This window comes from Corvus cornix, chromosome 1 (genome assembly GCF_000738735.6).
Source record: "Corvus cornix cornix isolate S_Up_H32 chromosome 1, ASM73873v5, whole genome shotgun sequence".
In the NCBI taxonomy this organism is placed as follows: domain Eukaryota; kingdom Metazoa; phylum Chordata; class Aves; order Passeriformes; family Corvidae; genus Corvus; species Corvus cornix.
In genome coordinates, this window is record NC_046332.1 from 57,162,557 (window position 1) to 57,378,833 (window position 216,277).

At 38.8% G+C, this 216,277-nt stretch overlaps 1 protein-coding gene and 2 long non-coding RNA genes across 9 annotated transcripts; 2 read left to right on the plus strand and 1 right to left on the minus strand.

Moving 5' to 3' along the window:
• Window positions 1–14,510: 14,510 nt before the first annotated feature.
• Window positions 14,511–183,400, minus strand: DGKH (diacylglycerol kinase eta). Of its 6 annotated transcripts, XM_039568122.1 has the most exons (31): window positions 183,214–183,400; window positions 176,667–176,852; window positions 93,342–93,452; window positions 91,058–91,138; window positions 74,825–74,929; window positions 74,365–74,497; window positions 67,631–67,737; window positions 66,411–66,536; window positions 65,153–65,255; window positions 63,275–63,437; window positions 60,762–60,870; window positions 60,318–60,457; window positions 58,701–58,785; window positions 56,256–56,341; window positions 54,743–54,842; window positions 53,230–53,503; window positions 52,652–52,780; window positions 49,088–49,222; window positions 47,185–47,302; window positions 46,630–46,740; window positions 46,377–46,473; window positions 43,792–43,899; window positions 40,779–40,892; window positions 40,355–40,489; window positions 39,070–39,236; window positions 37,840–37,945; window positions 37,068–37,160; window positions 32,755–32,874; window positions 32,244–32,352; window positions 30,728–30,858; window positions 14,511–24,936 (listed from the first exon to the last, which is right to left on the minus strand). In XM_039568122.1, the coding sequence occupies exons 1-31, from the start codon at window positions 183,268–183,270 to the stop codon at window positions 24,847–24,849; spliced, it is 3,729 nt and encodes a 1,242-aa protein (XP_039424056.1). In that variant the 5' UTR covers window positions 183,271–183,400; the 3' UTR covers window positions 14,511–24,846. The 6 variants fall into 6 exon arrangements, with proteins under 6 accessions (XP_039424056.1, XP_039424065.1, XP_010403918.1 ...); XM_039568131.1 differs by lacking the exon at window positions 30,728–30,858; XM_010405616.4 differs by lacking the exons at window positions 91,058–91,138; window positions 93,342–93,452; window positions 176,667–176,852; window positions 183,214–183,400 and adding an exon at window positions 76,062–76,148.
• Window positions 177,204–204,812, plus strand: LOC109145485. 2 transcript variants are annotated; one of them, XR_002046872.2, is made up of 4 exons: window positions 177,204–177,635; window positions 184,433–184,585; window positions 189,453–189,536; window positions 204,321–204,812. It is a non-coding gene; the product is annotated as an uncharacterized LOC109145485 (long non-coding RNA). The 2 variants fall into 2 exon arrangements; XR_005604054.1 differs by lacking the exon at window positions 177,204–177,635 and adding an exon at window positions 182,963–183,177.
• Window positions 204,813–205,165: 353 nt separating this feature from the next.
• Window positions 205,166–208,374, plus strand: LOC120410447. The gene is made up of 2 exons (XR_005602586.1): window positions 205,166–206,102; window positions 207,628–208,374. It is a non-coding gene; the product is annotated as an uncharacterized LOC120410447 (long non-coding RNA).
• Window positions 208,375–216,277: the final 7,903 nt, after the last annotated feature.

A 216,277-nucleotide genomic window follows, 5' to 3' on the forward strand; every position in this document is an offset into this window, starting at 1 on the left:
AAAGGAAAGATTCCGGGAATCGGCACAGGTGTTCCTGAGACCCGGCATGTGAGGGGGAAGCTCGGGGAGGAACGACAGAACCGGAGTTCCACAGGCGGAGATGGGGCAGCATGTGCCTGCAGCAGCTCCTGCAACACAGAAAAGAAAGAGCCCCCAAAGCTACATTCAGACAAAATCCCCAACTTCGTATACTAGGGAAGGGGTTAGGGAAGAAAAAAAATAAGAAAAATTCTACCCTTGCAGCTTTTTCAGTCCTGGGTGGTTTCAAACGCTAGCCTGCCCCATTTTACTGAGAGAAAGAGGGAAACTACCCTGACCCCCTCATAAATTGCACTTTTCTTCCCGGTACCACCTACAACCTATAAAAAGTACATGAGATTTTTTTTGCTGCTGGATCTCCTTTACTTTTCTAGATAATTCCTGCTTCTTCCTGCCTTCTCTTTTTACTTAAACTATGGCTTTTATTTCTGTTTAGTCTTTAATGAAGGGCTGTTTCTGGGTTCTACAATCATTTTAGACACTTCAGAAGTCAGGGGGTGCATGTTCATTTTTGTGAATAGGTGGGTGAACTACATTTTCGTTCACCGTAAAAACTACTAAGCTGTGCAAGAAAGCCATGCAAAGACTACACAGATAAAAGAAACAGAAGATTGGTTCTAAACTGTGTCACAGTGTGTGGCATAAGTGGGACAAATAGAATGTTTCTCTGCTTCCCATAGGGACTGCAGGTCTCTGTGGGAGGGAGAGAAAGTAAATGAATAATAGCATCAAATTTAACTCAAGCTAGTTGTCATTTCAGTGCCCATTGAGACCAGCCTGATTTGGAAATACACTGTCGATTGAGTAAAGACATTTTAACAGTTTGCTCATCTCCAGTCTAAGAACAAAATACCTCCTTTTGACCAACTGCATCATTAAATACACTTCTCAGTTTTCATGAAAGCTAAAAATTCTGTAAGAGGGTTTTGTTGTTTTTAATGTATCATTGGTTTTTATGTATCAACAGTAAGTAAAAAATTTCCAAAACAAAATAGCTATGGAAGCAATGTAACCATGAGAAAACATGCTTTAAAAATAAATTCAAGCCTTTTATTCCCTTTGTTTTTGAATTCCCCTTAGACTGTTCAGAATAATGAGTTCCTATGGCTCCCTGCCAAAACCTTGAGAAAAATCAAGGTTTACCCTCATCAGGAAACTATGAAACACAACCCATGGCATGCCATTGTTTGTCACAAAAAAATGTTCTTTTTTATATAATAATAAAAATGGGGATAGCTTTGAAATAGTGATTTTTAATTTTTTTTTTTTTTTTAACAATTGATTTAAATACTGCCTATGTAAAAGCACAGGAAACTTGTCTGGTCAGCCAACACTTCTTAACATTTATATTAATTATGAAGAAATACAGTGTTAGTTTTTGAGCTCTGGTATTTTCTGTCCCATTAATTTTTACCTTTTTCAGTGCACAGTCTGGCCAGTCAGAGCCCATCCTACTGACCCCAGCCAGGGAGGACAAACTCAGGACAGCCCCAGCCCTGGGGCATCAGCACCAGTGGGGACAGGGAGGGGTCTAGGCCAGGCTGGAACATCAGTCCATGTGTGGGGGCCAGGATCAGGCCCCATGAAGGGAACCAGCATCAGGCAGAGTGCACCATGCACCTCTGATGTCTTCTGCCTGCTCATTTGGTATGAAAAATAGGTATCTTTAGAATCTTTTTGTCTAAACTACTGTCATATCCCTGGTGCTATCCTGACTCACTGTCTGCACCTGTCTATTAAGCTTGGTATTTCAGGATCACGGGCTTGGAACAACTTGTTCAAAGACTTCTCAGACTGAGTTATATGTCATCTCTCTCAGGTACTGAATGCCAGTTCTATGAAAGGTGTTGAAGATCTATGAAGGGTGTTGAATAAATGGTCTGTGGCTTTATGTGACTTTTATTTTACCCATTTTCTTACTAGTCACTTACTTGCGTTTTCCCCCTCTGTACATGAAGCCTACACAGTTGCATGACTGCGTCAGTGTTGTTCTGTTGGGGTTTTTTTGAGGATACTACCTCTGGAAAATGTCTCTCTATAACTAAAGCTTTATTAAGTTCAGGCAAGACCTGGAATTACATCCTGTGAGCTACACTTATAATAATGAGGATAGCCTTCTCAAGGGCAGATGGGTAATTTACAGTCCATGTATTCCTACCTTTAACAGGAGGCATAGCATATTCTTCCTGTCTTAAAACCTGTGTAAGCCTTTTCCGTTGATCCCTTGTAGCAAGCTGAGAAGGATCTGCCATGCTGGAAATATATTCCACCCTCCTTCTCCCCTCTCCCTCCCCTCTCCCCCCACCCCCCAAAAAAAAATCTAAAGCTTATAGCTCATAATTTCATGAATGACTTCTAGTGGCTTATCTGTTTATAACACACCCTTCAGCTCTCCAGCCCAGCTCCCTGCTCCTGCGACTGCGCTGCTTCTGGCCTGTGCCAGCGTGAACATTTGTGAAATCAAGCGGTAAATGAGATTGAACTGAGAGGACCAGAGTACAACCTGCTTTCCTTCCATTTTGCTGATCCAGTTCACCAACATAATAAATGTGTCAGCGTGGCGCTGCGGACAGCACAGACACAACTGAGAGCAGACACAGCTTAAATAGTCTTGTTCCGCTGCAAGTGCACACCCAGGTGTTGACTTGCTTTGCTATTTAGTGCCTATTCAGTGTCTCCTTAAAAACACTCCTGACACCCCTACCACCTCCAAAACTGGAACTTTCCATCTCAGTGGGTAATTCTATGAGTCATCTTGTCATGAACCTGGGCTGGACCATGGTGTTTGTCTCCAACAAGGGTTGTGTTTATGGCATTATGGTATAATGTGATGACATTTTTTGGTTTCTATTCACCAAATGCTTCACAAATCCATTGTTTCCAGTGACATGTTTGAGGAGTCATTTTTATTTGCATATTTATGGGTATTTTAACTTCTTTTTTTAGCAATGGAAGCCTAATAATCTTCATATATGTAACTATGCTGCAGTTATTACGGTTCTTCTTTCCCTAGAGTTGGATCTGTTACCTATGTAAGTTTCCAAAACAATATGCATAAAGGATTCTATACTGAACAGATTCTATACTGAACCGGCCAGTTATGTCCTGCTGACAAACAAGTTCTCAGAGCCAGCCTAGGAGGCCTTTTAATGCAGAATGGAAAGCATCGCACGCTAACATTATCGAAAGATGCATTGTACTCCATAGAGACAGTTGCAGATGCTATGAGATTATTATCCAAAGCCTTGGAAAGCTCTCTGAATTCACATCCTTTCTGTGCATTGTGTTTATTAGAGGATGCGATAAATGCCGTCACTGTGTTACACAAGACCATACAATAATAATTGGAGCTGGCTGGGAAGTGAAATTCTTACTCTACAGGAAATTCCAGCTTGTCAATATTTTGTTTCTTTGAGTGCTGGAACAAAACATGTTGGCTCTGCAGCCCTTTTGGCAAAAATGGAACAATCTATTTCTTTGCCAGCTGACAAGCTTGGGAAGCCAAGAAACCAACTGAGCAGTCAGCCTGATGCCAGAGAGCTGGATAGCCAGTCAACTGAGCTGTGGTAAGAAGCCAGCCTGGCCAGCAGCCACAGCCAGATCATGGCTAGAGCTTCTGTAGAAAGTTTTGATGGAACCAGGACAATCCAGAATTTCCAGTGCCAATCTGTTCAATTAGAGGATGGCCAAACATGCTCTCAATAATTGACTCCTGTCAGAAAAGGATGTAACTATACTGCACTTTCTGTTCCTTATGTGTTTCCTCCTTCAGCTTTTGCCTTGTGACTTAGGCACTTATCTATTGCTTGTATGAGCACATTCAATCAAAGAATTTTCCTTAAGAATTAATGATGACACCCAAGCCCCTGAGGGAGTTTTCAGAGTGTCCCTCATTGCTAGTTTTGTGATTGTCATTCAAATAACCTTGTGTGCCAGCAATACCTCATGGTATCTGCCTGTGTATGCCGTGCTAACCAGAGTTACACAGTTACTGCAGGCAGTACACTATGAGATTGGAACAAACTCTTGTCTGCTATCAGATAACACACAGTCTCCTTGTCTTCAGCCCATATTTGCAGATGAATTTAAGATGAACTTGCCAAAATGCAATAATGAGGCAAAAACATCTTCTGAACTCGGGAAGTGATACTGATCTGTACTGGGAAGTTGGTAACGTGAAGGTCAACACTGATATGGGGAGCACCCTTCTCTGTCAGAACTGTGCTCAAGTACTCAGCTGTTTGCTCTCTGTAACGCTAAACCTAAACATTACTGCAGAGTTCTTGTAATGCTCCAGTTATTTTTCCCTTTTGGTGTATGTCTGGAAAGGTATCAGACCAGTTTGTAAAAAAAATTACATCTTCATCATCCTGCAGTTTATGGCTATCATCATGAAGGGTATCATCTGCTTTTTTCAAATGTTTAGATAATTTCTATTATAGGAAAAATCTTATAATTCCTTAAATCTGCAGACAATGTGCATGCTATACACATCTCTTGTTTGTTTACAACCAGTTGCTGCCTATACTTCCTCTTTAAAGCCCAGAGATGTCATATAGCATCCTTACTACAACTGTGGGAACTCCAGGGAACAATGAATTTCCTTGTAAGTGTTCAGTGGTAATTAAATTTTCTTCAACTTCATCTATTTAAGTAGTCTCTAATATTCCTGCTGTGAAATTAGAGGAAAACCAGATGCTTTACTGAGACGCATTTCAAATCTTGTGCCTTCCACGTGTAAACAAATGTGACTTATTTTCTCTCTCTAATTCCACTACTGTGGAGATGCTACAGCATCTAGATTCCAGATGAATTCAATATCAGTTTTCATTGACCTGTATATTTTCTAAGCATGGCCCAGTTTATTGCTGGTTTTACAGAGTTTATTCTTGAACTGGAAATCATTTTCATAGTGAGTATTTTCCCACAATGAAAATGTTCATGGTGCACTTTCTCCTTCATTCCTGCTGGAGTTGTTACACAGTTTGCTGTGTGCTGCTGCAACTTCTCTTGAAATGTGCTCTTCATCTCAGATGAAATAACTTGAGCATATGTTTAAGGTTTAAGTCAGTCTCAATATGACCATTCGGCTTGCTTTGTTTATATTCCACACATGAATAACTGCTGCTGTGTGTCATTCAAGTCCTTCTGATTCTCAATTTCCCCAGTGTTGCCACATACTCAGAGATTATTTAATTTCCCCTCTGATTTAGTCTATAGTAGAAATGCTCTTTAAACATGAACACACTTTAATTATAATGTTATTGTCTTTTTCCATCAAAATATTGACTGGAAAGTACCAAGTCCTTACGTGTCTTGGTGATACCTTTTCAGCAAAACAGGAGTATTAATAGCTTCTCCCAAACTTTGTTTTCAGTTCGCTCTCTCAAAAAAAAAAAAAAAAAAAAAAAAAAAAAGGAAACTAGGAGTGACAAGGAAACCATCACTTAAGACAAAGTAGAAGTCCCTCATTCCTCCATCCACGTGGTTGTATAAAAAATTTCTGTAATACAAAGGATCCCAAAAAACATCATGTCAGAGAGAGGGAATTTTTACCATGTGGGGTTGCCATTGCGAAAAAGTCACTGTACACTCCTTTTCAAGGATTTCTTTGCAAATCACTGTTTGCAGACACAAAATCTTGGCCAAAATGAAACACAGAACACAAATACCTGAAAAAAATGCTGAGTTCTTCCCTGCTACTGTAAGATTTCTGAGTAGCTGTTTCTTAGCTACCTTCACTCAAGGCAATTTCATTTTCCCAGTCAAATTTTTCTAGATACACTTCTCAGCTCAGAAATGTCACGTTTACATGGCCTATTGAGAACCAAGTAAGTTTAATAATTAAAACATTTTTAAACTGAAGCTCACTCAATTGTGACAGTAAATTGAGTTTGTCAAGACTCAAAATGTAGCCTAAAATTATACATCTTGGTAACATTGTATTTTACTGGGTACTTTAGACCATGTATCATTGAAGTATTAGTTATTATTGTAATTAAGAAATTTGATTTTTAACTTCATTGAAAGGAAAGTATCTTCTTTGTGGTCACTTATGCTTTGAAGCTGTGGAGATAAATATAAATATATATACATATAAATATATATTTTAATATATAAAGTCAAAATCTTTTTCATCAGTCAAAAGGGGACTAATCCATTGCCTGTTTGCTCAGGTGCAAGAAACTTCAATAGGAATATTTGAAAATATAATAAAAGTGTTTTAAAATCAAATTGTTTGAGCTTCAACAATGTGTCATCATTTACAACTGATAAGCCACTGTTCTGCCTGTAAGTGAATGGAAAACGAGAATTAGTATTTGCTTTTAGATAACTGCCCAGGTCATATGTTGCATAATAAAACAGATGTGCTATAGATAAGTCAGAATCTGATCCTGAAAGCTGTGTTGTAAAAGTATTAGTTTGTTTTTTCCCTTATCTGCCAAAAAGTTTCCAGAATTACCAGTAGCTTTTAATTTCATCAGCTTTGAATACGTGGAAATGTTAAGGCTTGCCCCTGCAAATTGATTATCTTGAGAGATTGCAGTGAAAAGCTTTATTGAATATTTTCCTGCTGCTAAGGTAAGGATTGACCAACTGTGATTTTCTGTTCTCTAGGGGCAATGAAGATGGGGAACAGGAAAGAAATTATTGGCTGAAGCATCAGTAATACTTATATCTCATACCTTTATGCTAAAAGGTGTATGATAGTTGTAATTCTTAATTAGTATTCATTAAGAATTCTTAATGAGTATAATAAAGCCACTAAAGGATAAGTTACAATAACATACTGATAATGGATTCTTTAGTAATATACCCTTTATAACACATCATACCAAAGGAGAAAAATGGAAATGGATTTCCATTCCCCTACAAGCCCAACTTTACCATTTTTATACCAGAAAACAAAGTTACATTGATCTGATTTAGTTTATTCATTGGCAAAATGTGTTGATTTTTCAGGGCATCAAAAGGATTTTTTTGTGGTTGAGAGCTGATGGATATGAATGATTTGTGTGGGGAAGAACTGCAGGGTTTCAGAAGAATCACAGAGGACTTTGAATGTGGCTCCTGTTAGGAAACAATCCAATGTTTTGTTTTCCCATCTTGGTTCCCTCAGGCTCTGGCAAGACAGGTTTGCTTGAAGGCACCCTTTCTCCTGCTGTCTCCTTCATTATCCAGGGAGGAGGAGCATGCTGCAGCTTTGCAGCTTTGGGGCTCATTTTTCCCCATCACAAAAATAGAAGTTTGGCGTCTTTTATGAGGGACAGTTTTAGAACACACAAGGCCACTCCTGGTAGCTGGTATGTGAAATGAGAAATGTGTCAGGATCCAGAGTACAAATTATAGCTTTCTCTCTTTTCACTTGCTTTTAATTCAAGGCTGTTTTTCTTTTTTGTCCCCTTCTGTCTCAGGTGTGCCAGGGGAGGATAATTTTCTATGTAAATTCACTTGATGAGATTGCAGAAACCTGGTATATATTGATGATCGATTATAGGGCTGGATTTCCAAGTAAAGTTAATTACAGTTTTACAGGTGGTGAGTTTTAAGATATTATTTGAAAATTTGAAATTAATATTTATAATTAATATAAATAATAAGTTGAAACTTAGCATAGCTATATGGTATATTTGAGGGTAGTATATATGTGTATGTGAGTGAAAAATACACACTGTGCTAGAGAAAATACATTATATTCATTAAAGTGTTCTGCTGAGGCCTTTTAGTGTGGGTGTTCTCCAGTTCTTCTCAGGAAAGATAGTGATGCACACTGCAGGTGAAGGAGACTTGTCAGGATGATACAGAGCTAATGTGAAATGATCCTAAGTCAAAAGTAAAGTTCTGCCAACAAGACAAAGCACTGAGGAGCAAGATTACAGCTTTTTTCTGTTTTGAAAGAAGTTTGTTCAGAAGTCTTTATCTATTAAATTTCCTACCACTATAGAAATGTCAGCATTTCCATCCCAGATCCAACAGTCCAGCCTGTATTCTTGACAGTAGTTAACAAAAGATATAAGAAGGGGCCCATTATCCAATGCAGAACAAATATAGAAAACACTTATTTATCACTTCTGTCATTTAGTAATTTTCTCAAAATTTACAGTCTAAGACATAGCTTTTCCAGGAATTTTCTTATTAGTGATACAGATTGATCCTCTAGTGTTAATTTAGCTAGTTTAGCTAGTGTTAAATTTCCTTTTATTTTTCATTTTAACTAAAAGGCTAAACCCATACAATAAAAGGAGAATATTGCCAAATACATTGGCAGCCATGCAGGACTGAATTTAGCTGTGCTGTACAATATAAAGGGCTGCATAACTCAATATTTACACTTCTTACATGTGCAAAAAACACCCCAAGCTCGCCTCTCACCGGGAGATTTAACCAATTTATCCAAAACAGAATTCAGACAGGATTTACCTTCACCAGAATTTAGACATTCTATGAGAAGTGCCACAGGACCAATAGTAACAGCAGGTGTCTGGGTCTTCTTGTCTCACTAGGAGGAGGAAAGGAAGCTCCAGCAAAATGCTGGGATCAAGTATCTTCCTGGGACACTGGTTACATGTCTAGGCATACAGCTACAGAATTAGTAACATCATTCCAGGCTGTTCTTTTCTGCTGTCTTTAGAGATGTCACATTCCAGTATGGATACTACTGGCTCATCATTTTTTAATAGCCTGTGTAAAGGACTGGGGCATATTTTTTTCCTCTTATAGTGCCCTGGTATCAGTCTGGAGGATGAGAACCTGTCAGTGTTTCTACCTTAATTCTCTTTTTCTCTGGTGAACCTGAGATGTGATTTCTGCCAGCTTGCTGGTGGTGGTGAAAGGGGAATATTGTCCTCTCTTTCCTTTTTGTCTTTCCTCTTTTCTCTCAGTACTGCCTCTTCATTGGGCCAGTCCTGGTGCTAGATCCTTCTACCCTTGGCTTAGTTCATTAATCCAGCTGATCCCAACCACACTGCCACGTTCCTTGATGCCTCTTGGCCATATTAGGTCGTTAATGTTGGTTGACAGAGGGGTCTGACAAAACCCAGTGCTGAAGCAAAGCAAGTAGCACAGAGCCAGACAGGGAACAGGCCTGTGAAATCAACAAGCTAAAGTTTCTGTTCATTTAAGTTGCATGGTGGCACAGTGTGTTTTGAAAAGTGGGTGAGCAGCTCCATGGTTTGAAGGGAGTTCAAATGAGGGAGGGAGCAAACCAAGTGTTGGCAGTGGTCTTCTCTCTGTGCTGAAGCTCTGCAAGCACTAGGTGGCCTGCTTTTAAAGGAAATGGGCAATCCCATCTGTTTCTGTGTGAAAGAGAAGATGAAAAGTACAATTTGCACAAGCTGTACATGTTTTTTATACATCATACTAGTCATGCTAAAACTTCATTGGCTCTGTAAAACGCTAATCCTCTGTCAAAAGGAAGAGACACCACCAGTGCTGGCGTTGGGTGCCCTCAAAGAAGCAGAGGCCAAAGGAGAATGGAAGGTAAGAGATGCAGCTGCCCTGCAAAGTGTGGGATTCAGACAGAGAAACTGCATTTCAGCTGTGGTATTGAATATCTTCTGGGAAAGTCTTCCTAACAGTCGTAATTTGTGTATCTCTAAAAGAGAATAACTTCTATTCTGGGCCAGTAAAAAGAGTCAATGCAAAAGAAAAACTTTGATTTACTATACAGGCTTTGAACCACTAAATAAACAAAAGAAAAAATTAGATCATATTGGAAGCAAACAAAGCTTTGGTGAAATAGTAAGTGATTTAAGAAGAAATTTCAACAGCATCATTACACACATCTTAGGATCGCTGATGCCTTACACACCAGAGTCACTCAGTGTCCAAAACTAAGGTGCAACAGAATTTTAACATGGCATGCACCCTAAAATTCTCATTTTTCTCTGTTTAGTTTGGGAGGTGGGAAACTGATGGCACCAACAAGTGAACCTGGAAGCCAGAATCGGAATATTAACGGGTTGGTAAAATGTCATGTAACATCTTTTCAGCACTGTGATTCCTTGAGGCAAAACCCCTCTATGAACCCAAAGGCAACCTGATGGTCAGATTCCCAAAATCACAAAGCAAGTAGGTCTACAGAGGATAGGAGTCCTCTCTAAATTAAGGAAAAGTATTATTTCTTTCCACTCCTCCCGGGATTAGTCTGGATATCAGAAGCATTTAAACTGGGTAGTAGCTAAACAGATGTAAAAGAACCACAAGGGTTTAGGTTCCAAATTTTTCTCCAATTAATCCAGCAAGGGAAAAACTCTTTAATAAAAACCCAGATTGCCCAGCCATCTAAGAAAACACAGGACATTGAATCTTGTTTTCAAAATAAATATGTTTTGAGAGGGGATTTATATTGAAAAGATAAGCCATGATGTATTGTTGATCCTGCTAGCAAATGATACAATAATTTAACTTCTATTTAAAAACTAATGCTTCCATCAAACCTTAATTGAGCTTAATCAGCCATTAACAATGGTTCTTGTTGACTGAGAAATAAATGATGATTGATTGTCCTGACATAACTGTTATTGTACTTTTCAACAGTTTAAGATCATTTGCCCTGACTACTCTTTCCACAATGTTTGAAAGATTTAATTAATACTCCTATCAATAATTTAAATAGGCTTAAGATTCTGGGAATGAGAGTGTAATTGTTTTTATGGCCCAGTGGTCACAGGGAGATAAAATTATATTGAAAATTTTAATTCTGAGGACATTTGATTTGAAAAGCAATATATACCTCCCTAAGATAACTCTGTGAAGGTTTCACACTGCAACTGTAAAATTTATGCTGGTTATTTCTTGATGTTGTGATAGAGCAGAGCTTGCACAGGTGTTGTCTCCTCCATCTCTCCCTGTGTAGCCTTTCTTTGTAAATTCTCTAAGGAACATATTTGATTTTTATTCATATATAAACTCATTCAATTATTTTCTTCTGATAAGTAAGATAACAAAAGAAAGATGTGACTTCAACTGGCATCTGGAAAAATAATTTTGTACTTCAACTGGATTCTACAAGGCAGTCAATGCTGTTTGGTGCTTTCCCTCCTCTTATCTGGAGTGTCGCCCCTGTACCTACATTTCCTTGGGTTTACAGCCTGTGGAGTACCTGAAAGAAGATGCTCAAAAACATGTTGGTGTGGAAAGTGAAGGCCCAGAAGAGAGGAAGTGAGAGACGGAATGCCAGAGCAGAATCACATAAGGGTCGTCTTCACAGAAAGTCAGTGCTTAAAAAAAAAAAACTCACTTTGTAACTTTCTGTTTTATTCAAGTGTGTGGGTTTTAATTTCAGGAAGGGTTTGCCCACACACTCCAGGTATGGCACTCTCCTCTGAACTGTTGCTCTGCCTTGGATGAGGAATTGGCCCCAGAATCCACCTGCTCCTCCCAGAGTTTATAGAAGCTGGTGTAGGAGAAAGGATAGCCTGAAACCATTAACACTGAGCTTTCAGTGCAGGTACTCTGAAGTGACCTCTGAACCTACAATCCCTATGAAAACAACTTCCCCTTACTCCAAAAAACCCATGTTTGGGAACAGCTCCATGGCATCTTCAACTTCCTGAGCTTTTTTCCTTTTTATTCACCTGAAAATAGCCCCCTAAAATTTCTGATTGACTGGATTAATGTTTTTTTGCAAGTTAGTTGGAAAATAAGTCATCAAGCATAAATCACAAGTACATACTCTTACACCACTTGCAGGCTCCTGTGTGACTTGACCTTCAGAGTACTGATGGCTTCAACAGCAGGTTGGAAACGCTGTGCCCAGGAAGTCTGAGCAAAGCACTGTTCCCTCGGAGGGAGGGAAAACACCCTGTCAGTTGAATCATTACACCATTAGCAGATTATTATTATTATTATTATTACCAGGGACATGCATTAGGGATTCAGAGGTATTACATATCTGATTCTAATTAATGAACTGCTCTACTCAGAGGATAGCCTGACTGCCAGGAGAACTCATATCTGCAGTTACATTAATGTCGCTAGGCAGCAGATGGATTTTTTTTTTAATGAAATTGAAGAAAGGAAATTGCACTTGGCAGAGTGTAATTGGGAAATTATGGTAGGTACCTGAGAAGGGCTGAAGCCTTTGAGCCATGGGAGATGCAAATAACAGCAAAAGGGCAGAGGGGAGGAATGAGTTCAGAGGGGCAAGTGGAGGCACAGCTGTGCACTGCTGTCAGGGAAAGGAAATGCAAACTAAAGCTAGAGTAAAAAATCCTGGTGCCTCAGTGAGGCATCTGCCACATCCCAGGATGTCCCATTTCATCACCGTGACATGTCTCATCTCTCCCTCTATAAAAAGAAAGATGCACTTCCGTGTAGATCCCCTCAGTTCCCATCTGAAGCAGGAGGGCATGGGCCAGCTGCTGCTTTCACTCATCTGTGTGCATTTGGCCAGGACAGAAGCTATTGCACCTGCCTTGTGTTTTGTCATGCTTTCAAGACAGATTCAATCCATGACATCTTCCTACCATTAGGTGGCTGCGGACGATCAAGGCCATGGCTCCACTGACATATTTTATTTTCAAAAAGTATAGTTATAAATATAATCAGAACTGCATTTATGTAATTAGGAAGCAGTCTGCAATAACTCCAAAGGAAACGGGGCAAACAACTAGTTAAATACACAGCCAATTCAGTTTAATGCCATACTTCTATATCTGCCTCCAGAATGGGCAGATTTTAATCTAAACACAAACTTTTAGTGGCCTGAATGACATAATTTAAAAATAATTTTTGTTTATCACTTTTTACTATGCTCCCTGTTCCAATAGTTTAGTATTAACATGGGATGTTAATACTGCACCTGTTTTACTTTTGCCCTTGTAGTTGATCACGCCATCCCCACTAAACCTTTTGAAATAATTTGCTACTAGATTTTGTTTTAGACAAGACATTTAGATTTTGTATTAGACAAGGGCTGGTTTAGACAGCCCTTTTTGATAAAATAACTCTGGGCAATAGCTCTGTTAGATTTGCTTCAGCATATCCAATTTCAATGCTTGCCTGTCTACCACCTTCTTTTCTTCAGATTTTTATTAGTTTAGTTATAGGAGTTAAAAGCACAATTTCAGACCTCTTAATCAGCTATTTGGTGCCACTGACATGAACGGATTGATCATAGGCCACAAGTATTAACATGTGGTGTGAACAGTTCACTCATTTACCAAACTTTTCTTAAAATTATTAAAAAGTTCCCTCAGTGCATCTCCCAGGTTAAGGTTTATAATCCAACTACTTTTTTTCACATTCTTTAACTTCTTATTCCCAGAAATCTAATTTATGGTCAAGATGAACTGTGGGAAGCCTACCTTATTGTGCAGTCTAACTACTAGAAGAAATTCTGGACAGTTCCTGGTGTCCAAGCACCATCACACCCAGTCTCCTCATGTACTGCAGAGTGCCATTCCTAGTGGTGTCCCCTACTTTACCCCATGAGTTATTTCTCCTACTGCAGTCTCTCATTTATACCACTGCTTTGATTATTGAAACCAACCATTTTGGTTTAAAGACTCCCCAAACACACCTTAAGTTAAAGTACAGGCTTCAATCCTAAGAGAACTGTAAGCACCTGGAATTCATGGTGCGTTAAACCCCCCAGCACTGACCTTTAAGCTTTCTGGTTATCCATAAATTTGCCTCTCCAGCATATGATCATTCAGGACAATGGAATCCCAACCACGAGACAACTTCATCGATCACAAGATTACAGCCTTCATGAACTAGCTTAGGTTCCTGTACACTATAATTTTCCTTCTGTATATGCCACTGATTGTGGTTACTTTCACATCACATCTTGTGCTAAGAACAGCTTAGTAGCTCACTGACCTACAACACGGCAGCTGATGCTTGCCTGCAGAACGGCCCTCTGGATCAACCCCCGTGAGTGTTTATCAGGGTTTGTGCTAGCAAGGCACAGTCCATACTGCTGAGGAAAAATGTGCTTGCTTTGCTGCCACTTACCTGTAGAAAAACAGGTGCTACTGAATGTTCTGGTTTAATGACTGCTGTTACCATGGATGCAAATGCAAATCTGTTTTCGCACTTAATACGCTGTGTGGCAGCAAGATCCAGCGGAAGATCCCTACAAATGTAAACATCTACATGCACAGTGACCTACTTACATCTGGGTTTGCACATAGCCATTTAGAGGATGTGAAAAAGCTGTGTTCAAAGCCTCTAATTTAAAACAATTTTCAGGCAGTCCCTGGCAGACTGAGTAGAAATAACGCTCCATAGTCATTCATCCAAATTTTATGTAGTTTTAACACACAGAGTTTTCTTTTAAATTCCAAAGTCTTGCACTGTGCCAAAGACTTGAGATTGTATTGATTTTGATGGGGAATTCTGGTTTAGATTTGATGACATTGGTAGCAGCCCACATTTTGAATGCGTAACATCTAAAATTCAGTGTCATGATGTTCAAGCATTTCCACTGATTTCTAGACACAAAATAAATTCAAGGACTTATATACATTGAATGCATTCTGTTTATTTGAGAAGGAAGATCTCATACGAGTGCCTGTTATGGAAGGCATCTCTTATCATGTACAATAAAATCAACCATTGCTTCCAGCAGAATACAAAAATACACATCTCAGTGACTTCCATACAATAATAAATATGTAATCATGCATCCAACAATAAAAAGGCACGGAAAACTGGTCACTTAGTAGTCATAAAAATTACTAACTATATTAACAAAGCCACCCAAATTATCTGTACAAGGAAATGTAACAATATATTCCAAAGGTGAAAACACATAAAACATCTTTAAAATAGTATATGCAATAAATACCTCAATTGTTTTTATATATTAAAAATAAAACTGTGCCATTGTAAACAGTATGTAAACAAACAAAATTCACTGTTCCTTACCATTATTACAAGTAAATAAAGCCAAAAGTTACACCCCTGCTCTGTTAGATATACTTCATTGGCAAGTTTTGTCAGGCAGTTTAAAGTTTTACTCTTTTCTGCAGCAACAGAGCCTGCTGTGTGTGTAATTCTAAGTATTAGAGCAATTGCTAAGCTTCAAAACTGACTACCCAGGATGTAGTCAGGATGTAGGTCATCAAAGGGAACTGGAACTAGGAAAAGCAATTCTTGCAGTGTTATGGACAGAAGTCATTTATTTCTATTACATATAATAGTGTGGGTAAAACTCAGCTGTTTATATAACACTGCTCTCCTACAGGACTCAAGGGAGCTGTACAGAGGGGGTGAGCATCCCTATTCTCATGGGTGGAGAAAGTGAGGCACTCAAAGGTTAACTAAACTGCCCCCAGTCTTACACCAGCTCCATTGGCAGGAAACCAAAGGCAGAATCCAGACCTTCAGCCACTTCCTCCTCATTTCCTCAGCTATCACAAGCTTTGCAGACAAATAAAGGTGTGTCCTGAACTCCAGTCCTGATCAGAATTGCGGAAAGACAATCAACATGCAAAGGAAAGGTGTCTGCTTGCTTGGGCACCCATCTGCTCCCACTAGCAACCATGGAGCCTTGCCACCAAGTGCAGCAGGAGCACCACAGGAGCTTTTCCCCCAGTAATCTGTGATCAGATCCACATTAGCAGTCTAACGAGCCCTGACAGAGCCCTGTGTATCCTTCACAAGCCTACTGACTGCCTCGAATTTTTATTCTTTTGAGGTCTGTTTCTACAGCCAGCAAACTCCTAGAAAGTTCAACCAAGGTGCATACTTCCGGTCTTATTAGGAAGGGGAAGAGTAGGAATCTCAATATGATCCTTTCTTAAACAAAATTCTAGGAAAAGATTCCAGGAAGTGGTGGGCATTTGCACAGACATCTTCAGAAAGAGCCTAATGAAGGACTGTGTCTGCTTTGCTATTTCTTCAGCTTTTGATAACCCTAACATAACTACCTCATTTTACAAGTCCGACTATCCCTGGGACAGCTATCTATGACGAATATAAACTTACCTGTTCCCAACACATGTATTTCAAAGTGCACGACAGCTCTTGTTTGAAAATGATATTTTAGCCTTAGATGAAGAAATTAGGATGCATCTGTTTAGCTGTTTCACAGCCATATGGGTTTTTTTACAGGAAGAATACACTTCAAGCATACACAATTAAAAGATACCCTGGAAAGGGATTTAGGAAGCGCTGCGTTATGGTAATTTTCTTCCATTGTGCTATTAAAGAACTGATCCTTCTGCCTCTAGACAAGCGATTTCTCTAATGTCAAGCAGTTGTCCAGCTTGCCTTACCACTTAACATTTTCATCATTTTAATTCATCCATGGAATATTAAAAATTATTCAACACACTGGCTCTGAAGATACCTCCACGTCTTGATAAGAAGCTTAAAGCCACATACTTACTATGTAACTTTTTTTTTCCCAATAAGGTACTTTTGGATAAGGTACTTCAAGTGTCTCATACCAGATCTGCAGAGACAGGTGAGCTGCATGAGATCAGTAGGTATAGAAAACAGACAGGACTACTTTTTATTTATCAGTGAATACTTCTTCACATTCACCTGCCACATTGCATTCCCTCTTTGTGGAGAGGCATGAAAGGTGATCTCTTTTTAGATGATTCTGTATTAAATCTTACAAAAGTTATTTTAGAAGGTATTTTCTTAGACATATTCAAGGACCAGATCAATGAAAAATTCTATACATTCTCTGAGGCTTATATTCCCACCTGTGTTGTAGTTTGCAGGTTCCGTAGAAAAATCCAAATAGAAACTGCAGATTTCACATTGGGAAAAAATAAATACATTTCAATCATTTAAAAAAAAATATCACAGTAGGAAAATAGCCAGTAAACAATAGATTCAGAGGGGTTTAATCTTGGCCCCAGTGCGATCAATGGGAGTTTTGCCAAGGATTTCAAAAAAGCCAAAATTTCACCCAGAATCATATACAATTCTTTAGCTGACAACAATCATAAACATCCTGCCTCCCCATTGTATAAGTTAAATATTAATAAGCATCTGTAAACATCCTGCAATTCATCTGATATAAAAAATACTATAATAAAAACAATGCAGCATCTCAAGCACTGTATAGTTTTAAGTTTTTTTGGCTCTACACACAAGTTGGCATTGTTATATTGGGCAAAACCAGGGTATGTATATACATCTCTATGTACAGGTGTGCTTTCACATACACACTACTAACTAGATATTACATATCTACACACATCCACACAAATACTGGCAAGAGAACAACATTCATAAGTATGGCATTTAAAAGTCTACCCATGATCAATCTGAGGATCACTTTTATGTGAGGAGCAATTTCTCTTCACCCAAATCATCTGTAGGCTTACATGTAAATGCTAAAACTGAAATACAAGAACAATCTCCAAGGGGCCTAAAGTTCTGTTTAAAGCACAGCATATGTCTGAGTCCCAACAGATCTATATGATTGCAAAGATGATGAACTTCCTTGTGGAATGAGCAGGAAGAAGGAGAGAAACTACTGAATACACACCAGTTTTTACCTATACCCGGACAAACCATGTTAGATGTTTTCATTTTCAATTGAATATAGGCTTGGATTGAGTGGAAATCATGTGTTTCAGCTCTTTGCTACAAACTGCTATTTAGACACAAATATGAATTATGCAGAGAACTAGACAGTGTCACATCTCTGCAAGGCTTCCATGTGTACTTCATGCATCCACGCATGCAGGTAAGGGGATGTTACTACAGAATTACCTAACAGCTGTACTTGACTGGAATACCAGCGTAAGTTACAAGCCTGGCTAATGACAGAAGCCACCCATGCTGGGCTGGCATCCTCTCTGAACCTTTGAAATACCTTTAGATGAAACTTGCCTTTCTTAAATGCCAGAACATCACTAAAAATACATTAATGCAATTCCACAGTGCTCAACACTTGAAGATACCTGCTCTAGACAGACAGATGTGACAGTGAGAAGTTTCATTAGTAGTGACTGATAGGTTTGCTGTCACCATGAATTAAGACAAGAAGCTGCTAATATCAGATGACATTAAATTATTTGTGGGCAATGACAGCAACGAGGAAAGGCCAGAGGGGAGGTGCAGAGATCAGGCCCTCTTCACCTTTCAGGAGCACCTCAACAGCTTGTACACTTTATGCACAAATCCCATCTATTGCATGTCTCATCTGCCACTGTGCATACCACCTTGCCCTTTGATGATCCTGTCAACATACAAGCATATTAATTCCTAAGTTAAGTGGCAGCTCTACGAAGGTGCCATAGTTTCAGATCTTTTAGGATTCAAAGGCTGTGATGTAAAAAGCTGGCTAATGAAACAGATTATTTCAGGACAGGTTCACAAGCTGTGCTCCTTGAGTTGGAAAATTGGTAATTTTCGTCGTATATGAACAACTGCATTTTTCAAGGTGAAGGATTTAAGGAGACATAAAACCAAGGCAGAAAGTACAGACACCACAAGTGACAGATGCCTGTAGAAAATCTTCTGGAATCTGGCTAAGCACACAGTCCAAATGCCTAATTCAATGTATAGCCATGGCATCTTGTGAGAGGACAGTGCTACCAGGAACCTTCAAAGTGAGTATCTGCATGCCTGTGTGCTCATTGTAAATCTTCCTAAACTGTCCAACTAGAAAATCTTGTATCCTTAAAATTCTCATTAAGAGCTTCCAGGCCCTACTTTTCAGCACACGTGCTCTACCCCTCCCTGAAAAGCAAGACCAAGCAGCTTCGAATGGCTTTCCTCAACCTCCCCATTCACAAAATAATTGACTGTGACTGCAAAGAGTATTAGTCCCAAACAGAGGTTACTTCAACTAACACCAGGAGAGAAACATAATTATGTCTCTAACTCTTTCCCAGTTAATAGCACTTTCAGGTTATTAATGAAACTAAAATATCTTCTATCCAATTAATGCTTTAGTTTAATAAAATTAGGACTTAAAATACTAATTCACTTTAAAAAGTCATAGAAGGGATTTGGGGCACTGGGGAGATTTTCTTTTTGGCTTTTCACACAGTTTCCATAACGAAAACAAACTATCCAATTTTACTTTTAATTCATTTCTTCCTGTTTCCACCTTCCAGTTCACATGCTCTTGTATAGCTATACCTGGATCAAACACAGCTCCCTAAAATAGTTGTTTCCAATGAATTTGGAAAAAGATAGTAGCAAATGACTTTAAACTTTGCACCACATTGCTTTTGTATTCAGGAGCTTTTCAATCCTCACACTAGTCTTTGAATAATCCTACAAACTGTATTTTTCCAAAGTATTTGTTCCATAGAATAAAATATTCATTGGTCACTTGGATATTTGTCCTACTAATAGCTACCATGATGTTCAGTATTTTCAATGTCTTACACAGCTGGTAGAGTTTGCCAAAATACTTCTCTTTCCAAGGGCATTCCAGTAGCTAGTGTTAATTGTTAGATAGAGCTTCCAGCAGGGATTGCAAAACTATAACTTTAAAGGATTTTAGTCCACCATGGCTATACTAGGCTTTGGAGCCTGAAGCCTTGGTCTATCTTGCTCTCCTGAAGTATCCTACAACTTTTTCCCGGCCTGCCTGTCCAGCTCTTCTGAGCGGAAACCATGGACAGACATGCAAGGGTCTCATCTTGCCAGAAGCAGGGAAGTGATGTAAAAACATTAGTAAAGTCATGACTGGTGTTAAACATAAATGAGGCACCAGCTTCTTCTGCCCCACTAATACAAGCAACTGGCTACAGGAAGAGTCTTCTCAAGGTCTCCAGATGGCTTCTAAATGGATTATAATTTCTGAGAAACAGACTGGACTTCTGTATGGCAGAAACAAACATTTCAAGTACATAACCTAACACTTAAAAGAGCTATGAAACCTAATGCTACAGTAGTAGAAAACAACTAGAAAACTTTTTTCTTTTTGTAAAAAATATCCATTCCACACTATACTCTAGATATAAATACAGGAATTTATACAACCAGTAAAGATTTTATACTGATAATTACCAAATGATGCTTTATCAATCCCGCTGATGCTACCATTCATCTCTGAAGAGGAAGCAGAGATATTTTAAGTCCTGTCCAAACTCCTCAGCTTCCTCAAGTCATCAAAAACTTGTTCCTTTACTTAAGACAGTCAGGTACAGTTCTTGCAAACATTAAATCTTTGTAGTTAGAATAAGCAGCATCAACCCTTGATGATATGAAAATCATACCACAAAATGTACAATCCATGAAAATAGAATCAAAAATATGGGACAGCCTGTGTTATAAATGTATACAGGATGCTGCAGTTGAGAGGTACTTAAGTTATTGGGGTGAAAAAATAAATTTAGAATGACTTATTTAATCTTATTTTCTGTGTGTCTCTCTCACTCATACGAGTGACAAGATGATTTCCTGGTTGTAAATAAATTGCTCCAGCTCAGTTATCCTCAACCATATAAATTCCTTGTGACTTTACCTTTCACAAAAACTTTTTACACTGCTAATTATTAATTACCAGAACAGTTGAACTCATAGGCAAGAACTTAATATTTAGGGGCACAGAGAGAGCACTGCAGAAAAAGCTGTAAACACTACTAATGCAATCATAAACAGGAAGCATCAAGCAAAATGGAATCACCGTGGGGGGCTTTGTCTTACATGTCCATTATTATAACTGTTTTTAAAGTAGGACTATGGAACATCCTCTCATATTTGTTTTATATATTAATTTTCCATGACATGTGAAAAAGGTCTCCTGCCAGTCTTCCCAAAATGAAGACCAGATGCATTGAAAAACACTGATAATTTTACTCTTGAAGTAAGCCATGCTCATTATCAAGGCTTTATGACATTTTCATTAAATTAGCATGAGTGAGTTCAGTTAAAAAGTAAAATTGGCAGGTTATCTATTTCTCTACAAAAAGCATAGGAAGATATAAAATGGATGTTTATTAAGAAAAAAATCAATACCTCTCCTTTGAATTACAGTTATGCAATATTGCAGTATTAATTTCTTTGGGCAGGGATAGAGAGAGAAAGATGATTTCTATTTATTATTTACAGGAACAAGCATGTTAATTCCAGTCCCAAAACAAGAAATACTGGAATGAAATAGTGTGGGAGGGTTTTTGATCATATGCTTTACACTTTACTGCTCTTCCAAGTTCAAAGTATTTTTCTTTGAAAGAAAGAGACATTCAGGAGGAAAGAATAGTGGTTAAGGGGAGATAAATAAAAATGTATCAAAGAAAACTTGCACTTGCCATCATGTAAAAAAAAAATTGATTTTTGAACCTTCTTTTCTTTGAAGTATTGCAAAACATCTCCAACACCTACCTACAACCTTGAGTTTGCTTGATTTCATTCCGTTTCTAAGAAGAAGGCATGAGGCTTTATAAAGGCAAAACTTGTATGACCTAAATCAGAGATTGCTACAGCAATCAAATACAGGGAACTGAGAAAATCCTATTTGAAAATGACAAAACAGAAACATACATTTAGCAACCTGCTGCCATTTTAAAACATGCACTTCTCATGTTCCTTTCTCTGAGGTGTAGAGCTTTTCATCTGTATGAATAGGAGCCACTACAAAAAAATGCAGATTACTCTTCATTCCTTTCAGACTTTAATGTATACTGAACACAGAAATCATGTGTATTCGACTCGGGCAAAAAAAATTCATCCAGTAAACTTGTATAGAGATTGTCTTGATAAATCTAGCATGCTGATCAAAGGATCTTGTTTTCTAAAAAACTAACTGCTGTTAGGGATGTGTTTACACTGGTTTTGTTGAAATATTGGGATGTGTGCTTTGAAGCACTTTTTAACAGCAGGATTAAATTAGGGAGAATACAGTTCATTAAAAAATGTAGCTATTTATGTACTTAGTTCTAGGAGCTGGGACTTTTACATCAGTAAGGAAAAAAACTCAATACTTAGAATAATCATGAGAGAGTAACACTGTGTTCAAAAGCCTTCAGAAAAGCCAAATCTCTTAAACACAGTTACTACCCATGACCTCCACAGAGAACCTCTGTAAAATATTTTGAGCCTCCCTGGCAGACACATTTGCACTTCATAGCCACCACTCGTCTAAGGCATAGAGTTGCATAAAATTTGCTTTCCTGGGCTTCTAATAAATACAGCATAAATGATGCTTACAGTTTTGCTTTTTTCTACTCATGCATTTAAAAAAAATGCTTAGGACAATCAAAGTTGAATTCTTTGGTGGTCATTTAGAAAAATGATCATTGATCAGTTGTCCTATACTGAGGTAATTTGAGGAGTGCCATGAGAAAGTCGTGCTACAAACATTTGCCCATTTTCCCTGCCTAAAAGCAGCTCCCATTTTTTAATATACCCAGCATAGACATCTACAGTGACTTGAAGAGATCCTGTTCCATAGCCCATCTTAATGCATTGCATACAGCAAGGCTGAAAGTTGTAAAGAGATTGTATCCCACAATCAGGAAAGCAAAGAAAGTTGTATGTATTATATCCTTGAATAGACCAGAAGATTAAATGTGTTTTCTACTGTAATATCAATATGCTAGAATGCTGCCACATGTTAAAATACAGTGTAGCTTATGGAGAACCAAAGAGAAAAGGAAATAAAACTTACAAAGACTTGGCAGATGTCACCTGAAAGTCATTAAAGGGGTGAATATCAAGTACATTAAAATAAAACCAAAACCAACAAACTTTCCATTGTTTGCCTAACCTTCCAATTTTTGCATATGCTTTTTATACAACAGCATGAAAATCATATCATTTGGCAAAGGCATTTTTGTTTGTTTTTTATGGAAAACGTAAGAGCAAATAGCCATTTACTTGTTTTTTTAACCAGAAAACCACAGAACTCCCAGAGTGGTGCCTGTTGAACCTACAGCAGCAAGAACACAAAGAACTACAATAAGATATAAATTAAACCTGTTTTGCTTCTTTTGATTTTTTTTTTCTCCAATAAAACAATGAAGAGAATAGATTTTACTTTCCAAGGTATGAGTCCCATCTACTTGCCATGGAACAGCTCCTGTCACACGCATGAGAAATGGAGGGCAAAACCAGGATGCTGTACTTGACATTGGCCCCTTTGTATGAGGAAATAAGTTTTGGTAAAAATCAAATGAAACCTTACTCTGCTGCCCATGAGGAAAACAGAAATAGATGTTAAGATCTCTTTAACGTGCAAGAAACATCAAAGCTACTTGATTAAGTAAAAGTCAAGTGTTCCTTGTGCTGCAATGATACATTGCTAGGAGCAGCAAGGAGACAGCAATTCTGTGCAAGTTTTCTGGCAGGGGGTGCAACATCATCTCATCTCAAACACTTAAGTAGGATTTTTTTTGTCGATATCTAAAAATTATTTTCCAACTAGATTAATACTTTTGTGGAAAGCTAACCAGGAAATTAAATTATGAACCTGTTTCATTTAAGTAAATTGTAAATAACCTTACAAACTCTGGTCTAGAGCAATTTCTAAACAAAGAGAGTTTTAATTGTTTTAAACTGTTTACACTCATGGATTACTATCTTGCATGTGATTCATCTTAGCATGTCTAGTGTAAAACCATAGAGTCTGGGGTTTTTTAATTTCTACAGTCTACTGATGTAGGAGTGCTGTCAAGAAACAAATTGATACCTTTTTAAAGAAATGCACACAGATGCATTTTTAAATTAATAGTTAATTAGCAACAAATAAAAGTTTACCCCACAAAAATCAAATCAGCTGCTACATTTTAAATATCTTCTTATGTATGATAAATAAAATTAAATCTTCCTTTAAGAAAATTTCATTAATCTTTAAACCTGCTTTTGAACAATAGAATAAATAAAACCATTAGTGTCTAAAAGTTCAAATATGCTACAGATGTTTAAGATAACTGAATAACTACATTAAAATGCACCATGAGAAGATTCTTTATCATTTTCCATGCAAGAAGCCAATTGATATTTTTGTGAGGTACCAGTCTTTCAAAAATTCTTATAAGTTAGTTACCTGATAAACTTTCTGTACATGATATATTTAAAAATCTTACTGTACAGTGTTTCAATCATATATAATCTGCTGAATATGGCACAAATGCTAAGTTTCCACACCCACACACCCTTTGTCGTAGAACACATTTTAGGCATAACACAACACTGAAGAATAGAAAAGTGCCTGAAACTGAAAAGAAAAAAAAAAAAAAAAAAAGACACTCAAGTAGCAATAAATTAAATCTCATTCAAACCAATAAAAAAGTTGTTCAAGTGTTTAGAGTATCAGATGTGTCATGCAACAGAACAACAGACAATTCAGGCAGGCACACCATGCATTATAGTTTGCATTCAGGGTATCACAAGGTATCTCTCCCCTCTTTTAGCATGGCCAGTGAGTGCTGGATACCTGCGGCACTGCCAGGCTCACGTGTTGAACTTTCCAAACATCCTGGTCTCCTGCACAGGAGGTTTGACAGAGCTACGCCTCGGAAGGATAACCAGATGACCTCATGCTGTACAGTGGCATCTTGCTGCAGCATAGAGAGAGGCATACTGAGCTGCATGTAAGCAAAGCAATCATTTCTTGATTATATTTTCCAGTCAGTGCAGTTCACCATCAACCAATCAATTTACCAAACTGGGCTTATCCAAACTGGCCAATTCACACACCAAGAAAATGTCTTTGCAGAATGTATCACCTTTTCCTTTTTTTTTTTGGCACAAATCCTTTCGTACTCTTTCTGCAAGTTCTTCACCACACAAGAATTCAGAGATGCTAGCCTGTACAAACACCAGTGCTTATTCTTCCATAGAGTAAACTACAACGACAGCCAAGTGCCTGCAACAGCTTTGCTTCTCCAGCAAACTTCTCTTCTCTCTTTAAGGAAAGCACCAGCATAATTACACTTCAGACAAAGGGGTGTTCTTGCTGAGCTCTTTAATTCCCTGGAGAATTCGCTTCATATGACCCACTTTCGTTATCCCCAGGTCCTGCAGAAAATTTAAAAATAGAAAAAGAAAAAAAGAGAAAAAGAAGGAAGTTTACTTTAAAAAAGGGGAAAAGAAAACCCACTGATTATGATCTATCCATGCAACAGATGTCTAGAAATGTGCTCACTGCAATCAACACTAACCAGGAAGTGTTAGCAAGAGTTGCTTTACAAAAAGACTGCTCAGAGCATACATTGAATCCCTCTCTGCCTGGCAGACAAAAAATTACTTACCTGCAACAGTGACAACCCAGGGCAATTCAATATATATCAAAAACATCTCTGGCTTAACTTCTACATACAAACACCTTTCACAATTTCTGGCAAAATAAAGAGAACAATCTCCGCCTCCTCTCTAACACAGCAATCAAATGCTTGGTAGGATGTGATGGATTATAACTTCTGTCCAGCAATGTCACTTGATCTGAGGCCCTATGATGTCTGCTTTAATCAACAAACACACATATCCCCAGTTTCTCAAGGGAAAGTGGATGTAATGGCTACAGGCATGTAGGACAACTTCCCTTTAGAGAGCAATAGAAAGAGTAAGCATTTGTTTTTCATTCCAAAAGGGTTACATCTCCTAGCATGGATGTTCCTGATTAGAGAGCTGGAAGAAAAATTCTCAGAAACATGATCGTCATATCCCAAAGGAAAATATAAAAAGCACAAGAGTAAATCTCCTTGTAGCCACCACTAAATCATTCACATCAGCTGAAATGTTTCCATTATTGGTTTCCAGACCCATGTCTATATGCAACAACAGACAAGAATTTTTCGTAGCAAACTTCTTCCAGTATTAGTAATAGCTTTAGCAGCATCCTTTTTCAATTTTGACTGGTCCAATGATCAGAGAAGCACAATGGGATGCCCAGCTGTGCTAATGATCCCCCACCACACTAACGAATTTTCACTTCAGTTTGGTGGAAATCTGCTTCCCTTATCTGTAAAACCCAGCTATGAAAAAGTCTTTAAAATGCATGTGTTGAGCAATCAGCAGAGTCAAACACTACTCAGTTGTACAAAAATCCTTATATAAATAGATTGTGGCTAAATAACTAAAAAAAAAACTTAGAAAAGTTTCACTATTTTCCTGAAATAGAAATCATTTCATTTTAATAGGAAGATTTTTCCATTACAAAGACATCAAAAAGAAAGGAGTATAATTAGGCAGCTTGAAAAAAATTTTCTCATACAGAGTGGAAAATGAAACCATATATATTACTCTGTATGTACTCTACGCAGACTGTATCTACATTTCTACAGAGACCTCAGAAAATCTGTATTCCATATTATTATAAAATGTTAGCATGTATTTAATTTTGAAAGAAAGGGGTGGTAAAATGGGCATGAATTAATTATTTTGTTATAAAGGTAGCACAGCCAAGATTAAACAGATGGTTTAATTTTCAGAGAGTCAAGACTGAATTCTGGTTATGTTAGAGAGAAAAAATACTTGGTTGTTTCTTCAGTTAAAAACTATCAGCACTATAAATAGATCGTCATCCTTCACAGAACTTTGGCACAAAGGTGTCAGCATTAAGAAGTTCAAGATTTGTCCATAAGAGCTCCCAAATCAAGTGTTGTTCATAAACCTACCTGAAAAAAACTCCTGATTTTCCACATCACATCCAATTTATATTTTATTTTCTCTAATAGTCATCTCTCTTATAAACAAATGTAGTACTAAGTTTTAAGTTAAGAGAGTTAATGTAGGTAGTAGTCAAATTCATCCTAAAATGACAGTAATATTTATAATTTTACATTTCTGTAATACCGTTCTTTTTATGTTAAACTTAATTTTCAAGTAAATCAAAACCACACATGACTACTGAAACTAATGAAATAGCCTAGTTGCTATGTGGAAGAAATTCTACATAAGGGAAAACCCAGAAGGACACTTTCCAAACCACAATAAACCAGACAATTTAAAGAACTTACAAATACTTCAGAAAAAATATTTTTTCATGAGTAGAACTTCTGTTGGATAAGCAACATAGTGAGATGCTGCCAGACTTCAAAATCAGAGGAAAGAAACATTTAATGAAATTCCCATAAAACTCAGCCACTTTTCCCACCAACCTTTGTAAAGCATTTCACAACACCTTTGATTCAGAGGCAAGAGATTTTGGGTTTATTTCTGTTCCAGGTGAAGTTGCTGTAACTCATATCAGAACAGCAAGTCTCAGAGCCTCATCAAAAAATTTGGGGGACCACTTTCTGCTACACTTCCAGGGGGAAAAATCCCCAACCAGAAACGCTGAAATTTTATGCTTTTATAATAGTTTTTGTTTGGTGGAAACCAGAATTTATACTATTCTGATAGTAGATGCTATCTAGTATTCTCAGTTTACTGCTCATGCACAGAAGTTTGCTGAAATTCTCTCATCTCAGACTAAAAGGATCTGCTACATCAGCAAATCATCCATCATTCAAAGAACAAGATCCTCAAATGTCTCTGCATTTTTGTGTATGCATGGGTTTCATCATCCTCTACATAATCTGTTCATATCTATTTGATATCTAATTTAAAAAAACTCAATTTGACTAAAATACAGTTTTGAAGAAGAGACTCTGTCCAGAGTCTGAGGAAAAAAAACAGCCTTTCTTTTTTCCCAGCTATGGCCTGAGAACTACAGCATCACCTCTCCTGCTCTTCCTAACCACTGTGCCATTTCCTGGCCATTTTTTGGCCAAATGTACCACCACTAGTAAACAAGTTACATAAACACTCCTTAACAATAACATCTTCTAAATGAGAAATCTACCTTACTTACATCCCCAGTGTAAAAAGCCGTCTAGTATGTCTGAAGTCTAACAAGTCTTACAAACCTTTTCCATGAAAGAAACTTTTCAAAACATGCTACTTCAAAACACAGGATGAAGTGTCACAGTCCTCAGCACAGATTTTAGCTTGACTGGCACTGCTTATCAAGTTGATCTGTGGCATGGAAACCCTTTCTCCAAGGAAACCAACATTGCTATGGAGTTTTAAGGCGACATCATCCCCTCGTTCTACAAAATGTGTTGCAGTTCTGACTAAGTTGCATTCATAGGAACATGGTTATCAATGCTAAGAATGCCAGTATTTATTTCAGAAAAATCAGTCTAGTTTTCAACAAGTTTGCTTGTTGAATAAAGTTTAAAAAAAAGTCACACCAAGCCTTCTTTCTACAGTTTCTACAGAATAATTCACAATTCACTGCCCAGCCATTCTTCAAGCAAAGGAAAATCATATGGGTGTAAATTTCTAAGATCCCCTTAAATGAAATCAGGCATAGGAGGCTGGAGAAAGGGCATTACTGCAAGGACTGAGTGGAAAGAGGCATTCTGGTTCTTCATTAGCCAGTTGCCACACAGAGCTCCCTGAGAATGGGATTCACAAGCTATGCAGAAATTTAATTAGAGGCGCCCGATTCTTCTGTCAGCATATCAATCTGTTCCAGCAATGTGTGCAAAAGGAAAAGTGTTTCATCAAATCCTTTTCCATACTGCTTTTTATCTCTACTTTTGACCACAGAAAGAAAGGTGGGCCCAGAGGATTCAATTAAAATAGGCAGCAATGTTTCCTTCTGCAGACATGAAAGGTAATAAAGGTAAATCTATTGCACATGAGTTAGGAGCTCATGAATCAATGGTGACCCCATTTAGCTTGTCAGGAAGCATGGGCCTGGCAGTGGAGGAGAGGCTGTAGACAGATTATAGCTTGCAAGAGCACTGAAGGCTCATCTGCACATCTCAATAGCCAAAGGGAGGAAAGATTCACAGGGCAGCTTGTGACGTGTTGCTCGTTTCCTGAGTACAACATCTTGGCACCAATTCAGGTTGCTGGCAGCAAACTGCAGGCTGCCTGAGCCATCTTTGATGGGCTCCCTGCAGAGACCTGCACACAATCAGCAGGATGAGTGCTAAACTCTGCTATTTAACTTCAGTGCTCTTACACAGAGTGCAAGCCATGCCCCGCCAAAAGCCTGGCCTAGCTTACAAACAGCACTGATTTGGAAGCTCTCAGCATCTGCTAACAAGCACATGGGGTGATTCTGGAGCAAGATTTTGGTTAGCTCAGGACATGCCCTTGGCAACCTGTGTAGAGCAACTCCTCGTCCTACGTGTCTCCAGGCAGCACTAGGTAGAGGAGACAGCAGGCTCTCTGTAGGCCCTCTAAGACAAGCCTTCAGATATTTCATGGTATAGACCTTTGTGATGGGGTTTTATTTACACTGAACCAGCATGAGCCTTAGCAACAGGGATAACGAGTTGATAATTATCCTGCTGCAGATATTTACCTGGTTTAAGTGCCAGTCCTCTGGGCATGCAGTCAAATTGGTACCTATAAGAAATAAGGCATGGCCAGAAGCCATGTCTAGTTCAACACTGATCTTACCCATCCATCATTTATTCCAACGAGTTGGACTTTTAAAATTTTCTTAACATCTTAGCAAACCTATGCATTGTGTGATGCTGAGTTTCTCAGTTGAATTTTAAGATTGTGCAGCACCCATTCAGAACAGGGACTTGCAACATCCATCACTGGAACACTGTGGTGGATTGCTTGGACATTTTTCTATTTCTAAATTTTTTCAGGGAGGGACTGTCCTGAAGCTGTCCCTCTCTGTCCAGAACTACTCTGAAAGAAAGGAATTTAACTTCCATGGAAAGAAGCTTAGGCAATCTAATACCGAAGAGTAAAATAATACACACCAGCCAAACAGATTATCTCAAACACAGCTGTTTTCAGAAACAGCTTTTTACTGCAACAGTCACACAATGCAAGCACTACCTTATAACACCAGGATTTCACACTGTATAAAAAAACTTTACATAAAATAACACATTTGTATGAAAATATTGTCTCTACCTGGAGACTACTGCACTGTGGCTAGAGCAATGACTTGCACTCTAAATGTAAATGTTTGCAATTTATACAATATCCTATTTCCTCTCTTATGTGCTGAAAGCAGTTGCAAAACACATTACCAAGAACTCATTACTACCTAGTTCCTGGAAAAAGTAATGTAATGAATCCCCAAGGATATAGCTGCTATTACATATAATGGATGCACTTAAGTCATTCCTGAAAACGACCAGCAAGCTTAAATAACAGCCTGAAACTGCTGGATAACATTTCTCCCTGCAAAACTTATCTATCTGACCTCAGCGGAGAAAAGTTTTACAATTTTGGAGTCAAAATAAAATACTCTTTTTTAAGAATTTATGCAGCCAAAATCAGAGGTCGGCCAGGGATGAGAAAACCTATTTTGACACACAAACACCAACACCATGTAAGCCCAATGCTGCAATTTATTAAGCTTCTTCTCTCTCTCATATCCACCATATCCAATATATACACAACAAATCATGTGGAGTAGATCAGCCCTTGCAAGAGATAGATTCAAAATTATTATGACCACCATCAACTGATCCATACTGATCATGTTTAAAGGAAACAGTGAACTCTTGAAGAAAACATTATATTACACAGATGCCAGTAAGATATCAAATGTGCTTCTCCTATGCCTTCTGACATAAACTGCAACACTATCATTCTACATAAAGTGGGAAAAAAAAAAAAAAAAAGAAGGAAATTTTGGATAACACAGATATTCTTGGTTGTGAGTTCAAGTCAGCACTTCAGAAAGTCAGGCCCAAGGACAGCGCATATTAGTTTATTGCATATTTGCACAGTGTAAGCCAAGCTACAAGCAATGACAAGTGCAAGGAAAGAAGAAAAGTTTGTTGTTGTTGTTTCAAAGAAAATGGTCAATAGCAGAAAAGTAGCACAAAGGAAATACCTTAAGATCTCGCCTTTCCAGATGTAAAAGCTCAGAGCCTCGGATGTCATGGCTGATGAAGATTTCTTTGTACTCTCCCAAACTGAGCAGATCCAGCCAAGCAGCAACTTCATCTGTGCCCCATTTTTGAACTACCAAAGTTAAGAGCAAAACCCCCTTAATTTCTACATGCTCAAATGCATCACAAGCAAAGGTTAGGCCAAAGAGAGTGGAAAACAGAGTAGAATTGCCGTGCTAGCAAAGGGAAAGGTTAGAGGTGTCTTTTCCACAAAAACTGACAATTTCCTTTTTACATGCAGGTTACAGGTTAGCAGTTAACATGAGAAAGTATCTAAACAAAGTTGGGGTTCTTTGCTTTGCAGCCATGCTTTCAGCTTTACTCCTGTTTCTTCAGTAAAGCCTTTAAAACCTCATGTCCCAATAAATTCACATTAAACCAGCTTAGGATCAGTGACGCAAAGTCTAATGTTGTTCAGCTTTATGCCATTAATTTATTAGTAGTCATCCAAGGAGAGGAGAAGCCTTCAAAAACTAATTACCCTTGTAAAATTAAAATAGCAACCATACCTCAAATATAGCAATGGCAGCAAGCAAGTCCAGTTTCAATTAACAGATTCTAGTATTCTTAAGACAAAAAGTACTCTTTAAGCTACTGTGTTACACAGGCCATTAAGAAGCTCTCTGTAAAACATTGTTCTCTAAGGTTAGTTGCCCACATTAGTCCTATTAAGACCACACATATTAAAAAAATAGTTATGCTACTTATTGCTATAATTTTGCAACTTCATTCAATGCTGATCGCTTCACTTTAAAATGAAGAGAAATCTGACATCTTATCTGAAACTTACATCTGATCAACAACTGCAAGATTTTGCAGATTGTGATCAACCATTCATTTGAAAAATAAAGATGTAGAAACAGTTTTAAGACCATCTAATCACTGATTACCTCCTGGACATAATCTTAAGGAAGAAAGTTCACAAATAAAAATGGGAAGAGAGGAGAGTGGAGTTTGTTCAACTTCTAATTAAAAAATCAGTATTGACTATCATGATTTTTTGTTTGAGCTGTCTCATTTATTGAGCATATAACCCATCCAAAATTTAAGAATAACTGGTTAATTAAACCAGTGTGATAAAAACTATTTCACACCTAAAACTAACCTGAAAAACCTGAATTGGAGCTTCACAGGGAAACAATGTGTTTACCCATGGCTTGTATGCCTATGAGTAAATCGAATGTAACCACCAGCAAAGACACAGATCCTGTTGCATGATAAAACTTCTAAGTATTTTCACAGTAGTTCTTTGGTTCACTTGGAAGTATTGGGGTCCTATTGAATGCTTTCTAAATGCACTGAAAGAAATATTTATCCTAATGAAGATGCCAGTTAGCTCAGCTGCTTTTCACTTTGACTTTAGTCTTAGGTAAGTCATGTCACGCCTTACCAAAAAATCGCATAAAATCACATTTTCTGCAAATACTACTACTTTTCTTGCAAATTCAAAACACATACCAGGCTGAGGGCTGGTCTTATGTTTCTGAACTTTTTCTTTTTTAAACTTTGGCACTATACGAAACACTGTACTTCTGTTGTTTCTTTTAGCGTAATCCAGAGGGGGATCCTGCATGACAAAAGAGGCATAGTTACCTTTAATTAAGAGAAAACAACAGTTAAATAATATGCTTGTGATGTTAATTCATAGTTAATCTCAAAAAGCAAGACCCAAATTTACTTCTGTAAAGAATAATGTCAGGATTTAACTCTATACATGTTTGAATTATTAAATATAAATTAAATATACATGTTTCATTTATTCATTTAGCAGTCAAAACCTTTACATTCACAAAAGGGAACAAAACACCAAAAAAAAGCCCTAAGCTTAGAAGTTTGTTCACAGCAGACAGAAATGATCCAGCATCACTACTGAAAGTTCCTCACCAGATCATGAAAGGCTGTAACTTACCTTTCCCTATCAAAAGAAAACTAAGTTCAATAAAAATCAGGATGTATTAATCAAACTTACCTCATCATCATTTGGTTGAAAAACATAATAAAGCCAAGGAATCTCAGCAAGTTTTCTCAACTCTATTTCCACACTGTGCAAAGCATCAGACAACAGTTCTTCATGGGGAGCTTCTAACTGCTGTTCATAAACAGGCCAGAAAAATACGACTTTTAGTTTCATTGAGATTTAACATTTAAATCTAGATATCTTGTTACCACACACACAGATAACTACTTCATGGTGAGTGTCAACAAATGGTGAAGAACAAATAATCTTCCAAAATTAGACTTTCCTTCAGAGATGTGTAAGACCACCCTGCCACTACATTTAGTATGGTCCCAGTCACAAAGGGATGACTAAGACAGCTGAGACTTTTGGTGCAGACCAGTTGGACATAGCTGTCAATCTCTGTCATCCTTCACTACTCTCCTGAGTCTTTACGGAGCAAGAGTTACTTGAAAACACCACCACGAGGACACACTAGAAATGGAAACTACCAACACAAGGGAGAGGAAACCTGCTGAGAAGAGCAAGCATCTGGAAAATCTTTGTATGAAAAGTGGTGTAAAAAAATTGAGTAGATGGTAGTAAGCCTTAGTTATTTTTTGCAAATGTGTTCATATGGTAGATCACTCTCTCATGTTCAAGTAAGAGGAAATGGATCTTGTTGAAGATGCTCCTTTCCCAAAGGTCTTCCACTGGTGGTCTGATACCTGCACTTCTCATTCTAAATAGGTGAGACAGGGACCAATAGGCACTGCTGCTGGCTGAGGGTGGGAAGGACTCCCTGGCAGGAGACAAGAAGACAAGGACATCAGTAAAGACCAAAGAGGAAAAGAAAGGGGTGGCTGTTTAAAAGCATTGGGACTTCATGACCTACATTAATTTGGCTCTATTAAGACTTTGAGAACCCTACAGAGATACCTATTTCCTTTAAAACTCCAGTCTGAAAACTGTTCTGCAGCTGTTGTGTGAGTGAACCTGTGTGGAAGAGGTAAGGCAGGCAGCCAAGCCTCTGAAAATATGTTTTGAGCATATATGGGATTGCTGAAATACCATTTTGAGGAAAAGAGTTGAATCCTAGACCAAGTTGCTTGGAATCATTAATAAAGCAATCTGAACATCTATTTCTCTCTTTAAAGTAAAGTAGTCCCAAAGCAGTGAAGAATATCCTTCTGAAAGGATCTAGTTCTGTTACATCCTAGTGAATGCATTTTTTAAATGGAGTTTTAAGAAAATCTTGGATCTCTAGTGCCAGAAGAAGATTTTGACATTCTTGGAGTTTGATGATAAATTACAGACCCCATTAATTTATCCTACCTAACAAAAACTTCTTTCCTTTGCTTCAGTAGTTTGCATCTGTTCCCATCTTTCAAAGAAGAGACCATCTTTGGTAAGATTTTACTGTCTAGTATAGGGATACTGGAAATATAAGCTCCCTTTGCTATCATGTTATTTTCTCTGCTAAAGCTCAGAGAATCAGGTGTCCATAAGCAGACTTCAATCTTTATTTTGTCTTATCTTTTTTTTTTTTCCATGTGAACAGTTCAGTTAATTTGGAGCACAGGGAAAGAGCCACTTTTCTTGTGTTTTCAATTCTGAGAAATTACTCAAGTCATCTATTTTCTATAAATTAACAAAGAAAAGAATTCAGTCTCTCTCAACAAGCATGTATCTAATTGCTTGATTCTCAGAAGAGAATGTTTTGCCTGGGGGAAAAAAAAATTATCATCTGATGGTGCTCCTGAAATAAAGCCAAAATAATAATTTTGGTACAGAAAGAATCAGCAATTCAGGGCAAATTCTCCTCCTACAACATCTTGGAAAATCTTATTTCCAAGATAAAAATTCACACTATGAAAGATGAAATAAAAATAAAAGATTTTTAAAATCCTTCCCTATTTAAATTTTTGATATGAAAATATTTTATTTCAGTGAGTTCAGATAACTTTATTCAGTTGAAGTGAAACACTCCATCATACGTTTCCCTTAATACATTTGAAAACTGTGCCATGTTTCAGACTGGAATGCTTTTTAAAATTAAAAAATGAAAACAGTGCATTTGGAAATTATCTAGACAAAAGACAGTATTTTTAATTTTTTCCAAACTGTATTCTAGCCATAAGCATCTGTGAGATTCCACAAGTCAGCTTCATTGTCCCATCTTGACAGCTGTAGAAGTTGTCCCTGTCCATGAAAGGGGAGTTGGAACTAGAAGATCCTTACGGTCCCATCCACCTCAAATCATTCTGCGATCTTATGATATTATCATTTCACTAAAAATTGTATTTTACCATTCGTTGTGATCTAATGCTCATACTGTTGTATGGACTTTGTTGATCACAGTTCTTACAGGAAGTGGCAGGAATCACAGACTTGTTTTATATGTATTTAAAGTTTTTTTCTCTTCCTCAGGAGCTGTAACAGCAAAACTCAATAGCCAGTAAATGGCAACCGAAGCAGCAGCTTTCCAAGTGTACTAGCTTAGTTGCTGGTTGAGGTTAAACCAAGTAGTATAAGCAACAAAGACATGATTTTACTGCTCTCAAGAGCTTTGATCATAGGAAAGAGGGATGAGGGAGAAGTGAAGAGATATGAGAGAAAGAATGTCTGTCGTTGTCAGAGAAGAATGATCCTTAGGAGAACAGTTTATGATGGGAGCGGCCGATGCATCAAGCAACATCTTACACTTCATCTGTCTCTATTTTAGCAGAACGAGGGACCAACATACAGGCAGCCTCAGCACTTATAAAATACGTGGCAATAAGGTTAACCAGGGTGCCTTGTACTGTGACTGTGAAATACTGTTCTAAGAGAGCTTGATGTCAAATGAGCATAATGGACACTGCTGGAATATTATCTTGGTATGTTCCAAACAGCCCTTTTATTTAAAAAAGGGCTTGACGTAGCCTCATGAAGATATTTGCACAACCATAATGAGAAGCAGAAGTACAACATGTAAAAATTCAGAAATGGAAAAATGACTGAAATCAAGCTTGGGAGCCTGAGCAAGGGCCCAGTTCAACAACACAATGAGATCACAACCTGCTGCAGAAAAGGTAATGTTTCCATGGGAAGGGTTCCATAATAACATTATTTCCAGACTGTCTCAATAAATTTCACCAGTCCTAGTATGGCATCACCAACTTAAATGTTTTCTTCTAATTCCTTTTCCAAAATTATTTCAATTTTTGTAATTTAAAAATTTATTTTAATTCTATTTTAATTCCCCACTAAACCTGAAATAGATGGAATTAGCAATAGCAATTTGAAAAAAAACCCAGCAGATTTTTTTCCCTTTACTTGGACAAAAACATCTAACGAACTAATTTTCCCTTTGAAAAACTGGAAAATAAAACGTGAACCTAATCTTTGACTATTTCTATAACTTAAATGATTATTAGCCTTTAGACTATATTTACTTTTGGTTACTCTAAAATAGACTCATACCATTTACCACTTGTTTAAAAAGGTATGTGAACCTGCAGTAAGTTTCATACCCTAACTCAGCTAAAGGAAAATATCCTATTAATATACATTTTTAATTACAACACTTAAATAAACAAGTTAGTAATAAATATGCTTTTGAATCTAAAGAAAATGTAACTGCTCCTACTGAGTATCTTCTTAATGTAAAACTGGACCTGCATAGAAAACCTGACATCTTTCTCTTCTTCACAATGTCATTACCGAAGTTTTCTAATTATACATCCAGATACAATTGTTGAGAAATCTTCATCATTTTAGGGACAGAAACACTTGCCAAAGAAGATGCAAAGTCTTCAAGTACTAATAGGGGTTTACTAAACACTTACCAGTTAAAGATTATAAAATACCTCCTGACAGGTATTAAAGAGTGATATTTACTTGCCCAGATTATATCTGTAGAAGCTGAGTGTATGAGTCTAAATAGCTCTCACCCCAGGCTCTCCTCAAACTCTGAAGATAATCACATAATAGTACAACAGAAGTTCTCTTAAATGCTATGTCTCTAGAAGATAAATCATCTTTTTCTAACATAGGCCTCCAAGACAGCTGAGTGTGGATCAGCCTCACAAGGATACTTATTTCTCTCCACTGACTATTAACAAGAAGAGTCCAAGCAATGACTTAGCTGTCTGAAGCAAGGCAAGATGGATGCCAGCCTAGGAGAAGATTTCAAAACTCATTCTCATCCAACCACAAAATCCTCCAGTGTAATCTTCTCCTATCAACCTTATAGATCTTTTTGCAGCGTGTCCTCACTTTGGCACCAATTTACAAAAATCAGCAATGAACAAATCACAGATAATCTGAATGAAGGAATAAAACCATGTGTTTTGTGACCTTACCAAAGAAACTCTTCCTACTAGCAGAGATTCTGTTTCATTGTGTAAGGCCTTCACATTGACAGCGATCTCCATGGCAGTGTTTCTGGTAAGGCTCTGGGGAGTAAGAAGCATAAACATTCTTTGAAGTGATGCAAGTCAGACTTAGAGTAAGTACTCTTGGTCTACAGCACAGATCTTAAGTGCCTTCTCCTAGGAGAAATACATCAGTTTAGCTTTAAACTGACAACCTGTTCAGCGCTGAGAATAGAAACCAAAAATGTGGTATCTATCTTCTGTCTTTTCCTCAACTTCATTTAGAATGACAGTAATACAATCCTGAAGATCATCAAGTGACCAACCACCATATCAATCCACATATGACAAAGGCCATCAGAAAAGTTGTGAATCTCATTTAACAATGACTGTTGATTCCAAATTTTCACCCTATCCTTAGCAGAAGTAAGCTACTAACCATACTTAAAGAAGCAAATGTCAACTAATATATTTACCATGTGTCAATTTAGGTTAGAAATGGACAGCCTCTACCTAATTAATCTTTTCTGGGTCCAATCCCTAAAAACACCCAGATTATCTAGTGTGAAGAGAGGAACCAGGAAACTCATTTCCCCTCAGCCCCTTTGCCTTCCCTGTATAACTCTTGGATAGCAATTAAGCATGAAAATGTCTGTGAATGCATCCACAGACATGGATTATAATACAGCCCCCAAGGTACAAGCTTGTGCACCCTTGTTATATCTGATTTACTTGCACATAAATCTCTGTTCTTCCCTACCTCAGGAAACCTTGGGTTGGCTTTATTTAATGCATGTGAACATGCATTAACAGCATGAGCAAGCTCCTGCTCCAAGAGGCCATGTACTTTTGCAGCTTCACAGATCCTACAAAAACATCAAAAAAGGAGAATAATATTTCTTAATTTCTTTAAAGAATAATACTTGAGTACACAACTTCATCAGATGAGAAAGTACACAAAGATGTGTTTCACAAAACACTCTTAGAAAAATATAGTCCTTTTTAACAAAAATTGAAAGTCAAGCATCTCTTCAAGCAATATAGCACCTCATATAAATTATATCCATCACACAGATTATTTATGATGGTACAAATATTGAGATACATTTATTTGTCTTAGAACACTAATGCTATACAAAAAAAAAAAAAAGACCAAAACATGTTGCTCTATTAATTCAAATAAATTACAGAGGAAAACTCTAGCACATTACAGTAACTTACCTGAAATTATCCTAAAAACATTTACACCTCTTTCACAAGGCATATCCTTCAGATTTGGCATGAAAATTGTCTGCAACCATTTAATATTGTGGGAGGTCCAGTTGTAACTACAACCTCCAGATCATCTCAAGAACAGTAAAGGTTTTAAGCTGTCTTGGCTAAACTTCACTTTGGGTAATTGGTAAACTAAATTATTCTTCTATGTCTGCAGTATAGAGTATGTAGCTTTTCCTTTCTTATATTTTCGGTGATTTTGATTCTAAAGATAATTTGTTGCTATGATAAAATGAATAGCAGCTTTATAAAATGTTCTGATTTAAAAAAAAAAAGCTTTTCTTTATCTCAGCCCATATGAATGACTGAAGTGTCCATCCTGTTGACTTCTAGAGTTGACTTCCAGAGGGTTTTTTCCAATAATTGTATTTTTGTTTTTCCATAGAAAAAGAAGCTTCAATTTTTGCAAAGAAACTTTCCAGTTTTCATTTCTGTTGCTACTTCAGAAAGTTGGTTTTCAGACACAAAAAAGAAAAAACCAACAGAAAAACACATAAATAAAATTTTAAAAAATACTTAGGAAAAGCACACAAAAAGAAGCTGAGCCTTAAAAATAAAATCAAATTTTTAAATTGGAAAAAAACAGCTGATATAGTGGCAACAAAACAATCAAAAACCAGGGAAAATGTACACTTCTCAGTGTATGTATGAATTTGCATTAATAATTCAGTCTTGTTGTCTAGGTTACCAATCCAATTTATTAATTTTACTGTACCTGGTAATAAGTTCTTCTGCAGCTTGTGAGCATAGCTGGATCTGTGCAACTTCTTCTTCTGTAGCCAACTCAACAGCTTGCTGAGGGTACAAGGGAGATCGAATGACAGGTTTGCAGGAATCATACTTCTGTTTGTCCTCCCAAGACTTCAGGGTGTTTTCAAAGGCCTAATCAAAATGAATTACACATTCAATTCACAGTACTTGGAGTATTCTTACTCATTAAAAATTTTAGTTTTACATTTTACATAAATTTAAATTATAATTATTTTAGTTTAATTTAACAAATAAACAACTGCATGATTTAATTTTATATAAATAGTACAACCTGATTAAATAATAACTTTACATTCAAAATTTTTTAAATTTAGTATAGAGAATAAATCACTTCTGAAAGCTTTTTGCTCTATCTCTGCCCTCTTATCCTAAAAATGTGTCTTCCAAACCAATAAGAACACAAAGACAGTGATAATGGTTGGACTCAATGATCTCAGAGGTCTTTTCCAACCCAAATAATTCCAGAATTTTGTGATTCCCTAATGCAAGCACATTTTGTGTGGATAGCAAGATTGAAATCCAAAACTGATACAGCATTCAAATATTAAAAATGGTGGGGAAAAAAACCAAATTTACTAAAATAGAGTTCGAATGCCATTAACTCCACCCTAAATCCAAGATCCAGTTAGTGGATGGAGAACTGAGGGGCAGTTGTACCTTTCACACAATAATCCTAGACAAGTGTGAACTCTCCAGTGGCTTTGCAACTAGGTTCTGCTTGTGTCTCTTCTGTCTGAGACTGGCTCATGGGGGAGAGGGGGATTAGTAGGACAGAGAGATACAGGAGAGAAATCTGCAGAAAGCTATTCTGAAAAATGGACAGTGTAGAACTTTGCTATTTATCCAACTGTGCTAAAACTTCCAGTATGTGACTGGTATAACACACCTAGAGAAAAAGAAAGAAGCAGTAGAAGGGGAGGAAGGGAGGGAGGGAGGGAGGAGGGCAGGAAGGAAGGAATAGATAAAATGTTGACCATTCTTACTATATATTAATAAGAATATAGGAACAGCACTAATAAACCCAATAAAAATTAACAAAGCTTTGCCACTTACACAAAAGAATAATTCTCTATCCGGCTCATTATAGAAATTATACAACTGTAAGTAACTGTATGAATTATATAAATAGTTATAAAACATTTTTGTAAGCACTGTTTTGTTCACACTGTAACTGAAACAAATTATTACAGAAACCAATGTTATCAGTGGTAGCTCTTTCTGCAACATACTCTGTCTCGTGTTAGCATCTGAGCTCTGTTTTTGTGTATGATCTTAATAACTCCCGGGGGCTGGATCCATGCCTCTCCATCGACTTGCACTGGAACCCCTTCATCACCAAGTATGGTGATCTTTACTGACCGACACTGGAAAAGAACAAACACGTTATTTTACAGGGCAATAAATACTGGTGAGACTGACAGGCCACCTGTAATCTGTTGATTACGAGGAGCTGTGGCTTCTCTCCAGAACTGTCTCAGGAATTAAGCCCTCCTATACTTCATTCATCATTGAAGACAATTTGTTACCCACTAAAAACCAAACATTGTCAGCACTTTATTAACGTATAGAGAGGCGGTCATCAAGAGTCCTGCTACTTGCCAGAATCCCAAACTGCTGCCAACTATCCTGCGTGCTTGCAAGTAAGCAACAAACCTGAGCTATCCTGTGGTGCTGCAGTTTGATGACTCTGGACACTGCCATCTGCATGCTGCCAAATACAGCAACAACTTCTAAGATTTTATCATCAAACGATGGAGCTCCAAATATCTGTGAGGAAAAGAAAGTATTCCATTTTTGATGGCAAATCCATTGCTTAGATTGCAATGAAACACAGATTCATTTACAGATTTGTTTCCAACATTTAAATGCTCTATTATACAATAACTACACTGTCTCTCCAAAGTCACATGAGTGACCACAGACAACAGGCAAATATTATTTGAAACAGCAATGCGATAGCATATAAAGTATCTGAATGACAAGGCATATCCTTATATAGGAAGGATGGCATGTTTCAGCATTCAGATTAAAAAATGTTTTTCAAGGCAAGATGAAAGGCCAATTCAAATCTCTGCTTGGTTAATGTACTTAATATCTAAGAGGTTCTTGAAGGTAAGAGAAGTAATGCTGTCTTTTTCTTCTCAGAAGTGCTTCTATGTTTGTATAGTGAATTCTCTGGAACCCAACATCCAAGTCCACGCTCTGCTTTGTTTAACACAGCTTTGATACTGAAGACAATCTTGTTTGTGCTGTGTATAATTATCCACTGTAAATAGGAAAACCACTTCTGTATGGAACACATGTCCTCCTATGCAGCCAAGGTACTGAATTTCCACACGCTCACATAAAGTGCAGGAAGTCTTGCCACCTGGTGTCCTGCCGGGGAATTCAGCCACAGGACAGATCTCAGGCTGGACTTCAGCTGGGTCTGGTGGGTGATACCACACTAAGGTCACTTGAAGCTTGGCCATTTCATCTTGATGTGCAATAGGGAGCAATGAGGGTGAAAAATCAGCAGGAGAAATCACTCCAGGAAGAGTTTAAAGGGTAGGGAGATAGTGCCTCTGAGCAGTACTTGGACTCCCTCACTTGGCACCTTAGGCAGAGCAAGCTGCATCAGAAACACCTGAGACCAGATGAGAAAATCCCAGTTTCTCCAGCCGACTTTTTTTTTGCAGCTTCCATGGAATTTTTTCCATTTTCTGCATGAGTATATGAACATCTTGAAAAGAACCAAGATGGTGATTATGCTATTCCATGAGAAAAAGTGTGGAGAGTTCTTGATCCAGTAACTGACATTCACAGGGCTAGTTCTGGCATGTGTTAAGAAAAAGTACTTGTAAAATTTCATTTACTCTGTGTTGCCATTTCAGCAAAAGGGCAGGAAAAACACAACCCAGTCTTCTTCTGTGTCTCTCCACCAGTAATATCTGTACTGAAAACCAATCTTTTTTTTCCTCCTTTTTTTCTTTTAAAGGCAAACCAGTCTCTATGGATCAACATCCAAATTTACTTCTTTCCTGTTGCAGGTCATGTTTCCAGACTGTCTTCTGGACACCAAAATAACATGCCTTAACAAGTCTTGCTCAAGCCAGTCAGGGTACAGATGCTCTGCCTGGCTCACTGCTAATGTTTCAGCAATAATCACAGCTGTCAAGGCAACATCTTTCATTTGTCCAGACAAGAAAAACCAGCAGCATTTCAGACCATCACCACCACCTTTCAATGAAGAGTCATTCAAGACTGCACTAAAGCAGTGAATTATGCTCCCAGCTCTGTCCAGAACAAAAATGTCATTCTGCTGCCACATCTGCTCACTAGAAGACTAATAGTAAAACTGTTCCATGACTTACACATTTGCTGTATAGCAGTATGAAAGCTAGGACAGATCTTCTCTCTCACTGAAGCAGTTCAGGGAGAAAAATAAACTCCTGAACAGGGGCTGAACAGATGTTAGAGCAGTTTTCATGGTATGACTATGAACATGGAGTATATATAAAAATTTTAGATATCCATTGCCAGATATAAACAAAATTTCCATCCTCTGACATATACCAAAAATAAGAAAAGGACACTAAAACATGTCTAAAATTCTTTTTTCACTTTTATATGTGTGTCTATATATATACACATGTATAAAACATACATATATGTATGCAATTATATATGTATTATAATATAAACAGGCAATTATATATAATAGATATTGTAATATATTATATTAAATTATGTATATTATCTATATGTATGTTCGTATGTGTGTATTAAAAAATGAAAGGATAACAACTCACGAGAGACCCAAAACTTTTTGGCAAAAAAATCATGGATTGTCTACACTAAAATCACAGGCCAGTTTGCAACTACAGTTTTAGGTGATTCAGACATCACACACTAAATCAGGACATGCAGATTAGGATAATCTGCTCGTAATTACAGTTGGTGCACTGTGAGTGAAGTGGATAGAGGCAGTAACACTGTTCCAGGTTGTAAGGCATTTAGGTATCCATGTGGTGAAATGTTTCTTAGGAGTTAGGAAGAAACTAAACTTTTCTTAGGAAAGAAAAAAGGGGAAAAAGGTATCTTAAAGTATTTTAAAGGTTCATTGAAAAAAATATTCAAAAACCACTTTACTACTCCCACTAAATTATCAGTCACTAAATGCATCAGTCTTCATTTTCTGAATCACCATCCCTCACAGCAAAGCTGTTTGAAGAACAAGAAGAAAATTAAGGTATAAACTTTGAGTGATTATCCTGTCTACCTTGCCTGTTGTTAGACTATGGCAAACAGAGGAATCTATGCTTTCAAAAACCTTTTTTACAGACGTCTGTAAAACAATATAGAGAGAAATTATTTGTGTCTCTGTTTATAAAATTAGTTTCTAAAAATATTCATAGAACCATTTAAAAAACAAAATAATTATGCTTTATTATGAACATGTCTGCTAGAATGGACATGACAGAAGACAATGGACAGCAAAACATCATGGAATATATTTTCAGTAAAAAAAAAAAACAGCAATACATTTTGAACTGAAACAGCCTCCTCAAATAAAACTTGTTATCCAATCTATATGCTAGTACTATTAAAATCAAGTGAGAAAAGCAGTTCACTATATTTATTGCTGGTTTTGCCCAGAAGGTTAAGTCTCTTAAATGCTACTTACATCATCTTCTTTGGTTCCACCCCAGAAATTAGTCCCACCAGCGTAGCTGGGAATGTTTAGCACAGCTATGCCCTGCAGGCTTGGAAGGGGGATGTACTGTCCATCACACTGTAATGGATAAAAGCTCCTTCAGTACATAAATAATATGACAAAAGTAATCAGCCATTTGTAGCACACAAAGCTTCAACAGAGCTGGCAGGGGAGAGCAAAGTCATTAAGAGGTCTGACACAAGACTACTCCCTCCATGCAAAGAAGCACCTGTAAAAAAAACCTCTTCTTTCCAATCTTAGCACTGATTTTTGCAGAGCTAAAAAATGTGTAGATCTACATGCTGTAGTATCTACAGCACTGGTGTTCAATGAGTCTTGAAAGAAACATTTTCACATCCCTTGTTAGGAAATTTCTTATGCACTTAGAGCATAGTCAGTCCATCAAGGATTAAAAATCTTTTTGCAGTGAAAAAAATCAATCTCCCTGAGTGCACACAGTAAGATTGCCAAGGACATAAAAAAAGATTCATTTATACATTCAGTAACTAGTCTTCCATCCTATGTCAGCGTTCCCAAAATTGCAACAGACTTGTTATTTAGTCAAGTCCATTTAACGCCAGGGGCGGTGGGGGTTGTGTCAGGAATATCCAAGAATATTTCTGGAATAGTCACAAACATGTGGTTAGCTGTCAGTGTTTGCATGTATTGCTGACTTCCTGTAAAAATAATTTCAGTCTCCTCCCAAAAGTGCAAAGACAAATCTAGGACTGACCCCACAGGTGTCACCCTGGCTGTGGATGGGAGTTGTTGATTTTGTAGATAAGAGGTCGGTCTTATGTCCAACCATTCAGTCCTTCTTTCTTACTTCTTTATCTCCCAAAACCCATAAACAACTCCATGTCCTATTCAACACAATCTTGGGATGACATAAGTCAATCTCACTTTTGGTCAAGAGTAAATTTACAGACATCAGCGAAATCACTCTTGACTTACAGCAGTACAACTGCCTGCAGAGGGGAGCTCAATGATCTCAAAGCATTCCACTGGGAGTCAAAAGTCAAATCCTCCAGCAGTGCCACAGGCATGGAATTGAAGCAAATTAGAAACACAAGGTGGTAAATTCCGGACCCAGGTGTCACTTTATGGACCATGAAGTTGCAGGTCAAGCTGCCTTTAATGAAGATTGCTGGATTACTGCACATTACCAGTCCCACAGAAGGATATTAAAATTATACAAATGAAATAGAAAATCTAAAGAAATAAGGACAAAATCTGTAGCACCTTTATCAGGAGGAGAAAGAGATGCAAATTATTTCCCAAACGTGCTTAGTGTTCTCTTTTTGTGATTTAATCTTAGGAACAAGACAGACTGTAACATTTTAATCAAGATGTGACAGTATCCAAAGTATGGTGTGATATTAATAGATGCTGCACAGCCATTTGTGTTATAGTAAAGGTCTGCCTCTAATGCCTGAATATGTGGGCATAATATACGTAATATTGTGCAAGGCAACAGTAAATATGAAATTTTTACTTCCAGAAATACTGAAAAATAATTTTGGAAAGGTCAGCAGTATTATTGAATCTTATTTGAATCCAATTCAAAAGATCCTTAAATTAGAATTCAATCTGCAGTATACATAACGTTCTTTCCCATCATTATATTTGCTAACTACTGCATAATTCCTTGATAATTACTCAATCCTTAGCTAACAGCAATCTGCTGCTACCAGACAAAATCCTCCTAAATCTCAAAGTGAGAAAGAGCTCCAGTAACCTAAAATTATTCTTTCAACTTAAAAAGTTACCCTCATACAAATATCATAAACTTCTAAATGAAATACTTAGCATGAAATAAAAAGAGAAATTATATATGTTCTCTGTCAAAATCCACCTTAGATATTCTTTGGGTGAAAATCACAGTAACCATCTTGCAGTCTTTTTCTGCATTTGGGAATCATTTATATCTCCTTTAAGTTCCTAGTACCAAGTAGAAGACTTAGATTTTATGTTAGAACTTAAAAGCCAAAGAATAATTATGTTTAGACATGTAATTTGTTGTTGCTGTAATAACACTGTGCTTCTTTTGTGTGACTACTAGAGAAAGTCCCTACTGGTGCAGCTGGGCTTCTTGTGATGCATATTCAGAATCTCCTCTCTTTTGCCAGGAATTTTTTACTGTTTATGTGCTCTCCCTATATGTGTAGCTTTCAGATACTTTAAATTCAACCTGAAGGATTAAGACTCCTTATCTCTTTTCTTCTCTTATTTTATGGTCATTTCTGTTGTTGCCCTTAAAACCTGGTCTCTCTTTTGATGCAGTGAACATTAAGAAATATATCCTACCTATACAATTTTTTTTTTTTTCAACCCAGTAATGACAAGAAACATAATTCTGGGTATTTTGTGATCTTAAAGTACTGACATTTTACTCAAAAACATGACTTGGAGAACCAACTTTCACATAGCACATCTTTACACAGTGCCTTTGAGGTCAGCTTGGGTTGACACAAGAACGCTAACAGGTTTCAAAAGCAAGCACTAATTCTTCACTACACATTGTGCAAGCAACTCTCTTCATAAATAAAATTTACCTCAAGCTGAACTTTTTGTTCTAAGTTCTTGTAAGTTCTCTGCAGTAGCTCTTTTGTGCCAAGAACTCCATACCACATCATATTTTTCGTCCGACTTCTGAAAGGAGGCAAAACAAGATTCACATATTGACATATACACATTATTGTGTCTTGTATTTGTAGAAAAAGAAAAGAATTTAAGAAATTCATACAAAGAAGTAAGGAAAAAGAAAGAGTGGAAACATCTTGGCTCTGTTACTGACATTTAGATTACCTGCACTTTTCAGGGTGCTCTTCTCGCTTGTTATTAAATTCTAGTGAAATTTTTGCATCTAATCCAATACCAAAGTAGTTGTTCATGACACATTTTTCTGAATATCCCTCCCTGTTAGAGGAAAAGACAAAATTAGGTGTACATTTGTACAGAACCTGGACACACAAACATCTTTGACCAAGATTGTCATTGGTCACAGAACGGAATACGAACTAAGACACTTCAAGAGATCTTTCCTCTGAATCTTCCTGAGTAAACTGGTTTGGGCTGAAAAACCCAGCTCTGAAAGACTACTGTCTTCCTCCTCCAGGTGAGCAAGCAATAAGAGAAAAAATCTCTCCCCTTATTTTCAGCGGCTGCAAAAAATTTGCACTATTCATAACCTAACCAGCACAATCCAGCTTCTTTTCAGACACTGAGGTCTACTGCCAAATGACAGCAAACAAGAACTTCATCATGCAAAATAACAAGAGACTACAAAAACATAAGAAGGATGCCCTTAAGGAAAGCAAAGTAAAGCAAAACAGTACATTTGGAAGAAAAAACATTTCTTACAAGGAATCTGGATCTGGGTCAATAAATGGCGTAGCACCAAATGGATCGATGTTTGCTAGCAACATTTTGCTAATAATTGAACTTCCTGCAATGGAAGCAGCTAGACCAGCCCTTAAACCTGATTAAAAAAGAAAATAAACAGAACAAAACAGAACATATTAAAAAAACAAATTGCATTTGATAAATAGACAAACATGTAATATAAGCCACATACTGGGAAACAAAATTCATTAAATCTGTACAGGGAATGATTGTGATTCTATCTCAATTTTTACCTATATTGTTTATCTTTTCAGGTCTCTGGCTTCCTTAAGCAGAAAGGCAGCTATGCCACATTGTGGTAGCTCTCTTCAGATACCACCATTGAAAAAGAAAAGAAATGAAGAAAATTTAGGGTTTCAGACCAACACTCACTGGCTGGTACAGTAACCAAATTGGTGACCTAACATCCAAAAAGACTGTTAGAGGTTTTCATTCAGTTTAATCTTCATCTCCTAACTGTTCATGATTTTTCTTTTGTCCTATCCTTTGGAAGTATTCATAAGGAATATTCTTTATTCTGCCAGTTTTACAACTGGCAGAGCCGTAGCTTAACTTAATTTGTGGAAAGGTCACGGCCTCAGCATGCCTGCTTTGACTAATATCAATTTCACTCAACAAAATACTCTGTAATGCATGTAAACAAAGCAAAATACTAAAAGCTTTCACTTAAATTTGCCTAAAGAAAAAATGTAAGCTCGGTTCCACTGTGTTTTAGCTATACTAATAAAGTTAATTAAAACAGAGTTTTACTAGTGCTCTCTAGTATTTATTGCATTTGGAGCAGAACAGATTTTTTTTCCAACTGTTTTACAGAGCAGCTTTCTGTGGTTTCAGTTATCCAGTTCCAGAGAGATGTCCACAGACAGCTCTTATTCAGAGGGTTGAACTTTACACAGATTTGTCCCTCAGCCCCTTCATCCTAATCCATTGATTAGGATAAATGATAGAAGGATTTGGGTGTACCTCTGGATGAAAAATTGGATATGACCTGGCAATGTGAGCTTGTGGCCCACAAACCCAAATGCATCCTAGGCTGCATCAAAAGCAGCATGGCCAGGAGGGAAAGGGAGGGGATTCTGCCCCTCTGCCCTGCTCTGGTGAGATCCCACCTGGAGTGCTGTGTCCATCTCTGGGGGCCCCAACATGAGAAGGACATAACGAGTCCACAGAGGACCATAAAGATGATCAGAGGGCTGGAGCACCTCTCCTGTGAAGACAGGCTGAGAGAGCTGGGGTTGTTCAGCCTGGAGTGGAGAAGGCTCCAGGGAGAATTTATTGTGCCTTTTCAAAATATAGAGCAGGTTTATAAGAAAGACTGAGAGACTTTTCACCAGGGCTTGCAGTGACAGGAGAAAGGGCAGTGGTTTTAAACAAAAAGACGGTACATTTAGATGGGACAAAAGAGGAAAATGTCTGTGATGAGGGTAGTGAGACACAGGAAGAAGTTGGCCAGGGAAGCTGTACAAGCCCCACCACTGGAAGTGTCCAAGGTCAGGCTGAATGCTTTTTTGAGCAACCTGATCTAGTGAAAGATGCCAATGCTCATGACAGAGGGCTGTACTAGATGATCTTTGGAGGTCCCTTCTGACCCAAACCACTGCGCAATTCTGTGATTCTGAATTTTACTTTTCACCCTCCGGAATCAAATGCAACACTTATGCTACTTCTGGTGTTCTGCCAAATGATCAGAAATCTTCTACACTATTATGCATTTCTTCCTATATAATACAACACAAAGACGTGTATGTTGGTTCAAACAAATTCAGGGCATGAAGTAAAAGTCGTTATTTGACAGCAAGCAGGAGACTGGAAGATCATATTAAAGTAAGGTAGGAACAGCAGATTTCAAAATCATAATTACCTGGGCAGATAATCCTCGTGTTAAGTACTGGGAGGTTTTCCTTGCTTGCTGCCAAAGCTGGAGCAGAGAAAGAACCTGTCTGAGAATGGATACCTCGGCTTGTGCGCCTATCAGGAGACCTTGGTGCAGTTTTAGCTGTGCAGAAAAAACAGAAGTAACAACACTAATCAGACCTATTATAACATTACCACATAGGTTTTACAGCCCAGAAAATGCATCAAAAGCATTAATTTAATCTGTTACCACTCCATGACAATAGTCCTTCCCCCTCCCACCACAGATTTTCTTCCAAATATGGGAAGAAAACTCAGAAACAGATCAAGTGACAAACTCAAATTAAAGTGAGCAAGTGTGCATGGCACTCAACATGAGGAGTTCCCAACTCACACTTCAAGCTACCAGCAAAAGTATTACATGTATTAAATGTAAATATATTCATAAAACCTATTATATCCACCTTTAAATGCAATAGTATTTAATGGTGCAGTAAGCTTCTGATAAACATATTACTGAAATAATAAAACAACTTAAATTTAATCTATGTTTACTTATAAATATAGATATATTACATAGTATATTACTATTTATAACAATTTTAATACAGATAATTCCATGGCCTGTAGGTTAGAATACCCGTCTCATCAACACCCACAAAATTTTCTTCAAGCAGCTAAAATGACCCCCATGCCTGCATCAGATTTCTGAAAACATTAGAGAAAACTCTGACATCTTTATTTACAGCCAAACTGAAAACTGCAAGGGAAGGAAAAAAGACATGTTCACCTTTGTCTTCTACATTTAGAGAGATAGTGGGGGGTCACCAGTTTTCCATCATCTTTTTTCACAGAAAAAACCCCAGAAAACAAACAAACCAGCAATTTCCCAAATAATTAACTTATTTATTAAAATTTTCTGGAAGATGGATCAGTGAAACCTTGACAGACAGCAATGTTTGCTAGCTGATGTAACTGTTATTGACAAAGGCTCAGGAAAAGGAAAGGGAAGAAAATCAAGAAGAAAGAGAAGATATTCACAAAGAGTAACCAGTAGCTCAGTGAGGCCAGTTATTCTTTGGCTGCCTCCAGAGGCAATGAAGAAGGATGGGCTTTGCATAGGGCTGACCACAGGAGCTGTAATTTACTTTCTTGGCAGAACTTGTTTCATGCAGCCTGAGAGAGTATGCCAGTGCCTGCTTTAGCCTGGGGAAGTCAATCTCTGTGCAATTCAGCCCCCTCAGACAAAGCCAGAAACTGGTGCCCCAAAGAAAAAAGGTTGGGTATTACCAAATGCTTTGTTATAGCATTTCCATGTTCATGCAGAAAGCTCTCACACAACAGATGGTCACAGACAGACACTTCTTGGCTACCTCTGCTCCAAATTATGTCACATGTTAAAACTACTTCAGCTTAGGACAACTTCAACCTTGACCATCTGAAGAAGCTCAGAACAAAAAAATGAAATTATTTCAAGATGATCTGATTTTTCCTCTCAAAACATGAAAACTAATCCAGCAAAAATAGAATTAGTAGGACTAGCACCAAGACAACGGTGGGGAAACAGCACCAGGAATGTGGTGGGAAGGATAGAATACATCATTTTCAGTGGCAGGATTGGGACAAATCAGGTCATGTCTATCATAGCTTAGCCTGAGAGGAACGTGGGTGTACTGTATGAGGACACTAATGGAAAGAAAATGTTGAATGGGAAAATCTAGAGACAAAAGGAATAACTAGAACAAGGGTTTAGACATTGTGTTCAAATCACTTCGGGCCAGGATTTGCACATTCACAGGGGTTTTTTTAAATTATGATATCTGGCAGAGAACAGTAAATGCAATATCAAATTCTTCACTTTCTTATATCCCAGGAGTAAGATTACACACCTTTCTGGCTGACTTGCTGAAGTCAAGCAGAAATTATTATACACAGGACAAAGAAAAGTGGGTGAATTTTTCTGGATTGTTTTATACGAAAGGGCTGATCAAGTGGACTAACAGCTCCTTGGGACTTTAACACCTGCATGACAGCCATAGCAGTTATCACAAAATGCTATAATATTGCATGATTGCAATACAACTCAATTATTTGTATCTGTGCATGACAAAACACTGTAATAATGTCAAAAAATAAAAAGGAATAAAAACGGCAAGCGATTTAATGACAAGAGTCATTAAATATTTAGATGAAGATATTAACATATGGAAAAACATTATCTTCATCAAATGACCAGGAAGATCCTCTGAGGGTAAAATATAATACTCAGAACAAAATTAACATTCATTTTTCATAATACTACTGAAAAATTCACAACACTGTTCACACAGTCTGTTCTCTCTGTACTTGCAAACAAGGCAGTTGTATTAAATAGGAAAATCAGCAGAGCAGCTGCTCTTTATTTGACAGATGAGACTCATGGGAATAACTGCAATAAAGATAAACTTTTGCTGTGAATGCTCTGATAAAAACAACACAGCCCTAATGAGTAAAACTGATGTTTTAGTGCAGATAATTGAATTAATGTTTCATGGTCTGTCCCTAAACATCTATCGTCCAGTGACAGCATTAATATGCACTCTATTCCACACATATAAGACTAATACAGCTCCCCATTAGATGCAGAAATTATACCATCAAGAAACAAGGAGCTTAATACATTTCTAGACATGTATATCTTTATTATACAGTTATGGCAGTAGGATTGGGTCATCTGTAGGGCCAGCATCCTCTATGAGCTACTATGGAAAAAGGACAACCAACATAAATTAATTCCTATAACCAAGAGAAAATAAAAGGAACCAGCAAAGAGACAATCACTGGAGAAAGCCTGACGTGTTTCTGGAGAAAACATGAGATCCTGGGTCAACAGAAGCCCCAAAAGCCTAATGTCTTATTTCCAAGGTAGGAGCTACCAACATAGGCACCAGCTTCAGAGAAGAGCCTTGTGAGGACAGTGATGCACTGTAGGTGAGGTCACAAGATGATCTGTGAGTCACAGGGAAACAGTGGTAGCTGGTGGGCAGCAAAGCCTATCCTCTAGATAGTTGATGAGAAACTTCTTGGAGCAAAATGAGAAAAGCATTTTGGGATTTGCATCTCCTTTTGTTACCCTAACCCACACTAAAATCCTCAAAAGCTGTCCTTCAATAACATGGGAAAGACTGAAATATCCACCTACACTAAGAAGCAGCTTTCCTAAAAGTACTATGTAGCTTGAGAATCTCAGTCTACAACTGAGACATTCTATTGCCACCATTACCCAGACTCCAGCTTTTGTTCCGGATCACGTAGAAAGGTGAGTGTAAACACTGCATTAAATTCAGGCACTTCTCTCCCCAACAAGTGCCTTCTCAGCTTTGTAAATACATTCCAAAAGTCTGTTTATCTGTTATTTCCCTCATTTTCCCCTTAACTTTTATTTATCCAAATCTATTACAATTTGTAAGTAGTTTCCACAAATTATTTTTATATTATAGTAATGCAAGTAATCTTAAGAATGGAGCCAATTATGGTCCAAATACAACTATAAGGAGATAGTATATTTCTATTTTATTCCTAATTGACTCACTTGATGGGGACTCAAGTTCCTTTGTATCTTCCTCTTTTTCCTCTTCTTTGGATTCATCCAATTCTTTGCTGTATTCTACTGGAGACTGGTTCACTTGTTCTTCACTATGAGCATTCTGCTCGTCCACAACTGTTCATTAAGAGAAAAGACAAAGTTTCAAGGTTTCTAAAGAAAAACTGCATATATCAAAATTAGCACTTTTTTGTAGCTTTTAGTTTAAAAATATTAACAAAAGAGTTCTATTGTCAATTCAGTGAAAGAGTCAGTCAATCCTTTGCCAGTTGATAAAGATTTGCTGTCAGAAATTTTCATTTTGTGGAGGCTAACAGTTAAAAGAAATGCACTTTTATATGTGCAAACGTACATCCATAAGTACTCACACCTGCAGTCATCAATATTCAAACAAGCTGCACTTCTTTTCTTTGCAGCTTGTAATAAGCACAATAATTTTATCTATGCAAGAATGTAGAAATCAAATTTTATAATGAAAACTTATTCCAGTTTAACAAGCAAACAAACAAACAAACATCATTATCCTATCCTATTCTACCAGTCTGGATCAAAACGCCGATATGCACCTTTTTCTGCTTGTTCAATGATCTGCCTCACAGCCTTCTTCAAGCTGTTTGCTCGGAGCATTAACTGTTCCCTTGGTTTGAAGAGTTTCTGGGAAGATTTTGAGACACACTCCGCTAATTGCTCTTTACTTTCAGACAAGGATTCTTCACTTGAAAACTCCTCTGGTTCTTCTTCCACGATGGGGGGAGCAATGCCTGGGAGAATGGGAGCAGCCTGGGCTTCTGTGTGAAGAGCCTGGAGCAATAGGTCCAGCTTCTCATTTAACTCTGAGCACTAAGATAAAGTGGAAAAGAATACACACGCACACACACACACACAAAAAAAAAATAAAATAAAATAAAAAAATAAAAAATTCGATAGTGAACATGTGAATCTTTTCAGGAAATACGGTACCAGATTATATTTGAAACTCTAGGTGTCTTTAGTGTCTATGTAATTCCTTATGTAAAACCCAAACCAAGGTTCAACATTTCAGAATATCAGATTATGAGTAGGCCTGCATGGGCTTTCTGCAGACCCTGTGACACCCAACCAGATTAGAGCAAACCCCCTACACTCAGATTCAAGTAACACTCCATGATAAACTCAGCCTGCCCCATAACTAGGTTATGGATTACATCCTACCCCTCTCTCAATGACTTGCAGCACAGAAAACCACCAGAGATTTGCCCACACATGGGTGTTCAGTACGCCAATTTTGAGAGGTATCTATGGAGACATGCCCAGCTGTTAGACTGAGACACATGGGGTTGTTTTTGCAATACAGCTGTACATTTAAGCAAGTGAGCTGTCACAGAGCAAGCAGCTCAAGCCAGAATCAGACGCTGCCAAATGCCTCTACCCAACACTAAGTAGTTGTTCTCCCTAGGTACAGTGGAAAAGAAGGGATTTTCTGTGCCTAAGAGAAAGAAAACACTCTCTGGCCGTGGACAGTTAAAAAGAAAAACTAATTTTCTAAAATGTGCACCGGATAGAAACATGAACCACAAATTGCCACTTAGAAAGTACTTTTTCCGACTCTGGGATTGTCAGGGATTGTTTCTTCTTTTCTTTTCAGCTCATGTAAATTTTGTGTCTCATACAAAATCCTTCTGTTTTTTTTCTTTCCCAATGTTTTTGCAACATGATCTCTATATTTTGCTGCTTAAACTACTATTTTTAAAATTGTGGTCTGTATCCCCTTCTTTCTCGCAGCATACTCTTCATTATCCCATTGTTTCCCCATAGCTAACTTAATCCCTAGAAGCAGAACTAATGCAAAAAAATTCCATTTATCTATATGTATGCTACCATGAACTTTATCCTTTATGAAGAAAGAAAGTATAAACAGATCTGAGTTTAAAGATGGTTTGGAAATAATTACTCTATGCAATAAGAAGAGAGAATTTTAAAGTCACTGGTTGAAATTAAAGCCAAACTGGGCATCCTAGGGCAATATGAAAATGAAACATCCATGAGCTATAAACTTTAAGAACCCAACAACTTTAAACCTGAACATAGTCATAGTCTTACTTTAATGGCCATGGCATCAGCTTCCTCTGCATTTTCCACTGGTTTTTCATAAGTCTTCCCTATTTTGGCAACAAAGTCCTTTACAGTTTCACATAATACTCTTCACATAAAAAAAAGGAGAGGGAAGAAATCAAATGAAATAAAATAGATATGTTTTGAATATTAAATTCTTATGGCATTTTATTTATATGTACACTGCTATAAATTATTCTTATTGTAAACTGAAGTCTGTGATCATACTTGTAAATCAGATGACACTCTTTTCCATAGCTTCCAAAATTGAGGTCATAAGCTTTGAAACAAAAACTCTTTCACTTAAGCCTTGGCATACACTGTATCTCAGCCTCTTATCTGAAATAAACATGACTGATTTTATCCAATCCCTTGCTTGTACACCTTCCCTGTGAGAGGACTTAGCAAACTTGCATTCATTTTGGTAACTTCAAACACAGTCACACAAATTCCCATGCAAAGCTGGAGCTTAGAAACCATAGAGAAAATCTACTGACTTTAATGGAGCCCTTCTTAGATGAAAGCATATGGCCACACACATCCCATTGCACAGCTCATGCTTTTGAACTGACCCTGAAGCATATCTGTGCAAACTACAGTGGCTGCAATGAATTTTCACTGTGCAAATCAGAAAAAGACTTGCAGGTTCTTATTACCTGCACTGCAGATAGACAGCAAACTTACTAATGAGGTGAGTATAATTGCTTAGTACTGTTCATTTGGTTGACATGTTTCTGACAGAAATTAAACAGATTTAACAAGGTACAGAACCAATTTAGAATCAGCAGTTAATAATATCCTGCAGTGTCATTTTCTACATGTGCTATGTACAGTTTAAAAATGAAATTTTGTTAACTTGCTTTTAGGAGAAAAAGAAAGATGTAATGATATTCAGATGTATTTTTAAAGATTCTATGACAGGTCTTTTGCATATCGCAAAACATAGGGTTTTTTTATAGAGAAGGTATACACAGAACAGTTCTGATTTCAGATGATGGCCATGATTTGCCAAATTTCTCTCATTTCAAAATGTTTCAGTTTGGGGAGAAAATCCCACTACTGTCTTAGATCACTATTGATTGAACTGATACAGACAAGGCTACAACAAAACTACCTAAGCTGAAGTTCTGCTTCACACTGGTGGAGTTGTTTGTCGTCTAAATATATGCATTACAAAAAAAGCCTGAATAAATGCAGTGTGAAGTAGATCACATCTTTGCATTAGTAACTATAAGTTTTGTATTTGGAATGATTTAAAATCAATTTATATTAATACTGTGTGATTATTTTTTAAATTTAGTATTAAGCCATCCATTACAACTGTATCATCTAAAAATTTTGTAGAAAAGAACATCCACTCTGGAAGATATAAATCAAGATATATTAAGCCAAGCCAGTTGGCCATCCATAAGAAAACCAGGCTTAGACAGAAGGCTATTATGGTGATGATGTTACACAGGGAATTTCTCCCCCACATTGTACATAAAACTGATTGACTCACTTGGCAGATGATATGACAACTGAATGCTGATCAGAATTGAGAATTTTTGCAAGATGAGCAGCAACTGAATCCTCATAAGCAGATATCTGAAAAAAAAAGAGACTTCAGTTTCCACACATTCCAGCAGTTTAACACCAAGTAGTGAGTTTAAACACCTCAAAAACAGCAGGATTTCCATTTCAGATCTAATACAAGGCCAAGTGGCTGACAATGCAGACTCTACCTGCATACTGTATTTTATGTACCAGATTTTTAATATTCAAAGTAAGATTGCATCTGAGAACTTGATCCACAGCTCTTTTCCTCCTCCAGAGAAGAGTAAGTTATCTCTAGGCTAAAATCAGTCTGTGAGGCAGAAAAAATTTTTCTCATATTTATAACAACCGACAGTATTATAATCTAATATCTTTTACTTCTAAAATAAGTGAAGTTTTCTTCAAACAAATTGCTCAATAAGAATAAACCTAAAGTTTGCAGTTATAATCCGGAATTTTCACTTTACTGTCAGGTGGGCTCTTACTCCCCAAGAACCACAACTGACAAAGGCTGCCAAACTGGTATAATGTTATCAAAACCAACCCTCAAGGAGCAAACCATTTAGGGCTTAGTCTTTACAAGAACATTAAAAACTACAAATTATGAAATATTCAGGAAAATATTTGGAATGGATCAAAAATTCATCCTCACATACCATATCCTATCTCAAAGTAGCTGTGGATCCAGATCTCAATTTTAAAAGCAAATTCTAATCAAATTCCAAATCTAAAGCTAAAAATAAATGCAGTTCTGACAGCTTCCCTTAAGAATCACTTAAAATCTCTTAGCATGCTTTTGTCTTTGATTTTGAGCAGGCAGATATACCACTTCAGTTTTTTCTCCTAAAAACCCAGCCTTCACTTTAGGACTCTGACATTGAATCAGTTTTCATTTCAAAGGAGAAAACAAAACATAAACATCTGATTTGTAGGAATGAACTACTGTTTTTCAAACACCAGTACAAGATTTCTGGAAACCAAGTGGCATTAGTCTCTTGAAACTACTGGAGGAGAGAAGGGAAAAAAAATAATCAGATGTGTACTTCCATTTGCTTTTCAAACTGTGATATAATCCAATATCTACTGTAAGGTTAATTATTATTTTTTCTGAAATATCCTAACTTAGTAAGCAATGTAAAAAACACATTGAAATAAAGATTGAACATGGTACTCAAAAGCAAATGGTTTTGTCCAACCCAAGTAATGACAGGTAATATAGCCTACAGAATACATTTTCCAAAAATGAAGTTTTCTATGAGCAAGCAGTTCCTTCCATTTTCAGAAGGGGCTAAAAAAAATTTCCAAGCCAGAAATAACTAGAACAAAATTATGATGAAGGCACACTTGAAAATTTTAACTGCCTTGAAAAATTAGAGATGATAAAGCCTTGATCTGCATTGCTGACACCAGAAGTAGAGCAGTGTGCAAGGCAACCCCCTTAAAATCCCAGCCTTTTTCCATCTCTATATCCAGCAATCCATCAAATGTTATAACCTCCTTGCCAATTAAAAGACCCTGAATTATTAAATTGTTCAAGAGACTGCTGATTAATTACGGCTTCTCAAGTACTTTTGAGCTACAGTTGATATGCCTTAACTTTCTTGGGAATATATTATTTTCTCATTTTCAGTCAGACTTTTCATGCCAATTAATTTGATTAAAGTATCTCCCGCTCTCAAAATTGAAACCTCATCAGCTACTACAAGCACAAATCTAGTCTGGAAGACAGACGAAGCTTTACTTTGATGATACTTAGGATTTTGAGCTCTCTAAAAGAACAAAGAGAAAATTTGGTCATATGACCTGATCAAACTCAAGCTGCAAAATGCTTCTCTCTTTCTTTAGGAATACAACCCGTGTCTGCAGAATGCTGGGGACTTTGTTTCAATGCTTAATCCAAACTCAACATAGCAGACATTCGCTTTTATATATTAAAAAATGTATTTAAATATTTATGTATATTACCATATTATATATAATATTATACAGTAACATAGCACTAAATTATACTATTATATACAAAATTATATATAATATATACTCATATATAGGAATTATCTAAAATATATAGCATTACTATATCACATAATAACATGACACTAGATTACATTCTTGTCTAACATTATATAAATACCCTTTCTAATACATATTAAAATATACATATATATTCAGGAAGAAATTTTTCCGACAGCTTTGCTGGAGACTCCTTACCTTCATTACTTCTAGGTAAATAATACAGAATGGGAAACCTTACTTACTTGAGATGCACAGTATGAACAGGCCCTAATTCACTTCAGTTAGCAGATCACAAAACATCTATTTTTCACACAAATGCTTCAGTTATAGCTATTTTCATCCCAGAAGCTCCAAGTTAAGTACATGAAACAACAAAACAAAACTTAAAGTGCACCTGGCACTCCTCTGATTCTTCTGCAGTCACTGGAAGAATAGAAGGCTTTGCTGGTAATTTCAGTTCATATGACATTATACTCCACCTGAAAGAAACATAAGTTTCCAGACTGTTAGTTTTACTTTCTCTCCAATATATTAACAAAAAGAAAATTCATTGTCACACCACAGAATATTTATATATATTAAAAAAGTAGCTTAATTTGTAATTGTAAATTATATGGGTGAAATAATTAAAATTAAAGGTTTTATTGCTGAGATTATTTTTTAGTGATTTAATTATCAGTCTCATTTGTGAAAAAATCATGGGACATTCAATATAGGCAATAAGGATTTTCTGGAAAAAACATGCACACTAGAAAAGAATTTGTGCAAACATACTGCAGAAGTCAAAGGAAACTAGACATCTTCCTAGAGAAAAAGCTTTAAGGCAGCATTAGCTTTCCATCTCAACTAGTGGAGTCAGGCATGAAAACAAAGCAAATGATGAAGTGTCTTCCCTGACATATATATATTTTTTTTCTCTGGTACAGGACAGCATTTGACAGCATAGATAGTATGAAACCACTAATAGAAACAACATCCTTCAAAGCCCACTGAAAAGAACAAATAATCACTGCAGATGGGCCTTGGTAGCGAGTCTGCTGAAATTAGACCAAAAAACGAAACAGAGCATGTTTTCACAACAGAAAAAGGGAAACATGAGCTAATCTACAAGTTTTTCAGAATCTGAGGATGAATAACAAGCATTTCTCCACATACTTTGCTGTAAAGCAATCAAGTAGTCGGCAGAAAAGCATAAAATAAAAAAGGACTTTTTTTCTCTATTTCACAAAAATAACTTAAAGTAAAATCTCTTATGGTGACATTCAAGTGTTTGTAACTAGGGCAAGAAAAGTAACACTCCTGAGAGAAAGGAACAGTGTAAGAAATACTCCTCTCAAAAGCAGCGCTAGACTTCCATTGGAACAACACGACCATCATCATCTCTGACTTCTTTTTTTAAATGGGGATTTCTGCTTTCCTTTGTGGATGAAAACTACACAAAACAAGGAGTGGGAAGATTTCATTTTTTTGACTAAGTAAATGCCTCAAACAGAAATATTAATTATGGATCCAATTAGCCCAGCATCTTGTCAACAGCAGATGTGATGCCTTAGGAAAGAGTGAAAGCACACAAAGTGAGTTCTCCCCACATCCAAGGACAGAGAGCTCAGGTGTTTTCTAAATAAAGATGCTACCATTAATGGTGTTTAATAATTATGCACGGAGTCCGTAAAATTGCTCAAACCAGTTTTGAATCTACACAATTTCTTAACGCTCACAACTTCTTGTAACAGCTCCTTCAGTCATGCAATAAACTGTCAACTTTTGAACAAGTTTGGACAGCACACTTCCCAGTTCCATCAACCACTTATCCCTCTGACTCTTTGGTTTAAAAAGCAGGCTAAAGAGCTGTCCCCATTACGATTGCAGCTTCCTTTATGATTATGACCTGCACTCAAAAAACAAACCTACTGAACACCAAGTCTCCAAGATGGATTTTAGGCCATCAGAAACCCAAATAAATACACTATAAATCTCATGGTAAGTCATATATATGCACATTTAGGTTTACCTGTCTAACATTTTTGTGCTGGCTCGTTCTAGTTTTTCCAAAATCTGGGGAAGTTGTGTGTCATCATCACAGGATCCTCCCCAACCAAGGACACGAGCAAGGTCATTTCCAGTACCAAGGGGTAACACTCCTAGCTGACACTGAAACACAACACAGGAACAAATCTACTATTGAAAACTAGAAAGAAAATACTAATGGTTACAAATGCTTGTTATTTCAATCAACAAATGTTAATTTTATAGCTGATGTCTAAAGCCTGTAAGTCAAATTGTGCTGTTCCAATACAACTCATCCTGTTTATAACAGTGAAAACTTTCATTAAAGAGTAACTATCAAGTTTGGCCCATAGAAAGAGATACAACAAAGAACCAAGTCAAGGAAAAGGTAAGCACACAAAATTAGGCATAGTCAGTCTAGGCAAGGAAAATAAATATGCACACTTGCCTGCTTGTGCAAGCTGAGCTTATCAATTTCTGACAAGACCCAACCCACGCTTCCATCGCCACCACACACAAGAATCCTGAAGTTGTCAAATTTCTGAAATAACCGCAAACTGCAGAGAAAATGCAGAGCTAGTTATGTCCATTAGCAAGAGAGCAGTGACCTTCATTAGCAATTGTTACAAGAAAATATTGTGCACAGCATCTTTATGATCCTTTTATTTTTCCAGGGTATGCAGATACAAACATCTACTTAATTAACCTATCTGCAGCCCATCTGTTGCTGTATATTCCACTTACACTGACATTTCTGATAAATAACATGCCAAGTTTTTCTTTAAAAAATTCCCTTGATATTGTTTTCAGGATTTTATAAGTCTGATTTTATAGATTTTATTAATATTTAAAAAGAAAATAAAAATTTAAGTGATAAAATTGCAACTGCTCTATGCTTCTCACTTCAGCCAGAAGCATAACGCACCATTGGGAATTTTAAACGAGAAGAGGTTAAGACACAATGACAGGATGTGCTCCACAATACGGGTGGGCTTTTGTCAACGCGGGGCTAACTAAATATAAAGACCATTGAGAGCAATTCTTAAACATAAGGTGATCACAACAATATAAGACAAATAATACAAGTATTTCATACTATATCCTTAAAGCCGTATGCTGCTCTTACTTCCTATGGCTCTTCTTCTCGTTCTCTCAGACTTTTAACACCTCTAGGACACAATACTTGGACAGTACAGAAAAGGAGGACAAGAGAGACAGGAAAAGCAGAAAGGTGAGACACAGAGGAAATGGGAGTGAGATGTGCAGAAACAGCCAAGATGTAAAAACAACAGGGACTTAAACTAAAAAAAAAAAAAAGAAAAAGAAAAGAAAATAATTGGAAAGTATAAATTCTTAAAGTATTAACAACAAAGATATTTATTTTTAACGCATGTTATTTTCCAGAATATGTATAATTTCTGAACCATTTCTAAAAAGCAACATATCAAGATCACAAATTTTTGAAGCATTTATACTTTTTCTAAAGAAAATAATATCACTTCAATATGATGGGCACATACCTATTCAGAAAAATGAAGCAGATATTTAAGGGAAAAAAATGTTGATACCAGAACAATTTATCCTATCCTAAACCCCTAGAAATACACTTATAGAATGCACCTCTGCTTTTTAGATCAACTAGAAAAAAAGAAGACATCAGTGTGACCTGATGAAATAACTGCTAAGGACCTCTCCTTGGAAACTCTTTGGGAAGAGTACTTAAAAGCAACCAACATGAACTGCAATTACTGTACGAAATCAAAGTGAGCCTCTTCAGCCATGGTACAGCTATCTCAAGGAAGAGAACTTGCAAACATATTTTTCAGACTGTCTCCTTTCAAAGACTTTCTCATCCATAAGACAAATATGCCATTATAATTACACGTACAAAATGCTAGCTAAAAGTGACTTAGATTGAGCTCATCAGGGTTATAATGAAAGGAATATTACAGCTCAAAGAGTTAATATGACATGTCCGTAACACAGTACTAATTATTATAATCCACAGCTGTATTCAATTATATTTGTATTATTTGCACACTGTTTGAACTGAATATTTGTGAATTCGTTTAATCTACATTTTTATCATTAAGTATAATTCTGCATCTTAAAGAGTACAAAAAATTAGTGTTTCTAGTTGCTATAACTGGTACTATTAGGCCATTTAACCACATCACTATATCTGAGTGGAATTAATGGAGAACAGAAAAATGGGCATGAATTTAATCTTCATGAATGTGCAAAGATGCTTGGGTTGTGGCCACCACTATGCAAATTTCTTCCCTATCTCTCCAACAATCAACCCTTAGATTTTGGGGAGAAATGCCCGGTGGTTTTAACTGTGTTCTTGCTCCAAATTCTGTGGGATGGTAATTTTCTTGACCATCTACATATGTTGCCTAAACCATATTTTGGATGTACTTTGAAGATGAAAATTTTTTCACGTACTTGTCCATTACCCACTGCACACCCCCCTGCTGACAGTTGCGTTCAGAATTTAAAAAGATACAGAGCACATTTAGACAACAGTTTTATTCCATAGCTATACACAAAAAGGTCAGAGGAATATCTGAATTATGCATTTGAAATGGAAGAAAAGCACATGGGCAACAGTGCATAAAGGCAAAATCAAAGTTCCTGTGATTCAGGAAAACATCTATACATTTATAACAGTTTTGAGCCTTACCAGTTAACGGAAGTCAAAGCTAGCCAAGAGCTTTTGGTTTTGAATTTTCAAGCTTTTCTAGAAGGAAAATGTTATCCTACAATCCCTTCACCCACCGGAATTTATCTTGAGATTCTGTTGTCTCTTAGATTTTAATTAGGAAGTCAGAGTAGATATTGGTGATAGAATTATAGCAACAAGGGGATATAACACTATAAAACAAGGGGAACACAACACTACACTTTGCACTAAATTCCCTTGTAGAAGGGCTTGCTCAAGATTTCCAAGATCATTACCCTAAGTGAGGTCCTCCATTCATTAAATCGAAGACCTGAGCTGGATTTAACGACTGTTTGAATCGACGAAGAAACTTTACTCCCTGATTGTCTCCACTCTTTGAGTTAACAAAAACTAAAAGAGGACTGGCACAGGATGGCGGGCATGTGGCTTTCCAGAAACCTGTAAACATAGTTAGAAAGAATGAAATAAATAAGGTTTTCTAATATGAACAACACAAAAAGAAATCATGGGAAAGAGGAAGAAAGGGATGAAGGACAAAAGGAGTACATTTTATCATGCATAATGTAAGTGCTAAACTGAGTATTAGTCCTGCAAGGAAAACATAATTGCACAAGAATTACCAGTTCTTTTTTTGTTTGTTTCTGGTATTTTCAGTGCCTAGATTTAGTAAAATCCTGAAGACAATAGCTTTATTGTTTTTTAACAGTGAAAATTTATTAACCTTTTAGAATACTTCTTAAATCTCATCTTTATAGTTTATTATCACATAACTTAATATATATTTCAGTTACAAGTGTTTGGTTTTCAATCTTATTTTGCTTTAACTGTACTGGGTTGAGCTGGATCATCCACATCTATATGAGCTTTCTAAGAGTACTCAGATTTTAAAAGTTACTTGTACTCAGTTCCTCCCAGGTGAGACTTTGCATAAGAGCCTTCTTTTCAGACTGAGGTTATACTATTAAGTAAAACAGAATCACTGAACAACAGAAGACCTTCAGCTGTGATTCACAACTTATCAAAGTCAATGCAGGTCTTAACTAATTACAGTAGGATTTCTACAAGGTCCTTAGTCAGAAGCACTAAAGGGCACTGTTGTCACTAACACAACCAGTCCATGGAGGTAATGGTATCCCAACAACACTTCAAAATCAGACCTCACATGTATAGGTTTTGACATTTGTCTCTGGCAGTATTAAAATGATTCCGTTGTTTTCAATTACTAAAAAAATATTAAAGCTACAAATAAAAAATTGGCATTAAAGGATGCTAATTTAATTCCACATTATCATAATGTCTAATTTCAAATAAGGTTTGATTAATTAATTTAAATGCCAAGAAAAATAATTTCATATATTGAAAAATCTTCCTAGCATGAATAATAAATGACAGCATGATGTCTAAGATACCACAAAGCAAGTAAACAGAGTGAATATATACAGCATACACAATCACTTTTACAAACTTCATGTAACAAAATTCATTGAATTACATTAAAGTTGTTGGTCTATGTTTGCCATCAACACAAACTATAAAATTAAAGCACTTAATATTTCATGATTACTTCTTTTTAAAATCCACTCTCTGCCTTGAAGTACGGTCTCCCACTGCTGATGTGTCTTCATCCTGAACCACCAGAAAGCACCTCTGAGTTTTGAGCATTTGCTGGGTTTTTAGCTGTGTGTTGCAGGATTCTTACACTGCTTATATTTTAAAAAATATAATTTAGAGAAGCTATGGAAGCAATTCCTCTCTTAAGCCTGGTAAAGTAGTTGTAGACTCTGAGATGTTCAGCTACCTTATCTCTGCATAATGCAAAATTATCCAAAATCTGAGAACTCACAGGAGTGGTGTATGCCAGGCAGACATCAGCCCCCTTCATCTGAGGACTCTGATCATTCACTTGAAATGTTTCTAAGGGTCATAAGTAAAATGGAAGAAAATTTCTACTGGGGCAACTTTAAAAAACATTTTTAAAAACATGACAGTTAAATAATTCTAGAAAAACCTACACAGAAAATTATACTTCTCTCTAAATTTGCAGACTGCATTCCCCTGCTCAGCAGAAGTATTTTAGCTTTGTTTATTTGTAGGGATCTCAATAGGCACTGGAAGCCCAGAGGTACTACTGAACCCACTAGAGTACTACGTACCATCGGAGTCTATACTGTTTAGTGCTGTTGGAGGGATGATCGATACCTTACATTGGCCAAGTGGACATTTACGAGGGTACAGATCTTTACAGGCCGTGTGAACCTACAAAAAAACCAAAAAAATATTTTCCTTCAGTGGAATTTTGAGGTGAAAACACAACTGATACTATGTTATCTATGTAACAATAATGGACTGATATATAACATTTAGGTGTAGAGGGAAAAGGAGTGAGACTAGGAAAAAACCCCAAATGTTCAACCACAGAGGCTTGTTACTAATTCAACAAAACATTATTTTGGAGAACTTCATCTTCAGCTACCCCAAGAGCAGATATGACTCACTCTTTCAAGGGAATCACTTGCCCCCATCCACAAGGAACGAAGAACCAAGTTCCCAGCAGCCAGCATCTGTGCTTGCTGCAGCAAGCAAAACACCAACTCTGTACCTGCCTGGTCCACTGGGCTGTTCTGGAAGACGTTTCTGCATTAAAGCTAGCACACCTACCAAGCCAGACCCATCTGCCAAAGCTGGGTCCCATAAATTCCATGTTATAGAGGTCTCTTCCACAGATATTGGAAAGTGAGGCACATGCACAGGTGGCTTCAATTCACCTAAATTTCAAGTCACCTCTGGAGATGCCAATCATTTCCTACTGCTTACACACAGAGCCCTGGACACCTATATGCCAGAACCTTTGACAGTAAATAAACTGCTGACGTGTATAAAAAACCCATCTTATTAGACAAGTTGATAAAATTAAGAGAAAACTATATATTGGGGAAATGGCAGTAGTATGTTAAAGAATTTCAATCAGTAACCTACAGATTGCCCTGAAGAAGAGAAAGTCAAGCTTTTGCAGTAATAAACATGTTAATACATTAATAAATATTAATGTAACATATGACTAAAATATTAATAGACCAATAGCTACAATAAAAAATGCAAGAAAGTAACATATGATTATTAGGTATAAGGAACAGGCATCTGAAAATTCAGTTATCAGCTAGGAGAAAGCAGAGAAAACACATTGGATGACAACACCTATTAAAGAAAAACTGCATCTGTGGGTGTATTAAAAATTAACTGTGCAGGTAGGACAGTCATCAGAAATTCTGAATGCTAGAGAGACCTGAGTTTGCAGAAGCTGCCTGCTCCTACTTAATCCAAAAGCAGGTTGTGAAATGACAAAACAAAAATAATGGTAAGCAATAAAACTGTCAAAATGCGAGCTGCTTGGATGTGGTTCAGTGCACCTACCATAGCTTTACACCAAAGGCACTTCCAATCTTGCAGGCGTAGAACACTGCCACAAGTCTTGTCGCAGACTGCGCACTTGGCACTGACCGGCAGGTTTCCCTCTAACCACTGGTGAGGCATAGCTATCTGTGGAGAAGGAGTCATTAAAGTTAAATACCCAGAAAGATAAATTAAAGGCTTTTGTCTCTCAAATATAGGTGGATTTAAACTATTTCTCAGAGCTGTACCCTTTCATCAAAGAAGCAGGTATGCTAGTCAGCCAGGATAAGGGGCACTGATGCTCACAAGGCAACAGCAATGAATGGACTACTTTGGTGTTCCACATGCTAGGCAGAAAACATGACCCCTGAAGAAGGGAGACATGTCTCACTCATGGTAGAAATTAACTATAACACAACGGGGCAGTTAAGTCCAGAGACTCCATCATACAAACAAGTTCCCACTCAGTTATGTTGACTACATGACACAAACCAATTAAAAATACCTAAAATTCATAAGAATAGGCAGGACAGTGGAACACTTCTGTTGCTTCACTTACCCACTCACCATGGCTGGTAAGTCACAGCTCTATAAAGCAGTCCCAAATGCAGTGCAAAGCTTTTCTCAGTGCACTCTTTGTCCCACTAATACCATGGGCAACTCAGGACACGCAGGTGTACAACTTAGAACAAGCCTTCTAGCAAGTAGCTTCACACCAGTGGTTCATACATAGTTGTGTTTGTAAAAATAGTCCATTTATCACAATCAACCTCACAAAAGCTTTTGTTGTTTCTCCTGCTAATTTTAAAATTCCGGCTTTCATCGCCAAAAACCCCTCCCATTTCAATGAATTCCAAATGGGCTTCCTGGGAAACAGCTCTATGTAATGAGGGCAAAAAAAAGATTACAAATACAGCATGGTAACAGTGTAAAATACTATCTTTGCTTCAGAGCACTAGGAACTTCTGGGATCAATTCTCCAGCTGCAGAGTTTCTCCACATGTGTCCTTTAAAATCTTGTAACACATCTTCAATCTAGTGCCTGCAGTTGCTAGACTTGTCTTGTGGGATAGGAATACAACTTTAACCACGTTAATCTTTGAAAAGTGTTCAGGAAAATAGCCACCTACCATTGACTTAAATGGGTCACATGGCAATATTTCTATGGTTGGTCTTTTTTTTCTTGTTTCCATAAAAAAGAAACAGCTTTGGAAAAGACTGTAAACATGAATAGTACTTACACCATCTTCATCTTCAATGATGTCTTTTCCAATTGAGGCTAATGTAGTCCATTTGCAGTTATTTGTTGCTCGGACAGCACACCTTTTATGTGCTTTAAACTTACACACTGCAAGACACAGATAAACATATATCCTGTGTTATTTGTTGTACTTCAGTGATACACACCTATTAAAAAATTAAGCACAGATACCCCATAAAAGAGCCAAGTACATGTCACTTAGTGTTGTACATGACACAAAACAACAAAGAAAATTCAGCTCATAATCACTCGCACTTTTAGTCTCTAAACCCGGTTTAACTGCTAAGCTGTAGCCCACACTAAGTGTGCCCTGAAATCCACATTGGTCTCCATTTATTCATGTGCAAGGTACAATGTATCTTTAACTACAGGTTTGCCTTTTCTATTCCTCCAGTAACTTAACTCAGATACCTGGTTTAAATTTGCAAGAAGTGAGGGGAGAGTGTTTTACAGAAGTATTTTGAATCAGGAACTCTGTTTCTTTGCTCAAAAGATGCCTTTGTGGCACCATGCTGGGCCTATTTTTCTCAGAAGGTGAGAAAGTGATATTTTTATGTGGTGATATTTTTATTCAGGATACCAGGGATTACAGAATTTTCCAAGAACTTAAATCAGGAAGAACCTTACTTTTTGTTGTTTTTTAGAAGTCCACTAACTGGAATACCCAGCACAAGCGTGTAGTACAGGCAGACATTTTGACAACCTAATAACTGTTTGAATTTTGTTCAACTCAATTAATATGCCTAGCTAATGATAACATATTAGACCAAACAGACTGATGCGCCCAAATGTGGGTATTTCTTCTACTGGAAGTGCATGATGTAATTCTATTTAGAGTGCATTATATAAATTATTTTGGCAAAGACCATTAAAGGTTTATGAGAAGTAGCCAGCAGATCAGAAGTAGTAGCCTCTTTTCAAACAAATATTTGACAGGAAATTATCAAGGCTTTGGCCCATCGCTTATCTACCATTAAAAAACATTAAGCCATAGTACAGAATGTCTTGTGAATAATAGATTTCCCATTTTAATTCCACTGACCCATTGCCAGATAATTTAAAAAGTGAATTGAGACTATGTAAGCAACATCTGAGTTTGAGAGCAATCCTCAGTGTTCTGGGAGATGCATGAAACTAAGTGCTCAGCTCTCACTTTCTTACTTTCTAGAAAGAAAGAGAAGGAAACAACAGAAAGTTTCATTGCTTTTACAGCAACTCTACCAGTCATTTCAAAAAGCAGCATTCATAAAATCATAGAATTATTTGGGTTGAAATGGACATTTAAAGATCATTTAGCTCCAAGCCCCTCTGCTGTGGACTGGGACGTCTTTTACTAGACCAGGTTTCTCAGATTTCCATCCAGTCTGGCCTTGAACAATTCCAGGGATGGAGTCTTCATGACTTCTCTGGGCAACCAGTGTCTCACCATTGTCACAGCAAAGAATTTTTTCCTACTATCTAATCTCAGCTACTCTCAGTTTGAAGCCATATTTCCCCTTGTCCTGTCCCTCCATGTCATTGTAAAAAGTCTCTCTCCATCTTTCTTGTAGGCTCCCTCCAGATACTGGAAGGCCGCAATTACATCACCCCAAAGCCTTCTTTTTTCCAGGCTGACCAATCCCCACTCTCTCAGCCTTTTCTCACTGGAGAGGTGGTTAAGCCCTCTGATCATCTCCATGGCACTCATATGGACTCGCTCCAATACGTCAATGGCCCCCAACCTAAGAAGGGCATGGACCTGTTGGAGCAAGACCAACATAGATCCAAAGTGTGCAAATATCCCATAACTTTCAGCTAACAGGGTAGAATCACTTTTTCTAAACACATCAACATCACATTGTGTGTTTGCCAGCCTAAGCTGGTTCTGAGCATCTACAGAACCCAGCTCTCACAGAAGCACAGAAATAAAGGCTGCGTTTTCAAGTGATGGACCATGAGCAGTTTTCACCATTTGAATGTTTCAGAGAAGATATGCCACTGAATTCAGCTTCCTACTCATAAATCATATGCACTTGCTTTGCCACACAGATCAAAATACAACAAATCAGAGATGAGGGGGAATAAGAAATTGCAAATTACAAAGCGATAACAAAGTAATAGAACGTTCAAGTCCTACTGAGCTATGATTCAACTTGATCTTAGGAACCCTGCACTCAACTTCTCTTGCAACAAGGCAAGGACAAATTCAATCCCAGGCTCTGAAGAGCTGCAGCAAGCTACACTATAGATGGCAAGTGACAGATAATGTCTGATTTGTAAGTACTGTAAATAACCTACCTACCAAATCTCAGATCAGACTCTTTGGGTCACCCCCCTGCAACCTCAGTACCACAAAAACAAGATTTATGTTGGTCTGAACATTAAACATTACCAACAACAATAACCTTAAGACACAGATGTAACTTGCAAGAAAAGAAAGGAAAAATTTAAATCAAATCTCAATATTAGTTACCACTATCCCCTGTTTTTTTGTCTCAGATTACACTGAATCCGATTCATGAATCAGTCTGGTATCTGAAATCTTTTGGAAAACATGCAGACACACAGCTAGACATCAACTGTCATTGCTCCACCAACAAAAGCTAAAATACAAGAGAATTTAAGTGACTCAGGAAGCTTAACACTGCAATATAGTTTCTGAATGCAGGTGTGAAGTGTTTGGTTGTATGACCATATGCTTTTAGAGAACAGGACCATCAGTCACTGCATGTAATGGATGGTTCCTGACTAGTATGGGGCTGTGCCATACTCTGCTTCGTAATAATTTTCAACAGGTATTTTCCTTATTGACCAGTAGCTAATGAAACAGTGCTTTTTAGACACCAATATGAATTTCTTCATGGCCTTTGAAAATTATTATTATTGTTGTCATTATTATTGTTGTTGCTGTTGCTGTTGTTGTTGATGTTATTACACCCAGTAATAATACTACTACCATGAAGACTTTTTTTCAATACTGTATATCTTCAAAATATCAAGGACTTCAGAACAGCTTCAAGTGATTTTTGCAGTTATAGAAAACAGCATTTCTGTGATACAGATTTCAGGTTATAAACAATGCACAACTACTGATTTGATAAAAAAATCTTATATAAATGTTTTCCCCAGCATCACAGAAGGGTACATGTGATATAAAGCCACAGAACAGTTTTCTATTACTTCTTCATTCTTTAACAACAAACATTCCTTGTCCTTCTGACTGCTTCATTCACTCTTCACTCTCCAGACCAAGCCGAAAATGTGGCAAAAGTATCAGAGAGAATGACTGTGCAAGTAGTACCCGTACAATCCAACAATTCCCTGGGCAATGGGTAAGAACAACTGGGTTTTGTGGGCAAAACCCCACAATCAAAATGGAAGAAGACCAGGTGCACAAAGTGCATTTGCAGAGGTAATTTAAACCCAGTATTTTTGTACTGATTGATTTCATGATCCTAGAGTGCTCTTACAACATTGTTTGTTAGTGCGATTCATCACAGGAGAATGCAGTTTAAGAGTGAGGCTTTCTCCCACTTATTAGCTATACTTGATATTCAACAATCAAGATAAACAAATGCTACATGAAGAAATAAATTTTTGAGAATAATCATAAAGGCAGTGTTCCACTGGAAATGACTTAGATAGAAATGCAGTATTAATACAGAGTAACTGATGTTAGAGAGCTCTGGAAGAGTTTCTGTAGATAATGATATACCATTCTTTAGGCTTCTTCCATGTTGAAGCTAAACTCTGAGGAGCATAAAAACCAAAACCCTTCCTTGATTCAGCTAGTTTGGAATAATTTCTAAAGCAAGGCAAAAAGATCATAATTACTCCGTCCTAGTAAAGACTGTGGATGAACATTGGCAGAGGTCAGTCCTTTAGTGCTAGCTAGAGCAACACAACACACAAACAACATTGGAAAAGTAGATTATCTTTTGAGAACACACAAAAGAAAGAACCCATGGGAAGAATAGCATTGCATCTCAAAGGAGAGTATGATCAATTTTTATTACAAGTCAGTTGTTTTTTGAGCAGTAACAGGAATGAAGCATGGTTTGTTATAACTTAAATCTTCAGATTGACATACATATCAATTCTTTGACTTCTAAAAAGATGGAAGTTCACAGTAGTTTTTTACCTAGAAAAGGCATTAACTCTTTTTCTACACTGGTTTCCCAGACTTAGAATATCTTCATGGTGGCCTGCAATTAATTTGGCCAACTTTTAACAAAGGCTGCTGGGAACGAAGGTGCCCTGAAGAAAAATGTCACCCATCATCTCCAAAAGAAATGTGGCTTGATTTGTGGTCAGACTTAAAAAAAACAGTTGTGCAGGGCTCCTGACAAACAGCAGTTCTCAGAGAATAAAATGTTACAGGACAACTGAACTATCAAAAGCTGCACGATACCAGCAATGGGGTTTCTTTTTACCTATAGTTAACAGTCAAGAATCAGACCACAAAGACTCTAAGCTAGTTTCAAGACAACTTGGTGTGTCAGTAACCCAAACCACTAACAGGAGGAAGAGCTCAATTATCTTTTGAGAAGGAGCCTCTCATGCTTCTCAGTACAAGGCATAATAGAGTAGCCTGGGATCAATGACCACACAAATAATTGAATTTAGTATAGATATAAATGGATTCCCAGTGTAAAGCAGTGCTGAAGGTTTGAGATGCCAGGCATGAATATTTAAACAGGTTTTTTAAATTATGTAATGGGAAAAAGCAACACAGAACAAGTCTGGGGAATTTTAAAACTCCAAACTTCCTAGATTGTCCTCTCAAACCATATATACTGCTAACACAGATAAGCTAAAGAAAAAATATAAATTATTAAATGCATTAGAAGTGCACATGGCAGAAGCAAGTATCAAACCAAAATGCAGTTTTTAGATGAAGAAATTAAGGATGGTTAATATGGGTTTTAACATGTATACATAATTGTGGACAAAGTATGAAGTATTCCAGTAAAAGAGTGAAATGTCGAGCGGTTTAAATTAGATATATAACTAAAGATCTTCTTTAACTAAAAAAAAAAAAGAAAATAGATCTAAAATAGTACCTAAGAAGTAAGAGGAGGTAAACTTATTAATAGACAGAAGAATGTCATAGTATCTACATATAAAACATTCCAGGTCATACACGATTATGAAACTGTGGAAAAGCGAAAGCAAATCTGAACAGCTTTCAGAAGCTATTTGTAAAAACTGCTGAAAGATTAACTGACATAGAAATGTGGATAAATGTTGTGTTAGTTTGTCATAAGTTATGCAGAAAGGTGACAAACTCCAAATCTGGAAATGATGGAAACTTCCCCAATGTAGAGTTAATGCCAACACTCTGTATATTAAAAACATACTTAGATGTAAAATTAGACACTGAAAAAACATAAAATGGTGAACTACAGACATTAACACTGATAATCATACACTAATAATTCTTACTAAACAGCCTTTTAAAATAGCTATAATATTAACTCATGAATGGATAAATTCTTTATGAAACTAGTTCCTTTCTTTTGCCTGAACGAAAGTAACTGTATTTGTACACAGAGGCAATACAACTGCATTTTAGTTAAGTACATGATAATTTCATCTGCCAATATCAGACATTGAGAATACCATAATTGCCTTAAAACTGTCCAAAGGACTTATACACAGTAGAAAACATACACCAGAGAAGCTGGAATTAACCATGCTACTTCTAATTTCTACAAAACGGGTTTGTCCTGTTCCTTGGAAACTGCACCATTAGCTACATTAAAAGCATGGACAATTCAGGACAGTGGGTTAATGTTTCCTTTGTAAGATTTCCTTAACACACATTATTATGCTCAGACCTCAAGTATTCTAACAGCATCAATAACAGAAATGCATTTGCAGTTGGGTTACATACATCCAAAGAAATCAAATTATGAATGGTGTAACTGTAACTCTTTTCTGGGCAGTCAGCTATTTTAGTAATTAAGTATCTCTATGTTTCATATCTCTCCTAAGATATGCTTTATTTTCTGCTGGATTCTAACACAAGCAGACTTGTTACCACTTTTCCACAGAACTTTCAGGAAAAAAAGAAACAAGCTGTTTCAGACATACCATAATTATTTGTTCATGAAGTATCATTTCTCCAGATAATCTAAATGCTAAAGTCTTAGCCACACTTCCTTTTCCTTTGTGCTGGATTTCCCCTGTTCAACTATCAAAATGCAGGCATCTACATATCTACCCCCTCACAGCATGAGAGAATTTTTAAAGCAATAAATCATTGTGTACTGCGGGATCAGGCAGCAGCAATAGAGCAAAGAACTGGAGGGGAAGGGTCACAACACTTTTGTCAATGTTAAGAATGTTTTTAGATTTGGGGCAGAAAATACCATCATGATTTTTTTCTGAGAAATGCTGGTTCTGCAAACCAGTAAGACTATTTTTCCACATTTTTGATGTGCAAATCAAATAAATCCTATCTTTTCTTGCAAACTCTCCACCCTGTACACTCCAAACTGGTTGCTGCAACAGAAAAAAGTGTTCTATTGAAAAAGGCACCTGGAGAAACAGGAAGGTGAGGCAGACCATTAGCAGTCCCTCTGCTCAGAGGAGGGTTGCTCTCATGAAGAGATTTCTCCCTTCAGGCTCTTTTGTTACTCATTGTTTTCAGGATCATTACTCGTACTGAACTTGCAGCCATCTGTCTACACACACAGCATGATAACCAAGGGGAAGAAAGCATTATTTTACCTTCACAGGACAGGCCGTGAGAAGTGACTCCAGAGAGGCTCTCTCTGCACACATTGCAGAAGGTGGGTCGGGCGTGGGAGCAGGCGTACCAGTTATGCATCCCTGAGAAATGTTCCACATTAAACTGTGCGGTCTAGTAAAGGAGAAGTTAAGACAAATTTGCAAGTACAGAACACAGCTACAGTGACTGACATTACGTACGCTTCCATAGTACAGGGGACGACAGTGCAATGCTCACCAAAAGGATTTTCCAAAGGGTATTTTGCTTGCTCTCCCTCCAAAATTCTAAACCAAAGTGTGATAATAAGATCTCGTTTTGCTAGTGAAGTTCTTAATGTGAAGCTTCACTCTGACATTAGATGCACTTTTCACACTAAGGAGGGTGAATAGTCCAGTTCTGTGTCCTGTAGCTTGATCTGTTGGGCTAGAACAGGTTGCACCAAGAGGGATGAAAGCTTACCTCATAGTGTTCTCTGGACTGAACGGACTTCAGGGAGCTTATCCAGTCCTCCATTTCTTTTCTGTTCTCAGCACACAATATTAGCCTCCTAAATGGAGTGATTATCTGAAAAAGATAACTCGTCCTGATTAATCCAGATAGTAAAAATCATGATAGACTATGATATTTATGTACTCTTTCCTGTGAGATGATGCAAAAGGATGGCACGCCTTACAAGACAAGAGATTAAACACTTAAAACTATTTTCTTTAATGGACTACCAACAACAAAAGTGTTTGCTTTTCCTTTTACAGTTCCCAAGATTCAAATCAGGCTTTGGTATAGGTCTCTGGAATCTACATTGATCATTACCCCTTCTCAGCTCTTTGTCTATGCACTGAGATTTAAATGCCGAAATGGCAGGCACTGAAACTGCTAAAACAACCATTCTGGAAATTACTAATTGACTAAAACTGCAATTCTATTTCATAACACCATCATAGCAACTGCAAGGTCCATTCCAATTGCTAGAGACTAAAACATATCAAAATCAAAAGCCTGGAAGTCTTAAACAACCACAAAAGATGTCATCATATTTCTCAATCTTGTATATTGATATTATATTTACACAAATTTATACATACAAAAATTTAATAGAGCACTTTTTATATCCAACTATATCAACTCAGTATAAGAACGCACACAAATCTTTATAAAAAGGCACAGAGAACGAAAGCAAACAGTTTGAATCATATCCTACTAGGACAATTGAATGAATTCCTGGAACAAGTTGATGCTGGGAATTTTTCAGTGGTCTGGAGCTGGAGTCTAGAAATCTGAAAATATTGTACCAAGGAGGTTCGAGAATACAAGCTGCTCTCCCCTCTCCCTAAACAGTAGAAAAATAATCAAAATAACAGGAAGGCAGCAGAAACTATCAGCTAACTCCCACTGAAATTATTTTGAGCACTGCATTAAAATAGACAAAGCAGTCACTTACATAGCAAAGAATTTAAAACAAGTACAAGAAAATAAGGAAAGTTATTTGTTTTGTTGTAGAAAGTCTGAAAAATAAAATTAAATCCTGTATCAGTATTATGCACTAATCTATTGCATAGTATGTACCACCAACACTTGCAAATTACTTAAATAAAATAAAGGACCTAGAGAAAATGATAATTCTGAGTATTCTTTTAAATGCTACAAGCTAGACATTACAACATTTGCACAATATTAGTAAACAGCTGCAGTTACTTACCCAATCCCTGCCGTAAATTGTCTCTAGCCTTGATTTGTCCTATCCTCTCCTTCATTAAACTGAGCTGCACTTTAACATATCTCAGAGGCGACGTAACTGAAGTGCAGCAGGCTGCAAGTCACGTGGAGGGGAGGCAAAAACCCTTTGGGCTTGCCTTTGCCTTTTTTTTTTTTTTTTTTTTTTTGATGTACTCACTTCACATGGAAGGGAACGGTATCTTTGTAATCTCACTTAAGCTATTTAATAAGGTTTATTAGTAGCTCTCCATGGCTTTTCCTAAAGAACAGTTTATGCAAAGAGCAATGCTTCTCTCATTAGTTTGGAGCCAAACAGACGCTTTATTACTTCAAAACGTTTTTCTAGGTCAGGTCATCCAATGAAGCCAAGAAAAGTCATTAAATCATAATATAACGCTGGCTCCAACAACAATCAGCATTCTACTGAAATTTCCAGGTTTAAGTGGATGCAGAAATCTTATTTGGGCAAATACAAACCACAGATTATTTCCTGTTATATAGCATGAGATTATAATACAAATTAAATAGTGATAAATCCACCCAAGACTTGGCACGTTGTGTCCATCCTTCTGCCAGTTATTACTGATTCTAACCTGTAACCAGATATTGTGAAATGCCATTAAGCAACAACAGCTGCATTTATTGCTGAAAACTCGTGACTAATCTTGATCTTTTCAAGTAATATTTATATATATTACTCATGTCTTCAATACTGCTGGTCACAGAAATCCACTGTGCATCCCTTCACCCTCCCCCTCCAAAATTAAGGCCCTGGTTCAGTTGTTCACACCTAGTTACCTAGTGCCAATGAAGACACCTTTCCAAAAGAGTATCCAAAGTTTTGGTGGGGGGGTAAGTATGACAGAGGACCAGAGCAGCAGCTGTAAATAACCAAGGTGGGACACCAAACTTCATCTCAAAAGGCACTGCACACCAATTTACTGGCAATCGAATCACATCACCAAACACTGCTAACCAATGCACATAAACATACCAGAAATTCATACATTCCAGCTTCTTACTAAAATCAGAGTGCAACAAACTTAATGAAGTTCACTGCATTGTAACAGTCTAACAGCTAAATTGGATTCTGTCAATCACATGAATGTAGGATCAATTATTATTAGTGCTACAAAAATAAAGTGAGAAGTTGGAAGACATACATATTTGTAAATATAGCATCTGTGATATGATTAAGCTACATATTCTCTTTGATTTACATATTTGCAACAACAAACTTCAAGAAGGTACCTGATAAAAAACACCATGAAAAAAGACAAAATGCATTATATGCAAGAAGTATCAACAAGGCTTGGAATTTTTCAAATAACATAACATAACATAACATAGAAACTAAGAAACCCATTTAGCTTCTCATCTATTTCAGTCTATATTACTGTATCCCACAGCTGTAGGGAGGAGAGAGATCCAGCAGGCAGGAATTGTGCAGCAATATTGATTTATTTAATTATTTTGCAAACTCCTCTACAGACCTCCCTCTTCACAGTCTAATTGGACAAAGGATCAGCCACCCCCTGGGGTGATTGGCCAGAATCCCAAAACATCCATTGTAAAATACTTCTCCACTGTACCAAAAACATAGCTCTACAAGGTCACAGGTGTTCATAGCCCTCAGAACTCTGCAAACATCCTCATGAGAGAGAAAAGTATCCCACGGGCTTAGAAAGAAGCAGGAAAACTTCCCGCCAACAGCATTTCTGTATCCACAAGTCTACAAAATCATGGAGAAAATGTACTCTCATTATTTTTTAGATATTTCATGTAACATAAGAACTTGGGGAACCAAGGAAACTGTTAGCAAACAAGAAGAAGTGTTTTTCCCTAAATGCAAAGCATTATTTAGGCTTGAAACATATTCCCAAAGGATGCTGAGGAGATGAAAAGTAAAAATGTCCAAAAAAGCATTTGAAAAATTCATCACAAATAATGCATCATATACTATAAAAGACAATGTCTGAAATCTTCAGTTTATCGGGTCCTCAAAAATCCAACAATGAGTCAATGCTGGGAAGTGACTCAAGGGTAAGAATCACTGTATATGCTCTGATGTTTTGACTTCTTTCTTTAGTATCTGCTACTATTATTCTCATTCTTTGATTCAACATGGTTTTATGAGCTTTACGCTAACTCAGTATAACTTCTCTTGCTTTTCTTAAACTGAGAATGACTTCCTAAAGCTTCTTATTTGCATTTATACAGACAGCATGCTTTCTTCTGAATGCTTACACAATGCTATTATTAACTAACTGGGATGTTTAAAGCTCATTCATTAAAGACTGCTGAACCTGTATACAAACATAATAAAAATTAAATGGATGTAATTGACCTTAAACAATTTTTCTGCCATGTAAATTCGGATTTGACAAGTAATCTTATCTCATTGCATGTATTCATATTCAGACTCCTGTATATTCTCTTCTACTGGCCCAAGTCAGCATCTTTTCTTCAATTACATATTGCTTTTTTAATCTTCGCTGCTCCAAATATTACTATTTGTATATCACTCTGAATATGCTCAACTCTCAACAGACAAGAAGAAAGAAAGAAGCTGTATAATACAATGCAAAGGAAGTTTTACAGGAACCGCTGGAAGACCACTGAGGTAACATAAGAATAAGAAAACTCCTAAGTTTTGAAGGAACTCAGGTGCCAATGGTTCACATGCTGACAAAGCAGGAGACAAATCAAGAAAGATGAAGACAGTCAAAAGGTCTTAAAAAATAAATAAGATTAAGTTCCTTTGAGAATTTTCATCATTGTCAAGTAGCCAAGAAGTCACTGCTGATTTTGGAAAAGAGAGTTACCAAAAGCAGATACTGCAGTATATCAGAAAGTAATGAAATAGAGGTAGTTGGAATTAAAAACTCTTTTGATGCAGTAGGCATTGGGAAAGAATGAGCATATACAGTCTTAAAAGTTGAAGACAACCAACACAAACCCTAAAACATCCCAGGGAATAAAGAATTTCTGAATGGGAACTGCAATTACCCATTACTGCAATAATGTTCCTGTTCTGTTCAGAAAAGTAGGGGGCTTTTTTTGAGTGGGGAATGAGGGAGAGAACAAGAGACCGCTGCTCACTCTGCCACCACATAGGTCTTGCCACCTTAAATTGGGATTTTCACACAAACACTACAATAATTTGGCTTCTAAAAATATACATATACCCACATATCTATCTATATATGTACACATCTTGAAACTACTTGGATGACATTTCTACAGTCAATTTTGGGGCCACTACTGCAACTTTTCTTTCAGACAACACTAATTAGGAACAAGCTTCACACCTTGAAACGCAATAGAATTGTCATCAAATTCAGAGTAAATTTGAAAGCCCTTTCTTCTTTCAGTGACAATAACTTAACCACTAACATTCTATATGCCTTCAGCCCAGTGGGTTTAGACTTATGATCTGTAAAATAAAATCACAGAGAGTTCAATTAAAGCCTATTGTCTAATTTTTATCTACTTTTTTACTATCAGCAATATATAAGAAAATACAGTTCCCAAAGCTTGATGGCTCCAATTCTGGTTTCTTTTACCAATTCAAAATGCAGACACAGTGTTTGCTAATCAAGAGAACAGTGGTCTATACCTAAGTATCAACAAAGCAGCTACTGTAAAGCACTCTGCTTCCTGCAACATGATATTTGCATTAAAGCACCTTCTGCTGCTCTGAACTATTATCAGGCATTATACTAATAGCACTTTGTATGGCTGATCTTGAATTAAATTAGTAATGTAGGAGTATCACTTTGACTCTCAAAGGGGTGGGGAAATGGTTTTCCTGCTCTTTGGACATGTAGTTTTAAAATATCTTTCTGGAAATAATGAAGAGAGGATGATACAGAGAGAGCACCCCAACTCTCTTCTTGGGGACCATATTCAATGCCTGGGGCAGGAGCATAACATAAATGCTTTCTAACTTCTCTGGGCTTATAGATGTTGCCAAGTCAGCCCTGGAAAATACTAGGATAACACACTATGCCTCCCTTGCTCTCTGTCTGCCCCTCCATTCCCCTGTCCTTGTGCAGGTGGGTCTGTATGAGAGTGGCAGGTGAATGCACCACTATCAGAGTGGACTGCTGGGGTCATTGATGGTCCCACAACTACCAGAACTTGTCTGTAAAAATCACAGTGCTAACAGTTGGACAGCTTTCTACAGTATTCATAATTTCTTGGTTTCTGGATACTAACGTATCCAGTAAATTACAAATTAAAACAGTACTGTCACTCTAAAAGGTGTAGTTAGTTGGTGTTTTATAGTGAGTTGTCACTATTATTTTTCATGATGAGTCAAGTCAGGCAAAAGTATAAATTACAAAGAGAGTGGAGGATTTTAAAAGCAAGGTGGGTAATAAATGGTTATTATATTTGCCTGAGTACAACAGAGAATTTATAATCAGAACAATTAGCTCTGTCTTCTCCACTAAAATGTTGCTTCCCTCTTTTCCCTGGCCTTCTCCTATTTCACTGTTCCCAAGCTCACAAATATTGATGTAATGTGTGGTTTTGGCTCCCACAGTAAAAACTCCTAGGAGTAAAAAGAAAAAGGTTAGTCCCACACAGCATCTCTTGTACCAGTACAACACCAGAACCAGTGAGCTTAGCTAAAAGACAGAACAAAAACCATTACATCATTGAAAAAGGTAAAAGGACTTCAGTCTGCAGTAGAATCCAGCCTAGGTAATTTAGGTGGCTTATCTTACACCACACTGAGCAAAAATGAAGGAGCATCTCCCAGAATACAATCAGGCACATGGACAAGAAAGCAGTTGGGAATAGTCAGCATGGATTCATTCACCAAGGGGAAGTCATGTTCGACCAACTTCTGATGAAATGACTGGCCTGATAGATGAAGCAACAAAGGTGGATATTGTTCACCTTGCCTATAGTAAGGCTTTCAGCACTATCCCTTAAGATCCTCCTAGAGAAGCTGATGAAGTATAGGCTGGATGAGCAGACTGTGAGGTGCACTGAAAACTGGTTGCATGGCTGGGCCCAGAGGGTGGTGATTAGTGGCACAGAGCATGGCTGAAGGCCAGTAACTAGCAGTGTACTCCATGAGACAATACTGTATCCAGGTCTGTTTAATGATCTGGATGATGTGGCAGAGTGTATCCTCTGTAGGTTTACTGATGATAGAAAACTGGGAAGGAGTGGCTGATACATCCTAGGGTCACACAGCCATCCAAAGGGACTTCAACAGGCTAGAGAAATAAGCTGACTGTAACTCATTAAGTTCAACAAGGAGAAATCCCAAGTCCTGCACCTGGGAAGGAAAAACCCAGGCATCAGTGCACCCTGGGGGCCACCCAGCTGGAAAGGAACTTGGCAGAAAAAGACCTGGGGCGCTGCTACACAATAGATGGAGCATAAGCCAGCTCCATGCCCTTGCAGCAAAGTAGGCCAGTGGCATCCTGGGCTGCAGGTCCAGGGAGTGAACCTGCCCCACTACTCAGCCCTGGTGAGGCCTCTGGAGTGATGTGTCCGGTTCTGGGTTCCTCAGTACAAGAGAGACATGGACATACTGTAGACATTCCAGTGAAGGGACTGGAGTATGTGATATGTGAGGAGAGCCTGAGGGACCTACAACTCTTTAGCCAGGAGAAGGTTCAGAGGGATCTTATATATGTAAATCCCTGAAGGGAAGGTGCAGAGATGACAGAGACAGGTTCTCTCCAGTGGTGCCCAGTGAAAAGTTAGGAGGTAATGGGCACAAACTGAAACACAAGAGGCTCTCTGTGAGTATCAGGAAACAGTGTTTTATAGTGAGGGTCACTGAGCACTGGCACAGGTTGCTCACAGCAGTTGTGAAGTCTCTGTCCTTGGAGATACTGAAAAGCCACCTACACATGGTCCTGGGCAGCCTGGACTAGGTGGCCCTGCTTCAACAAAGGTGGTGGACCAGATGACTTTCAGAGTTCCCTTCCAAACTCCAAATAACTCCATGATTCTGTGAAAACAGAATCTAGGTAAATTAAGTCATCCAGCTACGTGTCCAGCTTTGAACTGCAAAAGTATCCAGCAAAGGTTGCTTTGTCAGAAATCCAGTTTCCCAAATTGACCCATGTATTCAATATCAACCAACTGCTAACAGAACATTATTCCTGCAGAAGTATAACTTTATATAAAGAGACAGTTACAAGAAGCAGGGTAGGAAAGTTCCATGAATTTGGACCGAAGAATTAGAAATTTATTTTAAATCAGCATTTAAATATAACAAAACCAATAAACCGTTCTTGTAAATGTAAACTGGAAACTGCTATATATAGTTCAAGGCCTGCATGTTTCTTTAAAGTCCTTATATAAAGATTTGTTAAGCACGTTACTTCACACTGCTGTGCCCTTAGCTCTGGTCTCACCAGCTCATTACATCTATCAGATGGGATGGCTTCTGTGCTTTAAGGAAAACATGTAGTTATATATTTAATGGCATCAGGTGCAAAGTTACACAAAATAAACCAGTAAAGGACTATTTATTTTTTTGTCTGTAATAACAGATTCTTGTTTAAACATCGTTCAGCCGCCTGAAGCCAGGGATCCTTGTTCACTAGAAACAGGAAATTTTTTGCAAAGTTTACACCAGTTACTTTATTTATGAAATTATTTGGTAAATGGGAACTGCAGTGAGGGGTACTTTCTGAGGTTTATCTAGGTATTTTAACCACTTTTAAAGCACAAAGAGAAAGAAATGTCAGAGAATAGGTTAAGTGTAAAAGTGCAGGAAGAATGAAATCTGGCAATCCTCAGTGCTTATTCTCCACACATCCTAAATGGTTCACCAGTGAAAAAGAGAAATTTTCTGCAATCTGTTTTTGAAAAATTTCTGCTAAGCATGAAATGTGTGGAAAACAAGCTCCAGGAAAATGTAACTAGAATCAAAATGTGCAATATAGTCCAGAATGGTCACATTTTTAAGTATCCCCTTTTTTTCCCTCTTCTGAAAAGTGTTCAACTTCCTTGTAACAGATCAATCTCAAGCAACTTATCTATGGATTTTTAGCATCACAGCTGAAATGCTTTATTGCTTTTTCATAATGAAACTTAAAACTTCAACATCTCCAGACACTCCAGGGAAAAGCAGTCAGTGCATCAAGTCAGATACAGGGAGCTTAAAACTTGGAAGTCGCACCCAAAGAGCTCTCAGCTTCATTACATTTTCTTGTCACTGTCAGAGGATGGGGGTGGGGGGAAATGAGCAAGTGCTAAATGGAGGAAAAAACCCTAAATGCATCACAAGTGCACACTAATTGCTTTTGTCTAATTTTTCTTTTCCTCAGCATATTAATTTGCTATTTCAGTTTTTGTCTTACTTCTAAGCTGCCTGAATATAGGAAAAAGAAAAAAAAATCAACCAAAAAAACCACCAACCTTGAGTGGAAAATTGAACAAAATGGAATTCAAAGCACTTCCCCTCTCTTTCTGTGGTTTGGGTATTGCTCAGGCTGGGAGCATCAAAAAGCCTCCATCACTTAGAGGCTAATCACCATCTGTATGAAACAGCAGATAGTTCACGACCAAGGAAAAACTAAATCCATTCCAAGAGTTAGCTACTTGTGCAAAGCTGAGTCATGCCGGTGAAGCCAGCACAGGAACCTGAGCCATTTCCAGCCATGGTCTACCTCCCGGAGACAAGAGGCCCCAGGACCTTTGCAGATCACTGCAGGACGTGTCAGCCCTGCTCTGCACTGCCAGCAGGGCAAGGGGAATGTCTGGATATGCCATTCCCCCCTGAAACAGCGCCGTGCACTGACCCTTCTGATAACACCAAGGGCAAAATTTAAAATACAATGCCTCTGAGACTGGGATTCAGCTCACAGAGGAAAGTACTTAAAATAGACTTCTGCAAATGTGTTTGAACTCCTAGTATCTTCAGTATATACTGTTAACAACATCAGCACGCAACTGGAATGCACAGGAAATTTCAAAACATACCCAAACCCAGGAGATTCTTGCAGATCTAAAGGATAAAAACCAGAAATGTTCCAAACACAAGCCCATTCCTTTCATGTCCCTGTGGTTTATTAAAGGGAGAAGTCAAGCTAGAGTGTCTCCCTTCAAGGGAACAACAACACAGATTATATATAGACATTTACTCAAAATATATTTTTACAAAGGAAAAAAATTGCAGATAGCTGTGCTCCAGAGTATTCCTACAGAGCAAACCAGAAAGATTAATCTATCCAGGCTACAAACAAGGCAATGTTTGGCTTAGCAATAGCTGAAACCAGGGGAAGTCACCTGAAGTTTGGATCTTTGAAGGTAGTTGCTGACCCCATGATCCTAGGAGACTATCAACACAGGAGTAGCAAGATGATTTTGCCAAACTGAAGTAAGAAAGACAGTGAAAGAAAAGCAGCAGAAAGAACAGAAAATGTTTGTGTAACTTTTAGGTGAGCAGCCCTTTGGCAAAAAACTAAGCCAGACTGAGGCAGAAGAGCATCTGAAAGAGGCTTGAGGCTATCAGCTAAGAAACCATCTCCTGATGTCCGCTCAGATGGAACTGCAGTAAATTGGATTTTGTAAACATGCAAGACAGCAACAGAGAAATACCTCCACTAGCATTCATAAGCTTTCTGCATTTAAATAAAGCTCAAGTCCCTGAACTTTGGACAGATCAAGAGTCAGTAACAAAATTGATGTTAGATTATTTAAATTAAAAAAAAAAAACAAACAAAAAAACCCCACCAAGTTTTAGGATAATTATTCCCAGCTTTAGGAATATCACTCTTTGTCTGTAATATTTGAAAAGACAGAATACTGGAGTGCCCAAACCTGAAGATGAAGGGTTTTAAACTCTTTTGGGAAAAGGCTCTTCTCATTTCTTCCTGATGTGGCTTGAGGGAGGTTAAGCAGTTCTCACATTCCCTGAAATTTTTGTAGTCCCTGAAGAAAAGACTCAACAACAACTCTGAAAAAATCAGAGTGGCAAGAAAGGAAGCAAAATATGTCCAAGTCCAGAGAAATTAAACTGTCTCTGAAACACACTGCAAAACTCTGGCAATGCATTCTGTCTCCCAAGCCCAAAGTGAATATTAAAAGTTAGTTCCCTCAAATCAATTAGAAGCAGATAATCTCCATGATGAGCACAGAGCTGACTGATGTCAGAAGCAGCAGGACTGAAATAAACTGCTAGAAGCAATATGCCTTTCAGGACTGGTTGCAATATTCAACTTGAAATCCTGACACATTGTAAGAATTAGGCTTCCAGTACAACTGGGCCACCTCCCATTAAAAACAGCAGCTGTACAAGAGGATTCAAAGGTGAAAATAATTAGTTTATCCTTTGAGCTGGTTCCACATAAATTATATGCCAATATACTTTACATCCCCAACCAAGACACAGGATATGCAACATTCAGAACTATGGATAGGAAATAAGGTAATCAGAGGTCTGTAAGAAAACAATATAAACTAGAAGAAAACAATATACTTTAACCACGTTTGAAGCACAGTTGCTCCAATAGAATATTTGGCTTCACTAACCTATAAAAAACCTAACCATCTCAAAATAATATGTCCAAGGAAAATCAGCATGTATAAATATTTAGTTTTTTCAAAATCTATCCAAATTTACAGAATATCAATAAAACCACAGACATCTGCATAAAGATTTTTTGTTGTTGTTTAAAAATATATTAAGCTAATCCCCTGTTTTTCAGTCCAAGTGAACTTGTAAGTCTGACCAAAGAAGTGGAAATCAGAGAAAAAACAATTTAATTTTTTGTAACAAAAATATATTCAGGGACTAACTTTAACAAAATGCCATTCATGTTTTCGTTGGGTTTTTTTTAACATAATACTTTAAAAAAATTAACCCATAAAGGGATTAATTAATTAAAGGGATTCATTTGAACAAAATTAAGTACTTCTGTTCAGAAAAGCTAAAACATCAGGCTGATCCATAAAAATGTTTAATGCTGTCATTGAACTGAAAGACCAATTATTTTATTCACCATCATGCAATGAGATGAAAAACTAAGGGATGTATAAAAGTAAGAAGGAATAAGAAGAATTTGTAATATGAAAAAAAGTTTAATAGATAATAAGCAGCTTATTATTCTCCAACAAAATTTTGTGGTGTGATTCCTAAACTGGAAGAGAAGTGTAAAGCAGCAATACAGAAATTTTTGCAGACAGCACAAAATTTTGATTACTTAGTTCCCCCCCTTGATCTCCAAGGCACTTCAAAGTGAGCCAAGCAATGTATTAAGTAGAAAGTACAGTAACTTGAAAAATTTCAGTACTAGTAAAAACAAAGAAATACATACCACAGAAGAATAGGTGAAATACTTATGAATTACAGACAGCTCCAAATTAATAGAAGAAGGATCTTATCAATGTAGGGGACACAAAAATGCACAATATGCCACTGCAGAAAACAGACAAAACATGGGATCCATAAGGAAAGTAAATGAGTGTTAATTTATAAAATAATTCCAAGTGTCTGTGACTTGGGCTTCCCTGAGTGTCAAGCATGTCACTTCACTTACAAGATGATGCTGCAGAATAACAATCAGGACAACAGCAAGAATAGGTAAGAGTACAGAAGAATGTTGACAAAGATTATTTACCTTGGAAAAGAGTCAAATCAAATGGAGGTAATAAAAAATATAAAATAATAAAGCCAGATAGTTTATAAGTTTCTACTGCCTTTGCATCATAACACTAGGTGAGAAAACTTTATTAAAGCCCAGCACTTTAAAAGTTCTCCAAGGAAGTATTTTTTTCGCACAATAAATAATCAAGACTCTGTGGTCTATATGGTCTAAAGCATTGCTAAAACCAATAAATCAGCAAAAATCTATTATGTTAGAAATTTCTGCAAGCATATCCAGAATCCTAGTAATCAGTGTTATTAGCTGGAACATAAAGTCTCCTTTCCAGCCAGTTTCTAATTACTGAAAATCGCAGTAGGCTTTCCAGGATAGCAGATCTGCCTACTGCAGCTTCCTCCCTCTCAAGATGACAACTTTCAGAAGATGCATATTCAACAAAAAGCACTTGATTCAGCACCTGATTCAGAAAGCTGAAAGCAAGTGCCTACATTTTAGGTGCCCGGTATGACAAAGCTCCTATTGTAGCTAAGGGAGAATTAGTTAATAATCAGTGGAGTCTAAACTGAACAGAGCAATTACAGAAATCTGCTTTAAAGACCTATTAATTTTCTTTTAGATACCTACGTTTAGGGGCCTATAAACCCAACACTGAGTCCCACACAGAAGTTAGGAGAAGCTGAATCCGCACCCTGAATATCACATAGTATGTTAACTCCCATATTCCTGGGGGACACCTTCCAGAATGACAGTGAAATTATTTCCTCTGTTACTCTTAAATGCAATTAGATAAAGCCAGCTATATAAAGTACTGCCTGAAAGCCAGTATTTTCCCATAAAATTACTATTTTCCACCATATTTACCATCAAAAAAACCATAATTGATTTAAAAGTTTCAAACAAAAGTTTGGATGGATTAAAATACAGGTGCTATCACATGATGCCTGTGCATTTAACATGAGACTCCAGCATAGGTTTATAGTAACACAGGGAATTTTGTACAACCATGTGGATCAACTACTTTGTACAACCATGTGGATCAACTACAGCATGCTTAACATCTACAGATTTTTTTTGCTCAGCAATTTGCATCAGTTCTTCATCATCAAAAGCAATGCAGAGGTAGAAACTTAGGCCCAAAGTTCACCTAAGATAATTTCCTTTGAAATCACAATCCATAATCACCTTTGTTGCCTTGAGGAACTTCGTTATCTGAAAATGCCTGTTCAAGAATCCTTTTAGTATTTAAAAATCCCATTCCTTATACCTGTTAGAACAAAAGCACACCATCACTGCTCTAAAAGCCCATGCTTGCAAGCCAGAGAACGCTCTTCAGCCTCATTTAGTCTCAAGCCTTGTTTTGAGAACAATAAAGAGGTTTTGCTAAATGCACTCTAGGTGCATCTTCCATCCCTGCAAACCAAAATGCACAAGGAATTACAGCTCTCAGCAGAATTGGTCACTGCCCCATCTGCTTCTGTGCAATAAGGGTGGGAGACTGATTCATCCTGGGAGCCTCCCCAAAGAGGTAACATGCTGAGCAACTACACTCCTCTGGCTGTGCTGAGACAACATAAAACACCCTCTGAGGCAGAAGCAAAATGCTGGGGCAAAACTTGTTCAGCAGAGTACCCAATATCATTATGAGGAGCCAGGCCTCACCCACACCACTGAACTCAGCCCATGGGCTGAGCAAAACCCCCCATGAGTTCCTGATGTGGCTGATGGAGAGGGTGGTACAAATGTCTCACAGGCTGAATTGGCTGCTTGAACCTCTTCTCTCTCTTCCCACAGACTTGGGAGACTGGTACCTAACAAGGCAATAGGAAGAACCTGGCCTTGAGTGTCTTATGTCAAGGCTCTGAAGTCGAGGGACACCTTTCCTTCTAGGTTACCTATTAACCTCTAGGTAAGGATGCTCAGAACTACAAAACACCTATAATGTCTTAAAAGGCAAGCTTGTGCACTAGAAACCAATTGCTAGAAGTGAGTTGATTGTTCATTGAAAGGTAATATCATCAGCAATAAGAAAAAAATGAAACAAATGAGCTGATTTAAGTTTATCAGCTTTGCATTTTAATTAGTAGATATTATGTACCTCAACTTTCCCTTTAACCTTAACTTGTTTGCAGAAAGATAGGAAGAGTAATTCCAGTGAACAAACAGTGGTATTTAGTTACATAAAATATTCTGCAAGCTTGTGCATTACAAATAAACTCAACTTTAAATCTGTGTGTTATGACTAATTTTAGGACTTGAGTTTTATCCAAAAAAAGAGCATGGAAAAACTTGACACACACACCTCTGCCTTCAAACAGACAAACTAGAAAGGGCAAAAGACAGCAAAACAGTAACTTCTACAAGTTGGGGGTGGGAAATTGAGGGGAGAGGGTGGGATTTAAGTGAAATGACAAAACAATTTTTAAACAAAAAATTAAAATAATTTTTTTAATATAAATTTTTAAAGGTGTGTTTTCTGGAAAAATTGTCATTTGTTGTATATTTCATCTGCATCAGTTTGTGTTAAAAACATTATCTACTGGGACAAAGAAACGAGGAGTACAATAACTTGAGAAGGCTAAAGTTAAAGATTATTTTTTGCTTTTTTTAACAAAGAGAATGCTTACAGATCACTTAAAACAAATAAAAATGCTCACCATTTTAAGAGAGGCAGAATTATCTTTTTAAGATGGAAGAAAATAAAAAAGCAAAAAGAAATGTTTCCTTTTATTTATAAGGAGTATTGCTGGAGATCTAACCACCCACTCCACCCCCAGTCCCCGAGTCCAACCCAGTGCAGGCAAGGTCAGAGATGTCTCACTTCACGAAGCTGCGTTGCTGGGAGACTGGGTTAGGCAAACACAAAGAAAGAAGCCAAAAGATTAAGCAAGATGACGACTATTAACATATTTCACAGTCAAATCAGATGACTCTTCAGTCCAGGAGAGCTTTACATCCAAATAATTTTTCAAAATTAATTTGAAGGCTCCTTAGAGAAAACACTGTTTGCCCTAAAGTACTCAGGACATGAAAATAAACAGTGTCTCTGAAGCTGTTAAAGCTGTAGCCAGAGATTTCTTTTTTCACTACTGTCTTCCCCAGAAGTCTTGATACTAGAAGCAAAACATGCTTTTGATGAAGAATGAGATGCTGAATGGGCCTAAAGGATTATAAAGGATACCAAAACACCAAATACTGAATGAGTCCAAAAAAACCCAAATAAAACAAAATACCAGGGAAAAGCCCAAGTATCTTACTTTTCTGAATAAGCAGAACTTCTAGGCAACAGAAAGAACCTTTCCAAAAGACAGGCTGGTACCTTACACAGCCACCACTTCATCTGAGACCTTCCATCAAAGCAGTGTTTTTAATTGTGTTCTTAGTTCATAGAGCAGCTTAGATTGACACAACACGCTGGACTGTCATGGCCAACACAAGCACATCTTTGAACTGCTCTGACTGCTCGTGCAGCTGCCTGGGAAGTACCACAGCAAGCAAGAACTATGAGACTCTCATGAGGCCTGCATTTGACTGCTTTGGAGAGGAAAAAACAAGACTGGTAAAATGGACTAATAATGTTCACCCGTGGAATTAAAAACATCAGGAAAATGAAAAAGCAACATTTTAACAGAGAAAAAAGGGACATGCAGGTTAAGAAAAATGATGCCATTACAGTCAGTGGGACATCTCCAGACCTTCAAAAGGATAACTTCACCCATGGTCTTCTTCATAACTAGTTCATGTTCAAAATTTTTTTCCAGATGTTAAGCATCAGCAGAGGAATTGTGTCAGACATTATCACTTGGTTATAACAGGCAGCTGAACAATAAATGGAAGACCATTTGTGTATGTAAAACACACCTGTGAACTTGCAGGAATGGGGATTTATGAACACGTTTTTTACAGCATTATCAGAGCCAAGGTGCAACTGTAGGGACAGCTTTTCCATGTGACTTGGAAACATATATAGGTATGATTGGCAGTGGAAAAAATAAAATGCATTTCAATATGAGAGGAAATAAAAAATGTTTTGATTAAGAAAATTAAAACAAAAACACAATTACATTTGATTTAATTCAGCATGTCACCTCAGAGAGAAACTACAGCACAAACCCAAGCTGTACTAATAAGTATTAAGAAAGTACTAATACTGAATTTTCTTGTATTTTTAAGGCCTTGTATCATCATCTTTTGAAGCAATTGTCATCTGACATTTCTTCTCACTGAAATAAAATGTTCTATAGCTGATGTGGCATTGTTCTCATATGTTAAACCATTTCCAAAAAAAGACATTTTATTTCCAAACAGAGGAAAATAAGCAATTGAGAGGATTCTTGATTTTCTTAGTAACAGTCTATCCGCAGCTTTCAAAAACAGTATTTAAATTTTTCCATACCGTGAAGCTGTTGTTGACATTTTTTGTGCTTGATTCAGCTACACTGGCATCTGACAGGTCAACTTCATCAAATATTAGAGACTGTGAAGGGAAAAGAACATAGAAGCATTAAATTAAGTATGAGTCCAGTTTCAGGTAGGCTTACAAAATGTGCTTTAATGTCATTGTGTCTATGAAAACAAAAATAAAAATAGAAAATAAAAGTAGTGGAAAAAGTAGAACACACTGATGATGTGATAAAATTTCATAGCTGGCCCCTAAACACAGTTCTACTTGCTATCTAAGTGGTACATGATTATATCTAAATGCCCCATAATTACATTGCTTTAAAATGTCTTTTAAAATAAGGGGTTTTTTTTACACAGATGAAGCTTTAGAGTGTCTACTGTGTAGTATAAATGTGGTGTCAGAGGAGAGAGATTCACACACAGCAAAATGTAAACTAATTATTTAGTTTTAGGATGGAACTCTAAAGTCATGTAGCTATGATATAGTATCCGTATGAGAAGATGTATCTCAGAGACCTGAAGAGATCCCTTCCACTCCTTTGTTTGATGTTCCAACAAGAGAAATACACGTCTACTCTAAATGCTCCAGCCTCTGGCAAAGGATCAGTTAAGTTCTGTTATGCTCATGATGGTTTTGTAGCACAGAAGAACAGCCTAACAAAAATACCTATTTTTTTAGTCCTACCGTGTTTTTCCTCTTCCATGCCACAGGAAGGAGAATCAATGTTGGGGGAGTTTCAGCATGTCTGGATTCAGCATTAGAGTATTGGCACAATTTGCCTACTCATAACACCTTCTTCTCCCATCTTTACCATAGAATCACAGAATGGTTTTAGTTGGAAGGGACCCTAAAGATCATCTAGCTCCAAACCCCCTGCCATGGTCCAAGTTGCTCAGAGCTCCATCCAACCTGGCCTTGAATGTTTCCAGGGGTGGGGTATTCACAGCTTCTCTGAGCAGCCTGTGTCAGTGTCTCACCACCCTCACAGTAAAGAGTATCTTCCTACCTAATATCCAAATCTCTCCTCTTTCAGCTAAAAGTCATTCCCCCTATGTCCTACCACTACATGCCCTTGTAAAAAGCCCCTCTCCAGCTCCCTTGGCCTGTTTTTAGGTACTAGAAGGCTGCCATAAGGTCCCAGATCTCTCAGCCTGTCTTCATAAGAGAGGTGCTCCAGCCGGCTGATCATCTTTGTGCTCCTCCTCTGGACATTCTACAACAGTTCTGTGGCTCCCAAGATGGCAAGGGCACAGACCTTGTTGGGGTGAGACCAACATAGATCCAAAGGTGTGCAAATACCCCATATTCCTCATCTAACATGGTAGGCTCACATTTTCAAAACATCTCAGCATCATATTTGTGATTTGAGGTTGCCCTTCTCAGATCTCTTATTTGCCATGTTTATCCTTTATGTAAACTGCTCACGGTAGCACCAAGTGCAGAGAGGTTTAACAACAGAGGTACTGTAGTGCTGGGCTCCCTGGAGCTATGGTGCTTTCCTTGATTCATTATAGCCACACAACTGTGCACTGTGCAGCTACAGTCTTACAGTCCCAGAGAGATCTCTGTGCCTTTACTAAGAGTTTTGTTGAGAAAACCAAGCTATGGAAGATGATGAAGACCTGAAGCACCTCACCTACGCCTCCCATGAGATGCTACAACCCCACAGGGTAAAGGAAAGTAACACCCACAGCTATGAAACAGCACAGTCTGAGTCAGCCCAACAAGACAAAATGCTCTTGGCCCTGGCCTTGGGGGAGAGGAAGGAAAAACCTTTCAAAGAGAAGACAAGTATTCCTCACTGCCCATCCCCAATTCTCCCACCAAAAAATTCAGTTGAAGGGAAACAGCTTTTTCCCTTATATATCAGTTTTGGCAGAAAATCAGCCTATCTTGATTTCACATAACTATTTCTATGGGCATCAGAGCAGAAGAGTTTTAAGAGAATTTGGTCTTAGGGATAACTTCTAAGCATTATCCAGTTTTTACTGGTTTTGACTGTCTGAGAGCCACAAAAACCTCCACAACTCGTTAAAATGACTTTATTATTTGTCTGAATAGCCAAAAAGGTTAAAATAACTGTGACAAACTTCATCAAAAAAGAGAAATTACTAATCTTCCTTGAAGTTAATTTAACACACTACATCCTATATACAGCAGTTTTTACATAAAACAACCATGAACAAATCATTACATTATTATTACTGAACTTATAAACCTAAACAAAATTGAAGTCACAAGAAAATGGCTTTAGACACTAATAGCATAGAATTACCTTTGAATCCTTAGCATAGTAAAGGGTACGACCTCGAAGTTTGAAATAGCGCTTTTTCCACCTCTGAAAAGAGCTGGTTTGCTTCAGTAGTAATCCTTCTTTTATACTTGTCTGAAAAATATTAAAATACAGAAACCAAGGTAAATACATGTAGAAATAGCTACACACATAGATTAAAGTTTTGCTTTTTAAAATTTATGTTACACCTCATATAACTGTGAATTTAAACTTTTATTTGTTTACATTAAAAAGAGACTAATTCTTTGGACTACCGGATTTTGCATTGCTATTTTTTAAACAATGACAATGTTGGCAAAATGCTAATTTTACATGTAAACTGAAAAGGCAGTCGAGAGACATATAATTATTCTGAAGATACACACAAAATAATTCAATTGTCTGGATAGCTGCAGAGTCACAAACATTAAAGTGAGCAACAACTGATGGTGGCACAACTTAGAAAAAAACAGTAAAACCATCAATAGAAGGTAATTTCCAGTTCCAAAACTGATTATTTTGAGGAGAAAAACAATTTCCATACAGACAGTAATTCAACAAGGTACTTAAATGTCTCTGATTCAGGCACATGAATTTCTTTAAAATAGAGGGAATAATCCAGTATGATGCAAGTCATGCAAGACTTTGAGTCTGTTGATGAGCTGAAGCCTTCAGCATGAAATCAGCTAACCATTAGAGATAATTATTATCTGGAAAGTGTGAGAACAATAATAGATAGGGATATTTTTACCATGCAAATATTTTTAGGCAAAAAATGACTCGCTGATCCAAACCTTTCCCTGCAGACTGAACCCTGTCTATATATAGCCCATTTTTGCAATGAGTAAGAGACAAATTAGTATATTTTAAAGGTGTATGCTGTTTTCACCGCTGTGTGTGGGATTCATTCGATTACAGAAATTCTTCACTTAATCAGACAAAACTACATGAACACAGCATACTAATTTCATGCGTCTCAAAAAAATTTTTCTTCATTTTTGAAGCACACAAGAGAGATGAGAAAAAGCAAGTACTTTTGGATATTATATTCCAAAATTACTCTTTCCAGAATATTTCCAATCTGTAATATAATAACATGATGAGAATCTTATAATACAATTTCTAGACAATGTGATACAAACATCATTTGTAGTTATTCTAGAACTTCTGGAAACATAACCAAGACCTGACCTAAAGTTCATAAACAACTTCTATTATCAGATATGAAATTCTCCTTAACTTTAATGCAAGTAATAAAAACACAGAAAAAGCAGAGAGCACTTTACTGTTCCTACCATTTCCTTGAAATGAGAAACATTGCTGTTATGCCCAGAGATTGCACCCTTCATTTAGATAGTCCTAATGTCACAAATCAAAAATGTGGTCCAACGATCACAAAGCACTTGAATTAATGCTCTCAAAAAAGCGACTCTTTCAGATTGAACCTCGTAGCTGAAAGTTTAGATTTGTCACAGTTTGCTTCACATGCCAGCAACCTGGACCAGTGGATTCAGCCAACCCTCCTGCTCTAGCTGAGGGGTAGCAACTCCCAGTGGAAAGGGTCTGCTCATCATACACCATTTTAAGACAATTTGCAATTTTCTGATCAGACACCTAGATAAGCAAGTTTTCCATGATATAAATAGATTTAATCAGTTAGTAAATACAAGCACTTGTTCAAAGCTGTCTGTTGTAGCCATGCAGCACCTGTGCTTCATATCACTCTCTGAGATTTTGGAAGCTCATCACAAGGATGGGAGTAGATGACGTGTGTTTATCAAGGGTCAGAAGATGTCAAGACCAGAGAAATTCAGTTCCAAGGAAATGGTACTCCACATTCATGACAGACGCTGACTTACTGGGAAAATGTCCAAAATGGAAGGAAATCCATACTCCCTAAAACACACTAGGTGTACAAGGAGACACAGAACACATATTATGCTGAATACTTCTGGGAATTTACAACTCTGTTAAAAAACCATAAAGCTCCCTAAACCTGAGCTATTACTCACTAAGGAATTAGTGAACTCTTTCTTGTCATTTTTATGCCTACTAAACCATTGTCTCCTATTTCTACTCACTCCTTAAACAATATCCCTAATGTCAAACCAATACCTTAAAAATTAAATCTATTTTGCAAGTCAGCCATTTGAAATTAACTTTGAACTTGAAATTAAAGTAAGCTGGTAGTAGATAACCTTTCGGGCTCTACAGAATTTATTTTTGCAACAAGATTTTCAAAAAATCTGGTAAACATTTACCCAAGAAGTAGAAGCACTTAACGAAGTACACAAATTAAATTTATATTTCACGACAGATAAGTATATTGGGCTGAGGTTTGAGCATTTTAAATAGAAAAATCCACGGCTGCAGGCATCAAAACTGAGCACAAAGATTTAGCCCAATACCCTTAATTAACTCAATTTAGACTCTAAAATGTTTAAAATTCCACCTGCCAATTGAGTCATTAAGTAATCTGCTAATAACGCTTTCCCAAGTCTATACCCAAGTTAGAGCATTTCCAGTCATTTAAGATTGGAAGGGACCTCCTAGGTTGTTGAGTTTGGGTCCTCAATGTTGCCTACACACAAGTCATGTTAAGTTTTTCAAAAGCATTGATCAGGCTATAACTACACCTTAAGAAAGTATTCGGTTCCTTTTCTTCTCCCCATGTCAACTGAGACAGTGCTCCAAGATCTCATTGTTCTGAGAAGCCTTTTTATAATTCATCTCAGCTGGACATTAAATCTGAAGTATAAGCAATAACCACTCCAATTATATTAACTACTTTCCTACTATAATTTAAGAGAAACAAGAAGTACAGATCCCACAATCCCACGCTACTTCTCACTTTTACAGAATCACATCTCATCGGCTTGCCAAAACCTCTGAACTTCCCCATACTGCATCTCGTATCATCTAGCAATACAGTGTCCCTCCAGAAGTATGGGACTAGTATCAGAACAGAATAGAATCAAATCCCTAATAATCTTTACCATTTTAACCATTAGTAAAGGAAAATCACTGACAACATTACAGTCACAACATCACAGTGTTCCACTGTGGTATATTTTCCAGAAGAAATCTAATTATAAAAATTACAGCCATTTTTCATAAAATTAAGGAGTACGTATGTGTTCAATTATCCAAGAATGTCAAATGCAACTCTGCATCTCCAAAATCTCAATGACAAAAAAAAAAAAAAAATTGATTTGTGGGTATTTGGATCACTAAAAATGAGAAACATCCATTTTTATATCAGCAGATTTCAAAATGTCCAGTATATAACACCTGAAAAGTCAAATGTTTTTTATTTCAAAGGAAGCCAGCCACATTGCCTTACTTCTAATTCATTCACTTTGTAAACCCTCACATTTCTGCAGAGGTAAATTTTTTACTTCTCCTGCTAGAAAGACAGAAAGAAAGGAGAAAATATTCTGAATTTCAAAAATAATAAACTGATTATGCACCCATTATTGGCAACTACAAACTAAAACACTAAATAATGAAAGATAAAAGTCTACCCTCTACTTCTTTTCATGTAAATAAGTGGACATGCTGCTCAAAATGTGTCAGGAGAGTGAAAAAAAGAACATGAGGAAATTTCTGAAAGTGAGGAGGATGAAAATGAAAACAGGAAAGGCCATATAACAGGGCAGTCAAATGCAAACAGGAAATTAAAAGCATGAAGAAGAATTTTAAGATAACCTTGCAACAGATGCTCATGCTGAGACTAAAATGTTCATGAAACTTTTGAGATGAAACACAGCTAGCTGGTTGGCAGATCATTTTCCAACAGAAGTATGAAAAGGGTATTCAAGGATAAGAAAGGTCATAGGAAAGAAGCTCATCAAATCCTCAGCATCTGTCTTTACCAGTGAGGATAATGAGATAGTATCTCACACAGCATGTTGTCCACAACATCAGAACAGCTTCGTCAACGTGGAGGGCACATACGGGAAGTACTAGACCAGTCAAATCACTAAGTGCACCAGGTGGCATTGACCTGGGAGCCTTGAAGGTCCCAAAAGGACCACTGATGCTACTCATGGTAAAACAGTAGAGTCCATACAAAAGAATATTGCTGTGCGCATACATATCCAGCCGGAAAAAGTCAACAGAGTATTCTTTTTTAAAGGAAAATGATGCTCTGCTACCTACCATGAGTTCAGGATGTGTAGAGGAAAGCAAGTATATAAATTAAGATCCTGCAGACCTGGATTTTCAGAAAGCCTTTGATGAGGCTTCCCACCAAAGGATACTGAAGAAATGTTATTAGAACTTAATTGGGAAAAGGGGCATGTGAACTGAAAGATGCTTCAAGGAAAAATCTAAACCTCATTAACATTCTCATATCAGCTTCGTGCAAAGAAGAGATCTGGGAGCCAGATCACAGCTCTCTGAGCTCAATCACAGCCAGAAATGCCATAAAATTTTGGCTATCACTAAGAAAAGCAACAAATCAAGACAGAATTTAATTTTGCTGCTCTATAACACCATTGTACCAGACAGATCTGCTCTCTCTAACTCAAGAAACAGGGTTAGGAGCAACACAAATGATTCACAGAACAGTAGCTGCCTCACAACAAGAGAGATTGAAGAGCAGAAGACCAAGGGGGCAATATGAAAAATGTTTAAAAAAGCATTAAGGAAAAGTAAGGTGACTGCAGAACTATAGCTCACCAAAGCCCATAATATTATGACAAGGAGGAATGTGACAAAACTGTATCAAGATCAGCTTAACAAAGATAAAAAGTAGCACATCCTTACATAGCAGGCAGTGATTTTATGAAGCTTGCTGTCACAAGAGATTGTACAGGCAGACAGCATCAGCAAGTGCAAAAAAAAGGAACAGACAAATTTAAGAACAGTGTATCTTTACATGGTCCCTTTAATTTGCCATGAGGAAGTACTAGGAGAGTGAACGGCCACCAGACTCACATGCTGCTCCTGAACAGCCTTTTCTATTCCACTGCTGAAAGTGGATCATTGTACGACCAAGCAAAAATATTCACAGGTTGAATTTGTCCCGCTATGTAGACAGCATCTCTTCTGCTCTCAGTCCTGACATTTGTATTTGCAAGTGGGCCTAGGCCCTCATTTACCAAAACAATTAGTATTCCGATTGTTGACAGACAGGGCAATTAAAGAAAAGAAAAAAAAAAGAGAGAGAGATGACATGATGATGATTCTCTTTGATATTAACTCTCTCCTGTAATACTTCCTATTCCTATGACTTTGCCAAGTTGAGTACCAAAATAAAACCAACCCTCTCTGCAGTATTATGGACAGTTTGGAACATTTTCACCATCTGCATAGGTATGGCTTTAGGCAGACACTGGCTTCATTACTTTACAAGGTAAAATCTCACAGCTCATATTAACTCAGAGCCCCTTAAAATATTCCATGTGTTCAGTGGATTGAAAAGTATTTTTATTATTAAAAATGTGACAATCAAACACTTGATTGATATTATAATTATGACTAGGGAACTCCAAGCCTGTGATTTTCTTGACAATCTCTGTATAGCAGCTTCCATTACTGTCACTTAGGCTGACAGATTTTTCATTAGTTATGTCAAAATAAAAATAGATTTTATCTACCAAGAATAAAAACTTCATCAGCATCTTACTGCAAGGTTACATTTTTATTGAAGATTCCTGTTCACAGTGAAGGGAGACTAACATTTGAAAATTAAAACCAAACAAAGAATCAGTGAATTTAAACAGCTAAAAAGCATCAAAATAAATTTGAAAATCAGTATGTTGACAAGGTAACATTGCTTTAATATCAAGACAATAAAACAAGTACCACCAAGAACTGATAGCTCAGTGGAACAAGTGGAGCTGTATCCTGGGGTGTCTAAAGCACCAGACTTGCCTCAATTGAGATGCCCCAGGCTGCTGCTGCTAATACATCCCCAGGTTACACCGGTGACAGAGATCACAAAATGCAGCAAGTTGCACATGCTCAGTCTGTCACTGTCGATGACAGTTATCCCTGTCCTATTGAAGAAAAAAACCACACTAGCTAGTTTGAGAAAATAGCTTTCCAAAATCTCAGAAGGAAAGCCAGCCACACACCCCACCAAAACACTAACTTGTGATTAAGCATCACCATTTCTGTGTAATAATAAGCAATATGTTTCTTCAAAGTTATTCTTATATTCCATATTTTTGGAGTCATTTATGTGGATGAATTCTAGCCCAAGTGAAACTGCAATACAAATAAATGCAATTATACAGCTTATGCAGTGCCCTTCTTCCTCAACCTCATTCTCCCTTCATGATCCCTTCCAGTCTATGCTAAGGAAACAGATTTTTGCGCTACTATTGTTAAAATAAATAATAAACCGAAAAGCTTTCAGCTTCATCTAATTGGAATATATGGTAATGTAGTAAAGCATGAAGTAAATATGAAATTACAGAGAAACTGCCATAATACTAATATCTTAGTAGCAATGTGAAATGCAATTAAGCAGACTGAATTAAAAATAGAGCTTGTAGCACATATCAAAAATGAGTAAGATATTGCCATATTAGGATAAAACATTACACTGGGAATTAAAAAAAAAAAAACAAACAAAACCTATTTTAGATATAAAGTTGATACTAGATTGAGAATAGAGAAGAAACTTAATGTACAGTTCAAGTATTTAAACTCCTAATTTCCACTCGTACAACATGTTGCTCTCACTCTGTTCTCATTAATCAGGGCATGAAACAGCTGCAATACACTGAAAAAGGATAAAACACTTCATAGGATTGCAACTAGCTGCCAAAGATTTAAGTCTTGGTGCTGTAGCACAGCTCAGCTAACTTTGAGCAGTATTTCACTGCTACCATTTGGAACTTCAGTAGCTGTTCCTTTTAAATTACACATGCTCTGAGCAGAGAGATTTAAACCAACTAAGCCTAACTGGTTTCGAGACAGAAGAATATAGATGGTAGATATTTCAGGAATAAAAAATATTAAAAATAAAACCCATAATAAAGAGTCAAAGTACTCAGCTGGAAAGACTTTTTCCTTTACAAGAGTAATTTAGACTCTCTCTCAACTGGAGGGGAGGAGCACCCAACACACTTGTCAATCAGTAAAGTATATGCAGTGTAGGTCCAAAAGAAACCATTTTGCCACCTCGTACAGCAAAATACAGAAAAAAAATCCCAATACACTTCCACAGAAAAGAGCAAACTTCCTCTAATTCTGTCCACTGTTAATATGCAAATAATAGTTGATCAATTACTTGAGGAAATTACAAAGGCATCATATAATTAAAAAACCTAAACACCACTACAAACTTTTAAGCAATCCCTTCTTGAAAACAAGCTCGAAGTTAAGCTTGCCGTAACAAACCTTCTGTGTTTTAGTTCTTGCAGTTTTCATTCTTGTCATTTTGGTAATCTTTAAACTAATTCCAGTTATGCTGTCAGACTTCCTAGGAGCTACACTCGATAGAGAGGAGCCTCCACAGAGTCATTTAGAGCTTGCAGCTCTTCAGGGAAAGCTGTGGAACAACTCATTTCCTTTTTGCAGGCTTTTTCCACACTTCTATCTGACTTCCACTGATCAAGTTAGGAAAGAGAAAAAGCTTTTAGCAACAGAAGTCACACAAGGCCAAGAAGAGCTGTAGAATAGAATAGAGCAGTCCAGTTGGAAGGGACCTACAGGCTTCATTTAGTCCAAAACATACACATTGTAAAGATACAGTTTCAGGAATTTTCAGTATCACACAAATGTGGTTTAAAAAAGTAAGTTCTTAGCATCTTCATCACTTCTTTGATGAGATGAAAAATGAAAAAATACCATCCCATCCACTCACTCCTTAACATTTTCTAAATTGCCAGTCATTGTTACACAGTGATTGGTCATTGCAGTAGATATCTTGCTCAGTACTCAAGTCCACAGAGATAATTGACACCAGTTTCACAGACACGGTAGCCCTGTGATCTGCAAAATCCTGTTATGTTTGGAATTAGAAACAGAGAAGTTTGTTAATTGAATACCCTGAATTTTTATAGTGTATCTGATGCCCACAGATACAGAGACTATCTACTTTAATCTAATTCAGTGGCTGCACTCCACTGGAAGTCTATATTGGCCCTAATTTTGGTTTACTCTATGGTACCTAAAGTCCTGCATACATATTAATCATGTTTTGAGTTACATTTTCTACTATTCTCCCAGTAACAGTCTTAGCTTAACACTCTACTTCTAGAATAGCTAAGTCAACAAAACCTTTAATTGCCTAATAACTCAAATGTAAGGCTCTCTCACTTACCTCTATATATGGAGACAAATACTAATATACTTCCCACTATGAAAAAAATAATTCTTAAGTGAGAAAGCTGGAAATCTAATTTAAGAGATGACAGTAAAATTATACTAGTGAAATACAACATGGAAAAGATTGATAATGTCCAGCAGCCAGCTAATTTATTACAGATAGTGAAAAATCTTTTTGCTTATCATCAAAAATATTTAGAGAAAGCAGAAATACCGAGTAGCAACTCCAGAGACTGGAAATCTAATCCCGGTTTGACTATAGATTTTATGCGTGACCTGAGGCAAATCAGTTACTATGTGTTCTATGATCTCCACACTGAAAAAAAAATCTTTATTCTTCTCTACATGAGTCTTGTTGTGATTTCTTACATTTTACTGAGCATCTCACTAGAGGTGGCATTTCATTTTAATCAAAAATGTTCATAAATAGCTTTTTGAAAGATAGGAACTTCAGAAGTAATAAGAGTGAAACTAAAAAGACATTAACGCAGAGTCATCTGTAGCAGTTCACCCGAGGATATCTATGTTCAGTAGAATTTTGAGTATCTCCAAGGACAGAGATTCCACAACTTTCCTGGGCAAATGTTCAACCTGTTTGAGTGTTCAACCACCCTCAAAAGAGGGAGGGAGGAAAAAAAGTCAAAAATAGGGTTTTTTCTTGCGTTTAAATGTTGTGGTTCTGTATTTAAATTTGTGCCCATTGCCTCTTGTCCTGTCACTGGGTACCACTGAGTTTGACTGTTTCCCTTACCCTCCTCAGATATTTGTATATGTTCATATGATGAACAGCCTTCTCTTCTTCAGTATAAGCAGTCACAGATCTCTCAGCCTCTTGTCATATCAAAGATGCTCTGGCCTCTTAATCCTCTTTGTGGCCTGTCACTGGACTCTCTCCAGCATGTCCATGTCTCTCTTGTACTGAGCAGCCCAGAACTGGGCACAGCACTGGGTGTGTCCTCACCAGGGATGAGTAGAAGGTCACCTCCCTTGACCTGCTGGCAATACTCCCAATGCAGCCCAGCATACTGTTGGTCTTCATTGCCCCATTACCCTCCTCTGCCACACTTCTTTCCAACCAGTCAGCCCCCAGCCTGTCCACTGCTACAGTGGGATGGGATTCTTCCTCATCAGATTCAGGACATTGCCTTTGCTGAACTCCATGAGGTTTCTGTTGGTCCACTCCTACAGCCTGACCCTCCCTGAATGGGAGCACTGCCATCTGGGACATCAGACCTTTTTCCTCATTTTGTATTGTCCATACACTCTGCAGATACACTCTGCATTATCACCCTGGCCTTAATGGAGATGTTACACAGCACTGACCCCAGTAACAACCCCAGGGGTAAACCAGTGACTGACCTCTAATTGGATTTTGTGCCACTAATCACCACACATTTTGCTCCATCACCTTCCAAGTAATAGAGATGAGGCAGACTGGTCTGTACTTCCCCAGATCCTCCTTCTTCCTTTTCTTGAATATGAGTGACATTTGCATTCTCCCAGTCCTCAGGAACCTCCCCTAGTGACTATGACCTTGGAAAGGTAATGGAGAATGGCCTTGCAATGCCATCAAGCAGCTCCCTCAGCACTTAGGTGTGTAGCCCAGAAGGACCAGTGTTTATGTAGTTTAAGTGTTCCCAAACTTGATGTTCCTTCACCTTCCACCACTTTCCAGCTGGTCTTGAGCACCTGGGATTGCAGAGGGCTAGTGTGAACAGTAAAGACGAGGGTGAAGAAGGCATTGAGTATCTTCCATGTCCTCTATCATCAGGTTCCCTGCCTCATTCAGCAACAGCTACGAGTTTGCCCCAGTCTTCCTCCTTCTGCCGATGTACCTATGGAAGACCTTCTTCTGGTCTTCACATCCCTTGCTAGATTCCACTGCAGGTGGGCTTTGGCTTTCCTAATCTCACCCCACATGACTGCTTCTCTAAATTCCTTCTGGATCACTTATCATTGCTTCTGCTTTTTGTATGCTTCCTTTTTATGTATTCCTTTTTAACATAAGTGTCCTGTTCACCCATCCAATACACTGCTCTTAAGACTGTAGTACTATCACAAACAGCCAGATTCTGACTCTCTGTCTTTAATTTCTGTTAGTTCTAAATGTGAAAGCCCTTGCAGCAAAACCACACTTTTTTCTAAGACTGCTTTTCCCAGAATTCCTTACAAATGTTACTGAGGAACCTACACCTTGCACAATTTTTTCCCAATGCAGATTTTCTTCTGTGAAAATCTAGACAATGTCTGGAGGCCAAATTGGCACCAGAAATTCCAGTCCCAGTTACTGTACTTTTTGGAGTTATTACATTTGGAGTAATTACTTTTGGAATTATTAAATTTAGTAGGTAAGTATTTTATAGTTTGGTATATTCTGGAGAAAATTAAAGTTTGTGATGTAGTACTAAGTGCCAAACAGATCTGAAATTTACTTCCAGGCCACTAACAGTCTTCTGTAACCAGAGACATTATGCTGATACTTTCACTTGTTTATGCAGCTGCATATAAACATTACACATATACCTACTGAACCATTCTAAATTTAGGAAACAGCTTATTACCTGACCTACTGAGTTTCAGTATTTAAAGAGTATGAAAGAGGTACTTTTTACAAGGCCATGAAGTGTCAGGACGTGGCTGACAAGGGGGAATGACTTGAAACTGAAACAGGGTAGATTTAGAGTAGATATAAGGAAGAAATTCTTTACTGGGAGGGTGGTGAGACACTGGAACAGGTTGCCCAAAGAGGCTGTAGATTCCCCATCCCCGGCAGTGTCCAAGGCCAGGTTGGATGGGGCTTTGAGCAGCCTGGTCTAAGGGAAGGTGTCTCTGCCCATGGCAGGGGGGTTGGAACTAGATGATCTTGAAGGTCCCTTCCAACCCAAACCATTCTGTAATCCTGTGAATTCCCCAAAACAGCAAGGTGTGATAAAACCCTATTGTCCTTCCCAAATCATTAGCAGCAACCTTGGTGAAAACAGAATTCTCACATTACAATGAGTGGAAGAAATTTGCTCTTTTGAGACAACCAGACTGGAAAGCAGAAGAATAACATACATCAGACCCTCCCTTCCCTTCTGTTTACTGATGGGACATAAGAGCCTGAAATTACTGTTGAATTCACATTCCCTTTGTGACCAGGCCCATTCATGTACATGCTATTTTCTCTCATTCAGAAAACACAGTAAAGCTACTTCTTCAAAAACAAACATCTCTGACCAGAATGGGGCAGATCAGTACTTCTCAGAGTTTTATACACTGCAGCTCATGCTTGCCTATCCATCAAGGAACCCTCTTCTCTGGCTCTATGTAGGCTCCAGCTCTTACTCCGTGTCCAAACCTTGAGCTGTGAATACAACACAATGCTTCACTTCAATCCACGGGAAAATCAGAAAGTGGATCCCCTTGAAACATATTTCTGAGCACAGGAAGGAGAAGGAGGTAACCAGACACAGCATGGACATACCAAAGGTAAATCATGCCTGAACACTGGAGAGTCTTTTCTAAGACTCCTGCATCATACAATAGAATAGCACATCCCATTCCACTTGCTGTTCAACAGCTCTTATTGCTAAAATACAAAAAATATAGTAGTAACTCACTTTTCTCCTTTCATGAGTTGAGCTGTTAAATATGAATTTTACCTTTAAACAGGTTAATGGCAATTTTTTCCATTTAAAAATTTTAAATTGCTATTAACAAAACAGCCCTAATGTAAAACCAAGTAAAACTAGAAGCATGCGATAAATGTGCTAGAATAGAACTTGACTATAGGTGTTGGGGTTTTCTTCTATTGAGGAAAGTACTTTCTATATAAAGAAGTTTTTGGTTTTGTAAAACCCGTCACTTTGTACATCCATCATGTAAGAGGATTTGGCACCTTGAAGGTAAGAGCATTTATGTGTTTCACAGTGTGCTTGCTTTCAGATTGTGATGCAACAGCTACTTTCTAGGGGAGCTAAAAAAGGCAAATTCTACTTCAGCTTCAATAAAACCTCAAAAGTATTCTGAAATCTTTGTTTAATAGTGCATTCTCCATTCCCACTAACAAAATCAGAGGCTCATAAAGGACCAAAAGAGGCATAGAGAGGCATCTTTTAGTACACATTCTCCTCCGAGGTAATGCTAACTTTATACAAATTTGCCAGAACAGGCTATATATCATCTTATTCAGGTGTCCCATTTTATTATTTGAAACTTTTTCTGGCCCAGTATCATCCAACATCTGCATCAGAAGCCAGAAACACACAAACAGTAAAGAGGCTGCATCTCATAAGCCTGCCTTCATTGCTTCTGTAGAGATAATCTTCACATGTTCAGTTTCCAGTCACGGAATCCCTAGACAGAATAATGGCGGCTCTAAAATCTGAGTTTTCACATGACCTGTCATTACAAAAATACATTGTCCTTCTTTTCTTTCTATTTGAATGAAGTCTTCATCTGCCTTTTTCAGCTATCCTTGAATGATTCCCAGAAGACATTTTCCTAAGATGTTTGTAAAGCCCTCAGTTACAGAGATTCTCTACCACTAAAATGGATTGCCTCGTGTAAACTTTTCTTGCTGCGCTTTAAAGTGCTTTGGTAGGACAATGATACAGAGATAAAACATCGATAAATTAACTCAAAGGCTGTTACTAACAGTACTTTGTAATGACAAAGCACTCAATAGGACAATTGTTACTGTTCTTAACTTGGTACACTCTTTTGTTAAAATCACACTAACTTTTCAGCAGGAGAAAATAATATGAACACACAGCTATTAAATGAGTAATAAGGTTGTTCTGCTTTTTGACCATAGTAATTTACAATCAACCAATCAAGGCCCAAACCAAACTTACATCTAGAAGTATTTTTAAACAGAACAAATATGGAAAATTGCAAATGGTTTTCCACAATGGATGTATGTTAAGGAAGTCTTCTATCCTGTTATGTACTAAGATTAAGCTTAACATACAGCCCTAGAGGTAAACATGATTATGCTCTGTGAAACCTCTCAGTGAAGTACCATCTTTAACAGCATTTATGAGTGAGAAGCTTTACTTTCCTCTGGAATGCGGATCAAGTGTCCTATTTATTTTACTGGCCCTTCACATAAATGTGAAAAGCATGGAAAATATTTTTTAAAAATAGATATGGTTAATCACATTTCCTCTTATATTCCCTGATCATGTTTCTTTGGTATCTACTCTCTTCTGCTTAAAATACTTTTATCCTCATAATTGCTTACTTATGTTTAATACAGGTACAATAAGCTTCTGAGATTCATCCCATTTCAAAGCATTAAGTACTTAAGGAACATCTGGAGTTGCTGCCTTTTCCCCTTGACAAGAGCTGGAGGACTTTGCAAGATACACCCTAGAAAATCTCGCTCATGCTGTCTCCTACACTGTGACAGTCATGGAAGGGAGGGTGCAGCCACTGTGGAGTGTTTCAGGTCAAGCAGCCCACAGTAGTTAAGTCTGAGCTGAGACAACACCCTCAGATGCTGCAATGACTGACGCACAACAGGTATGTCTTGGGACCAGTAATTTGGAGCATAAAGGCAGGGCAGGTCTCCCAAGCACTAAACCCACCAAAACTTCTGAGCCAGAGCACCCCATTATCTTTGCACTGGAGGCTCAGATACATTAGAACTTTCTCCACGTGCAGAGAAAGCCATAGGAAACCAGCTAAAAACAATTAAAAATACATTAATCAGATCTAAGCTGTATGATGAAAATTTTAAAACTGCAGGATGATCTTCAGTCTCCTTTAAATTAGCCAGGCTCCAAAGACTAGACTAGGTAATTGCGGTCTTATGCTATCTTAAGTCCAAGAAAAATAATTCTAGCTACTTTTTTTAATGCTTTTCTTGTTAGAAAACCCCTTTCAGTGGAATATTTTAAGAAAAAAAGACTAGTTGAAAATGTCCTTTGCACAAAGGTACTGTGAGTTTATTAATTGGTTGCAGACAGTAGATAGAGGTGCTGACCACAAGGACCTAGATGAAAGAGAGGTGACAACAAAGTCAAAGCACCCATATCGAGAGTCAATTTCTGAGTCACCTGAGTAATCACCTGAACTTACCACTCAACTCTTCCAATCAGATTCCTGATATGGTCTTATTACCAGCAAGAAGTCTGGGAATAAATGTGATTAATACTCCTTTTCTTCTCCCCGCCCCCCCTTTTTTTTTTTTTTTACACGAAAGAGATGCTTCTCAAACAATTAAGCCACCTGTACACTTTGTAACTTGCTAGTCAGGCTGGTTATTGTTGCAATTTTTACAGTTCCAATACAGACCTTTTTGGTTTTTGCTATTACTTATAATCCTCTCTCTATTTAAGACTCAACTTTAATGGGGTGATAGGTTAATGAAAAATATAACTAAAAATTAATATTCTGATACATAAAGCACAGTGACTGAAGGCAGGGAAATGTTTTCTTTGCTGGTAAGTGGGTTTTAGTAGTTTTACTGTCTGCTGCCTTAAACACCAAAGATGAAGGCAAGATGCTCCTACTGTGACTGAAGTATCCTTTTGATGCAATTCATATTTGGACCAAATATGGGCTGAATCTGGTCCAGGGCACAAAACAAGGTGTTAGCACTCCAAAGAGCAACTTTAAACAACCCAGGTATGAAAAGGACTTACTAAAACACCCTGAGGAAGGATTTTAGTTTTAAACTAAGGAGCAACAAAAGTTGTATTACTGTTTGAATGACAAAAGGAGACATAGACAGTTAAATGGAAAAAGAAAGGTAGTGTGATATGAGTGAAATGAGAAAGAGGATTCTTAAGGCAGAACTGGCACAACAGAAGGGCAAGTAAGAAAAAGATTATTAAGTCGAGCATCATTGATAATGATGGAAAAAGCCACACACAGATCAACAAGGGTCTCTTGCAGTGTGAGCCTACATCCTCCAATTTACAGCAACCATTCAGATATGCAAGGAATAATCAAGAGCTATTCATATGAACAATAATATTCATTATGAATAATAAATGATTGAGAAAAACTATACTTTGGAGTCCCTGCATAAATTTTTTATTGAATACATGGTGTCCCTGAAATCATACAATTCAGTTGAGCTGTTTAACTCACCTACCTAGAAACATTTTCAATAAGCAAACAAGACCAATATTGAACCACAGAGAGAACATGCACTATCGAGAGGAGCAACATCTTTCTGGATAATCAAGCCCCCCAGTATTAAACAGGATACTACTTACCAGTAGTGAGATGTACTTTATATCAAGGTAGAACATTCCTGTTCTAAGGATAACTGGCTCTAACCAGTTCTCTGAAGAAGTTCCACAAAAAAGTAAAAATACAACCAATATTAAAATTCCACTAACATTCCTCTAGTATGAAAAGTAATAATCTATGAGCTGAGTCCAATTAGAGTATAAATGGACATACGAACAGTAAAAACAGGGGAAAAAATGAAAAAGTGGAAAGCACTGTTTATTTCAGAACAATTGTTGGATAATATAAACACAGAATTTTTTTCCTGTCTCTTAATGATGATTCATGTATTCTTATCTACAAATCAGAATATGAATATTAAATGGTGACCACTGACCACCTTTTTGTATTTAATGAAGATCAAGACAGGTTTTTGAAACTGACAGAAGAAAAATCCCTCTCCACAAAGTGCCCTGGCAGAGTACACGATGCTAATTTTTACACGCAAAATGCAGCAGAGTTAGTCCAGGTCTCAATGGCTGAGAAAGACTATAATTAATCCTAGAAATTACCTTCTATAATTGCACTAATAATGAGGATGGAGATAGCATGGAAGGAATTTAGAGAAAGGAACAAAATATCACCTTTCCATGGGACCCACATATAGGTGAGACTATACAATCCCAATAACCAAATGAGTTCACTTACAATGCAAAGCACAAAGACAGCTCCACTACCAAACTTAGTACTACTTGTCAGGAATTTTGACAAGATTTAAATTTAAATATGACAGTGATGATTTGGACTTAAAAGGAACACCATTAACATGCACAAAAATTATTTAATCCTTTATAAGTTCTAAAGTATATCATTATGAAGCAACTAATCACCACAAAGCAGAAGTTTTCTGCACTGTTTCAAAAAATACATTGTAATTATTTCAAAATTTATTACACATTGTGAGAGCAAGAAATTACTAGGAAACAATGAACATTTTTGAAGTCTCTTTCTGAGTACTCTTGTTCTTTACTCCAATCTTTCACATAGCAGAATGTCACAGACCCTTCCAATGCATACACTCTTTCTGCACATAAAAACTACATTGAGAGCAAATACTGTGCCTAGTACTTTAATACAAAATAGCTGATACCAATGAAATCTCATGTCAATGTTGTTTGTACACATTCTGGTTTATGTTTTACAGCTTATTAAAATTACTTTAGAATCTATACCTGAAATTTCCAGATATTGTTTCTCTAACGAAGCAATAAAAACTGTTGGAAAAGGTATTTTTTATAGCAACTTCCTAAGCAACATTTTGTCACACTATTAAGCTAAAAGGAGAACACATGCTGAGTTTTGCAGTTTCCCAACACTCTCCATCTAATGTCTTAAACAAATATTAAGAGAAAACAAAAACACAGTGTCCCTCTAAAAATTATCCCTGCCTTTTAAATTAAAGTAATCGACAAGAACTTTCATATCTTTTCATGGAAATTGTTCTATAGCAAATGACCACGCGGGGGTAGCAGTGTGATGCAATGCTCAGGTGCAGCCCAGCGGCCCTCAGCAGTGCAAGCACCGTGGTTTGGGTGAAATAAGTGCATTTCTGCAGTGGGTTTTTGAGTCTTCACAGCATAAATACTTTAACTACAGAACATACATACACGTGGCCAACTGCAGCATCAAAATCTGAAATTTATGAGACTCAAGGAAGAAATGTAAATTATCCTTTCATTCTACACAGGTTTTGTTGTAGAAAACCAGAACAGTCTCAAATTAACGTTTAGCGAGAACATATATAGAAAAGCTTTGGCAGTCATTTACTGAAAGTTGACATTTTCAATTGCTAAATTACAGAAGTGTAAACATTTTTTCTCAGGCAAGTTGCTAAGTTATCTGTGGTACGTATATTTTTGAATTTTCTATACATGAAAGAAGATGCTCAGGTTTTACTGTTATTAAAAGACAAGTTAATTTCTTTTTTTGTGTGTGTGTGTGTAAAATATGGTCAATATTTTTTTCTCTTAGTTATATCAACCAGTATCATAAATAACTCAAAAGAGTTGGTCTTGTGAAAGTCACTTGCCTTTTTTAAGATAAGGATATAAATATTTATTAGATTTGTACTGCACACAACGTAATAGAGAAAAAAAGGTGAAAGTGGTTCCTTGCTGTATAAATAGCTCTAAGTACATAGAGGCTACAGCTCAGCTAAGCATTGTAACAAATTGGTTGTGCCATGTCTTTTGTTGCTATTCAGCTACATTGATTCAGACTTCTATTGCTTTACTCTCATAATTTTTAATATATAATAGAATATATTGCAAATACGTATTATTTTTACACATATAGGGGCCCCAAATGCATTTGATTGCATTGTTTTACAGTCAGAGCTTGCCAAGAGAATACAGCCAGGAAAAGAAAGGAGTCTTTAAGTTGCCAAGCCAAGCTGAGCTATAGCCCATGGACTTGTTCCTCTCCAACCATTTTTCTCCAATGCTTTCGCAAGTAATATGTTGCAAAGTCAAACTCCTGCCTTCCTACAATCTGTGAACAGGCAGCATTTGTACTAAAATTGAAAGAAGTATTGTTAAGGGCTTGCCCAGACTTGAAAGTTGGTGCACATTATGGGAGTGTTTGACACAAAAGCGTAACCGCCCAGAAGTAGCCAATGTGCAGTCACTCTTACCCCCAAGCAAAAGCATCACATTCCTGTTTGCCTTAATCCCCAGCTAAAGAACTTCTTCTTTGCCATCAAGATGATTCATTAAATCAACACGGGAAGAAATAAAAAAAGCTCAGAATGGGGCAAGGTATCTCATGACAAAAACTGATAGGGTGGACAAATGAAGGTAGCAGCAGTTACCAACAAAATTCAAAAGCACAAAACTTATTTGTCACATTAACTCTCTCTGAAAAAGGAGAGGTTTTTAATTTGGAATTTCAACTGCCTGGTTAAATATAATGTAATCTCACTTTATCTGAATGATTTTACATTTTAAAATAATATTATATTAATTAATATTAAATAATATTATCACTTAGGAACTAATTTATTAAGTTAATAACCTCCCCATAAGCCAGATGAGGCTGAGCAGTTTGTTCTGGCCCAAATAACATGCTAACTGAAATGTCTGTGTTAAACATTATCAAAGGGGATTAAATAGCCATTCTTGTTTTTAGTTTGTGTGTTTGCTAATTATTTTATGAAACAGTTACTTTAATTGTAAAATAAGGCAAAGAGACAATTCTTTCCCTTGATAAAACTCCCACAGTGCAGCAGAAGAAGACATTGCAAAATGGTAATAAGACAGGAAAATGCAATTTAGAGAAACTACAGAGTGTTTTAAGAACATGACAAGATTTGAAAATTTCTTGTAATTTTTTAAAGTGCTTCTGCCCTCTCACTTGCAACAGTCAAAGATTGCAGGCAAAGAAAGTGAGAAGAATAGCGTATTTTTAGGCTGAGCTGCTGATACATAGAAAACTTCACTGACTTGCGTAAGGTCACAGTGAGTCAGCACCAACAGAACAGTGGATCGAAATCCTAATCTCATTCTCAAACTACTGAATTGACTCACTTCCCACATCCAGTTACTCTGCTTGTATTTTATGCAATAACCCACTCAAATCATGAAGCTGCTTCTGTAAGTAGAATTTTTCGTGTTACAGCCCACTCTTGTAAATCAACCAAGAAGACATTCCATTACTTTTTAATGAACTTCTGTGATCTCACTTCCCATGTCATATTGGATATCCTTGCTTAATGCTAGATAAATGAGTCAAGCTGGGCCTTCCATATGACTGATATGAAATAGTTTTAATGCATCTTCTTAGGAGTATAATCCTACAAAAAAAGACCCTGATCACAAAATACACTAGCTAAAACATAGATATCATTACATCTGTAAATCAATACATGATATTGCTCAGGAATCTACTGTTCTGGCTCAGAGAAAAAAAATAAAGCAACATACCTTATTTTTTTCATACAAAATGACCATTTCAAAATCCCAAAAGATCCTAATAAATTATGCCAAAGATCCTAAGGTTGCTCTCCCAACTTCATGAGGTTTCTTGCAGAAAAAAAAAGCATTTAAGAAGTTAAAAAAAAAACTTAGCCTGGATCTGACCACTGAAAGCTTCAGTGTTGCCTGCTGAAAGTAAGGGTAGTGTCTTACTCTGCCTCAGGCTGTTATAAACAACTCAGATCAAGAGTCTACGCAAATGCCAAGGGCTTACCTTCTACACTTTATCTAAATCTGTCAACCTTCATGCTTCAAACCTCACTGAGAGTGGCAAGAGCTGCTTCCCTGGTGTGTAATAAATGCAGCAAAGCCATCTCTGCACAGCAGAAGCCATTTAGGTCTTAAGGCTGGGAGAAGGCAATTCCATTTGGTTGGTAGGTAACCCAGGACATGCCCAGCCAGATCAAGAAAGAACCCAAAACTTGATTCTTAAGGGCACTAGGGAGTCACATAGCCTTTACTGGAATTGCCCTAAGTGCAGGCATTGGCCAGCCTTGCTACAATTTCAAAACTCTTTTTCACGTCTTCATTCACAAATGATCCAAAAGGAAGGCACAAAATACTCAGTTGTTAATATATTTAAATGCTGCATGTGGGAAACAGTCAAATTTCTTATCTTTCTGTTGCAATTTCCTCATACCTCCCAAGGGTACACCAGCATAGACTATCAGCCACATTATGAGAAGTAGGAAAGATGTGAAATTCTGCCTGGAAACGGTCATCACACAAAGACTTCTTAAGCCATATGTTATATTGCTAGAGCAAAACTCAGAGGCATGATACACCTGCCTGTGCTAAGCAGTCTGGAGACTATGAAGTGGTTAGTGTACTGTTTAAAGAATATCCTCATGAGTGTGAAGCTCTCTTAAAGTACCTGAAAGACTATAATAAAATAATGAATGTATTTAATATATTTACATATTTTTAAATATTTAAAACAAACCCAGTATGTGAGAAAATTAAAATTTATAGAACCAAGGAAAGGTAAAGAACACAAAATTTGGAACGGTGGAGAACAGGCAGTGGTTACGGGGCCACTGTGTGCACTTCTTACACCACCTCTTCTCCCCTCTAAAGATACCAGTGTGAAACTTTCTGTTACCGATTGCTCAAGAGCTGAAAATTAGCTGCCAGCTGGGAGCACATGAGGGCTGTGAACTCGTAGGTGCTATAGCAGGAAGCATTCAAAACCCAGAAGAAAGAAAAGGAACAGAAGAAAAATCTACTGACAATTTCCACCAAGGTTTTAAAATAGCACTTTTTAAACCACTCAACTTCAGTTACACAGGAAAGAAGTAGAGCTGTAATGACACGTGTCTGTATGACAACAGACTTTCACAAACGCTGTGAAAGTCACACATATATTAGCAAACTGAATTTTTGCCAGCGTAAGTTACATCAGTTTTCTGAAGGATTATAAACTGTACTAGGAAATAATTTTAACAAACTGTACTAGAAAGATTTTGGTGGTTTTTGGTAGTTTGTTTAAGTTCCTGATGAAAACATTAATCACCCTCTGATCCCTTCCTCACAATGACAGAAGTTTCTCTTGGGTTTCACAGATCCTAAACCTCTGTGCAGATGCGCAGACACTGGCTGAAGAATTCCCTAAGAGCACTTGTCCAACCCTTCCCTTGAAGGAATCAGGTCCAAAATGGTTTTTTGAACTGTCAAATTTGACAAATTAAACTCAAATCTATGGTAAAGAAGTACCAGACTCTATACTCCACTCACTTGACAATTATAAATAGCCAGAGTGGTTTCAGTTATAAATAGCCTGAAATGGTTTCAATTAGTTTGAGCCAGTGTCCAATTTAAAGCCATTTCTGGGACCACAACTCCAATATCAACTGTCCACAAATCTTTAAGAAATGTGATGCATTTAACGTGAGAACATTGAAATAAGCTCCATAAAATGCTAGTGCAGACTGTACTCTTCCACAGAGATAAAAAATACTTCTGAATTAACATTATTTAATATAGTGGTAAAAGTATTCCTCTTGCTCAGAAATAATATACCTGTTTTAAAAAATAAACTGACTCAGAGCACAAAGTACCCTAGACCACCAAACTGAGCATTGATGTGATTACACTATTCATTGGTTGGGCAGGAGCAATTTTGAAACAAATCTAAAAAAATTAAGCATTTCCAATTATGTATCTTGGTGTACAGAAATATTGGGGGTTTTTTTTAGAAAACAACTACTGGGATCAACCCTCCCTTACTGATTCATTTAGTAACCCTGGACTGCCTTTAACATCTTCTCACACCAGCACTTCCCATTGACATGTATTGCAGACATTGAGGAGAGGACAACGCCTCTGCCATCAGAGAAGGCAAGGAAGTCATTATTTAGCCTTTGTACACAGCCTTTGATCTCCTTGCGTTTTACAGTGTGCCAGGTTATTTTCAATGCATCCTGCAATGGATACAAACCAAATTATCATAACTCATCGAGGAAAGCACTACTTTTTGCTTATTAGAAGACCCAGCTTTATAGGCATGCTCTCCAAAAGCAGATATATTATTCTTACACCTCCTTCTGTGTTTTTCTAACACAGAACACTACCATGTGTTTAAAAAAGAATGTTAAATGACCCACAGTTTACCAAAATAAATGATTATTCATTGCTGGTTTAAAAGATTTTATGATCAATTGTTCTAAAAGTGGGACTACTCATATCACAAGACAGTCCTGTTTGACAAAGTCTAATGGAAGATAAATTTTGTAATTAAAAAAAAATCTAAAAACATTATGAGAAGTGTATGGGGTTTGTAACAGAAACATCATAATTTCAGAAGGAAGTAGACGTGCGATACAGCCATCAGTGTGTAATTTCAGTATCTTGTTTGTGTATAATTTCCATATTCTGGGGCATCTAACGAAACTGGACTTTGTGCAATTTTTCTGCTCTTGTTTCTCAGTTACCCCAATAACGTAGACTCCTGCACTAGTTAGTAAAAGCCTTCAAACATGTACAGAACAGGGTTTTTTCCACTGATGTGTCATGTGTCTAACAGTGGAATATACAAATCAGTATATTCTATTTACTGCCATCAGAAATTTGCATTGCCATCTACACAATAAAATTAGGGGTTGACAGCTGCTTTGCTAAATCACTTCCTCCATCTCTGATCCACAAGAGAGCTAGATCTACCTTTCACAGCTGAAAGAATATATTCCTAGGTTATCCATCTTCCCTCTCTTCAAAAGGATTTCCTGATTCCAAGGGAAAAGCAGAAGACAAGTGCAAGTACATCCCCTCTCACAGAGGGCTTTGCATGAAGTTTGCTGAAAGTATTACAGTAAAGACAAGAATAGGATTGAACTACATTTAAAGACTTATCATTTCCTCTAATTGCTACATTACTTGTAAAAAAATATGTGGAACAGCAGGTACCTAAAACTGCTTCTGCAAATTTCATAAAACTATGTGCCTATGTCACTACAGGAACCTAAAAAGAGATACTATAGGTGCCTATAAATGAAAGTCATATTGCAATGCAAAAGACACTAAATAACCTGATTCACTGACCCTTCTCCCGTTGCCTTAGAAAACAGAAATATAGATGCAAGTAGTCCCTCTCCTCATGCAAAAACTAACACAGAACCACTCCCTGCTTTATAAACATTTTTTTTCTGATTAGTTCAGCCAGAGCACACCCAAACTGCAGCCACGCTCTCCCCGGCAGCATGACCTCTCACAACCTTCCTGGTAGGCTTATGAAACCAGGAAATCAATAGCAATTCTGTGTAACTTGGCTAATTTCAACCCATCAGGCCATTTTAAATTAAAAACAAATAACCAACCCCTAATTTAGAATCAGCAAGAAAACATTATTTGGAAAATGAGCACAAAAGCACTGAAAATTCTGAAGGCTCTAACGTTTCTATTTTTCATTGAAAAACACAAGTGTTTCACTTCAGTTAATTGCTCCTTTCCAATTGTGAAATAGAGCACATTAGAATTCAATAACCTTTTAAAAACTGGAAAAGTTTGGATGCAATGTGTGCATTTTTGTCACCATTTCAAATGAAACTTTCACCCCATGCATGCACTAATCAGATGCTTTATGCCAGATTATTACTTCAATAAATCTTCAGAAACTGTATTTCATTGTTTTTACTTCAACTTAACAATATCCTTCATCAGAAGACCATATAAAAATAATGTTATAATAGCTTCCTAAGGAAATACAGCCTTTTGAACATTTACATCCATACTAAAAAGCTTAAGTGAAATTCATACATGGTGAACACAGAAAACAGTTTACAGTGTTGCTGAACTATGGAAAAAGAAGTTTTCATATGGACACAGGAGTGTGAGTTCATGAGTACAAGTGATACACCTAATGCTTACAAAAATCCTCTATGCTCCAGGTGTACCTACACACAGAGAAGCCACATCTCCGTCTCGTCTGCAAGTGACATTGGTAGACCAGATGGGGTTTTTTTCCACAAAAAAAGAATATCTTCTCTTTGTGGCACCTGTCTTCATCTGGGGTCAGTAGGTTCAAACCACTCAACAAAAAATGCTAAGTGGCAACTGGGACAAAAATCGCCACCCATAGACAACTTAATGGGAAGTTTGAGGAATTTCCTGGAAATTTCAAGAAGTGGTAGACAACTTCATGGCGAGTTTAAGGAGCTGCACATATACCCTACTGCTGCAAAAAGCAGGGAAATTCTGTTTTTAGGGAGGGGATGAGAGGAAAAATCAGAGGAAGAACATTCCTCCTTGTCTATCATGCATATTGATCCCTCTTCAAAATAGGCCGATGAACAGGAGAGGACAGGGAAATTTCTACACAACATAAGAGGGGGAGCATGAAAAGAAAAAGAAAGGCCATCATCTAATTGATTCCACCTAAGTAATCTTTCACAGGAAGAGATAAGATCTCTGGCAAACAGCTAAATTTTACTATATTTTGCTAAAAATAGCAGCTCATCTGAAGCACTGGCCGGCTGAAAATGAAAATATACCTTTTTTTTTAAGCGGAGGTGACTGCAGTCTGGTTTACTTTCTGTCTCCATCTGCTTGTATGTCACACTGCCAAGTTACATAATTCAATATTTTAAAACTCTGATAAAATGTCTTTAAAATATAATAGGGTGGCATAACTTCCATTAACATCAGCAGAATTACAGCTGAGTGTTTATGGGGAAAAAAGTCCATTAAAAGTTTTGCCTCTTCAAGTTCGTTCAACATCGCTTCAAATAGAACAGTCAACGGTAGATGCCTGGAGCTGAAACAAATCTACAGTCTGCAAATGGCCCATTTTTATCACATTCAAGTAATGAATTACTTTAGAAAGAGTAATTAACATTATTTCTTTCGGCCTTAAGAAAAGCTTTCACTTTTGCCATCATTTTTAGTCTACTCTAATTTTCTCGCATAGCTAAAAATGATTCAGAGAAAATCCTCAAGTTTATACACTGAATTATCAAATAATAACAAAACTGAAATTTCTGTACACACATACAGAGTAACTGTTTGGAGAATGACTATAAAGCACCACTGCTCACCACTTTACTGTTACTTTAATACTCAAGAGACAAATTGAAATCCCTGGCTAGTCCCCAAATTGTTCTGTACTCCCACTCAAGCTTTGTAAGATAAAACCTATGTCATAAACCTGTTCATAAGCAAGCTCGTGATAATGTCAAACTGACCTTAGAATCATTGCATCTGAATTTATCAAGCAGCTATTTTTGTCATGATCACATTTACAATAAGCATAGCAAGTTATGGGAGGATAATACAGCAGGGGGAAAAGGAAAAGTAAATCAATACACTAAACAGATACACAGTAATATAGGTAGCCACTGGAAGAGAGGCCAGCCTGCTCGGAGCTTTCAGTTGAAGCTGCAACTCCAAAGTTACTAAAAATAATGTTTTCCTTCGGAAAAATTGATTTTCGTTTACAAGCCAGTCATTGAACTTTGCATCAATCCAATTATTTCACTTCAAAGTACTAAAAAACAATAATTATTTGGAAACAGATAGGAAGCTAGGCAATTTGTGTTTAATACAGTAAAATAATTGCAAACAAAAAAGTATAATTTATCAAAATTTGCATAATCTATATTCAGCTTCTTGTCAGGTTGTAAGGCTTGGTTCAAGCAAAAAAAAAAATTTCCAAGTAATTTCCAGAGATTCTCAAAAGTAAACCCTGGCAAATAAAGCCTTATTCACAACTATGCACATTGACTTAGTAAAATTAATTACTTTCCTTTTTAACCCATTAATCATCTGGTTTTTATTCTGGAGAAAGCCCAGAGTTTCATCTTCCTTTGTACTGCAACATTAAACCAAGAAAATTGCCAGTGGCAAAATAAACATCATAATGCTTCATGTAAGGTTTCCAAGATTCTGGTGGGAGCTCTGTACAGAAGTATTTCTGTACTCCGGGTTACGACATTCTGTTATTTAAATATTAATAAAACAGTGATGTAAACCACATTAGAAAAGAAAACAAATCTTTTCAATTAAGTTTATTTTTAGAACAAGTCCTAGGATTCCAAATACAGCAGCATTTTCTGAACACTGTGTTTTTCCCTTAAGATTTCTTGCTGGCAAGATTCCATAACCTACTCGCTTTGGTGGTGGGAGGTGAACTTTTGTAGAGAGAACAGGCACCTCAGAACACTTCTAAATGGCCAGCCAACACATTCAATAGCTGCTATAAATGTTTAACACAATTAAAATTGCAATCAAAAGTAAAATTTTAATTTTTTCATGCCATGAAACACCACATTATAAGGGGTTCTTTCAAGACCATTTAGTAAGTTCAACTCTGAAGTATACAACAAAAAAATATTAGCTCACAGTACGAGAAAAATGGGGCTAAGCAATGCTATACCAAACCTAATTTATTCAGACAACATGCAATCTGGCCTCAACCAGATTGTATTATCACATCTCTGCATGGAAAAAAAAAATCAAAAATCAAGTTATTTTTAGGAGAAAAAATATTTCTTTAAGGTTTCTGGATAATAGCCAGCAGTACAGGGCTATGTCAAGATGATGGAATAACTCAACCTTACATCTCTAAGCATCACAGCCACAGGAAACAGAGGCCAAGGCTAAAATGTGACCCATTGTGGGAGGATTTATTTAAGCTCTGAGTTTAAGTGGAGCAATTTCTTTCTCAAAAAAACCCCAAAACAAAACAAAAAAATCAGTAGTGAAGTGCACAGGTCATACCATATTTGTTTAGTACCCATAAAATATCCACTCCTAATCTCTGTCACACTTCCACAAGGGGGACAATGTGCATGTCTCATATGTATATCCCCTCAACTGATCAGTCAGAAGTGAGATGAAGCTTTGAACTTCGTTACTCAAGAAGAGCAATCTTCGCCAGGAAAACACCGCTCTGTCCATAGTCAAGTGGCAGAGACTCTACTGTACATTTCTTAGAAGCAGGATTTTTTCATTCCCATGAAAACACCCACTGCTTATGGACAGCTGGCATTTTAACACATGCATTAGTAATGCTTAAAGCTTAATAGCAAGCTTTTCAACAGAGGGCTTGGAAGTGTTCGCTTATACACGTTTACAAATTCAACTAACACTGGATACAGGGAGCAAGAACCCCCCTGCACAGTTAGGAGAAAGAGCAGAGTTCATGCCTAGCGTAGGGTTAAAGATGAAGGCTGGCAGGCAAGAACCAAAGGCAGCTGCCAAAAACTCCACTTCTCCACTTTACAAAAACCATTCCTCCTCTGCAGCCGTGCCACTCCCACTGCCCTGTTAACCGAAGGTGCACGCGCGGGTAAGCATGAACAGAACGTGGCTTCGTAAAGGGAATCATAAATACTGAGCTCCCAAAGAATGCACAGCATGTGTAAATACTCCAAAACAAAAACAATCTGTCACTAGTGATGTAGAGAGGTTTCCTAGTGGGCAAAATTCTGACACGGCTAAGAGCCAAAATGCCAAAGGTAAAGTGAAAAAAGGCAAAACTAAAAAGAAAAAAACAACCTCCCCCTCATGATTCACATAATCATGTTTCTGATTACACTGATGTGCCATTCTCAAGTGATAAACTAGAAGTTATTGATCCCTCTTACTCTGCCCTGGAAAATCCAAGTATGAAAAAAAGATACAACAGAACCTATTGCAAAAATTCAGTGTTTGATATGCACCTTTCATTTTTATGGTTGTATCAATAAAAGTGAGGGCAGCAAAGGAGTTAAATTTTTGACACAAATTACTTCAATAAGGAAATACACAGAAAAAAGTAATATTTAACCAAACAGAGCTTAATAATCGGCACATCACTGAGGACACTTCTTTCAGACATTCTAGTTGTCCCATACAGACATATCTAGAAACATTACATCAGTGAATAGCCACAGCATTTGACAAGAAGCACAATCCCATTCAGCAAAGATCGAAGACAGGGATAAATGTCAAAAATAATCAAAAGAAAAGCTAGCTTTTCTTCATCAGAAACTACATATTAGCAGCAGTATACAGGCTACATACCTTACATGCGTATATCTCTCTAAGGGGGAAAAAAATAGCAACAGGCATGATACTGGATTTCCTCATAGGTCTGGAAGGTAAGTGAACAACTAAAAAACATGGGGACATAGAAGAAAGAAGGAGCATTAATAATTCCTCAAAAAAACACCCAAGGGCAAAAGCAACATTCATACAATCACACTACCGACAGTACAAGCGTAGAACACACTTTAAGACAAACCTCACGTACATATGCTTCCTAAATATGAAACATTTGAGTAAAACTGCTGACTTTCAGCCATGAACATAACTTCAAGATATCCTTGTAATACTTTTCCATACAGTAAAACTACAGAAGAGATTATTCTAGATTATTCTGGAGAACTTGAATGTTATAAAAGATTTCAACCTACAGGTAACAGCCTGAACAAATATGTTATCAAAATTAAAATAAGTAAGTTATACAGAAGGATGCAAATATCTGCACTGCCACCCATCCCAATGACGTCTGATTGTTCATCACAGTACAAGAGCAATTAAGGGGGACAAGCAAAATAAAGGGTTTCCTGACAAATTAGAGAACCATACTGGAGGTTATGTTCCAAAGTTACTTGTTTATTGCTTTTTCCTAAAACACTTTGTGCTTCTACAGAAGCAGAAGAGGCAAAGGAATAGACTTCTGCAGAAATTGAAATTATACCTGCTACTTTAACATATGTCTAAGTACCACAACAGATACAGGTACTGTTTTTGCACTTTCGAAAGAACAACCACACCAATCGGCACTGAAGATAAATAAGGAGCACATCCTTATAGCTTTCAAATCCTCTTATCCTATATGCCAAACATTTCTAAAATCTATGTTCATTAAAACACATTGTCCAACACAAGTTTTAAGAAGTGTCTCCCCTCTGCTCTCCTCATGTCCACCAAGAATGAAGTGGGGCATATGGAAGCAAAGCTTTCTCACAGACATTGTGCCTTTGGGTGAAAAGCACCCAAAAAGTCAGAGATTTTCTCCCAAGAAAACCAAAACCAAACCAGAGCATGATCCTGATAGCTGACAAATACCCTCCACAGACATTTCAGCTGATGGAATAAGAAGCTAATTTTTCTGGTTTGGGACAAAATAAGTTCTATTTAAGGTCCAAAAACAAGATTGAATAAAACCCCTCACCACCTGGTTCTTCAGACTCCTCAGCTTCCAAATGGTAAAGTATAGGGGACTACAGCCCTGATTTTACAAGTGCCCACATTACACCACGTCTGCCTGGTCCAGATGCACATATCCAAGCAGGCTTGGGATTCCCATAATATCCTGGAAGTGTCTGATCTGGCAGGTGTTACCAGCATAAATTTGCTCAAAGCCTATGAACATACCCCCAGGAAAGCACTGAAGAGCCATCACTAGCAGTCATATTGAGGGACATACAAAAGCATTGATGATCCAGTAGGTCACAGTTTAATGTGTTGTCCCATGAGACAAGAAACCCATGATTGCACTCCGTTCTTCAGCTGCAGGAGGCCCAAAGCTGTATGTTCCTTTCGAAGGGAGGAACTTCACTACAAACTGTTTAGTCTTGAAGCAACTGCCTACAGCAAAGCTGAAGGTGCACTACTTGGCAAAAAATACATAGCAATGTCCAAAGGGCTTCTGAAAAATCAGCATGACTCCACAAGACAACAAGAAAGTGTTCTATCAAAAAAAATGCACAGCTTTACTTCCAGAATTAAATAAAAATATCGTTTTATAGATGTACTTAGACCACAAAAACTTGTGAATTAGCACACCAGCTTTACATCTGTACATTTTGAGTTTCCTGTGGCTATTGTTCTTACACTGTCAACATGCCACTTACCTTAAAATAACCACCAGTACCCAAAAATAACTAGTTTTGAATGTGCAATGCTATATTTGATACTCATTCATCAATTAATAAACTGGTTTTAGCACATGAGTTTTGACTTCTCAAGTCCCTTTTAATCTCTACAAGTACTTTGGGTGCTGAAGTTTTTCTTTATTTAAAATGAACTATGGCAAAAAACCCCACAACCCCCTTCTACCAGTTCAACACTAATATCTAGGCTGCAGACAATCCTAAATAGATGCTTCCCTGAGTAACAGAGCTATTTAATGACAATGAGAGGATTACATCTGTTTAAGACACAACAAAAGCACATGACACCCTGTGTTATACATCTGGATACTACTGTCATGAACAGGGAAACAATTCTAAGTATAGCTGCCAAATTCCTCTTTTTTTCCAGCATGAACTCCTAACTGGAAACACAGCTTCTTCCTTTTCTGCAGTGATACAGCACTCCCAAAGGCAGACACAGCAATCTGTTATGCCCAGATCTTATTCAAGGTCCTCTCCAAGTCAATAGCAAAAATTCTTTTTTTTTTTCTTTCAATGGGAGGAGGAAGGCTGCGTTCCCAAAGAATTCACAGTTCAGCTTCCCTTTTAAACGCCTTTTCATCCCAGGACATACACAGCTATTCACAGTATCCTATCTCATCTTCCCACATTCCTATTCTCAGCTCAAGTGTATGAACAGAAAAATCTCCATTTCTGCATACCCCACTTAGATGCAAATTTGGGACCACTCCAGAACTTCATGTTAACTCAGACACTCATGAAGAATTAACCATCTGTGCTACTCCACCTGCTGCCTACTGTACTTTAGACTAACCCAGAACAGCCTATCACATCTCACTTTCTTGTGACCTAAAGTCAGAATGATTTTTTTTTTTTATTACAAAAAAACAATGCAACAGACTAAAATCATATGGTTTTCTGGGTTAGGAACAGCTGTTTCAGACAATGTTGCAAACATTTTCTTTGGAAAGTTACTGGTTGGCAAATCGTGCTTGTTAAATTGTTTGTAGTCTGCAAGAACCAAATAAAAAGGAAGTTCCATACACTAGAGAAATAAAGAAATGCAAAAACAATTGCATTTCAAAAAAACTCTTCTTTTTTAACCTCTTTCTTTAAACAGAGATGGAGACAATAGACCTACTACACTGCATATTTAATAGCAGTTTACATGTATAAACTCTTAAGAAGGAAAAAATAGCATCTATCTTCTGAAATATTTTCTCAAACTTCCTTCTAAACAGCAAGCAACCAAGGCCAAAAAGTCAATCATAAATAATTAGGAAACAAAATTACTGTTATGTTTTTATTTCATTAACATTTCTGTCAGTGATACCCCTTAGGACTGTGCCATCTTGCTTTCACTTGTGTTGTAGATAATAAAATGCTGACATATTTATATAAAAGTTATTCTCAGTAGAATCAGATCTGATCCAAGAACATAAGAATGTCAAAAGTTGTTATTCCATGGCATTTGGTCTTAAGGAACAAAAATTTCAAAAAGAGACTGTTGGGGAAGATGAAACAGGAAAGCCTTGGAAATATGATTGCCTGACAAAAGATTTTGGGAATATGAAAACTACAGGCAACATCGAAATGAAAGCCACTTTTGAAATACCAAGTCTTAGTTACTGAACAACTAGAAAACAATGGTATGGCCACTGAAGTAATCCCCTCTTGATGGAACAATACCCTCTGCTTGCAAACAGGTCCAAGGGTCAGAGCAGACCCTACTAGCTCAGCAGAAGGGGTCCAAAGAGTAGTTTTTAGAAGTTAAGATGTAACACTCTATGGTAATATAAGAACTCTTATAGGCTGTATGTAAATGCTATAGGATTTGTATCTTGTATTAGATTGGTTAGTGACAATTAGAATATTCAGTACAGAAGATGATTTATTGTATTGTAACCAGGACTTCAGACACTTCTACTTCAGACTTTCTCATACTTCTCTCTTCCACTTCTACTCTTGCTCTTACTCTTGCTCTTACACTCTCTCTCTCACCCGTTCACTCTCTTGCTCTCTTGGGCCTGCTCAGAGCTGAGTCTAGCAGCTCTGAGCAGTGCCCCAATACCCACGCCCTTTACAATAAACCGGCTGTGTCCCGAGACCTGCCTATAGAGATCTCTCGTCTCCATCCGTTACCGTCTACGTCCGGCCGTCCCGACTGGACCCCAGAACCCCCATAACCTACAGTCTGGCGCCCACCGTGATTGCCGAGCCCACACCCAGCACCTGCAGTCTGGCGCACAACGTGATTGAACGCCCGGTTCAGCTTTCTCCATCTGTAGGACTTTTCTCCATGGACGGTAACTAAAAGACCAGTTATAGCCACCTAGAACTTGTCGTGAGCACGGCATACCGATGCTGCGCATCGTAATAGCTGGAGCTCTGTAATTCTGCGGAGGCAGCCCTCGAGCACGGGGATTACCTGGAGCTCTTGGAGGGACTCGCCTGGCAGACCTCGAGCACGGGCGGCCACTGCTGCGCAGCGGCTCCCTGGAGCTCTTAGAGGAGGTCTGCCGTGTCACCCCTCGAGCACGGACACGCTGCTAAGCAGTGCTGACCGGAGCTCTGCGGAGGGAAATCTGCCGCACGCCCCGAGCACAGGCGAGTAGTGCTGAGCACCGCCTGCACTGGAGCTCTCAGTGCGGACCCACCCGTGAGGTCCTGAGCACGGAAAGCCGTTGCCAAGCGACGCCTGAAACCGGAGCTCTGGGAAAGGACCGAAAAGCGGCGTCCTGACTGCCGAGTGGAGTGCCTGGCCAGCCCCGCACGACAGACATCTGAGTAAGGACACTGCCCCTGCGACATCACCTAAGTGAGTATCATACTGGTCTAAAAAATGGGACAAACCCACTCTGCCCATGACAGAGATCTCTATAAGCAACTTAAGCATTTACTTATAAGTTCTGGTCCAAGTCAGCTGCCTAAACACGAGCTAAAAAATCTTTTAGAATGGACCCGACTTAATTTCCCAAATGCTGACCGTTCAGCCGTCTTTACAAGAGACTTTTGGGACACAGTTGGAGTTAAACTCTTTAATAATATCTCCTACCGGGATATGGCAGCTGCACAGCTGCTCCCAGCTTGCAGAGCGCTGGTAGAGCTGTTTGCTGCAGTGGCGCCGCCCGCAGCAGTCACCCCGCCGAGCCCAGCTCCGGCTGCTAGTCCGCCCCTTGCCGTCGCGAGCCCGCAGCGGAGCATGGCCCCCGCCCCTCCGCCGGACCCCGTGGCTCCGATACCCGCGGTCCGGCTGACGCGCGCCGCCCCTCCCCCCGCGCTCACGGCCCCCACACCCGTTACCCCGGCCCCAGCCACCCCACCGGACCCTACGGCCCCTCCCGCCCCTCCCGCCATCCCGTTCCTCCCCGCTGCCCCATCCCCCGCGGTCCCCGCCTTCCGTTCCAGCGTCTCCGTGGCCCCGCCCCTCGCCCCTGCCCCCCCGTGCCCCCCCCCGGTTCCGTCACCGCGGCTCCACCCCCCCCGCTGCCGTCATTGCTACCCCACCCCCCACTGCTGACATCATGATGGCCCCGCCCCCCGGCGGTACCCCTGCGGGGCCAGCGCCTACCCCCCTGCTACCTACGGGTGTTACCCCTCCCCCAGCCGCGCCGGTTATGGCCATGGCTGCCATTATAGCCGGCCCCCCCCAAAGCCAAGCGGCGACCCTTCTTCCAGCCCCCCAGGTCCCCCCCCCCCCCCACGGCGCCGATGGTAGCCATTGTTCCATCCGCGTCCATCGCTGCTGCGTCTTCACAGTCTCCTACCGCTCCCGAACCACTGGTGCCCAGAGCGCCGGTCACGGCCACGCTGCTGTCCCCTGCACCCCCTGTGCACGTTATCGCAGGAACCATACCCCCCCACCCTGTCGTTCAAGCGCACACAGCACGCCCCGAGCGGTTCCCCGACCCCGTGGCGGCACAGCAGCCGCCTGTGTCTACTCCCGTTCCTCCTGCCATTTCTGTGCCGTTCCCCGATCCCGGCACACCACCGCTTGCGCTGGGAGCGCCCCAGCTCCGCGAGCCACTTGGTCCCGGTGCCGCGCTGCCTGCACGGAGGTCTGCAGTCCCCCCCGTACCTGCCCCTGCTCCAGCTACGTCTCCCGGCACTGCAGCCCCGTCTCCCGCGGCACCACCACCCACCCCAGCCCAGCCTACAAGCTTCCAGCAGCAGCACGCCGCGATCCAGCCACCAGCCCTCCTGCCTCCCGCGACCGCAGCCCCAGCCCCTGGTTCTGCAGTCCTGCCATCTCCTGCTTTGCCGAAACCATCTGCCACACAGACTGCCGCCATTACATCCTGCCGCGCGGACCTGATGATGCAACATGCGCATGCGCACTTGCTGCAACTCCCGGATCAGCGATATCACTCCGCTCAGACTTCTCCAACCACAGCACCGCTTCCGGAACCAGCCGCGCATCTTCCCGCGACTCCGCCGCCTGCCTCCCTGACTCCGCCGCCGCTTCCCGGAACCAACCCAAACAGCTCTGGTGTCCCCCCAGTGTTTGGGACAGAGTTTTCAACTCAGAAAGAGACACTAAACCCTGAAGATTCGCCTGCATTAATCCCAAAAGTAGACAACCCCCAAAAATGTTTCAATAATTTTCAATTTACAGATTGCCATGAAATAAGACCCCAAATCTATAAAGATGAAAATCTTAGTCTATTAACTAAGCCTGTGATAGCTAGCCAACAGCCTGACAGTCATAAAACGTGGGCTCTCATCTCCACTCTCGAAATTAAAGAACTAAAAAGTGCTGTAAGATACAGTGGCATTTGCTCTCCATACCTTAAGCAACTGCTAAAAAGTACCCTAAAAGGAACACATCAAACTTTAAAACGCATTTTAAATCAACAGAAAAGGGGAGAAGCCCAGGATACACCTCAAAGAAGGTTGAATAAAGCCTTGTATGTTTTTAATTTCTTGAATAGCTCTGCAGAAGAGCCTGAACCCCCCATCTATAGACATTTCCTAAACAACAAAAAAGCAAAACTGAAAGAGCACCCCCTAGTTTTAATCAAGAATCTAGAATCAGGAAAAATAGAAGGACCATACAATCTTATAACATGGGGGAAGGGGTTTGCATGTGTTTCCACAGGTGGAGAGCTCAAGTGGGTTCCAGCAAAAAACGTGAAGCTGTACCACGCATCAAAGCCCACTGTCAGTTCCACTTCAGCCAGTGACCCCACGAGTGGAAGCCGAGAAGCCAGCACTGAAATGTGAACTAGGCAGAACCACTGAGAGAAGATTGTCTGCCAAAAACAGCTCAAGAAAAGAATGGAGTTTTAGCATTATTTGTGTAGATGCATGTTGCTTTTAACCTTATGTTTTAGTTTTTGTAGTAAAGCTTTACCTGTAAATCAACCAAAGACAAATGTCTGGGTTACTTTAGCCAAATCTGCAGGCTCCGATACCATCTGTCTATCTGACACAAGCCCTGACAAACCTTTTTCAACCTGTTTAGTTGGAATACCTTTACCAGAAGGTTTTGATAATGTTACTTTTGATAAATATTATCCATGTGATAATCATCACCTTTCTCCGACTTCCAGCCATAGACACCAAACTTACATTGATTATCTTTTATTAGCACATGGGCATGGCTGTGAAGATTTTAAAGGATTATGCTGTATGAACTTATCCGATCATTCTGTTTCCATTCACAAACAGTTACAAAACCTAAGGGACCTAGCTAACCAAATTACAACAGATGACCCGTCTTGGCTAGACAGTTTGTTTGATGGTTGGAGCTTTGCACCTTGGCTAAGGGAACTCTGTAAAATAGGCTTGATTATTCTAGTAGTAATAATTATAGTTTTAGTAGCAGTACCTTGTATACTTCAGTGTGTGCAAAAAATGACGAGTAAGACTATGTCTAATATCTTAATTGTCCATCGAAAAGGGGGAGATGTTGGGGAAGATGAAACAGGAAAGCCTTGGAAATATGATTGCCTGACAAAAGATTTTGGGAATATGAAAACTACAGGCAACATCGAAATGAAAGCCACTTTTGAAATACCAGGTCTTAGTTACTGAACAACTAGAAAACAATGGTATGGCCACTGAAGTAATCCCCTCTTGATGGAACAATACCCTCTGCTTGCAAGCAGGTCCAAGGGTCAGAGCAGACCCTACTAGCTCAGCAGAAGGGGTCCAAAGAGTAGTTTTTAGAAGTTAAGATGTAACACTCTATGGTAATATAAGAACTCTTATAGGCTGTATGTAAATGCTATAGGATTTGTATCTTGTATTAGATTGGTTAGTGACAATTAGAATATTCAGTACAGAAGATGATTTATTGTATTGTAACCAGGACTTCAGACACTTCTACTTCAGACTTTCTCATACTTCTCTCTTCCACTTCTACTCTTGCTCTTACTCTTGCTCTTACACTCTCTCTCTCTCACCCGTTCACTCTCTTGCTCTCTTGGGCCTGCTCAGAGCTGAGTCTAGCAGCTCTGAGCAGTGCCCCAATACCCACGCCCTTTACAATAAACCGGCTGTGTCCCGAGACCTGCCTATAGAGATCTCTCGTCTCCATCCGTTACCGTCTACGTCCGGCCGTCCCGACTGGACCCCAAGAACCCCCGTAACCTACAGAGACTGTGCAAATAGTTTCTATATTCTGCACTTGTTTTTATATTCTGCACTTGTCTTTATCACAATATTTCTAAAAATAACACCTCACACCTCTTCCAAACGCTCACACGTACAACTGTGTTTGAGTCAATTTAGAGGCTCCAGTGGCTTTTCATAATGTCACCTCACAAAAGAGGAACCTGAAAGACAGAGTGGATGGAAACAATTTATACACTGCCCAATCTTATGTCAAAACTGAAAGTAAATTAATGACTACAGACTTCTTATGGAATATAAACAGTACTGAAAAAATATGAATTTTACAAAACTGTGTAAGGAGCCTGGAAAGACCAGTGTGGCAAAGGCATGACTTATGATTCAGGAACAGGAACTCAGGTCCCATCTGGTATAAGCTTCTTGATAATTGCATTGAGTAAGTTTTCACTTCTCTTTTATACCTTCATTTCAGAGTTAAAAATAGCAAAAATACTTTTTTATTCATAGAACAGGAAAAAGATAAATTTAGCTATTTTGATGATTCATTCAGATACAATAGCCACGGGAGACATTATAATATCCAGAATGCAAGACAGGCAGATGTTATTGGCAGAAGTATCAAACAATTCCTATGTAATACAAATATATACTGCAGTCTATTGAACATTTAAAAGAGCTCTTTTAAAGAGCATTCACATCAGATGAGAAATGAACACACTGTATGGTATGATGAATTTAACACAGTGTTAAATCAAATCTTGCCCTATTAAATATTTTTCATATATCTTCCTAAATAATTTAATAAAGTTGTTTTATACTTCTGTGTTCTGGAAATCAGTTCAGCGCCTGCACATATGATAACAGCTTCTTAATTTACTACATAGCCTACCCATGTGGGAGCATTGCTTTACTTTACACAAGCGAGAAAGTATAACTTTCTAGACATTCTAGAGTACAATACACAGTTTATTTCCAAATAAACAACCTTTCTGTTCAAGTTTAAAAAAAATTTTACACAAAGCAGATAATTTTCACCTGAACTGTTTAGATGAAGAGCACAATTTTAGCTGCAGGACCCCCAGAAAGAATGTTCTGAGACTGTTGAGATTATTACCTGCAAAGCTGTTCAAATCTAAACAGAAATTTAAAAATTATAACAAGGACAGACAATCTAATGTAGGTAATATATGGAACAAATCTCAGATAGACAGAATCTCAGAGTTTTAATCCAAAGCTAAGCATCAAATCAAGTATCTGACTTAGGGGTTTTCCCAGTAGTACTTACATCTTAAATTAAAGGGTTATCTACACTTCAAAAGTGCAATCACTCAACTTAACCTGCAATACAGTCATTTGAATTTACAGGATTTTTACTATAAAATATTTGAATTTTTACATATTGTTATAATGATTTTGAAAGTGTATTTTGGCACAGAAGCCCCTTCACCAACAACTTCAGCAAAGCAAGTATTTATGTCTAGCTGTCCTAAAGAAATGATTGGTTACTTGTCATATCCTCCAACTATTAGGTTTGATGTTTTTCTGACTAGCTGGACAGCCTAGCTTTTTACCTGAGTATTATAAAAGCTACAGAATTTATGCATTGTATTAGGTCATCATGGACCCAACATTAGCTTGAACTCTCCAGAAGAGAGGAGTGAGAATGTGGGGGAAAGAGCCCTGCAAACACACCCAGGTCACTGAAGGAGGAGAGGGAGAAGGTGCTCCAGGAGCCAGAGCAGAGATTCCCCTGTGTTGGGGTTTTAGTTTAGTCTTAGGTTTTCCTGTTAAAGGAATTTTCTCCCATATGCATGTTGCTAGGGGACAAATAGCTGTACTTAAGAAAGACAAAAAGGGAAGTGGGGCGGGCCTGGCTACTCCTTTGTCTACACCTGGGTGTGGGGGCAGTTCACTCTGAGCGTCCGGAGAGAGAAGCTGCAGAGAAAGGAGCTGCTGCTTCTTTCTTTTTGGCCGTTCTTTCTTCCTGATGGAAACAACGCCGGGACCCCAAAAGCCGCTTTCCCTGCCCTGCTGGAGACCGAGCTGTGGCTGCCCTGCTCCGCTGCTGCTTTGAGCTTTCGCTACGCTGTAGCCCTGCTCGCCCTGCCTGCCTGGGCCTCCGTGGGGTTTTCCCATCTGGATACATCTCATCTGCCACCTAGGATTTGTGTTCGTCCCTGCAGCTCCAGCTTGCCGTTCTAGCCTGCCGTTCCAGCTTGCCGTTCCAGCCTGCCGTTCCAGCCTGCTGTTCCCGAGAGTCTGGGATCGGCTGCCCAGGGGTTTGTGAAGCCTTTGTCCCATCCCTCCCCGGGATCCCAGGGCACCAGTGCCGCGTGCTCCCTGAGCTCGCTCCGGAGCGCCCCCTGCAGCCGCGGGGGAGCCATCGCACCTGCCCTGCTCACTGGGAGCCGCCAGCGCCCCTGCCGGCTGCGAGCGGAACTGCACCCGAGGGCAAAGGGCCCGACAGCCGAGAAGGCTGGGACTGGGTTTGTGATTGCTGTTACTGCCAGAGTTGTTGTTGTTTTGTTTGACTGGTTATATACATATATATATAGAGAGAGTAAAGAACTGTTATTCCTATTTCCCACATCTTTGCCTAAAGGCCCTTGATTTCAAAATATAATAACTTGGAGGGAAAAGGGGTTATATCTGCCACTTCAAGGGGGGCCTCTGCCTTCCTTAGCAGACACCTGTCTTTCAAAACCGAGACACCCTGCAGCCCCTGGAGCAGACCATGGTGAGGCAGCTGTGCCCCTGCAGCCCATGGAGGTCCCCAGGGGAGCAGAGATCCACCTGCAGCCTGTGGAGGACCCCACACCAGAGCAGGTCGATGTCCTGTGATCCAGTGGGAAGCCCACACTTGTGCAGGCTCTAGGCAGGACCTGTGGCATCATGGAGAGAGGAGCTCATGCTGGACCAGGTTTGCTGGCAAGACTTGTGACCCCATGGGAGACCTATGCTGGAGCAGTCTCTTCCTAAAGGACTGTCTCCTTTGGAAGCAACCCAAGCTGGAGCAGTTCTGAAGGACTTTGTAAATCTCTCATCAAGCTTTCTAACATTGCAGTGCACACACCAGTATAGGCAATGTTTCCAATAAGGCTTCACACACAAGCAAAGCAAGATGTTTCCTGGCAAGTGATCCTAAGGAAGAATCCCTTTGGCTCTCAAAACGTTCATTAAACAGCTCATTATGCTACCCGTCTTTCCCAATATCCACAGGCTTGGATTCCTTGCTCTCAGAAAAATCTTAATGAAACAGAACATAAAAAGTAGAAGGCATGCAGGGAAAGGTAGATCAGAGTGTGGCCATCAAATACCTTAGTTCACTTTTCAGTTTTCCAAATGCACATTCCATTCTAATTCCTCAACTAAGCTGCAGCACTTTTCTCCCACCCATGTGTCCTCACTAAAAGGCTACAGAAGAATAATTTTTTCACTACAAAGGAAATATAAACTATTCAAAAATTTCACCTTGAGATTCCTTCCCAGGAAAAGACATGCCGATGGTGCCAATAGAATTGGAAAGCTCAGCTTTAATATCCTAACAGTTAAACTTTCCGTATGGTACTCTAGCTTGTGACCAGGAAAGAAAAGTATCCTTTGATAACAATGCAGACTTCCTCAATACAGTAGCTCTGAATTTCCACCTATCAACATTAACCAGGTCAGCCATTCATCAGAAGCACACGGAAAGTAAATTAGACATGTCAAGGCGAAAAGTTTCATGCTCTTTGTCTGACTTAAAGCACTAATGGGTAGCCTGTTTCTGTATTTCTAAGGCACTATCAGGTTTCTGGGAAAGTGTTTCTTGTATCTGTGAAAGTCATCTCACATTTTCAGGACTACCTACTCACTAAGAGTAGAACTCCAAAGCAGCATCCACTGATGAACTGCAAGTTTTCTGCCAGTCCCCTGCTGTTCTGGTTCTCAGTGCACAAGTCTTGCAGCTGCCTAGTTAAAATCAGCACTGAGGAGATTAATTTCTGGCAACTTTTCAGACCTGATGGCTTTTTACCCACTCTAGGTTCTTCCTCTACCAGCCAACATATGCTACATTGATGTCTTGAGCATAGATTGACTTTTTTTTAAAGGTGAAGTCTCATTTAAGGTGCAAAGTAAACCCTAATTTGGATCTTGCCAAGGATGTGTACTAGTTTAGAACGCATATGTTCTGTTCAGACCAGTATTTTTACTAAGATAAAATATACTGAAATGAACCAAATTTAAACTTAACTGAGCACAGGATTGCTCAAGTTCAACTATATTGTTTTGAAATGCTGTTTTGTATTAATCTGTACAAGTTGTCTACAAGTTCAGACACTGGGACTTTAGACTTCAGTGATTTCATTTTCTTTTTTTTATTATTTTCTTTGAGCCCAAAAGCAAAACAAATTGGGGGTCAGATATAGTTTTGATGAAGTTGTATTGAAAAAAATTATGGGATATGGGATAATGATTTTAAATTACAAAAGGGTAGACTTAGATTAGAAATGAAGAAGAAATTTTTTACAATGAGGGTGATGAGACACTGCCACAGGTTGCCCCAAGAAGCTCTGGATGCCCCATCCCTGTAAGTGCTCAAAGTCAGGTTGGATGGGACTTTGAGTAACCTGCTCTAGTGAGAGGTGTCCCTGCTTATTGCAGGGGGGTTGGACCTAGGTGAGCTTTAGAAGGTCCCTTCCAATTCAAACCAAATCAGTCTGTGGCTCTACAATTCTCCTAAAACTGGTTCAAGACCTAACTAACTTCTCCATGACATACAACAATGGAAGGTACAGTTGACATACAGAGAGATGAAGAGATCGATCAGAGCAAGAAAGGAAAGATAAAACCAGGCCAAGGAGTCTTTCAGACCTGAACCCATTTCAAAGGTCTCCAAGAAAATTTTTGTAAGATGTTTCTGGATTCACTGGTTGTTTCAAAGACTGAGGAAAAAAGGGCTAAGTCCAAAATTGATGTTTTGCTCTGAAAAGCATTGACAAATTTTCTTCAAAATCCAGTAGAAAGCAGATTTTCAACAAAATAGGTACATTCCACAGAATAAAACATTAATGCAAATAACATATAAAAATGTTTACCATTAGCTGACCAGTCTGTAAAACATCATATAAAAATCAATCAACTCAAGAAGGAGTGACTAAACTTCTTGCCATAGTACATTTTTATCAAAACACCAGGCTTATTTGTATTTGGACCATGGAGTGTGGGCTGGACATCGCCAACTTTCTTACGTACTCCAGACTATCACATGAAATGTTTCAAGCATTGTATACCCACCACATGAATGCCAAATACAAAATAGGATGTGGCTGTGTTGTGAAGTTTTCATGATGTTGACCAGGCATAGTCATCCCAGGTCTACGAAAAAAGCATGACAATCTTCCAGAACAATTATTGTAGCACCCAGCTAGACAGGGATCAGTTCTGTGTTGTGAGCTATTTCTGGCCCCCACTCCTAATATGGGAAGGGCTTATAGATTCTCTCAGTGGTTCTTTCCCATTGCACGAGTTTTGACGCAAAGACACTAGCACAAGATGGGCACAAAACCTTCACAGGGTCTGGATGCCCAAAGAAAGCCATCACAGTGACAGATCTCTCAGAAGAAATCAAGCCCCTATGAAGTGTAGCAAATTGACTACTAACCCACAAAAGTAAACAACAAAGAAGAAACAGGCATTGCTAGTAATCATAAAATCTGGTCCAGAACAATATGTAAAATTAACTGGGTCCTCTTTGTATACATCATCTGTCAAAACTTCAAAATCTCAGAACTTTGCTGGCATCTACCAGAAGCCCTGATATACCAAAACCTGCACCTAGTAAGGCAGCTATGACAATGTGAGGCTTAAACTTTACTACCAACAACCCCAGATTGCCATGCAAGAGCAGACAGCTGAAAAGGCCTATTTAGAGTCTACATACTGACGCAATCTAGAAAATCATGTTGAACTGTGATAATTTCTATGGTCAGCACTATCAAGGTGAAATCAATTAAAAGACATTCTATATATGTATACACACTATGACGTCCGTAGTTTCAAACTCAATTAAGCTACCAGTATCTCCCTTTTCAAATATTTTTCTGACATTGCCCTTTATTCTTATAATTCTGAGGAAAAATCTCTTTTAGTTAATATTTATCCTGACTAAAAATAAATGAGCACTTAATTCTCAGCTGTTTCAAGCTCTAATTAAATCCAGTTCTACAGCCAGACACAGACACTGCTAAGAAGAAACAGCCTCAAGTAACACAATGTTCATTGTTAAAGAAAGTGGCTCATAAGCAATTATATCTTGTCAGCTCTAACAGTTAATCTAACCTCTTCAATGACACCCAGTTATTTTCACACTCAGCATCCTGCCACAAACCAGTAATTATGGCCTGTACTTGCTATCTCTGCTGACACTGACTTGCAGACTACAGAGACATAGGCAAATGAGCTTATAACCTCAACATAACCAAAGGACACTAAAGAGGTTATTTTTTGCAACATGACATTTATTCCTGAAATTGTTGGGCCATTAAAGAACAATCATTTCATCATTTAATCTAATTCTAACCAAGACTCTGCTTCAAATGGAAAGCTTTTCCACTGGATATTTTTTTTCCTATTTGCAGCTAGTCATTAAAACAAAATTAATACATGATAAAAAAACTGCAATGAGGAAAAAAAAAACCCTGTAGATCCTATTTTGCTCCAGAGAGATTAAGATTTCTCTTGCTGGAGAAGGGGGAGAAAGGAAAATTAAAGCTGGCAAGCAGCGGCTGCAGAAGTAAAGACTTCAAATCCCTTCACGCACCTTCCCAAAAACAAGTGGCAAAAGACATCTGTTTTTAACGTTTGTTTGCGATATGACAAAATTCATGACAGAAGATCAGCAATAACCCTGAGAAGCCACAGAAATATCCCTCAGGAAGACCAAGGAGAAAAACATCATCCCTGTTGTTAAAAAGAGGGTAAAAGAAGAACCAAAGAATAATGGTCAAATTATTTTTCTTAGTAAAATTCAGAAAAATACAAAACCCATGGGTACAGAAAAGCAACATGTTCTAAAACATTTTGACAATCCCTCATGACATGCTCACCACAAGACAAGAAGTTAGTCTTGCATGATTGTAAAACTGGCTGGGAAACTTTGCTTGGGGAAAACAGAAATGGAAACATGACTTTTAAAAAGTTAATATGGGTTACTCTAAGACTTCAAAGGTCATAACTGAAAAATGGGCTCTCACAATAGCCAGTATTAGCAGGTATATGAACAGATTTTCAAGCAAATACCGAAATGTCAACAGCAAGTATAAACAAAATACACTAGAGGATGTGTCATTCTACAGATTTGAATGAGAACACAAGGTATAAGCTGTGCCTGCAGAGATTGTACAAGAATTTTAGGATTTTAAGCACTAAAAGAAGGAACTGAAGAGCTGGCATGATCCTATTCACCTGCTATGTACAGCTGATTCTTAAGAGACAGAGACTTACTGTATTACATCAACGTTTGGTATCTCACCTGCGATTTAAATGATTTTCCTTGGAGTCTTCTCCTATTGGCAGACGACAAGCCAAGCCACAAGACACCAGATTTTAAAATGAATGGTATTTCGAGTAGTTACTCAGGTTAGAGTTAGAAGTAGAGCTAATTTGCACATAATGTCTGGTCCTGCAATTTTGACGAAATAGGGTACATCTTTAGAAAGTTGTGCTTTAGTTTATTGACTAAAGTTTCATGTACGTATGTCATGTATAACCAATTTAAGACATGCAACTGATATTTAAAGTCTGAAGCCTGTACCCTGGATCATGTTAAGTACCAAAAAAATTTTGTGCTCTCATGAAGCAGATCTTCCTGAACCCTTTGGTCACAAAACCAAATAATTTTCTTCTAAAAGACCTGATAAAATTGAATTAAGTCTACCCAACAGATTACAGTTACTTAAATTTTGCTGATTCAGCCATCTGCACAAAGGGGTCAAGTGTTTAAGGAAAGGAAGAAAATGCACAATATTGTTAAACAAAATTAAGCTTTAAGACATCACCCTAATGGCAAACACATTTCATTAATACACTTCTCTTTTTTTCGGTGGCTCAGTGATGCTATCAAAGGTTTAGTTCCAAAGGGCCAGTTCTCTTGGTTACCAAACCGCAAAATTTGAAACCTTTCTATTCCATCTTTCATTTTCCTTTCCCATATCCACACTCTGTTGTTTGCCAACTACAAAGTGCCCAAATTTCTACTGAAAGAAAGTTCTAACTCAGCCAAGAGAACTGAAAGAATTTGAATGCTGCACAGATGAGAACTCATTACATGAAAACCATTAAAAAGAAAGACATTAAGTGCTCTCTCACTTTCTTATAATGAACAAGTCTTCCAACGTTCAGTTAAGATGCCATGGACAAGTGCATATCTAAAGAATCAAATTCTATTTTAAATCAGATTAAAATGACATGAAGACAATATTCTCCCCCCTGTGCATCTCCAGGCAAAGGGGTAATTCTTATTATACAGTAAGTAACCAAATTCCAAGATGTTTATAAACAAGCTTAGTCTAGTCAAAAAATAAATGGTGGTTCAGCAGCTGAAGAGGTTTGGATACCCACGTACAGCTTGGAGAACTGCCTCACAAAAAACTTCTTCACAGTGCAATGTTCCAAGCAGACATTTCACTGGGAGACCAGAAAGTGATTAAATCAAAGCATGATTTCAAGTATTTATTACCTTTTCTCTTCCACGGAAATTTTCTTTTACTTTTTTTTGCTAAGCAAAAGACTTCTTTTCTAAGAATCAACTAAAAATAGAGAAGAAGATCAACGCTACAATACAGGGCACACACTGGAAAATCCTATCAGCCCCATTCTCCACAAAACAGTGTGAGGAGGTCATGAGTTTATAACAGGAAGTTGCTCACCCCGTTAGGAGAAGACTGCCTAAAAACAGGTAATGTCTTCTTTGCAGAATAAGCCAAAGATAAAAAGTTTGTTTAAGGAAGACTTTGGTAGATGTACTTTCCGTTCATTCCTAGAGCTCTCTAGGAACTTAACAACAACAAAAAACCCCCAAAACATGTGAGTAGAGAGAGCTGCGCTATAAATAGAAATTTTTCTTACTAAAATTATTACTAGAATTTCTTGGTAAAGAGCTTCAGCTGAAAGAAGCCTGAGAGAAAGTTTGCTACAATTCCCTTGCAGCCTGCAAAATACCCACTTCTAGCCAGACTTAATACAACACCAAAACCAAACAGAGAAGCTATCTCCTGAAATAAGACAGGCCAGCAGAGACATCTAATTATACTCTGTAGCACTTTACTATTTACACAAAACAATTTTTAAAAAAAAGCTTAAATAAAAATCCACTCCCGCTTTTCTTACAGGAAATTAAAAGCCCTAATTATACAATCAGCAGTAGAAACACAAATGTTACTATTTGGACCATGAGAAGTATTTTGCAATTATAAGGGAAAAAAGAGAAGCAAAGAAACAAGTATTTATACTGGCTCTATCTTTATTTCAAAAATATTGTCACGTTACATTCACTGAGCAATTTTTTAAGTGACAAAGTCAAACACTAAGAAACTAACTGAACCAGAATAGTTTGGCTGACCAATTGTTATTTAGCTCCATAAATGACAAAAATATTTTTACAGAACTGCGATTACAAAATGATACACTATTTCTTTCCAGTGAAGCCTCAACTCCAGGCAGGTGAGACAGTGAGAAGGATATAAGCTGCTCAAAGAGTAAGAAAATCATGTATTCATTTTTATCCTGATCATTTGGGGATACTACACTTCCCAGTCTTCCTGTTGACTTCAGAATTGTTAATTTCCTTTTAATAAGACAGTTTTCACCATTGCATCATTCAAGCATCAGTGCATGTTATCTTCTTCCCTATACCTTTTTTCTTGTATAATTAAGGGCACTGAATCACTGATGGAGCTGGGGACAGAACTTCAGAACTTGTCTCCAGTCACAAATTTACAGATTGCTGATTCCCATAGTTCACTGAGGGACTTATGTTGTAATGTTCCCATGTACCTCAGAAGAAATGGTTAGAGTCCAATTTTGCCATAAAGAGCATCCAAAAAGCAGACAACTTGCAATTTTAGTGGCCATCCATCCTAAAGCTGTTTTAGCTAATCATTTGAAGAGGAAGGGAGGTTCATATACAGCCTCCTCTGTATGTCACTCATCTCATTATCACAATTCATAAGATCTGCCTTCCTATCCTTGTAATCTCTGGCTTCCCTACAGACGTGGCTCTTTCAGACTACAGCCCCAGCGTCTTGCCATCACTCTTACCAAACTTTCTTAGTCCTGTCCATCTGTTAACCATGTATTGTAAAATAAAATAAATAAAAAACCCTGCCCTTCTTGGAGAAGGGATACAACTTTCTTCTTCCAAGTGCTACTATTTCCTCCCTCCTTCCCAGTAAAGCACCGTACGCTGCTGAAAGAAGGTGTGGGACCAGATTTTGATAAGAATATTTGTGCTCAGGCAGTGTTTTGACAAGCTGCCAAAATTTTGCAGACAACAAAAGCAACAAGAGAAAAAGAGTATCTGTTTTCAATCTTTTGTAACTCAGCTAAAAAAACACTCTAGGATTTCAAGCAACAAAGAAAAAGCACTTTTTTTAGCTTTGCAGTTATCTCTGCTGATTTCCAAAGGCCTGCAGTAAATAATAGACTTAATAGAGGTACAAAAATCTTTTTTAATGCAAATTGTTAAAAAACACAGACTAGAAAAAAAGGGCATCAACTGCAGACCCTTGATGCCCTTAAAAATAACTAAAAGTATAGTTCATCAGAAAGCAGCAGTCTGAATTCAAGCAGTAGCCATGGGCCACATAATGTGCAAATCCCAAATTCACCTCAGTGAAATGATACTTCCACATCTGTGCAATGTTGACCTAATTTCTTCCTTTCCCATCTCATACTGTTCCTGGTCTACCAAGTACATGCAACGAAAATAAAGTTGCCTGAGGCTGTATCACTCTTGCTTATGGTTGATATTTTCCCCCCAAAGATAAGGCAGGAAAAGCAGAGAGAAGCAGCTATGAGAGAAACACAATCTCTGAACTGGTAGCTACTAAAAGTGCACCTGCTGCCACTGAGAACCAGCAAACTTTTGATCCCAAGTGTTGAACTACAAAGAAAACTGCACAAAGACATCTCCATGGAGGTTTCTATGGAAAATATTCTACAATGCAGCTTCAAACAGCCTGGGGGGGGGGGGGGGGGCAGAGGGAGGGAAAGGGGGAAGGCAGGGAGGTGTCACACACAGTCAAAGTCTCCAAACTTTATATAACATGTGACACTGAAATGTCCTTGTTCTTGTGTCCAAAATACTAAGCACAGTAAGAAAGCAACACCCCTTCTTCACCAGAAAACGTGGACTATACAGGATGATGATTAATTGTTTCAAAAATGAGTGTGTAATTGTTTCAAAAATGACTTCTAAGTAATCCTGTCAAATCATTCTCTTAGCATTACAAAACATCCACACAGAGGCATCTTTCTTCAAAACTTTCATTATTTAAATGTTTTCAACCGGTTTGATTTGGCTCTGAATTGTAAGGAATTCATTGCTCTGAAATGTCAATTATAGGATTAGACTGTCCTAAAACAGACAGCACTGTTGCTAATGACTCAAGAGGGATTTGTGTTCCTCTGCACATCTAGTCATATCATGGGACAAGGACAAAATGCACATCTTTAGCCTAGAAGCTCCTCTAGAGCTTCTAGAGAACTCCTCTAGAAATTCAAGCACTTTACCTCCAATGTCTGATTACCTACTAGAATTAAACTTACTTTGCTAAGCATAGACAGAAGGCACTCTCTGATACCACTATGACTTGGTCTATTAAAGTCTTTGAGAAATGTGATCAAGATCTCAGCTGTCCCTAAAAATAAATTGGGGATGTTGAATATCCAATTGAATAGGACAAGGGAGAATGGCTTTAAACAGAAAGAGAATAGGTTGAGATGAGATACGAGGAAGATATTCTTTACTGGGAGGGTGGTGAGGCACTAGAACAGGTTGCCCAAAGAAGCTGCTGATGCCCCATTCCTGGAAGTGTTGAAGGCCAGGTTGGATGGGGCCCTGAGCAACCTGGTCTGGTGGAAGGTGTCCCTGCACATGGCAGGGGGGTTGGAGCCAGATGATCTTTAAGGTCCCTTTCAACACACACCATTCTATGATTCCATGCAACAGGAATTGAAGAGCACAGAAGTGATACAGCTGGACACAGACACAATGTGGAGAAATGCTACATAGCTGTTCCCCCTGTGGCAATGAGTGACCCACATGTAATGGTGGAGACAAAAAAAGGGACTAGTATGTCCATTATCCCTCTCATAAATATTCCCCAGCAGTGGTATGGGAAAGAAAATCTATCAAACACTATGCAAGGGGAAATCACCTCTCATTCTTTACATCAAGCAGAGAAATAATTTAGTCAATAGAATATTCAGTCACAAAAGAGACACAGACTCTTTCTTTAGACTAATACACCCAAGAAAAAAACTAGGTGATGTTTAACTGTGCTTTCAACATGTACTGAAGAGTACAGTTGGATCCTCTTTTGGAAGGATGGGATGAACTCTACTAACGCAACGAAGTTGGAAAATGTTATTTCACCCTCTGTCATCACTTCATTAGACTTCTCCCTATTGTTGAAAGCTATAAAACTTTTTCCTCTAATGAGTTTAATTTTGTGAGTCATTAGGCTGCTTCCTTTGCAATTCAGAATCCTACCTGTGATTGTACCACAGCCCTGACTTGAAGCAATATAATAAAAATCATAGAATGGAGTGGGTTGGAAGGGACTTTAAAGACCATTTAGTTCCAATCCCACTGCCATGGGCAGGGACACCTTCCACTAGATCAGGCTGCTCAAAGCCCCGTCCTATATGGCCTTGAATATTTACAGGGATGGGGCATCCACAACTTTTCTGGACAACGTGTGCCACTGCCTCACCATCCACATTTCTTTCTAACATCTAATCTAAACCTGCCCTCTTTCCATTTAAACCATTGCCTCTTGTCCTGTCACTCTCTGCCTGTATAAAAAGTCCCTCTCTCTCCATTTTATAGGCCCCCTTGAGTTACTGTAAGGCTGCAATAAAGTCTCCTTGGAGCCTTCTCTTCTCCATTCTGAACAACCCCAGTTCTCACAGCCTGCCCTGTTGTAGGGAAGGCTTTCCATCTTAGTGGCCCTCCTCTCGATCCCCTCTAAGAGGTGCACAACTTTGTGCTGAGGACCCCAGAGCTGGATGCAGCAATCCAGGTAGGGTCTCATAAGGGCAGAGGAGAGGGAGAGTCACCTCTCTCGACCTGCTGGCCACGCTGCTTTTGATGCAGCCCAGGATGTGGTTGGCCTTCTGGGCTGCAAGTGCACACTGTTGGCTCATTACCAGCATCTCATTTCCAGCTTTTCACCCACAACAATCTCCAAGTCCTTCTCTGCAGACCCACTCTCAGTGACTTCTTCTCCCAGTCCGTACTTGTATCTGGGGCTGCCCCAACGCAGGTGCAGGACCTTACACTTGGACTGTGTGGACAAAGCACCTCTCTTGATAAGCTTTTGTTCTCCTTGCAAAAGTTGATGCAGGTAGGAGGCAGTACAGAGGGACCTCTCCCAATCACTCCCCCTAGCCTGCCTGGGTAGACAGTGAGGAAAAGGTTAGAAAACCCTTTTCTTTGATATATTTATATATCTTATATATTTTTTTTATATATGTATTTTTATAATCTATTCTTTGATATATTTATATAATACAAACATATGATGTGTATTATCCTGAAGTGTCTAAACCAGACCAGACATCACCCTAATGGTGACCATTTCTCTCTGCTGATTATTAAGTGGAAGTGACTGGCTCAATATTGGGAAAGATGAAAATTAGCTGTGACTGTCACTTTTGCTGGTCTAGACTCATTTCTACTTTGCCTTTTTTATTCTGTTTACTTTTCTTTGCCAATTCTCTCTGAGTTACAAACTCCAATATCTCTTTTCCACCCCCTGATATTCATGCTTACCAAATGTCAGTTGGAGTCTCTGCATGAAAAACACCGTATCTTAGTTAAATAAAATTTAAAAAGCAAACGACAAACAATCAAACACAAGCCATCCTCATCACCACCCCCAATCCAACTCAAGCCATCCTCATCACCACCCCCAACCCAACTCACAAACACAAAAGCAAATTATAATGTAACATTTAGATCCAGAGGTTAGGTTACAGCAAACTTCAGGATTTGTTTTGATCAAGGCAAATGAAAGCCAGTCCTGACAGTGAAAATCCAAGCAGATGACTTGTTTTTGCAGAATTCTGTCTGCATACAAATTGCCAAATAGATTGATGATGCACCCAATGCAGGGATTAGAGTCACTGCAAAACAGTGATAAATGAATAAAAAGATCTTGGCTTTATTTATTACTATCCACTTTAGGTATTCATCATTATATTTCTGACTCCTGAGATTTTTGCATGTACATTACACATGTTCATTTCTCCTTTGCTTCTAGGTTGACTGGCTACTTCCTCCCTTTGAAGATGAATAAGGAAAATGATCCATAGGAAAGATCAGACTCAAACCACTTATTTCTCACATTCTGCTTCTTTAATAAAGTGTATTAAGACTGGGATTGAAGTAGCTGAAAATATTATTTGCAGGTATCTTAGTGGTCAGGCCTCAGCAGATTGCTAACAACTGCAAGTTGTTTTTATCTGAGGTCTCTACACTTCCAGAAGGGAGTGACTGTATCAATTCCCACATTTGATGGTTAAAGACAATGAAAACAGGAAGGGGAGAATATAATGGCCATCCACAAAAATACATACACAGCTACCTGAAAAAAAATTATTTTATGTTTTTTTATATATGCTTCAGTGGTTAAATCAAATAGATCTGAATTATTTTTAAGAAAAAAGAAAACAGCTCTAAAAATCTCAACAATAATTCTGAAGAGCTGGAAATCTAAGATTATCTTGGTCAGTGATTAAAAATACATCCTCTGATTTCTTGCACTTTCTCATCATTAGAAATATTACATGGGCCAAGTAAATGAGCTGATGGATTGACTATGTAAAGCAATGCAATTTTAAACTCTTTTCAAAATGTACAGTCATATGTCTAATAAAGCCAAGAATGTCAAGTATTCCTTCTGTTGGGGACAGTCAACCTTTAATCTCGTGCTTCAGATCACTGCAGGCAAGTTTAAGAAATCTGACAGCTTTCACACACGCTGGAAATACAGTTGTATGCTCAAAAGGGAAGGTATCCAGACATCCAGTATATGACAGCAATGAAGAGACACACGTAAAAAATCTCAGTCCAGCTCATTTGGTAAAAGTTGCATCTAGCAGGATGTTTAAAAATGAACTGTTTGTTCCTTAAAGTAAATCACTGAAACATTAAAGCAGAGTTTTAAAAATAGCTTTTTCTAACATTCAAGAATTTACATTTTTATGTCATTCTGTATTTACAAGCAGCTTTTCTACAAAACATCAATTTGACATTAAAAAAACATTCAGATCAAAGGAATGTTGTGCAGAATAATCACGAGCATCAGTGAGAAGAAATTAATTTTAAAAATAAGTCTATTTGAATATTCTAGCAATTTAAATATGCATTTTTTCTTAGAGAAAAAAAGATAACATTAGTATTACATGGATGACTCCTCCAGATGCTACCTACCAGTTGTTAGGTGAAAGTACCTGCTGCTGTACACATACAAATGTAACACAGAAGACAAAATTAATACAGCAGATAACAGCGAAACAGACCACCTATTAAACTTTTGTTTAATATCTCTGACTAATGCTAGAAGTGTACACACTGCCTTACAGTTCTTAACTGAGCAAACCAAAACAGGCAAAGATAAAACCAAGTTTTTAAAGGTTTGGGGGTTTTCCCCTCTAATAGTTATCAAGGTAGATTATGAGCAAAATAAAGAAGCAAAATCAAAGTAGAATATGAGCAGTACCATTCAGTAGACTATGAGCACAATAAACTTGACAGGATAAAAATCATACAACACAAATTATCTTCTCACACCACCCAGAATACACTGCACAATGAATTTAAGATTAAATCTGAGCCAGAGATCAGACCAAGGTTTACATAACTTTTAACTCAGCACACAACTGGTTTTGAAAAGAATTGTGGGCTGGAGGTAAAGGTGTTTTAGACGGAAAGCAGGCACATTGCTAAACTATGAAGATTAGTATGGATGATAAGGAGCATTGCACTAATGACCTCACAAAAATACTGCACTGAAGACTTATTTCTCAAACATATGTCTTAAAATTATTGGAAATAACCAATCAAGTCAATACATGAAAAGGAAATGTCCATTTATAAGTCTGATTATACTTCTTAACTGATTCCATCACTGGATTTCATATCTGTATTCATCAGCAGTTTGTTTAAGAAAAGGCATTTGCCCTCAGACCCACTTTAATGTTTTTAGTATTTTCTTACAACGAACTGACAGGATCCCAGTTAATGCAGTAAGATCATTTAAAACCATCATTCTGTTTACTCTCTCCCTTCCAGACTCAAAGGAAAAGCTAGCCTTCAGTTCTCATATGTAACTAGCTATTCAACCCCAAAAACAGATGGAAAATCGTTTATTATTGAATAGTACCTAAGCAGATTCTTATGTACAAGATACATACATCTACAAGTAAAATTCAGAAACTAAGGGGACAGTTATACCTCTAATAACTCAGTATTAACTACACACACACAAAAAAAAAGCTAATTAAATTAAAGGCAAGATGCTGGAAACGGATAATTAGAAAACAACCATGATCCAGAAGATGCTTTCTACTACTTTCAACTGTAGTGACTCACAGAATACTGACAGAAAGCAGTCAACCCTATCCACCAATTACACATCTGTTTAAAAACTGTAATGAAGACATGGCCTTTCCAACCAACATTAATGTCCAAACAATTTTCTCCTCTTTGAGATAAAGCAGGGATGCCACCACATGTCAATTCATCTCAATGACTTTTTGGGGTGAAAAAGAAGAGTGGGGAAAACAAAGAACAAAAAAATCCTCACATGCTTCTCTGCTGGAAAAACATGCCAAAAACACCTAACACCTCTAAATTCCCTAAAGATTTCCATGCATGCCTAATACATACATTTAGCATGCGCAGATATATGTACGTGTACAGTCTGTGTACAGTCTATATGTGTATAAAAGGCTCCATGTATGCATATAATATAAAAAAATCTCAAAAAATAAATATCTATAAAAACGAATGTGCTGGTTTGGGCTGAGATAATGTCCTTCACAGTAGCTAGGAAGGTGCTACGCCTTAGTTTTTTTCTGAAAACAATATTAACACAGGGATGTGTTTGTTACAGCTGGGCAGTGCTGACACTGTGTAAAGGCCTCTTCTTCCTCTCACCCCACCCCAACAGAGAGTGGGCTGAGGGTGCACAAGGAGCTGAGAGGGGACACAGCCCAGAGAGCTGACCCCAACTGGCCAAAGGGGTATCCCATAGCATATAACAAAATTGCAGAAATATGCTGAGCTGGAAGGGACACTCAAGGATCATTGAGTCCATTTCCCAGCCCTGCACAGGACATCCCCAAGAGTCACACCAGGTGCCTGAGAGTATTGTCCAACTGGTCTCTGTCAGCTGCTGTCAAGGCTGTGACCACTTCCCTGGAGAGCCTGTTCTAGTGCCCAACCACCCTCTGGATGAAGAAGCTTTTCCTGATATCCAACCTAAACCTCCCCTGACACAACTTCAGGCCATTCCCTCAGGTCCTGTCAGTGGTCACCAGGGAGTAGAGATCAGTGCCTGCCCCTCCTCTTCCCAAGGAAGTTGTAGACTGCCATGAGGTCTTCCCCTCAGTCTTTTCCAGGCTGAACAGACCAAGTGACCTCAGCCACCCCTCAAGACTCTCCACCATCTTTGTTTCCATCCTTTGGATGCTCTCTATAGTGTCACACTCAGCATAGAAACCTGGGGGAAGAAGGAGGAAGGGGCAGAAATTCAGAATGATGGTGTTAAGTGACCACTACATTTGATGGAGCCCTACTTTCCTGGAGATGGCTGAAAATCTGCCTGCCCGTGGGAAGTGGTGAATGAATTCCTTGTTCTGCTTTGTTTGTGTGCACCTTTCATTTCACCTATTAAACTCTTTTTGTCTCAACCCATGAGTTTTCTTCACGTTTAACCTTCTCATTCTCTTCCAAATTCCACCAGAGAGGAGAGAGCGAGCAGCTGCACGGTGCTCAGTTGTTGGCTGGGGGTAAACCACGACAGTCACTGCAAAAAGCAGCAACTAATGAGCACTAGACTCTAACAGACCAGCAAGCCCCAACATAGAAGCCTGCCAATTGATAGCTAAACAGCAATAACAGCTATAAAGTCAATCTAGCACACTCCTACCAAATCTGTTGTCATCTCAAACCCTTCAAGCTCCACACTGGGTGTCCAAAAAACACTCTATCCCAGCCAAAAGCAGCACAGCTATGCATATTTTGTATATATTTCTGTATATGTGAATATGTATATAAATGTATTTACATATATGCACACACAGACAAAATCTCAGTCACATCTCTTCCTCAAAATTTCCATCCCAAGAATAAGGTCAAGTTTGACTGAAGAGAACCAGATAGTAAATAAATAAATAAATAAATACAGACATAGATAAATAAAATGTGATTAATTTAATTTGGACTGTGGCCTGTTTCCACAGCAGAGCACATTAACCACTCTTATTTCTAGTCCTCTTTTTCACACTACTGCTCAATAGTGACAAGCATGGAAATGAGGAGAGCTACTACACTGTATTCCTGTCTCCAAAGTCCCCAAAAGCACTAATTAATTCATAGGCCATAGCTTAGAAATTTATGAAAGTGAGTATCTGAAACTTAATTAAAGCATCAAAAGAACTCTACCTTTTTTGACTTACAGGGATTATTCACTGGCCTCTTTACATCTCTAACAATTGCTTTATTGTATTATTTGATTCAACTCCTAAATTTTCTAAAGCTATCAAAACATATGAGAAAAACCTCAAAAATGAAAGTGCTTCCAAACAAGGAACATCACCTTTAACTGTTACTTACACGTCAAAAAAAAATAAGCTCTCAGATTCTACCCTTACATCTCACTCCTCACCCCATCTTTTTAAATTTCCTTTTTCTTGACAACACAGGCTTTTTAACCCATGTCAGGTGCTGACCCCATACTTTTCATCATAAAGTACATCACCCACTACAGACAGTAGGTGAAGTAGATGAGTCAAAGAACAGTAGAAATAAACTATTTTTTTATTTAATGAAACCAAGCAGTAGATTTGGGTGCAGTACCAATTTATCTCCAATTCACTAGACCATCCCATCTGATGTACTTCAGCTATGCTCCCATTCTGTTGGGAGACAGAAGGGTTATCACCACCATTTCACTGATACAGAGTTTCATTCAGCTATATAATGCACAGAGGGAAGTTGAGCAGAGTCTGGGGGCTTCATTTGACTCTCACCCCAGGGTTTCCACTGACTGTACTGGGACTTTATTTACTGAAGTTGAACTAAAAATTCACAATAGAACTGGCAAAACATAACAATGGATTTGTTCTCATCAGCTTAACATCTGGTTTCTGAATTAATATGAGTTATAATTATTAAAACAGAGTAATCACAACAAATAGCAAGAGCTGCCTGTCTCCAGAGTGACCGACTCTGTTTCCTAGTGTTACTGCTTTTTGCTTGCATTCATCACTTCTTTTTTCCTACAAATTGTAAACACTCAAGTCTTTCTCAAGCAATTCATATCTCATGTTTTTCTTGATCAGCACAGTCAACTGGCTCCGTTCCGTGCATCAGAATTTCATACACTGTAAAATGCTTCAGTGCGATATGAATTTTAGGTACGGTTAGTCTATATATGGTCCCATGCATGCAGTTCTCCTTTGGATGAATAAGGAAACATTCCTTGGTAATCTGGTTACAACAGGCTTTAAATTTAAAAAAAAAATCACATAGGAAATAAAATATCCCAGTTCCCAATTGTCATCTGCTTGATGCATAACAGTCATCTAATCTGCTTTTTTTCTCAATTAGAAATTTTGTTCCCCTGAATAACAGGTCAATATCCTATAAAAATGTATAAATGAAAACTTCTTCGAAGTAGTTTTCTGAAAAAATCAAAGATACTAAAACTGTTGGCAAAAATTCTTCCCTTTTTTCATACTGCATCCAGCTCTGGGCTCCTCAGCACAGGACAGACATCAACCTGTTGGCCCTGCTCTGGACTCTTACCTCTGTCCAGCTGCTCAGTACAGCTGCCCAGAGCAACTGTGGATGCCCCATCCCTGGAAGTGTTCAAGGCCAGGTTAGATGGAGCTTTGAACAACCTGGTCTAGTGGAAAGTGTTCCTGCCCACAGCAGGGGGGTTGGAACTGATGATCTTTAAGGCGCCTTCCAACCCAAACCATTCTGGGGTTCTGTGCTTCTTGTATCGCAGGAACCATTCGTATTTCTAAAAGCAGAACTGAACCTTGTGATGAAGACACATTACACTACCAAGAGGCCCAAAATAAGGAGGTATGCTTATTAAAATGTGATTTAAATTAACAACACTATTCAAGACACTGGAATCTACTCTACTGCCAAAATACTACCTTATTTTGATGGAAATTTTAACCTCATCTTTGCTCTAGTGATAGACCAGGATGGCAGTTAAACCAGGCCTTTGTAGAAATTTCAGCACTTGGGTTAAATGAAGCAGAAAGATTGGACTTTATTCTCCTTCCCACACAATTCATGCGCTACAAATAATTGGTCTTCACTTCCTGGTATGCTGCAGGTCTGTTCCAACTTGCTCAGTTATAGCAACCAACACTGGTAGGACAGATCATGCCTTTCTCTCTTACTCATTCCTTCTAATCTTCTGCCTTTTCAACAAAATGTATTTACTTTTTTTGCTAATATCTTTTTCCCCCATCTCATTTCAAAACAGATTGTTTCTCCTTTATCTGACCTTTTTAATTAGACTTAATAATCCAATGAAATACTTAACACCAGTGGGTAGAAAATGCTCTACTGTCTAGATGAAAACATTTGCTTCAACAGAAAAAAAAGGTTTAAAAAAATGTGTGCGCAAAAAACATAAAAACCAGAATTAAAGCATTTGTTCTGATGGTGCAGTTGAAAGGCACCATGAAATCTCTAATTTATTTCCCAAATTCCAATCACTCAACTGGATATACTCTGTTTAAGTTCACCATTGGGTTGACAGGGCATGAAAACAATGGATATACAGACACACCCTAAGAGGACATCCCAGCTTTCTTCTCATTTGGTTCTGCTTCCCAATTTTTTTTCCAGTTATTTCTGAGCCAGACCAAGCTCACCATGCAGGCTGCACAAACCTCCCTCTTCCTTTCCCCATTTCCTTGCTGGTTTTAAACTAATAGACTGACGTAGCTCCCCTCCTCTGTTAAAAGGCTGTGTTTATCCCCAGTCTAACTTTTTTTTTTCGTAAAATTAATCTCCAGCATGCTCAACAGAAGTTTTCCACATGTTCTATTTGGATGAGCTGTGTATTAGTTAGTGGGTCCTATTTTTAGCTGTTTTGCCTTACTTTAAAGTTTATTTCCCTCAACAGCAATCTGGATATTGACATAGAGCACAGATGAAAAATAAAACATATTCCCTGTTTCACATATATTTAGGGACATGGAATTTTATGTTTATAAACAGGAATATCTGAACTCAGGAATGAAATGATGAAATTTAGCATCACAAGGTTAAAATAGAAATAATTATTATAACTTGGAAATTTAAATAGGTTTTTTTTAATGGGAAATGAATCCATTTAATTTTAGACATTTTTAATGATGGAGATGCAGCAGCCGGTATGGAATTTACTGGTAATCTTAATTATATTATAAGCTTTATTTGGAATCCCCTTTAAACTTGAGGCACTTCAACTGAGGTGGACAGGATCTCCCTCTGGAGGCCTTCAGAGGCATCTTCCTCTTTCTCCTGAAAAGGTAGGAAACTTAACTTGGTTGCACAACTGGTTGGTTCCTGCATGCAAACTCAGCCTAAAGATGCTCACCCTCTCTTACCCATTCTCCATCACCCACATACTGACCTGTATTCCACCCCTCTGTCAACTATGATGATTCAGCCTGGATCAATGAAATAATTGAGGTAAAAAAAAAAATTAATTTTTAAGTTATTTTCAGATCAGTTCATGTCAAAGATCTCATGTACAGAGAAAAACATAAAACCGCACCAGCATAATTAAGAGAAGCAAATGGCAACACCAAAATACAATAAAATTTTAAGAAAAACAAAGCAAAAAGCATCAAAGCAAAGCATATAAGGAGGCATTAATTTGTGAGTTCCTTCCCACTCAGAATGGTGTATTGAGTCTATGATCCATCTCTGAATGCAGATACCAATAGTTAATGGAATCAGTATGGCTTCACCATCCTGGTAGTTTGAGTGAAAAACATTGCAATGAAGACAAGAAAGAAAAAGAACTTGCAAAACCTCACTTGAAATCAGAGGAAAGTGCAATTCCTAATGGTTTTGCAAAACTCTGTCCAAAACAGGGAAAAATTGTAAGCTTGCTGATAAAATATGCTCTTCAGTGAAGCTGAGATGAGAAAAAATGAGACAGAATTTTCAAATATATTAGCAAGTAATTTAACCTTATTAGTTAACAACACTGGCATAACTTCTTTAGAAAGGCAGATGTATCAAACACAGGACCAGGAGAAGGAACTTGATGGTTTTCATACCTTTTATACAAGTTTGAATTAACCGAAATCTCCTGCAAACAATGAAATGCATTTACTCATTAACTTTTTTGACGGACTCATTTCAGGATTTTCCTTTGTTTCCTTATCTACCATTTTCACTCTACATCCTAGCAAGCTGATCTTCCATCACAGTGGATGATCTTCCATCACACGTAAGCATCACAGCAACAACCATGTACTTAATCTGCCTTAATCTTTTGGAAGTCTGTCTTTTCATCTATAGTACATAACAAGATATGATAATATAAACCAAAATCCTTCTCCTGTGGGGATACTTCACTGTTTCCAAATGGGCTTCCCATTTTTACAGTATTTCTTGTAGTACTTACATGAGAAACTTAGTCAAGACTGAGATGGGAAATTTTTTTCTTTGATTTTATTTTATGTTTAGTATTTTACAGTTTTTTACTAGAACTCTTTAATGAAATGAACAATTTAAAGAAGATATTTTTGATGATGGTGATATTCAGAGCACATGCCTGCTTCATAGCAACACAGACAGTGGAATATGCATAATAATAGAAACATCAATAAACCAAAATTATTTAATTGTTTAATACTATACAATGCTAAAAGCTGACATTTAGTTGTCACATTTAAGAGTAACTTAGATAAAAGAAGAATGCAGCTGTGTGTTCAACAGGCAACTTATCTTGCTTCCTTGTGCTTTGAAAATAAAGTATTTTAAATTACCAATTTATCTACAAGTACACATCAATAAGTATTCAGCAACACAGTATAATACTCTCCTTGACAGGTTTTAAATACCTGTTCCAACAATGTCAAGTACACAGTTATTTCAATAAAGTAAGATTTAAAGTATCTGACTTTTGTGTAAAAAGATTCAGGAGAAAGCTGATGATCTAGCTGTTGTCAAAAAGTATTTTTTTAAATTGACATAATAATTAGGAAAATTAGTATGAAGGCAGCCACAAACCATGGAGCATTTCTCTTGTAATAATTCATTATGCAATGTTTTACACTAAACATTCATCACTAATCATTTTCATCTTCATAAAAATTGGGATCAAAATAAAACTAGGATAATATTTTTGTACCTCCAGCAGCAACACAAAGACATAAGTTTGATTCCTGTAGAGCAATATTCTGATCATTGCTGTTGTTGTTGAGTATGAAAAGTTTGAGAAGAAAATACTATGAGGAAGAGGGTAAAATAGTTTCGGGTAAGTGAAATTAATATACCTGCAGTTCAAGAAAATGTAAGAAGACTCATGCTACACAAATAACAAAATATCCACTGCATATTACAAAGATAAACTAGTTACAGATAATGGCATGTATTACAGAGAAAGACAGACAGCTGTAGATTAATAAAAAAATATAATAAAAAATTACAATGAAACAAAAGATACAGCATTAATAGACATAAGACCAGAAGAGCTGAGAAATACTAATATCAGTGTGATTTCTTCCAACATACTGATCATTATAACATCCGTTTTAGAAGAAATTATGCTCACTGCACAAGTTTACTGAACTTAAATGTTACTGCTGATATTAGCTCTGTTAAAATCCATCATTCTATGACACATTTGCCTTCATAGAGAAATCTGGTTTTACAGATACACACTTAAGAGTTAACAAGCTTAATATTCTTACAATACTTACTGCTTCACTGATTCTCTAGAACTATGTCTTCGACAAAACCAAAAGTCTAACTCTTATTTCCCAGGAGTTTTCCCACAAATCTGCAAAATAGAAGATTTCAAGTATGTACTGTGGCTATTCTGCCTCTCAAGGTTTTTGTAAGCTACTGCCCTCAGCCAGATTTATTACTCCCCACATAATCTAATATAGAAAGAATTCACTTGATTGGTTAAACTGCAGAGCGAAATGTTGCTATATAAAGCAATATTTTGAGCTTCCAGTTTGGGATGTTCCATGAGCACAACACTTTGAAGGAAAAGAGAATTTCCATCTAGGAGTAAATAGAAAGCTACACTCCAAATATTTTCAGCTATTTGAGATATTTTTAAACATCTGCATTTCTTATCAGCATTGGCGTGGTTCAAACCGGAGGGAAACATGAGACGGAACCATCGGAACCATCCAAGAGCTTGAAGGAGGGAGCAGCCACTCCTGCTCCTCCTCGCTGCCTGCCCAGGGTCAGGTAAGAGATGGGGGGGTTATGAAGAAGGTAAATGAAACAGAGAAAAGAAAGCATTTCTGCTCATCTCCCAGCACCTTTCATGTTCACACAAAAGCCTTCTTGCAATGGATGACCTCCACCCCATGGGTAATTTAAGGACTGGAATATAAAAGGCACGAGTGACACAGGTGGGAACCCAAAAGAAGAGGGGAGATAATGACACATAGGAAGAAAAAAGGAGGGTGGATGGAACAACACAAGTGACTGAAGTCCAAAAGCACTGGAGTAAAGGATGGGTAAGAAAAAGCATGGAAGCAACATGAAGAAGTGAAAATACTGTAATATTTACTGAACAAAAGCCCTCCGCCTTCCCAGGTCACCTCGATGACTTGACATGACACCATAACTTGTCTACACATCCTAAAAGCTTCTATTAATATCTTTAACTAGTGCCTATATTAAAAAAAAAAAAAAAAAAAAAAATCATATATCTTCTTGTCTAAACCAGGAGTTGATTAAAGCAACCTTCTAATAAAGAAAAATCAGTTATTTATATTCCATCACCAGTGAATGGCACTTGCCTTTGTTCTCATTAAATGTGCCTCTTCTACACATATTATCTATTTACTTATACATAAGGAAAATATAATGGCTTAGGTGTTCTTTACAAGATAAATTTTCCTTGTTTTGCAAACAACAATTTTAATTCCTAATATACAGTGCTTGCCTCTGCAGAAATCAGCTGAGCTCCTAAGTCTCATGTAAATTCAATTCACTGATATACTTAGTAAATGAAAATGCAATTCTCTTTCCCATGCTATTTTGATTCATACCTTCCATGAAGATATGAACAAAATAAATCACAAAACACTTGACACTGTACTTCTACCCAGCAGTCTTAACTGGTAGAACTACCCTATTAAAAGTCATTCTCATGTAGTGGGAAAGGGCATGAGAAAGATTAGATCTGTGAGATTTGCCTTGAACAGGGAGTGAAACCCTGACTGTGAGCATTCAGAAAGTTATTTGTGATTGAATTGCACTTGCTATCCAAATACACAGCTACCTTGTTCAGTTCCTTATTTAACCAGATCTTCTAAGGTAATTAATACAGCACTTTAAGAGGTGACCTAAAAGCTAGGTAGGACTTGGTAGCTCCCTTCCTGCTGAGCACCAAACCTGTCACCCTTTTGGAAGCAGAATAGATAATCTCCAACTACCTGGAGCAGTTATGTACATTACAGCAGAAGAGAATGAATACACCCCAGAATGGCTAGTACACACCCAAACTAAATTACTGTGAAGACAGATAAGGGAAGAAGCAATATCCTACAGAAATCCCTGACATCCATCTGGCTCCATGTTAGCAAGTCCCATTACTGACAGAAAAAGTAGAAGCTGGTCAGATTATAGAAAGTGACGAAAAAGAAAAGGGATGCCCAAAGGACGGGGATTGGAAATGAGAGTAATTGCTTTGAAGAAGCATCTTTTTCTTTCCACTGGCTATAAAGGGTGTGTGGTAGATGACTAACCTTGGTAGTGAAATGAAGAGACGTGAATTCCATCTTAACTACTCCTTCTAGAGATTATAAAAGAGATAATTACATTCACAACACAAAAGCTACATTTCTCTGTATTACCTTAGTTACTTGTATTGCACAACTTTTATATAAAACAATTTGGTTTAGCAGAACATTTTTTTAATTAATTTTTCATATAGCTTTTATGACAATCTATTTTCACCTCAAAAAGCACTACAGTTTTATATTCAAACTGATAGTTAAAAGCATTTCAGATGACAGATATTATCTATATTTATTTGCATCATAAAGTAATTTCTTGAAGGCAAAGCACGATAAAAAGTATGAATTCTCTAATGAAAGAGGTATTAATATTTGCATTTATGAAGCAATTATTCAGAAAAGCCTTCTTAGTAAATGTTGCATGGACATGATATGTGGATAGTGTGAACATAAGTGGCAAGACGATTTAGCTGGAAAATTATATTGATATCAAAAAATAAGACTCTCTTTTGCTCAAAAAAACCCCAAAAACACACACACAAAAAAAGGCAAACCAAAACCAAACAAAATAAAACCACCATATTTTAGACTCTTTTTCCCCTGTAATACTGTTTGTTATCTGTAAAAAAACAGATGATGATCTGTTTTGTTTATTATTACTGTTATTACCAGACACCTTTCCAGATACATCTGCTGTACCTCAACTCTGAAAGTTATTAGTTCATGACTTTATTAGAGAAGCCTAGGAGTACCCAGGTAAATAGAATGTAGTTCATTAGCAGCTCCAAACAGAATATACACTAATTCAGTGTTACAACATGTAAAGTGAATGGAATTAAGGAAAGCAATTTTAGATAATGAAATTTTAAATACTTTAGATTCTATTAAGTTGCTTCCAGACGCCATTGGACAAAAGACAGACAGACAGAACCAGCTACAGAGTTAATTATCCCTCTTTCAGATCTTTCTAGTGAAATAGCCTGTTCTCTTGATAAATTGATTCACTGAAGTAATATTGAGGTTTGAAACTAAGAAGTTCATTGAACAGCTGAATTATGGCTCCATACAGTTTTATCTCAGAAAACCTATGGTTCTGGCTTCAATAAATTTGTTGGACAAAAAGCTACAAAGTGAAAAAAAAAACAACGAAGTGGAGCAATCATTAAAAATACACCTATTGCAAGGTTATCCATGAGTTTTTACTGCCATCCAGTCCCTGAAACCATTGACACATTCACTGGGAAAAAATGCTGGGTGCTGCCAAGGTATATTGTTTATTGGCATAGAGACCAAGAACTCAAATGAGTAGTTCCATCAGGTATGCATTCACCATAAACCAAACATCGTTTGAAATGAAATGATGTAACAAACGCAGAGGCTAAAAGACAAAGAAGCTGTGGAACAGAAGCAAGCACAGTGCTCCCAATAACACTGGGATGGGAGGAGATTCCTAGGGCACTAACTCAGGGCACAGCAGCAAAATACCAATTGCGGAGTGTGCCACTGTTCCGTGAATCGTAATTTCCTTTGACACTGTCAAAGGTTGGCTGGCATCCTCTCCTGACAGGTGCGAGAATGCCATGGCCAATGCCAGCGCAGCCCTGCTGACTCACTGTGGCAGGTGCTGCCCGTCAGTTCCCCCCAGGAAAGGGAAGCTGACCCCTCCAGCCATGCCACTCATAGCTGAGAAGCAGAGAGGAACCTTAAATGCCTGGCAGATGCCCAGCCAACGTGCTACAATCCAAAGGTCATTCTCTGGGGTCATCTTACTGAAAAGTCGTCGACACTTACTGTACATTCTTTTCTTCTGGTTAAACACTTCCAACAGGAGAAGCTGTCTGGGGACACATAACCGGGACTATGGACATTTCATAAGACCCACAATAATAAACTACTCAAGCAATGGAGATTTCAAAAAGGACAGCCAGTTCTTACACTGCTACCTTTGTTTGCAAAATCAAAGTTGTCTTAGAGGAAACTATGCTCATGTAACAGAAGTGATCTCTTTTTAATTGCTTTTCCAATTAATTGGTTTCCAAGGCTTTCTTCATTTCCTGCAAGGATAAGAGGGTCATATTCTCTACCATATCCATGAATTTGCCAAGATTAAGATCTTCCATTTACTTCATTCACTAAAGTTGACAAGAAGCTGTTCACAAGAAAAGATTAAAGGTTTGGAGTTTGAATCACTGGGGCAGATCTACAGCAGTCTTTTGCTGGTAGTCTGGGAGCTCAAAACAAAACAGACATCATCCCAACATCCCTTCCAGCAAGAAGTCTTTTGATCTTCCTCTCATGGAACAGTTCAGAAGTTTCATAATGAGGCAGAAAACACCTCTCTCTATTCCACTCCAAAACCCATGTAAATCTGGCTCTCTCTCCCCTTCCCAAGGGCTTCTATCTTGCCTCCAACTTCTCTCACAAATCATCAGATAAGCCAGGCTTGTGTATGCCCTGATGGGTAAACAGGCAGATTTTCCAAGTAATGGCTTTGTAACAGCCTCTCCAGACATGCTGTTCTCTCTTTTGGGGAATGATTTCTCTCTAGAGGAGGATCCAGGTTGTCCTTTGGGATTCCTGAGTTTGTCATAGCTGCCTCTTCTTCTTGCCTGGGAATGGAAAAGCTGTTGATCTTCGCCTAAACAGTCATGAACCGAGGTTTGGTGGCATAACAGAATCATTAGCCAGCCAGCCTCCACCTCCTTTTCCTGCAGGTGAACATAGCAAAAGGCATGAAACAACCCTGAACCCTGAAATAATACTCCATTATTACATATAATAAACCTAAAAATAGTGAAAATTCAGAACTACCAAGTGAAACATTTAAAAGCTTTACATGCAAACCTCTCCTTAACTACCTCAAAAGAGGTAAGGGTAAATCTCTTTGTACATAGGCAATTGTCAGGGCTTTCCTCAATTGCACGTGTTCTTTAGAAGCTCTTCCATCTCATTCCATCACTTCTATGGCTTCCCTGTTCTCCTGCAATTCACCAAAAACTAAAGGTACTAATTCCCCTCCCCACTCCTCACCAGGAAGCAAGACGCAGAAAACAGTAAGCAAGCTGTCTTCTATCCTGCTTCCCACACTCCCATTCATCTGAGGAAAAAATAGACAGTATTTGTACAGGTAACTATGAATAAATCAATTTAAATACTTCTACCATCTGTCATAGTGTTTGTTTCCTAAAGCAATAAGTGATCTGAAAACCTAGTATAATTTGGCTCTTCTTGGAGGTCCAGAAACTACTTGTGAGAACAGCAAAGTACATGAAGAGGTGTCAAAATGGATGTTAAGTCTCCCAAAGCAATAAGCCTTATACCTTCATTTTCACAGCAATCAAAATCTCATCTCCTAAGACATTACTTCTTTTTGGCAGCCCATATATTAGCAGGATGTGAATATTAGCCTTGTCCTTGAACTCAGATTTATGTTTAAGGCAAAATAAAGTTACCCAGGCCCTTTGTTTTATTCTCCAACTTCTTCTCTGTTCATGTTAAACACTCTCAAATTTTCAAAAGCATTCAGTACCAACAACTCCCATTTAGGCAAGTAAATAAATCACTTTGGATTTGCTGGATGCTGTGTGTTGTTGAAGAGCTGACCCAACTACTGTTGGTCTGTACCACTTCACATACTGTTGGCTGGATTTAAAGATGACATTGACAGACAGACAGTGCGCTACTTGGGAGGAACTGTGATTATCAGGCAAACAGGGAGAACCGTTCTGTTGTGATACAAAAATGCCTATCGTAATGACACACTCTTCTGCATATCTCTGAATTTAAGTGTTTAAATTACATACCTTGTACAGATTTCCATACTGAAAATAAAATAAACTTCCTAAGTACCCTCATTTCTCAAATACTTCTACAAATCCTCCTTGATTTTAGCAGGTCATGAAACAGACACTTGCTCTTCTCTCTGTACATGTGGGTACATGTGTTTTAATTTGATACTTTCTTGATACTAAAACACTTGGGAGTGGTCATCATTGAATGACTAAAGAGAATATGCCACAATTAAAATTACACAGCTTTTGCTTCTGGGCCTTTCATTAGGAAGGTAAGAACGCACATCTTCTGAAAACTAAAGGGGAGGCATGGACCTTCCCAGTTGTTGTCATGGATACAGCTGCTGAGAAAAATGTCATTGTACCCCTGCAGATAAATGCGTGTGACAACTGCTTGGAATACATGATGGTAAAGCCATCACAGGTGTTAAACATTCTCACATGGCTACCACGTTCCTCTTGAAATGTACACTAAATTTTTAAAAAATTAAAGAAAAACAAAGAAAAAAGCTATTTTTAAACATAAAGGTTATAGCATGAAGGAAGAAAAGGCTTAGCAGTTAAAAAAAAATGTTGGCACTATTATAGTTCATGATGTCATGGAGGAAAAAATATTATGGAACAATAGTATGAGTAAAGGATCAAGTGTCAGACCAACTTCGAGTTATCTGGATTTTGTCAGTGTGTATTATAACAGTATTGTTAGCTACAATAACTGTATTTCTTAGTTCAATGGACAATTAAAAACAAAACAAACAAAAAAAAAAAGACAACAAACACACATTGGAAAATTCTGTACCAGGGAAGTTCTGATCTTGATTAGACCATCTCAAATTGTCTGCATTTTCACTTGGACTAGGGCACTTCGAATCTCCTTCTGCTTCAGCTTTACACTAACTATTTTCTGGGGACACAGATTACAAAAAAAATGAAGAGGTTGAAAACAGGAGACAGTTCTTCATTGAATTGTAGAGTCATAGAATGGCTTGGGTTGGAGGAAACTTTAAAGATTATCTAGACCCAACCCCCCTGCTATTTTCCACTTCCACTGACCTCAGATTCTGAATGAAGTAAGGTGACTACCAGGATGCTTCTGAAGTGTTGGTGCACATCGCTTACTGGTACTTCATTGTACCATGCAGGTAGGAAAAGGCAAATACCATTCCTACACAGAACATGCAAGTCTTTGGATTCTCCTCTCCAGGTCAAGCAGAAGCACACAATACCCTCTCCCTCCTCACGTAATCTTTCAGATACCACACTTCTAAATAAGCACAGAGAGAAGGGAAGGCAGGCATTAATAACTCTCAGGGCAATCATTACTTTGAGTGAGGGAGCAAAACACCAAAGGCTGGTTAGGATGCAGAAAGGTGAGTTTGGTGGTAATGCAAACAAAGACAAACAAGAAAAGGAGTAGAAAAGAGGCCTGCAAGCTGTATAGAAGAAATCCCCCCAAACTGAAGAGCTAATTCACCACTGTGCAAACACCAAAGAAATAAGGAAGTAGAAATGACCACCTATTATAAATCTCTCCTTCTAAGTATTTTGGACAGGCCGAAACAATACAACACTGTATTTTGCAGAGATATGTGAGCTATCGCTAAATGAAGCACGTTGGAACTGGAAGCAAAATAACTGCTTTAGCATGATGTAATACCCCAACTAATTAGCTCTGTTAGGAACAAAGCCCAGGAGGGCTGCACTGGATCCGGAAGGCAAGCAGTTCATTTAGGGCTACCTAAGGCACCTCAATGCAGCGCTGCTCTCCTCCAGAGAGACACCTCCTTGACGTTATCAGCTAAAGTGGTAAAGCATGATACAATAAAAATAATCATCATCATCATCACCACCACATGCAGATGCACAGTTTCACTGGAAAAATAGTCGTGAAGTACATGCTGTAAAAAAGAAAGGTGAGAGCATCCACTTAAACCCCAAAAAGGCTGGTTGTTTCACCAAAGCTGGAAGAGAGAGCCTCCATTTGATGAGCAGGCAGAGCACAGATCCTGACTGAGCACAGATTCCTACACTGCTGCTTTCACCACAGGCCACAATGTTCATGCCAGCTGCTGATCGGTGTTCTGCCATATCTAATCATCACCATGGCCCAACACCCTACCCTGGTGTTCACTGCAGCACAAGCCCTTTGAAGCTATCCAGTTGTTTTAGAAAAGACAAGCCACAAGAACATAAAACAACTTCAAACAGCTCACTCATGGCAGGTATCTCCCCTCTTCCCACCACTGTAACCAACAGTTTTACACAGGCCTGTCAAACAGGCATTTGACATAATGACTAACTGGTACACAATTTGACTAAAGAAAATAATCAAAAGGCATTTTAAACGAGTGTTCAATAGATTATATAGTAGTCATCCCAACTTATGAGTTATAACCTCCTTCTTCAGGAATTAAAATGTTTTCTGAAGAATCCCCAAGCTCATTTGAGAGAAGAAAAAAAAAAAAAGTGAAAAAAAGAAAAGAGAAAAAAAAATTTGGCCTTTCTAGTTTGACAGATAAACTTTCAAGTCTTAAGTACAGATAATTATAGCATCACAATATACATTTCAGTACCACATGCCTGGCAAAATGAGAATTTCTTAATAGTTACAGAAGGCTTTCCAGTAACTTGAATCTACATCCCAGTCCTTTCATCCCACTAGCCTACTACACTTTCCCTGTTTGTGTAGCAAATGATTAGGGGAATAAAAGTTTTAAAATCAAAATAAGTTCTTATCCTCAAAGCACATATAAAAGCTTAGAACATCATCATTTCACTCCTGGAAGATGGAAAGGGGTAGTTGGATTTTACTATTTGGCCTCCAACAGCAGCAATTAGAAATACGCTAAATTCATGGAAGATGCCCACCTGAAGAAAACAAGGAAAACAAACAAGGAGTGTCTCAGAAGATACAGATTGCAGAAAAAGAACAAAAAATTTTAGAGGCCAAACACTGCCCTCAAGGCAATATAGTCCCTTTTAAGATCCACCCACAGAATTAAGGCTGTCCTGTAAGCACCTCTCTTCTGGGAGAAAAGTTGTCACAAAGCCATTACAAGATGCAGTACCTGATATGGTACTGGAGAGGGAACTCCCAAAGGCCATTGTCCTGAGCAAGCCACCCCATGGTATTTCTAAGCACACATGTGCAGTGGCCAGCAAAATCTACAGGCACTTAAATCCTGCTTCTTATTTGCTATAGAATTTTACGTGTGATCTGCTTACTATGAGCACAGGTTAGGTGCATACTAAGAGCTCTTCACGAAGCACTAAAATCACACTTCTCACTCTCACTTCTACTCCACAGATACTCCTTTTTTCTGTGTGTCTGGTCCCCTGCCCGAAGCAGGAGCTTACACATGAGTGATTTAAGTACTACGTCCTTCCTTGCTGACGAACCGAATACTCTCTTCTTCACTAAGCCTTCACTTAAGCTTCTGTTGGCAGTGATCACACATGAAGGCACCCTTAGAAGCTGTAAGAATGTCCTGAATGATGTTGTTCATTGGCAACATTATGGCCATGTAGAGGCCCAAACAAAAGATTTAGAGGTCACTGAAACAGATAGTCAAGTTAAGCACTCGCTGGGATGAGTACTTCCAGGTCTCCAAGACATTGCCCCAAAAAATCTGTTCTTACATTACTTTCTTGTTTGCAAACAATCCTCTGCCTCTGCTTTGATCTACCTTCAAAAGGAAGCTGTTCCACACATTAAATTCCATTTCAACTGCACTGATGAAATGTGCAGAGTGACCCTTGCATCCTGCACTCTTTTACATTGAAGCTTTTAGGAACGTTAAGCATATCTATCCCCATTATTCATATCTCAGGATGCCGACATTTCAAATCAAACTCTCCTCTACGCAACTTGTGAAAATAACAAAGATAAAAACCTCCCACCAATGCTCAGGCAGCTGCTTGCCTACATGCAATGAACCCGACACAGGTTGCCAAGAGACTGCAATGATGAGCAGCATTTATTCCTGAATACTCTCAAAAGAGCGTTCACTATATATTAACTCTGAGCAATAAAACATGCAAGACCACATTCTTGATTCAGTTTGGAATTGGTTTTATTGCTGATATATGAAAGCAGATAGTTTTAACAGACATGCTATGATGCTCTTAATTGGAAAAAAAAAAACTTTGAGATGAAGCAATTTTCGGATAGCATGTATAGAAATTCCCTATGTAAGCTCCACTCCCTAGAGTAAAAATTAAGTGCAGATGAAATTTAGGAGGCTCTGAAGAACAGAAAAACTAAGTCTACTATAAGATGCTGCTAGAGATTTTCAAACTTTCCACCTAAGAATAAGGCAATTTAGCAATTAAAACAAAAGCCACCATTAAACCTTAGGTGTCAGAACATTTTTCCTTATTTGTAACTATCAAGATGAATAATAATTTTATAAACTGTGTACTACATAAAGAAGAAAAGTTCTTTTAGATATGTTCCTAATACAACCTTGCATACATTCTTAGGCCCTAATCATTGATCATATTTTTCAAGCAAAATTCAGTGCTACCAACTACTTTTTTTTTCTGTGGATACTGCATATTTTTGTCACACAGCTTAATATAAACTTCTTTTTGTTTAAATTACACTACATATCTCTCCAATGAAAGAAAAAAAAACGAAGTGCTTTTCCGTACGTGACAAAATTCTGCACACACCAAGAATCACAGGTTTAGTATTACTTAACCCCTTGGGGAGAAGAGCTGGAATCACTATTTCTCCATCATCATATGCTGTGGTAAAACTGACTCGTGGTGTTAGCAACAACCGACAAAGTTTATGAGGTTGAAGGTTAAATAAAATGAAAGATGAAGCTTGGGCTCAAACAGGAGACATAGTCTATCAACTAAACTGCACAGCTTGAAAAGCTTTATAATAATTTCCATGATAAACAACGTACCAGAGGGAAAGCATTAAAAACATAACCAGAACATGAATGGCCAAGAAGTCAAGAAGTCTACATTTTATCAAGTCCCTGTGCCACACATTTTTTTGCTGCATTTATATGGGTCTTTTTCTGTACCATACTCATGACTTCCAAGTCATCTGTCACCACCTCGAAGAGGTGAATATTCACCTCCATGGCCAGACCCAGTGATGCCGGAAGAATGGTGAAGATGGTGTAGTACCATCCAGGCACCTCCAACTGCATCTTGATCAACCGCACCTCTGTCAAATCCTAGGTCATCAAATGGGATACAGAATGACACCAGAAACAAACAAATAAACAAAACAAAAAAATAAAAGGGGCAATCATTTAAATTCTTGCAATTTCCTTTTATAGCACATCCCAGCTCCCCCGCGCCCTGAGTTCCTCTTCAAATTCTAGCTTTCAAATATTAACTAAATCAGCATACAAACAGTCTCACAGCAAATAAATCACAGCCATAGTAGGGAGACTTTTCAAAAAAAGCAATCAGGACAGGGAGGTTTAATTTAGAGAGAGAAAGACTTTAGACCTTGATAAGGCATGACATAATTCCATGCCATTGATCTGCAATCATATAGCTGTATCTGTAATGCAAACAACAAGTTATTTAGAATACTCCTAATTAGGTATAATAAGTATACACTGGCACATTACTGAATCTATAAATAGACAGCAATCACATCATTTCACTCCTGCCCCATGTTATAAGGTATGGGAGGGGAGAAGAAAGGCACTTTCCTTTTTAAGACCTTTCTTAAAGTTTTAAAGTTGTACTATGAAGTTTTCTCATGGTGGTTTGGTTAGGTTTTTTTTTCGGGGGGGGGGGAAGGGGGGAGAGGGGGTGAAAGTATTTAATCAGGCCTTTAAATACTGACAAATCTTCCTCAGCAGACACAGGTTATCCTCAACAGTTGTGTAAAAGGAAGAGAGAACGCTTAATTTAAAACAAATCAGGAACCACATTCTAGCGATCTGTAAGACATTCAGAGAAACATGGCGCTGGGCAACCAAATGTTGCCTTGAAAATGTCCCTGCTCTGAGCATGGGGGTGGGACAGATGACCTCCCAAAGTGTCTTCCAACCCAGATTACTATCATGATCCTGTAACAACATTAATAAATATTTTTTTTCTATAAAAAGTCCCTCTCTATAACCTCTCACACCTACACACAGTAATTTAAACTGTACATCAGCTACATATAACCTTGGGATATATTTCAAAGAAAAGATATAATCATCTGTAACAAAATTCAGCAGAAGCTCATATGCCTCTTGCCCTGTCTCTGACATATTTTTATTTCTTTTTACTCAAATAGAAAATATAAGATTTCCCTGTCATTTCCAACACCTCACTGTGAGACAACCTCTCAGGGACACAGACTTATCAAAATCTCAAAGGGTAATTTGAAATATGAGCCCTTTGCAAAACTGTTGGCAGCAGATCCCCGGCTGCTGAAGGAGTAGAGCCTATGATGTTAACTCCTTTTATCTCCTCCTCAATGGTGCACACAGCAACCATATGAAAAAAAGTTATTTCTTTTTTTTTACCCGAAACAGTGTAAGCAAAAAAAATATAAAGCATTGGTTAGCATGCACACACACACATGCAAAGTATAACTGTGCTCTAAATACTCATCTCTATGCAAGAAGCAAGATCATCTGAAGCATATATATGATCAAAACTATGGAAAAATGCAAAGCTTAAGGAAGCTGGAATAAAAATTATGTATTCTTAAAAAAAAAAAAAGCTATTCAGTGCAGTTGCATTTACCTGGCAACAGCAGGTAACATGAGATAATACACAAAAGCACTGACGGGTCTTTAAACATACAGCTTGACATTGCCAGCACATTTAATAGCTTGCTTTTGACAGGAGCTCGTCAGAAGTTCTGTACTTACTAGTATCTTCAGTTCCTTTGAAATGTTGAAGAAGCAGCAGAACAGAGTCTTGCAAGGCAGCATCAGAGGCATAGATAGAAACCTGACAACCCTCTGAAGCCTGAAGTATTTTTAATGCCTTTTATAGAATTACCAAGTTGGGCAAGGGGAAAATTTGCCATCTAGTAGACAGGATACATGCACAGACCCTAACTTGTGCAATCTGCCTTTAAATTTCTGGAAGATTATTCACCAGTGGATCAGGGAGGGTTGCAAACCACCAGCCTAAGCAGTAAACCATCTCAGGTATAAATTTTATCTTACCTGCACATAGTTTTGAGGCACATTTTGGTTAATGTTCTCTCTACAGAATGTTAACCAGCGGACTCTGTACGGGTAAAAGTTCTTTCTTTGCTTCCAGAAGCACCGCAGAATCATGTTTATTAGCCCAACATTCAGTCATACCAAAAAAAAAAAAAAAAAAAAAAGACAAACAAAACACACAAAAAACCCTAAGATGCAGTCAACTGAGCTACATGAAGAAGTTTTCCTAAATTCTGATTTCCTTCTATAAAATCCTCATAAATGCAAACTTCTAGGTTATATGAAGGTTTGCTTGAACAACTTCACTCAGGGGAAAGAAAATCAAGTTCAACAACATCAGATAGATGGCCTGAAAGTCATTCCTGTTTTTGTCTGTAATGAGAAGCTGTGTAAGTGGAAAATATTTTTTACTTCCTTAAGAGTTCAGATTTAATCAGAAACATTGGTTCTTCATCTCACACCCAAGTAAATCACACTAGCTCCCCACTGCAGATCTGCATCCCATCTGCATTCATCCCAGGCAGAATCTACATATTATAAATGTATCATTATATACAATTTAAAAAATACTGTTTACACCCTGATCACCACTATATTCTTTCAGATCCTTGACTCACAAACCCCCTTTTACCCTTTGTGCTCTCTTTTATTCACTTTAATAGGTCTCTGAGACTGAGGCCAATCAATATTTGTCTAGAGAGTAACTCATGTGAAGCTCCCTGACGCTTCAGGCAAAAAATGACAATAGCTGAAAAATCAGCAAAAAGGGTGCATTAATTGTCAAGTCAATAGCTCCACAGTGAACCATCTGCTCCCAGGATTGATCAGTACCACTGAAAGAGAAGGCAGTGAAGGATGAAGCCATTAAAAGGAGCAAACTCATATCTGCACCCTCTCCAAGACTCCACACCCAACAAACTTCATGGTCTTTGGCAGTTCCTCTCTTTATGGGAGCTATTGGGAGAAATCTTGCAGAGGCATAGATTAAAAGGAAAAGGGATGTCACCCTTTCTCTGTTCAAATTCCTGAAGAAACTGTGACAGCAGCAGGCAGGAAAGGAGGGAGAGAACACAAAGCAAAATGTCTCTATGGGAGCATTAAAACAAACACAGAAGTATGTGCCCATCCTCACGGTCAACAAAGAGTGTGCACAGGGAGGAAAAGTCTCTGCCTGATGGGCATCTGGGACTTCTGGATAGCCATGCTGATCCTTTCCAACATCCTTAGCTGAACCAGAACAAGCTACCCTTCTCACAAGCAGAGAAGCCGCTGACCTTCCTCTCACTCCAGAGTATCACAGCAGCAGTAAGGACTACCAGCAGTCAAACTGAAGCCATTCAAACTCAGTTACTAAATTTAAGCAACCACACAACAGGACATAACTGACCAGAGCGGCATGACAGTCCTTTAGAACCACTTAAATCTCTGCAGGCATGAAAAACCTCAGCAGATCTTCCCAGCATGGAACTATGCCAGAAGTGCAAAACGACACTGAGGACACAGCCGGTTCTCCTCAGTGAGCACATCTAGAAAGACCCTGGTGAGTGCTGGACGCACATCCTCCTGGCAGCTGCCCACAGAGATGCTCCTGTTGCTTCCCACCCAGAAAATATATAGGGAGACTTGCCACCCACAAGCTACTACTCAGCTTCAAAACCCTATTCAGGTTGCTAAGTGACAAGAAAGTAGTACAATCTCACACAATTTGCAAACCCCAAGTGCTTAAAGGCAAGGAAATTAATTGTCCAGATCATCATAAATCTGATGCTACCCATCTAATAAACAAATAAATTCTCATCAAATGTAAAAGCTTGCTGAATTCATTACAATAATGCTAACTCTCCCAAGAGTACAGCTCAGGTTTTGTTAATGTGCTTTCAGTATCTAAGTGGTGAAATATTCCTAAACAGGGATATTATTCAAACAAAAAACTTGGCTAGAAAAATAAATTATTTGCTCTTTCTTCATAATTGTGCAATATATCATGATAATTCCTACATGGTAGAAGTTTTTTAAGTCAACTATGATCTGACTTTATGTACAAAATTTTTATGGCCCACATCCGATGAGCACTTAAGCACCAGCTTAACTTTAAGAAGTAATTAGTCACATAAAAGTGTACAGAATGAAGTGTTTCAGTATGTGTACAAATGGTGTACTAGAACAAATCTCTTAATTCATTTTAAATATCATCTAATGTAGTGGTCTTATTTTTAGCATATCAATGAAATAATATTTATTTTGGGTCAGCATTAAGCTTGTTTGCTGTGATAAATACAATGTTTGCATTAAGAAAGAATGAGGCTTCTTTTCAGTATGACATGGAAGATATAATTTATGGATGTCCCCAAGGCAGGCTTTTTTTTTTTTTGCCATTACTAGCAAATTGAGAGCCATGGCTTGAAGTTAGTATTATACAGCTACGGTTACTGCACTTTAGTAGTAGTTCTTTAGCACTTTGTAGCCTGTTCTTAGGTTTTTGAAAGAAGATTTTGGAAAACACAATTGATTTTTTCAAGGCTGGAAGGGGAAGGATAAAACAGTAATGTAAAAAAGTGGCAAATACAAAGGTGAAAGAAAGAGTTCTTTCTCTTAATAAAGATGAAGTTCAGATACCGAAGTATCAGACTGAAAAAGCACCAAACAAAACTAGCCATGCTGTCAACAACTTCTTAAAGTTATTGACATCATTTCCCCCTACTTTACAAACAAAAAAATCTCAAAAATTTAATGGCCAACCAGAACAAAATACTGGTCTTGTGGTTCCTTTGCAAGTAAGCTACTGAAGTACTCTCACAAGACATCAAACTATGTCTTAACTATCCCTGTCAGAGGAAAACAACCAAAACAGCATGACTACAGAGCATTCTTTTATACCCAAAGCTCCATATTCTGAGCTTCAATGAATCCACACATTACCTTCTTGCTTTGCTAAGATTTTGAGGTCTACAAACTATGTATGTTCTTCTATAGATTCCTTTCCACAAGCATGGCTGGTCAGAGTCAAAAGAAAATGAGAGGAACATTGTTTTTTAAAAAAATATATGTGTAGCCTATTGGAGTATTCCAGAGCAAGAACATTGGTCTAAGCTGCCTTTTGTTGTCTTCAGCTAGTCAAGAGAATTTCAATACTTCCATCTAGAAAAAGGCTTTATGATAGCCAGACAGACTGTTCTTTTAATCAGCACTTCAAATACAAAACCACTGTAAATCTAGGTATTCTGCTTTAGATATCCAAACTAATTTGGCTAGTCCAGCTAGTCATCCAGTAGTCATACAGCAGTCATACAACAGTCTTGCATCCTGCATTCTGACGTAACTGCTGGAAACAATTCAAAATGTTTGCCAATAATCTATATAGCCTTACATGGATAAAGAACAGGCTATAGAATAGTCCCTTCTTGAGCTCTGGCATGGCTGTTATGTGTCTCCAGGACTCCGCACATGAAGTTCACAAGATAAGGCATTTCAGAAAGGGATTCCCAGTTGTCATCTATTCCTGACTAAGTCTCTTCTTGTGCTTCTTAAAAAACAGAAATTCTCCTTAAAGTACAAAATAAACTCCATGTGTTTCACCTGATCTTTTTCACAAAAAAGCATTCTCCAGCTCCTTGGAACAAAACAAAATAATCAAAATCTTGTGTAAAGATGAAAGTGTGATTATCTTTTTTCCACCTTCACAGCTCACCCAGCTGGCTGGGGGGAAAAAAAAAAAGGTAATTCATGTTATCTCACAGCACAAAGTAGCATTAATACTTTAAAGATTCCAGAAAAAAAAAAAAAAAAACAACACCAAAAGCAACATTCTTTGAAGACCTGCTTGCAAATACCCACTGTTACAAAACCCTTTGTAACAAAATGTTACAAACTCCTCCTTTCTGGTCCTTAGCTAGCAATTTTATCTTTGCCAATAAATGCATCACTAAAATGCCTTAGCACATTTCATTTCAGTTTTATACAAACATGTGTCAGAATTTGGAGTGGTAATGACCACTGGGCCTTAAATAGTGTAACTCTTTCCATTCTGACCCTGCTACTTCTACATAGTGTGTTCAGTCATTTTTAACTTCCCCAAACTATCATGTCTTTGGCTGAATTTTTCCTTTAATGGACTCTATTTTGAAAGCTTATGTAGACACACAGCACTTATGAGAAGCAAAAAATATTGCACACCATTTCATGCTAAAAACTTGTATGGTTTGTCAAGGCATACTCTAGAACTGAATAATATATATATATGAATATGAAAACTCAAATATATTTCCCTGTGCATACATATACATGTTGCATGTATCAGGAATACACATTAATGAATATTTCACTTTAAAAATAGGTTAAAGTCCCCGGGATGTGGTGAGAGAAACAAATTTGCCAGATTTTACAACAGTTGTGGGAAAAAAAAGCTGCTGAGATATTTTACTAAGGATGGATACACAATACAATCAATTTAATTGCAGAATGAAAATTATGGAAAACATGAATGCTGAAGACAGATATCCTGCAGCATGCAGCACCCTTCAGTCTGTTCTGTGAACACTACCAGGTGCCAAGAACTTGAGGATGATTGCTGTGCACTTCCTCACTAGTAACACTATTCATATTACTGCAGTTGCAGAATACATTACAAATTACAATGCATTTTGAAGCTGTGCAGATTCACACAATCCTAATGCATATAAAGGATCTCCACTGGGGTAAACTTTGCTACCACGGCATTTTCCTGAGAACTTCTGATGCATAAAAAAAATCATGTTTCCTTAACCAGAAAGGAATGAACCACTACTTAGTAGAGTAAATTGGGAAACATCAAAACGAGGAAAAGCAGATTACATTGCAAAGAATGATGCCCATGCAGTTGAACACTGGTATCACTCACAGCACTTACATTTAGGTGAATTAACAAGCTATGGTAATCTGAGAGAAATGTATACCAGAAACAAACAGGAAGTGACTGCTTGGACTTGGCACTGTCAAATGTCAGCATATGGAAAAGGTTAGAAACTTTTTGAAGGCTCAGTTCCTAAATGGCTGGTGTTACCCGCTAAGGCAAATAAAACCACAGTGGGGAATTTAATTAATTTACTTTTATTACTCCATAATGATTTAGGATCTCTAAAAAAATATATTAATAACTCAGATAAGAAAATTCAAGTAACAACTCTTTCCATTTAACTAAACAACACCATATTATCTCCACTAATTATAATACACTCATGCTTCTGAAAATCTCCCATGTTACAGCAATTTCATTACTAACAAAAACCACTGGGGGTGAAAGAGAGGAAGAAAGCTTTGTCCCACATACCTTACAAGTGTATTTATCTTGCTCAATACACCACATTTTCTTGCATTTCCTAATTTATATTTTCTGCTCCAGAATGTCTGCTTCATCCAAAAATAAACACAGGCCAGATACCCAATGCATATTTGAGAGCAAAACACATATCCAACAGAGCTTTTGCATTAACTGGACACGGACCCATTAAAATAGGAAGCCAGATCAGTGATAAAAGTGCTATTCTTCATATCCATTTTTTTGCAGAGTACTCAAGACAAAAGTGGGAACTGTAACTGTGCTCATCTGACAACTCTACTTCCAAGTATCCAGGGTTTATTTCATTTATTAATCTTCTGCTGATCCTCAAGGTGAGAAGAATTTAAAGAGAAAAAGCGTGAGCTCTAATTTGAACCTTCCGTTCTCAACATGTTCCTGCTATAAAGAACTGAAGCAAGGCCATCTTTTTAAGGAATGTAGTTTGCACTAGAGTGATTAACTTTAAAGCAACTAGAAGCCAGCTGATGACAGGCAGTTTTCAGGCTGTAGCCCCAAGAACTGAAGTCATCTGTTTAAGGAAGGCACTGACTCTGACTGCCTTAACCAGCATCTTTGAAAATGAAGAAACCAAATTTAACACATGCATGGAAAACTTTCCATTACTTCAATCTCCAATATAACCCTGTTTGTAACCTAGTATCATCATATATACTACTTCAAAACTGTCTGACTACAGTTTTCCAAAGTTCTCATAAAACCAAAATGTATATTCTTAGAATGATTTTTTTTACTGAGACACTTTTTATGTACTAAATATTCAGGTCTCCCAAAATGAGGGGGAAAGATGAGTAGACATTACAAAACCAAGAATTGTTTCCATGAGGGATTTTGGCTCAAAAGTGCTCAAACTTCACAGGGTACCTGTCACCTATTTATTCACTAGCATTGTCTCCATGGAACACACACAAACTCCACAGATGCAAAAAGCTTCCCAGATGCGGTTTAAAGATGCTAGCTTTAGTCTCACAGAAGCACTAATCAGTTTAGGTCCTGATGCCCCTAAAGGTACCTACTGCTACAGAGCCACTCTACAGCCAAGTATGGGGCTTTAGCAAACAGTGGCTAGTGACAAACAACATGTAGGCCCAAAGAATAGTTTAGTCCTTTACACCACAACTTGTTCCCTCCTTGAGTTGGCAGGCACCAACACATGTTCATCTTCAAATTTTCTGTTTGGGGTAATTAACAGTGGCCACATTTTGACGCAGACATGCCTTAAAAGTACTCTAAAAATGTGAGGGATAGATATGCATAAACTAAAACTACACCCATTACAGAAGTTATAATGATGTCTGGCCATATCACCAATCTGTTTCTCCTAGCAACTGACTGTAAAAGTAGTTCCACTAAAATCAAGTAAACAGTTTGCCAAGGAAGTAGCTATCCAATGTGGATAAGCTATGGCAAAGCTGGACAACAGTCTCCTAAATAGAACTGTGAACCAGTCATTAGCGTATCATAAACAAGCAATAAACTTTGGTGTAATTACATCTGCCAATATAGTATTCCTGCTTTTCATTCTCTCATTCTCTTTTTCACCCCCTGCCCCCAGCTAAGTAATTAATTGTTTTTATTCAGGAAGAAAAGAGCAAAGATTAAAAACTTCCTTTGAGCACTACAGATGTTAGAAGTTTTTAGGCTTATGTTTGTGCTATTGAAAGGGGTTTGTTCTTGTACATATATTTCCTATATCTTGTCATACACACTTTAAAAAAATCCCCTCCTGAGTGATTCTATCTGCAAAGTATCACCATATGGTAGCTTTCACAAATGATCAACTGTACCAAAACATCTAAAAATAACATCTTCCTTAAGTAAAATAAAAACAATTACCACCAGAGACTTTTGGGTATAGTTCTGAGCTAAGGAATCAATACCACGTTGCTGAAATGCTTCAAGTAAGTAAATAAGCAACCTCTGGAGAAAAATAGCACAGTCCTAAATGGCCCACAAGCATCAATGATAAATGTAATATACATGCTTTGGGTTCTTTCAAAAGTCTATTCTTAGATGTAAGACAAACCCAATCCAGTTAATTAAAACCTTAGCTTACAAACACGTCCACTAAGTAAGTGAAGCTTAACAAATCTAATTTGAATGAAAGGGACTAGCTGGGTAAAAGAGCAGCTCCCTGATGTTCCTTGCTCTAGTGGTTTCATGTAACCACTGATCACCAACTACTACAACAGCAAACATACAACACCCTTAAACTAAATGGGAGTTGTCTGTATAAATATAGCTACTTTTAAATAATGCATTGTGAGTTATAAAATAAAGTGCTACTGAATTATTTAACATGAGTCTCATCTTTAACAATGATATATCACTTTTAATTAAATGGAAAGAAAGATGTGTATATTTGGAGTTGCAAAGTATTGTAAATTGCAACCAGTAAAGCAACATTTTGACTTCAATTATGTCAGCAGTCAGTTTTCCCTATATATATCTGATTCACAGAAATAGAACTGGGACTCAAGCTAAGATAAGCAAAAGCAAGACTTGCAGAGCTGTCTTAGATCTTCAGGCGATCCCAGCTTAGCATTCATTCACAGCCTTCAAATACAGAATATCCCACCCATCTGTAACAGTTGGCAAGAATTGGCTGGGATCTCAATCTCACAAACCTGTGTCGATAACATTCATAATAGGCATGTTTTCCTTCTTCAAGTATCAACCTCTATGAGAGCAAACTCAAATGCACTTAATACCACTACAGCTAATAAAGGCATCATGCTCTGTAACTTTTAAAACGTTCTGAAGACTGCCACACAGAAGGGCGTTAAAGCCGAAAGTTTGTGTAGGACTATGTTTCCAACACAATGCAACAGTTGTATCATTATTTACTATAGTAACCTTTCAGACAGGCCTAACATCTGCAAATGCAAAATTAGCATTTAGCAATAAAATGGAATGACACATCTTGTTCAGGAGGTTTCAGGAAAAAACTGCTTTCCACCTCACATAACGGAATAACATTACTGTTTAACAATCATGCTTTCTGTTTAAAGGTGGCTGCCTTTTGCACGTAGTGCATGGAGCAAAAGCCCAAGGGAAGAACAGCACCAACCCAACAGGACTTCACAAACTACTAACTTTAATGGACGCACTGTAAAGGAAACAATGCCACATGACTTACTGTGCAGAAATCAAACCCTAAGTTGTGATCAGTCCGGGCCTGCATAAAGTCACTTTGCCCTTCAAAACAGACAGTTCCAGGAAAAATCCTGATCTTGATGTCATTGCATCAATCAGCTCTCCCCAATGGGGCTTTGTGCAGACCCCATCACCGACTGTAGACCACACTATGTAGAAAGTCATGGGAACCTTCTACACAGAAAGTAAGTCTGTTTCATTATTTTTATGCTTTCAAATGCCTGGTTGTTGATTTTACAGGGGAAAAAAATTAAATAAATACACCATCCATGAAAAAAGTTAATTCCACTGGGACAACTTCAACAACCCGAGACAGCCAAAAAACTACATTAACCTAAAATTTTGACAGCTGCTTTACGCATCCAGTGCCACGAGCGAGGATGTATAGAAGTTTACTTCTCTTTCCGCGAGGTGCCTTTCAAAGTGGAAGCCGCCTTTCCCTCCTTGGCGGCACTCCCGCAGCCGAAGGGGAGCCCGACGTGCCACCGCGGGCTCGGTGCCTGCCGCTCCGGCGGGGCGCACGGCGGCGGCCCCCGGGACCGAGGGTGAACTAGGAAGGGTGGGTGGCGGATAGGGAAAGTGGTGAGGAAGGGCTCGCTGAGCCAGCCCACCCGCGCCGCGGGGTGGCAGGGCGGGATCCCCGCGGCAGCGGTGCCCGCCGCCGAGGAAGAGGAGCCGGAGGGAAGGAGGGAGGGAGGGAAGCAGCCCGCCGCTTCCCCCACACCCAGGACGCCCGACAGGGCAGGGCGGCTGCCGGGCAGGCAGCTTCCCCTCCGGCCAAGCGGAGCCCCGCCGCCCCGGGGGGCTCTTCCTGCCAGCCGGGGACAGATGTGGCCGCAACAGCTGGACGGGGAGGAGGGGAGAGGAAAGGAAGGAAGAGGCACGGCTGTCTCACCCCCCCCCCCCCCCGCCGCCGCCGCTCCCGGGGATGCGGGCGGGATGCAGCGGCCGTCCCCGGCTCCGGGCTAGCCCCGCTTTGGGATGGAAAAGCCGGCTGTGAAGGCGGCGGGGCTGGCCGGCTCCTGCCCCCCTTACCTTGCTGCGGATCTGGCCCGAAGTGGACACTTTCCGGATGAGTTTCTGGGGGCCCTCGTGCTCCCCTTCGCTGTCCGACGACTCGTCCGCCGGCCCCGCCGCCGCCGCCGGGGGTTGGGGCTGGGGCTGCTGCGGGATCCCGGCGCCGCTCATCCCCGACTCGGCCCCGGCCATCTTCCCGGACTCCTACCGAGAGAAAGCACACGAGCCCGGCTCAGCCAGGGCAGCCGCTGCCGCTCCCCTCCCCGGGGAGGAGGAGGAGGAGGAGGCGGTGCGGGAGGGTGGGGAAAGAGGCGGCGCGGGAGGGCGGGGACGGGGGCGGTGGCGGCCGGGGCTCCGGCGGAGCGGAGCGGGGCGGCCCGCCCGGCCGCCATCTTCCGCCGCCCCCTCCCACGGGCGAGGGTCCTGGGCCGCGCCGGCCGCCTCCGCCCGCTCGTGGGGACCGGGGCACGGCCACCGCCGGCGGGCGGAGCCGGGCGGACGGGCCCGGCCCCCTGCGCCCCTGGCGACGGGGAGCGGCCCGGGGCGGCGGCCGGCTGCAGGGGGCGCCGGTGGCGGCGCCGGCCGGGCCGCCCCGGGCAGGAGAGTGCCCGCCCCTCAGGTGAGCGCCGGGGCGAGTCCTGGCGGCGAAACAAGCGACGGGGAGCGGGGAGGGCGCCCGGCGCCCCCGCCCCTGCCCCTGCCCGTGCTTCCTCGGATGTCCCGGCGTGGCCGGAGGGTGGGACCCCCCGTGCGCGCCGTGCCACTCGGTGACCCTCGGAGAGGGCGAATGCCGAGTTCTGAACGCAAGGACAGCGAAACCGGGCGGCTGCGGGCGTGGGTGGCGTGCCCAGCCGCTGCCCCGTCCCGGCCGAGGGCTCTGCCGCTCTCCCCTGGGAGCGCAGGATGTCTCTTCGGGACTGGACGGACGGCACCAGATGCGACGGGCTCCTTACCTGTATGCTATTCCTCCATCCAGTCAACCCCATGGTAACTATCCATTAGCGCCAAAGCGCTGGACAGTTTTAGTGAGTGCATCTATTGCTTTCCAGTGGTTTTCTCCTAATAGCTTAATTTTCTTATTATTCTATTCATTTCTGTCTTTGTGAAAGAGCAGCCCTTACTTCTGGGGAAAGAAAGGGTCAGTTTTCCCTTTTCATCTCAGATTCTGGCAGCTCACACAATCTCGAAATGTCACCACGTGTTCTGAATTGTGGGACTTCGAAATTATTGTGGCTTGTATGTAGTCAGTGTTCAAAATAAGTGTTTAAATCACAGCAATACTAAATAAAACACACAACTCCTAGCTGCGTGGACCAGATTAAAAATAAGAAAGCAATCAGTACTTGTGGCTTCCATATTCCCACAATGCTATTTATATTTCCAGAAAGGGAACTGACATCTCTTAACATGCCAATATAATGCCAGAGTACCTAAATGCAAAACATTTATTGAGGAAAAGTAAACAACTGTACAACCTATCCTACGCTGCTGATGCCTTGCCACAGTCTGAATTTCATATAGTCCAGAGTATCCCATTTCTTTTATTGGGATTTTTATTAGTAGTAGTGTAGGGGTAAGCAAATATTTCCATGAAGCCTTGGAGTTCTTGTGGCTCAGTTCTGTGTTCCTGCACCAGATACTTCAAATACACTTCTACTGCCCACCTCCACATAGGACCAAGTCTAGAGGTTATATTTTTTAAAATATCTAAAGTAACATTTAAAATTTTGAACTATTAAGTTATATTTTAAAGGAATTTGATCAAATTACCTGCATGCCCTATTAAAATATTAATAAGGCCTAAATCATATCATTAATACCACATCTCAAAAGAATTGTGAAAGGACTAATTAGTCCTTTCACAGCTAAGGAACTAAATTCTAATTAAGAACTAAGGGCTAATTCTGTCTTACCTCACTCTTCACCTGAGAGGGAGTTCACCTTTTTTCAAAACATGGGATCAAACTTGAGCAGGTGCAAATATGCATTGCTCTCAGGGAGTTAATTTAGGGCACAGCTAGGAAGAAAGATAGTTAAGAGCATTGTTTATGGACACTTTGTCTTTCCACCCTGCTTTCTTCCTCTTCCCCATCTTAATTTCAGGAATAGCAAATTATGCCAGAACATGTCTCGCTGTAATTCCTTAATTCTTTTGAAGGTAAATGTCACTTGAATATCACGAGGGGACAACAAGACATAGTTTCCTAATTAATGCTAACATGTATTGCGCCTAATAGTAACTGTGATTTGAGGAACACTTGGTGCTACTGGAACACAAGCAAGACTGACTACATTTAACTCAACTGAATTAAACAGTGCTGGCTGAACAATGGTAGTTACTGTTAGAATAAATACAATTCTCCAGCTTCTGTTCACTTCTGGAGTTTAACTATGAGCACTGGTTGCTGCACACTTTCTGCACTGTGCAGAGGGCATCATGCATCTTCACCTGGGCTACTCCATTGTGATCTTCCTCACTCCTGACTGTCCAAACACAAAAGTGTGGTTACTAGGAAAGAAGGCACTAGCCTTTCAATACCAAGCAAGTCTCTTTCATCATATATTGGTAAACTTTAGAGTGCTATGGGGAAAAAAAAAGTACTAGGAATGTTCTCTCAGCTTACGTAATGTGAAGATTTTAGTAGCAATAACATAAATCTGCAAATGATAGTCAATGTCCCACAAGAACAGTTCAGTGAGAATACGAGAACATTTTTTCTGTGAAGTACATAGTGGATTCTGTGAAATTACAGGCTCTAAAGTCTGCAGTGGTCTAATGTTTACAGAGTTCTCCAAAATAGAGAAACCAAGTAAGTGTTAAGTATTGTTGAAAATACATGAGTTACTCATTCATGTTAGCGCAGAAGGTTGTTTCTACAAACATATACATTGCCCAGGCACAAAGACAGTTTTAAAGATCTCACCATTTCCTCTTGTTCTTCTTTTCAAAGATATTAATAGATAATCAGGGTCCAGGTCCAGCCTTTACTCAGATAAAGCTGCCTAAGGTAGCCATGAAGTTCACCTCAATAAGGACTTGCAACTTGGCTTCTATCCCTTCATCTCACAGCTGAATTTCTCCCAGGTGATCGATGTTAGACTCAATCTGAGAAATATGGGATAGCACATTTCAGCTGAGTGACCCACAGCTACGAATACTGTGGCACGAATGGTACCACTAGACTTGTGCAAGTTGGGCTCTTGAACAATGTGTGCGGCTATATGCAGCCATTAAGAACACATACAATATGTGCATGCACTGTGTCTTTCGCTTGAGTTTCACACTTCTTAGTAATGATCTTAAATTTCCTAACCGAAGCAAGGGAGTAGAAAGCATAAAGAAAGGTTGGCATTTAAAAGAAGATACTCAACTGATAAAACACAGCTCTGCTGACGTCATTTGTGCTACTGCAATTAATATCAGCTGATGAGCTGACCTTTATATTCAATATATACATACATATTTACACTGTGATATTGTATACATTTAATATACATATATACACTGTGATAACATTTTAACTCAACCAAAATGAGTCCCAATAATAGGATATATGTCGCTAAAATGTATATGCAATGTAGAAAAAAAATCCAAATACACATGCACTCTAGCTGCAATGGAGATTATATTTTATAATACAGATTACTGCACTATTTGATTTCAGTCCTAAAACTGAGTCCCTTTGTAACAAGCATATTTGCCTCTGTTTTCCTAAGTCACTTTGGCATCTATAAACTAAAGTGTAAAACTTTTCTATCCTTCACCTCAGAAAGTTGTTCTGAGGGAATTTAAATCAATAGTGTGTCAGGTTAACAATGCATTATTTATCATGTTTAAAAGATTTTATTGAATCTTTCCTAATTGTGGTGGTTAGTGATAACTATGTTTTTTAACTGGGCTCCCCCCTCTGAACAAATTCATTTCAGATTTGCCTGTCTGAACTCCCTCTGCAGATCGAGTTAGTGATACTATTCTTTCTTGACTTCCTTACTTAGCAAAGAGGAAGCCAAAATATAACAACATGTATCCACACCACTGATAAAGAAAGTAACTACATCACTTGTGGCTGGGTTGGGATTAGCCAAGGGAATCCTGTAACCTGTAGGCTACAATGTTAAGGAAATTATTAAAGTATTTTGTATGCTTCAGAGTGAAAAGGTCCAAACCAGTGCAGGTCATAAAAATAGACTGATGCTTTGCAAATATGTTAGGACTTACATATGCATTTCAAGAGAAAGGTAAAGCCAAGACTCGAGTCTCATATAAGATATGAAAGTTGAGTCTAGAGCTTTGTAAGTCATGTGTTATGTACATTTTTACTACAAAGGCACCAAACCTCTCTTGGAAGAATGCAGGGTGAGCCTGACATTTTAAGTCACTTTTATTTAGCTCCGTCATGGGGTCTTACACAACTCTTACTGGATTCAGGAAGAGCTTTTCCATTAAAAAGTGCCCTGTGAGTTAAGGAAATTTGCAGTAGTACACAGACAAGTCCAACCCCAATAGGCAAAGGACTTGTGGCTGCATTTAATGTCCATCACTCATTTCTCAGAACAACTATAGGAAGAGCACTTCTCAATAATCTGACAATTTACATAGATTATTAACTTGCACAGATTCAAAACCTGCAATAAATAGTTTTCCCTATCCTTCTGTTCTTTGTTCTGTGTTTTAAGAGCAGGGGAGAGAGGTTTGTGTACTATTTTTTTCCCTTTCATCATTCAGTTCTTCACCTAAATCTCCCTTTGCCCCCATTATCATAAAAAGCCTGCTTATGAGCAGATGGAAAGAACAATGTGGCTCTTGCCACAAAGACCATGTATTTTACCAGCAGGTTACTGGGTAAAGGATTGAGTGGATCAGCTGAAATTAGAGTCTTGTAAAGGAAATCGGTGCAGTGGTTAACCTTAAAACTGCATTCATGGATGTACTGTCTAACAAATGCAGCAATGAAATTATAAACATGACCCAAATCCTGGCCCTTACTGGGGGAGGGGGAAATGGAGAAAAAAATAAAAAGATGTGCTCCTTGTTTATCTAAGCCCTGCGTACAGAAGGAAATGGGCTTGGATGCTTCAGCCAGGACTCTGCATTTCCAAGCGGAGAGGGGCTGCAATCCATCTGCCTCCCGAGTTTCAGCTGAGTTTTGGATGACGGCAGCAATTTAAATGTCACTGTTTAATAGGACAACGCATTCGGAGGAATTGACTTCGCTGCCTTCCTCCCACGATGTCTTCATCTCTTCAGGCAAAAATCTCGGGTTTCCCTTCCCTGATCCTTTCAATGTTAGCTCCGTGTTACCGGAACACACATACAGCTGTTTTCCCTATCACAGCTGCGTCTCCGGCAACAGTTTCGGGGCTTGAGGACTGCAGAGGGCAGCGAAGGGGGATGCTCAACTTAACAACAAAAATGAGGACAGTAAAAATATATTTGTGAGGGCTACAAACCCTAACAAGGAAGAGAGTGAACTTAGTTCGTTGTGGGTATCTCCAGGGCTCAGCTGCTGCTTTCCCGAGAGTGCGCACACCAAGCCACACAAAGTGTGGGTCTCCCCCGTCTGCTCTTTAAAACTGGGTTTACAAGTAAAACCTGGAACAACGAAACGAGTTAGCAAAACATGGTACAGCCATCTAAAGGGGAGCTTGGCAGTGGCACGGATCCATGCTTCATGTCGCCTCGCCAAGTTCAGGGCCAGACACAGCCTAGCCTTGACCTCTTAGATAGCCTGAAATCTCCCAAGCAACTACCCAAAGCCTATTTTTAGCCCTCCCTGCCTGATGTGTGCGTGTGTGTGTTTGCACAATGGAGAAAAGCCCAGGAGCGGGAGCAGACTGCCCTGAAAAGGGAAATCTGATTTTATCGCCTGCTGAGGATGCCGGTGACATGATTTCCTTTGGTTGGAAGGAGGGTCTTCGAGTTGCTTAAACAAACCGCAAAGGCACCGCAGCGCAGCTTTCCTTCTGGCCAGTTTGGGCATTCCTCTCCCTTCGTAGCGGCCCAAAGGAACGCACTTTCCCCACACCCCACAGACCGTGGTGGCAGCAGGGTACCCCCAGCCCCGTCCCGCTTTGCCGCCCCGGTGGAAGCGATTTCCAGCCTATCTACGGAAGAAAAAGGGGAGAAAAGTGTGTGTCTCTTTCTGGAAACTGCCTCCCAATTCTGCTCGGACACGTTGCTTTTGCTATGCTAAGAGAAGGCATTTAATGGTGTCAACATCCAACCCACCCCCCTCGGCAAAGTTGAAGGCAAGGCTCTCGGTGCTAATCCTAGGCTTTCCACCCGGGCAGTGAAACTCAGAACGGGCAATGAACTCCCCGTCTCCCAGAGGGACGACCTCGTCAGCAAATGGCCAGACACGGCGGGGGCGAAAGGCTCCCACCCCCCGCTCCCCGCGAGGAGGGGACGAGCGCCGGCGGCCGGGGTCTGGCGTGGAGCGGGGTCGGAAGAAGGGAAGAGGGGGGCTGGAGGGCACAGATGAGGATGATAGCCCGACCCCCCGGCTGAAAAATACAGGCAGGAAAAAGGGTAGGAAACGCCTGTGCAAGGCACGCATGTACCTACCAGCTCCTCCCAGGCGGGGCTGCGGGCGCTATAGGAAGGGTACCCATGCTCCTCCATCACCCCGCAGCAGGTCCTCAACCTCCGCGGGGAGAGCGCCGACGGGCAGCGGAGCTGGGTCCGCCGGGCTGCACCTCCCTCCCGCCGCTGCCGCTGCTCCGGCTGGCAACGCTTCCCCGGCGCCGCTCGTCCTCCCCCACCCCGGCCCCGCTCCTCCCTTTTCTCCCCCGGCCCTGTCCAGGCCCCCTCCTCCCTCCCCGCCCGGCTCCTTTCCCTCCCACGGCCACCGGGCTCAGCCCCGGCTCCCGGGGGAGCCGGCCTGCAGCTGCCGCGCCGCTCACATCATCGCCGCCTCCCGCCCCCCGCACGCCCGCCCGCCGCTGTCCCGGGCGCCCCGCACGCCCGGCCCCCTCCCGCCCGGGAAGCCCAGCGGATCACGGGCAAATCGCCTTGGGCGTAAGCCGGTTTACGGCCGCTCCTGCTGTCGGCGTCGCGGCGGGGCCGGCGGGCGAGGATGCTCCCCGCGGCACGGGGGGAAAGCCCCTCGGTGCCCCGGGAGCCGCTCCTGGCCCGCCGGGACACGCCGGCTCCCCTGGCCCCCAGGCTGGCCCCGCTGGCCTCGGTGCGGGGCCGGAGTGCGGGGTCTGAGGCCCCGACGGGCCCGGCTGTGTGTTGCGGGGCGCCCCGGAGGGAGCATTGCTGCTCCCGCATTACCCTGCCCCGAGCCGAGCCAGGAGGGGGCCAAGGTCAAGGTCCTGGTGTTGGGACAGCCCTCTGGCTCCACTCCTCCGCGAAGGCTCCGAGAGCGCAGTACTGGGCTTTTAACACACTTTGGATGCTAAATTGAGTGTTAAACTGCGCCTCGTTCCCCCGCAGCGGCGCCGGGTGGTTCCACGGTCGCGTTAAGACAAACTGCCGCGAGCTGGGACACGGCATAGCCACTGTGGAACAGACAGCACGGATGTGCAGGCCATGTCTGACACAGGGGGTTCTAATTTCCAGGGCCACCACGCCTACCTTATGGAGTAGCAAGAGTTCTCTGCCCTCCATTACACCTTTTTATTAATACACAGTGTGTATACTCTAACCTTCTCAGTTTACTAACTACCAGCATCCCCTTGAACACCAGCCAAAGCATTACAACTCTTCAAGTGGTTGTTGTATCTCCTCTGAACTCAACACTTTCACTCATTTGTTTCTCCTTGTTGTTGTGGAATTGCAGGATATGTGAAAAAGTAGGACTGGAGGAGAGAGAGAAAAAATGAAGCTCAGTCATCCAGAATAATGGTGTCCTTCACTCCGCTTTCAGTCTGCCCTTTTGAATTTGCAGCTACCATGTTTGATTACAAAAAGTTATCTTCAGATCATCTGCGTGGTAAGTGCAAAGATGGAAAAGAAATCGCATTTCACAAGAAACAATAAAGGAATTTGTATTTGTACTAGTTTTGGTTTTATATATCTTTATTTTCTTTGTGTTTTAAAGCTTTTTCACACCAAAAAAAAAAAAAAAGGGCACACTGACATCTGAGCCTTAGCTTTTGCAAAATACATGTATTTACAAAGATGTGGTAGCACTATTGGTGAAAAAATATGAATATTATCTACTCATTTAACTAAGGCTATAGAAAACTCCCATAAAGTTAAGATGGTGTGCCACTAAGCTAGGCCCAACAGATTACCACAGCACCTCAGCTCATTTGAGGAACTGAAATTGCTGCATTTCTTCCAGATGTAGAAAAAGGAACTATTTTTGTTGATAATAAGTTTATCAGCAGTGTGTTGATGAACTGCCTTGATGGTAAGAGTGTAACCTCAAAAGGAAGAAAACAAGATGACTTAGGGCATTTTGGGTTTTGGAAGACAGCTTTCTAAAGCTAATGGTGAGCAACAGTTGCCCAAGGACGTCTGGTCTCTTTCACTTTGTTCCATGAGTATGAGAGACTGCTGAGGAATGTCATACTGTAAAGGGCTTTACACTAAGTAGGAGCATCAGAGTAAGATTAGTCAGCTCCCCTGCTTTCCTCATGATGCACCAGAGGATCTCACATGGTGGTTGTTTATACCTCTCGACATCTGGCCTCTTTAGCCTTGGTCATGCTGGAGCTTTGTGGAGAAAGTCACCTGCCACGAAGTATATGTTATGCTAGTCTCTTGCATTTCCTTGCTTGCTGAACCACAAAAATTGAGTGTCTTAAAACTCTAAGAGTCTTGAAGTTACTTCTTCAGTTCACACACTGTACATCCCCTTTTGCCCTGAAATTCAGATTCTCACTGTGCCTCCAGCCCCATTTTCTGTTTAGTGTACCCTGAATCTTATACCTGTGACTAGATATGCAGTTGTGTTCACCTCATTTCATCCCCCGGAGTTCAAAGCTTGGTTTCCATAAGTGGAAAGCTAGTATAGGCCCCAGAAGATTATGACAACCTACTTAAGTTGAAGGTGTGTTTCAAGGTCTTGTTGAATAAGGACAGGCATCAGTTGCTGCACAGATCCTGCTGGGTCTAAGTGAAAATCTCTGCAATACAATTCAGTTCAGCCCTGCCCTTTTGGGCTCCTGAGTGCCAAATCTGATTTTTCACTTCTTTCTGTCAAGGAGACAAAATTCTGTCTTTGCTAAGGAGCCCTGTCCTGTGTGATTTCCCTCTGCTCACTGAGTCAAAGAGCACAGCTCCTGATGAGACTGAGGTCTTACTGCTGCTTGGCTGAACTGGCTGAAAATCACAGGCCAAGGAATTTGCTGTAAAATGTAATTCTTTCAAAGCCAACAAAGAATTTGAAGACAGATGTCAGAATCACAGGATTATTGGGGTCTTTTTTTCAGGGGGACACTGCCACATTTACAGAGGGCAAAGGGAACTGAATTCAGGCCCAAGGCAAGGATGTGACAACCCATCCTTAAGGGGAAAAACATGCCTAAGATTTGTTGCTGAGGGGTAGAGGAGCTGCCTGCCAAAACAAGGAGTGAACAGCTGTTCCCTTGAGAAAATGGGAAGTTGGGCTGGGAGAAGAACTCACTGGAGGCAGATCTTTGCAATTGGTTCAGGAGCTGACATTGGTTCTCCTATCAGGTCTACCAAACTGCATCAAAACATCCCCAATACAGCTTGGGGGTTGATTTTATTTCATTCTGATTTTTTGATTTTGTTCCAAGTCGTGTTGTTTGCTTGGATTATTTTGGTTTGTTTTTTTGGGTTTTTTTCCAATTTTTTCAACTCAGTCTAGACATTAGGGGTTGAATTTCTTGGTAGTAGTCTACTCTATCTACTGTGTTCAAAGATGCCTCATCTCCCTCTCTCTCTTTTGTTCCCTGCCCTTAATGACTCAGGGAAAATTGGAACAACAAAGCAAATGTTTCATTATTGACTTTTTTTTTACTTGAAGTGCACTGAAAATAGCCTGAATTTTTTAAGCAAAATATTTTGGATATATTTGACACACTGAAACATACGGACTTTGATTCCAGTGCTGTGGTTGGATGTTCACAAGTAAGCCCCCACCACTTTAAACATTTCCACTCTCTGGGGGTGCAAAAAGGAGCATTACTTTTTTTTACTAAGTTGAGGTAGAAAGGCATTAAAAGAATGACCTTTTTAATATTTTTTATATTTTTCTGTATTTTCCCACCAGCATTGCTTTTAGCATATGACATAGCAAGTATGCACTAACTCTCATCAATTTATGCAAACATGAAACTTCCATTTTTACTTGGCACATAGTATCCAACCTAATTTGAGTAAATTCTTCCAGGTAATGATGTTCTTTATTCTTTTTGCTGTAAACATTCCAGTTGGTCTTTCTTTTCTTTCTGTTAAATAATTTTGCATAACATTTGAAGGTATGCTTTCATCAACATGGTAGTTGGGTAGTTTCTGCCAGCCAGACAAGTAGTAACAACTTGCAGTGGGTCATTAAAATGATAAATGTATTAAAAGCAGAGCAAAATGCACATACTTCTCTGGTAATCCTTCAGGTAGAACTGAAGTAACAAAATGAGTCATTTTAAAAAATAAAAGTATGTTTTTTCAGTAACATCCTGATTGTGGCCTTGAAATCCACTACTTTCTGTTTGTAAGAGTATCTAAACTATTGAACAAATTCTGCATTTCTCCCAGTTTACAGTGCCTACTGCTTGGGACTCACATTGGCACATGAGAAATGTTTTTAGTCTACAGTTTTCTTTCATAGACTTCCTCCAACATGTGCATTCTTCCTCATTATTATTATTCCTCTCATTAATCTAATAACTGCATCAGCACATACCTAACTGTAAGCAACAGGATGCTTTTAAACAATTCTCTTGATTTGTGGGTTTTACAAGTGGGAAACTTTTATGCAGCTGGAAGAAATTTGTCTATTTTCTAAATGAAGTGCTTTAGAAAGAAAGAAGTCATTGAGAAAAAACCTCTTGGGAAAAAGTGTTTTACTGGACAGCAGCAGAGCTATGGAAGGACAATCCACCATCCATTTCATTTCCTTCCCAGCATTTTTATTTCCCCTCCTAAATTCCCCACCCCCTGCCAGTGTCAGCACCTCCTGCTTGTTCTGCTGGCATGGAGAACCATCTCAACACTTCCTTCTCAGTGGCAACATCAGGGAGTAATGTTGCTGAATGGTATTTTCCCTTATGGACTTTATTCTGAGACATCTGGGGTGGGGGGGGGGTGTTTTGTCATCCCACCACTTTGACTGCCCTGACTTTCTGCTGAAGTTGCAACAGATACCCTGAAAAGTCAGAAGAGAAATGACATGAAAGCACAGATGGCTGCAGATGGTGATTGCTCAAGTCACTGCTAACCTTCGTTAACCATGTCTGCCAGTGCTCCTGGTGATATTGGTGAACCAGGTTTAAGACATTCTAGCTTCATTTCATAAAAACATCTTTGGAAAGAGTAATTCACTCCAATCTCTTAGATCCCTGATGACCAGGACTTTAGATCCTTCCTAGATGATGTAGTTAGTGAATGTTCTAAACATGCTGCCTGCAGTTTGCATCTCATTCCCCACAAATATGTGAAAACCATTCCATGCCTCTTCACTAGTAACTTTTGGTGGGTTTAGAAGTTGTTGTCACACACTTCTACTCTCAACCAACCTAATTTCATTCTCATCATTGATCTCAGCTCACACTTACAGAGATGTTGCTTGTGGCTTGCTTGAAATGTCGTGCCCATTGGATACCATGCTCCAGCTGAGGCCTCACCTTATATAACATCAGCCTGAGTTTTCCCAAGTGTGATGAACATACACCTTGATTGATCATCCTGACCATTGATGAGGATATTCAGACATCCTTCCTGTTCATGTGTAAAGCAGGACTTTGTCCTGGTGGCATCTCTTTAGATCTGTGAGCACCAGGGAATATTTCAGGTGAAACAGGATTTCCTAGGAAAATATCACATCAGCATCAAAAGCTACAGTGAGTCTACCCCATCCACAGGCCTGATTTGTTTGACATTATTTGTCCTTGAAAAGCCTGTATTAGTTACACTCCTCCCTGTTATCCTCTAAGTAATTAGAAATATTTTAGTTCTATTTTGTGAGGAATTTAAGTTTATGTGATGGATCAGTAATTCCCAAGTTCCTTCTTTTTATCCTTTTTTAAAGTTTCACTTCATAGTACAAGAACTGAAATGATTAAACACAGGATGTGTTCTAACCTCATTTTTACATATGAGCCAAACACCTCTGACAGAGCTTTGCATTTGTGGTTGCCCACTTTGGGATGCCTGGCACAAATTTTTTTATCTGTTACTTTGAACTCATTGATACCTTGCAGATGCAACTTTTTGACAAACATTTATTCTAAAAGCGAAAGACAAATGACTAGTAAAGCATAAAGGTTACTGATGTGATACTTTAAAATCACAGAAACATGAATAAATATACTACTTCTGAAGTGCTCAAAAATGAAGTAGAGGTTTGATTTAAGCAATCTCTAAACAACTAAAGAAAAACAGGAATGGGAGAAAAGAGCTTTGCTCCTAACACTTAAAAAGGAGGAAACAGGTGGCAAAATTATTTGTTTGGAAAATGGAAAGAATTTAGCCCACTCAACAACTTGGCACTTAGATGGAGCCATTTCTTTTATCCTGTTCTAATAAGCACAGTATTGTTTTCCAATTACAGCAAATCAATATTTAAAGTTCCTAATTTGGTAATTTTTCTTTTCTAAGTCTATCAAGGTATGCATTCAAATTAAAATTAAAACAGATCTTTTTTTCTCCGACTCCCTGCTTAATAGAGAAAAGAGACAGAATTTTCCCAGTGGAGTTTTATTGCTTGCACAAGTGAAAGGAAGAGGCAACTAGATGTGTGGAAGTGGTGGGTGAGTATAAATGCATTTTTGTGGCCAATCTGAATAAGTAACATGATGGACTTGTGTCCATGGTCCTGATCTTCTTTGGAGATGAGCTAGGGGACACTGAGACAAATACTGTGGTCCTAGCAGAAAAGAAAAAATTAGATTCCCCAACAGTTGGTGGATGTAGTGCTGAAAACCAGAGTATTTCTGTGGCCAAGCCAGTGAGGTATATGCTTACTTTTAAAGACATGGTTTGTCCCATGTATTTCACTTCCAGCACATGCTGAAAGAACATAGTGTCAGTGGGGAACCCTACCAATTGACAGATTTCAGAAGAGAAATATTTGCTGTATAGAGAAGGTATGAAAGGAAGAAAGATGTCTATGAGAAACAGAGCAGAGAATGAAGGATGTGCCTGTTTACTTTTCTAAGATGATACATTTCTCTGACAGTAACAAATAAAATAAGTTTGTTACTCCACAAAGACCAGTATTAAGTGAAACAGATGCTTTTAGCAATTGAGTCAAGTATAACAAGATTAAAATAATTCTTACTATAAATCCTATGATTTAAATTCAATTATCTCAGGGACAAATTGCTCCACAAAGTTTTTCATAGATTCTATTAACTTAATGTGGAGTTGAAATTCTGGCATTGCTCTAATAGTCTTCCCACATTACTTTCAAGGGATCCCATCAGATGGTTTGCATAGCTATTTTTACTTTTTAATAAAGGGAGGATGTCACAGGACTTACCAGAAAAGAAAATAAATTTTTGTTATTTTATCCTTATTTAAGCTATATTTCTAATTTAAAGAAATAGTCTTAATCCACGAAACCGTATGGGAGAACTCCAAATTACCATTGGTTAGATGTAACCAAGCCTAGTTTAGATAAATGAAAAACTAAACAAAAGGGACATTTGTGTATGTTTTAGATTAGTAAAGCTGAAATGTACAGGGGTGAAGACTGATGCTAATGGGTCCTGAACATGCCCATCATTGTGTCATTTACTGCAAAAGTTCCATCTGAATAATATTTGTTTTTAGGGAAAAACATTTTATTGTCTTACTGAAGATTTGCGCAGTTAAAATTTTTATATTATTAGTACTACAATGAGGTGTAATAAGCAGGTATGTATTGCTACTAGGGACTTGCAGCTTTAAGGAGTTTATTAGTAGAATTTACCAATCTTCATCACTGCTGCCAAATAAAAGCATATCCAGGCATGTATACATTTACCCCCTCCTTGATATTTTAGGACCAACCATATTCGCTAGAACCTAGTTGGTCCTAAAATCTTACTTCACAGGATGGTGATGAAAGGCTTGTGAGATTTTTTGTACAATAATGGAAATCTCTTGTCACTGGATGGAAGAATTCTGAGTGCTGGTGGGTTCTGCCAGCCCTGCTCCAGAGGGTATGGAGTGATGGGAAAGGCAGGTTTGTCCTCCTTGACTGCTGGGATGCTGTGCAGCATGGGAGACAGGTCTATTTGCTTGTGTTACTGTGAACAGATCCACCAGGCTGTGAAATATCTGAGGAGCTACAGCTTCCCTCACAAGGAATGGAGCAAGGCAATGCTGACTAGCAAATATACTTTTGACTAGGCGAATAGCAAAAGGGTAGAGGACAAAGTTTGGAGATGCTTTATGCTCTATGTTTTTCTGTACTACTACAGTGTAGGAACAGTTATACGATTTACAAGCAACTTTTTTTTCCTGTGTGAAGTTTGTGAAACTTAGAGGGGGTTTCATGTTTGTGACCTGGTGAGTGAAACTATGCCGGGCGGAAATGTTTGTGGTTTGAATGGAAAAGTACCAACCTGATGAACCTAAAAGAGACTGAGCAGCTCCTGGTCAGCCAGATTTATTAGGCAACAGTTTCTAAGATGAAAGCATCTGAATCCCATGGAGTTAGAAAAAGGCAACCTTTAAGTGAGAATATTTGTAGATGTCAAGAAGACCAAGGGGATGGTAAACCATGAAAATGGCAAGTCATTGAAATAAATTATTTGGATTGGCTGGTGAGATGAACATAAGCAAATGTATTTCTAAACAGAAAAATGCAAAATTCTGCACTGAAATAAAAATTTTGTAGGAAATATTTATTTTTATAAGGGATTCCTTATATAGATTGTCTCCATTTTGAAAAAGTCTTGGGGGTCATCGTCATTAATCAGCTGTGTAAGTTTACAGACAGAATCAAATGGTAAATTAGATTTATGAGTAGAATTTCTGGTGCTTGTGAGGGATATTGCCTCTGTGCTTGGCACTGAGGTACACACAGCTGCATCATGGCCTCTGGTTCTGTGGTCCACAGTCCAAGACAGATGATTACTGTTTAGGAAGGGTGCAGGGAAGAGCCTGCAAAGCACCTGAAAGACCACAAAACATTCTTTATAGTTAAAGACTCAGGAAATTTGTCCTGATTAACATGAGAAGTTGAAAGATGACTTAAATCAAAGCTTGGAGGTCACAACACAGGAAAAAGGGCAAGAGGTTTCTTCACTGTATGTATGAGCTATCAGAAATTCTATCTACTTTAAGTTTGAAAGTAGGACTAGATAAAAAGACAGATTTTAAACCAATAATAAAGTAATCATTGGAATAACACACCAAGGTTTGAGTTCAAAAATTTTAATCTGAAGACTGTGTGCTGTTCTCAAAAAGTTCTCATTCAAACTCAAGTGTATCTTACGAGTTGCCTTATAGAGAACTAAATAATCAACCACCACTTTTCTATGTATGTGTGTTGAGTTTGCATGGCCAGATTTTGGTAGCAATGGGGCTACAGGGGTGGCTTCTCTGAGAAGATGCCAGAAGCTTCTCCCATGTCCTGCAGAGCCGATGCCAGACTGCTCCAGGACAGAGGTGCCGCTGGCCAAGGCTGAGCCAATTGGAAATGGTGGTAACACCTCTGTGATGACACATTTAAAAAGGGAAAAAACAGTTATTGTGCAGGTGTAACTGTGGCTGGAGAAAAGTGGGGGGACATGTGGGAGACTAACAGCCCTGCAGATATACCCAAGTCAGCAGAGAAGGAGGAGCAGGAGGTGCTCCAGGTGCCGGAGCTGAGATTCCCCTGCAGCCTGTGGTGCAGACCATGGTGAAGCATCTGGAGAGAATAGCCCACACTAGAGCAGGTTTCCTGGTAGGACTTGTGACTCTGTGGGGACACACATTGGAGCAGGCTGTGCCTGAAGGACTGCACCCCGTGGGAGAGTGACCCACGCTGCAGCAGTTTGTAGAGAACTGCTGCCCATGGGATGGACCCATATTGGAGAAGTTCATGGAGAACTGTCTCTCGTGGGAGGGACCCCACATGGGAACACAGTAAGGACTCCTCTCCCTGAGCAGCGGCAGGAACAACATGTGATGAACCGACCAGAACCCCCACTCCCTGTCTCCTTGAGCCATTGGGGGAGGAGGTAGAGCTGGAAAGGAGGGAGGGGTTGGGGGAACGCATTTTAAAGTTTATTTTACTTCCCATTATCTTGCTCTGATTTTGTTAGTAATAAATTCAATTAATATTCTCAATTCAAGTCTGTTTTGCCCATGATGGTATTTGGTGAGTGATCTCTCGCTGTCCTTATATCAAACCACGAACCCTTCATTATATTTTCTCTCCCTTGCCAAGCTGCAGAGGAGAGTGACAGGGTGGCTTTGGTGAGTGTCTGGCATCCAGCCAGGGTCAACCCATCCACAGCAAGTAAAATCTCCTGCAGCATATATGGTGTATAATCTTTTCTGACCAGATAATCATCAGGGAATTTTCTGAGTTTATAATCATGGAAATATAATATATCTTCTGTAGGTTAGGAAAAAACCCTATTTTATTAGAGCAAATAAGGGCATACAAATATCCTTATCCTGTCACAAAAGCAATCTATTTTGTCATTAAAGGAGGTCTGGGTCACTATAAAAACCAGAGCACTAAGAATTGTACAGCTGATGCACGTTTTCTGCATCTTCCATCTTACTCTCCCGATGATATCCTAAATAGGAATGATTGAAGCTGTCTTTTTATCAGATATGACACTGATGAGGGTGTTTGTAATTCTCAGTGAAGAGCAGATGTTAAGATGAATTGTCTTTAGTTCTCTAACCACAGAGTTGTTTTCTTGGTAGACTACTCAGACAGTGGTTCTGTGATCATTAAATACCAGCTCTACACAGTTACATCATTTATCAGTACAAATTTGATAAAAATCAGGCAAGAGCATATGATTACATTTCACCTGGTTTAGCCAGAGCACACAGCACAGTGTTTACATTCACTTTACAATTTTATGTTGATTTTATGCTGGCTTCAGGAAGACAGCGTGAAGTTAGAGTTGCCTAGGCAGAGAATTCTTGCTCTACATTAAATCTACGTTAATCTGCTAGGACAAAATTCTCACTTCAATTTATTGTTAACAAATTGGTGGAATGACTCTGCACCCATATAACGCATTCTTATGATTACAGTGGCTTTGAGATTTGACACTAAGTACCCAAAAAAACGGATTCACTGTGTTGTTAAACCACATCTTGAGAGCCAAATTGAACTGAGAGTATAAACAGAGACACCAAAGAGTAATCTCGTTGCGCCTGCTCTCCAACCACAAATGCCAAGCCCTGGGATACCTTTGAATTTGCCAGTGATTTCTAAAAAGAAAAAAAAGAAAAAAAAAAAAAGAAAAAAAAAAAAGAGAAAAAAAAAAAGAGAAAAAACCAAGGAAACTCTTCAGCCATAACAGGAACACTTTCAGGAAAAGAACTGGAAGTAAGGATGGTTTACTTTGACCTTGTTCTTTCAAAGTCAAGTTGTATGTCTTTAGATGTAGAGCACTATTTGGAAGAGGTTAAGTTCCCTCCAGTTTGACCTACACTGAGTTTCGTGGTTTGGGAGGGTGCTGTGTGAGCTGGGCACAGCAATTAATTTTAAGGATGGTAGTAGTCTTAGTAAATGAATGATGTAAAAGAATGAATAACTTCTTTGTCAGCTGGCTGAACAATTTTAGAAATCATAAAGATGAGTTGGTTGGAGGTTGGGTCACAATGATTATATTATTATTCAAAGCCGAAAGAAGCCATGGTGACAAAGACTTGCTTTGAAATTAGCTTGGAAGGGAGTGTTCCATAAAACCCAGGCGATACAAGCATCAGTGTGGTGAGTGTAGGAATGGATTTTGGCAGACTGATTTTTAAGGAAGAATGCCTTGGCCAGTCTGGGATTACAATATCAGGATTTACAGTGTAGGAAACATGAGAAACAAGGACTTCAAAAAGACTGGACAGATAGTGATGCAGTCTTTGTGGTGTAATTCTGGAACGAGACCACTTATCTTCATGGAGGTAGATGAACATATTTCTGTGATAGCCAGATCAGGTTCTGTATCATTGCTCTACATTTTGAAAATTAATTTTAAAAACCTGTTTCAGGGCATGAAATAGCCCAGAAAGGGAAGCGTCACCCCTGATTTGCTGAATTTCACACATCTTTTATTATGTGAATCCACAAATGTTGATGTCTTTATGAAGAGACATTAACCTCTAGGTAGATAGAACAGTAGCATGCCAACTCCTCAAACCACAAAATTCAGTGTTACTAGGTAATCTTCGAAGACCTCCAAAAGCACCACTTAATAAAAATATGCAGGAAGTCTGATGGCCTTTTTCTTCTTTTACTAGGAGATTCAAGAGCTCCCATTCTCTTGTAGTTTCAGAATGCAGTCTCTCATACACTCATACAGTACATAGAATAAATCTTGCCTATTTTTTTTGGCTTATTTTCATCCCACATTGAGAAAATACATAGCTAAAAATACTTCAGGATGCTTTCCAGGGAATACCACCCATGTGTCCCTTAAGAGACTCTTCTTTAATGTTCCTTAACCCACATGGTATTCAGCGTTTCCCGTGACAGACTGTGCCTCCATAAATAAGCCGCATAAGTTCCTAGTATGAGCTGTGCACTGCATATGGTGGAATAATTGCCTTAAATAATGTTGAGGCTACGAAAGGAAGCAGTCATAGAGGTAGGCAATGCCAAAATTAAGGCAGTCTGTGCAAACTCAATATGGTCCTGTTGTGCAAAAGCCTAGTCTAAGCCAGTCTCTCATCACATGTTTTTTCCTCCTGATTCATTCCAGCCGCAGGTACATCCAGCTATTCAGTGGATGGGAAGCCGCTTGGTATTTCTTGATATTCATCATTTGTAGTAACTCTTCTTAGTGGCTTGACATATTACCTTATACTCGCCATCCAAAAAAAGGGAAGTCAGTCAGCAGGAACGTGGCTGACTTGACAAACAAAATTGACTCTGATCCTGTCTGCATACCTTCCCTCTCTGGTGTGGTAAAGCTGGGTTCAGATCATCTACACTTTAAGGAATTTCCCTGCCATGTTTTTAAATGCCTCCCTTCAAACAACAAGGTATTTCTAACAGTGGACAGTATTATGCAACCCAGGCCTACAGATGCTACCAGCTGTTTTTCTGCCTCAATTCCAACCTAGGAATTCCTCACCTAGTATTCACAACTGTGATAGCAAGGAAAACTTGATCCTTACATCAGCAATATCTGTTCTTGAGCCGTATACCTTAAACTACCAGGTGGAGTTATTTTCTTGGGTGAAGCATAAAATCCCATTTCCCAATGCACCGAAGCTCTTCAGTGAATATCCCTCCTTCCATCATCCTTCTTGGCTTCAGACAGCCAAATCCTATAGCATGGGTTCCAGGGAGAAGCAGACTTTCATCTAAATACTAGGTCTGTGTTTTTGCTATGAGCCGGTAACTATCAGTACCAGGCTGCAGAAAAACATCCCAACACCCAAACCCTTTGAACAGGGCATAAAAGACATTCTGTTTGAGAAATCAATGGGAAAACAGATGTCTAAATGGGTGCAAAGTGGTGCTGCTGCTATTAACGATGCAATGATTAATGATCCCAAGTATTTGGGATACAGTTAACCCTTTTCATCAACTCATCTAGGCATATAAATAGAACCTGCATGATTTGACATCTTCCTAAGCCACACCAATAGCCTGTTTTGCATTGGGTTGCAACAGATTCAGACACTGACATGCAGAACTTTACAGAATCTCCCTTTGCATCAAAATAGGCAAAACATCCCCATCACTTCCCCCTCCCCCAAACCCACTAGGCTAATGGCAAAAAAATATAGAACCATAGCTTTGAGCAGCCTCAGAATCACTGCTCTGGTTGTTGCGATCTTTCTGTTTGGCCTCTGAAGGGGTGAAGTTGCCCTTTCACACATCTTCTGTGGGGGCGTGAAGAAGACGAGCCCTACCAGCCTATTTTAAGTCCAGTGTCTTTGAGACAGATGAGGCTTTTTGGAGGAGGGAAAGAGAGCTGCCAGCTTTGCTCTGAGCTGGTGTTTTCTACCTAATGATATCAAATGGGTCTTCAAACAGGGCTGTGCACAAGCTGTAAGATGGTTTCCCTCCCCCCCCCCCCCCCCCCCACTATTTTCATAATCTGGTTGTTTACCATGAGATCAAACATATTGCTTATTTGTATCATACTATCTCAGATACGACTCCTTTGAAGTGAACCGGTTTACAGAGTTCATCCACGTGTGTCTGTAGCCTCCACTTTCTCCAGGAGCCTGAGTAATCTGCAGTTACAGGGATAAGATGCCTGATAATTCTCCCTCCAAAAAGACGGGGTAAAAGCATGCAGAGTCTGCCTAGTGCTGATAGCAATTTTATACGTTGAATTGCTGAAGCTGAGGAAGCTGCAGCTGCCAAAAAATGGGAACATTTTTAAATTAAGACACCACACAGACCCAGGAAAATTCTCACTTAGCAAATGAAATGAGGACAAACAGCAAAAGAGAGGTACTTCATTACTGATTTTAGCAGCTAACTTTCCCTCAAGGGTGCATCAGGTTTCTTCCTTATTTTCAAATCAACTCTCCCGCTAGGTGTAGAAGGGAGGAGAAGTCCAAGACCTCAGTCATCCATTCAAAGCTGGTTCATGCCATAGGTGTGCGTGGGAAGATCGGTCCCATCACTCCGACCCTCGTTTTGCCATAGAAAGGCAAGACTTCAGCACTCTTCACCTTCTGTACTCACGCAGAGTGGCATCTCCTTTCACACTTCCTCCTGCTTCCATGTAGCTGGTGCTTTTGAACTCTCCAAAGCACAGTGTATGACTGAGCTGCTGAGGGTTATCACAGGGGACTGGGACTACAATGTAAAAGTGGCCGAGGCATGCAGTTATTCAGCTATATTTATCCTGATGGGAAGTGGAAGTAATGAGGAGAGGCATGCTGGTGGAACTGAGCAGCAGGAAGGAGATGACATTTTAAAGGAGGGAAAATGCAAATGGGAGTCTACTGAAGGCTAGGTAAAGGGAAGGGAAGACAGGACTGAACAGAGAAGGAGCGTATGTATCCAGCAGAGAGAGAGCTGTGGTGTTGTGCTCTGTTCCTCTGCATAGCTTTCCCATCAGCAAAGAATTGAAGAGAGTATATAGGTTTCTTTTTCACATACAGCTTTCTAATTCACTCAACCATACCATTCCTTTCCACTTCAAGTAAGCAAGTGAGTACAAGAAGACCAAAATAAATGAGAAAGTAAGAAAGACACACTCTTTCACACTCTTAGGATCATCAGACTAAATGTATCATTTCTGCAGCTCCATAGAAGGCAATGAAGCTGAAATTACTTCTTCATGCATGGATTACAGTATTGGATTACAGTATTGCATAGTGATTTTTAGGCATCCATAAAATGCAGTGTAAATAGTTTATGCACAGTCCTAAGGGCGAGGTGCTTTGTTTGTTCACTTCTACTAGATCATGGTTATTCTGCAAGCTCAAGGAAATATTTGATTGAAAACTTTAGTACAAATGAGGGAATTGTTTTGAAAAAAGGGTGGAAAAGAGCTGCAGAGTGATAAAATGTAAGTTGAAAGAACCTCCATTTGAAGAAAGCTGGAAAAATAGTTTAGAAAAATACAGTAGAATTGTGCAAGCCCAGGTAGTACAGGTTTAACAAGTAAAGTTCTTGTATCCATTTTTATTTGTTCAAGACAGGAGAAAATTAGAGAGACATGAAAGGCAGAAGAGACATCATGCCAGACAACTTTCTGATAGGTAATGGAGAATCCAAACTTGCTATCTTGTGCTCTTTCTTAGCTTATGTCTGCCATCCGTGAGATTTTGCTGTACGTCACACCTACGTGGACTCAGATCTTCTTCCTGAAAGAATAAAAAAGTTCATTGGGGTGGAGGACAATTGGAAGTCGGTAATCTTTAATATGAAAAAGACTTCGAATTCAGGTTGTTTCATACAAAGTAATCAAAACAACAAAAAAAAAAAGGCAAAAAATCAGATTAGCAGGATAGAAACATAAACATTGAGCATGATAATAACAGATTTAAATTAAACACAAGTACATAAGGAGGCTAAACCTTCAGTCACAATCTGTTGCATTAGTGTAGGTACACAGACTAGCAAATTCTGTGGTGTCTGGTTCTTAAGGAATAAATGTCACTTTGTGTCCTCTGACTGCATCTGAAGTCAATAAATCCATCTGCTGCCTTTCATGCATGTAGAATGCATTTTCATCCCCTCCGAGCCATGTTTGTTGGCCAGCTTGCTATAAATAAATGACCTGCATGACACATTCATATCCTTGAATTTCAGCCATTAATTTAAGTATGCATACTGCAATCTCTCCCAGGTACAGGAGGAAAGAGGAGCACAAACAGCAACAGTCCTAAGGAGCTCCCCTTGCCATTATAGGTTGTCAAATGTGATTTTAAAATATTTGAGAAATGATAAATAAAGACAACAGGTAATTTCAACAAGACCAGTCTATTTTAATTTCTTTTTGTGATGCCTTCTCTCAGAGCTCCTGTTAGTGCCTCTGTAGACTGAGGGGAATATGGAGAATAACATACATCTCCTTCCATTAAATGAATGCAACACCTTTATTCCATTGTAATATGTTAACTTGTCAAAACTCATCATCTTCATGCTACACAATCAAACACTCCCTGATGCAACACAGTACTGTGTTGTCACCCAGCTCACCTAGAAGAAAAATTCTGCATAAACTATTTTATCCCCTTTGTTGCTTTGCCTTGCCAAATTTCCCCTTTAGAAGATAATGCCTGTGAGATGTTAATTGACATATTGTTTGGAAAAGTTCTGAAGAAACCTCCTGCATTGATTCAGTCCTAACATACTAAATTATTTTTTATTCTTCCCCATCTGCATGTTTCTTTTGATACAAAGCATATTTTCTCTTTTTTTCAGAGAAACTTGAATTTCATTCCAATTTTGAAGAAATTCAAGCCAACCTGCTGTCAATAAAGAGTGTCCCATCTTATTATAGATGGGATATAAACTAAACAGAATTAGTGGTCTTTAATATTGCACAAGTAGTATGGTTGCTTTTCATCACTTCATGTGGGCATGATTTCTTTTTTAGAATAATGCTATTGCTAAGACACCTACACAACTCCCCTCTTGACTTGCTGAATTTCTAACTTACGTTTTATATCAGGTTGTTTGGCATAGAAGCAGACTGAAGAGAGAATACTTTTCAGAGAAAAAATGCTCTTCTCAATCAGAAGTATAACAACAGTCTGGGTATTCCTGTGCTGTATGACTGAAGTTTTGTCTCTTTGTTCGCATCTTTGGCTAGAACTGAAATATCCTCCACAAGAAATTGTGGATCTCAAGGGAGAAAAGAAGGGAAGAGACTACAAGCTATTATTCACCAGGATGTTACAAAAATATCTTCCATGTGTCAAGTGGTACAATGTAGGTGGTGCAATTTGGCATTATCTTGCCTCGCTACTCGTCTATCACCACACTTTTAAAAACTATCCCTGTCCTTGGCATGGTGTCTACACACAAAGTGATTTCACTTTTTACTTTCCTGCAAAACAAATCCAGATTTCAAAACAATAGAAGCAGCCCAGGATAGGACTGACTAATCTTTACTAAAATTTGTACACTGATATATAAGTATACATATAAATGGGATTCCCAAGTTTTTATTTCATAGGTACTGATAGAAAGAGAAGTTTCTGTTTTAATAAACTAAAGAATGAGTTCTCAAATCTTTGCCACAAAGGTTTAAAGAAAACCCACACAGTAATATGGAACTGAATTTAGAGGTTTAAATTAGACCATTAGCAGAATTGACTATTTTACAATCTACTCCAGAAAGCAGTAGGCAAAAAGCTCTCATGGAACTTTGTCCTTCCATGACTGACATAGCAATATGGGCTCTTGTTACCCGGGCAACTGATCAACAACTTCACCTTGGCTGTAAATGAAATGTCGGGAAGAGATGAAAAAAAGGAAACAGGAAGGAGGGAGATAATTTGAATAGAAAAGTAATAATGCCTAGGATCATGAGCAGGCAAGTAGTTTTAGTTTTTCATCAGTACAAGAGAAAGGACTCGATTTTTACAACATGACAGTATAAAGTGGCATTTAAAGGGGTGCCAAGAGAGTTTCAAAGCCCTTACATATCGAGTCTTACTAAAAATGCCAGATTCAAGTTATGTAGAGGAAAAAGGGAATATTTTGTACAAAACAAAACATGCAGACATTATCCTCTTCTGGCAGTAGGGAAGCTTTCAACCTGAGAAAGTCTAGATCTGGGACACAGCTTACTGTTGTGAAAACACACAGTATTTATTTTAAAACTACTGGATAGCACTGGAGTAAAACTTGGGGTTTTTCAACCTTATGACAGTGGCTCTCTGATCCAAAGAAACTGGATATACATTATATATTTACCTGAATATTATCAAAGTTACAATATTAGGGATACAATTCTATTCTTGTTTCTCATTCTGTCTCCACTCCACAAGCCTGGATTGATTTTTTTAAGCTCTTTTACAGCAGTAAAGTCCGTGGGAAACTGTTTTTTGCCTTGCACTGTAGAGAGCCTTTCACCACTAGGGCACAGAGGTGTGATTCTAGGAAAAACTAGGTCAGTATGAATCCAACTCTCCAACTCTCTCTCACACTTCTAAGGAGACTAGAGTGGGAAACAAGACAGTAACTACAAATAGTGTGGGATGCCGTCTTTAAACTAAAAGCTCACAGAGCAAGTGTGGTTACGTGTGCACATTCTATAAGGGATCTGATCTTGTACCTCTTGGCAAGGTAACTGAGAATTTAGAACAATGAGAAATTAAGATAATAATCAGTGGTTTAAAACCCCACTGATTGAAAGGTGCCTTATCTTTAAAAGGTTGCTTTAGGTCCTAAAGGGATTTGCTGTTATTCTCCACTATCATCAGTAATTCCAAAGCAAGCAAGCGTACTGTGTTATAACTGTTTCCAGATGATATAAGTTTTGCAGGAATGGAAAATACTGCAGAATACAGGTGACGGAGCCCTCTCAATTATTTGATAAGCTAACTATGAAAGCTTTAGGGCAGTCATGTGCAAAACAATACTTTGAAGAAAGAAGGAAAGCATCTGAGGTCATGGAAGCTAGAGACTGAACACATGCTATCAGCTGGATCCTTTTAGTAAGGGTGGACACAATCTTTACTGTATCATCTCTGACATTGGTACAATGGTCACTATAATATAGTAGTCAGCATTGACACTGGCCTGAACACTGTGGACATCTGCTAGAGTCACAAAAAAGAATCAAAAGGTTACAAAACAATCAGAATGAATTGTTCCACCATCAAAGTTAGCCTTAATTTCTGATCATTGGAATTTCTTGCATCTTTCTGTGTAGGAAGAAAGACTCGTCTCCAACTAAATCACTATTCCATGTAATGGGAATTTGAAATTGTGATCAAGAAAAATCAAACCTTTTGTTAGTCAATCCTTTAAGAAGATTGAACACACTGTGTTATTATTTTACTGCAATGCCTTCTTTTTATTCTCTTGACCAATATAGGCTCTTACAATATGGTTTGGGTTTTTTTCTTCTGGGAGATAGAAGGGCCGAGGGGCTCTTTTCTGACATTTGTGCTTTGGCTACAGTTAATGCAAAAGGATCTCCTTGTGCCCCCAGTGAGGAGGAAAGCTGTGATAAAAAGGTGGGGCCTGTTGCTGAAAATGGTGCTTATGTGTTTCTTTCCACTTTTATTAATCCAATTATTTTAGTGTGTGTGCTCTCAGACATGTGACCTCAAGACTAAGGATTATCCTGTGAAGGTTTATGCACAAATTTGACTTGATGCACTGCAAATTCAGAGACAAGATGTTCCTGCTCAGTATCACCAAACAATTTCTTCGACCCCAACCTTCCCACTGTCTCTGTGTAGAACCTAGAATGCCATTGCAAATACTGGTATTAACATTAAAAAGCTTGCAATACCTCCAAGTTACCCTTGGCCCTTCTGTGGAGATTAGTTCAGAAGTTTTCTTGGGGTTTTGGGGGTTTTATTTTCAAACTAAGCACTGGGGACAAAACTCTCCTGCTTTGAGGAACCCAAAGCATGGACCTGACTTCTGCAGATTGTCTGCTCTGAAACTGAGGAAACCTCAGTTCATGGACACAAGTGTTGTCAGCTGAGAGTTCATTTGCAGGATCCTCTCTCCTTTTTTAACTCTGCTTAACTCTATGACTGAAATAAGGACAACAGGATCTCTTTTTGGTTTTAAATGCAATTTATTATGTAATTGTTGCTCAGTAAATGAGTTTACATGGGATACAACAATACAGAATTTCAACTGTACTTTAAAGTCTGTCTTGCAAATCAGTGTCATGTTGCTACTCGTTTGGGATCAGTGCTGTCAAATATTAACAAAATACAGGAAATATGTCCTTCTTTTTCAGGAAATGCTTGTATCATTGAGTCAGTAAAACTGTTTCAGCTTAAGAGAATCAGATTTAAATACCACTTAGAGACATGGCTAACATTCATAAAACCAATAAATATTAGTGGTATATTAAGTGTTTGCTCAAATTCAGAAGCTAACAGATGAACTACCTCTGTGTTAGTCTTTTTCTTTCCATATACAACATGATATAACAGCTTGATGAAACATTTGTTATTAAACATTTCTGAAAATATTTTCAGGACATATATATTCTGTACAATATAGCAATTTTGGGTGTTGTGCAATACTGCACATTACATATATATATATATGTTCTTTGTCTATTATGGGTGTGTATTCCTTGATAGCTGGGGGGAGAAAAACAAACAAAAGAAAGCTTCTGCTTTACTGGATAAAAAATATTATTTCATTTTCACCAGCAGATATCATGTTTCTTGGTGTTGAGTCCTAAGACACTAAATTTATTTAAATTGAAAATATATGTGGTATCACCAAACTGATGAAACTTCTGATAGTAACCCTATACCTCAGACTGTCCCCTTTTCCTGTCTTGTAACTAGAGACAGGCTATAAGATACAGGCTGGATTCTTTATTACAATTCGGTTTTGCTGTAAGGAAGAGGCTAATGGGAATGTCACACTTTTAGTTCCCTTCATTAGGTCTACGTGCTATTTACTGTAACTGCTCCTCTACTTTGTCCTTCTTGCCATGGGCTAAAGGATCATTCTAGTCCCACTGTCCACTGACAACATCCTAGCATTTATACCTAGGAAACTATATGAAAAAGAAATAAAGAATAACAATGTCGGATCTACAGCAGCCAAGGAGCTTTATTTATTCTCCAGCCACATTTTGGTGATTAGTGCAATCACATTTATTGCTCCAGCAGGTCTTTTCCAGACCTAAACCAGAATATTTTGTGTCCTTCTCTTGCTTTGGAGAGACTCAACAGTAATTTTCCAGATATTATTTCCCTCTTGCATTTGTCTGTCATTTTGCTTCTCTCTCTTCCAGGTTATTTCACATATTCTGACATAATCCAAGAAAACAACAGATGGCAATTTCATCCAAGTGGGTGTTATCCACTAGGACTGCAGAAGAGGAGCTTGTTTTCCAGTAACTTCCTGCCTTTCAGGTTAAAAGTTACAGAACCTACTGCAGTGCTCTAATGTGAGTCTCAAATGCAGGTTAGGGTTGGATTGTCTTAGCCAGAGAAAAGTCTGCTGTTTTCAGTAAGATGAGATGGAGCCCTGCCCTCGAACAAAATTTTGAATCCAACCTCACTGACTAGTCTTGGATGTGGAATTTCTAGTGTGCAATGCATGAGTAGTGATAATGCAGTCCAGCAGAAGAAATGGAGGTAGTATAAAGAAAAGTAGAAGAATGTTAAGAAGTTGTGTGGTTATGTGGGAAACAAAAAACAGTTGGCAGATTAAAGGGCTTGGAAGAGAAGCAGTAAAAGGAGGAAGGGAAGAGAGAAGGAACAAAGAAGGAAAGAGAGGAGGGTGACACAAAGGAGAGAAGCAGCAGAGAGAGAAGGAAGGAAGGAAGGAAGGAATTCAGAAGGAAGGAATTCGGAAGGAAGGAATTCGGAAGGAAGGAAGGAAGGAAGGAATTCGGAAGGAAGGAAGGAAGGAAGGAAGGAAGGAAGGAAGGAAGGAAGGAAGGAAGGAAGGAAAGAAGGAATTCGGAAGGAAGGAAGGAAGGAAGGAAGGAAGGAAGGAAGGAAGGAAGGAAGGAAGGAAGGAATTCGGAAGGAAGGAATTCGGAAGGAAGGAAGGAAGGAAGGAAGGAAGGAAGGAAGGAAGGAAGGAAGGAAGGAAGGAAGGAAGGAAGGATATAAAATATAGGAGGGCATATTTAGCCATTCAGTGGTGTTGCTGAAATCCTCCTGAGCGAAGTTCCATTTCTTCAAAACTTGAGGGCTTCCAGTTGTACCAAAAAGCCCAATGAAAATAAATGAGACACATTTCTATTAGATTTCTTTGGGCAGAAGTGGGGCAACACCTGTATCTTGTCAGGTAAGGAAAAATTTTCCTTCTGCTCCTCAACAAAAAATATCCTTTTCTTCAGCAAAGAGAGAGGAGTGTAAATACTTTGACATACATATGGTGATTAACTATAAAATGGGAAAGTAAGCATAGAAACATGAGAAAATTTAGCTCAGGTTACAGACAAATTTTCAGCTTCTTTTCTTTTGCTGGACCTGCTCAGCCTACAGCTTAACCAGTACAGCAGGCTACAACTAATATACGTAATAACTGCTACAGAAGAAAGTTGTATGTATTATTAAAAATAGTGTCAGAACGCAAAAAATTACCAAGAACATAAAAGTAAAAGTAGATAATCTTTAATTCTGGGATAAAGGGCAACTAGAATACAGGGCATGTCTATTGTCACAACGGAAGAGGTTTCAAAAAAGAGCAACTCAAATCAGACAGAGATGGAGGCTGTTAGTTGGCTTCGCCTCACCTGCCTTTGGGTGTCTAAAATAATTCATTTGACCTGAACTAGTGAGCCAAAGTTCCCATTGGAAGGAAACAGATGTTTGAAAGTAACAATTCATCTGAACAGATACCTGCCTTAGGTTAAGAGCAAGTGTCCTTTCAGGCTGTCTATTTTTTTTCCTCTGAACAAAAGGTGGACCTTCTGTTGGCTGCTCAAACTTCGGTGACGTTTCTGTTTGCTCAGGTTAGAGCAATACTAGGCAACCCAGGATATGCACTGTCACCACATAAAGCATCAATACCTTGTCGAGATGAGGAAGACTTTTGTACTAGATCTGGGAGGACTGTGGTGAGTGAACCCCAGACAACACCTGAACACTTACGCAGCTACTCACTTATTCCCCTCTTGCATGACACAATAATAATAAACATATACAAGAATAAACAAGTATTTATGTTGGAATTGGCACTTGGCCAAGGTCAATCCACCATATAAAGTGGGACTGACCAACTTTATGTGTTGGTCAGTCGTACTAAAATCCTTTATTTCACCTACTTGTCAGGAGGACTTTGTATGTTGATCAATCTGTTGAATTAAAAGATTGCTAAATAATTGTTTACAAACCCTGAGAGCTATAAAAGCAATCTGAAATACTGCTATCATTAAATATATTTTGCACTACACATTTCTTCTGTCAAGAAACAGAAAGAGTCTAAATGGCGGCTCTTTCTCATGGACTTGTTAATAATGAGAAATCTTTACAGAACCAAGCAGTAGGGTTTGTGAAATACAGATGTCATATTTTTATTGGCAACCTTTTGCCTGAGCTAACACACTTAGCAAGGAATTAAAATTAAATCTTGTATTTCCTGATCCTGATGAGGGAGTAAGAGAAGTAAGAATGCTGATTTACTTACACACACATGCAGGAATAAAAAGTTCACTATGTTTAGTTGTCTAAACACTTTTCCCGTTTGTTCCCTTTAATTTTTTTGGTAATTTCAAGTGCAATAGTTTCTTCAGTTTGTCTCCCTCTAGTGGATTAACCCTTTTGTGTGTCAGCAGATACTCTATTTTCAATTCTTAATTTTTCCATTGCTGGTAGTGTGTGGCTACAATGTTATTATTATAATTGACTAACCTATACACAGCAATGACTCTTTTTCATTCCTGATGACTTCATCTTTTAAGATTATATTTGTTCCTATTGCCTCAGGTATCAGCCATCTGGGCTACAATTCATGCCAAGCATTCTCAAACCTCTTCTCATCTAAAAAAAATACAATTATACTGTATTGCTTTTTGGTCATTCTTCTGTCTTCTAGATGAGTTCAGGGAATGGATCAGTAGAGGCCTATGTAAAGCAGGCTTTTAAGTTGTCTAAATTAGGACCTGGTGAAACAAAATAAAGCTAGGCACAGTTAAATCATGTCACAAATATGGAATTCCTTGTCTAAGCCTCCAGCAAGTATCATCTTTCAGCAACATAGATATATTCTATTGTTTGATGAATATGAGATAATATGGTCTTATTTTTCAAAGGATCCATATGTAGTTTGGGGAAGAATATATTTAATTATAAAAAACATAGAATCTGTCTTGGGTTTATTTGTATCATCTGCATTATGATCTTAGTGTTTCTGTGATGGACCAGAGCCCTTGTGTGTTTAACACCTATAAACCACAGCAAAAAGGCTTATTTCCTGCCACAAAGATCTTACACTACAAAAGGTACAGCAGCTAAAAAAGTGGACTCAGCAAAGAGGAGGTGGGAATGGAAGAAGGCAATAAGAACTTATAGCTGAACTGTTGCTGAATATTATTAGTATTAGCACAGGCTGACAAACATCTTTGTGACTGCTGTATTTTATAGGCAAAGAAAAGGTTGCAGGTTTACAAAAGTGGATCTGAAGAAGGAAAATCTCATGACCATTGGTACTGCTGGGTCTGAAGGGGCACAACTCTTCCAGAGCAGAAGTTTTTTCCTGTGAATACATTCGACTTATACTGTTGATTTTCTTGCCTTTTGTGCTCATCCCAGATAGCACTGCTGTTCAAGTAGGACATAACATAGATTCTGTTGTAATCAAGCAATTAGCTGCACAATTAAATCTGAAGTTAGATAAGTGGTGTGAGCTGAGCTCCAAAACTGCTTGTGAAGTTACTTCCAGGTTTATTTGTTCCCTACTCAGTGGACTCCCACCTTCCCTTCTTCAACTCCCTTCTAATACTTGTGGGAATAATAATTAAGAACAATAGCAATAAATCTCACTGTCAAGTTCCTGCATACTGAGATACTAAGCTACCACACTTTAACTTGGGCCTGTACCCTCACACAGCAGTGAGCTGATTCATCTTGCACCAGCTTAGAGAGGGGAGGGAGGAGCTCATACCCATCCCCACTCCCCTTTTTATGTCTACTTTGGAAGGGATTTCAGGGGTTGATCTAGATGGACAAATTGTGTAAGAGGCATTAGTACCTTCCCTTCCTTACCTACTGTACTACCTGCTTCCATAGCACACAACATAGTGGTAATTAGATTGTCAACCACTCTGTGCAACAGAAAACACAGCCAAAGCACTCTCAAGTTTTAATAAAAAAAATCCGCTCTCCCGTGAACTTGTATATTGTTCTGCTTGGACCGATTCTGCTAACGCCTACCCACTTGAATAACTGTATTCAATCTTTGAAATCAAAGTATGACTGACTAGTTGCCTGCAAACTGGGTTAAGCCCTTAAATTCTGAGCTTTTGAAGACAAAATTGCATCTGACATGCTTTGCACTGCTCTTGAACTACTTCAGCATACTATGAAGTAAGGAAGTAAAAGTAGAAATGGAGGCAAGGCTTTTAAGATGTCCTTCAACTAACCTTCAGACAAAACCAACAATGAACACTGGGAGAAAATTTGTCAATGAAGAGGAATATTGTCCCTAGTGTAAACAAAAGCTCCACAATCCCATTTAAGCATTCTTAGAACATTAATCCGTTCAAGATATTAGGACAGCAAAGGACCATTGCTGAGGACAGCAAGTGAAAGTCGAGATGGGTTGGGTTACTCTGTCCAACTCAGACAGATATCATATTTCAATTCTGAAAATACATTCAGAGGAATTTGAGATCTTTTCTTATTTAAGAGTCTCCATTGTGGACTTTAAAAGTGTTTATTTTACCATACAGACACTTGTAAAAGAAAGGAAGAAAATCCACCTCCTAATGTATGAGCTAACCAGGTACTGCATTAGTTTAATCTCCTCATAATTGCCCTTTTCACATTTCTTTCACTTCTCATAAAATTGGATCTTCCCAGGCTATCTGATAAAATTATATAGCCAGCTACAGTACATCAAAGAGAACAAGTGAAAGTAAGTTTCATACCTGCACACACTGAAATTCTGGTTGACCTAAAAAGAAAGATGTTTTTGTATCCTGCCTCTTCTTTGGAATCTATTCTTGGTTCATGCAGTTAATGTTTCTAATTTTCAATTTGAACTGTTTCATCTGAACATAATAGAGAAGTAAAACAAGGAGCTGAAACAACAATCAGATTGCATAAACTTTGTCTTTGCCTATTGTGTAAAAGACAATGCTGCTGTATTGAAAACACTAAGAGAATTCTAGGGAAGTTGGAGTTTCCTTGGAGGACCTGTGTTACATAGTCTTGTCCTGAAAAAGTAAAAATCATACTTCACTTCAGATGTGGACTTTACGAGAGATGAATGACAAACATTTTCAAGGTCTTTTCTTTTAGAAAGAAAATCTTATCATGGCCTCATGGCAGCTGGCTTGGCTTTTTCTTTGTTTTAATTTCTTACCAGTTTTTTAGGCCATTCTTTAAAAACAGATTTAATCAATTTTCAGTTTAAAATTCCCAGAAAAAAGTAATCTCATTCATTCTAATTTATATTAAACACAAGAGATTATATTAATACAACTCTGTGGGATTTCAAATCTCAGACCAGATCATTTAGAGCTATTTTAAATCTGCACTGTCGTGCATGTATAGCCTGTGAAGGTTTTAATTCAGTGTTCATGTAATGCTAATACAGTCATGACATGTGGGCCACAATGCCTCTTCCCACAGATGACAGCACAGAAGGCACAATTTCATGTATTTTATTTACATTGACAAGGTCGAGGGGTCAGGCTGCTGACTGTGAACTCTCCTGTTAGATGGACCCAGAACATATGCCAGCAGGGAATTCACTGGCAGCTCCCTTAAGCAAGGACTTAGGATATTAATGTCTAAATGGAACAGTTGGGTGCTCACCTCAGCTTTCATTCTGAGCTAAATTTTTCACCGGGTGTCACTCACAGCTCTACGCTGTGGCCAGCCAGATGTGTTGACAATTTTACATAAAAGTAATGCCTACAGAGAGGTCAAAGGTTCAGAAATGAGGCAATAAGTATTTTCACCTTTTGGGAATGTGTAAACCCCATAGAAGGCCTCAGGCTCTACTGCCCAAATGTTGTAAGTTCTGCAGCTAGAGGTAAAGCTGTATTCATTAACAGCAAACATGAGCTTGTGAGTTTGCCTCACAGTTTATTGAAACTTAAATAACCTTTGTGATACATGGAATCAGCCTGTGCTTCACAGGGATGACGCTGAATTATAGGGGAGCAATATTAAACCTGTCTTCAGGAAATCCGGCATTTTACTGATGATGTTGGGTCAATGGCACATACCACTAGTGACACTTTATTCTGTGCAATCTTCTGTAGACAGCAAAAGGCAGTCCATGGAGACATAACCACTAGGAAAACCAAGTTGTCTATAACTTAAGGAAAAAGGAAACCTACCATTTCAACATGAAAAGGGATAAAGATTTCAGATAATCTTCTATCAGATTTTGCTTAGCTCTTAATGTACTAACAGCTCTACTAACATTTTTTGGCAGCCTTTGAGCTGTGGGCTCCATCTGGAAAAGCTTTAGAATATAGGCACATAAGACTGGGAAGGAACTAGTGTGTTCAGAATGGACACTACCTGTCCATTCTACTAACCAGCTTTGTGTACAGTTGTATAACACTCCAGTTATAAAGTAAAACACCAAATACAAACCAGTGAAGTTTATTTGGCAGGTATTTTACATCAGTGTTGAGGTGGGTGAAGAAGATACCAGCTTTGTTTTCGAGGATCACAACAGCCATGAAGGACGCAGGAATGGCACCAGTGCCAGTGAACATACGTTTGACGCAAATACAGATAAATTAAGTAAGACACAAGTGAGCTGATACCCTAAATTGATGACTAATGTGTATCAGCAATAGTGTGGCCAGCAGGACCAGGGCAGTGATTGTCCCTTGTACTTGGCACTGGTGAGGCTGCACCTCGAATCCTGTGTTCAGTTTTGGGCATCTCACTGCAAGAAGGACATTGAGGTGCTGGAGCATGTCCAGAGAAGGGCAACAAAGCTGGTCTGGAGCACAAGGCTTATGAGGAACAGCTGAGGAATATGGGGTTTTTCAGCCCAGAGAAAAGGAAGCTCAGGAGAGACCTTACTGCTGTCTACAACTGCCTGAGAGGAGGCTGTAGCCAGGTGGGGGTTGGACTTTTCTCCCAAGTAACCAGTGATAGGACAATAGGAAATAATCTCAGGTTGTGTCAGTGGAGGTTTAGTCTGGATATTAGAAAAAAATTCTTCCAGAAAGAGCTGTCAAGCATTGGAACGAGCTTTCCAGCAAGGTAGGGGTATTCAAAAGACATGTAGGTGTGGTGCTTAGGGACATGGTTTAATGCTGGACTTGGCAGTGCTGGGTTAACAGATAGACTCGATGATCTTAAAGGTCTTTTCCAACCTAAATTAGTCTATAATCTAAAACACACATCCTTGAGTTCCTCAGATTGAAGTAGTCGCTATCTGGGTGCTGTCCTCTTCAGCAGGTGAGACGGCAGCAGGATCTCAATATGTGGATTTTCTGTCTCTCTCTTCTTGAAGGGGTCATTGTCTTCTCTGAAGTGTTAATACCTGAAGTGTTAACACTATGCTATGTATTCCCTAAATCCATTAGCTCATACATGGGCATTGTCAATGCATGCTAGGCTTTATCAATCTATGTATATCTGTGAAGCTAATGAAATCCCAGTGTCTGGTCATCTTACTAATTCTGTAAGAAAATTTTGTATCAACAGCAATGATAACAACATTGGTATATTTCATACATATTGTTATATATCAATAATACTGTTATATTTCACATAACAATACCATTTTGGTATTTAATTCCTGAACATTTGACTTCATGCAGTTCTGAAATCACTAAACTGCTATATTAGCTTACTGTAGCATTTTTAATTTTTCTAGAGTTAAAGGAAATAGCAATTAGAGAAAGCAAATAAAAACAACCCTCCTGCCTCAAAGTCCAAGTAATGCATCATCAGGACAGCAGAGATGCCCCTACCACTCAGAAAAGCAGCATGAATGAACCAGTTCAGTATATTTTCAGTGGATTTCACAATTATTTTTGTCAGTAGAAGAATACTGGGAGTTCTAGTGGTGCTCAAGAGATTTAAACACAGTGGTCATGGTCCTTTCAGCCTCTGTCTTAACCTCATCCTTCATTACTATTGAAAAACACCTGAAAGACAATGCAGTTATTGGCCACACCCAGCACAGCTTCATGAAAGTCCCATTTAACAAACCTAATTTCCTTTTATAACAAGGTAACTCACCTGATTGATCAAGGGAAGCCAGTTGATGTAACCTGTTTGGATTTCAGTAAAGCTTTTAATACTGCCTCTCACAGGATCCTGCTGGATAAAATGGCCGGCACACAGCTGGATAAACACATCATGTGATGGGCAAGCAACTGGCTCACAGGTTGGGCACAGAGTGTTGTAGTGAATGGGGTGACATCAGAGTGGTGACCTGCCACTAGTGGGGTTCCACAGGGCTCCATCCTCAGCCCTGTGCTCTTCAACATCTTCATCAGTGACTTGGATGCAGGACTAGAAAGGACACTAAGCTACTTCTCAGATGATACAAAACTGTGAAGGGCTGTTGACTCCCTTGAGGAGAGACCCTGCATAGAGACCTAGACAAATTAGGGGACTGGGCAATCGCCAACCATATGAAGTTCAAAGAGGGCAGATTCTGCACCTGGGACGGGGCAACCCTGGATGTACGGACAGACTGGGGAATGAGAGACTGGAAAGCAGCACTGCAGAAAGAAACCTGGGGGTCCAGGTGGATGGCAGGTCGAACATGAGTCAGCAGTGCCCTGGCCGCCAGGAGGGCCAACCCTGTCCTGGGGTGCATCAGGCACAGCATCACCAGCCAGGCAAGGGAGGGGATTGTCCCGCTCTGCTCTGCACTTGGGCAGCCTCACCTCGAGTCCTGGGGGCAGTTTTGGGTGCCACAATATAAGAAAGACATGGAGCTATTCGAGAGTGTCCAAAGGTGGGCAATAACAATGGTAAAGAGTCTGGAGAGGAAGCAGCTGAGGTCACTGGGTCTGTTCAGCCTGGAGAAGAGGAGATTGAGGGGAGACCTCATTGCAGTTACAACTTCCTCGTGAGAGGAAAGAGGAGGGGCAGTCACTGATCTCCTCTCTGTGGTGACCAGTGACAGGACCTGAGGGAATGGCCTGAAGTTGTGTCAGGGGAGGTTTAGGTTGGATATCAGGAAAAGCTTCTTCACCCAGAGGGTGGTTGGGCACTGGAACAGGCTCTCCAGGGAAGTGGTCACAGCACCAAGCCTGATAGAGACCAAGAGGCATTTGGACAATACTCTCAGGCACAGGGTGTGACTCTTGGGGATGTCCTGTGCAGGGCAGGTAGCTGGACTCAATGATCCTTGCAGGTCCTTTCCAACTTAGCTTATTCTGTGATTCTGTGATAACTTTTTACTCTCACCCTACATCCATCTAATGTTTTCATGCTCCCCTGCCCCCTTCCCCTTTGGGTTCCTTGTGCTTAATTCACCATTTTCTAGCTGTCCCTTTAGGCTTGGCTCCCAATCCCTCTGCTTTGAAGAAGCACTGAAAGTACATCAGAGAGTGTCTTTGTAGTGTTCTCTGGCCATGAAGGAGAAATGAGAGGGGAAAGTCTGGCTCAACCAATGTAGTCTTATTGTAGGTCATCCTTCATATAAGCAGAATATGTTGGCCTAGCTGTTAAACTATTATGTATTTCCTCAGTTTTCAGAAGCTCATAACTCACACCCACCAAAAAAAAAAAAAAAAAAAAAAAAAAAAAAGGTGTAATCAAAAAGCATCTTTCTGAAACCAGAATGACTTTCTTAGCAGAACTCTACTCCTTGATCTAAAGCTCGTGTATGGTGAAGTTCCTAATTTTAGAACTGTTTTCATGTGGGTAAAACCAGATGCAGATTTATCAGGCAGGACAGAGGTTTTAATCTTCTTTATTCTCCCCTCCACGCTCCAGTAACACCAGGGAAAGTAGTAAGCATTTCCTTCATGTGATGTGGCTGCTCAGCCATGCAGCCTTCCCAGTCACATAAGGGTTATAGCTGCTCCTGAGTAAAATATTCCCATTTCTTTTTTGAAAAGTGGCTAAGCTATTTTTGTTCAAGTTTTCAAAAGAAGTGTTCTGCCTGCAGCAGAAATTCAGCATGAGAAATTTCTGCCCAAATTATTAAAGAATGGTGGAGTAAAAAACTACTGAAAACAGATGGAGTTTGGCATAAGAAATTACAGATGCCATCACTCGTGGCCTTTATACTCTCTAAGCATTTATACCGTAACACATATTCAAATGTGCAGTACCACTCAGCAGAGTACTTGTTTCTCTTACCTTCTGTGTTCAGGCTTTCTGGCTGTAATACTGATTTTCAAGAAATGTAAGTCCAAGTAGCTAGAGGCTGTTAGGTCAACTTTCCACTCTGCAATCAGCTGGCAAGAACCTCCTTACCTCAATGTCATTATTTCTTAAAAAAATCAATAATGACTTTATCCTTACTCACTGTTTTAGTTCAGTGTAACAGTGCAAACAGCACAGAAAAACTCAAGAGACAGAGGGGTCTGAACAGATACTAAGAAAGCTAATGGAGTGGGTTTTAATGGAGTGGATTTTGATTTCTAGAAGGAAGTTGTCATACAAACAGATAGCAAAAATCTTTCAATCCTTAACTAAAAGGGCAGTAATTATACATTCTGGGGTGGGAAATCTATTATAAACACCATTTGTAGAACAAAATCTAGCACTGACTTTTGCTTATTTTATAACAGTGCAGAGGAAAGAGGTGGCTATTCTAATAACCATTAGATACAAAGAGTGAATGAAAGTCAGTTTAGCAAGAACTAGGAGGTAAGACAGTTTACATTAGAACTTTTGTATCTTATTGGTGGATCCATTTCTTTTTTTATATCAACTTGGATTAAACTAGGGGACAAATTTAGGATTCAAGTCAACAAAGAAACAGCTGTGCCTTTCCATTTTTATTTGATTTATATTGTTACAAATCAATTTCATACAAGAGAAGCACCTTCTGGTATTACAAGGACTCATTATAGTGAATTAGGTGGCTCGATGGAAATCAGTACTTACATTTGTTCAAAATTGGTACATTAACAGAAGAAAAGAAGTCTGACTCTCTCTACATCTATCTAAAGCAAAACATCAGTGGCTACAGCTAATTTGAGAAAACAACTCTAAGTTTTATTCCAAGGAAACTAATTTTGCCTAACTGAAAAGAAATGATACAGAAGTAACCTCTTGATCTCAGGAAAATTAATGGTAAGCAAGGCCCGCATCAATGGCTTGACTTTCTCTGCTAGTATCACCAGATGGAACCCACACCACTAGAGAATGGTATGAATTCTAAGAGACTTCCCTTTTTTGTTTCCTCACATTCTCTGGACATAGTTTCAAAGGAGTTTAATGTTAAACCTACCCTCTAGACAAAGCTTTAACAGTAAATGAAAACCGACTTACTCCTACTACTGTAGTTCAGCCAGACCATTTCAGTAAAATTCAGGCCTCACTGCATTCAGTGGGAGATTTCCTATGAAGTTCAGATGAAGCCAGGACTTCATCTCAGCTATCTTCTCTGTTCTTGTGTAGGAGAACCAACCACAACCCGGCAGAGATGATGTATTGTTCTTTACAGGCTGCACCTGAGTCTAATTTAGTCTTGCAGCTAGACCTACACAGCAAAGTACTTGACAGCTACTAGAGAGAATAGTCTGGAAACTGTCAACTCAGAGGGATGCTTTTAGAGCTCTCACTCTCTGGAATAAGTTCTTTTCTGTTTAATCAAAGGAAAAATATTTTTGTTAAGAAACTTGACATTCCAAATAAGAGTGCTGTTAAGTCAGGGAATGAAAATATGAAATTGCTGTTTGTTACCAGTGCTGTAAATCTTGCTGAAAACCTTTGCAAACACACCAGATGCAAACTGCTAAATCCTTCCATTTCATGACAGCACCCAACCACTGACGGAATCATGCTTTCCACAGAGAGGATTGAGCAAGTACCAGATATGTAAAGCCTACATGCATCACTTACGATTAGCAAGTGAGGTGGATGCCATACTCAAGCAATAATTTTATATTGTACTGCC

Bases quoted from the DNA above. Each gene is read 5' to 3' on its own strand.
- DGKH (XM_039568122.1), bottom strand. From the start codon at position 183,270: ATGGAGGAGCATGGGTACCCTTCCTATAGCGCCCGCAGCCCCGCCTGG. The intron at 74,930-91,057 runs GTATGGAAAAAT...TATCTTTTTCAG, and splicing joins ATGTCAACAACAGCTTCACG to ATAATCACTCCATTTAGGAG. The intron at 24,937-30,727 runs GTATTTCCTTTG...AATTTTCTGCAG, and splicing joins TGGAAAGGCGAGATCTTAAG to GACCTGGGGATAACGAAAGT.